This window comes from Dipodomys spectabilis, unplaced genomic scaffold (genome assembly GCF_019054845.1).
Source record: "Dipodomys spectabilis isolate Male_0828 unplaced genomic scaffold, ASM1905484v1 ptg000039l, whole genome shotgun sequence".
Classification (NCBI taxonomy): domain Eukaryota; kingdom Metazoa; phylum Chordata; class Mammalia; order Rodentia; family Heteromyidae; genus Dipodomys; species Dipodomys spectabilis.
In genome coordinates, this window is record NW_024870716.1 from 11,153,629 (window position 1) to 11,441,986 (window position 288,358).

A 288,358-nucleotide genomic window follows, 5' to 3' on the forward strand; every position below is an offset into this window, starting at 1 on the left:
GAGTTCAAGTCTTAAGAGTTTGACAGTTTGTAAAGAGAAGGAAAAAAACCTGCTCCTTTAGGCAGTTAAAAAAAATCTAGGGCTGGGAAGGTGGCTCAGTGGTAGAGCGCTTGCCTTGCATGCATGAGGCCCTGGGTTCGATTCCTCAGCACTACATAAGCAGGGGGGAAAAAAGCCGGAAGTGGCGCTGTGGCTCAAGTGGTAGAGTGCTAGCTAGCCTTGAGCTGAAGAGCTGAGGGACAGCGCCCAGGCCCAGAGTTCAGGCCCATGACCGGACCCAAAAAAAAAAAAAAAAACATCTAAAAATAAATTCCCATTTCTAGTTTACATGTGCACTTCCGTCTTTATTTGAAACTTTAAAAATGTTTTCAACTTTAAAAAAATGTGGCTTAGTGGTAGAGTGTTTGCCTAGCATGCATGAATCCCTGGGTTTGATTCTTCAGTACCACATAAACAGAAAAAGCTGGAAATGGCACTGTGGCTCAAGTGGTAGAGTGCTAGCCTTGAGCAAAAGAAGCTCAGAGACAGTGTCCAGGCCCTGAGTTCAAGCCCCTGGATTGGAAAAAAAAATTTCAGTACAGACAACTTAGGTTACTAATAATCCAGGTCAAAATAAATGTATTCAGATGCCAGGTTTTTTTGCACATAGGAGAATTTCTCTTTTCAATAATCATGTACAGTTTATTCCTCCAGGTAAGTGGTTGTGTCTAATTATTGCTGTATTTTATTTTGTCTTCTTTGTTTTTAGTGTGTGTGGTTTTTGTTGTTGTTGTTGTTTTGTTTTGTGCTGGTCCTAGGGCTTGAACTCAGGGTCTGGGCACCATTGCTGAGCTTTTTTGCTCAAGGGTAGTGCTCTATTACTTGAGTCACAGCTCCAACCAATTCCAGCTTTTTGCTGGTTAATTGGACAAGAGTCTCATGGATTTTCCTGCTCAGGCTGGCTTTGAACCACAATCCTGAGATCTCAGCCACCTGAATAGCTAGGTCACCTACCTAGCCTTCTCATTTATCTGTGTTAAGAGTTCCAGAGGGCTGTTCCATGCAAAGATTTTAAACGGCTCAGCGCCTATAACCACTCAGGAGGCTGAGAACTGAGGATTCCAGTTTAAAGCCAGCCAAATTCAAGAGACTGTTCTCTCCAATTTGTCCAGCAAAAAGTAAGAAGTGAAGCTGTTTTCTTCAGTGCCAGCCTTGAGCAAAAAGCTAAGCGAGAGCATGAGGCCTTGAATTCATGCCCCACTAGAGGCGTACGCGTATGCGCACACACACGCACACACAGACACAGACACAAATCCAAATGGTATCTGGAATGTGGGAAGTTGCTGCCTTGGGTCTCCACTTCTGGAAGTGTTTGTTTATACCTAGTAGAAATGGTAGAAAGAACCACCAGGTTCAGTTATTTTGACCAGAGGAAGAAGGGATTAACTTGTCAAGTGAGAGAATAAGCAGGAGTGGACAAACCACTTCAAAACCCATTGAATCAACTTCTAAAACAGTTCCTTGGAAGAAAAGGGTATGTTTGTAAGTACACAGATAAATAATGAGATTTCCCCTGAACATGTGTATGGTGAGCAGATGGGTAGGAGTGGAGAAGATTTGGGGTGTGTGCTTAACACAATTGCAGAAGCCCCAGATCACAGAAGGGCAGGATTATAGGAAGCTGGGAAAGCATTTGGTCAAGATGTCTTGAAGTATCTTCTTTTTCTTTTTCTCTTTCTCTCTTTTTTTCTTTCTTCCTGAGCACTGTCCCTGAGCCCTTCAGCTCAAGGCCTGCACTCTACCACTTGAGCCTTCTGGTTTTCAGGTGGTTAATTGGAGATGAGTCTCATGGACTTTCCTGCCCAGGCTGGCTTTGAACCATGATGGTCAGATCTCAGCCTCCTTAGTAGCTAGGATTACAGAGGTGGTGAGCCACCGGCAGCCGGCTTTAAAGTATCTTCTTGTGTCAAAAAAGCCTCAGTCCGTATTAATGTGATGGCAGAATCACACAGTTCTTTGTTCAGATAACACCAGCCTGATAGAAAAAAGATCTGTATTGAAATGCAGGAATGGTTGCCTTCAAGTATTTGTTATGAGAGAGAAAAATAAAATAGAGAAACTGCAAAGTAAACCTCTGATTTAAAGTTCACACTGTCAGTTATGGAAGAAACTCCCAGACTTTGAAGTCTGAGAGTTTCAGGCCTCTCAGAAAACCTGTCTCTACGATACCATGTATAGGAAAGAGATCAAAATACCATCCATTGGCATGAGAGCAGAAAGGAGAGCATTCCAAAGCCCACATTCTAGGAAACTAAAGAAGCACTGGTCACCAATGACTTACACCTGTGATCCTAGCTACTGGAGAGGCTGAGATCTGAGATAAAAGCCAGCTTAGGCAGACAAACCCAAAAGACTATAGTTCAGTTAATCAGAAAAAAGTCACAAGTGGAGCAGTGGTCTAAGTGGTTGAACATTAACCTTGAGTGAAAAAGCTAAGAGAGAATGTAAGCCCTAGTACACACACACACAACTTCTAGAACCAGGCACCCTGAATTCTGGCTTCCCTCTTAAGAATCTTATTATCACTGAATCTCAGCTTTCCTTATCTATAATACATGAAAAGATGGGAACATTTTCTTTGTTGGGTTGTGACAATTGTAATAAATAAGTACTCAGAGCACACCCTGTGTGTGTACTAAATTATTTAGAGTTCCTTGGTTTGGAGATCTTTGTCTTTTTAATTCATCTCACGTGTGTGTGTGTGTGTGTGTGTGTGTGTGTGTGTGTGTGTGTGAGAGAGAGAGAGAGAGAGTGGGGGGTATTTTTGTGGCTTGAAATCAGGGCCTAGAGCTCTCTACTTGGTGTGTTTGTTCAAGGCTGGTACTTTACCACTTGAGCCACACCTCCACACCTTGAGGTAAGAGCCCAGCCTGGCTTTAAAGTAGGATATTCCATCTAGATCTCAGCCTCCTGTGTAGTTAGGATTACAGGTGTGAGCCACCAGTGCCTGGCTCTTTTGAATTTCTTTTTGAAACTTTACCTAATATAGCTGGGCACCAGTGGCTCATACTGTAATCCTACCTATTCAAGAAGCTGAGATATAAGGATCACAGTTTGGAGGCAGCCTAGAAAGGAAAGTTCATAAGACTCATCTCCAATCAAGTAGCAAAAAAGCTGGAAGTAGAGCTGAGGCTCAAGTGATAGAGCACCAACCTTGAGCTAAAGAAGCTTAGGGAAAATGCCCAGCACTGAATTCAAGCCCTAGGACTGTCACAAAAATAAAAATAGATACTATACACACACATACACATCTGGTTCTCTTATAAACCCCAGTGTCCCTGATCACCCATTGTATACACATATAAACACACTATACAGACCCATCCTTTCCCAGGCCAGGTAGAAGTAAAAAACTAAATCCAAGACAACATATGCTGAATGTCTGTTTAGCAGAATGTGAATGTCTGTTTTGGTTTTAGGTTTGTTTTTCTTCCTTTTTATGTTTCAGGCCAGATCTGGTCCTGAGATTTTTTTGCACAAGCTTGGTGCTCTACCATTGAAGCCACACCTTCTCTTTCTGCTTTTGAGTGGTTATTTGGCACTAAGAGTCTCAGGAACTTTCCTGCCTGGACTGGTTTTTAACCAAGATCCTCCGATCTCAGCCTTCTGAGTAGCTAAGATTACGGGCATGAGCCGCCAGGGTCCAGCTTTTAACTGCAAGCAATTCCCAAGGCCATGATGTGATCTCCAGTTCAGGGCAGCATGCCACAGCTCACAAAGCTCTCCTCAGAATCAGCACCACTTCTGGTTTTCTAGTGGTTTATTGGAGATAAGAGTCTCATGGACTTTCCTGCCCAGGCTGGCTTTGAACTGAGATCCTCAGATCTCAGCCTCCTGAGTAGCTAGGATTACAGGCGTGAGCCACACTGGTGCCAGGCTTGCTTGCTTTCTGTCTTTCTTTCTCCTTCCTTCCTTTCCTTCTTTCTTTTCCTTTCATTCTTTTTTTTTCTTCTTTTGTTGGCCATGCACTTGAAATCAGGGCCTGGGATTGTCCCTGAGCTCTTCAGCTCAAGGCTAGTGCTCTACCAATTGAGCCACAGCACCACTTCTGATTTTCTGGTGGTTCACTGGAGATAAGAGTCTTACAGACTTTTCTGCCCGGGCTGGCTTCAAACTGCTATCCTTAGACTCAGCCTCCTGAATAGCTAAAACAGGCATGAGCCACCAGCACCCAGCTGGGTTTCTTTTTTTTTTTGGTCGGTCGTGGGGCCTGAACTCTGGGCCTGGGCGCTGTCCCTCAGCTTTTCAGCTCAAGGCTAGTGCTCTACCACTCGAGCCACAGCGCCACTTCCAGCTTTTATGGTGCTGAGGAATGGAACTCACGGCCTCATGCATGCAAGGCAAGCGCTGTACCACTGAGCCACCTTCCCAGCCCTGTTTCTATTTCTAATTACATCTTTCAGTGTAAGTATATTGCAGTGAGTTTTTGGTTCTGGAGCTGAGGCCAGTGGAAAGCAACTTTGAGGAAGTTGTCAGGGATGCCACTAAGTCACTGTGATAGACCATGTCCTTTATAGAAATGAGCCATGGCCGGGCGCTGGTGGCTCACGCCTGTAATCCTAGCTACTCAGGAGGCTGAGATCTGAGGATCGCGGTTCAAAGCCAACCCGGGCAGGAGAGACCATGAGACTCCTATCTCCAATAAACCACCACAAAACCGGAAGTGGCGCTGTAGCTCAAGTGGTAGAGCGCTCGCCTTGAGCTGAAGAGCTGAGGGACAGCGCCCAGGCCCAGAGTTCAAGCCCCACGACCGACCAAAAAAAAAAAAAAAGAAATGAGCCATGACTGTCAGATGAGGGTTAAAAAGTTCTAGGCCCTTCTAGATACCTATAATTGATAAGAAACAAGGAATCACCAGGTGCCAGTCCTTCACACCTATAAGCCTAGCTACTCAGGAGGCTGGGATCTAAGGATCACAGTCTGAAGCACCCCAGGCAGGAAAGTCTGTGAGACTCTCTCATCTTCAGTTAACCATCAGAAAGCTGCATGTGGAGCTGTGGGCACTAGCCTTGAGCAAAAAAGCTCAGGGACAGCACCCAGGTTCTCAGTTCAAGCCTCAGTAACTACACAGTTGTACACACGCATGCACTCACAAACACGCATACATACACTGGGATTAAAAGCAAGGGATTTTTAAGACATCTTCATTGTTAGCAACAAGTTAAAAATAAGGACATGTAAAAACCCCACATAAGATGACCTATTAAAAGTGGGGGGAATTCCAATATTCAGAAACTCGACAAAATATTTTTCTTAGCAACTTTTGTTCTTTTTACCTTTTAATCCAATTGGGGATTTTTGAAGTCTTAATTGAAGAAGTAAAAATAATCTATTTTAGTGGCATTTCTTTAACAACTCTATATAAGAATTATGTGTGATCATGGGAAGTAGCAAGTCCCTATTTCTTTTGGTGACTCAGTACCTAAAGTGACCTACTTCCTCATTTAATGTCCCCTTGAATTTATCATTTATGATAGTTCACTTGCATTTCAATAACAAAAGAAAGTGGAGCCTGGAACGGTGACTCATGCCTGTCATACTGCTCGGAAGGCCGAGGTCTGAGAATTGCAGTTCAAAGGCAGCCCAGGCAGAGAAATCCAAGAGACTCATATCTATTTAACCAGTAAAAAGCTGGAAGTGAAAGTATGGCTCAAGGGGTAGATTGTCAGCCTTCAGTGTAAAAGCTGAGAATCCCAAGTTCAAGCCATAGTAGTGACAAAAAAAAAAATCAGATACTCTCTTGAATCCATTAGATGTGTTCAAGAAACTCAGAACTAAGTGGTGTGTGTGTGTGAGAGAGAGAATATCCTGGGGCTTGAAAACTCACCTAGGCACTGTCCCTGATCTTAATTTTTGCTCAAGGCTAGCACTCTGCCACTGGAACTGCAGCTCCCCTTCCAGCTGCCGCCTCCTCTTCCTCCTCTTCCTTTATTGGAGATACAAACAGGTATGAACTGCCAATAGCAATAGTTTTTAAACTTAACACAAAGAAGATACTTTATTTATGCCATTATTTCTAGGATACGTTGTTAGTTTTTACAGGGTTATAAGGTTACTTAAAACTAAGGAAAGCAGACTCATAATCCCAGGATAACTGAGAAATGTGAAATCAAGGACAAATGTTATCTCTGATTTGCTTATAGTCGGGGGTTTCAGCCCTGGACATGAAGCCAGGATGCAAATTTCATTTGCTTCTATACAACCTGCTCAAGCCTTGGGTGACCTCTGTCCTTTCCCACACATTATCTTTCTAAGAGTAATAGGGTTTGTGAATTTATGTGCTTTTTATTGTTGCCTAGTCTCCTAATCCAACCTCTTGCAACATTTTATTATCTTACTTAGATGGTATAAATTCCTTACTCAGACTACATATCCTAGGCCTGCCAAATGAGAATCAATTCATCTCCTTCCTGCCTCATTATAGTTGAATTCTATAAACACAGACACACACACACATTTTCAATTAATATTTTTTTAAGTTCCTTTTTTTTTTTGGGGGGGGGGGTCCGGTCGTGGGGCCTGAACTCTGGGCCTGGGCGCTGTCCCTCAGCTCTTCAGCTCAAGGCTAGCACTCTACCACTTAGAGCCATAGCGCTACTTCCGGCTTTTTGCTTATGTGGTGCTGAGGAATCGAACCCAGGGCCTCGTGCATGCAAGGCAAGCGCTCTACCACTGAGCCACCTTCTCAGCCCTCAATATTTTTGGTATGTGCTGGTACTGGGACTTGAACTCAAGGCTTCCTGCTCCCACTTGGCTTATTCTACTCAAGACTGATGCAGTACCACTTGAGCCACATCTCCCCTTCTAGCTTTTTGCTGGTTAATTGGAGATGGGCCTCTCACAAATTTGTCTGCTCAGGCTGACTTTGAACCTTGAGCCTCAGATCTCAGCTCGTGAGTGGATAGGATCGCAGGCTTGCAATCTATGCCCCACTAAATTGAGGAATTTCTGAAGAGAATTCAAAAAGTGAAATCAAACAATTCAGGAACATTTAAAAACTTAAAACAGAATCATTTGGTTTAGTCAGACTCAGAACTGTGCCACTAATGAAAGGTTTAAAGAATGTGTTTAATTAAAACAAAAAATTAGCAGAAAGCAATCTTCATCATGGTAGTCAGATGTGGAAAGTATTCCCAAAAGAGCAGTAACATTTTTGAGTCAGGCACACAGCAAGAAAATTCCTCCCTTTGAATACTTGCTGTGAACAAACAAGTGTACTTCTTTTCCTTTTGGCCTTTTTGCACACCAAGTCTGATTTCCATGGATTCCGTCTCTGGGTTGGTGACTTAACATTTACTGGCCTTCTACATGTAAAAAAACATTGGAAAGAACAGTTTTGAATCTGCTTCCACTTAGGCTGTTATGAAAGGCGAAGGTAATTATTAGGGACAGTGGGTGTGTGAGCTCTAAGTTGAACTCTCTGCTGAAAACCCACATCTTACAACCAGCAGGACCATTGTTCAAGGCCATTTCTGACAGTTAAGAGGAGGGAGCTGCCTGGCACCACAGCCAGGAGCCCCTGCTTCTACTGAGGGGGAGAGGATTGGCTGGCCCACGCCCCAACTGGGGGTTGAAGAATGCTTCCCTGTTTTTACTCAGGATGATGAAGAGTGAGAGAGGAGAGGGAGGCCTGGCTGTTCCCTTGGTATCTTTCAGAGGCACAACAGGTGCCAGCACTCATGAAGAACAGCAGACAGAGGTGGTTGCAGGGCTGGGAAGGTGGCTCAGTGGTAGAGTGTTTGCCTTGCATGCATGAGGCCTTGGGTTTGATTGCTAAGCACCACATAACCAGAAAAAGCCAGATGTGGCGCTGTGGCTCAAATGGTAGAGTGCTAGCCTTGAGCTGAAGAGCTAATGGACAGTGCCCAGGCCCAGAATTCAAGCCCCATGACTGACCAAAACAAAACAAAACGGTGGTTGCAAAGTGGAGCCAAAAGAGAGTGTACAGATTTGGTCAACCTTTACACATTCATGTTGTCAATTCAATCATGCCAACAGGCACTACTGTGTGTGTATTTCTAGATGAAAACCCTGGAAACTCAAAATGTCTTAAAACCATTTGCTCACAGTCAGCCAGTAAGAAATGGATTTGAGCTCAGCATGGGTGGCACATGCCTGTAATCCCAGCACTCAAGAATAGGAGAGAGACAGGAGGATCATGCCTCCAAGGCTACCCTGAGCTTTGCAGTGAGACTGTTGAAGAAAGAAGAGGAAAAGGAAAAGGGAAGGAAGAATGATGGCAAGATGGGAGGGAGGGAGCTGAGATGTTATCTGTGTTTGTCTTCAAGTTTCTTTATGATCCTTGGCTTCTGCTCAGCTCGGATTAGCCTCTGATCTGAGCCCTAGCAAGTCCAATAAAGCAGCTAGTGCAGGGTAAATGTTGACAAGGCTCAGCTCTCACAGAACAGAACAAAGGCACATGTCCCCAAGATATACCATACAAATTCAAATGCCTAGCCACTTCCTAGGAAACCCAGCAAATCCTGAGGAAGCAGATCAAAGATGGGAATTCAAGCACCTAGACCAAGTTCACTGATAGGAAATCAGCAGCTGGTCACCTCGGCTAAAGGATATCCAATGGAAGACCTGGGCTCTTAGTCATTGCTTAAGTCAGCAGTGGAAAAGAGATGCAGAATGGGAGTTAGACTTGTTTGAATTGGGATCAGCACCACAGATTCTTTACAAGGGCAGGGCAGACCTAGGGTGTGGCTCAAGTGGTAGAGGGCCCCACCTAGCAAGCTGACCGCCCTCTGGACTGTGAAGAGGATGTGTTGAGCTGGGAAGGTAGGTGAGAGGGAGCGCTCTTGCCTAGCATGAGTAAGGCCATGAGCACTGCAAAAATAAATAAGCCAGGCACCCATGAGTCACACCTATAACCTTTGCTTTTCAGAAGACGGAGACATGAGGCTGGAGCTTCAAAGACAGCCTGGGCAGGGAATGTCTCTTTTTTTTTTTTTGATCTGGTCGTGGGGCCTGAACTCTGGGCCTGGGCGCTGTCCCTCAGCAATTCAGCTCAAAGCTAGCGCTCTACCACTTGAGCCACAGTGCCACTCCTGGCTTTTTTCTGCTTATGTGGTGCTGAGGAATGAACCCAGGGCCTCATGCATGTGAGCCAACTTCCTAGCCCTCTACAAGACTCTTATCTCCAATTAAACTCTAATAAAATCTGGAAGGAGAGCTGTGGCTCTAGTGGTAAAGCACTGGCTTTGACCTAAAAAGCTCAGGGAGAGCAACCAGGCTGAGTTCAGGCCCAGGACTGGCACACACACAGACACACAAAAATACTGTTAAATAATAAGCAAACAAGCACAATTCTGCAGTGTGTGTGTATATATAATGGGCTTGAACTCAGAGCCTCATACTCTAGTTCAGCTTTTTTGCTAATAGCTGGCACTCTACCAATTGAACCATACCTTCAGTGTCAATTTGTTGGTTAATTGGAGGTGAAGTCTCTAGTCCAGGCTGGCTTCAAACTGAGATCCTCCAGTTCTCAGCCTCCTGCGAAGCTAGGATTACAGGATTACAGCCAATGGCACTTGTGGTACATACTTTTGTAAGAAGTAGGACTTCCTACAGTAACTGAGTCATTAAACCACAGTATGAAGTCATACTTTCCAGTAGAAAGTTGCTAAGATACCTTTAAATCCACAGACAGGTATGTGTCACATCGACCCAAAGCCTGTGAATAAAATGTTCCCCTGTAAAAACGTTCAGATTCTGAGTTTTTAAATCAAGTTTTAAAAATCAAGCAAATCTAGCCAGGTGCTAGTGGCTCACGCCTGTAATCCTAGCTACTCAGGAGGCTGAGATCTGAGGATCGCGGTTCAAAGCCAGCCCGGGCAGGAGAGACCGTGAGACTCCTATTTCCAATAAACCACCAGAAAACTGGAAGTGGCGCTGTAGCTCAAGTGGTAGAGCGCTTGCCTTGAGCTGAAGAGCTGAGGGACAGCGCTCAGGCCCAGAGTTCAAGCCCCACGGCCAACAAAAAAAAAAAAAAAAATCAAGCAAATCTAATTCTGGCTTTTGTTAGTTAATTGGAGATGAATCTCACAGACTTTCATGCTCAGGCTGGCTTTGAACCCCAATTCTAACATCTCAGCCTCCTGAGTAGCTAGGATTACAGGCATGAGCTACAGGTACCTGGCTTTGCCTAATCTTTTATTTGGTTCTCCAGAAGCTGATTGCTTCTCCAGTGCTTTTTGCCTGGACTGGCTTGAACTTTGATCTTCCAGATCTCAGCCTCCAGAGTCACTAGGCTTATAGGTGTGAGCCACCACACCTGACTAGTTTTTTTTGTTTGTTTTTTGGTTGTTTTTATATATATATAATTTTTTGGGGGGTCCAGTCGTGGGGCCTGAACTCTGGGCCTGGTACTGTCCCTCGCCTCTTCAGCTCAAGGCTAGCGCTCTACAACTTGAGCCACAGCAACACTTCCGGCTTTTTTTCCTTTTGCTTATGTGGTGCTGAGGAATCGAACCCAGGGCCTCATGCATGCAAGGCAAGCGCTCTGCCACTGAGCCACCTTCCCAGCCCCTTTTTGGTTTGTTTTTTATTTATCTTGCTGAGCACTGGTGGTGCTCACACCTGTAATCCTAGCTTCTCAGGAGACTGAGATCTGGGGATCATGGTTCAAAGCCAGCCATGGCAGGGAACTTCGTGAGACTCTATCTCCAATAAACCACCAGAAAACCGGAAGTGGCATTGTGGCTCAAATGGTAGAGCGCTAGCCTTGAGCTGAAGATCTGAGGGACAGCACCCAGAGTTCAAACCCCATGTCAGACCAAAAGAAAACAAAAAAACTTAGCGTTAAGAAGTGAAAGATCCTGTATGGGGTGTGGTCTAGAAGAACCCTATACCAGGACCCCCAGTTGCTGGCGTTTTGTTGATGGCTCACAGATGAGCCCGTTTCTGTACATGGCCTTCCTCTAGAGCCTTGCCCATAGTTTGGTCTTCTCTCCAAGGTCATCCCACATTTAATGACCAGTCAATAAGTGTACAATGGCCTCCCCATTGCTTCAGGCTTCAGATGATCCTGAAAGGAAATCCCAACTCTACAGGAAGATCCATCACCAGAGGGCTCCAATCTGTCTCTTCCCCACCTCCCTTCCCTCACACAAGTGTTCATCGATAGTACAGGCCGATCATCCTGCACATAAAGCTCCAAGACAGAATCCAGGAAATCAGACCTGAGCTGCTTGGTATTAAGAAAGGCCCCAGGAATCAGTCAGCCAGTCTGCGGTAGAATTTTGCAGTTGGTTCACTTGCTGAGAGCCGCCAAGGAGAGCCACATTCCAGAGTCTTCAGGTCGCCTGGCCTGCTGGGGCCCTGGTGATCTGAATCCATCCTAGGCTGTGTGGCTCACACCTGTGACCCTAGCTACTCAGGGGGTTGAAGTAGTGAGGATCGTGGCTCCAAGCCATCCAATGAACTGCCAAAATAGCTGGAAATGGAGGTGTGGCTCAAGTGATAGAACACCAGCTCTGGGTGAAAAAACTCCGGGACAGCACCCAGGTCCTGAGCACCGGCGGCACGCACACACACGCACACACACGTAAATGGTTTCGGAATTTTAGCTTAGTGTCTGCTATAGCTTGGACGAGGCTGCCACCTCCTGGAGCAACCTAAGAGACGCCGAGGGCTGGGGACCGAGTCCTGCCGGGCAACCCCAGCTCCCGGCGTTCACAAGCTCCCTCGGCGCCCGTGCCGCTCAGAACCACACCCCCACCACGTTCGTGCGGGAACGCGCCAAGAGAAGCCAGCTCGTTGCAGAGCGCTTCCGAGTTTCACGCGCAGGGCTGCACCGCACCACAGCCGGAAGTGGCGCCCTGGGCCACCGGGACCTTCCGGACCGGCGAGGCGGGGCCACCCCCGAGTGTCCAACCGCGGCAGACAGCCTACTGCGGAAGTGCCGACTGCGCAAGCTCCGCCCCTCGGCTAACACGCGCGGGGAGATGCGGAAGTACGAAAGGGCACGGGAAGGGAGGAGCCGGGTCTCCGACGCCCCCCCCCCCCCCCCCCCCCGGCGCGCTGCTGCCAAGATGGCGGCGTCCGCGTGGCGGCGCCTGTCTCGGGGCCGGTGGTCCGCCGCCCCGGGCCGGCGTGCGGCGCACTCGGGCGCGCAGGGATTCCTGGCGGCGCAGAGGAGCCGGGGCCTGTTCAAGGAGTTCTTCCCGGAGCGGGGCACGCGGGTGGAGCTCACCGAGCTCTTCGCGGCGGGCGCCCCTCCGCAGACCGTGTACTGCGGCTTCGACCCCACGGCGGACTCGCTGCACGTGGGGCACCTGCTGCCGCTGCTGGGCCTCTTCCACTTCCAGCGCGTGGGCCACGACGCCATCGCCCTGGTGGGCGGCGCCACGGCGCGCCTGGGGGACCCGAGCGGCCGGCAGCGCGCGCGCGAGGCCCTGAGCGCCGAGCGCGTGCGAGCCAACGCGCAGGCGCTGCGCCGCGGCCTGTGCGCCCTGGCCGAGCGCCACCAGCGGCTCTTCGCTGACGGCCGCGCCTGGGGCCGCTTCACCGTGCTGGACAACACGGCCTGGCACGAGCCGCGGGGCCTGGTGGACTTCCTGGCCACGGAGGGCAGCCACTTCCGCGTGGGCACGCTGCTGAGCCGGCAGAGCGTGCAGAGCCGCCTCCGGAGCCCCGAGGGCATGAGCCTGGCCGAGTTCTGTTACCAGGTGCTGCAGGCCTACGACTTCTACCACCTGTTCCGCCTGCACGGCTGCCGCGTGCAGCTCGGCGGGGCCGACCAGCTGGGCAACATGGTGTCGGGGTACGAGTTCGTCCGCAGGTGAGCGCGCGGGGGGCGCCGGGGAAACCCCACGCGAAGCCGGCCGGCCGGGACACGGACGCCTAGGCTGTGCAGAGGGCGCGCCCGCGCGTGCGCGTACTGGCACGTGAAGTCAGGGCCCTGCCCATTCATTTGGTCTTGTTGCCACCTCGACCCACAACTCCGCTCGGCGGCCTTGAGGGTTCGTTTGGCTAGGCTGTTTTCGAACCTCTGTCCTCGCATCTCAGCTCCCCGAGAAGACGCTTCTTCGGTTTGAATTTTGGGGTCTGTCGCCGTCCATGACCTCTGTGCTCAAGGCCAGCACTCTACCACCTGAGCCACAGCTCCACCTCCAGCTTTTTGTGGTTAATTGGAGACAAGAGTCTCACACACTTTGCTGCCCAGGCTGACTTCGAACCCGCTATCTTCAGATTTCAGTCGCCTGAGTTGGTAGGATTACAGGTGTCCAGTGACTGATTTGTGGTTTATTATGGTGTCCTTCAAGCCGTGGACAGTTTTATTCTCGTTCAGGGGCTGTAAATGGAGTTAAGACACTAGGGAAGGAAACTTGTCACTGAGACTAAGGGGCACAGTGTAGAACTCCGCAAGAAATAGACCATTGATCAGGATGTAGAGTGTCTATTCTTTTTTTTGTTTTGTTTTGTTTTATTTTGGGTCCGGTCGTGGGGCCTGAACTCTGGGCCTGGGCGCTGTCCCTCAGCTCTTCAGCTCAAGGCTAGCGCTCTACCACTTGAGCCACAGCACCACTTCCGGCTTTTCTTTTGCTTATGGGTGCTGAGGAATCGAACCCAGGGCCTCAAGCATGCAAGGCAAGCGCTTTATCACTGAGCCACCTTCCCAGCCCCGAGTGTCTATTCTTTACCTGTCTCCTTCTCTGTTTTTAAGTTGAGAGATTGTTTTTGTTGATTATATCTGAAGGTGACTGGGCTTTCTTTGAGTAGCCTGTTTTAGGTCTTCATCTTCCATGAAGGGAACTTTCGTTCTCAATTGGCATCTTTTTTTTTTTTGGGTGCAACTGTAGGTATTTGGTAAGTAATGTAGATTTTAAATGGCAAACTTTTTTTGGTCAGTATTAAGGTTTGAACAGGTGCCTGTTCTTTGCTCAGTTTGCTTGTTGCACCGTTTCAGTTAAGCCTCTAGTGCTGGCATTTTGCTGGTTAATTGGAGATGGAATCTGGGCCACTTCTCTGCCCTGGTCGGTTTCAAACTGGAATCCTACAGGTGTCAGCCATCTGATTAGTTAGGATTACAGATACGATTATATCTGGCAGATGTGGGTTTAAAAAAAAAATCTCATTAATGTTTCTGTTGCATCCCCCTTCCCACCTGGACATTGGAAATCATTTTCCTTTGCATAGAACCACCTGTGTAATTAAAATTCAGGTAATTAAAGTTCAGGATGAAAAAATGCAAATAGAGTGTGGGTAAGGTAATGGTGTATAAGAGGGCAGGAATTCAGATTGAAGTGGTCAGAGGCACTTTTTTTTTTTTCCTTACCCGTCCTTGGGCTTGAATTCAGGGTCTGGGTGTTGTCCCTAAGCTTCTTTCACTCAAGGCTAGCATTCTACTACTCTAGTCACAGCTCTATTTCTGGCTTTTTGGGTAATTTATTGGAGATAAAAGTCTCAGGGGCTGGGAAGGAGGCTCAGTGATAGAGCACTTGCCTTGCATGCATAAGGCGCTGGGTTCGATTCCTCAGCACCACATAAGCAAAAAGAAAAAAGCCGGACGTGGCGCTGTGGCTCAAGTGGTACAGCGCTAGCCTGAAGAGCTGAGGGACAGCTCCCAGGCCCAGAGTTCAGGTCACATGACTGGACGCCCCCCCCCACCCCCCCAAAAAAGTTTCAGACTTTTCCTGCCTGAGCTGGCTTTGACTAAGATCCTCAGATTTCAGCTTCCTAAGGAGCTGGGATTACAGGTGTGAGCTACCAGGACCCAGCTGCAAGGCCTTCGTTGCAGCAGATAACTGGAGTGAACTGGCGCAGGGTGGTGGCGGAACCTGTTGGTACTCATGCTTGAATTGTATCATGAAATTCTCTTTGCGCAGGGTGACTGGAGAAGACGTGTTTGGAATCACGGTCCCTCTGATTACCAGCACAGCGGGAGCAAAGCTAGGAAAATCAGCTGGCAATGCCCTGTGGCTGAACAGAGACAGAACCTCTCCTTTTGAATTGTATCAATTCTTTGTCAGACAGCAAGATGATTGTGTAGAAAGGTGAGTTTTTAAGAGTTGGCTGTGAAAAAAGTAATACGTGCTTGTTACATTGTTTTTATTGTTTTGTTTGTGCAGTACAGGGGTTTGAACTCAGGGCTTTGCATTTGCTGGATAGTTTTACTCTGTGAGTCATGCCACCAGCCCTCATGATAACTGTGTTAGCCAGTGAATTTCTGTACCCTAATTACTTTTAATGCATCAGTACTTAGACTTGAACTCGGGGGGCCTTGCCTTCTTGCTTGGCTTTTCTACTCAAGGCTGATACTTATCTCTTGAGCCAGACCTCTGCTTCTGACTTTCTCACGGTTAATTGGAGAAGTCCCTAGATTTGTTTCCCTGGGACAGCCTTGAACCTTGATCCTCAGATCTTAGCCTTCTGAGTAGGTGGGATTATGAATGCTAATGACTTTATTAACCAAGGTGGTAGTTACATAGGTGTTTGCCTCATAGTGACAATGTTAGTATATATGTTATACTTGTTTATTTTTTTCATTGGCTACATTAGTTATACAGGGGAGATTTCATTGTGACATTTAAACACAAGTATAAATGTAATTCCAATCAGTCTGGCCGCCTCCATACTCTTCCTTACTCCTTCAATGTACTTGTTTCAACCTGTTAAATTATACCAAAGAATTTTAAGAAAAGAAGGTATGAGCTGGGCGCTGGTGGCTCACACCTGTAATCCTAGCTACTCAAGGGGCTGAGATCTGAGGATGGTTCAAAGCCAACCCAGGCAGGGAAGTCCGTGAGACTCTTATTTCCAAGAAACCACCAAAAACCAGAAGTGGTGCTGTGGCTCAAGGGGTAAAGTGCTATCCTTAAGCTGAAGAGCTGAGGGACAGTACCCAGGCCCAGAGTTCAAGTCCCATTACCAAAGAAAAGGTATGGAATACTGTTTCTGTTTTTAAATAATGCTTTTTTTTTTTTTTTAATAGGTACACACCAAAGTATACAAACGTCCTTGAGAAGGATGGAAACAAATTTAGATTAGTGGTTATCGGTAGGGGCCAGGAAAGGAATGGGACAGGGACAGGGCTGTGTGCTTATACCATTTCTCTGCTTTTAGAAAAGAAAGCTCAAAGCCAAATGTGATTAAAGAAAAAAATAGTAGTACTTGCTGGAGGTTCAATGGTTGTGATCCTAGCTACTCAGGACTCTGAGCTGAGATCTGAGGATCAAGGCTCAAAGTCAATCAGGGCAGGAGAGTCTGAGACTCTTAGCTCCCATTAACCAGCAAAAATCCAGAGGTGCAGGTGTGGCTCAAGTGCCAGAGCACTTGCCATGAGTGGAAAAGCTAAGGAAGGGCGTGAGGTCCAGTGTTCAAACTCTAGTACTGACAGCACAAGAAAAAGGAATATCTTCAATCTGAATAGTGTATTTATTGGCAGTGCCTTCTGTGTGTTTATTTTTCAGATTTAAAAATATAGTTTAGGGGCTGGGAAGGTGGCTCAGTGGTAGAGCGCTTGCCTTGCATGCCTGAGGCCCTGGTTCAATTCCTCAGCACCACATAAGCAGGGAAAAAAAGCCGGAAGTGGTGCTAAGGCTCAAGTGGTAGCATGCTAGACTTGAGCTGAAGAGCTGAGGCCCAGGCCCAGAGTTCAGGCCCCACGACCAGACACCCCCCCCCCCACCCCCCAAATAATAAAAATATAGTTTAGTTGGGCACCGGTGTCTCATACCAGTCCTAGCTACTCAGGATGCTGTGATCTGAAGATCACAGTTTGAGGCCAGCCCAGGCAGGAAAATCTATGACTTTTATCTCAAATTTAACCACCTAAAAGGCAAAAGTGGAGCTGTGGCTTAAGTGATAGAGTGCTAGCTAGCTTTGAGTGGAAAAGCAAGAGGCAAGGCCTTAAGTTCAAGCCCCAGGATCTGCACAAAAAAGAAAGAGGGAAAAAAAGATTTAAAAGTGTGAGGAGACTGGAGATAAATGTGTGATAACTGTGTAACACTTTTCTTCTCCTGAAGGTACCTGAAGCTCTTCACTTTTCTGCCCCTTCCAGAGATCGATCACATTATGCAGCTGCACACCACAGAACCAGAAAAGCGAGGTGCTCAGAAACGACTTGCTGCAGAAGTGACAAAGCTGGTTCATGGACAGGAAGGACTGGATTCTGCCAAGAGGTGACCTTCAGAATGGCTTCTCTCTCATAGACTTGAGAATATTGGGAGCTATGCTGTTTTGTGATTATCTTGCCATTTAATTATTGACAAAGATTGCCAACATTTGACTTTAGTGCTTTATGTGTTTATTGGGGGAAGTAGGAAAATGATCTTGTGAATACACAAGTTAGGTGAAGCTCTTTGAGTAACTTTATGTATGGAACATTAATGGATCCTCCACAGTTGGTCAATGGCTGTTAGCATATACCATTACGCACTTACCTGCTATGGCCTTTAAAATGTTTTCCAGGTGTACGCATGCCCTGTATAATAGCAGCATCGATGCACTGGAGGTCATGTCGGATGAAGAGTTAAAAGAGTTGTTTAAAGAAGCTTCCTTTTCAGAGTTAGTTCTTGACCCTGGAACAAGTGTCCTGGACACGTGTCGCAAAGCAAAAGCCATTCCGGATGGTCCCCGGGGGTGAGATGATTCCTTGGTTCATACTGGGTGTTAAAATTTGTACCACATGCTCCCAGAGAGAGTGCTTTCTGGAGAAGGCTTTAGTGGCATCTCTTTACTTGTAGAAGTTAGTTTAGTCCGTGAATGAAGTGGAAACAGTACTTATTGTTGAAAATCCCTTAAACTTCCTGTGAATTTTAATACTGGGGGCTTGTACTCAGGGTCTGGGTGCTATTGTCCCTTAGCTTTTTCATTCAAGGCTGGTGTTCTACCACTTGAGCCACTGCTCCACTTCTAGTTTTTTCATGGTTAATTGGGGGTAAAAATCTTTGCACATGTTTCTGCCTGGGCTGGCATGAAACAACCATCCTCAGCTCTCAGCCTCCTAAGCAGCAGTGTGAGCCAGTAGGACCCATGTTCAGTACCATAGTATATTTTTTTGTTGTTGTTTTCTTGGTGTTCTGTGACTTGAACTCAAGGCTTGGGCACTATTCCTGAGCTTTTTGCTCTAGGCTAACACTATACCACTTGAGCCACAGCTCCACTTCCAGCTTTTTGATGGTTTATTGGAGATAAGAGTCACATAGACTTTTCCTGCCCCCTCTGGCTTCGAACCATGATCGTCAGAGCTCAGTTTCCTAAGTAGCTAGAATTGATTTTAGGCTTGAGCCACCAGCATCTGGCTCCCAGTATATTTTAAATATGATTTGAAGTTCTGAAAATGAAATTAGCCTGATATAACATGCTAAGGCTTATAAAATATGAAGTATTTCCCTGGAGAACTGCATATTTCTTTTTCAGGAAATAGACTGTTTTAATTGCTCAGTTTTGTTATTAGTGCATATACTTGGTGGGGGTGTGAGTGTGCATTGGTCTTGGGTTTGAACTCAAGGTCTGGACACTGTCCTGGAGCTGCTCAAGACTAGTGATTTGCCACTTAAGCCACAGTGCCCCTTCCCGCTTTTTTGGTAGATAATTGGAGATGAGTCTCATGAGTTTCACCTTCTTGCCTGGGTTGGTTTCATACTGAAATCCTCAGATCTCAGCTTCCTGACTAGCTAGGATTATAGGTATGAGCCATTGGTGCCTGGCTTTTGTTCTACTAGAAATAATTTGGCATATAATTGGTGTTCATCCATTTATAACTGAATAGTGATAGGTTGAGAGAAAAGTTGAAGACCTTGGGTCATCTATGGGAGTTTTAGCACACATCATCTGCCATTGTTACTGTGGTGAAAGATACTTGCTATAATTTGTTCTCTTCCAGTTGTTTTGGATTGATTGCCTCTGTTGTAAAGAGCCCTCAAATGCATATATGTAAAGAAAGCCCATTGTCGCCTTGTGGGTACACTTCGTGTAACTGACTCCCTGATAGGCTGATTTATTTAGTAGTCACTGACTTTGAGTCAGTGACTTTAAGGATTTTTTTTTTTGGTCAGTCGTGGGGCCTGAACTCTGGGCCTGGGCGCTGTCCCTCAGCTCTTCAACTCAAGGCTAGCGCTCTACCACTGGAGCCACAGCGCCACTTCCGGCTTTTTTTCTTTTTGCTTATGTGGTGCTGGGGAATCAAACCCAGGGCCTCAAGCATGCAAGGCAAATGCTCTACCACTGAGCCACCTTCCCAGCCCTAGCCCAGCTCTTTCTCTCTACCCAATAGAAAAGTCACTACGGTCCCTTATATTTGCTCTATTGGAAGGTCATTAAAGGCAAGAAAATCTAATTGTGAACATGAAGGTAAGAAATACAGCTGCCAGGTACTGGTAGCTCACACCTATAATCCTAGCTACTGAGGATGGAAACATCTGAAGATCTCAGTGCAAAGCCAGCCCAGGCAAGAAAGTGTAAGACTCATGTCCAGTTAGCAGCCACAAGCAGGAAGTGTGACTCAAGTGCTCGAGTGAAAATGCCAGTTCAAACCTAGTAACCAGTGCATGCGCGTACACACACCGTACTAAGTGATTTCAACTGAAAAGCTTTTAAGTTGTGAAGTAAGTATCTTTTGGAGGAGGGGAAAGTGTTTCCTCTAATAACTAAGCATTTCTGTTTTTAGGTATCGGATGATAACAGAAGGCGGAGTCAGTATCAACCACAGACCAGTAACAAATCCTGAGTGTGTTTTAGTTGTTGGACAACATATTCTTAAGAATGGACTTTCTTTACTTAAAATAGGGAAAAGAAATTTCTACATTATAAAGTGGCTTCAGTTATAAAAATTTTGTTTTTGGCTGTTCAGACGTGCTCATCCTGAGACTTGAATTCAGGGCCTGGGAGCTGTCCCTAAACGTTTTGTTCAAGTCTCATGCCTTACCACTTGGACTACAGGTCTGTTTACTATGTGATTAATTAGAAATGAGTCTCATGGACTTTCCTTCCTGGGCTGGCTTCAAGCATGATCCTCAGATCTCAGACTCCAGAGAAACAATTGGCCTTTTTTTTTTTTTTTTTGGTGCTGGCCCTGGGATTTGAATTCTGGACCTTAATACTGTCCCCAAGCTTTCATGCTTAAGGCTATCACTCTTCCACTTGAGCCACAACTCTGCTGACCTTTTGGAAGTTCATCAGAGGTAAGAGTCTCAGACTTTCCTGCCCAGGCTGTCTTTGAACCACAATCCTCAAATCTCAGCTTCCTCAGTAGCTAGGATTCCAGGCATGAGCCACAGGCACTTGGCTTAGCTTCATTCTTAAAATATATGGTTTGGTTCAGTACAAAATAGAATGAAGAATACACTAGGCCTGAGAATGTGAGTAAATTATTTTTTAAGGACTTGTTAATAAACAAGGTTTTTTATTTAATGATTTATTTCTTGGCAGATAATTGACAATTGTATAAAACCATGATTTCCAGGATTAAACTTAAGAAAATCCTCCCGGATTGTCTTTTCTGTCCTATCCTCCTTGTGGGAGTGATAGCGACAGGCACGAAACTGATGCACTTTTCCTGTGGTTACAGAGCTCACTCATTTCACTATGTTCTGTGGGTCTTTTATAATTGGCCATGCTGTGCTGGAGCTGTGGCTAAATGGTAGAGCATCTTGCTAGATTCAAATCACTCTCAGGCTAAAATCTAGCTGCGTTTCTGTATTAGAAATGGTTATGTTCTGCCTCGCTTCGTTCTCGGGTCACAATGGCGGGCAAGTCTGCTGTTTCAGCCTCTGGATGGTGGCTGGATGGTGTTCGAAAATGCCATTACAATGCTGCAGGATTCAACAAACTGGGGTTAATGATGATACCATACAGGAGACTGAAGATGTAAAAGAAGCCATAGAAGGCTTCCTGAGAAACTTTATGGCAGGATGTTTCGGATCAAGAGAGCTCTGGGCCTTATCACAAGGCATCTTGCCTAAGGAGCAGTGGACAAAATACGAAAAGGATAAATTCTACCTTGAGCCATACCTGAAGGAGGTTATTTGGGAAAGAAAAGAGAATGGGCAAACAAGTAATCATGATGTTTTACCTGTGAATGCAGTTGTGCTCAGAGAATCTATGAAATAAATCTGAAATATACAACTTAGGAATATTTAAATATAATCGATGGAAAAAATGGTATGTTCTTGGGAACATAAATGTCTTTAACTTTTAACAAGAAAATAGTTCTTAAAAAGTTAGATGATGAGGGCTGGGAAGGTGGCTCAGTGGTAGAGCGCTTGCCTTGCATGCTCGAGGCCCTGGGTTCGATTCCTCAGCACCACATAAGCAAAAAGAAAAAAGCCAGAAGTGGTGCTGTGGCTCAAGTGGCAGAGTGCTAGCCTTGAGCTGAAGAGCTGAGGGACAGTGCCCAGGCCCAGAGTTCAGGCCCCACGACCGGACCCAAAAAAAAAAAAAAATTAAAAAAAAAAAAAGAATGATGAGGGGGCTGGGAAGGTGGCTCAGTGGTAGAGCACTTGCCTTGCATGCCTGAGGCCCTGGGTTCAATTCCTCAACACCACATAAGAAAAAAAGAAAAAAGCCGAAAGTGGCGCTGTGGCTCAAGTGGTAACCGAGCGCTAGCCTTGAGCTGAAGAGCTGAGGGACAGCGCCCAGGCCCAGAGTTCAGGCCCCTCGACCATAACCCCCCCCCCCCCCCCCAAAAATAGGTAAGGTCACAGTTACCATTAGATATTACATGAGTTTCTTGACTAGATTCCTATAGTAGAAATATTTTATCAATTCAGAAATGTATCTTTTGTCCTTGAGCTTATAACTAGAGTTGAACTAAAAAGGAATCAAGGAAATAAAAGTATTTCACCAGCTATCCAATCTTGAGACAAGAGATTCATTTGGGCTGGGAATGTGCGTAGCATGCATGAAGCTCTGGGTTTGGTTCCTTAGTACCACATACACAGAAAAGGCCAGATGTGGCTCTGTGGCTCAAGTGGTAGAATGCTAGCCTTGAGCAAAAGCAGCTCAGAGACATTGCCCAGGCCCTGTGTTCAAGACCCTGAGTTCAGGACTGGAAACAAAAAAATTTTCAGGTCAAACCTAAAAGATCTGTAATCAGATTTGTTCAGCTCTACATAGTATGCAAATTAATTCTCCAGAACTGATTGCACATTTGAAAAATAAAGGTACTAACAATCCTGTTTTCCTGAGGATCAAGTGAATTGCAGAAAATGACCCATTTTCCTACAAGCAGCAGTATAGCTTACTATTTCATATGCAGAAATGGATATGCAAGGATACCTCAGTGAATTGTGAGATTTCTAGAAAACGTAGTCATAAAAGTTTTTGATACAGGATGAGCTAAACTAGTGGGTACTGAAACACTTGTGGCTCATGTCTGTAGTCCGAGATAGGAGGCTGAGACCTGAGGATCCAGAATCAGCCTGGGAAGGAAAGTCCTGGTGAGACTCTTACCTCCAATTAACCACCAGAAAATCAGAGTGGCACAAAGTAAGGTTATAAGTTCATTTAAATGCTTCTGAGACACGTTAAGAGGAATTCATTTATTGACAAACTTGAATGTCATTCTATACCAGCAATTTTATTTACATAGCAAGAACATACAGTATTATAAATATGCTGGAGATCATTTCCACCTCACACTTTTAAGAACCAGCAAGGCTGGTGTTCTTGAAATTTCTTGCTTCTGGTTTGTACAGTGTGTAGTACCAGCAGGTGCCCAGCATGTTTTGAAAGCTTACATCTTGAACTTGAAATGTGATAGGCAGAAAAGAAAAGATGTGCATTGTAAAATTTTCTTGTAAACTCAAAAGGCTGCTATGGTAAGTCGTCTGGTCCATCTGAGAGAAGTCACGGGTAGCTCCACTTTCAAAGCTGGTTTTGTGTGTGTGCATGCTAACATTTTGGCAGCATGCATTCACTGAATGGATTCAAAGATGTCCTATCAGACTTGTTTGGGCTTTCTGTGTTTGAGATCACTTGGAACCAGTTATTTCTTGGTTATTGGGGACCATAAGCTGTTCATGTTTTCTCTAACAAAATCCTTCATAAAAACTTGGAAAGTTGTGTTCATGATACATAATTTTCTTAATGTATATGTATGGTGTTGCAAACGGCTCCACCTTCTGAATGAAATGTAGCCTGTGTGTGTGTGTGTGTGTGTGTGTGTGTGTGTGTGTGTGCGTGCGCGCGCGTGCACGCCCGTGCATCTGGGTGTTTTTCTCTGAAGAACCAAGCTTGGCTGGTATTTCCCAGTCACTGTGCTAATGTAGTTGGTAGCTACTACCAGCTAATACAGTGAATAAACTGGATTTGAATTCCCACATAAAGGCAATCTCAGAACGTGAGACAGTGCCCATTGTATAGCTATATCTGATTTACTATTTTGGGATTTGCAAAGAGTAAACTGGCTATCATTACCAAGCCCTACTGTTTTTAATGCAGGAAGACCTAATGCTTGCTTTCAGGTTGAAGTGTGAGAGTGGATTTGAATCCACTCTCCACCAGGACTCCAGATCCATGTGTGCCTACAATTGCAGAGATTTAAACTGTACAATGACAGTCAGTGACTGAGGAGATTGCCAGCCCTCACCTTTCAGATCCAGTTCTATAGTATGTGCATTGTCTTCCTGAAGGACTATGTAGCAGCTTTAAGACGAACAAGCTTACACAGGTCATCTTCCTCACAGGCAAACTTTGTACAACTAGAACATCAATAGGTCTCTTAAGTCCAGATGAAACTGTCACAAGACAGACTTCATATATACATATATATATATGTATGTATGTATACGGGAAAACTTTATAGAAACAGCCATTTATTATCTGGATTAAATGTGTGATTTGTTCTGTAATGCAAGTTACACTTCTCATTTATATAGCCAGTCTTCACATGAGCAGATTCATACCGTTGCAAAACACAGTTCATACAATTCTACTCAAGTAGGCAGTAACTAGCACGTTTTGAGCCGAAAAGTCTGTTTCATATACTTCTCTTCACCAGAGGTGAGTCTCTCGGATTTCAGCAATAATTTGACTAGCTCCTTGTAATGCCTGCATAGAAGGAAATAAAAAGTTGTTACATGAATCTGAATTCTGTGGAGAAATTTCTCCCAATGTTTTATGTTGACTTTGTACATAATTTATTTTTGGGTGCTGTTCCTAGGCTCTGTCCCTCAGCTTTTTGCTCAGGCTAGCACTCTATCACTTGTGCCATACATAGTTCTACTTCCAAAATGAGTCTCAAGAAATTACCTACCAGGAAATCCTCCTGAGTAGCTAGGATTATTTTTAGTAGGATTATCCTGAGTACCTAAGATTATCTGAGTAGCTAGGAGCATCTTTACTCAAGTACTAACAGAAAGAAAAACCTAGAAATATAAAGACTAGATAAAACATAAGAATCAGAATTAATCTAAAACTTTTTGATACCCCAAGTATAAAAGTTGGAATAATACCTTTAGCATATCAGCTGCTTCTTTCCTCCGCTGGGCCATATCCTCAGATTCAGTCAGAAGGTCATCCAGTAAGGAGGACTTGTACAGTTGTCCTACTAACTCACTCTGGAGAGTATCTTTCACATGATTAACCAAAAAGTGCATTACTGCCTTTGGCACACTGCAAGACAAAGTTATAAAGCTAAATAATTTGAACAGTCCTGGGCTTAAACTAGGGGCCCTGCTTAATTTCGGTATTTTACCTTCATCTCATTTATCAGTATCCCATCCCATATATTTATTAAATCTCAGTAATGAACTTTGTAATAGTCCAAAATGCAATAAAGCTCAAACATCCAAGTACTGGTGAATGGGCACACAATATACAGCATATTCATAGTCATTTATTTTAATACTAGCTATGACAGGTACTGATGCAGTACTATTTGAGTCACAGTGCCACTTCTGGTTTTCTGGTGGTTTATTGGAGATAAGAGTCTCACAGAGGGGCTGGGAAGGTGGCTCGATGGTAGAGCGCTTGCCTTGCATGCCTGAGGCCCTGGGTTCAATTCCTCAGCACCACATAAGCAGAAAAAAAAAGCCAGAAGTGGTGCTGTGGCTCAAGTGGTAGAGTGCTAGCCTTGAGCTGAAGAGTTGAGGGACAGCGCCAAGGCCTGGAGTTCAGGCCCCACGACCCAACCACCCTCTCTCTTCCCCCCAAAAAAGATACTAATGTCCAGAGCCAGTAGATTCTCAGGTGACAAGTCAGGGTGAGGGTAAGCTAGCAGCTTCTGCTGATAGTGATAGTTGCAGAACCCCTGCACTTACCTGTGGATTTTTTAATTTTTTTGCCAGTACTGGGGCTTGAACCTCGGGGCTGGACACCTGTTCCTGAGCTTTTGTGTTAAAAGTCTGGCACTCTACCCCTTGGTCACACTTCTGGGGTTTCAAAACAGTCTCAGATATTCTTGCCTAGGCTGGCTTTAAACTGTGACCCTCAGATCCCAGCCTCCTGAGTTGCTAAGGTTATAGGCGTGAGCTACCAGTACCTGGCTTGGAGTAAACAAAGCCTAAGGTCTGGAAAAGCTGTTTTTTGTTTTTTTTTTCCCTCTTTAGTTTCTGCTGCAAGTTAAAAGTCTGGTGGTAACTGATTCTACAACACTCCACATAAAAGTATCAGGCCATCTGGCTTTTTATTTTTTTGTGTTTTTTGTTGGTTGTGGGGTTTGAACTCTGGGCCTGAGCTCTTCAACTCAAAGTGAAAACTACTACTTGAGCCATAACCACCAGAAAACCGGAAATGGTGCTAACTGGAGATAAGCGTCTCTTGGACTTTCCTACCTGGGCTGGTTTTGAACTGAGATCCTCAGATCCTCAGCCTCCTGAGTAGCTAGGATTACAGGTATGAGCCACCAGCACCTACCCCATCTGGCTTTTTATTCCTCGGTACAATGAAGTTTCTCTTACCTACTAAAAGGTTACCACAAATTGGATAAGTTTTTTTTTTTTTTTTTTGGTCGGTTGTGGGGCTTGAACTCTGGGCCTGGGCGCTGTCCCTCAGCTCTTCAGCTCAAGGCTAGCTCTATCACTTGAGCCACAGTGCCACTTGCAGCTTTTTCTGTTTATGTAGTGCTGAAGAATGGAACCCAGGGCCTCGTGCATGCAAGGCAAGCACTCTACCACTGAGCCACCTTCCTAGCCCATATCTAATACCTCACTTTACACATCTAAATTTTCTTCTCCCTACTACTGCATGAAATAACACCGAAATGAACATGGGAGAAGAACTACAGGCAATACACACATGAAAGAAAAGGTAAGTCATTTGTTACCTAGCCAAAATGGTTATAAACTATTAAAGGTTAAAAAAACTTCTTAGTGGCAGTATATGACTACTTCCAGCTGGAGGCTGAGCTAGGAGGATCAAAAGCTCAAGGCCACGTAATCCTACCTACTCCGGAGGCAGGATCATGGTTCAAAGCTAGCCCAGGCAAAAAAGTTTGAGACTTCTAATTAATTAACCAATTTTTAAAGCTGGAAGGGAAGTGGAGCTGTGGCTCACGCTTAGAGTGAAAAAGCTGCAGGATGATTCCAGAGTTCAAGCCCCAGGCTTTGTGAGTTCCTCAGCTATTCGAAAAAGAAAACTTGGGGATTGAACTCAGGGCTTACCACTTGACCTACTTTCTGCAGTCCTTTGGCTGTCCTTCAGATATGAGTCTTAACATTAACTGCCCAGGCTGACCTTGATCCTCTACCTTCCTAGTAGCTGGGATTAGAGACAGACTACCATGATTGCTACCCACTCTTTTTTAACTCTTAAATATTCCAAGCGCCTCTGTCACACTATGCTTCCCAAGCCCATTCATTTCTTAATGCCCAGTGGTTCCTAGTTATAACAGACTGAATCTTGCTGCCAGTTACCAAAAAACGACCCCTCCCCCTTTTTAGTGAAGCTGAGGCTAGAACTCAACCTTGTGTTTCCCAGGTAGGTGCTGTAGTACTTAAGCCCTACTTCAAACCCATACACAACTTTTAAATATAAGTGTTATCAAAACAGATCATGGACTCAACCAGCAGTGTACCCATCTGTTGTCTGTATTATACAATACGAACCTGTCTTGAATATTCTTTCTGACAATAAGAAAATAGGATTTGATGAGTCGTTCAATAACCTCACAGTCGCGCTGTTCACGGGCAGAAAGCTTTCGTGCAACAGGAACTGGCTAAATGAGACAAAGGGGAAATGTTACTTGTGCCATTCTAAAATGGTGACATTGAACATTGAAAAGTGACATTTAACAGTTAATAAAAGAAAAATGACTAACATACGAGGGGGAAAATGTGAAGCTTCTAAGATTTTAATTCCTCTCAAGTGTGTTCCCCATAGATTGATCATGTGGGAAGTGTCACCCCAATTCTCATGGCTTACCACATCCAGCAGGTTGACAGCATGGCCCTTTTGGGGGCTAGCTGGCATAACTGGAATTGGCTTCGATTTTTCTTCAGCTAATAATTCTTCAGCTTTTGAAGTTTTCAGCATTCCCCTCCAGTTGCCTGTTGCTGGTTCTTGACCACTGTCTCCAATCCCACCACCTCCTGATGCAACCTGTAAATATAGTTTCCCAACACCTGTACCAACTATCCATGGAAGTTGACATTACCCAAGAACCCCAATGCCCATTGGAGCTTGGTCAGACAGCAGGGTCCCAGAGAGACTGGGGGTGGCACTGTATGCCCAGGAGCCTGTGCTACAGAAATGAGAGGGTGGAGAGGGCCCTCCTGGCCCTGTATTATTTACTGTTCTCCCACCCCTCAACCACTAGGCTGCAGGCAAAGCTAAAGCCACCCACAAGGACACCTAGAGCTGTCCACTTAGCTCAGTCTCAGTTCACCCTGAAAAGTTCAACTCTCATATCGTGTTCCATGATACAGGTCTCTATACCTAATTACAAGGCTAGTGCTACTGCAACTTTATTATCTGAGATACTGATTACAGTCTTCACTTCTCAAAAAAGAAAATGACTTATTGAAGATGTTTTTAGGACCACTTTCAAAAGTCAGTTACTAACTACTTTAACAGTAGTTATAAGAAAATGGCAGTGTTGGGGCTGGGAAGGTGGCTCAGTGGTAGAGCACTTGCCTTGCATGCTCGAGGCCCTGGGTTCGATTCCTTAGCACCACATAAGAAAAAAGCCGGAAGTGGCGCTGTGGCTCAAGTGGTAGAGTGCTAGCCTTGAGCTGAAGAGCTGAGGGACAGCGCCCAGGCCCAGAGTTCAGGCCCCATGACCGGACCCAAAAAAAAAAAAAAAAGAAAATGGCAGTGTTGGGTATCATTTCCAAATTGAACCACTGGCCCAAATCTGCCTCTAATATGTTAAAAGTGAGCTATGTATCGGTGTGTTAAAAGGGAATGAGTGATGAGTGAAACCCTAAGGAAGTGAATGAGCACATTCCAAGGGGTGCTATGGATGACTTAAGTGGTTGTCAGTACATGCATTAAAATAAAACATTCTTAAGGCTATGAGATTTACAACCGTAAGTCTGCATACTAAGTGAGGAAAGGAGGTAAATGCTGGACAAACTGGTTCACACATAGAAATTCCTGCAGAAATGTCATCAGGAATTGACAGCTGTCTAAACTCTCACAGTCCACATCTGTTTTAATTGGCTCAGGTAAGCATTTAAAGCCTGTGTGAGGGAATGTACATATTCACAGTGACACACACACACACAAATGAGTAGCATGATAAAGCAGCATTAGAGGATTATCCATGAGTCCTGCTCAGATCTCAGAAATGCTCAAAAGTATAATTTCCACCTGTGAAATCCCTACCAAAATTTATACTGGTAGTAGAGCCTGAACCCAGGGCCAGGTGCTGTCCCTTACCTTTTTCACTCAAGACTAGCACTCTACCACTTGAGTCAGAGCCCCACTTCCAGCATTGTCCTTAATTGGAGATAAATGTCTCAAGACTTGTTTCTTGCCTGAGCCACCATCCTCAGATCTTAGCCTCCTGACTAACCAGGATTAGAGGCATGAGTCACCAGCACTCGGCCAATTTCCATCTCTGAAATCATAATTCCTTACCTTCAAGAACAGTTTTTAATTTTGGTAACAGTATGAAAGCCTATTGTTATTAAACAGTGTTAAAACGGTTAGTGCCACCTTACATGTGTTAGATAAAAGGAACATTAAGAACATAACAGACAGGAACTAGTGATGCCACTGTACAAACAAGTTTCAATGACTGAAGACAGTGTTTCAGTGAGAACCAAAGGTATTTCCATTCTGAAGCAAGAGACTCACATTTTTAGTTTCTCTTCTGCTCTCCTGAATTAACTGTTAAAAGATATGTTAAAACATGCAATTTAACAAGCAAAATTTAAATACCAATGGCTTAAAAATAAAAAACGCAGGATAATTTCCTCTTTAAATTACTTCTTTTGTGTGTGCATCTTCTACATTGCAAGCAAAAGCATGCCAACATTTGTAAAGAATGCAGTGTTACAGAATTTCAAAGCTTCAATTAGACAAGTGATTTAACCTTAGCATAATACCCCATATTAATAGTCTTCTATTCAGTGTGCTGTCTGTAGAAGATTATGTTGCAGCGAGCAAGCAGGCATGCAGGCTTAGATTAAAATTAGAACAGACCTTGCCATCAGCCTCGGCAGAAGCGGCAGGGGTGGGCTCCTGGGAGGCAGGTGCCAAAGCACTTGGAACTTTAGAAGACTACGGGCAAAAAATGCAGGAAAAAAACAAAAACAAGGATGCCAAAAGTATACTCAAACAATTGATCAATGTGACCTGTTTTTCCTCTGAAACAATATTAAAATACATGAAAAACAAAAATTATGGGACAGGTAAAGTGGTCTAGTCGGCCTCACTACCTTTGTGAAAAGTTTTCTTCAGATGAATACCTAAGAAAAATCCAAAAGCTTCATTTTGTTTTTGGCACTGAATGAGATCTTTTCTGGCAAAGAATTCAAGGCAACAGATTGTATATATACACACTTTAATACACAAACTACTATACTTATTATTAATTAAAACCTGTTCTGTGCATACAGTAGTCTTCCCTCGTCAAAAAAAAAAAAAAACCCTTTGATGATTTTTTTTTAAAGGAAGCCCTCATACTTCCTAAGCATCTTTAAGCTAACTTAACTGCAGTGTATTCTAATACAATTATCTTTATTCAGTCTATGTTAAACTTACATACCTTTCTTCAGCTACACAACCAAAGTTGATTCTGCAACTGTGTAATATTCTGAGGCTTACTAACAATCCATTTTTGGGAATTAGAAGTATGCTTTTAAAAAGCTGTTGTTTTTTACCTTGTCCCGCGATACAGCTGAAGGCAATTCTCTTGCTAACCTGTTTCTTCTCTGTTCCTATAAAATTGCAGACAAAAAAAAGTGATTATCAGAATATTGAGATGCCAACTAAAAAATGGTCATCTTGTCTAGAAAGTATGGCATGACTTGTACACTCTCATTGTTAAGACACATGGCACAATGCTACTTTAAAGCAGATAAATCATTTAGCCCAGTGCTTCTCCATCTTGCTTTCTGCCCCAGCATACCTCAAGATCCAATGCGTCAATGAGGTGGGCTATTGTTTCCTGGTATAGATGGCTCTCTATACCAGGAATTCTCCAGTGAGAAAATGAATGGACAGCTTTCCCTTTCCCACTAAGAAAGACTGATTTCAACTGTCCTGTCATAAATGAGAAACATCAGCCTTCAGCATCCCGTGCAGAATTTGAAGTGAAAGCTTTAAAGTTGCTCATCTGCACGTGTGTGTAACTGCAAGACAACTCCCTAACAAAACCGTTCCTTGAGGAAGTATCTGAGGTTGAGTTTGCTGTTTTTTAAATGTTTTTTGAGCCCAGTGCCAGTGACTCAAAAACCTATAATACTAGCTCCATACAGTCTGAGATTGGGAGGACAATGGTTCCAGGCCAAACCCGGCAGAAAAGTCCACAATACCCAAAAGGAGAGCTAGACCTAGTGACACCCACCCACTTATCCAACCAAGAGAAGCCTAACGGGAAGACTCAACATTTGGCAGGAATTGAAGTTCTGTCAAAGATAAGAACAACAACAAAAACACAAGTCTAGTGGTGTGGCTTAACAGAGTGTCTGCCTAAAAGCTCAGGCCCTAATTAGGATCAAACCCCAGTACTACCCAAAAGGAACTATTTCATACAATTAATATACAGTAATAAAAATGATTTTTTTTTTTTGGGTCCGGTCGTGGGGCCTGAACTCTGGGCCTGGGCGCTATCCCTCAGCTCTTCAGCTCAAGGCTAGCGCTCTACCACTTGAGCCACAGCACCACTTCCGGCTTTTTTCTCTTTGCTTATGTGGTGCCGAGGGTCTCATGCATGCAAGGCAAGCAATCTACCACTGAGCCACCTTCCCAGCCCCCATAAAAATGATTTTTAAAACAACCAAAAGGTTTTGTTTTTTGGTGGGGGGTCATAGGGCTTGAATTCAGGGCCTGAGTGTTGTCCCTGTACTCTTTTTGCTCAAGGCTAATGCTCTACCACTTTGAGCCACAGCTCTACTTCCAGTTTTTCTGGTGGTTAATTGAAAGTATGTCTTTCCTGCTCCAGCTGGCTTTAAACATCACTTGATCCTCAGATCTCAGCCTCCTGGGAATAGTTAGAATTATAGGCATGAGCCACCAGTGCCCGGCCCAGAAGTATTCTTAATTCTAAACTATTTCCTAGAAAGTGATGACAGCCCAGTTAATTTAACAGACTGACCAACTGCTCACTATTGCAATTTTGCTTGTATTATCAAACTCATATAAGCTGTAAAGGTCATTCAACATGTACTGGGGGGCTGGTTGTATGGAATGATGTGAGGATAATGGATCTCTTACAGGCAGCATCAAATACAGTAGAAAAGTGAATTAAAGCAAAAGTTGCTCCTACAATGAAAGCACTTCATGCATACCCTCAAGCTGGTAAAAACCTGTGAGTTCCACAGGTCCATAATGTGTTTTACATGTAACATTTTTTTAACAGAAATTTTTAACTGTTCACATCTTCTTCATAAGAAGTTAACCATGGGCTGGGAAGGTGGCTCAGTGGTAGAGCGCTTGCCTTGCATGCATGAGGCCCTGGGTTCGATTCCCCAGCACCACATAAGCAAAAAGAAAAAAAAGCTGGAAGTGGCGCACTAGTGGTAGAGCACTAGCTTTGAGCTGAAGAGCTGAGGGAAAGCACCCACGCCCAGAGTTCAGGCCCCACAACCAAACCCCCCACCCCCACAAAAAAAAAAAAAAGAAGTTAACCAGAGTCAGGCATTGGTGGCTCACACCTATACAATCCTAACTATTCAGGGGGCTGAGATCTGAGGATCGTGGTTCAAAGCTAAAGCCTGGCAGGAAAGCCCATGAGACTTTTATCTCCAATTAACACCAGAAAACTGGAGATGGCTCATTTGTAGAGCACTAGCCTTGAGCTGAAGAGCTCAGGGACAGCATCCAAGCCCAGAGTTCAAGCCCCATGACCAACCAAAACAAAAGGTTAGCCAGTGGGGGGAAAAAACACAGATTTACAGATTTTTAACAGTCTTTAGAAAACAGTCAGTTTCAACTTTACTGGCCCTGGAGCCCAACAGACCTAGCTTACTTGCTTTGTTAACTCTTCCTTAGCCTTCAGCTTCGAATTTATTAACAGCTACTCTCAAAGGGTAAGTGTATAGATTAAGTGAATATTCCCAATAAAGTTTCTTGGCAGTCATTAAAACCACATGAACAGGCATGTTCATTGTGAAAAATACGCTCTTAGCCAGGTGCCAGTGGCTCACGCCTGTAAGTCTAACTACTCAGGAGGCTGAGATCTGAAGATTGCAGTTCAAAACCCACCTGGGCAGGAAAGTACATGAGACTCTTATCTACAATTAACCATCAGTAAACCAGAAGCAGCACCATGGGCCAAAGGGTAGAGCTTTAGACTTGGACAGAAACACTCAGGATAGTACCCAGGCCTTTAGTTCAAGCCCCACAACAAAAAAAAAAAGAAAAGAAAAAGAAAAAAATATACTCTAAAGCCACATCACAGGTCACAAATCTGCTCCAGTAGTTGGTTTCAATGGAAGAGGCAAACAGTAAATTCTTAAAAAGTAAGGAAGTGCTATGGGAGCTACTTTTTTTCTAAGTGTTTTCAAGAGCTTTACTGTATGTATCTTGGAATTTGGGGGTCATGGGGAAAATTCTACTTCCAAGTACCTGTTAAACAGAAGGTGTTGGGGCTTTTTTTGTTGCCATTCCTGGGGCTTGAACTCAGGGCCTGAGGGGTATCCCTGAGCTTTAGTTGCTCAAGGCTACTTCCAGCTTTGCTGGTGCTTAACTGGGGATAAGAGTCTCACAGACTTTCTTGCCCAGGCCGGCTTTGAATTGTGATCTTCAGATCTCAGCCTCCTGAGTAGCTAGTATTATAGGCATGAGCCACCAGCACCCAGCAAAGGTGCTGTTTTCTGTAATAGCTCATAAGCATGGAAGGAATCACCAATACTCTCTGTGGCCCTCCATTTTGTCATGTTTTATTTTTTTATTTTTTATTTTTATTTTTTGTCGGTCGTGGGGCTTGAACTCTGGGCCTGGGCGCTGTCCCTCAGCTCTTCAGCTCAAGGCGAGCACTCTACCACTTGAGCTACAGCGACACTTCCGGTTTTCTGGCGGTTTATTGGAGATAGGAGTCTCACGGTCTCTCCTGCCCGGGTTGGCTTTGAACCGCGATCCTCAGATCTCAGCCTCCTGAGTAGCTAGGATTACAGGCGTGAGCCACTAGCACTCGGCTTTTGTCATGTTTTATACAGTGTTCAAGTTGAAAACCCAGGGTCCTTTCCAGTTTCCAAATAATTTTCTCTCCACTCAGAAAAGAGAAATTCAATGTAGAAGGAGATTTAGGTTTCGTGGTACTAGGGAATAACAGAGGGAGTTGTGGGGGACACCTTCTAGAAAATTTGTGGCTACTAGCCTTTATGCACTGTGTTACATTAACATTAATGGAAAAAAAGTCCATGAGATGCATCATCCATCCAGGAGAGCATAGGGAGTCCTTGGCAGTTCCAGTTTGTGAACAGGTAGGCCATTCTTAGAGTGCTTCTTTCACAGCTTACAGAGCCAAGTAAAAACAATCTTAAAACACTTGCACAAGTATACCAGTTACTGAAACAAAGTCAGGCAGATGAAGGCCCAGATTTGCTCTCTCTGTGTCATAGCAGAAAGTAACGGTTATTTCATGATTTTAAAGAAATTATATTTCATGATTTTAAAGAAATTAAATTAAAAAAAAATAATATCAGCATGCTTTCTGGTGTATGGCAGGCACTAATATGGCACAGGTGTTTTATAGTTAACTAAAGTTTTAATGCTAAGTAAGTCTGCTGTAAATTTAGTTACAACAAATTTCCAATCTGTACAAGGACAATTTTTGTTTACCTCTATATTATTGTTCATTAGCCCGCAAGCATCAGCAAAGTCTGGGTGTTTTGTGTTGATGTAAGCCAACTCAATTGCCACTAAGTTATGGACCTAGGAAAAAGAATAAAATTAGCCTAGCAGACAAAAATATGTCTACTTTGAAATGTTGATGTGTAAAGCTATAGAGTAACAAAACATACTGAAAAAGCATATGAAATGCATGCCTAAGTATAGTAAGTTATAATCCAAGTGATAAATCTTTGTCAAGTAATAATTTAACGTTAATTTACATTTCAGCATTTAAAATTGCATTTTTGAGGAAGAAAAAAAGTCTTAAAAGGAAATCTAAGTTCCAACACTAAAATTTCAGATCTCTTTTTAATCTACATCAAGCATTTAGTTCATCTTCAACAAGAAAACAGTTCACATCAGACATAAAGATGTTAACTTTAGGGGCTGGGTAGTTGGCTCAGTGGTAGAGTGCTTGCCTCGCATGCATTAGGCCCTGGGTTCGATTCCTCAACACCATATAAGCAGAAAAAGCCGGAAGTGGCACTGTGGCTCAAGTGGTAGAAGAGGGACAGCACCCAGGCCCAGTTCAGCCCCACGACCGGCAAAAAAAAAAAAAAAAAAAAAAAAAAGAAATTATCTTTAATAGGATAAATAATAGACTTAGAGGGCTGAGAAGGTGGCTCAGTGGTAGAGCGCTTGCCTTGCATGCATAAGGCCCTGGGTTCGATTCCTCAGCACCACATAAGCAAAAAGAAAAAAAGGGGCTGGGAAGGTGGCTCAGTGGTAGAGCGCTTGCCTTGCATGCCTGAGGCCATGGGCTCGATTCCTTAGCACCACATAAGCAAAAAGAAAAAAGCCAGAAGTGGCGCTGTGGCTCAAGTGGTAGAGTGCTAGCCTTGAGCTGAAGAGTTGAGGGACAGCGCCCAGGCCCAGAGTTCAGGCCCCACGACCGGACCCAAAAAAAAGAATACATTTAGACTAGAGGTAATGACTAGCCTGGGTGGGCAGATGATACGTGATCAAAACCTAATTGGGGGCTGGGAAGATGGTTTAGTGGTAGAGTGCTTGCCTTGCATGCATGAGGCCCTGGGTTCAATCCTCAGCATCTCATAAGCAGAAAAAGCCGCAAGTGGCGCTGTGGCTCAAGCGGTAAAGCACTAGCCTTGAGCTGAAGAGCTGAAGGACAGTGCCAGTCCCAGAGTTCAGGCCCCATGACCGACAACAAAACAAAACAAAACAAAACAAAAACACCTAATAGGGCCAGGTGTTGGTGGAGGCTGAGATCTGAGGACTGACTTCGAAGCCAGCCCAGTCAGGAAAGTCCATAGGATTCTTTATCTCCAGTTAGCCACCAAAAAGCCCGAAATGGAGGTATATGGCTCAAGTGCCATCTTTGAGCAAACATTAACTTGATGTGATTTTAATCACATTAATAAAATATTAATTTCATCACAGTTAAAGTAAGCTTGCAATACAGACTCAGTTCACAAAAGCTAAAGGCAGAACTAATTTCTCCATTAAAGTCAGTGGTACAACATTAACCAAGCAAAGTTATTCATTCCTCACAACAATGAATGGCTATAGGTTAGCAATTATGAAATTATGAAGGAAAAAAATGCACTTTGTACTAGAATTATCACAAGTTCTTTTTGGGAATAAGATTCATTTTCCTGGCAAGATGTGCCTAAACTCAAAAGTAACCACAATGCTATAGAATAAGCAGCTAAGGTCTAAGCTGTCACTTGGGGTAATTAAAATGAACCACGAAATAGCCACTCACCATTTCATTGGTGACAGGCAGCCGCTTACGGAGAAGACAAGTCACCACTTCCACTATGGCATCATGAAGCTTAGGGAACCGCAACAATTCCTGTGTATGATAGAGAAATAAAAATGTCAGTCTGTTTTGGTTAATGGCAAATTAACACTGAAACACCAAAGTGATAAATACATTTCAAATCACTTCCTAGACAAGTAGGGAGCTCGCCTTGTGTTTCCTGACTGGCCACCACCCGTTACCTGTGTGCTGTAATTGCTGCAGTGCTGAATGATCCTCTGCATCTCCTCGTGCACCAGCTCCACGCAGCGCAGGCTGGGCTCCTCCAGACGTTTGATCTGCCGCTTTACCAGCAACTCAAAGGAAACCTCAGGCACAAATAAAGCAGGACGAGGTCCCTGAAACAATACAAACTCTAGCTCATTATTGGCAGCCATGTGTGAGTTCACAAAAGTTACAAAGTGAAATCACATTTTTGGTATTTTTCCTGAAAAGTGCTGCTTCAAGAATGAGAGCAAAATGAAGACAAACTATACAGTCACTTTAAAAGAGACAGGCTGAGTCCAGTGTGGGTGGCTCAAGCCTGTAATCCTAGCTACTCAAGAGGCTGAGATCTGAGGATCTCAGTTCAAAGCCAGCTCAGGCAGGAAAGTCTGTGACACTCATCTCAATAAACCAACAGAAAACCGGAAGTGGCGCTGTAACTCAAGTGGTAGAGCGCTAGCCTTGAGCTAAAGAGCTGATAGTGCCCAAGAGTTCAAGCCCCACGACTGACCAGAAATAAATAAATAAATAAATAAGGCAGGCTGGTGGGCTGGGAATGTGGTTTAGTGGTAGAGTGCTTGCCTAGCATGTATGAAGTCCTAGGTTTGTTTCCTCAGTACCACAAACAAAAAGGCTAGAAATGGTGCTGTGGCTCAAGTGGTAGAGTGCTAGACTTGAGCAAGAGCAGCTCAGGGACAGTGCCCAGGCTTTGAGTTGAAGCCCCAGGATTGGCCAAAAACAAAATAAAGAGGCTGGGCATGGTGGCTTCTGCCTGTAACCCTAGCTGCTTAGGGTGGTGGATAAGGGGAGGACTGGGAGCAATGAGACTCAACTGAGAACATTAAGTTCATAAGATCCGATCTCAATCAATCAAAAGCTGGGTGTGACCATGTGTGCCTACCATCTAAGCTACATTAGAAACAAAAACAGGATTGCTGGCTTGTTTTAAAAATTTCCCTATGATCTAGCAATACCACTCTTGGGTATCTATCCAGAACATTACAAGTCAGGACACAGTAAAGACCTTTGCACGTCCATGTTCACTGCTGCACTATCACCATAGCCAAGTTAAGAGCCCAGACGCCCCTCAATGGGCAAATGGAGAAAACGTGAGAGAATGTATATACGCAGAGAATGCATGTACACGCATATACATACATACAATGGAATCGTACTCATCTATCAGAGATCATTTGTAAGGAAATAGATGGACCTAGAAAAACTTATGCTAGCTAGGTGAAGTAACTCAGGCTCAGAAATACAAATAGTGCATGTTTCTCCCATATGTGGAAGTTTGATCCAAATTATATGAGAACATATTCTGAGTCATATGCTTATATACATATACAAACAAATTGACTAAAGGATAGTGGGAAGGATTCCCTCGGTGTAACAATTCATTAGTAACAATACCTTACAGTTTAACAAAATGAATACCAGGAAGCTAAAACAGGTTTTGCTGGGTAGTAGGGGAAACAGAAGGAGAGAGAGAGGGTGGGCAAATACAGTACTCATGTGTAAAAACAGAACCAGATAAGTGGAGGGAATCAGTGGGATTGAGAGAGATGGGGGAAAACAATGGAAGGACTAACATTGCTCACAGCACTTTTAACTCATAATTTGACCTGTTGAATTGAAATCCTTTTATACAAGTACTTAAAGGTAATAATAACAGTTTATAAAAAAAAAAATAAAAAAGGGATAGTGGCTTGGCTCAAGTGGTAGAGTGCCTGCCTAACACACACATGTGGCCCCCAGGTTCAAACCCAGTACTGTTTAAAAAAATAGTAAGATAAGCCGGGCGCCGGTGGCTCACGCCTGTAATCCTAGCTACTCAGGAGGCTGACATCTGAGGATCACGGTTCAAAGCCAGCCCAGGCAGGAAAGTCCTTGAGACTCTTATCTCCAATAAACCACTAGAAAACAGGAAGTGGTGCTGTAGCTCAAGAGGTAGAGCGCTAGCCTTGAGCTGAAGGGCGCAGGGACAGCGCCCAGGCCCAGAACCGACAAAAAAAAAAAAAAAATATATATATATATAGCATATAGTTTTTAAAAAAGGGCTTTAACCTCATTTTTGAAGTCTGAAAGTTAAGCATACTCACAGTAGCATTTCTAATAGCAGTCAAAATGTCAATAGTGTTAAGGCCACCCAGGGGGTCAACAGATTCTAAAGTTCTCCCAAAAGTCTCATGAAAAATATAACAAATTCTAGCACCACCGCATCTGAAAGACAATGAATTATAGGATTATTTGTATTACTATATAACAAAGAAGCTAAAAGTCGGAACTCTTCAAATTTATCTCATAAATAATTCTATTTGCTGGGCACCCTAATCCTGGCTACTCAGGAGACTGAAATCTGAGGATCATTGTTCAAAGTCAGCCAGGGTATGGAAGTCCATGAGACTCATCTCCAATTAACCACCACAAAACCAGAAGTGGTGTTGTGGTTCAAAATGGTAGAGTGCTAGCCTTGAGCAAAAAAGCTCAGGGACAGCATTCAGGCCAAGTTCAAGCCCCATGACTGACAAAAATAGAACTAAAAAATATAAAAAATTCTACTTCATCTATTCCCATGTCCATGTGTTTGTAAGCATAAAACATCAGGTATTGGGGCTGGGGAGGTGGCTGGGTGGTAGAGCACTTGCCTTGTATGCATGAGGTCCTGGGTTCGATTCCTCAGCACCACATAAGCAGGAAAAAAAAAAAAAAAAAAGCCAGAAGTGGTGCTATGGCTCAAGTGGTAGCGCGCTAGCCTTGAGCTGAAGTGCTGAGGGACAGCACCCAGGCCCAGAGTTCAGGCCCCATGACCGGACCCAAAATCAATCAATCAATCAATCAGTCAATCAGGTATTGCTGAACAGCTTTTCTCTGCCTAGTTCTCCTTAACTAGCTTTTGAGCTCCTAAAGACAGCAAACAATGCCATATTTGTTTCTCAAGATTCATGAAATGGAAGGTAAAGTTCAGCATACTTTTACCATAGGGCGAGCTCACACTGAAATCTAAATTTTGTGTAATTTTCAAATAAGAAATAATCTCCTTAGATGTTTTCTCATGTTTAATTTTTTATAAAAAATTGAAATAGTTATATAGCTACATAATTATCATTTTTATTACATATCTAATTATTACTTCTAATATAATTTTAAAAATAATTATTAACTGATGACCTGTTGATTGCCTAATTCTGTTTTAACAAATTCAATTTCTTGACCAGTACTTGTCTAGGACAATGTCAAACTTAGCAAGAATAATCTCTAATTGGTAAAAATTAAGGGTAATTTTGATTTATTTTTTTTCTTCTGGTCCTGGTGCCTGAACTCAGATTTTTCTCTTAGATTTGTCCACCTGAGCTAACCTGGAACTTTGATCTTTGGATCTCAGCCACCTGAGTAGCTAGAATTACAGGTGTGAGCCCTAGCACCTGACAGAATATTTTAAAAGTTAAATTAAGGAAGATTTCAGAATATGGCATATGTCTCACTCCTAAAATCCTAGCTACTTGAGGGGCTGAGGAAAAAGGATCATGAGTTTGAGGACAGTCTGGCCAACAGTGAGACCTCAGGGAGAAAAAAAAAAAAGATTTAAAAATGAGTATCAAGTAAAAATATTGCTTTCTAAAAGACCTCAAATTGTTACCATGCTTTTAGTTTAGGTGGGCACTACTGGTTCACACCTATAAACCTAGCCACTTAGGAGACTGAGATCTGAGGATCTCCATTCAAAGCCAACCCAGGCTAAAGTCCTATAGACTTATCTCCAGTTAATAACCAAAAAGTAAGAAGTAGAGCTGTGGCTCAAGTGATAGTGCTCATCTGCAGCAAAAAAAAAAAAAAAGGGACAGCATCCAGGATTCTGAATTCAAGCCCCACTAGTGGCACAGGAGAAAGGGAGAGAAAACAAAACCAGTAGACTGGAGTGTGGCTTATGTGGTAGAGTGCTTGCTTCAAACCCCAGTACTCCCCAAAAAAGCACAGTAGTTTATACTGCATAGTTTACAAAGCATTTTACACACATACTAGTTATCCTACCCATTTTTGTAAAATCATATTTTTGCCTTATGGATAAGAAGTCACAATCAGATAATTTTAGTCACTTTAACAAAAGACAGTGACCTTGCAATCTAGGTTACGAAGTCTACAAAAATGTTTAACTTACAGCTCTGAAGTTTCAATATATTTTGCAGTTCCTTCAATTGTATTACAATATTCTGTGGCAAATTTGGTGATAAGCTGGAGTAAAGTAGCACTTTTATCATCCACAGGTTCACCGTAACTGTTTAGAAGAGACTGATACTGAGCAGCTAGAACGTTTATTCTTGTTTTCAGCTCTGGTAAGCAATCTCGGATGTGATGCATAAGTAACCTGAAAAAAAAAGACCATGCTTTAAGTACAAATAAAGGGGACAACCTGTCAAATAATTTATGATATTGGGAAATCTGGATGTGATCATCTGCCACATTGCCTGGTGTGCAGCTCCTAAAAGCGCTGGCACCTCCAAAGGCAAGATAAGATACCCCAATCTCCAGCCGTGTGAGAGAGGCTGGCAGTTGAACTGATCACCGAAGGCCAATGACAGACTCATGTCTATGCAATGAAGCTGCCATGAAAACTCAGGACAATGACTATGCAGCTAAACACACACAAGCTCCAGGAGTATGAAAGCTAAGTTCTGGGGTCATTCTGACTCATCCTATGTGCCTTGCTTTCTCCCAACTGGTTCATCTTCATCTTTTGTAATATTCTTTATAATAAGTGAATATATATAAGTTAACATTCTCTGAGTCGGGACCCACTTTAGGAAATCAATTGGACCCAAAGAATTGAAGGAAGCTGAATTTAAAGCCAGTCAGGAGCCAAGGTTATAACTGTGTGCTGATAACTGATGCTTGAAGTGGAAGGGCAGTCTTGTAGGAGTGATCCCTCCAGCTATGAGATCTAATGCCAATTTCTAGGTAAAGTGTATTACCTAGTGTTTTCTAGGTAAACAGTGATATCTTCCTTAAACTGAGTTAAAGGACACCTGGGGAGAATTCACAGACAATTGCCTGACTGGAGAAATGGGAAAACCTAGCCAGGCCCCAGTGACTCACTCCTGTAGTCCTAGCTACTCAGGAGGTTGAGATCTGAGGATCATGTCTCAAAGCCAGCCTGGACAGAAGAATCCCAGTGGCTCTTAACTTCAATTAACCATTCAAAAAACTGAAGTAGAGCTGTGGGCCAAAGTGGTAGAGCACTAGCCTTGAGCAAAAGAGCTCAGAGACAGCACCCAGGCCCTGAGTTCAAGCCTCACAACAACAACAACAAAAAGAAATGGGTAAACCCCCAAAGAGATGATTGAAGCATCTCTGCTCCCATTTCAGTTGGTTTTCCTGTATCACAATAGTAGGTAATTAAGCAATCTTAGATTACAGGTGAACACCTTTGTCAAAAATGACATAAATGAAGATGTTTTGGTCAATGCTTTTGACATCTGCCTTTGTGGGGACTGTTACAGAAAACTAAACATAATATTTTAATTTTTTTAATGTCAGGCCTGGGACTTTGAACTCAGGATCTATGCACTACCCACAAGCTCTCTGCTCAAGGACAGCATTCTACCACTTGAGCCACATCTCCAACTTCCAGCTTTTTTGGGAGGGTGCTTAATTGCAGCTAAAAAGCTCACAAATTTTCCTGCTTGGTCTGGCTTTGAACCTGGATCCTCAGATCCCAGTCTCCTTAGTAGCCAGGATTACAGGTGTGAGTCAACAGCACCTGGCCAAATATAAATTTTTAAAATGCAGATGATGCCGGGCACCGGTGGCTCACGCCTGTAATCCTAGCTACTCAGGCAGGAAGTCCGTGAGACTCTTATCTCAAATAAACCACTAGAAAACCAGAAGCGGCGCTATGGCTCAAGTGGTAGAGCACTGACCTTGAGCTGAAGAGCATAGGGACAGTGCCCAAGCCCAGAGTTCAAGCTCCACAACCGACAAAAAAAAAAAAAAAAAAAAAAAATTATTTTCCTATTACTATCATTTTACCACAAGAAAAGCCTGTCAGTCCAATTCTGCCCATATAATCTGGTTTTATCAGCTCATCTTTTATAGGAGGCCCCAGAATAGTGTAAACCCACGTTATTCAGATCCACATACAATTTGCCTTTCATTTAGGGATTAGACAAAACAAAGAGAAAAATGGCTTTCATTTATCCAGTCACTTATAATCTAGAATGTTCCTATGCCATCAGCAAGGAACAAGGTATACAACATACATTACTTCTACTACCAATAGGAACAGAAAAAACTCCAAACTAAAAATAATGGTATGAAAACTATAAATTTTACTTCAGCTTTTCAATTAAAGTCATTGATAACTAGTTGTAACCTCAAAACTAGAATAACTATTAAAACTTCGTCATTGCTGGGCACTGGTGGCTCATGCCTGTAATCATCACTACTCAGAAGGTTGAGATCTAAGGACTGAAATTCTGCCAGCTGGGGCAGAAAAGTCCATGTGAGACTCATTTCTAACTAAACACCAATAAGCTGAAGAGTACTAGCCTTAAGTGAAGATGCTCAGGGGCAGCAGCTAGGCACTGAGTTTAAGCCCAAGGACTAGCACCAAAAAATGAAAAAAAAAAAAACAAAAACCCCACAAAAACATGTACTTCAATATTTTAAATACATTTGATTATTTAGTACTAGCTGCCCTCTGAAAAAGACATCTACTTTACAAGAACTGTAAAGAAACAGTCTCAGACACCTACTGGCAAAACCAAAGCACCTCCTTTTCAAAAAGGGAAAATGAAAATGTGGGTAAGCACTGGTGGCTCATGTCTGTAATCCTAACTATTCAGAAGGCGGAGAGCTGAGGATCATGGTTTGGAGCCAGCCTAAGTCGTCAAATCTGCATGCCTGCATGCCGTATCTCCAGATAACAATTTCAGCAAAAGCTGGAACTGGTGATATAGCTCAAGTGGGAAAACACCAAGCAAGGGCAGGAGGCCCTGATTTCAAGCTAGGGGGAAAAAAAGATGAAAATGTTACCTGTTCAGAGTCCGAGCAAGATACTTTGTTCCATTTCTGTTGGCAAGAGATGGGTATTTCTTTTGAAGAAAAGCATATTCATCCCGGATTGAATCAGTTACACTCTTCTTATTGTTAATATCCAGCTGGCTCCTATGGTTGAAAAATGGTAAAGTTATTTAAAACTATTTTAAAGTCAGTTATCATCTTCTCCTTTCCCTAGATGATGATGGGTTCATGTTAGCACCAGCCATTGTTCCCTTTTGTGGGAGGAGCTGAGCTCAGAGCTTCACACTTGCTAGGTAGTCGGGTGCTATACCGTTTGACCCACATTGCCAGCCTTTTTTGCTTTATTTCTCAGACAGGATCTTGCTTATGGCCTAGATCATCCCTGGACCAAGATCTTTCTATAGCCTCACATGTACTGGGGAACAGGTGCACACCACCATGCTCAACTTGTTTTGTTGAGATTGGGGGGTGGGGAGTGGTCTTCATTAACTATTTGCCCAAACTTGCAATTCTCCTAGATCTCTACCTCCCAAGCAGGTGAGATTACAGAGATATTCCACTGCACCAGACCCAGGTATTGTTTCCTTAATACCTGACACAGATAGTTTTGAATCTTACATTAATCCTTTTTTTTTTTTTGTCAGTCATGTGGCTTGAACTCGGCGTGGGCACTGTCCCTCAGCTCTTCAAGCTCAAGGCTAGCGCTCTACCACTTGAGCCACAGCACCACTTCCGGCTTTTTTCTTTTTTCTTATGTGGTGCTGAGGAATCGAACCCAGGGCCTCATGCATGCAAGTCAAGCACTCTACCACTGACCTACCTTCCCAGCCCTGACCTCAAACTTTCTTGACTGGGTAAAAACTAAGTAATACTTTTATCCAGTGCCCCTTACAGCTTACATAATAGGCAAGCATTCTTGAAGCCCCATGATTAATTATATTCCATTTTGTGCCACTATTTTGGAAACAATTTCTACTAGCACTGTCTACAAGAGATTTTAGTGAATCTCTTTTCTGTCTTTAAAGTAATGCATTCTCCAGCAGTACCAACATTACAGAAGAAGAGGAAAATTATGGTGAGTGACTTGAGATTGATAGTTTTGAAATGAGAATGTATAATTCACGCCCCGCTCTTGAATGCTGACCTGTTGACCACGCCAATGATGCCAAGCTTCACTGGAATGACTCTCCCCATCAACACATCCATGGCATCAGTGCCTGCGTCCATCAGGTCAAGCTTAGTGATCACAGCCAGGGTTCTGCGACCTGGCCAAGGCAAGAAAGAAAACAGCATGTTAAATAAACCTGTTAGCTGCCGGGCGCTGGTGGCTCACGCCTGTAATCCTAGCTACTCAGGAGGCTGAGATCTGAGGATCGCGGTTCAAAGCCAGCCCGGGCAGGAGAGATCGTGAGACTCCTATCTCCAATAAACCACCAGAAAACCGGAAGTGGCGCTGTAGCTCAAGTGGTAGAGTGCTAGCCTTGAACTGAAGAGCTAAGGGACAGAGCCCAGGCCCAGAGTTCAGGCCCCACGACCGACAAAAAAAAATAAATAAATAAAATAAACCTGTTAGCTCAGTACTAACATGTTCTAACAATATTTTTATTTGAAATTCTTTGAAGCAGGAAAATAAAAATATGACACAGCCTTCAGACCCTCCAAAGATTTTAAAAAATAAGGCAAATATTAAAAGCAACAATAATCACTCACTCACAGGCTAATATTTTATATAGACTATGAAATCCCTCTCTCTTTAGTCAAGAATCACTGAAAAGCAATATGAACTAATTCTTGGAGTTAACAAATGCTTCCTAAAAAGATTTTACCTTTACTTCTAAGAATCCACTATGCCTTGAGCATCGTCTGAATGTGTTCTATCTCTATAGAATGTAGAAAACATCATTCTTTCTACATTGATTACCAACTATGAGTTATTTTTTCTTACAAAATAACCATTCACAAATCTCAGACATTTTATTTACACAAAACCACAGTATTGTTAGCATCTTTAGATAGCTATTGCAAATAAACACATTATATAAAGTATTTTTACCTACTTTTCCATCAAATCTCTACTTGAAATTATAAGGAAAATGGAAAAATATTTTTTTTTAATTTGTGTTAACTAAAAGCCACTCCTTTTATAAATACAAGTTCTCTTTTTGCTTGTGCCAGTAATAGAGCTTGAACTCAGGGCTTGGGCACTGACCCTAGATTTTTCACTCAAAGTGAGTGCTCTACCACTTGTGCCACACCTCCTTTTGGCTTTTTGTTAATTAAAGGAAGTCTCACAGACTTGCTGCCTGAGCTTGTTTCAAACCTTGAGTCTCAGATCTCAGGATTACATGTGTGAGGCACCACAAGTTTCTTAAGGGTTTATCTGCCACTGTGCATCAAGCACCTCATTCAATATCAACGTCTGTTCTTACCATCTGGATCTACCTCTCTTGAAATTTTCAGTGCCTCTGATGTTGCCATATCTGTATTAGCAGCAGTGACGGCAAGGATAATGGAATTGGGGTTGCTGATGAATCGAAGAATGAGCTCTCTGATTTGAAGCTCTATGTCCTTAGGTTGATCACCTACAGGCACCTAAACCAAAGAAATGAGCAAGGGGCTAATGATAAACATCAACTCAAAGCATTTTTCCCAGTTAATCCACAGAAAATAGGTATTTCACCTTTTTTTTTTTTTGGCCAGTCCCAGGGCTTAAACTGGGCATGGGTGCTGTTCCTGAGCTTCTTTTGCTAAAGGCTAGTGCTCTACCACTTGAGCCACAGTGCTACTTCTGGCTTTTTTTTTTTAGTAGTAGTTATTGGAGATAAGAGTCTCACAGACTTTCATACCCTGGATGGCTTCGAACTGCGATCCTCAGATCTCTGCCTCCTGAGTAGCCAGGATTATAGGTATAAGCCACTGGCACCTGGCATTTTTATTTCACTTTTTATTATTGCCAGTCCTGGAGCTTGAACTCAGGGACTAGGCAGTGTCCTTGAGCCTGTCTGTGCTCAAGGCTAGCGCTCTACCAAGAGCCACAGCACACTTTCAGCTTTTTCTGTTTATGTGGTACTGAGGAATCGAACCCAGAGCTTCATGCATGCTTGGCAAGCACTTTACCGCTGTCATTATTCCCAGTCCTGGCATTTTAAAATAATTAAATTCATAATACACTAGGGGTATATTTATGTATTTGGTAATGTAGGAAGTTTCAAAATGTAATTCCTGCAAATTTTAAAAGTTTACTCCTGCATAAATGTTTACTGCACACAATCCTGTGTTGATTGGGCAATTCTAACTAGCTAGAGACAAATTCACTCATTCATTCATTCAACAAGTGTTAACTAGCAGCCTACTATATTTCAGGCACTCTTTCATATATACTAGATTATATTACAATAGTAAATTTAGACAATGTCAAAGGTTTTGACCTTTTAGAGATTATGTTTGGTGACAAGAGGTAGAGAATACACAAAATCAGGTGGTGAAAGGATTATAACAGAATAGGAGGTTAAGCAGTGATTTCAGAGGATTCTCCTTTTAAGTTATTGTTTTTACTTACATTATGCTTTTAAACAGAGTGATTATGCCTTTAAATAGAGATACTGACACTTGAAAAATAAACAGAAATTAAAGGGAATAAGAGAGAGATGAATACAGGTATTTGAGAAAGAACATTCCACTGAGCGCTGGTGGCTCAAACCTGTAATCCTAGCTACACAGTTCAAAGCCAGCCTGGGCAGGAAACTCCGTGAGACTCTTATCTCCAATAAACCACTCTGAAAAACCAGAAGTGATGCTGTGGCTCAAGTAGTAGAGCGCTAGATTTGAGGTGAAGAGCTGAGAGACAGCACCCAAACCCAGAGTTCAAGCCCCACGCATGACCAACCAAAAAAAAAAAAAAAAAAAAGAAGAAAGAACGAACATTCTACATTTGGGTAAGCAGCAAGAGCAAGAAGCTGAAGCACAAGTTAGATGAGGAAACAGAGACATATCAAGTAGATACTTTGTGTCTCTGTAAAACTTCAGACGTGATAAGTAGAGCAGGAAGCCACTAGAAAGACTTACAGCCAAGAAATGACACAATCTCATTTTCAGTTTAATAGAATCACAATCACTGAAGTTGCTTTATTAAAAATGGATGAGAGAAGCCGGGCACTGGTGGCTCACGCCTATAATCCTAGTTACACAGGAGGCTGAGATCTGAGGATCACGGTTCAAAGATAGCCCGGGCAGGAAAGTCCCTGAGACTCTCATCTCCAATAAAACACTAGAAAACCAGAAGTGGCGCTGTGGCTCAAGAGGCAGAGCACTCAACTTGAGCTGAAGAGCACAGGGACAGTGCCCAGGCCCAGGGTTCAAGCCCCATGACCAACCAAAAAAAAAAAAAAAAATGGATGAAAGAATATTTTTCAAAATTATATTATTATTATTGCACAAATCCAGGTAAGATGACAGTGGCTAGGCCAGCTATGAACATGTAAGAAGTAACTGAGTTTGGACTTTCTTTTTGAGGCTCTATTACAAATGAAAGAAGAGCTAAGATGGTGGCCTCCAAGTCAGGGAAGACCTGAAGGATAAAAGTCACAGATGACTGGAAACTTTTGTCTAAACCAGGAGTAGAATGAAGCTGCCATTTATTGAGTCGACAAAAACTACAGAACTATCAAATCGAGTTGAAGGACAGGTTGGGAATTAGATATTAAACACATCAAGTCAGAAAAACCTAGTGAACATTCACATGTGTATGTCAAGTGGGTATCTGGATAGGTATACAGGGCTGGAGATACCTGAATGTAATCAACACAGAGAAACTTCTGTATGTAAACTTGCTAGGGTTGGGCTGGGAATATGGCTTAGTGGTAGTGTTTACCTAGCATGCAAGAAGGCCTGGGTTTGATTCCTCAGTACCACATACACAGAAAAAGCCAGAAGTGGCACTGTGGCTCAAGTGGGAGAGTGCTAACCTTGAGCAAAAGAAGTTCAGAGACAGTGCCCAGGCCCCAAGTTCAAGCCCCAAGACTGGCAAACAAAACAAAACAAAACAAAAAAACCCACTAATTAATCACAATGTAAGTGTACCAGAAGAGGACAAGAGGACAAAACCTGAGCTCAAGGTCACTCATTGGTTAGACCTCGGGGAGATAAGAAGAAACCAGCAAAAGAAACTGAGTACTCAGTGACATTAGAGATCAAAATGCAGAAGCAAGTAAGGAAAGTGTTCCAGGAGAAAGGAACCTATAAAAATACTACAGCAGACCAAGTATGGCTGCATACAACAGCTCACTGTTCCCATAAGAGGTGAAAGAAAAACCCATATTGGTTCAAGGGCGAACATGAACATGAGTCCTTACCTTGGTCATTCCTGGCAAATCCACCAGTGTCAAATTGACAACATTGGGTGAAAAAATCTTAAGATGAATTGGTTCAGGGCTCACTCCCTAAATATAAATTTGAAAACATATTAAAAATCACATTAAAAGTTCAATGAAGTATAAAACTTGAAGTATATAGACTTAGGATGCTTTTAAACCACAATTCCTAAGACTTTTCAGTAATCACAGTTCAATGAAACCTATGAGAAGACAGTCATCCATGTAACAGGCTATAACCGTGCCCCACCACATACCACAGAAATATAAATCATTATACTATTACATTTAGAAGCATAACAATTCATTTCTCCTGCATTTTGCTTTCATTTCTCTCTACTCTATGCACATGCCATTTCTTAAAATATGTTTACGAGACCATACTAAAAAGAACAATTTATTCTTTACTATCTAAATCTATACTATTTCTGAATTAACAGAGTAAGAAATAAATAGCAAGTTACTCAAACCAATTTGGTTCTTGATCTTTGAATGTTAAGTGATAAGAATGTATAGCATATTTCTTCAGACAACTAACTTTTTTGAAGGGTGCCAGTATTGGGGCTCGAACAAAAATGCCAGAAGTAGCACCAGCTGGTTGTGTGCTAGCCTTGGGTGAAAAGGCTAAGCAAGAATATGAGGCATTGAATTCAAGCTCCAGTACCATTACAAATAAAAAGTAATCAGTTTTTAACATACTACCTTCATTAAAAAAAATACTAATATTTCTCTTTATGTAAGAAAAATAGTTCTGCGGGGGCTGGGAAGGTGGCTCAGTGGTAGAGTGCTTGCCTTGCATGCATGAGGCCCTGGGTTCGATTCCTCAGCACCACATAAGCAAAAAGAAAAAAGCCGAAAGTGGCACTGTGGCTCAAGTGATAGAGCCTGCTAGCCTTGAGCTGAAGAGCTGAGGGACAGCGCCCAGACCCAGAGTTCAGGCCCCACGACTGGACCCAACAAAAAAGAAAAAAGAAAAATAGTTCTGCAAAATACATGTACCTTAGGAATTACAAAATGCTTCCTCAATTAAGAGTACTATCAATCAACCAGAAAAAAAGATAACTCATTTTGGGCACCAGTGGCTCATGCCTGTAATCCTAACTACTCTGGAGACTGAGATCTGAGGATCACAGTTCAAAGCCAGCCCAGGAAGGAAAGTCCATGAGACTCTTATCTCCAATAAACTACTCAGAAAAAGCCAGAAGTGGCACTGTGGCTCAAGTGGTAGAGCAACAGCCTTGAGCACAAAGAGGCCCAAAGACCAGGCCCAGGCCCTGAGTTCAAGACTGTCCCCCCCCCCCCAAAAAAAAACAAAGTTAACTCACAATAACAGTATTATACAGTATAATTATAATTTAAAGTGCTATGTACATGACAGGGTTAAGAAAAACATAAGTATGAGCTGGGCACCGGTAGCTCACGCCTGTAATCCTAGTTACACAGGAGGCTGAGATCTGAGGATCATGGTTCAAAGCCAGCCCCAGCAGGAAAGTCCGTAAGACTCTGATCTCCAATAAACCACTAGAAAATGGGAAGTGGCTCTGTGGCTCAAGTGGTAGAGCGCTTGCCTTGAGCTGTAGAGAGTAGGGACAGCACCCAAGCCCCAGGACCAACCAAAAAAAAGAAAAGAAAAAAAGAAAAAGAAAAGAAAAAAATAAGTGTGAAATATTTGACATATATAAAAGTTCTGAGGAACAAAGGGGTTTTTTTTTTGTTGTTTTCTTCATGTTGCTTGGGACCAAATCCAGGGACTTGCACATGCTAAGCATTGTGGTCTCACTGTAAATATAGCCCAGGCTGGTCACAAACTCGATCCTTCTATCTCCATCTTCCATATGTTGAGATTACAAGTGAGTGGCAAAATACCTAGTGCCAAGAGATCTTAAGCAAAGTTTTTATGTTTGTGAAAACATATTATTTATTTCAAAGATTAAGATTATGAATTATATTATCTACAGAAAACCCTCAGTATTCTATTTGCTGATGTTTATGTCTTCCAGGTCTAAGTAGATGCTTACCTTGTTGTTTCCTGAAATTCTTTCTGTTTCATTCTCAATTTCTTGTCGAATTTCGTCAAAATCTGTGTAAAGCTAAACACACAAAGCAAATAAAAACCACAATATTCAAAGTGAGATCAAAAGTTCTTAATTGATGGTTTGAGTGTCCATAAACATCAAGGATGTCTATGCATTTGCTGCAGGAAATTAGCAAATAAATTCTGATGCATATTTTTCTAAGCCATTAACTCATAGTTGTTTGGTTCTACAACACCCAATCACCAAGTTAAACAGACTCCATCTGAAGATTATTGTTAGAAGATTATGGTTAGAACTATATGGTTAGAAATGTTACTGAGACATAATTATTTCTCAAGGGAACAGTTGCTTCAAAGTAACATAACACATTGCCAATGACAAGAAACCAAATTATGGGCTGGGAAGGTGGCTCAATGGTAGAGTGCTTGCCTTGCATGCATGAGGCCCTGGGTTCGACTCCTCAGCACTACATAAGCAAAAAGAAAAAAGCCAGAAGTGGCGCTGTGGCTCAAGTGGTAGAGCACTAGACTTGAGCTGAAGAACTGAGGGACAGCGCCCAGGCCCAGAGTTCAGGCCCCACAATCGGACCCAAAATAAAAAAAGAAAGAAATTAAATTATCTGCTAATTTTACAAAGTGGTATTTTCAACACGTTATTTCATTATATCTTAAATACCTTATTTTTGGTGTGAAGAAATTTACCCCATTCTTCAGCTTCCACACCTAGGAAAAAAAGAAAAAACTCATATACTGAAACCTACAAAAAGTATTTTTTATAGTTAGGAATTCAAAATGGCTGTACAATAAATTGTTATTTGTTCCTATTTTGCCACTAACTATAAGTTAACAATGCTCGATGAAAATTGTTATTTGTTCCTATGTTGCCACTAACTACAAATTAAAAAGTTTAACATCTGCTAAACTATATATTTAACATTTAAAAAACCAGTGCCCTGTACTTCAAATGAGGAACTTCAGGTAGCATCACTCACAAATTTTCTACCACTTGAAATCTAGATTTTATAGATTATATTTTGTTCACTTCCTATTCTGTTTATACTTACACTTAAGTTACCCGGTAAGAAAAATGAAGAACCCTACTGAATAATGCAAAAAGCACCTATACAAGATTGGTGCGCATCACACGCTGTGAATATTTGCACTACATGAATGAAGCAGCCGAGTTTTCAGTTTTGTTGTGGTTTTAACATGGTTTCCTGGTCATCAGCTATACAGTCACAATTTGCTGGCTTTAAAGAACTCTCTCAGTGGTACAACTTCTGTCATATTCTCCAATGGAACTAAGGTAGGAAGAAATGAAATGGAGGAAGAAGGAAAAACCCTTGGTGAGTTGGTACTCTCCACTGAGTTTCCAGTCATAGGTCTGTTCCCCGACTTTTTTTTTTTAAAAAAAAAAAAAGAGGAAAATATGTTCATTGTGTATACTGTGTGAAGTGGTCTAAAACTTTGTTTTTCCTTGAGAAATCAGAAATGTTTAATTGTAGAAAAGGTAATCTAACTTTACACCTCTCCCAAGTATAGTGATTTTGCCCTGGCCAAACCCTAAGGTTTTTAAAAGACCTTAACAAGTTAAGAATATTGAATGATGCACATCTGTACCTGAAATCAAAATCAAAACCACTATATGGCAATTATATAAATATTTATCAAAGAAAAGGTGGCTTGATTATTTTGTGGAATAAAGGTAAATAAAATTGGGTCCTCTTTGCAAGTAAAGTTCTCACCGACCTGAAGCATAGTACCTTCTTCCAAGAAGTCTCATTGGAGGGCAGGAGTAATCTAGGTGGACAGAACTCACAGAAGCAGGACTACATACCAACAGGGTATGTTTGATTCATCTTACATAAAGAAGGTCTAGCTTCACAAGCATGTTTTGGAAAATAAAAATGAAATAAAATACATTCACCACTAAAAAAGCTTGCATTCTGATGGCAAAAACCACTGAAACCTGTAAGGTGGGTAGGCAAATAAAAATGGAAGAAAAAAATGCACACAGCCTGTAAGAGTACGTAAGCACACATGCAGGCAGAATAAGAGAAAGAAGGGCCAGAAACAAATGGAGAAAGGGAACCTTTAGAAAGGTGTCTTGAGTTTTTCCATGTGGCAGGGTCTGTAGTTAAAGAGAAACAGCACAGAATGGTAAGTTTAGCTTATCCCTAAAATTGTTAACTTTTTAAAAGAATAAAATGTCTAGAAACATTACATTTCAAATGCACACAGCATTCAATTATTCAAAATTTACAACTAGAATTAGAGGGAACTATGTACTTCTAAGTAATTTCCCTACATACTATACTGATACCTCAATTACCCCAGGGAGATGGCAGAAAGATTGTTGCATGATGCTGAGTTTTCCTGACAATTTACTTGTGCATATTCAAACACTAAAATATTTCATCTAGTTTTTATAGGCCTATAATTAAAATTTATTATACTTCTCTAAATCATCTAAAATGTTCTGCCCTTAAGGTATTATTGGTAATTTAGTCCTTTACTACATTATAAGGCAAAACCCTCATGGGAATCCCTATGCAAAAAGGATTTTTCTGTTTGTGTTCTTTGGGCACTTTCTGCTTAGTTTCCTCGTGTGCTCTCACTGTCAGGCTATCAAAACAGCTCAGACTTTATACGGTAATTTGCTTCTTGATTTCTAATTTCCTCTAGGTTAGAATGACTTATAGTAAGGTAGAACTGCTTCTCCCAAGAAGAAAGTGTCTCTAATTAAGAAACTTAAGAATTATCCCAGAATAAAATATAAAATTTAGTACTCAAATTTATGAAACCTGTGTTATCACTAGCTGTTATTTAAGTGGAGGAAAATCTCTCTCTCTCTCTCTCTCTCACACACACACACACACACACACACACACACACACAAAGCAATAAACTTGGGGGAAATATATATACCTATGTGTGTGTGTACGTGCGTGCACACGTGTGTGCATGTGTGTGTGTATGCAGATAAAGATATACAAATCTACTGACCCACGACCAAGAAGAGACATCAACACAATGCAGTGGACACACAGCAGAGATACCAGGGAGCTAACTCACATACAGCTGAAATGTGCCTCTTTCCTAACAAGCAAAGTTTTATCTTAAGGAAACACTGGCTGCATCTACCAAGAGCTTGAGACAAAAAGTTAAAAGAGATCTAATGCTATATAGTTTTCATAGCCTGAATTTAAAGTATATGAGCCGGGCACCAGCGGCTAACACCTCTAATCATAGCTATTCAGGAGGCTGATATCTGAGGATTACAGTTTGAAGCCAGCCAGGGCTGGCTCCCAGAAGCTATCTTCAATTAATCACAGAAAAAGCTGAAAGTGAAGTGGTAAGAGTGCCAGTATTGAGCAAATGGAACTCAGGGACAACACCCCGGCCGAGTTCAAGCCCCAGAACTAATTAAAATAAAATATTTCATAAATTTGTTTGAATTTAAAATGACTAAATTCAAGGTTTAGAATTTCAGTTAAGAACTATTACAAAATGCAGCATGATTCATAACACAGCAAGAACATGTCTAATAGAATTAAAAATTTCCTCCATATCTCTGGCAGTATGGCTGGAAAATACCATTTGCTAGCTTCATTCACTTGCTTCAGTGATTCTAGAGTTATAGTGAATGCTCATGACAGCATTCCCCACTTTAAACACAAAACAAGCATCAACTCCTATGATAAATGAAAAAATAACAACAACAAAACAACCAAATACAAAAACTCCAGTAGCATCAATTTTGTCAATATATCATCTCATCTTATTTGAAGAAGCAAAATGAAGCTGCAGGAAAATAAATCTATGCAGATAAGAAACAGACACAGTATTCTGCTGCAAAAGCCACTTAACAATTAAGGCAATTTTTAAAGACTTTAATAAAAGAAAATCTAAGCCAAGCACTGAACTAAATTAGAATATTAGATGCAGTACTCTAGAACATTTAAACTCATTATGTATGACTAACATAGTATACACATTTTATAAGCAACTTAAACTCTAATAGACAACATTTCTTAAAATGCCTTTTTAATTCTTTAAAATTTTGCTATATACAAAAATGCATGGTTTCTTATTTGCATATTCTAGGCCTACTTTTCATATAACATATTTAAGGCCTAACTCAGTTTAGCTAGAGTCTAAACCTGAACATGGCAGAGAAGATCTTCAAAATGAAGGTGTTCTATACATTTGAAGTAAAAACTAACAGTAATTTTAAATTAAAAGTTTAAATAATAACCCACGCCAATGAAGGGGAATGAAAACTAGCAGGTGTGTGGTGAGACAAGGAAAGGGAAAGTGAGTTAACAATTCTAAGCTAACAGTCAACTCAATTTAAAATGAAAATTTCAGCTAGAATCTAAATGACATAAGTTGCAAATTAAAGTAGAAACCAAAAACATCAGTACTTAGAGGAGGCACATAATCCCAGCACCAGGATGCTGAGATGCGAGAATCATGAGTCTAACAGGATAGCCTAGGCTATAGAATAAGAACCTGCCTTAAAAACAAAAACAAAATCCTTTTTCTTTAAAATAAAATGGATTAATTACTATGCACTCTGTCACTGGGTCCTTTATTAAATACCACCAATAAGTTTATAAAGCTGAATCACTCAATAGGGACTAGTCCCATCAAGTTCATTCATAAAAACAACAAAAATTACTTTCTTATATTCAGAAACTGTTGTACAACTTCTTTCCACAGGAATTCAGATCTTGCTATAGCCATTAATAATTTCCAATTAACTAATCAAATCATATCTTAGAAACACACCAAAAATGATTAGTTTTTAGATCGTTCTTATCCCCAATTGTAATATTTACCATTCTCTTCTCCTGATGTTTTTCGCTTATCCTCTGGTGAGACGTGGACCAGCTGCAGAATAAGAGGCCTCCGGGTGACAATGCCAGTGCCTCTAGGAAGCAGATCCCGCCCCACTAGGCTCTCCAGCACTGAGCTCTTTCCACTGCTCTGAAAATACAACATACAACAAAATAAGTTTAACAAGTTTTTCTGTTAAGACTATACTAACATAGAAGCAAAGAAGGTTTTCTAAAGGAAAACAGTAGAGACTTGTAAAATGAAATTGAGTTATTCTTATGATATTATTATTCCCTTTTAAGAAACAAAAAAAAAAAAAATAGAAGCTGGGCACTAGTGGCTTACATCTGTAATCCTAGCTACTCAGGAGGCTGAGATCTAAGGATCTCAGTTCAAAGCCAGCCCAAGCAGAAAAGTCCATGATACTCTACAATTAACTACCTTGAAAAGTTGAAAGTGGAGCTGTGGCTCAGGTGGTAAAGCTTGGAGCAAAAAAGCTCAAGAGACAATGCCTAGGTCCTGTTCAAGCCCAGGATTAGCACAAAAAAAAAAATTAAGTAAAATAAAAGTAAAAGCCCACTCCAGCCAGGTGTAGGTGGGCTCACGACTGTAATCCAGCTACTCAGGAGGCTGAGATCTGAGGCTTGCAGTTCAAAGCCAGTCTGGGTAGGAAAGTCTGTAAGACTCTTATCTCCAATAAACCACTCAGAAAACTGGATGTGGCACTATGGCTCAAGTGGTAAATTGTTTGCCTTGAGCTGAAGAGCTCAAGGACAGTACCCAGGCCCACAGTTCAAGCCCCATGTCTGACCAAAAATAAAAAACATAAATGAAAACATGTTAGCTGGGTTCTGGTGGCTCACACTTGTAATCCTTGCTATTCAGAAAACTAAGATCTGAGGATCACAGTTGGAAGCCAGCCCAGACAGGAAAACCAGAAAACCAGAAGTGGTACTGTAGCTCAAAGTGGTGGAGCACTCAGGGACAGCACCTGGGCCCAGAGTTCAAGCCCCATGATCAAAACAAAAAAGGCTAACTTGAAGTGAGTCGTAATAGGCTACATATTATTTGATGACAGAAATGGATAAACAGCAAGTAAGTACCTGCCAAGGGCTGGGCATAAAGACAGTTGGGAATGACTCCTAATGGATAAAATGTTTGTTTGGAGGATGCTGATAAGTTTCAAAAAATTAAGTTTATGGTGATGGTAGTATAACTCCATAAAGATGATGGAAGTTATTGACTTACACATTTCAAATATATTAACTTTATGGTATGCAAGTTGTATCTCAATAAAGCTATTCAAAAACAAAGGTGGGCCAGACACAGTGGCTCCCATCTGTAATCCCAGCTATTCAAGAAACAGAGATCAGGAGGATCAGTTCAAGACCAATCTGGGCAAAAAGTTAGCAAGAAACACCATGTCAATAAATAATAGGTGTGGCACTTCATAACTGTGGTTCCAGCTAAATAAGAGGCACAGGAAGGAGTCCCAGGCTGACCTAGGAAAATCTGAGACCTTATCTAAAAAAATAACTTGCTAGGCTCTGGTGGCTCATGCCTATAATCCTAGCAACTCAGGAAGCTAAAACCTAGATATGAAGGTTCAAAGCCAGCAAAGTTTGCAAGACCTCATCATCTCCAAGTAACCAGCAAAACAAAACAAAAAAGCTAGAATAGAGGCATGGCCCAAGGGGTAGAGCACCGGCCATGAGCAAGAAAGCTGAGTAAGAGTGTAAGACCCTGAGTTCAAGCCCTAGTACTGGCCCAACAAATAAGAAATAAGCTAACAGTAAAAAAGACCTAGAGGGGGGCTGGGAAGGTGGCTCAGTGGTAGAGCACTTGCCTTGCATGCATGGGACCTGGGTTCGATTCCTCAGCACCACATAAGCAAAAAGAAAAAAAGCTGGAAGTGGCGCTGTGGCTCAAGTGGTAGAGTGCTAGCCTTGAGTTGAAGAGCTGAGGGACAGAGCCCAGGCCCAGAGTTCAGGCCCCACCCAGACCGGACCCAAAAAACAAAAAAAAGGACTAGAGGCCTGACTAGGTGACAGAGAACTTACCTACCAAGTACAAAGCCCTGAGTTCAAACCCTAGCCACAAAAACAAGTGTGAAGCATGATATACGCATGCACAGAAAAGCCACAAGCCATAGTGAAACCACCCATTTGCATAGTGCTTATTACTTACCACTTTTAATATGACAATATCAAGTACACATCCAAATTTACCTTTACTCTGCTGGAGGGAATGTAAATGGCTACCTCAACCCTGAGGAACAAGAAAGAACAAAAGTAGCCGAGCACCAATGGCTTGTAATCCTAGCTACTCTGGAGGCTAAGATCTGAGGATCATGGGTCAAAGCCAACCCAGGCAGGAAAGTCCATGAGACTCTTACCCTCAATTCAGCCCCCAAAAAGCTGGAAATGGAGCTGTGGCTCACAGTGGTAGAGCTCTACCCTTGAGCAAAAGAAGCTCAGGAACAGCACCAAGGCCTGAGTTCAGGCTCCAGGACTGGCAAAAACAAAACAAAACAACACATTTCCCTTTTCTTGGTACCTCCCAGAAATTCCCAAACATGTACAATGCGACAGTTATAGGCATAGTCTGTTGGTGCCATTGCTTATCTAAACTGCTATAACAATGGAGAACACACTAATGCACCTATTATATATATTTTTCATGGCATATTACAGTTTGTGTATAAATATGCATTGGGGATTATGAATATATGAATTAATTTCATTACTATAAGAACACTGCAGAAGAGCACATACGACTTGACACCTTATTTCTTCAGGTATAAAACCATGTAAGACAATATATTATTCAGGTCATCTCTATATATGTAGTGAAGTTTGTGGGCGTGGTTAATAGCAAATTCAAGAAAGCGGTTCTCCCTACTCTTCAAATGTCTACCAAAGCCTCAACTCCTGATCTGGAAGATAAGTTTAACAGTGTTCATAACATTAGTGAATAAGTTACTCCTTTTCTTGACATGTCAGTATTTCAAAACAATACTAAAATACCACAGATGTGGTGTGTGACCTCACACTGAGAGGATAAGAACATGTCCATTCCCTTCCATACCCAAGCAGACTCATGATGTAGCAATGCAGCCTGAATACAGGATACAGACAACTCCTGTGTCCACCTGTCCATTCTATAAAAATGATCTAGATACTCTCCAGTGTCCAGTTAAAGTATTATTTTTTTAGCCAGAAACAGATAACTGTAAAAATTCAGGAAATATCTCAATTTTAAATTTCAATCTGACGTCCTGTTTTTGATAGGAAATAAAAAAGTTTCTGTTCTCTCATTATTCCTTTGCTTCTGCTTCACTCATTTTAAAAGAACAGTTGTCAGGTACTGGTGACTACTAGGGAGGCTGAGATCTGAGGTTCAAAGCCAGCCCTGGCAGGAAAGTCTGAAACTCTTATCTCCAATTAACCACCAAAAAGCTGTACTTTTGACTCACTAGCCTAGATAAAAAAAGCTAAAGGATAGTGCCTAGGACCTGAGTTCAAACTCTAGTACTGTCACGTGCATGCACACACGTGAGTGCTACAGGAGCTGTGTGGCACAAAGGCTTGGATACGACCTAGGGAGCCCCATCCCCAAGACCTGAACCAGAGGCTTTAGTTGGAGATGAGGCTGGAGGGAGCAGTCAGTAAGGTGCGTCTGGATTCTGACACAGCTGCTCTTACCTGCCTCAAGTTTGACACTACTAGGCTAATTTCACTTCTGTGGCAACGAAATGCCAGATATTTATAGGACCATAGTTCCTTCTGAAATGAAATACACACATCACTTTGATTGGTAGTGAGTGGGACTTTCACTCAATGCTTATGTGCCAGGACCTGCCACATTAGGAAAATGTTTAAGTGAACCTAATGGTTAGGTGGCTGGGTAGGGCCCTGTGAGGATTCTGGCAGCATGGTGATTCATTTGATGCTTCTACAGATCAGAGAAACCTGGTTCAAGTGGAGAGATGATGGACCCTACCTTCATCTGACATGTTACCTAAAGACTGAACACCGGGACTACAGGTTGTCACATTATCTCTGACTTCAGTGAAGTTCAAATTTGAATGGAACTACCTCAATTGCCATTGCTTAGTCGCTTCAGAAGTAGACTCAGTCACTTCTTGGACATTACAGCTCCTAAAACTCACCTAATTGGTTATCCTGCTCTTAAAGTAAGTCTATCTATGTAGCGACACTCAACTCACACTGACACCCAAGGAATGTAGACCAGAGCTAATAACACCCACACTGAGAACCAATAGGTTCAGAGCCAAAGGTTTAGTGCATGCTGACCAGCCTATGAGGCCCTGGGTTCAAAGCTTTATTTCATCTCTGTCACCAAAAATTAAAATAGTAATAATAATTTTAAAAATGTTTGAAAAAAAATTTTAAACTAGGCTCCAGTGGCTTGCACCTGTAATCTAGCTACTCAGGAGGTTGAGATCTGAGGATCACGGTTCAAAACCAGCCTAGGCAGCAAAGTCTGTGAGAATCGTATCTCCAATTAACGACTATGAAACTGGAAGTGGCTCTGTGGCTCAGAGTGGTACAGCACTAGCCTTGAGTGGAAGAACTCAGGGACAGCACCCAGGCTCTGAGTTCAAGCCTTACAACCAGCAAAAACAAAAACCAAAACCCCCATAACTTTAACATGTTGCCTTTATTTCTCATATCACAGCAGCATTTCCTGGAATTAGCACTGGCCCCTGTGCTTAACTTGATTTCTTTTTTCTTTGGTCCGGTCATGGGGCCTGAACTCTGGGCCTGGGCGCTGTCCCTCAGCTCTTCAGCTCAAGGCTAGCGCTCTACCACTTGAGCCACAGCGCCACTTCCGGCTTTTTTCTATTTGCTTATGTGGTGCTGAGGAATCGAACCCAGGGCCTAAGGCATGTAAGGCAAGCGCTCTACCACTGAGCCACCTTCCCAGCCCCTTAACTTGATTTCTCTACTCAGATTTTAATCAATTTTGATTATTACGTTTTAAACACTGGAATCTAATTCATTTCTTTTTAATAGTATGTCAATACATGCAGACTATACAAAATATGCTCATAAGCTGCCAGATTTAAAAAAAAATTTTCTTATGGATTAACCTATTATAAATAGAATTGGCTTCTTCAACAATTGGTTAGGTAATTGCTTTCCCCTGGTGACTTTAAACATCCAGTGTTCGCACAGAATTTAAGACACTACTGATAGCCCAGAGTTCCAAAGTAGCAAAGTCACAGCTGGCCTGCTCTGAAAGTAGGGCTTACTAGCATTCCAAGGCCTTCAGCTTTGTCATCTCCACATACTCCCAAAGTGGACTGCATATTCTGGAGATGTTAAGGAGTGACAGAAGTGTGTTGCCAAACTGCACAGAGTGCAGCTGGATTCACAGTGCTTTGAATTCCATCTCCAGATGTGTCCTTCCACTGAAAAGGCTTTGTTACATTTTGGCCCTTTTCCCTTGGTAATTGGTATCATGCAAGGGTGAGGAATTATAAATGGTCATTTACTCCACGCTAACCAAAGCTGATTCATTTTTTTAGCTTGTAATTTACTTTTTAGACACTTCTTGAATTATTTTGTTTGGAGGGTCCCAGCATTTACTTAAGGCTTCCTAATTTGCTTGGCTTCTTTGCTTGGCTAGCACTCTACCACTTGAGCCAAGTCTCCAGACTGGCTTTTTTGCTGGTTATTATGGAGATAGAGTTTAAGAGACTTTTCTGCCTATGCTGGCCTCAAATTGCCATCCTCTGGATCTCAGCTTCCTGAGTAGGTAGGATTACAGGTATGACCCACAAGTATCCAGCTTAATTCTTCATTTTGATATAACTGGTAATGATGGACTTCTCTAGATTTTTCAATTTATTTTGGATAATTATAGCTTTACAAAGTTCCTTAGTATTTACTTTGCTAGGATATTTCCCATAATATTCTCAAAAATATTCATCATATTAGATAGTTAAACTAAAATGGTTTTACCTTACAATTCAAATATTCTTTCTTAGAACAAAGTATGAATCCAAAGTTTAAGGCTCTTTACAATTTGTGGTTTTAAAGTGTAGTTATCACTGAATAATTAACCCAAGTGTAACAATAAAACTAACATATCGGGCTGGGAAGGTGGCTCAGTGGTAGAGCGCTTGCCTTGCATGCATGAGGCCCTGGGTTCGATTCCTTAGCACCACATAAGCAAAAAGAAAAAAGCCGGAAGTGGCGCTTGGCTCAAGTGGTAGAGCGCTAGCCTTGAGCTGAAGAGCTGAGGGACAGCGCCCAGGCCCAGAGTTCAGGCCCCACGACTGGACCCCCCCAACAAAAAACTAACATCAACTGTCTAAAACGCAAACTTTTTAATGTTGCAGATCCAACAGTATTTACGAAAGAATTTTTCTTGGTTAGGAGACAAGCTGTGTTCTCTGAATCATGAAAGAAAACAGACATTCAGAGATCAAAAAAGCTTTGACCTTAAATAGCAGAACTGATATCCATTTAAAAAAATTGTGCTTTGGCCAGGCACTAGTGGCTCACAACTGTAATCCTAGCTACTCAAGAGGCTGAGCTCTGGGGACTGAGGTTCAAAGCCGGCCTTGGCAGGAAAGTCATAATCTCCAATTAACCACCAATTAACCACAAAAAATTAAGAAAGTAGACTTTTGGTTCAAGTCATATAGTGCTAGCCTTGAGCACAAAAGTTCAGCCACAGTGTCTAGGATTGTCACAAAAATAAGTAAAAATTTAAAAATTTCTACTTTATGAAACTAGAGGTTTAGCTCCATAGAATATGTGTTCAGTATATAAAAGGCCATGGGTTTAATCTCCAGGTCCTCCATCCCCCAAAACAAACAACCAATAAAAAGCCACAACCACTTTTTCCATAGAAGCAGAAAAGTGCAAGACCAGTGACACGAATGTGCTAAGAAACTCAGTGAATCCAAGTACATAAAAAAGACATCCATATGGGCACAAACTAAAACCAAACTATTCGAAGACAAAAATGCCAACATTGAGAGCAGCAAGAGAGAAACAGAAGTGACTGATTTATCAATCGCATACAATGGATCCTCAAATAAGATGGACAGATCTGTCATCAAAAACAATATGGGGTTGTCGGGCACCGGTGGCTCACGCCTGTAATCCTAGCTACTCAGGAGGCTGAGATCTGAGGATCGAGGTTCAAAGCCAGCCCGGGCAGGAAAGTCCTTGAGACTCTTATCTCCAATAAGCCACTAGAAAACTGGAAGTGGCGCTGTGGCTCAAGCAGTAGAACACTCATCTTGAGCTGAAGAGCTGAGGGACAGCGCCCAGGCCCAGAGTTCAAGCCCCATGATCGACAAAAAAAAAATGGGGAGTCAGAGCAGTAGGACAGTTTTAATTCCAACATTCATGCAGAATGCTCATAGGCCTCAAATAACCAAGATAATCTTGAAAAACACGAAGTTGGGGGATGCATACATCTCCATTTCTGCCTTGGTTGTTTTCTAGGTAGGGGCTTGCTTTGCGCTCCAGCCAGCCTCCCTGTGATTCTATCTGAGCCTCTGGTGTCACTGGGGACAGCAGGTACATGCCACTGTGCTCAGCTTTTGTGCCTCCTCTAGAGTTGGAGTCACCAGCACAGGCTGCCATGTCCAGACATCGATGGAGATGGATTCTCTTAAACTTTTTCTTTTTTTTTTTTTGGGTCCGGTCGTGGGGTCTGAACTTCTGGGCCTGGGCGCTGTCCCTCAGCTCTTTTAGCTCAAGGCTAGCGCTCTACCACTTGTGCCACAGCGCCACTTCCAGCTTTTTTCTTTTTGCTTATGTGGTGCTGGGGAATCGAACCCAGGGCCTTGAGCATGCAAGGCAAGCGCTCTACCACTGGGCCACCTCCCCAGCCCAGGATTCTCTTAAACTTTTGTGCCCAGGATGCCTTGAACTATGATCACCTAATTTCCACCTCCCAACGAGCTAGGATTATTGGTGTAAGCTGGCTTCATACATTCTAACTTCAAAGTTGACTATTAATCTATAGTAATCAAAACATAGGGATTAAAATATGAAAAAGAACTCAGAATCCAGATTTTCAACAATGGTACCAACACACTATTCACTGGAGAAAAAAATGGTCTCTTCAGAAAGTAGTGCTAGTTTAACTGGATAGGCATATGTAAAAGATGAAGCTGGACTCCTACTTCAAAGAAGACAATTTTTTTTCTGGGAGGAAAAAAAAAAAACCTAAACATACAAGCTCAGGATTTGGCAATACCTTGTACAAGACAATGTACCCCTAGCTACACTGAAGGCTGAGAATTGAGTTTTGAAGCCAGACTGAGCAAACAAATCTGAGAAGACTCTTATCTCCTATTAATTAGCAAAAAGCTGGAAGTAAATTGCACACCAGTGGCTAACATCTGTAATCCTAGCTACTCAGGAGACTGAGATATGAGGATTGTGGTTCCAAGTCAGCAGGGGCAGGGAAGTCCAAAAAGCAGGAAGCAAAGCTGTGGCTCAAGTGGTAGAACACCATCCTTGAGCCAAACAGCTAAGTGAAAGCATGAGGCCCTGACTTCAAGCCCCAGTGGACAGAGAGAGAGAGAGGAGGAGGAGACACAAACAAGACTTGTCAAAATTAAAAATGTTTGTGTGCTAAAGAACACTATCACTATCAAGAGGTGAGAAAACAACTTACAAGAAGGAGTACTTGCAAACCAAACAATGTCAAAGCATGAGTATCTAGAACTTTGAAAATACTATAACTTACTCTGCTGGCGTAGTTAGAGTGGTAGAACATCTGCTTTGTAAGGCCCTAAGTTCAAATCCTAGTGCCACCAAGAAAAGGGAGAAAGTTTGAGTAGGAAGGTAGCTCAGTGGTAGAGTGTTTGCCTTGCATGCATGAGGCCCTGGGTTCGATTACTCAGTACCACATAGGCAAAAAAAGCTTGGCACTGTGGCTCAGGTGGTAGAGCGTTAGCTTTGAGCTGAAGAGCTGAGAGACAGTGCCCAGGACCAGAGTTCAGGCCCCACGACTGGCAAAAAAAAAAAGAAAAGGGAGAAAGTTTGTGTGTGTGTGTGTGTGTGTGTGTGTGTGTGTGTGTGTGTGTGTGTGAGTCATGGAGCTTGAACTCTGGGCTTGGGCACTATCCCTGCGCTCTTCAGCTCAAGGCAAGTGCTCTACTGCTTGAGCCACACGCTGCTTCCAGTTTTCTGAGTGGTTTATTGGAGATAAGAGTCTCATGGACTTTCCTGCCCAGGCTGGTTTTGAACCATGATCTTGAGATCTCAGCCTCCTGAGTAGCTAGGATTATAGGCGCAAGCCACCGGCACCCAGTGCAGAAAGAATTCTTACAGCTCAACAATAAAAGGAAAACTCCAACAAGCACATGAAACTTTGTCCTGCATCATTAGTCACTAAGGAAAGACAAGGCAAACCACAAGGAGATAATAATTTACGTCCACAATTAGAACAGCTATAACCAAAAGCATCAGATAACAACAAATGTCGATAAGGCTATAGAAAAACTGAAATCCGGGCTGGGAAGGTGGCTCAGTGGTAGAGTGCTTGCCTTGCATGCATGAGGCCCTGGGTTCGATTCCTCAGCACCACATATGCAAAAAGAAAAAAAGCCGGAAGTGGCACTGTGGCTCAAGTGGTAGAGTGCTAGCCTTGAGCTGAAGAGCTGAGGGACAGCGCCCAGGCCCAGAGTTCAGGCCCCATGACCGGACCCAAAAAAAAAAAAAAAAAAACTGAAATCCTCACAGAGGATACAGGCCTGGTGGAAAAGTTGCATGACTCCCCAAAATGCTAAACTTAAGAGTTACTGTATGACCCAGCAATCTTAACTCTATGCCAAAGGGACTGGCAAATGGTACTGAACAAATATTTGAACACATAAGTAAACACAGCAACACTACTCATCATGGTTAATGGTACAAATCACCTAACTGCCCATCAGTAGATGAATAATGAATAAAATGTGATCTATATAAATAGAATAGATTATGCAGCCATAGAAATGAACAAAATACTGACATGTGCTACAACATGATTTAAAAAGTTACACTAAGTAAAATAAGCCAGACATAAGTCATCACATATTATGTAATTCCTTTCTGTGCAGTATCTAGAATAATTAAGTCCACAGAGAAAGATTGGTGTGTGCCAGGAGCTGGGGAAAGGAAAAATAGGAAGTGAATGTTTTGGGGGTACGAAGTTTCTCTTCTGCTGTCAAATGTTTGGACCTAAACAGAGGTGGCAGTTTCCCATTATGAATATTTCCTATGAGTATTTCCTTTTTTTCAGTATCAAATTTCATACAAGTTGATTCCTATTGATCATTAAAACCCAAATCTCTTCTCCATTTTCATATTGAAATCAATGAAATAAGGCACGAAATGCAAGTGCGCTACTTCAGCAAGGCCAGGCCACAGGCTCAAGCTGGTGGCGCCTGCATTGTGCTACATGTGGTTTGAGTTACCTCCCCTCCCAAGTCTCAATTTCACAGGGATTAAATTCCCCTGGTTGAGTCACAAAAGTTGCTTTATCTCCTTCACCACCTGCCAAGCATAGCAGGATCTGAAAGTATCAACCTTCTCTGTTCTTTCCACAGAGGGAAAGAGGAGGGCAGTTTATTTAGCTAAGTAACAAAAACGTGTACAACTGAGAGCTATAAACATGCTCAAAACTCCTCAGCCCCTCCAGTAAGTATTATTTGGGCCATCTAAGTAGTGAAGATAGGGCTGGGAAGGTGGCTCAGTGGTAGAGCGCTTGCCTTGCATGCATGAGACCCTGGGTTCGATTCCTCAGCACCACATAAGCAAAAAGAAAAAAGCCAGAAGTGGCACTGTGGCTCAAGTGGTAGAGCGCTAGCCTTGAGCTGAAGAGCTGAGGGACAGCGCCCAGGCCCACAGTTCAGGCCCCACGACCGGACCCAAAAAAAAAAAAAAAGTGAAGATTCAGTACACTGAAGAGCTGGCTAATGCTGTCTAAGAATTGATGTTTTGGAGCAAGAATGCCACCAAAATCAACACGGTTCTCTGTTTTTTGTTGTTGGTTTGCCAGTCCTGGGGCTTGAACTCAAGGCCTGGCCACAGTCCCTGAGCTTCTGATAAAGGCTAGCACTAAGCCACATTCCCAGCCCAACATAGTTCTCTGTTCAAAGCTCTTTAATTCAACCTCTGTGAATCATTCCTACTTTTCCAAGTATAATACAGTTCAGTTCTAGCTCTATGAACCAACTGCATCTGAATCACCTTTGGTACTATGCAAAAAATCAAGTTTCAGCCAGGTGTCAGTGGCTCACACCTGTAATGCCAATCAGTCAGGAAGCTGAGATCTGAAGATCATGGTTGAAAAGCCAGTCCAGACAGGAAAGTCCATTAGATTCTTTATCTCCGATTAATCACAAAAAGGAGAAAACAAAAAAGCTGAGAGTATAAAGCTAAGGGACAGCGCGCACACCTTCAGTTCCAGCCCCAGGACTGGCACAAAAAAAAGGTATATGGAGATATGATTCAGGAAATTTATTTCAAACTGATTCGTGTGTGTGTGTGTGTGTGTGTGTGTGTGTGTGTGTGTGTGTGTGTGTGTGTGTGTGTGAGAGAGAGAGAGAGAGAGAGAGAGAGAGAGAGAGAGAGAGAGAATGTATTGGTACTGGGGCTTGAACCTAGAGTCTCAAAGGACTCACTTAGCTTTTTTGTTCAAGGCTAATCCATCTCAAATTAATCTGAAAAAAAAAAAAAAAAACCAACCAGATTTGTTCTTAACAAGATGGGACTACAGTCATTTGTTCTCAACAAGATGGGACTGCAACCATTTAACCCACAGGTAATAAGGACATATATTGTTTTTACAAGGACATGATCATAAGTACTGGGAAGTTTACTAGTCAGAACTAAGTACCAACACCCACTTATATGAATTCCTCTGTCTGGACTCTCACTGGACATCACTCCATTAAATAAGAATGTAAAATGCGGCTGTGTGTGTTACACAATATCAGAGAGTAAAAGTGGCATAGATGACAAAGTTGTGGTATACTAAAAGAAATTGTTTCTAGTCCTTATTTCTTTGGAACTTGAATAATAAAAGGCTAGATTTGGGAGGGGGATGGAAGGGGAGAAGGAAGGAGTTGGGGAGGTGGGGAGGGAAGGGATTGTAGGGAAAAAACAAAGGAATGAGTAACAATGCTTCATAGGAAATGTACTCATTTCCTCACTCATATAACTGTAACCCCTCTGTACAGTATCTTTTTTTTTGAGGGGAGGGGGGTCCGGTCATGGGTCTGACTCTGGGCTTGAGCACTGTTCCTCAGCTCTTCAGCTCAAGGCTAGCGCTCTACCACTTGAGCCACAGCACCACTTCCGGCTTTTTTCTTTTTGCATATGTGGTGCTGAGGAATCGAACCCAGGGCCTCATGCATGCAAGGCAAGTGCTCTACCACTGAGCCAACTTCCCAGCCCTCTGTACAGTATCTTTACAATAAAAAATATACATTTAAAAAAAGGCTAGATTTCATCCAGTAAGTTTTACTGACATCAAGAAGTGACTCTTGCTACTAGACTGGGCACTACTGGTAACTTAATGACTTCCAATAGGGTGGAGACTCCTCTTCCTTGACCATTTTGACAACTAACAGGTTTACTGCCTGAAATAAACTACTTGATTTTAAATTATTTATGCTGCTACACCTAGTGACAACCTGGTTCTTTTACTGCTTTGTACCTAAAATGCACTGCCAAGTCCTTCTAAAGTGGGTTGGGAAGGTGGCTCAGTGGTAGACCGCTTGCCTTGCATGCATAAGGCCCTGGGTTTGATTCCTCAGCACCACATAAGCAAAAAGAAAAGAGCTGGAAGTGGCGCTGTTGCTCAAGTGGTAGAGCGCTAGCTTTGAGCTGAAGAGCTGAGGGACAGCACCCAAGCCCAGAGTTCAGGCCCCATGACCAGACCAAAAAAAAAAAAAAAGTCCTTCTAAAGTGTAAAGTGTCTGGTCCACAGCTTGACTACACTTCCAAATGACTACAGAAGAGAATTTAATTTACGTCAGCTCTTCTAATTGTATTTACAAATACAGAGCAATTTTGAGGATGGAAATCTAGTGCTTTAAAATATTACCTATTTACAGAAAGCAGTCCTTCATTCAAAATACGCAGAAAGTAGTTATTGCATTTCCTAGACTGAACAGAATATTTCAGTAAATATTTTATATGCCAGATATTTTAATATGTACTCAATAACAATACTGCTCATGATTTGTTTGATGGTAGAGCGCATGAATCATTACAGACCTTAAGTGTAACAAAACTAGAGGCCAGGCACTGGTGGCTGCAATCTTAGCTATTCAGGAGGCTGAGATCTGAGGATGGAGGTATGAAACCAGCCCAGTGAAACAAACTGGAGAGACTTATCTCCAATTAACTAGCAAAAGCAGAGGTGGAGTTGTAGCTCAAGTGATGGAGTGCTAGCTTTGAGAAAAAAAGCCAAACAAATGGCACAAAGTGAAAATGTGTGTGTGTGTGTGTGTGTGTGTATGTGTGTGTGTGTGTATGTGTTTGTGTGTGTAGGCAGGGTTGAGCAGAATACATATTCTTTCTTTTTTTATATTTTTGGCATAGACCAAGACTTGAACTCCTTATCTGACACTTTCATTCATTGGCTGGTGCTCTACCATGGGACCCATGCCTCAAAACCCTAACAGAATATAAATCCTGTAATAGAGCAAGAAAAATTGTTTCAAAATTAGTTTCTATTTCTCTATTTAAAGCAATAAATACATAAACACATAAAGTAAGGAAATAGGTGGTCTCTGAGTTTGCAGTACTTGGATAAACTCTAATATTCTGAACATTAAATCTCTCCATAGTTTCATTTTATAACAAGAAGTAACGATGTACCTCATGGTGAAAAAAATGGACAAGCCCCAGGACTGGCTAAAAACAACAACAACAACAACAAAAAACCACTCTTTTGTCTTCTAGATACATTTTTGTCATTCTAGATACATTTCCTCAACATCTCTAAGCAGATAATAATACATCAATTATAGTTACAGAAACTGTGTGTGTGTGTGTGATCCAACATGAAAAGGCCAAAGAACTAGATGCCAAAAATTGTGTGTATGTGTGAGAGTGAGACCCAACAAGGAAAGGCCAGAGAACTTGATGAGAAAGGGGGAGAGGGGAAAGAAGGGAGGGGAGGGAGAGGGAGAGGAAGGGAGGAGGGGAGAGAGAGAGGGAGAGAGAGAGAGACAAGGGTAGGGCAGGAGGGAAAGAAAGACAGAGGGGGGGAAGAGCAAGGGAAGGAGAGAGGGGGGAAGGAGAGGGGGAGAGAGAGGTGGAGGGAGAAGGGGGAAGGGAAGGAGGAGGGAGGGGGAAGGAGTATTTGTGTCCTTAGAGGGAAAAGCCAGAATGTGAGCGTGTGTGAGCGTGTGTGTGTGTGTGTGAGAGAGAGAGAGAGAGAGAGAGTGTGTGTGTGTGTGTGTGTGTGAGAGAGAGAGAGAGAGAGAGAGAGAGAGAGAGAGAGGAGAGAGAGGAGAGAGAGAGAGAGAGTGTCCTAACACGGAAAAGCCAGAGACCTGGTGCCAAATTCAGGTCACAACCCCCAAAACTGTGAGAGGCCAAAACACAGACCACGTAGAAAACCTAGCTCTTCCCACAGGACCGGGTGCTGTGGGATTTGGAGCATTTTTTTTTCTTTCCCCGCCCAGCTCGGCGGTTTTTTGGGTTGCAAGCCCCTGGGGGCCGCAGTGAGGGCTGGGAGACCACAGGGCCTCGCAGCTCCGCACTCCCCGGGCCAGAAGACGGGGGAGACGGGGCCCGCCTCGCCCCCACCGCCAGGCCCACCGGCGCGTCCCCCAGGTGCCCTTGGAAGAGGCGGCCGCGAACTGAGCCTCACCCGGGCCGGCGGCCTCCAGTTCCGCCCCGCCCGCCCCGCCCGCCCCGCCCGCCCCGCCCGCCCCGCCCGCCGGCCCGGGCCTCGGCGCAGGCTCCGCCCCTTGCCACCCCGCCGGGCCCCGGGTCTCCGCCCGCTGCCCCTCACCCCGAGGACGAGCCGGCGCGGCGCAGGCCTCCCGCCCGGGACCCCCGGCAGGGCCCTGCCCTCACGCCCGCGGCGGGCGGCCCCTAGGCGGGCGCAGCCACCACCCCAGCCCGGGGCTCCGGCCTGGCGAACGCGGCCCTTGACTCTCACCTGCGTCCCCACCACGACGATCTGCGGCAGCTGGATGATGTCGGCGCCCACGGTATTGAAGACGTCCTGTAGCTTGTTGATGACAGGAATGAGGGCCTCCATGGCTCCCGAAACCCGGGACCCCCGACCGGCTGGCTGCGGCAATGAATGGGGGACCCAGCCCAGAACCTGCCTCGTCCTCCGCTCCACCGCCCTCTCCTCGGGAGCTCGCACCCATTGGACCCTGCCGCCGACTCTCGGCCCCCTCCCGGCAGGCCATGCGCCTCGAAGGGCGTGGGGAGAAGCAAAGCCTACCGGGAGATGTAGTTTGGGAGCGAAGGACCGAGGATGCCTACGGCTCCCAGAAGGCTGTGCGGCATGGGCCGGGCCCAGAGCCCGCTGGAGGGGAGGGGGGGGGGGGGATCGTCGAGGCCACACGTCCTGTCGAAAACCTGGGGAGCGAAACGGGGAACCAGAGGCAAGAGACATTTGCACACCTGTCCTAGAGGCGCGATGGATGTGACACACTGGGTGTGTTAGGAACAGCGATGTAAACACTAATAGGGGTGTTACCAACAATAACGTAAATGTCAACACAAGTCGGAAGCGAAAGTAAATACTGAAGTCCTCATAGGAATTGGTGTTGTAAGACAGAAAATAGAGGGGGTGGGAATGTGGCTTACTGGTAGAGTGCTTTTCTAGCATTCACGAAACGAGAGCCACCAGTACCGGGTGAAAACTATTATTTTAAAGATAAAAATTATAAGAGCCGGCGGCGGTGGCTCACGCCTGTAATCTTAGCTACTCAGGAGGCTGAGGATCACTGTTCAAAGCCAGCCCCGGCAGGAAAGTCTCTGAGACTCTTATCTCCAATTAACCACCAGAAACCCGGCAGTGGGGCTGTGGCTCAAGTGGTAGAGCGCTAGCCTTGAGCTGAAGAGCTGAGGGACAGCGCCCAGGCCCAGAGTTCAAGCCCCACGACCGACAAAAAAAAAAAAAGCAGCAGCATAAGGATATTAATTAGAATAGAATAAACAGATAATGGCATTTTGTAAAACATTTTTTTGGGGGGGGTCTGGTCATGAGGCCTGAACTCTGGGCCTGGGCGCTGTCCCTCAGCTCTTCAGCTCAAGGCTAGCGCTCTACCACTTGAGCCACAGCGCCACTTCCGGCTTTTTTCTTTTTGCTTATATGGTGCTGGGGAATCAAACCCAGGGCCTCATGCATGCAAGGCAAACGTTCTACCACTGAGCCACCTTCCCAGCCCCTTGTAAAACTTTTTTATGTATAAAAAGGCCCTCATTTTTAGGATACAATTCAATGAACTACTTGGGGCAAAAGAAAGGAACAGAAAAATCACAGTAGTGAAACATTACAAACTGATAAAACTAACTGAAGGTTGTGTATAGCTATGCATTGTATTATTCCTTGCTTTTTTTGTTCGTTTGTCAGTCATGGGACGTGAACTCAGGGCCTGAGTTTGTTCACTCGGGGTTAGTGCTTTATTTGAGCACAGTGCCACTTCCAGTTTTCTGGTGGTTAAACTGGAGATAAAGAATCTCAAGGCCTTTCATTCTCAGGCTGCCTTCCAACCACAGTCCTTAAATCTCAGCTTCCTAAGTAGCTAGGATTTCAGGTGTGAAACAATGGCATCCAGCTTCCTTGGGTTATTTCAGTGTTGACATTTTCCAAAATGTTTGGACACAGTAAAAACAATTCATGTAAATGGACACACACACACACACACACACACACACACACACACACAGAATAGCAATGCAAGCCAGGTGCCACTTACTCACATCTAACTACTCAGGAGGCTAAGACCAGAGGATCATGGTTCAAAGGATCATGGCAGGAAAGTCTGTAAGACTCTAAATCAGCAAAAAGCCAAAAGTAGAGCTGTGGCTCAAGTGGTAGAGCATCAGCCTTGAGCAAAAAAGTTCAGAGACAGCACCCAAACTCTGAGTTCAAGCCATAGGACTAATGCGTGTGTGCATGCACACACACACACACACACACACACACACACACACACACACACTCTAGTGATTTAGCTGGGAGTGGTGGTATATGCCTGTAATCTCAGCACTTGGAAAGCAAGGCAGGAGGATGGCAGCAAGGGTCTTTCAGGCCAGCCTGGGCTAGACAGGGAACACCTGTGTCCAAGGAAGGACGGGAAAGGGCAAGAAAAGAAAAGCAACATCTCCTTGACTAACCACTGTCACTTCCTTCTGAGTATGCTTTCTCAATAAGGATGAGTAGGGCAGGACATCTATAATTCCAGCCTCTGAGGAAGACTGCAGTTGGAAGCCAGACTAGGCCACAAATTTCAAAGATCCATCTTCACTAACAAGCCAGGAGTGACAGTACAATACCTGGCAACCCAGTACTTGGGAGGTGCAGGTAGAAGGATTGCTAAGACCAGCCCAGCAGCAACACTCAAGACCTTACTTTTAAAGAAAGCAAAAAGGGTTGGCAGGAGGCTCTGAATTCAAACCTCACAGCCAAAAGCAAAAACAAAGGAGGAGAGGAAGGAGGGGACAAAGCAGAGGAGGAGAAAGGGGAAAGAAGAGGAGGAAAGGGACCTGGATTTAAGAAATGTCTCAGGACTGAGAATGTGACTTAGTGGTAGAGTGCTTGCATGCATGAAGCGCTGGGTTCGATTCCTTGGTACCACATAAACAGAAAAAGCCAGAAGTGACTCTGTGACTCAAGCCTTGAGCAAAAGCAGCTCAGGGACAGTGCCTAGGCTCTAGGTTCAAGCCCCAGGACTGGCCAAAAAAAAAAAAAGAAAAAGAACTGTCTCAGGCCACAAGCTCCCCAGCTGGGTGCAAAAAGTCTGTAAATGGATACTGTAAATTTGGCATACTGCATTGAAAACATGCAAAACTAGTCCAGGTTAAAACATGAGGACTATCACGGGATTTTGTTAAATGACAACATTTTTTTTTAAGTTGGTTATGGTGGCACTTGCCCATGGCACTGGGGAGGTTGAGGGAGGAAAATGGTGAGTTCAACATCAGCTTGGTGAGTCTCTACTTTCAAAAAAGCCAATCAATTCAATCCATCAGTGTATTCCAGAAAATATCTTAAAGCATTGATGATTTGGAAAACAAGAGCTGGACCAATATTCTCTATATGCTATGTAAATCTTTATCTGCTGTGGCCTGGTTTCTGGTATTGTTGAAATGTGATTGCCTTGTCCTTTTTTGCTAAGTATACCTACTGTTCTGCTGCTAAATGTTTTTCTTTTTAGGTAGATGATATATTTTCTCTATCAAGCCTTCAAGTTTTCTTGGGTCAAAGTTTTTTGGAGTTGTTTGGAGTTTTTTTTGCCAGTCCTGGGGCTTGAAAGTCAGGGTCTAGACACTGTCCCTGAGCTTTTTTTTTTTTTTCTCTCAAGGCTAGCACTCTACCACTTGAAACCACTTCCAGCCTTTTCTGTGTATATGGTACTAGTTCTGTTCATGTGGAACCCATGGCTTCATGCATGCTAGGCAAGCACTCTACCACTAAGCTACATTCCCAGCCCATTGGGTCAAAGCTCTTTTTTTGTTTTATTTTTGGAGGGGTGGAAGACTGAGGCTTGAACTCCTTTCCTGCTCAAGGATGGTACGCTACCTGAGCTACAGCTACTTGAGTCACAGTTCCACTTCTGGTTTGTTGATGGTTAATTGGAGAAAAGACTCTCACAGACTCTCCTTACCCCTCCCCCCAACCCCAGGCTGGCTTTGAACCAGGATTCTCAGATCTTAGTCCCTGAGTAGCCAGGATTATAGGCATGAGCCACCAGCATCTGGTTTCCTATGTCAATGTTTAAGAGGTGATATTTGAGCAAAGACTTCAAAACAGCTGTGGACAAAGTCCCTTCCCCTCATTACGTTTCTCTATAGTCTTAACTTCCTCTCACCAACCATCCCTCCTTGCTAATCCACTTCTCTATAGAACAGCGATTTTAAAAAAACAAACAAAAAACAACTCTTTAATGATGCATTGCCCACCCACCCACCCCAGGAAATAGCAAAGAATAGTCACAATTGCAATCCTTTCTAAGTTCCCAATCTAGCACAGGAGGTAAGTGTTAACACTGTCATAAATAAAACAATTGTCAAGACTGTGTGTATTGAGAAGAATAGGAGTTCAAGCAAGACTTCCTAGAAGTTTCAAGTCAGGCACACATGCCCCATACCTATAATCCTAGCTACTCAGGGCATGAGATCTGAGGAAGCAAGTTGAAAGCCAGCCCAGGTAGACAAATCTCAAAGCCTCTTATCTCCAATGAAGCTGCAAAATGCCAGAAGTGTAGGCATGGCTTAAGTGGTAGAGTACCAGCCTTCAGCAAAAAAAAAAAAAAAAGACCAGGTGAGCGCTGAGTTCAAGCCTCCATACTAACACACACACACACACACACACACACACACACACACATTACATGTTCTCACTCGCTCAGTTGTGGAGGATAGACCTAAAAGGAAGAAGAGGATAATAGTGATAACGATGAAGAAAGTAAGGGTAGGGCTGGGATGTAGCTCAGTGGCTAATCACTTGCCTAGAAAGTACAACATCCTAGGTTCGATCCTCAGTACAAAAAGATGACTCTCTGGGAGAGGCTCAATGGAAAGGGGAGGAAGGGGAATGAAGAGGATCAAAGGCTGTACGCATATGCATACACATAAATACATCATATGTACATACATAGATGTATATATACATATAAATGTGTGTATATAAGTATGTATGTGTCTTACACATAAAATATATACATATATTAATTTGTGTATATATTATATATATGCATGTATAGAGCACATAGTATATACACATATGAAATCCATCATATAAAATACATGTTATGCCGGGCACTGGTGGCTCACACCTGTAATCCTAGCTACTCGGGAGGCTGAGATCTGAGGATCAAGGTTCAAAGCCAGCCTGGGCAGGAAACTCTGTGAGACTCTTATCTCCAATAACCACCAGAAAACCAGAAGTGGCACTGTGGCTCAAGCGGTAGAACGCTAACCTTGAGCTGAAGAGCACAGGGACAGCGCCCCAGCCCAGAGTTTAAGCCCCACGACTGACAAAAAAATATATACATATTCTATATTCTATATGATGGACGTTATATAACTATATATGTGTGTATATATAACAAATATTATAAATACATATACATACACATACAATGCAGCATAGTGAAACCCATCAAATGCTATTTGAAAAGAAGGAGAGAAGAAGGGGCAAAATGGAAATAGAGTGGAGGAGGTGAATTTGTTTAAAGTGTACAAGCCCCCTCATATTATCAAAAGCACTTTTTGTGTGTGTGACAGTACTGGGGCTTGAACATGGGGCATCATTCTCTCACTTGACATTTTGCTCAAGTTTGGATCTCAATCATTTGAGCCACAGTTCCACTTGCAACTTTTTTGGTGCTTAACTGGAGACATGAGTCTCACAGACTTTCCTGCCGGGGCTGGCTCCAAACCATAAATCTCAGATTTCAGCCTCCTGATTAGCTAGGATTATAGACATGAGCCACTGGTGCTTGACTTAGGTTCTATGATGTTAAGGCTCGTGATTTAACAGTCCCCATTTAAGTTGCCCAAGGCCATCTCTCCATTCCCCACAGTGAATGCAAAGTCCTTTCCACCTCAAGTTCACAGGTCCCAGGGATGGTCAAGGGTGTTTTTCTCTTGGGACTGCGACTGAGCTCAACGCCTGGTGCTTCTTAGACAAGTGCCCTACCACTTGAGCCCCACTTTGAGTCATGTAGCTTTTCATTTGCTTTTCGAGTAGAGTCTTATGCTTTTGTCCAGGCTGGGCTTCAGGCATACACCCCTATACCACACCCACAGGGACAATTTGAAGGCTGTACTTGGATAAGGTGATTTAGTCTAGGGACGATTTGGTGTCATTCACTCAGGATTTGGTTGGTTGTTTTTTTGTTTGTCTGTTTTGCCAGTCCTGGGGCTTGAACTCTGGGCCTGAGATTTTTGTGTTCAAAGCTAACTTTTTGTTGTTGTTGTTATTGTTGTTGTTTTGTTTTGTTTTTGGTCTGGTCATGGAGCCTGAACTCTGGGCCTGGGCACTGTCCCTCAGCTCTTCAGCTCAAGGCTAGCGCTCTACCACTTGAGCCACAGCACCATTTCTGGCTTTTTTCTGCTTATGTGGTGCTGATGAATAGAATCCAGGGCCTCAGGCATGCAAGGCAAGCGCTCTACCACTGAGCCACCTTCCCAGCCCCTCAAAGCTAGCGTTCTATCACTTGAGCCATAGCTCCATTTCTGACTTTTTGTGGTTATTGACGATACTCTCAAGGACTTTCCTGCCTGGGCTAGCTTTGCACTGTGATCCTCAGATCTCAGCCTCCTGAGTAGCTGGGATTACAAGTGTGAGCCACTGGCACCCAGTGGCTTCAGTTTGTACAGAATTATTTTCTCTGTCTGGTTAAGGAACTACTCGGATCTGAGCCATTGTCCCTTCACACATTTCCCTCCACATGGAATAAAATAGATTGAGGGAATAAAATTAACTCCTTCATTTGCCTTAAAACTTGTTCTCTAAGCTGGGTGCAAGTGGCTCACACCTGTAATCCCAACTACTCAGGAGTCTGAGATTTGAGGATCACAGTTCAAAGTCAGCCCTGACAGGAAAGTCGGTGAGACTCTCATCTCCAATTAACCACCAGAAAATGGGACGTGATGCTGTGGCTCAAGTGGTAGAACAGAGCTGAAGAACTGAAACAGTGCCCAGGTCCAGAGTTCAAGCTCCATGACAAAAAAAAAAAAAAAGCAAACCAAAACAAACAAAGAAAAACCAAACTTGCTCTCTAATTCTATTATTGTTCTATGTATTTAAATGTGTGGTTAGCACCTTTGTGCCAGGCACTAATTTATCACTGTAACCTTAGTTAGGAGCCTGAGATCTAGAGGATCATGGTTTAAAGTTGGTCTGACAAAAATGTCCCCAATTCTCTAATTATCCAACAAATATCCTTCCTAGAGGTGTGGTCCAAACAGTAGACCACCAGCTGAGCCAGAAAGGACTCTGAGTTCAAACCCTGGTACAAAAAAAAAAGTCAGGTGGCAGTGACTCACACCTGTAAGCCTTGCTACTTAGCTAAGATCTGAGGATCAAGGTTTGAAGTAGGCTAGGAAAGGAAAGTCTGTGAGACTGATCTCCAATTAAACACCAAAAGCCCTTAAGTAGTCCTGTGGCTCAAGTAGTAGAGAGCCAGCCTTAAAAAACAAAACAAAACAACAACAAAACCCAACTCAGAAGCAGCATTCAGGCCCCGAGTTTAAGCCTCATTACTTGCAAAAATAAAAAGAAATTTTTTTTCCTTTGGTTGTAGGGCTTGAACTCAGGGCCTGGGTGCTGTCCCTGAGTTCTTTTTTTTTTTTTTTTGGGGGGGGGGTCTGGTCGTGGGGCCTGAACTCTGGGCCTGGACGCTGTCCCTCGGCTCTTCAGCTCAAGGCTAGCGCTCTACCACTTGAGCCACAGCGCCATTTCTGGCTTTTTCCATTTTGCTTATGTGGTGCTGAGGAATTGAACCCAGGGCCTCAGGCATGCAAGGCAAGCGCTCTACCACTGAGCCACCTTCCTAGCCCCTGTCCCTGAGTTCTTTAGCTCAAGGCTAGCACTCTGCCACTTTCAGCCACAGAGCCACTTGTGGTTTTCTCATGGTTAATTGGAGATAAATCTAACAGACTCTCTTGCCCAGATGGCTTTGAATTATGATCCTCAGATCTCAGTCCCATCAATAGCTAGGATTACAAGCATGAGCCACTAGCACCCAGAAAGAAGAATTTGAAGCTCCACAATTACTGTCATTTTTCCACACAATATTATTAAAATAATATTTATGGAGTGCTTATTTCATATGAGACACTGGCAAAATAGGTTTACAGTTGCACAAACTGAAGTTTCAGGGACTTAAATCAAGGGGTAAGTTTATATAGCTAGTATGTAGCATAGCTAGGAATGAAGGAAAGTAGTTGGCAAATTCATATCCTGCTTTGCTTCTCAGTCTCTCACTGATTCAGCACAAACTTATCAAGGGCCTAAGTACACTTGCTGGGGGTGGGGACAGGAAGGAATTATAGACATAGCTGTGGCATGTCTTCCCCCATCAGAGGCTCACTAAGGGTGTCATATTTAGCAGCCTTGTGTGACACTTCTTATCCAATCTACTAGACCTTGGGTTCCCTGTAATAAGAAGGATCTATGAGCTGGGCACTGGTGGCTTACACCTATAATCCTAATTACTCAGGAGGCTAAGATCCAAGGATCACAGTTCAAAGCCAGCCTGGGCAGGAAAGTCCATAAGATTCTTATCTCTAATAACCACCAGAAAACCAGAAGTGGCTCTGTGGCTCAAGTGGTAGAGCGCTCACTTTGAGCTGAAGAGCTGAGGGACAGCACCCAGGCCTGTAGTTCAAGCCCCGTGACCAACAAAAAAAGAAACAAACAAAGAATGACTTGGAATTGGGTGCTGATGGCTCACACCTGTAATCCTAGCTACTGCAGAGGTTGAGATCTGAGTATCGCAGTTTGAAGTCAGCCTGGGCAGACAAATCCAAGAGAAGCTTATCTTCAATTAACCAGCAAAAAGCTGGAGGTAGAGGTATGCTTCAAGTGGGCAAATGCCAGCCTTGAGCAAATAAGCTAAGTGAAAATGTGAGGCACTGAGTTCAAGCTCTAATACCTGCATAAAACAAACACAAAAACAGAAAACAAGGATCCCTGCAGCTCTGAGTTGGTATAGCTGCAACCAGGATTTGGAATGAATCCTGGCCAACAAATGAGGCCTGCTTGGCACAGGACTCCTTATCAGGATAGCTGTCAAGTTAGTTATACAGGAAACAGGATGGCATTGCTCTAACTTAAAAGTTTCCAGTGGGTTAGGGGGGACGGATTTACTTGTATTAAGTTAATAACTAGAAACAGTTCTCTTTTTTGTGTGCCAGTACTAGGGCTTGAGCTCAGGGTCTCAGATCTGTTTTAGTTTCTTCCCTCAAGGTCAGTGCTATACCACTTAGGCCATGCCTCCTACTTCTGGCTCTTTGGTGATTAATCAGAGATAAGAGTCTCTTGGATTTGTCTGTACATGTTGGCTTTGAATTTCAATCTTCAGACCTCAGTCTCCTGAGTAGCTAGAATTATAAGCATGAGCAGCCAGAACCTGGCTGTTTGCATATTTTTCTTCATTAGAAATATACACACATAGCTGTGTGCCAGTGGCTTATGCCTGTAATCCTAGCTACTCAAGAGGCTGAGATCTGAGGATCGCAGCTCAAAGCCATCCTGGGCAGGAAAGTCCATGGGACTCTTATTTCCAGTAAGTCTCCAGAAAACCAGAAGTGGTACTGTGGCTCAATGTGGTAGAACATAAGCCTTGAGTGAAAAAAGCTCAGGGACAACACTCAGGCCCTGAGTCTAAGCCCTATGACTGACAAGGAAAAGAAACCACACACACACACACACACACACACACACACACACACATGTATTTAGAGTAGAATTACTACTTTGTGTATATGTGTGTTTGCCACTACTGGAACTTGAATTAAGGCCTGAAGATCCCTTAGTTTTTTTTTCCCATCAAGGCTGGTGCTCTACCACTTGAGCTATATACTTCCATTTCCAGCCTTTTGCTGATTAACAGGAGATAAGAGTGTCCACAGAATTGTCTACCCAAGCTGGTAGATCCTCAGATCTCAGCCTCCCAAGTAGCTAAGATTATAGGCATGATGCTCAATCCTGGAAATAGTTCTCATAAAGATCATCTAGACTAGGGTTTGAACTCAGGGTCTGGGAGCTATACCTGAGCTTTTGTACTCAAAGCTAGCACTCTACCACTTTGAGATATAGCTCCACTCCCAGCTTTTTGGTGGTTAATTGAAGATAAGACTTTTCTGCCTATGCTGGCTTTGAACTTTGATCCTCAGATCTCAGCTTCCTGAGTAGCTAGGATTATAGGCATGAGCCACCAGTGTCCAGCTATTCAGACTATACCATGTGTCAAGTTAACGTTACATGTCAGCATTTTGATCACTGAAAACAGACCTATTGTTCATGCCTTCAAAACCACAATGGTGATTTTAGCTCTGATAGTAATATAAAATTCACAACACTGAACTTAGAAACTAACCATGTTTTGCGAAGAGGATCAGCTTTAAGCACTTTTCACTACTGCATAGGCCTCAAGCCTAACGCATGCTTTTTTAACAGGTGCAAGAAATTGTCTGCAGATGGCGGAATAAAGAAATGGAATCTGTCAAAATAGTGGTGGTCCAGTAGAGGGCAGTGCAACCACATAATGGAAAGCAAAAAAATCAGTAGCCTAGCACTGGTGGCTCTTGCATGTAATCCTAATTACTCAGGAGGCTGAGGAATGGAAGAAGATGGAGGTTTCAAAGCCAACCCAGAAATTTTAAAGATGCCTATCTCTAACCAGCAAAAAGCTGGAAGTGGAGCCGTGGCTCAAGTAGTAGAACACCAGCCTTGAGTGAAAAAGCTAGAGACAGTATCCAGGCCCAGAGTCCACACACACACACACACACACACACACACACACACACACACACACACACACACAAAATCACAATTTCTGAATGAATTCCCATTGTGAAATACTATGTTAGGACTTCAACATATCTTTTGGTAGTGGGAGGAACTCCATAATCCAGAATATGACAGAAACATATTTTATCAGATATTCCTATGGGTTCCCATATTTCCCAGCCTCCTTTGCAGTTAGGCAGAACCATATGACTAGTTCTGCAATAATCGTGAGAAACAGTAATAGGTATTTCTTCCAGGCTGTGTCAAAGAGTAGGCTTGCTCCATCCTGTCACTCTCCTCCCCTGCTTTGCCAAACCCGGAAGTTACAAGTTAGGATAGTGAAGTCACAAGATGGTCATCTGTCCATCAACCTGGTCATTTGTCATCACTGTGTCTATGTAGAGCAGGGTTCCCAGTCAAAACACATTAGAGCCGGGCACTGACTGCACCAGTGGCTCATGCCTGTAAATCTATTCAGGAGGCTGAGACCTGAAGATCGTGGTTTGAAGCCAGCCCAGGCAGAGAAGTCCTCATGAGACTCCTATCTCCAATTAAATACTCAAAAACTGGAAGTGGTGCTGTGGCTCAATGTTCTAGAGCACTAGCCTTGAGCAGAAGAAGCTCAAGGACAGTGCCCAAGCTGTGAGTTCAAGCCCCATGTCTGACAAAAAAATAGACATGTACAGTTATGCCTGTATTAGTTATCCTCTGTGTGAGTGTGCACGTGGACACTCACACTCATATTGAAGCTTGAACTCAGGGCCCAAGCACTGTTCCTGAGCCTGCTTGTGCTCAAGGATAACGCTCTACCACTTGAGCCACAGCTCCACTTTCTAATTTTTTGCTGCTCAATTGGTGCTGAGAGCCTCATGGACTTTCCTGCCTGAGCTGGGTTCAAACTATGAACCTCAGATCTTAGCCTCCTGAGTACCTAGGATTGTAAGTGTGAGCCACTGGCTCTGGCTTAATTGATTTAAGTTAGTTAACAAGAGCTAACACTGTCCTATCTCCTTATTTCATTCCCAAATTCAATAGGAACATTATTCTTAATGACATGAAGAAGTTACTGGAGACTCAACCGTGGCCCAAAGCAATGGCAAGCGGAGGAAATAACCCCAAGTAGGAATTGGATTAGAGAAATAGAGAAGGTTCTCAGAGAAAAGTTTAGCCATCATAGGTCATGGCCACTTAAGGACAGCAACTCTGAAACACCATTTGTCACAGATCCGATTGCACTGCCCTGGGATGCAGAGTTTTCTTCTCTCTCCCTAGTTCCTTGATTTCATAGAACAGATAAAAGAGTCATTTTCCTCAAGGGATCTTATTGCTAAAGAATTCACCAACTACAGATTAGGAATCTCAGGAAATTGCTTAATGCCCAGGAAGCCTTAGGGGTGAATGTTTTGCATTTTGAATCAGAGGGAAAACAGAGTATTGGGGAGGGCAATAGAAAATAGGAGGACAGAATTACAATGCCACAACTGACAAGCTTGGTTCTGCTTCATCCATGCTGGAGGATGGGACCCCAGCACTCTCCCAGTACGCTGGGAGAGTGGTTGATCTGTGCCTCTTAAGTATTTGCCAGTCCCTCTGACTTTTACTTATTATGTACTAGTAGCAACGTGAGCCCCACTATTACATTAAGAATGCCTCCAGGCTCTACCCAGTGTCCCCATGGGGAAGGAACCAGACTGAGAAGCAGTGTTCTGGTTCAGTGGGAGCAGGCAAAGAACAAGGACATGCCATGGCCATCCCAGAATTTCCTTTAAACATTTTTTTTTTTTTTTTTGGTGTTGGTACTCAAGTTTGAACTCAGGCAGGGCCTCAGGCTCTTGCTTAAATTTTCCACTCAGGGCTGACATTCTCCAATTTGAACCACAGCTCTATTTCTGGTTTTTTGCTGGTTAATTGAAAGTAGTCTCTCAAGATTTGTCTGCTCAGGCTGGTGTCAAGCCATGAACCTCAGAACTTAGCCTCCTGAGTAGCTAGGATTACAAGGGTGAGCCACTGGTACCTGGTTTATTTCTGTGTGTGTGTTTTTTTGTTGTTGTTGTTGTTTTTTACTTAGTGCTAGGGCATTGCTTATGCCAAACATACCCTCAGATAATGATCAAAACAGAAAAACCAGCAGGTACAATGTGACTATCCACAGATTTTAGTGGTTTTGTTTTTTTCTACCATTGCTGATCTGATGTGTCTACAGAACACTACAATGCTATGAAAGCCCATATTCCATAAAGACACTCATTGAACAGACTCTAAAAATCACAAGATGGTCCCTTAAGATAAATTTTTTCATGTTTAAGCATAACATACTTGTATAGAGGAATAAAGTTTCAGTGAATTTTTGCAAAGCGTAGTTATATATATATATATTTTGTTGTTGTTGTTGGTCGTGGGGCTTGAACTCTAGGCTTGGGTGCTGTCCCTGCGCTCTTCAGCTGAAGGCCAGTGCTCTACTGCTTGAGCCACAGTGCCACTTCCAGTATTCTAGTGGTTTATTGGAGATAAGAGTCTCACGGACTTTCCTGCTTAGGCTGGCTTTGAACCTCAATCCTCATATCTCAGCCTCCTGAGTAGCTAGGATTACAGGCGTGAGCCACTGATGCCCAGTAAAGCATAGTATTTTTGTTTTTTGTTTTTATCCTAGAACTTGAACTCAGAACCTAGGAGCTGTCTCTGAACTCTTTTGCTCAAGACTAGTGTTCTACCACTTGAGCCACAGCTCCACTTCCAGATTTTTTGGGTGGTTAATTGGAAGAGCCTCATGGACTTTCCTGCTGTGTTAGCTTCAAACCTTGATCCTCAGATGTTAGCCTACTGAGTAGGTAGAATAACAGGCATAAGCCACTGGCACCCAGCTTGGAAAAACTCTCTTCTGAGCAGCAAACCAAAATCATTCTGAGCAGAACAAACATAATGCTAGCAGAAAAAAGAAAACATCTAAGACTTCAACACTGATTTAAGGATGTGTTTATTTACAAGATACAAATGTTTAATATTTATGTAGGAAGTAAAGTGCTTAATTTTACAATGTTCTCAATTTATCTGCTTTATAACCAAATATACATATGTTACATAATATGTACACTATCTGCAAGGAGTTTACATTCATACAGCTGGAAAATAAAAACTGTGAATACATCTTTCACATTACGTCAACTGTCAAGATTCTGATACACCCTTTCCAACTTCATCAACAAATCAAAAGAAAAATCCAGATAATACTTATTTTTAAAGTATCAGTCAATTGCCATTCACAAGATAAAATGCTAGTCTAGTTTTATATACAAATATGATTGTTTTGCTAATGAAAACCACATGATACATTCCAATATCTATACTGTTATAATGCAATTCTGTTATCATAATGATCCATACAGACTATTATGTGTTCCAAACCTATATATTTCACTTTATATATTTGTTATTTGCTTATTAAAATATACTAAGATTTCTTGATTAATTTTTCACTAAATCTATGATGAATTTTAGGAAAAGGGATGGGCCTCTTGCAACTCAGTAACCCCTAACAAGCAAACTCTCTTGTAGACGCCATGTGCTATTTCCTCCTAAAACATAGCTAAGACCCAGAAACCTGATGAATTCTCAATCCCGAGAATAAGAGGCTGACTGACTTTACATGGATGTTTTGCCTCAATAAACAATGCAGAAAATAGTTTAAAGTGTGTGTGTGTGTGTATTGTGCCAGTCCTGGTAATTGAACTCAGGGCCTAGGCACTGTCCCTGAGCTTTATTGCTCAGGGCTAGTGCTCTACACTTGAGCCACAGCTACATTTCTTTTCATGGCTGATTGGAGATCAGAGCCTCACAGACTTTCCTTTCCTGCCTGGGTGGCTTTAAGCCATGATCCTCAGATCTCAGTTTCCTGATTGGCTAGGATTTTAGGCATGAGTCAACAGTGGGTGTTGGACACATTATATTTTGTGTGTGTATGTGTGTGTGTGTGTGTGTGTATTAGTACTGGGGCTTAAAATCAGGGCCTTTTACTCTTGCTTGGCTATTTTTCTCAAGGCTGGTGCTCTATCGCTTGAGCCACAGCTCCACTTCGGGCTTTTTGCTGGTTAATTTAAGATAAGTGTCTCAGATTTGTCTGCCGGGATGGCTTTGATCCTTAAGTCTCAGACTCCTACCTAGCTAAGATAACAGGCATGAGTCATAAGTGGCTGGCTTAAAATTACTTTTTTTTTTGGTCAGTCGTGAGGCCTGAACTCTGGGCCTGGGTGCTGTCCCTCAGCTCTTCAGCTCAAGGCTAGTGCTCTACCACTTGAGCCACAGCGACACTTCTGGCTTTTTTCTGCTTATGTGGTGCTGAGGAATCAAACCCAGGGTCTCATGCATGCAAGGCAAGCACTCTACCACTGAGCCACCTTCCCAGCCCTTGAAATTACTTTTTGAAAGAATGAAAAAAGAAAGAAAAAAAGATATAGTCTAGTCTATAATTTAGAGGCCAAGGTCAAAGCCTGGATATATCAGCTTGCAAGTACATAGATTTGTTTTTTAATTTATTTTTGGTGCCAGTGCTGGTACTTGAACTCAGGGTTTCCCATTTTGACTTGGCTTTTTCACTCAAGGCTAGCACCTATCACTTGAGCCACATCTGTTTTTGTTTTTGTTTTTTTTTTTGCTGGTTAACTGGAGATAAAGAGTCTTACTGACTTTTCTGCCAGGGCTGGTTTGGAACTGAGATCCTCAGATCTCAGCCTCTTGAGTAGGATTACAGGTGTCAACCACAAGTGCCCAGCATACATTTAAATGTTATAGTTTATCCTTTGTGCAATTTCATATATATATATATATATTTATACATACACACACACATATACATACATATGTATTTTTTCTCTAACATAAATTGTTCTGTTCTGAAACCAGTAGTCTTTCTGTCTCCTCGTTCTTTTAATTTGTTCCTCACCCTGCCCCTTTTTAATCTCATTCCTTGCTTATCTGTAAAGAAAGCAAAGTTATCTTCCTATGACTGAAGGTGATTGAGGGACGTGTGTGATAAAGGTGAATTATACATTAAAAAGCCACGTAAATAATTTATGTTAAAATACTGAAGTTAAAGCTTTTTCTATAAAAATTTCATTCCTGTGAAAAGAGAATTGAAAAAAAAGTCACCAATTTTTACATATATACATACACATATAAATTCACAGATAGGGCTTTTAAGTAGACCTGGTGTCTGTTTATATAATATTCCTATTTTCTAAATCTAGAGAAAGCTATAGTAGACAGCAGTGGGAAAATAAAAAGTAGTTTGATTCTAATAGAGGAGTAAAATGACACATTATAGATGTCAATAGCAATCTTAAAAACAGGTACTAGTCAGCCATAATTCTTACTTATTTTATTTTTGTGCAGTTACTGGGCTTGAACTCAGGGCCTTGTTCTTCTTGCCCTTAGCTTTTTCCCTCAAGGCTGGTACTCTGCCACTTGAGCCACAGCTCTAATTTCAGCTTTTTTGCTGGTTAATCGGAGATAAAGAGTCTCATGGCCTTTCCTGTCTTTGAACCTCGATCCTCAGATCTCAGCCTCATGAGTACCTAGGAAGACAGGCGGGAGCCACTGGTGCATGCTAGACATAGCTCTTACACTAATACGTTCTTGGAGCACACAACATTTAAGGATAGTTTATGAACATACCATGTGCTTATCTGAGCCTCATGAACACAAGCATGGTAGGATACAGAGAATCTTAAGTATTAATCTCTGTATTATAGCATGATACCTACAGAAAATGATGATCTTTGTTTCTTAGAGACAGATCTGCTCCTGTTGGTGCCTGAGCTTAAGGAATAGAGACATAGGATGAAGTGCATACTCAGATAACATAAGGCTTTGGATATATTTTAAAACAAAACAAAACAAACAAATGAGATCTAAAATGTGAATGGGGAAAAATCCCCCAACCCTGTCTCCACAAAGTAGAGATAAGAAAAGCAGGATCTCCAACTTCCAGAAGTATTTTTGACAAAAAATGGTTTTTAGAAGGCTTTAGTGAATCTCAAATAACCCTTGCAGCGCCATGAAGGTTAGAGTCACATTTACATATTTGTGACTAGAGCAAGTACTTTGCATTAAAAAAAACTACAGAGTACATAAAAAAGTTCGTTCCTGTAAAAAAAAGTGGTATGTTGTTAAAAAATTGGGATGGGGCATCTAATAAAGATTAAGTACATTAGCCTATATACCAAATTTGGTTTCAAGAAAAAACAAACAGGGAAAATGGTGCACCTGGAATACCCTTTGCTATTGTTTTTAAACTAGTAGGTAATACTATTTACAATGGGAGCTTATTATGTATCTTCATATATATATTTATACCATGTTTCAATTAATCTCATATTCTTTGCTTTTTATAGCATTTTAATGCAAAGAATGACACCCCCAATTCCTTTCCTATACTCAGCAATTTAAATTATAATGTAACATCTATGTCCTTAACTTGTTATAAGCTTGTGGTTAGAAGCCTTCATAGTAAATAATATCTGTCTTATTTTATTTTGTGCCAGTTCTGTGGCTTGAACTCAGGGGGTCTCACTTTTGCTTGGCTTTTCCCCTCAAGGCTGGCACTCTACCACTTGAGCCACACTTCCACTTCCAGCTGTTTGCTGGATCAATGGAGGTAAGAGTCTCACAGAGGGGCTGGGAAGGTGGTAGAGCGCTTGCCTTGCATGCTTGAGGCCCTGGGTTTGATTCCTCAGCACCACATAAGCAGAAAAAAATAGTGGTGCTGTGGCTCAAGTGGTAGAGTACTAGCCTTGAGCTGAAGAGCTGAGGGACAGCGCCCAAGCCCAGAGTTCAGGCCTCATGACCAGACCCCCCCAAAAAAAAAAAAAAAAAGTCTCACAGATTTTTCTGCCTAGGTTGGCTTTGAACCTTGATCCTCAATCTCAGCTTCCTGAGTAGATAGGATTATAGGTGTGATCCACCAGTCTCTGGCAGTACTAGTGAGTCTCTAGTAAAACATAAATGGGACAGGCTGCTTCTCTTCTTTCTTGTGCTGGCCTCAAGAATGGGAGGTGAAAAGTGAAGATTGGCATTGGTGCCAGAGATGATCTTCTGGCACTAATATTTTGCTTTGAAAACAATTATAGACAGTGAATGGTAACAGCCTTCTTTCAACAATCAAATTTGAGCAACACTGAATTGGGTCTATGTTACTTCTATCATGGAACTAATTAGTATTAGCTAGCATAGCTGTTCAGTTTCCAAAAATAATCAGATACAAATCTTCCAAGTGGCACACAGATCCATTGTGCTAGCCATGTTCAAGTGTCTTCCTCTGACAATCATGCTACATTTTCATCAACTCTCTGATCTTGATTGGTCAAAGCCAAGCATCACCTATACTATAGTTTCATTAGCTCAGTTAATTGAGGGCCTGGGGCCTGAGGCCTGATGGCCATCTCTCCCTCCATTTCTCGCTTTTTCCCTCACATACAACCACCACCATTTTGTGACTAGAAAAGAGAAGCAATGTAAAACGTCTTTTAGTTTGATTCTGATTTAACAGGGCATAAGAAGCAAGATTCTCTGTTGCTCAAGTAACTTTAATTTTCAAAGACAAAAGAATTTAATGAAAAGAAATCTCATGCTTTGTTTTTTCCTCACGTGAGATGTTTAACCACAACTATAGTATAAGGAAGATCAGTCTTCATGTCAAGAAAACCTAATTTGTCTACTGAAATTCCAGAGGATAAAAAGGAAAAAAAATAATCCACCATATTTTCTTCAATCATTTATACTCCTGAAAACCTGTCATTAAAATGTTCCTTTTCAAAATTGCTTTTCTCTCTCTTTTCTCTGAGGTAGGCTACCAAATTTTCCTTTCTTAGCTGCCTACCATACCCTGCCCAAGAATGGCTCATGGCGTGTGAACTTTGTTTAGTATCTGTCAGAGGAATAGGCCCACAAATTACCCTAAGTGTTCATTGTTTGTACTCCTTATTTAACCAGGCATAACAGCTTTATGAGTAAAGGAAAATATGACAAGAAATGAAGGTCCCATATGTCTCAGCTTTGTGTAAGCTCAGGTGTTGCATGCAGTTCAAGTTTTGGTTAAACAATTTTTTTTTTCTTCCAGTCGTGAGGCTTTAACTCTGGGTCTGGGCACTGTCCCTCAGCTCTTCAGCTCAAGGCGAGCGCTCTACTGTTTGAGCCACAGTGCCATTTCTGGTTTTCTGGTGGTTTATTGGAGTTAAGAGTCTCAGGGATTTTATTGCCTGGGCTGGCTTTGAACCCTGGTCTTCAGATCTCAGCCTCCTGAGTAGCTAGGATTACAGGCGTGAGCCACTGGTGCCCAGCGTAAAACAATTTTTGAACATTGCCGATGCTAGCTACTACAACCATTATATTATGATAAAAGGTAAAATAACCCATATGACTTTGACCACCCCACAGACTAAAATGTACTCTAATTTCAATATAAAGACTGAACCACTTAACTAAACCCTCATCATATATTTAAATAGGTATTAATAGCACCTTCTATGAAAGGCTGTTTTAAATAGGCACAGAAAAAAAATAGTCCTCTAAAAATACTGTTGGAATTCACTAATATATCCCATGTCACATAAATTACTGCTTTTTCTTATTATAAAAAATATCGATACCCTTAGAGGCCAATCAATTAAACATATTATTAACAGAACATGTTCGAAGTTTAGAATACTGTTCCATTCCAAGATAAGACGTGTTTTCTATTTAAAAAATAAATAGAGAAGGATGTGCACCTAAAGCTGAGGAGCTAAGCATGTATACGTTATATATTTATTTTTTACCCCTATATACAGACAATTGCTATTTGCTTTAGATAATGTGTTCTTAGGAGTACATCTACAAAAAAATTATCTTTTCTTAATAAGTCAAAACTCTGAACACCAACAATCTGTCCTTTTTCCTCTTTTTAAAAGAACATAGATCATGTATGCAGCTTGAGATTTATAAACAAAATAAATTAATAAACTACCCTAAACTGTCCCTGTACTTTTCACCATGGCAACAAGGAGGTATATCTTTTAAACAGTTATAGTTCCTAAATGGGAAAAGGACACTGAAGGAATTTTTTGGGTGTGTGCCGGTACTGGTGCTTGAACTCAGGGCTTCTCTCTCTCTCTCTCTCTCTTTTCTCAAGACTAGCATGCTACTATTTGAGCCACGGCTCCATTTCCAGCTTTTTGCTAGTGAACTGGAGATCAGCAGCTCACCCACTTTCCTCTGTTGGCTGGCTTCAAACCATGATTCTCAGATCTAAGCCTCCTGAGTAGCTGGGATGACAGGCATGAGCCACCAGTGCCCGGCACTGAGGGATTTCTTAAATCAAAGTGGCCCATTCTAACCTTCAGACAAATGTCCACATTCATGGAATAGCTTACTTCAAAAAGAAAACACTCCATTCTTCACATTATTTCCAAATTTTATCAAGAGAATGGCTCTGCACATTGACTTTACTCAGAGGACACAGACGGAGAAAAACAGTGTCCCTGGAGTTGCAATGATGAGCCTCTATTTCGCACGAAGGGGCGAGGAAGGAGAGCTAAGGAATGTCTTGGGGCCTTGGCTGCCCCTGAAGTTCAGGACTCAGATTTGTTCTTGGGGTCGGTTTGCTCTTCCATCGTGGCTAAGTACTCCTCGGTCCCCTCTGGGGTCTCACCTGTGACGGCCATGAGGATGATTTTCAGCCATTTCTGTTTCAGGTCCTCAGTGTCGGCTGCGAAGCTGTGTGCAGACTTGGACTGGGTCAGTTTGAAGCTGTGAGGCAGATCTGCGCTCCGGGGCACATCATCCACGATGTAGCCAAGGAGGGGAATCGTGGCCTGTGCTCTGACATCCTGAACAAACCACAGATACACAGTGTCACATGGATGAGCCAGTTCCATGGGGTCCCCTTGTCCTGCAACCCTGCTACTGCCCCTCCTCCCATGCCGAGCACACTGGGAATGGACCCTGGGATTCCTGAGCTGGCCATGAGGCTGGACACACCACTCAGGGACCGCTGGCCCCCAAATCAGCAGGGACCACATCAGCAGCTGTTCAAAGCAGGCTCAGCCCACCTGGCAGTGGAAAAGCACCCACAATCAATAATACTAGCACCTTCCTGCTTTCAGCCAACAGGCATTAATGGCAGCTAGTGATTCATTCATTCAACCATTTATTTGTGGACAGAAAAAGGGGTAAGGAAACAACAAAGAATGAAAAACATGTAACAGAGCACTGGTGGCTCATGCATGTAATCCTAGCTATTCAGAAGGCTGAGAGCTGAGGACTAAGGTTTGAAGACAGCCTAGGCAGAAAAGGCTGTAAGACTCTTATTTCCACTTAAACAGCAAAAAGCCAGAAGTGGAGCTATGGCTCAAGTGATAGAGCACCAGCCTTGAGTAAATAAAACTGAGTGAGAGTGAAGATAACCTGAGTCCAAGCCCCAGTACCAGCAGACAGACAGATACACACACACACACACACACACACACACACACACACACACACACACACACACACACTTGTTTTTCCTTCCACTCCTCCCTGTGCTTTACTTCCTTCTTCTAATTAAACTCATTTTTTTCTCAAATGTGCTATATAGGAATAAGAGCAGGGACCAATGGTCCACAGAAAATTTAAAACAGGCCGGTGCCGGTGGCTCACGCCTATAATCCTAGCTACTCAGGAGGCTGAGATCTGAGGATCACAGTTCAAAGGCAGCCCAGGCAGGAAAGTTTATGAAACTCTTATCTTCAATAAACTACTAGAAAACCGGAAGTGGTGCTGTGGCTCAAGTGATAGAAAGGTAGCCTTGAGCGGAAGAGCTGAGGGACAGTGCTCAGACCCACGACAGACAAAAAAAAGAAAGAAAGAAAGAAAATTTAAAACACTCTAATGCTAGGCACTGGTGGCTCATGCCTGTAATCCTAACTACTCAGGAAGCAGAGATCTGAGGATCTTTGTTTGAAGCCAGCCCAGGTAGGAAAGTTGATGAGACCCTTATCGCCAATGAACCAGCAAAAAGCAGGAAGTAGAGTTTTAGCTTAACTGTTAAGAGTGCTAGCCTTGAGCAAAAAAGCTCAGGGGCAGCACAAGGCTCTGAGTTCAAGAAAAAAAGCAACTCTAAAAATTAATCAGTTAACGTAAGCAACAAACTTGGCTTGAGCTGCTCATTCCCTTCTCTCTTTCCCTCCCTACTTTTCTTCCTCTCTCCTTCTCTGTTTCCTGGGCTTGAACTCAGGGCCTGGCTGCTGTCCTTGAGATTTTTTTTTTGGCTCAAGTTAGCACTCTAGCACTTGAGCAACACCTCTCCTTCTGGCTTTTTAGTGGTTAATTGGAGATAAGAATCTGACAGACTTCCTGCCTGGGCTGGCTTCAAACCAGGATCCTCAGATCTCAGCCTCTGAGGAACTAGGATTTCAGCCATGTGCTATTGGCATGTGGCTGCTCATTATTTCCAATGAGACATAGTAACACTGTCTGAGACCAATGGAAGGACTTGGAGTCCACTGACCACAGGCCTCCCTCTGTCTCCTCAAATAGCTATAGCTAAGTTACCTGCGGGGCGCCAAACATGTAGAGCACCAGGGGGTCTTGCTTAGGGATCACACACCAAACTTTCTGCCAAGGTTTTGACTTCTCCATGTACTGAAGGAAGCTGCACACCACGCTGTTTCCAGAGACTTCTGCAGACTCGATCTAAACAAATATAATAGAATTAATACAACAAGCCCAAGACAGGGAAGCAATTCTACTTTATTATAATCTCCCTAAGTACACTATATTTGTATAAAATGTCTCTTTGGATGATTTTTTTCAAAAAAAGATTTGCAGTTACTGTTTTAAACTATGGAACCATATTCCAGTTATCTTTAAGTCTTTATATTATGAGACCTTGAATTAATTGTCAGTACTGGGGCTTGAACTCAAGGAAGATTCTGCTTGGCTTTCAAAATTTTGTATTATTATTATAATAAAAGTTATGTACAGAGGGGTTACAGTTATATAAGTCAGACAATGAGTATATTTCTTTTTGGACAATGTTACCCTTTCCCTTGCTCTCTGCGAGTTTTTCTCTCCTGTCCTCACCTACAAGTTTTATAGTTCATTGTCATAGTGAATAATGAGCACAACTGCTGCATTTGTTCACCCTGCTTGGCTTTTTTTGATGAAGGTTTATGCTCTACTACATAAGCTACATCTCCAATTCTACTTTGGCTTTGTGGTGATTAAATGAACATAGGAGTCTCATAAACTTTTCTGCCTGGATTAGCTTCAATCAGTCATCCTCAATTTTCAGTAGCTAGTATTACAGTTGTGAGCCATCATATATATATATATATATGTATATATATATATACACTTTTTTTTTTTTTTGTCAGTCATGGGGCTTGAACTCTGGGCCTGGGCGCTGTCCCTCAGCTCTTCAGCTCAAGGCGAACGCTCTACCACTTGAGCTACAGTGCCACTTCCGGTTTTTTTTCTGATGGGTTTATTGGAGATAGGAGTCTCACGGTCTTTCCTGCCCAGGCTGGCTTTGAACCGCGATCCTCAGATCTCAGCCTCCTGAGTAGCTAGGATTACAGGCGTGAGCCACCAGCGCCCGGCTATATATATACATTCTGTGATCCTGCTACCTCTGATTCCTATGTATCTGAGATTGTAGATATGTGCCATGATGCCCAGTTTATTGGTTGAGATGGAGCCTTGCTGTTTTGGGGATTATAGAAATAAACTACCACATCTCATCCCCCAAGAACTCCATTCTTTGTTTTGTCTGTCTTTCTCCCCCTCCTATCCTTCTCTTTTTGATGGCAAGGCAGTTGGCTCATGGTTCTGTGCTTGTTAGACAGGCATTGTAAGACTTGATCCATGCCCCTAGTCCTTTTTTGCTTCAGTTATTTTTGGAGTACTGTCTCATTTTTTTCCTATGCCAGCCTGGACCGTAATCCTCCTCATACTTTTTTTTTTTTTTTTTGGTTGGTTGTGGGACTTGAACTCTAGGCCTGGGTGCTTGTCCCTGAGCTCTTCAGCTCAAGGCTAGCACTCTACCATTTGAGCCACAGTACCACTTCCAGTTTTCTGAGTGGTTTATTGGAGATAAGAGTCTCACAGCCTTTCCTGCCCAGGCTGGCTTTGAACCTCGATCCACAGATCTCAGCCTCCTGAGTAGTTAGAATTATAGGCATGAGCCACCAGCACCCGGCCCCTCCTCATATTTATATTTTCTGTAGCTGGGATTATACAGGTACAACCACGTCCAGTGATTGGTTCAGGTGGAGGTCTCACTTTGTCTGGGCTGACTACAAACTGCCATCTTCCCAAACTCTACCCCTTAAGTAGCTGGGATTACAGGCATAAACTACCATGCCCAACCCACAAAGAATTCTGTTTTTATTAGTAAATCCACAGTATAAAAACCTATGTACTAAATATGTTTGTGTGTGTGTGTGCACACGCGCACACACGCGCGCCATTTCCCTAGGACTTGAGCTCAAGGCCTAGAGGTTGTCCCTAAGCTATTTTGCTCAAGGAAAACTGTCTACCACTTGAGCCACACCTCTATTTCTGGTTTTTTTTTTTTTGGTGACAAATTGGAGATTAGATTTTCATTGGAGAAAAGTGTCTCAAGGACTTTCTTGCCCAGGCTAGCTTCAATCGGTGATCCTCAGATCTCAGCCTCCAGAGTAGCTAGGATTACATTCATGAGCCACCACCAGCCTTAAACATGTTTTTTTAAAAAAATCTTTTAGTATATCATTTGTATTCCTCAAAGTTAAAAGTGTTAGGAAAATGGAGGAGAAAGAAAGGAAACAGGCCAGACTCAATCCTCTACAGATGAGGACTGTTTATTGAGATAGAGCAGTGAGGGGCTTTCCATGGGCCAGGAGACTGTGTGTCAGAGCTGGGACAGGAGCTGGATTTTATGAGGTCTGAGCAAGGAAGCAGAGGTTAGTGAAAAGGCCACAAGGTCAAGGGAGGTGGGGGCTTTTTGGTTGGGCCCACTATGGAATGGTTACAGCAAGGCTTAGATAGATTGTCCTGCAGGCAGTCTGCATTTATCTTTGGTGGGTTACCTGGTAGCTGTAAACACCTGGGTACATGGGGAGGGGGGGTCGGGTCAATTCTTCATATTCCATCTTTGGATACATACAAAGAATGGGCCTAGAGGCAAATCCTTCATATAGGGTCTTTGGATACATACAAAGAATTGGACTGAGAAGGGAGCAACATGTTGTTATAATGAGAACAAAGCAGATTCTCATAAAAAAGTATGCCATGTTTAAAAATTTAAACATATCTAATATTTCATTTTCTTTCTTTTTTCGGTTTGGTCGTGGGGCCTGAACTCTGGGCCTGGCGCTGTCCCTCAGCTCTTCAGCTCAAGGCTAGCGCTCTACCACTTGAGCCACAGTGCCACTTCCAGCTTTTTTCTTTTTGCTTATGTGGTGCTGAGGAATCGAACCCAGGGCCTCAGGCATGCAAGGCAAGTGCTCTACCACTGAGCCACCTTCCCAGCCCCTAATATTTCATTTTCATACCTCTAAAATTCCTTTTTTTTTCTTTTCTTCACTGTCAGTGAATCCACTTAATATTTGATAACAGTCTTTGCAGACTTTGTTCAATTTTCCACCATCATACTCAAGTTGAGCTTTGTAGTCTGAACATTTCCAACAAACCACCTTGAATTAAAAAACAAGGATAATCTCATTTAAAAGACAGTAAGGCTTGAGCAGTTACAATTACAGGTAATAATAAATGATAAAAAGTTTACTATAAGTTGGATGGCTGGTGGCTCATGCCTGTAATCCTAACTACTCAGGAGGCTGAGATTTGAGGACTGTGGTTCAAAGCCAACCTGGGCAGGAAAATACATGAGTTTCTTATCTCTAATAAACCACCAGAAAAACCAGAAATGGTGCTATAGCTCAAGTGGTAGAGCATTCACCTTGATATGAAGAGTTGAGGGACAGTGTCTAAGCCCAAAGTTCAAGCCCTACGACTGACAAGAAAAAAAAAAAAAAAGGTTAAATATAAGAGGCAGACTTGCTCCAGTGTGCTAGTACTTGGGGCTTCATATCAGGGCCCTGTGATCTTACTTGGCTTTTTAGCTTCAGGCTGTTGCTTTATCTGCTGAGCCTTAGCTCCACTTCTGGTTTTTGATAGCTAACTGGAGATAAGAATTTCACAGACTTTCTTGCCCCATGGGTTTCAAATTGTTATCCTCAGATCACAGTCTCAGTTCCCAGCTTTTTATTTTTTATTTTTTTTATTTTATTGTAAAGATGCTCTACAGAGGGGTTACAGTTACATGAGTAAGGCAATGAGTGGATTTCTTGTCCAGCATTGTTAACCCCTCCAGTTCCCAGCTTATTATACTTACTCTGGTGAACCCTGATACCTGCCTATATTGTTGAATCTTATGAGAGAAAAAAGTTTGGCTTATTTATGTCCCTTTAAATGTGGAGTCAGGGGCTCCTAATGGGTACCCAGTGCAAGCTCACTTATCCCTGTCTACATCAACGCCTTTCCTTCTAGGTTTATTTTCAGCTAATGATTCTTTTTCATTCTTTAATGAAAATATAATATTGAAGTTAAGGTTCTTCAACGTTTGCCCCAAACGAAAAAGCAGCTGGCTCTACCCAGCATATCCGTCTGCATTTGGACTCTTGTGTTGTAACTGAGAATGTTCCTTTCTCATGCAAGGCCAGTAAGTCCACCTGTATTGTGGGCTCCATTTCTTCTTCACAGGTAAAAGGTACTTAAACTGTGTTTGATGTAAAGCAGTAACCCCTAATTTAGGGCTACAAATTATTAACTAATAGCAGGAAAAGAGCTGGCAATCTTTGCCCCCGCACTCCCTCCCCCCTTGGTACTTGTCATAGGGCTTGAACCCTAGCTCTGGTGCTGTCCCTGAGCTTTTTGCCCACGGCTAGCGCTCTACCACTTGAACCACACCTCCACTTCCGGCTTTAGTGCATTGGAGATAGGAGTCTCATGAACTTTCTTGCCCATGCTGGCTTCTAACCACAATCTTTAAATCTCAGCTTCCTGAGTAGCTAGGATTATAGGTGTGAGAGACCAGCACCTAGGCCATTTTTTAAAAGTCCATGTTTTTGTTTTTAAGGTGTTCTCTCTGCCCTCACCTTGGAATCAAGGAAGCTCAGGACTCATCCAAAACATATTTACAAGGTAGAATGGAGGAAACTACTCCAGCAAATCAGAGCCCCCTCAGATCAGATCACCACCAGGCAACTGTGACCAAAATCACTCCCCTCAAGTGATGACAAAGTGATGACAAAGGTAACTTCTGCACAACTCTTCCATAACATACACTCATTAGGACTGGGGGATAATTATGCCTTCTACCCCTCTGCCCTAATTTTTTGTTTCTATAAACCTAAAAGGCTCACAGCTATAGTGAAAGGTAAGAGAAGATGGCCTGAAATGCTTACTCTGACTTTTTTTTTTTTTTTTAATTGGTGGTGGGGCTTCAACTCAGGGCCTGGGCCACCCTGACCCCGAGCTTTTTTGCTCAAGGCTAATACTCTATCACGTTGGGCCAAAGCTGTACTTCTATTTGTTCTGGGCTGAATTCGAGATAAGAGTCTCACAGACTTTCCTACCCAGTCTGGCTTTGAACTGTAATCCTTAGACCTCAGCCTCCTGAGTAGCTAGGATGACAGGCGTGAGCCATCAGTGCCTAGCTTCTGCCTCTTTCTGTGCTATGTAATACTCTCCCTTCTCTGGTCTTCACTATTGCATAGTTCTTATTTGGCATTGAGGGGCGAATGGCTCTACCTAACACATAGAATCCCAGGAATTTGGGTCTGGGGCCTATAACTCTACTATCAACATCAATTCCTGTGGTCTTTGTCTCTCTAATCAGGGTGTGTGTGTGTGTGTGTGTGTGTGTGTGTGTGTGTGTGTGTGTGTGTGTGTGTGTGTGTGTGTGTGTGTGTGTGTGTGTGTGTGTGTGTGTGTGTGTGTGTGTGTGTGTGTGTGTGTGTGTGAGACACTGTTCTAAGGCTTCAACTCAGGGAGTAGGCACTGTCCCTGAGTTTGTTTGTTTTTCTCAAGGCTAGTGCTGTACAACTTGAGCCTCAGTATCACTTCCAGTTTTTGTTTTTATTTCAAAGGGGGTGTGAACGTGTGAACTGACTGGAGATAAGAATCTCACAGACTTCCCTGCCAGGGCTAGATTTGAACAATTCTCAGATCTCAGTCTCGTGAGTAGCTAGGATTTCAGGCATAGATAGACATGAGCCACCAACAGGAGGCTTCCAAGTTGATAATTTTATATCACTTGTATAGTTACTCATGGCTTTAAGAAAATGTCAAGAAATGCTTCTTACATGTCCACAAGCTCGACAGTGGTGTCTCCTCCTGGTCAGGGCATTGAAGGGTTCTTTGCATTTCATGCACATGGTCACTTCATTATCTCGGATCCATCTTGGGGCTCTTTTTCCTAATTCTGCAGTCTAAAGAAAAAAACAATTAAATTTATTTATTTATTTTTGTCGGTCCTGGGGCTTGAACTCTGGGCCTGGGCACTGTCCCTTAGTTCTTCAGCTTAAGACTAGTATTCTACCTCTTGAGCCATAGCACCACTTCAGGCTTTTTCTGTTTATGTGGTACTGAGGAATCAAATCCAAGGCCTCATGCATGCGAGGCAAGCACTCTACCATTAAGCCACCTTCCCCGCCCCTAATTAATTTTTGATCAGTCATGGGACTTAAACTCAGGGCGTGGGCCCTGTCCTTAAGCTTATTCATTCCATCACTTTGAACCACCTTGCCACTTCTGGTTTTCTGGTGGTTTATTGGAGATAAGAGTGTCATGGACTTTCCTGTCCAGGCTGGCTTTGAATCATGATCCTCAGATCTCAGCCTCCTGAGTAGCTAGTATTATAGGTGCCTGACTGAGATTTTTTTTTTTGGCCAGTTCTGCGGCTTGAACTTAGGGCCTGGGTACTGTCCCTTAGTTTCTTTTGCTCAAGAGTAGCATTCTACCACTTGATCCATAGTGTTACTTCTTTTTCTGTTTATGTGGTACTGAGGAATCAAATCCAGGGCTTCATGCATGTTAGGCAAGCACCCTACCACTAAGCCACATTCCCAGCCCCGAGACTGAATTTGATTAGAAAAAGATTATCATTCCTACGTAGTTCTTTGAAGTACTTTTGCTTGGTATTGGTGGCTCTCACCTATAATCTTGGCTACCCAGGAGGCTGAGATCTGAAAACTGTCGTCTGAAGCTAAGCTAGGCAGAAAAGTCTGTGAGACTCTTATCGCCAATGAACCAGCAAAAAGCTGGAAGTGGAGGTGTGGCTCCAGTGGTAGAGAGCCAAACTTGAATAGAAAAGCTAAGGGACAGTGCCCAGGCCCTGAGTTCAAGTTGAACCACAATTGACAAAAAGAAAAAAAAGAGAATGAAATTAATTCCACATTCTACTTACAGAAACCTCTGAGTGAATGTCATTATCCTTTGCAATTGCATTTCTGAAGGTTTCATTCCTCTGCTGAAAAGCATCAATAGTCTCCTGAAGGGCCTAAAATAGAAACAAAATTCAAAGCACACATTAAAGTGTCCACACAAATGAAGTGAACACACTTTGTTAAACAAATACTTATGATAGGAATAATCTTTGAAGTTCAACAAACTTGTTCGGATGACAATATACTAAACAACATGTGTACATATGTGCACCACAAATTGCCAAAATGAAAACAGAAGTCAAGCTTACCTTGATCCATTCTTCTTTATCTTGCTCAGAACTAAAACAAAACAAAATTAAAATGAATGCAGAATATTAAAATTATGCTCTAATCTTGTGTCAACTTCCTGGAAAATTCAGGAATTCCCTGGAAGGAATTACAGTTAAAAACTAGTGACACTCTGGTACTGAACCTTAACTTCTGATGGGGAGACTGACATTTAGCTTACTGGATATAACTACAGCTAATCTTCCAATTTTCCAAAACAGAAGGCAGCTATTAAATCCTACTGGCCACAGCCCATCTCAGGAAAGGTAACAATTATTCTTGTAATCTTATATCTTCAAAAGGACTTGGGGAGCTACTTAACATTTCCCTTGACAATTTTTATTTTCCTATTCCTTAGAGGCCCAGACAGTACCCTACCCAACCTATTAAAGATAAGACAGAATAGTCAAAAACTTAAGTCAGATTTAGGGACCCCAGGGTTTAGTAATTTTTCTTTAGGGAAAAAAACATTCCTTGACTTTAGTCAAGTTCTTATGCTTTTTCTTAGTGAAGCTAGCAGGCTGGCGTTCTACCACTTGAGCTATACCTCTACTTCTGGCTTTTCGTTAGATAACTGGAGATAAAATTCTTGAGACTTTCCTGCCCCAGCTGGCTTTGAACCCTGGTCATTATATCTCAGTCTCCTGGACTAACTAGGATTACAGGCATGGACCACGCTTTCTCCTGTTACTGCACATTTTCTTCTCTTTTGCAGGTAGCTTATATAGCTTATATAGCTGTGGTTATACACTGTGTTTGAAAAATGTCCTGTAGCAGACTCTGAATTGACCTAGGATCTATACATGGAATGATTTGTTTGCATGTTTGGTGAGAGAGAGGCAAGTGTAAGCTCTAAGTGGAGTGATAGTTTGATAAGTATAAATAAGTATGAACCCAGTCAAAGGCCAATTCCTGTGACAACATACACCTCTCCAACATTCGTTTATTTATTTACTTTTAGTGCTGGTACTGAGGCTTGAACTCAGGAGCCACATCTCCACTCCAATTTTTTCATGGCTACCTGGAGATAAGAGCCTCTCAGTTTTGTCTAGTAGGCTAACCTTGAACCTTGTCCTCAAATCTCAGCCTTCTGAGTAGCTAGGATTACAAATGTGAACCACCAGTGCCTCCCTCCCAGAAAAAAATATTTTTATTAAATACTGCCATGCTAGGAAATCTAAGCATGCTACAGGAAGATGCTGCTTATTCTGAGAATTTCAATTTTATCTTTCAGAAATAAAAGCTTCCCAATGCTTTGCTTACTATTATATTTTAAAAATAATTTCACAGTTGAAAACTATTGCCTAGGGGCTGGGAAGGTGGCTCAGTGGTAGAGCGCTTGCCTTGCATGCATGAGGCCCTGGGTTCGATTCCTCAGCATCACATAAGCAAAAAGAAAAAAAGCCAGAAGTGGTGCTGTGGCTCAAGTGGTAGAGTGCTAGCCTTGAGCTGAAGAGTTGAGGGATAGCACCCAGGCCCAGAATTCAGGCCCCACGACCGGACCCCCCCCCAAAAAAAAGAAAAAAAAAGAAAACTATGGCCTAAGAACTATATGAAACAGAATCTTTTTTCCTTTATTTCAGTTTTGAACTCATACATAAAACATGCATGTTAATAGGGTACTATGTAATGTATTGGTACATATATACTTTCTTTTTTTTTGGGTCCGGTTGTGGGGCCTGAACTCTGGGCTTGGGCACTGTCCCTCAGCTCTTCAGCTCAAGGCTAGCGCTCTACCACTTGAGCCACAGCGCCACTTCCGGCTTTTTGCTTATGTGATGCTGAGAATCGAACCCAGGGCCTCAGGCATGCAAGGCAAGCGCTTTACCACTGAGCCAACTTCCCAGCCCCTATACTTTCTTTTTTTGTGGGGAGAGATGCTGAGGATTGAACCTATGGCCTTGAATATGCTAGCAAGTACTCTGCTGCTCAGCGACGTCCTCAGTTTAGAGATAGGATGCTACTATGAAGCTCAGGCTGGTAATAACCATGATCATCTTGCCTTCACGTATCTAGTGCTGGGATTACAGATGTATATCACCCTGCTTGGCTTATAATGTGGTTTTAAATGCGGAAAAGGAGGTACAAATTAAGAGACCAATCTTGAAGATGATTTATACCTCAGCAAGAAAAAAAGTGGGAGCCTTTTTTTGCCATTTTGCTTTAGAAGCAAATTTTCTATCTCCAAATATACATCCAACTTTTAGAATCCTGATAAATCTTGATGAAGGTAAAGAAACCTTGAAGAAATCCTTTCTTGAGCCTTCCCTATTTATCTCCATTTTTGGGAGCCATTGTAGACCAGATAGACTATAGTCACTTAATTCAGATTTACGATAGCACCATATTATCATAAATATAACTTGCAGTCCACTGAAATAAATAAGAAAATTAAAGCCAGGCACTGGTGGCTCATGCCTGTAATCCTGGCTACTCAGGAGGCTGAGACCTGAGGAATGCGGTTCAAAGCCAGCCTGGGTAGGAAAGTCCCTGAGACTCTTATCTCCAATAAACCACTCAGAAAACTGGAAGTAGCACTGTGACTCAAATGGTAGAGCACTAGCCTTGAGCTGAAGAGCTAAGGGACAGCGCCCAGGCCTAGAGTTCAAGTCCCACAACCAAAAAAAGAAAAAAGAAAAGAAAGAAAGAAAAGAAACTTAAGGAAGGGGAGGTAGGGAGGATTGGGGAGGATGGGAATGGATGGGAAGGGGAAACTAAGGAGGAGACTACAATGCTTGATAAGAAATGTACTCATTATCTTGACCATGTAATTGTAACCTCTCTGTACAGTATTTTCACAATATAAAAAATAAAAAAAAGAAACTTAAGGAAGAATTACCATGTTTCTAATACTAACTGGAATAGTATATTCTTAAGAAAGTTCCAATGAGCCCCAACTAGCTTACAGAAGGGCTTAAGTCTTCCTTTAGGCAAATCAAGAAACCTTAGAGCCAGTGCAGGTGGCCCATACCTGTATGCCTGGCTACTCAGGAGGATGAGATCTGAGGATTTAAGTTTGAAGACAGCTCAGGTGTAAGTCCTTAAGACCCTATCTACAACTAACCAGCACAAGGCTGGAAGAGGAAGTGTGACTAAAGTTGTAGAGTGCCAGCCTTGAGCAAAAAAAGTAAAGGGGTGAGCTCAAGTCTCAGTACCAACACACACACACACACACACACACACACACACACACACACACACACACACACACACACATTTTTTTTTTTTCCTTCCCCTAGTCCTGAGTCTTAAGCTCAGGTCCTGGGAGCTGTCCCTGAACTTTTTTTGTTCAAAGCTAGCACTCTACCACTTGAGCCACAATTCAACTTCCAGCTTTTTTGGTGATTAATTGGGGATAAGAGTCTCTTGGATATTCCTGCCCAGCTGACTTCCAACTGCAATCCTCAAATCTTAGCCTCAGGAGTATCTAGGATTACAGGCGTGAGGCATGGGTGTCTGGCGTGTGGGTGCACATGCACCCACATCCACAAATTCTAACTGGACTCCATCAACCTCATGCTGTGAGTACCTTGCCATTCTAAAGAGTTTTCTGATTGTATGTTTGCTTGTCTGCATGGCTCTAGGAGTGAAATAATGGGAAAGACCTCCCAGCTCTCTGTTTAAATCCTCTGAGGATGCCAGAGGAAAAGGCATTCACTCATGGGGAGAGAAACCTCAACATCATCCTGTCCTAGGATTTATTCTGATAGTGCAGAAAGCTGGGACAGGAATGGAAAGTTTGCTCACCTGGCCTGCAGTTCCAGCGTCCTCTCTTTCCCAGACACCTGGAAAGTATGGGGATACTCTTCATTCTGTGTCTCTATGATATTCATCCCATCAATGCCAACTCTGGTCCTAACTGTGAATTTTGAGCCCACCAAGCTGAATCTGGGCACGCAGTACAGCAACATGTTGTTGAACTGCAAGGAAAGACAACACAAGATCAATAAACAGGAAAATAAAGGAAAGAGCTGGGCACTGGTGGCTCACACCTGTACTGCTAGCTACTCAACAGGCTGAGATCTGAGAATCCCCATTAAATACCAGCCCAGAAAACAATTTCATGGACTTTTATTTCTAATTACCCAGTAAAAAGCTGGACATGGAGGTATGGCAAGTGATACATATCAGTCTTCAGTGAAAAAGCCAAGCAAAGGCACAAGGCCTGGAGTTCAAGACCTAGTACTGGCACAAACACATAAATTACTCTCTGTACTACTTATTGTAGACTGAGTATACAAGCTCCCATACTAGCTGAGCAGTCAACCCTTATACATCAGGAGAAATCATCTGCAATACACACATGGGAAGTATTTACAACAGCGCTTTGAGTTATCTAATTGTACACTCTTCTAAGGTTTGATTTTGGATCCTTCTTGCCTGGTCTTTTGCTCATACCATGCTTCCTGCCATTACCAAGACATGAAACACCAATGGATACTCGGAACATCCCAATATGTGCATGTGACACTATTCACCCTACTCATTGTTTTTATTTGTGCTAAAACTGTGTCTTGAACTCATGGCCTCACAGTCTTGCTTGGCTTTATTATTGTGTGTGTGTGTGTGTGTGTGTGTGTGTGTGTGTGTGTGTGTGTGTGTGTGTGTGTGTGCTTGAACTCAAGGCTTAGGCTTGTCCCTGGACTTTTTTGCTCAAGGCTACTGCTCTACTACTTGTGCTACAGCTCCACTTCCAGCATTTTGCTGATTAACTGGAGACTTTTCCTGTACTGGCTGGCTTTGAGCCATGATTCACAGATCTCAGCCTCCCAAGTAGGTAGGATATAATCCTATTTACAGGTATTCAGATCACTATACATTCTTCCTCTTAAGTGTTATAGTTTTGTTCTTAAACATTCAGTTCTGTTTCTATCTAACCAATGGGCTTAAACTTTTACATGGGAGAATTCTTTTAGATATAGTTGCGGGTTGAGTATCTTGAGCAGCAACTAAGCTGCTGTTTGGAAGAGAGGTGGCAAAGAGCCTTGGGGGGAAATGGGCAATAAGTGACTGCCCAAGATGGTCTTGTTCCAATTACTGTTGGCCATCAAACATAACACCGTCACTCCCAGGAGAAGGAAGTCATGTGGCCGGAGCTTTGGCCAAGGTCATCTTAGAAAGCTTTGCCAGTGTGAAGCCGTTCGTGCCAGCTTTGATTGGCTTTGTTGCTCAAGGCCAGTGCTCTGCCACTTGAATTATGATTCCACTTCTAGGTTTTTATGGGTTAATTGGAGAAAACAGCCTCTGATGTCTGACTAGGCTGGCTTCGAATCTTGATCCTCAGTTCTCAGCCTCCTGAGTGGCTAGCCACCCTTTGTGAAACCACTTCCCTGCTGGTTGTTTCTCCTTTGTCATTCTGTAACTTTCTATAGTCTCTCTATCATAAATGTCAGCTCCACAATGGACAGTGGAGGAAAAGGGCACTAAAACACACCTTATAGAAATCCCATTATTCACGTTACATATACATTTCTAGAAAAGGACCAATGCCTTATGATTAACTCCCCATGATCCTCAGAGTGTGGCCATCACCCTTCCGTGCAGGACTTAAGAGATTCAAAACACTCCTAAAGGTTCTCAGATGATCCCTGTCACAGTTTGAGCAAGGCAGCATCTTGATTGCTGACTTTCCAAGTTAATTAATGTTGCTTTTCTTCCTTAGGAGGAAATCTGGGTTGGACTCTGCATGTTGGGTGGGATACAGAGCTACTTACTAATTTAAGGACAGAACTCACACTTTCATGCTTTCAGGACAACGGTCCCTTTATATAGGGACTTTGCATTCCTCAGTGGGACTTCATACTTTAAATGGTCAGTAAGGATATGTTGAAAAATTATAACCATAATCAAATGATATACACATAAATGTATAGATATATATCTACACATATGTGTATAGCTACATGTATCTCATGATATACACAGATGTGTATACACATATCTATACACATCTTAAGCATATCTATACACATACGTATAGATACATTTATTTCATATCTATACTATATCATAAAATATATAATATCATGACATATTTAATATACACAGATCAGTGTATAGATCTATACATAACTATATAGAATCTATATATAGATATCTAGACATAGATATAGATACATCTATACACATGGATATATATCTATATATATACTACATAGCTATATGGCTATACAGGTGGACATAGATATCTATATATATATACAGTATATACAGTATGCTATATATACCATATATAATATATACATACATACTATATATACATATATAGTCTATTCATATTATAGTATATATACACATATATTGTATATACAGATATATATCTATGTCCACCTGTAATCCTAGCTACTCAGAAGGCTGAGATCTGAGGATCATGGTTCAAAGCCAGTCTGGGCAGGAAAGTCTGTGAGACTCTTATCCAACTAACTCCCAGAAAACCAGAAGTGGCTCTAAGTGGTAGAGTGCTAGCCTTCAGTGAAAAAACTCAGAGACAGTGTTCAGACTCTGAGTTTAAGCCCTATGACCAACAACAAAAAAAAAAGGGAGGGGGGGACTGTGAGCAGACTGTGTGGAGGCAAGCAAATATACAAACACTTTGAGATCATTTTAATGTAAAAGTCAGATTCTAACTATATTTTGGCTTTTTAGCCAAATAAAATAGTCAAGGAATAGGAAAGAGAAAACATTCTCATTTTTCTCTCTAAAGAGAAAAGACAAGAAATGTGGTGCTTTGTTCTATATAGAAAACAGCAGGGAACACACACGGAAAGTTTCAGTCTTGTCTTCATGAAATGAACTTCACACTGGCAAAGCTTTCTAAGATGACCTTCAAAAGATGAATGAATGTGACTTGGCCAAAGCTCCGGCCACATGACTTCCTTCTCCTGGGAGTGACGGTGTTATGTTTGATGGCCAACAGTAATTGGAACAAGACCATCTTGGGCAGTCACTTATTGCCCATTTCCCCCCAAGGCTCTTTGCCACCTCTCTTCCAAACAGCAGCTTAATTGGGCTAGACAACAAGATATTCGGCCTGCAACTATATCTAAAAGAATTCTCCCATGTAAAAGTTTAAGCTCATTGGTTAAATAGAAACAGAACTGAATGTTTAAGAACAAAAACTGTTAACACTTAAGAGGAAGAATGTACAGTGATCTGAATATCTACAAAGACAGAAAGAGACATTAATTTCCAGGAATTTTACTCAGAATTTTTTTTTTTTTTTGGGTTGGGTCGTGGGGCCTGAACTCTGGGCCTGGGCGCTATCCCTCAGCTCTTCAGCTCAAGGCTAGCACTCTACCACTTGAGCCACAGCACCACTTCCAGCTTTTTTCTTTTTGCTTATGTGGTGCTGAGGAATCGAACCCAAGGCCTCGGGCATGCAAGGCAAGCGCTCTACCACTGAGCCACCTTCCCAGCCCTTTACTCAGAATTTTATGTTGAGCATGTCTTTTTTTCTTTTTTGTTTGCTTGCTTTCTTTCCTTTCTTCCTTTCTTCCTTCCTCCCTTCCTCTTTCCTTCTTTTTTGGGGGGAAGGGGCTAGTTCTGGGCTTGAACTAAGGCCTGGCTGCTGTCCCTAAGCTATTTCTCTCAGGTGTAGTGCTCTACCAATTGAGTCATAGCTATACTTCCACAGCAATACTGTTTTTGCTAGGTAATTGGAGATAAGAATCTCATGGACTTTTTTGTCTGGGCTCACTTCGAACCATGACACCAAGATCTCAACTTTGGAGTAGCTAGGATTATAGGCATCAGCCATCAGCACCCAGCTGAGCAAATCTTTTTATTATGTATTTTATTTTACAAAATAAATAATGTTACTGGGACTTAAACTCAGTGTTTTGTGTTCTCACAGCTTTCTTAAAGCAGGCTCTCTACCACTTGAGCCATACCTCTAGTCTGGTTTTTCTGCCAGCTAATTTCTGCCTGGGCTGGCTTCAAATCTTGATTCCCTAGATAATCAGCCTCCTGAGTGACTAGGATTACAGATATAAGTCACCTTGGCCTGGATTTACTTCATATTAATGTATTAACATCTTCGGGCTTGCAGACACTAAAGAAGAAATCCTTCCAGATAATCTAATTCCAAGAAGAGTATCCAACTCTCTTGTGAGCACAGCTTCCATACAGAAGGAATTCAACCAGGCCAGAAGGGCCAACACCCCCAATCACCCTTGTTATCAAGCTAGGACTCTATTTCCACCCTGAGGTCCAGGTAAGCAGACAACAGCTCCTACACAACAACACCCCCTGGAATCATTGAAGCAAGATCCTCCCACATCCTGCACTCTGTCTTGTCCAGTGTTCCTTATGGAAACCATAAAGGCTCCTCTCCATGTTTTCTCTCACTGTCTCTTCACTGTGCCCCCCAGAAACCCCCTGCAAGGGAGTCATGTTCCTCTTCTCCAGACCTCTGTTTTTAATGTCCATCACATCCTTAAGCATAACTGAATATACCATTTATATAGATACACATATATTTTGCAGAGCTGGAGATGGAACCCGGGTCTTATTATGTTTAGGCAAGTACTTTAATATTGAGCTGTATCCCTAGCCCTAAATACTATTTTTAAACTGGGCACTGGTGGTTCATACCTATAATCCTAGCTACTCAGAAGGTTGAGATCTGAAGATTGTGGTTTGAAGCCAGCCTGGGCAGAAAAGCCTGTGAGACTCTTTATCTCCAACTAACCACCAGAAAACTAGAAGAGCTATAGCTCAAGTGCTAGCCTTGAGCAAAAAAGCTCAAGAACAGCACCCAGATCCTGAGTTCCAAACAAAAACTACAAAACAAAAACTATTATTTTTATCATAGACTTCTGAGTAGAAATTCAGAACCGCAACATGATTGTAGTATATACTTACTCTCCATTTAGTTTTCAATATAACCTGGGAAAGGTGAAGTACTTCTATTTAGCTTAAATAGGGATTTTTTTCTAGTTAATTTAAACAATATCTATACATTAAAAAGTATATTGAGAATAGATTCACATATCATAACATTTACTTTTTCGTGGTAGTACTAAGCCTTGAACTCAGGGCTTCACACTCTCATTTAGCTTTTCTCCTCAACACTGGTGTTCTACCACTTGAACCACAATTCCACTTCAGTGTTTCTGCGGTTAATTGGAGATAAGAGTTTCACAGATTTTCCTGCCTGGGCTGGCTTTTCTGTGATCTTCGGATCTCAGCCTCCCAAGTATCTAGGATTATACGCATAAGCTATTAGTACACCTAGCAAATTTACCCAAGAATATACAATTCAATAGTAGAATTTACTATACTATTAAAAACCATCGGTAACTTCAGAATTACTACCAGTTAATTCCAGAACATTCTATGATTCTATAATGTATCTTTTCTTCTCTACATCAGCCCTAGACAAATCACTAATTAAGCCCCATCTCTATAAATTTGCATATTCTGGACATTTCGTATTAATGGAATCATATAGTATGTATCCTTTTGTGACTGGCTTCTTTTTTAATTAATCTTTTTTTGTGCTGATACTGGGTCTTGAACTCAGGACCTTATACTCTTACTTAGCTTTTGTGCTCAAGGCTACTGCTCTATCACTTGAGACACTATCTACTGGCTTCTTTTACTTGCCAAATGTTTTCTTTCTTTTTTTTTTTTTTGTCGGTCGTGGGGCTTGAACTCTGGGCCTGGGTGCTGTCCCTCAGCTCTTCAGCTCAAGGCGAGCGCTCTACCACTTGAGCTACAGCGCCACTTCCGGTTTTCTGGTGGTTTATTGGAGATAGGAGTCTCACGGTCTCTCCTGCCTGGGCTGGCTTTGAACCGCGATCCTCAGATCTGGCTTTGAACCGCGATCCTCAGATCTCAGCCTCCTGAGTAGCTAGGATTACAGGCGTGAGCCACCAGCGCCCGGCTTGCCAAATGTTTTCAATGTTTATCCATACAGCATGTTACTTTACTCACTGCTATGTAATATCCATTGCATAAATATATCACACTGTCTCTTTGTGAGGACATATGTTTTAATATGTTGGCTCTTTTCTTTTTCTTTCTTCCTTTTTTATTCTTTTGAGTTCAACAACTTAAAATGGAATGGCTGGCCATACAGTATAGCCAAAAAAATGATGGCAAGATACTTGAAATTCCTTGGGGCAACAGTTCCCATAAGATTTTCCTTTCAAAGAAGGTTGGAAAGAGCTGGCAGAAACCTCTCAGTCCTTTAGAAGAACTCAAGGTATGTCAGGCAAAATGTATTTCTGGCAGCAGTGAAGGCAGCTAGTAGGCAGTCAGCCTCTTTATCAATATATCCATTTCTGTGCCTTTAACAAAAGTCAAGAATAACAGCTAACATTTCTTGAGCAGTGATTCAGTGTGAGCTTTACGCTGTCAATGCTGGTTGTTAGGGGACCCATATTGTCCATTTAGATAGAGAGAGGAATTGGAATTCATTAGGGTAACAAAGAATGTAGGTCATGTGGACAGAGAATAAAATAAAATGGCTTATGTATCCAGGAAGAGCTCTTAATTGAAAATGAGCCCTAGGTGGACTGTCATTTCCAGATAGCAAGGGAAGTGACAAGGACTGACTAAAAAGAAACTGAAAGGCATTTGGCATACAAGTTTTACAATCTCAACTGTACAGTTGTTGGGCTTTTTAAAAAACCAATAATGATTAAAAATAGTTTTGTTTTTTTGGGGGGGGTCCAGTCATGAGGCCTGAACTCTGGGCCTGGGTGCTGTCCCTTAGCTCTTCAGCTCAAGGCTAGCACTCTACCACTTGAGCTACAACACCACTTCCGGCTTTTTTTCTCTTTGCTTATGTGGTGCTGGGGAATCGAACCCAGGGCCTCATGCATGCAAGGCAAGCGCTCTACCACTGAGCCACCTTCCCAGCCCCAATTAAAAATAGTTGACTGCAGAGGATTAAAACTATTGTCAAAGGATACAGTCTGTTGTCAAATATCCAGAAAATGAGTCCAATAAGCCTGAGAATGAAAGGAGAAGGTGGGCACTGGTGGCTCACGTCTGTAATATTAGCTACTCATGAGGTTGAGATCTGAGGATCGTGGTTCCTGCCAGCCTAGGCAGGAATATCCATGAGACCCTTATCTCCAATTAACACCAAAAAATCCAGAAGTAGAGCTGTGGCTCAGGTGGTAAAGGCTTGAACAAAAATGCTCATGACCATTGCCTGGGCCCTGAGTTCAATCCCCAGGACCAACACACACGCACACACACACACACACACACACACACACAGACAGACACAGACACACACACGAATGAAAGGAAGAGAGGGGTACTGGTGGCTCATGCTTGTAATCCTAGCTACTCATCAGGCTGAGATATGAGGATTGAGGTTCCAAGCCCATACAAACAAATCTGAGAGACTCTTAATTACAATTAGCCAGCTAAAAGCTGGAAGGAGAGGTATGGCTCAAGTGCCAGCTTTGAGTGAAAAAGAAAAGCAAGACTGTGAGATCCTGAGTTCCTCCAGTACTGGCACAAAAACAAACAACAACAAAAAAGAATGAAAGAAAAGAGACAATTAAAATCATCAAAAAAGAGGGCTTCAGAAAGCATACCATTCTTTCACTGTTGGCTACGATTGCAGAAAGGCTAAGTTGACTTTACTATGTGCTACTTAGCAGATTCTTACCATTAAGTATAGAAAACAATAAAGCAGTTACTTAGAATATTCTCATATGGGGGCTAGGATTGTGGCTCAGTGATAGAGTGCTTGCTTAGCATACATGAAGCACAAGGTTCAATTCCTCAGTACCACATAAATAGAAAAAGCCAGAAGTGGCACTGTGGCTCAAGGGGGAGGGTCTAAGCCTTGAATAAAGAAGCACAAGGACAGTGCCCAGGCCCTGAGTTCAAGCCCCATGACTGGCCAGAAAAAAGAAAAAAAAGAATATTCTTACACGGAATCCTGACAGGGCCAACTAAACCAAGTTAGCGGTACCAACTTTGAGGAGCAAGCAAGCATCCTACTTTTCCAGGATGTATATGATGCTTTCAGAAAATGTTTTTTTCAGGAATTTTCTGTCACTGTATTCAATACTCACTAAGAAAAGGTAGCGTTCTTGTGCTGAGGTGTTCCGAGCAGCGAGTTTGAGGATCTGTCCTTCTTTTATTAGTTCATTAGAAGGATTTACAATGTCTTCTTCTTCTCCCAACATTTCATAAATCTCCAAGAGTTTCTTCAGGTTTTCCTGGAAAATTAAAACAAAATAAAGCAAGATCAACTACAAGGAAGTTTTTTACCTTAGTAACCTGAACAGTACTATCACTGTGACTACAATCTGCAGAACAGAAGAGTGGGGAATAAGCAGATGTGTTTGTGTGTTTGAGTGTGTGTGTGTGTGTGTGTGTGTGTGTGTGTGTGTGTGGCACATGTGTGCTAATCCTAAGGCTTGAACTCATGGTCTAGCTGCTGTCTATGAGCTTTTTTTGCTCAAGACTAGCATTCTACCAGTTATGCTACAGCTCCACTTGCAGCTTTTTGGGTGATTAATTGGAGATAAGAGTCTCATGGACTTTCCTTCCTGGGCTGGCCTTAAACTGTGATCCTCAGATCTCAGCCTCCTGAGTAGCTATGAATAAAGGCCTGAGCTATCAGTGTCTGGCTGATGCATTTTTAAAATGCATCAACAAAAGGAAACCAGAGAGAGGCTTATTCCAGAGAACACTAGACATACTTTGCAAACGTTTTTTTGGTTCACCTCTGTTGACTAGGTTCAAACCTACAGACAGTATTAGGCTATGTCATTAACAATTGTCTGTCCAGAAGGTTCCTGTCTCCTCTGCAAACCACTTACCATTTTTCTTATTGCGCTATTAGAATGGCTTGCTGCTGTAGAAATAATTTCAAGTGATTCTAAATGGGAAAAAAAAGAAAAGGAAATAAATATGCTTTGTACTTCCTGTGCTAGTGAGTAATTGAATAACTTATCCACCAAAATAAAAAGAAATCTGAAATACCAGGGGAATAGCAGCAACTTCCACTTTACAAACTGGATTACTTTCAAAACTTTGTAAGCGGAGTGAGTACTTAAACATTAGGCAGCTCCATATAAAAGGAAAAAAAAATAGGCTCACAGGCCATACTTGGTCCATCATAGGTCTTAGAAAAAAATTAACAAGCACAATGTACAGTTTCAGGCATGCATGAACCATCTCCCCTAGGGGACCTAATAGGGCTTACTGTATACTAATTAGTTCTTATACAACCTTAAATGGTCTTACAGTGACATTAGCTCTGTTTGGTAGATGAAAGAAGTGAGGAACAAGTAACTTTACCAAGATCATAATCAGTTGGTCCAGGGTCATCATATGTTACTGGATCTCAATGAAATCTAAGTCTTTTGACTCAAAGTTTGGTCACATTTCAAAGGCAGTAAATAATATATTACATTTTTCTTTGGAAAATTACTAAGCATAACCAAACTTCATGTGGGAAAATATGTGACAGTTCTAGGCTGGGGAATAGGAACTCTTTCTCTTTCTCTATTTTTGTATAGTACTAGGGCTTGAACTCAATCTTGAACTCTTGCTTAGCTTTTTCCAATCAAGATCAGCCCTCTATCATTTGACCCAGACCTCCAGTTCTTTCATTTTGGTAGTTAATTAGAGATAGAATCTCTAGGATTTGTCTGCTCAGACTGGTTCTGAATGAGATCTTTAGATCTCCGCCTCCAGACTAGCTGGGATTATAGGTGTGAGTTACTAGCATCCAGCCTGGGAAGAAATTCTTTGCCAGAGGCATTGTAGGAGTTCCAGCCACTGCAGAGGAAGTCAAGGGCTGCTGTTGGATCAATCCAAAGGAATAAGTCTTAGTTCTAAATCCTGTTTCACTTCCTTTCCGTCTTGCAAACACTGGCCTATTTAACTCCGTTACCACAACAACCCATGGCTTCTGGCCTACATTTGCTGTCTTTGCACTCTGCTCCTGCCCCTTCTGTTTTTAGGTCTCTAGAAGCTCTTTTTTTTTAAATTTCTTTAGACCTTTATGTATAAGTAGCAAGAGGAAGGCAAAAAGAGCAATAAATTGTCCTACTTTGTCCATAACTTTCTTAAAAAATTTTTTTTTGGTTTTGTGCTAGTACTGGGGCTTGAATTCAGAGACTTTGCGATCCCTTACTTTTCTGCTCTAGGCTGGTACTCTACCCCCTGAGCCACAGTTCCACTTCTGGCTTTTTGCTGGCTAATTGGAGTAAATCTCATGGACTTTCTGCCTGGTCTGGCTTCAAACTGGGATCCTCAAATCTCAGCCTCCTGAGTAGCTAGGATTTCAGGTATGAACTAACAGTGCCTGGAGCATTTTCATTTTTGATAAAAGGTATCATATAGGAAAAATACAGCCTTTTCATCTACATGTTTGAGAACTGTCCAGATGTGGGCAATTCTGTGCAATCCTGTACCAAATACAGAATCCAAGAAAGAGGGAGAAACTGTAAGAAGGGATGGGGCCACTGACCAAGTGATCCTTGGAAGGAATCCATGATTCCACCTCTAATCTACTGATAGCTCTGCCACTAAAGCCTAGCACTCAGGCTAGATGAGTGGAAAATGGCGGATGTGGCAGAATTCCCAGAAAGTAGAAGGCAAGGGGAAGATGGGAAGTCAAATTCACAACCATATGGGAGAAAGGGGAAAGAGATATTTCTGTGGTCACTGAGTCATTTGGATGGTGAGTGAAACATACTGGAGACCTTCTACTTCCAAAACAAGAAAATGGCTCCCAGGCCAAAGATAATGTTTTCTGCTCCTCTTTTCTTAAACCAAGAGCAACTTAAAAAACAGGTCCTGAGTTCAAGCCTTCATACAAAAAACAAAAACAAAACAAACAAACAAACCCCCTCACCCCCCAGCTGAAACCTAGTAGCTCATACCTGTACAGGTAATCCTATCTACTTAGGAGGCTGAGGTCTGAAGATCACGGTACAGAGTCAGCAGGGCAGATAAACCCAATGGATTCTTATCTCCCAAGTGATCACCAAAAAGTCAGAAGTAGAGCAGTGGCTTAAGTAGTAGGGCACAAACGTTAAATAAAAAAGCTCAAGGACAGCTTCCAGCGTCTGGGTTTACACCCCAGGGACAGGCACACACAACAACAAAACAAAACCACCAGTCACTTTCATTTCAACCTGATTAAAAAAAAAACCAAACTAGTAATTGGAGTAAATTTTCTTGAGGCCAATGTCATTAGACAACAAAAGGCATCGTTTCCTGTTTTATCTTAGGGTAGGTAAAGCCAACTCTGCTTAGGTTATTTTTACAGGATAAATGTCATCCTAGCTTTCTTGCTCTGCATCAACCTATCTAATTAAAACAGCAGCACTTGTGATTTCAAATGATTGTGCTCTTTCTGGAAAAAGGTAATTGTATATTGCTGTTTCAGATGTCTCTAGGTCTGCAGTTTTATATTTCAGTTAGTGATTAATGTGAACTCAGAGCAGGAAATGTGATTTGCACTACTCCCAACCTGTGACTTGGATTATCCAAAGTGGTTTGCCTGACTGAGGTGACAATTATAATTTCCAGTGTAATTATTTTGAGAGCAATATCTGACCAAAGAAATGGTCAAATACCGGACCCACAAGTAAGTTTGGTTATCCTATAATGGAGTGAGGGATGTAAAATATAAAAAACATTTACTTTTTGCATCATTCCAGTCTGGAGAGTCAGGAGGCAATTTTCTTAGGTAGTCCTTAAGAAGCATCTCATACCGTGGAATCCGCTGAACAGGTTCTAGCATGTGATGTTGTAAAGTTAAGCTCCCACAGACCTTCTGTTTCTAAAGTGAGCAGAGTTTAAAGAAAACATTACAAAATCGCATTAGTCATTTAAAAACCCTTAGCTGGGCGCCACTGGCTCATGCCTGAAATCCTAGCTACTCAGGAGACTGAGACCTTAGGATCAGGGTTAAAGCCAGCCTTGGTAGACATATCTGAGACTCTTATCTGCAATTAACCACTAAAAAGCCAAAGTAGAGCTGTTTGCTCAAGTGGTAGAACACTACCTTTCAGCAAAAAAAGCTAAGGGACAGTGGGGCCAAGAGTTTAAGCCCTAGTATTGGCATATATACCAAGACAACAAAAGACTCACTATATGATAAACTCTCATCAAGAACAATGTGTACATATTGTAGCTGAGCCTAACTTTCATTAGCAATACCCAAGAGGCTTTAAAAATGCAGATTTGCCAGTGACTCACACCTGTAATCCTAGCTACTCAGGAGGCTGCAAGCTGAGGATCAAAGTCAAAGTCAGCCCAGGCAGGCAAGTTTGTGAAATTCTTTTTTGTTGTTTTTTGTACAGAGGGGTTATAATTACAAGGTAATGAGTACGTTTCTTATCAAGCATTGTAGCCTCCTCCTTTGTTTCCCCTTCCCAACCCTTCTGAAATTCTTATCTACAGTTAACCACCAAAATGGTAGAAGCAAAACTATGGCTTGCTGGGTAGAGTGCAAAAGCTCAGGGGCAGTACCCAGTCCCTTAGTTCAAGCCCCAGAACAAGCACATGCACACACACACACATATACACACACATACACATACAAAATGTACATTTATGAACTTCTGGGTGGGGATGGGAGGGAAAAACTGGGAGAGAGAGAGAGGGAAGGGGTGGCATTGTCCAAAAAGAAAGGTACACATAAGCCAGGCACTTGTGGCTCACGCTTGTAATCCTAGCTACTCAAGAGGTTCAGATCTGAGGATCATGGTTCAAAACCAGCCCAGGCAGGAAACTCTTATCTCCAATTAACCTCTCAAAAAAGCAGGAAATGGCAGTGTGGCTCAAGTGGTAGAGTGCTCGCCTTGAGCAAAAGAGCTCAGGGACAGGGCCCAGGCCCAGAGTTCAAGCCCCAGGATTGGTTGTTTTTGTTTTTTTTTAAAGAAAGAACTTTCTCTCTCTCTCTCTCTCTCTCTCTCTCTCTCTCTTTCTCCTCCCCTCCCCCACCTCTCCAAGTCCTAGGGGTTGAACTCAGAGCCTAAGTGCCATCCTTGAGCTTTTTTTGCTCAAGGCTAGCACTCTACCATTTGAGCCACAGCGCCACTTCTGGCTTTTTCTGTTTATGTGGTCTGAGGGCTTCTTTCATGAGTGCTAGGCAAGCACTCTATCACTAAGTCACACTCCCAGACCCAAACACGTACTCTTTACCTGACTTATGCAAACGTAAACTCTTCTTGGACATCACCTTTATAACAGCAATAAAAAATTTAAAAAGGCACATTTATGAATCTTATCCCAATCTATGAAATCAGAACTTGGGGTGAAAAATCATAATTTGGGGTAGAGGAGCTACAGAATAGGCATTTTAAAATACCCCTTTATTTTTATAGCATTAAAGTCTGAAGAGTATACATTGTGTATAGAAACAGAAAGGGGAAAAAAAAAATCAAGCAGAAACCAGGTGGCTTATGCCTATAATGTTTCTACTCAGGAAGCTCAGCTATTATCTCCAATTAACCACCAAAAAGCCCAAAGTGGAGATGTGGCTTAAGTGGAAGAGCATCATCCATAGCAGTGTGAGGCTCTGACTTCAGGTCCTAGTATGAGCACCACTGTCCTGCACTCCCTCCAAACGCCCCTCCCCACAAAAAAGTAGAATTTTTTTTTAGTGTTCTTTTTTTTGTACATTTTTATTGTAACAATACTGTACAATACTGTACAGTACTGTAACAATACTGTACAATACTGTACCACTGGCTCAGTGGTAGAGCGCTTGCCTTGCATGCCTGAGGCCCTGGATTTGATTCCTCAGCACCACATAAGCAAAAAGAAAAAAGCCAGAAGTGGCGCTGTAGCTCAAGTGGTAGAGCGCTAGCCTTGAGCTGAAGAGCTGAGGGACAGCGCCCAGGCCCAGAGTTCAGGCCCCACGACCGGACCCCCAAAAAAAAAAAAATACTGTACAGAGGGGTTACAGTTACATGAGCAAGGTAACGAGTACATTTCTTATCAAGCATTGTTGCCTTCCTCCTTTGTTTTCCTCTACTATCCCTTCCCTCCCACCTCCACAAAAAAAGTAGAATTTTAAGCAAGAAAATTCCAAGTTGGGCTGGGAAGATGGCTCAGTGGTAAAGCGCTTGCCTTGCATGCCTGAGGCCCTGGGTTCGATTCCTCAACACCACACAAGCAAAGAAAGAAAAAAGCCAGAAGTGGCGCTGTGGCTCAAGTGGTAGAGCGCTAGCCTTGAGCTGAAGAGCTGAGGGACAGCGCCCAGGCCCAGAGTTCAGGCCCCATGACCAGACCAAAAAAAAAAGAAAAAAGCCGGAAGTGGTGCTGTGGCTCAAGTGGTAGAGCGCTAGCCTTGAGCTGAAGAGCTGAGGGACAGCGCCTAGGCCCAGAGTTCAGGCCCCACGACTGGACCCAAAAAAAAAAAAAAAAAGAAAATTCCAAGTTGTCAGGAGCCATTTTAATTAGCAACTGTTAGGATTTACAAAGTCACATTATGAAATAATTCTTCAGCTATTTTTCTAAAGACACACCTGTTTAATAGGACCACTAAGCACAACAATATGAAATATCTTAGGATTCGGCAGGAAGTATTTCATAGTAACAGTATCCTAAATGAACTGAATTGAACAACAACCAAAAAAAAAAAATGACTCCATAGAAGAGAGAGACAAGATCTGGGCATCCTACTATCTGTCAGAAAACTTTAGTTTTCATTAGGTCCAGACATTTTTCATTAAAACCAAAGTCCAATTCTTAGGGCAAAATTAAGCTTGTACACCTTGTCTGCAAGTGAAGAAAGGATGAAAACAGGATGTGCTATTCATGTTATACAAAGCAGAAATCTCATTTAAATTCTTATTGAACTTATACTATGATCAGGGCACTGAGGGGTGGGTACTGAATGCTTTATTAGGAGATGTGTTTGCATTCAATTCAAGTAAATGATTGAAGGCTTCATCAGGAGAGCACTGAGCAGCACCTACAGTACACAGTTTGGTGGGAAGGAAAGTGAGAAAGACTAGAAAGAAGTCCTGGAACAGGAGGGCAGTGGTGACTGACCATATGTTTAGTAAAAGGAAACAGGGAGGCTTTTTTGGAAAATGAGGTTTTTGTGCACAAGAGTGCTGTCATAATCTAAGCTACAAGATGAATCTACAGCAATAGGGTTCTAGGAACCTATGGGGAAATTCACTGAGTAGTTGTTATTGTAGATGAGGAAAAAAGTAATCAGGGTGGGCTGGGAAGGTGACTCAGTGGTAGAATGCTTGCCTTGCATGCATGAGGCCCTGGGTTCAATTCCTCAGCACCACATAAGCAGAAAAAAAGCCAGAAGTGGCACTGTGGCTCAAGTGGTAGAGCACTAGTCTTGAGCTGAAGAGCTGAGGGACAGTGCCCAGGCCCAGAGTTTCTCAGGCCCCAGGACAAAAAAAAAAAATAATAATCAGGGCCCAAAAATTGATATGGAAACTGGAGAAACAATAACTTCCCTTAATGAAGTATAAGATACTAAGTTTATAAATTTAATTATTTGATTTCCCCTAATTGATCTATTGTGTACACCATGAAAATATTACAGATGCATAATTTTTGTTTACATAAAAAAATGGTGACTCCTCCAAATTCTAGTGTTTTCTGAGAACAAGTGACCTGAAGGGCCTGAGGCCTGTTGATCTGACTCTAGAACTCTCCTTAGCTCCTGTTATTTCCTTATAATGTGGAGAAGATAGATACTGCAAAAGAAGGTAAGTTTTGATAAACAATAAGTAGAGAGTAAAGGAAGGTAACACTGATCAAGAAGCCTTGCACTTATAAATTACTATGTTAAATTGAAACCCCTTTGTACAACTACATAAAGATAATTTTAAAAAGTCTTCAACCCTCCCACACCTAAAACTACCAACATCAGTGCTGGTAACTAGTGAGGAATTGCTATGTAATGGGTGTTAGGCTCCATATATTCAACTCATCATTTCTCAGGAAAATAAATACGTATGAGGAAATAAAACCAGGTAGGGTACCAGTGTCTGACACACCTGTAATACTAGCTACTTAGAAGGCTGAGATCTGAGGATCGTAGTTCAAAACCCATCAGGGCAGACAAACCCATGAGGCTCTTATTTCTAATTAACCAGCATAAAGTCAGAAGTGAAAGTGTGGCTCAAGTGGTAGAATGCAAGCCATGAGCAAAAGTCAAGAGATTGGGAGTTCAAGCCCCAGTACCTGCTCTCTGTCTCTCTCTCTCCCACTGAGCCCCCACAACGCCCTCCCCACGCATACACACACAGCCACATTGCCAAGCCTACTGGGGTCATTGATTCTGACCAATCAGATATCAGAATTACTTCCTAGTCTGTGAAAGGCACAAAGTCAGATGGAAACATTGATTTGGATCTAATGATAAAAACAGAGCACAGGGGCTGGGAATGTGGCTTAGTGGTAGAGTGCTTGCTTAGCATGCATGAAGCCCTGGGTTTGATTCCTCAGTACCACATAAATAGAAAAAGCTGGAAGTGGTGGTGTGGCTCAAGTGGTAGAGCACTAGCCTTGAGCATGGACAGGCTCAGGGACAGTGCCCAGGCCCGGCAAAAGAAAAAAATAAAAAACAAAAAACAAAAAAACCCCACAACAACAAAACAGAGCACATTAAATGTTTGGTCAAGTTCTTTATATGGATTCATGTAAATAGCACACAGACATTAGAAATTTTAGACTGGGGTGGAAGTCTGCACTATGGACACCCGACTCTAGAGGTATCTGTTTGGCTTAATAGTTAAGACAATGTCACTGGGGAAATGAACAGAATGTGAAGGCAAACCATGTCCCCAAATTTCAGTCTTAGCAACCTCTCTATCAAAAAGTAGACCCAGTTGGGTACTGGTGGCTCACACCTGTAATTCTAGCTACTTAAGAAGCTCAGACCTGATCATCTTGGTTCAAAGCTGGCTCATGAAGACAAATCCAAAAGACTCTTATCTCTAATTAACTAGCAAATGCAGGAAGTAGAGGTTTGGCTCAAGTGCTAGAGCACCAGCCTTGAGTAGAAAAAGCTAAAGAAGAGTGTAAAGCCAAGTTCAAGCCCAAAACTTGCACAAACAACAACAGCAAAATAAAAAAAGCTTTATGAACACAGAATCTGAGGCATTCTAGCCTGGGACTGCTCTGATCCCCAAGCCTGTTGATATAAAGGTAGTACAGGCTGTGAGGACACAGCCTTCTATGCAGAGACTAAGAGGGGAGAATTCAATGTGGAGAGGTGGGCAATACTCACACAGAGAAATATGCCCACCAGAAGTGAGGAATACTGAGCTGGATGGGTGTGGTGGATCAATGACTGCCTGTCACGAGTTGTTTTTGGCTGTGAAATGTGAATTACCAGAAGAGACTGTAGAGCTCAAGGCAAAATTTTCTCCTTGCTGTACTGAGCCTGTATACATGTGGCTGGCAGATATGAAAGGTTTTAGAGACGTGATTTTTTTTTTTTCTAGTACTAGTGTTTGAACTTAAGGCTTGAGATCGCTCTCTACCACTTAAGCCACAGCTCCATTTGTAGCTTTTTGGTACTTAATTGGAGGTAAGTCTCATGGACATTCCTGCTCAGGCTGGCTTTGAATCATGATACTTAGATCTCAGCCTTCTGAGCAGCTAGAATTACAGATGGGAGTCATGTGTCTGGTGAGACCTGACCTGATTTTGAAGGTCAAGTCTGTCAACCTGGGAAAGAAGCTTACTAGTTCTAGGTAGTTGAGCACCTCTGTCAACCAGCTGTTTGGCCTGGTAACTAACCCATGAAATATGGGCTCCTAGACAGCCAGACTCACAAATAAACAAAATAATACTCACCAAAACAGCTTGGTGGAGACAACAGTGACTACACACTACAGGAGTGACAGCTTTTATTATATTCAATATTCAACTGAATATTGAATAACTAGTAATCCTAGTTACTCAGGAGGCTAAGATCTGCAGATCTTGATTCAAAGTTAGCTTAGGTAGGAAAATCTGAGAGACTCTTTTCTCCAATTAACCAATCAAAAAGCCAGAAGTAGAGCTGTGGCTCAAGTGGTAAAGTGCTAGCCTTGAGCAAAAAAAGCTCAGGGGCAGCACCTAGTACCCGAGTTCAAGCCCCAAGGCTAGGACAAAATTATGAGAAAGGAAGGGGTTGAAGGTGTGGCTCAGGTTACCACCTGAGTGGTAAACAATGAGTTATCAAATTCTAGTCTCAGACAAGAAAGAAAGAAAAAGAGATGCAAAGATGAAGGAAAACTGATAAAGGAGCAAAAAGAATTGCATTCATATGTCCAGCTGTTGAACATCAATGTCCCTGTTTTGAATATGTTCAAGGCAATGAAATAAGGTTTAATGAAGTGAAGGAGCATGAAAACAATGTATGAAAATGGTGATTTTTTTTTCAAGGAGGAGACCTATGATTAGAAAGAGGAAGACAGAGAAAAGAATCAAATGAAAATTCTGGGATTCAAAAGTGTAACTGAAATGAAAGGGGTTCAATAACAGATGAGGTGACAGAAGAATCAAGAAACATCCAAGAGGGGCTGGGAAGTTGGCTCAGTGGTAAAGCGCTTGCCTTGCATGCCTGAGGCCCTGGGTTCGATTCCTCAGCACCACATAATCAAAAAGAAAAAAGCCGGAATTGGTGCTGTGGCTCAAGTGGTAGAGCGCTAGCCTTGAGCTGTAGAGCTGAGGGACAGCGCCCAGGCCCAGAGTTCAGGCCCGCGACCGGACCCAAAAAAAAATAAAAAAAGAAACATCCAAGAATGATGACTACACATTGTACAATTTAAAAAACAGAGAAAACAAAATTAAAGGAAAATGAACGACATTTATCTGGGACTGGTGGCTCATGCTTATCATCTTGGTTATACAGAAGGCTGAGATCCAGAGGATTTCAATTCAAGGCAGCCTGGGTAAAAAATAACTAGCAAAAAGCCAGGCTGGAGGTATGGTTCAAGTTATAGAGCATCAGCTGAATGAGCAAGCTAAGCAAGCACAAAGCCCTGAATTCAAGTCCCAAATACAGGCAAGTTTTCTCAGATTAAAAACAATGGGTGGTCTACTATAAAAGAAACAATAATCATCTCCATGCTGAAAACAGGTATATGTTAACAGACACTATACACACAGACATTTTTTTCATATCCTCCTTTAACTTTATAAAATATAACTATACAGCACTCTACAGTTGAATGTGTGTGTGTGTGTGTGTGTGTGTGTGTGTGTGTGTGATGGGGCCTGAACTCTAGGCCTGGGCACTGTCCCTCAGCTCTTCAGCTCAAGGCTAGCACTCTACCACTTGAGCCACAGCACCATTTCCAGTTTTTTTCTGCTTATGTGGTACTGAGAAATGGAACCCAGGGCCTCATGCATACAAAGCAAGCCCTCTACCACTGAGCCATCTTCCCAGCCCACTCTACAGTTGGATTTTTAAGAACATAATAGTGTTTCAAATGTACACAAAATAATAATCAGGAGCCACTGGCTCATACCTATAATCCTAGCTACTCCATAGGCTGAGTTCAAAGCCAGCCTAATAGCAAAGTCCATGAGACTCTTATCTCAAATGACCACTAAAAAGCTAGAAGTGGGGGCTGGGAAGGTGGCTCAGTGGTAGAGTGCTTGCCTTGCATGCACGAGGCCCTGGGTTTGATTCCTCAGCACCACGTAAGCAGAAAAAGTCAGAAGCCCAGGCCCAGAGTTCAGGCCCCACAACTGACAAAAAAAAAAAAAAAGACTCAAAAAGCTAGAAGTAGAGGTGTGGCTCAAGTGGAAGAGTATTCCCCTTAAAAAAAGAAGGTCCAGAACAGCACCTAAGCCCTGAGTTCAAGCCCAGGATCTAGCTCACCTGCACGCACACTTGCACACACTTACACATTGTACTAATAGCACTGAGCATGAGGGAAGGAACATATTAGGATTAGAACAAATTGTGTATACTTCACCAGAACTTAGGCTAGAATGATCTGAAGTAAGCTATGTTAAATTAAGATGCATCTGATAATCTCAGCTGCATTTTAATGGGAAAATAAAATATAGTTCTAAAATAAGAGGAATTCAAAAGGTACCACAGAAGCACTTTTTAGAACACCACAGGCTGAATTGGAATTATGTTTCTTGGACTTGTCTGCCCAGGTGATCCTTAAATCTCAGCCTACTGAGTAGCTATGATTACAGGTGTAAGCCAGTGCCTGGCTTCCCCTTTCTATTTAAACTATATCAGAGTAAGTTATGAACAATGTTGAATTTTGACTAAAGAATGGAAATTACTACAATATTACTAAAATATATTGCCCAAGTTTGATAAAAATAGAAAATCAGGATCTCTATATATTTACATATATATGTATTATATATCTAACATATACATATATATACACACACATATATATATACACATATATATGTATATATTAGATATAGCCTTGGGGAACTTGGCTGTTTAGAGCATCAAGCTCAAGTCATACAAAATTATCAATACAGGCAGATGACTGAGGACAGCTAATGAGAATCATGTATGTCTATCCTGTCAAATGATTTCCAGGACTGTATGTGGCCCGAGAGCCTATCTGAAAGGTGGCCAAAAAAAATGAGATTTCCAAAGCCTTGGGGTTTGTAATAATCCTTCTTCATATATTTTATATTTCCAACACTGATAGAATGTGGAAAAAAAAGGCAAGAACTTGGAACTTACTTCACTTAGAAAAATAGTAATTTTTTTTTTTGAGATAGGAGTCTCAGTAGGTAATGTAGGTTGGCCTGGAACTCTGAGGCACTTTGATTACAAGTGTATACCATGCACCTGGCTGTTTTTGTAAATCAATGTAGAATCTAATAAAGCCTCAACTAGTTTCAAAAACAAATGGAGAATTCAACAGAATGGGGCATCTGCTCAATAATGCTTTAATTTTACATGTATGACTTGCAGAGAAGAATAGATATTGTCTTCAGGTTTCAGACAAACCTCCAGATCTCCCCATAGAATTCATATAGAAAAATTCACTAGCATGACCAAAGCTGTCCCTGTTACCTGAATGTCTTCAATCACGGATTTAAACTGGGGAATTCGCTCTGTCATCGTTTTAATCAGCTCCATTGCATTGTCAAACCCTTTCACGTACTCTCCGTACATCTTTAGGAATGGCGCCAATTTTTGAAGGATGTCGCCAATTCTGGGAGTGGTTTCCCTATGTAAGTAAAAAAGAAAAACAGGTTGTATGGTTTCTTCTAGAATGAACAGTGAACAGAATTTGAGATGAATCTATCATTTTCTACACAAAACCTTACGCTTTATCATGTCTGCTTTCCTGTGAGGCTAATTAAAAAAGCAGGATTTGGAGCCAGGTTCTGTAATACTAGTTACTCAAGAGGCTGAGATCTGTGGACTGAGGTTTGAACCCAGCCCATACAGGCAAATTCAAGAAGCTCTTATGTACTATTCACCAGCAAAAAAACCTGAAAGTGGAGATATGGCTCAAGTGGTAGAGCGACAAAGCCAAGTGAGACAGTGAGGACCTGAGTTCAAGTCCAGTGCCAGCACATACATACATAACTTCTTACAAGCATATTTCCTATGCCTGCCTTAGACACAACAAAGCATTTCTATCTATTCCTCTTACCATTCTTGCATTCGTTTCTCCAGCTCTGGCAAGAGGAATTTACTATGGAAGGCATTTATTGATGAAATGTTAGAAAAGATTTTATTCACCATCTCTGCAGGGAAAGAGCCCCTGTTTGCTTCTTCCAATAACTTGCAATAAAATACCTAAGTAAAGAAGAAAATAGAGATAACTTCAGATTTGTTGGTTAGAACTAATCAGCCCTGTGCTAGGTCTTCTGATGGAATTAATAGAGTTCAATGTTCAAAAAAAAATTAACATCATCTGAAAGATTTGGAAGAACCATAAATAAGAATTAGGAAGTGTTAGCCAGGCACTGGTGGCTCATGCCTGTAATCCTTACTATCATGGAGACTGAGATTTGAGAATCTTGGTTTGAAGCAAAAAGGCAGATGAATCTGAGGGACTCTTATGTCCAATAAACCAGCAAAAAGCTAGAATAGAGGTGTAGCTAAGTGGTACAGCACCAGCCTTCAGTGAAAAATCCAAATAAGAGCTCAAGGACCTGAGTTCAAGCCCCAGTACTGGTGCATGTATGCACCCCGCCTCCAATGAATTCAGAAAGCTTTAATTCTAACTTAGTTTGTGCCCATTTCTGTAGTAATACATCTTTTCATGTCTGAGAATTTTCAGCTGAGGCTAATGGGATTTACCCTTCTGACCTAGAGTTGGGGACATAAAAATACTTTATTATATAATATCACAGTAATTGTACTATTACCACTTCTGATTTTATTTGGGGGAGAGTATATCTTTGTTTTCAGATTTCTGCCTCCTAAGTAGCTAGGTTTTTAGGCATGAACCACCAGTGACAGGCTGGATTATGTTTTCTATGGTACTTACTACATAAATCCTATTTTTTCCTACTGAAATAGTCTATACCTAAAAAAGTAGGGCAATGATTTAGTTCTCTCAATAGAACAGGTATAGATGCTTAATATATGGCCAATGAGTGAACAAGAAGTCCTGTTGATTTTCAGATGTTGTGTTTTAAGTGAATAATAATGCATTAAAACCTAAAACACTGGAGTGAAGGTTGGAGGGGTGAGTGTCTTATACATAAGTGAGTGTATATAATCACAGGTATCTTAATGATAGAAAATTAAAATGAACTATGCAACTTGTGGGCAGGAACAGGAGGGGGGAAACTGGGGAAAACCAAAGAAGGGGTGACATTTTCAAAAAAGAACTGTTCTCATGCTGGACGCTGGTGGTTCACACCTGTAATCCTAGCAACTCAGGAGGCTGAGATCTGAGGATTGTGGGTCAAGGCCAGCCTGCACTGGAAAATCTGTGAGACTTTTATCCCCAATGAATCAACAGAAGACTGGAAGTGGAACTGCCACTCAAAGTGGAAGAGTGTTAGCCTCGAGGAAAAGAGTTCAGGGAAGGGTCCAGGCCCTGAGTTCAAACTCCATGGTCTACATACACACAAAAAAGTATATTTATCACTTGACTTATAAAACAGTAACTCCTCTGTATAACATCTTAATTAGAATTAGTTACAATTAAAAATTCAAATACAAAATAAAAAATTAAAGCTGCCTTACAGTCTTAGCCATACTTCACTAGACACACTTTCCCTCCAAAATGTAGCCAGAAAGAGGTTTAGTACTTCATAGTATCCAGAGAGCTATTAATTTTCTGAATTTATCTCCACTGCATTTTCTTGAGAGGCAAAAAAAGAAGCCAAAATTAAGAATTCTCCTTAGAGAATCCAATAGGTTCATTAAAGACATTAAAATTCAAAAAGATGGGCTGGGAAGGTGGCTCAGTGGTAGAGTGCATGCCTTGCATGCAAGAGGCCTGGGTTCAATTCCTCAGTACCACATAAGCAAAAAAAGAAAAAAGTTGGAAGTGGCGCTGTGGCTCAAGTGGTAGAGCACTAGCCTTGAGCTGAAGAGCTGAGGGACAGCGTCCAGGCCCAGAGTTCAGGCCCCACGACCGGACCCCCCCCCCAAAAAAAAAAAATTCAGAAAGATCAGAAATAGTAGACAAGTTCACTTGACTTAAAAAAATCCAACCTGGAGTCAGGTGCCAGACAGTTAATGCCTATAATCCTAGCTACTCAGGAGGTTCAAAGCCAGCCTACTAGATAAATTTGAGATTTTTTCCCCCCAAGTCTTGGGGCTTGAATTTAGGACGGCTCTATCCCTGAGTCTCTCCATGCTCAAGGTTAGTGCTCTACCACTTGAGTCACAGCACCACTTCTGGCTTTTTCTGTTTATGTGCTTCTGAGGAATTGACCCAGGGCTTCATGCATGCTAGGCAAGCATTCTACCACTAAGCCACATATTCTCTAATTAACTGGCAAGGCCTTGTTGCCCAGGCCTTCCTGCTACCATAAAATTCCAAGTTTCTAGTAGCATAAGGAAGCCAATTCTTGTAACAAGCACTCAGAACCTAGCAGTTTTTTCTTTTAACAATGGAAGTCTGAAGTTAGGTGCTGGTGGTTCATGCCAGCAATCCTAGGTACTCAGAAGGCTGAGATTTAAGGATCCCAATTCAAAGCCAGCTTAGGGAAGACAATCTGGAAGATTCTTATCTCCAATTAACTAGCAAAAACCCAGAAGTAGAGATGTGGTAGAGTGGTATACTTGAGCAATAAAAGCTAAGTAAGAGGACAAACCCCTGAGTTCAAACTGTAGTACCAGTCCAAAGGAAGTCTATATTGACAATCTACTAAGGATTATGATTCCTTAGTTTTCAGGAGTTATTATTAGGCCGGGAATGTGGCTTAGTCATAGAGTGTTTGCCTAGCATACATGGCCCTGGGTTCAATTCCTCAGTACTACATAAAAGAAAAAGCCAGAAGTGGCACTATAGTTCAAGTGGTAAAGTGTTAACCTTGAGGAAAAAGAGGCTCAGGGCAGTGCTCAGGCCCTCAGTTCAAACTGCAGTATACAGTTAAAAGCTCTCCATTTGGAGGGATGAATTAGAATGTTGAAAGGGGTGACACTGATCAAGGCACACTGTATATATGAACTACTTTGTTGAATGGTAACTCCTTTGTACAACTATTATAGATAGTAAAAATATTTTTTAAAAGCCTCTGTATGTGAACTCATACTCAAGGCTCCATCTTGTACAGTTTCTGAAACACTATCATTACAAGGTTAAAAGAAGGCACAATGCCAAACAGAAAATCAGTCTGAAAGGGAAAGCAATTACCTGATCTAATAGGTCCAGTCGGTTCACATAAGCTCTTTCTGTCAACAAAAGTTCATTGGCTATTTTGTGAAGTTTTTGCTCATCCGTCTCCTAGAAATAGAACAGATATTCAAATGTAAATAAAGGAACCTTGGATAATATTTTTAAGTACTATACACTTCATTGGAGAGTTTGACCAAAGCAGTTTCTTAGGTAGTCTTTTTCTTTTTCTGTATGCATGTGTGTGTTTGTGTGTGTGTGCACACACATGCATGCACTAGCACTGGAGCTTAAATTTAGTCAGAATTTAGCATGGGGGGGGCACGCACATGTGCGCGCATGTTAGCACTGGAGCTTAAATTCAGGCTCTCCCTAAGACGTTTTTCACTCAAGGCTAGTATCCTACCGCTTGAGCCATGCCTCCACTTCTGGTTTTTCACTGGTTAACTGGAGATAAAAGTCTCTCAAGTTTGTCTGCTGGGCTGGCTTTGAACCTAAGTTCTCAGATTTCAGCATCCTAAGAAGCTAGGATTACAGGCATAAGCTTCCAGTGCTCAGTTCTACAGAACTTCAAAGAATGTTTCTTACTGAGTATAAAAGCAAGTATTAGCTGGACTAGGCAAATATCCTGGCCATACTTTTCAAAATTTAAGGAGGATGGCAGTATTTATTAGCAAAAGCTGTGTTCCATCTTCACAGATGGTCTTCTCCACACCAGGCCCCAGACCTTACCAAAGCCAGCACCACGATAAGCAAAAATAAGCTTGCTGACATAGTTTAGAATAGCTTGCTTATATCTAAGTTTGCAGAAAAAAAATAATAGGGACTTTGTAGTGAAGATGAGGAAATGCTGCGCTCATGGAGCCTTATTTTAACCTTGTTCAGGTTAATAAAAATAATAATAGTATCACCACAATGAGAACAGCTAGCACTTACTCAGTGCCTCTTACTTGCTAGATACTGTTGCAATTATTTTACATAAAATGATTAATCTTAACCAGACACTAGTGGCTCATACCTCTCATCCTAGCTATCAGGAAGCTGAGATCTAAGCATCCCAGTTTTTAACCATCCTGGGCAGACAAAACTGAAAGACTTTTATCTTCAATTAACCAGAAAAAACTGGTCATGGTGGTGTGGTTCAAGTGGTAGAACACCAGCCTTGAGCAAAAAAGCCAAGAAAGAGACTGAGGCCCTGAGTGTAAGCCCCAGTACTGGTACAAAAATGGAAACAAGCCAGGCTCCAAGGCTCATGCCTGTAATCCTAGCTAATCAGGAGGCTGAGATCTGAAGATCACAGTTCAAAGCCAACCCAAGCAGGAAACTGAGACTCTTATCTCCAATTAACTACCATAAAACCAAAAGTAGCGCTGTGGCTCAAGTGGTAGAGCCCTTGCCTTGAGCTGAAGAGCTCAGGGGCAGTCCCAAGGCCTAGAGTTCAAGCCCTTCGACCTACAAAAAAAAACAAACAAACAAAAAACACACAAAAAAACAGAAACAAACAGTAAGTTAATCAAATCCGAGGAGGATACTGTGGAAACCCTGATTTATATTCAATTGGACAGAAGCACAATCTGGAGAGGCCATCTTGGGGACTGAGGCCTGAACTCCTGAGATCTTACTGGATCTCTAGGTAAACAGCTTGGGCCCCAGCTGCAAGGCTGCCTCGCTGCTTGTTTGTGGTAAAGAAAAGTCCTCTTACACTTTGGGATCACAGAGTGATGTTGTGAGCATACAGAACAAAATGAGTTTGGGTTGGTCTTTCCCTCTGCATCTATTCTGCTAGATGTATGTGTATAAGTAATGAAGTAGTCAATGCTTTACTGTGATCACACCCTCATGCATGCTAGGCAAGAACTTCACCACTGAGCCACACTGCCCGTGCCTCCCAAGTAGTTTTTAAATCATTGCTACATTGAAGCTCTATCTAGCCTGACTTGTAAGTAGGAAAGTTAAATAAATACCATTTCTTTTTTTTTGTCAGTCATGGGGCTTGCACTCCAAGCTTGGACACTGTCCCTCAGCTCTTCAGCTCAAGGTGAGTTCTCTTCTACTTGAGCCACAGTGCCACTTCTAGTTTTCTGGTGGCTTATTGGAGATAAGAGTCTCCTGGACTTTCCTGCCCATGCTGGCTTTGAACCATGATCCTCAGATCTCAGGCTCCTGAGTAGCTAGGATTACAGGCATGAGCCACTGGCGCCCGGCAATAAATATCATTTCTTAAATATTGCTACTTCAAAATTATATAACCTCTCGTTTGCTCTTCTTTTGTGTGTGTGATATTGGAATTAGAACTCAAGGGCCTTACACTTGCTAGACTACATGTGCTCTACCACATAAGCTACCTCCCCAGCCCCATTTTCTCTTGCTATTTTTCTTTTTCTCTTTTCTTTCCTTTCCTTTTTTTTTTTGGTCAGTTGTGGGACTTGACCTTGGGGCCTAGGTGCTGTTCCTGAGCTTTGAGCCACGGTGCTATTTCTGGTTTTCTGGTAGTTAATTGGAGATAATCTCACAGACTTTCCTTCCCAGGTTGGTTTTGAACTGCAGTCCTCAGCTCCCACCTGCACCTGCACCTGCTAATCTTGCTGTTTTTCAAATAGAATCTTGCATTAGGCCTAGGCTAATCTGGACCACAATCCTACTGTTTATTGCTTCTTGCATGGCTGAGATGATAGGTGTGTAACCACTGTATCCAGATTTTTATTGTCTGAGAAGGAGAAAAATCAGTCAAATTTCTTTGCCTAAACTGGCCTTGAGGTGCAATCCTCCTAATTTCCAGGCAGCTAGAATTACAGGTTTGAGTCCCTATGTCAGTTGCCCATAGCACATTTTCTAAGAAGTCATTGGGAAACAGTTAATGGTGATGCAATAATGATTTAAAAAACAATGTGATTTTCTTCTAGTGAAGTCTAACAAAACAGACTTGACATAGCATAATTATAAATAATTATGGATTATAAATGATTTTTAATAAATGACTTTATGAAGCATATGTATATGATGACCTATGTAAGTTAGTAGAATTTTCTAAAATCATATGAAATGATCCTTGGATCTAAGAAGTTTCAACTGAAATCTGCTGCCAGTTAATTATCTTCTCCTATTTAAAAAACAAACAAACCAACAGTAGCTTTGTATAGATTCATGTACTTCAGTGTTCCAGAAGTCCATTCTCTCATAAAAATTTGAATCAAGGGCTGGGAAGGTGGCTCAGTGGTAGAGCACTTGCCTTGCAAGCATGAGGCCCTAGGTTCAATTCCTCAGCACCACATAAGCAAAAAGAAAAAAGCCGGAAGTGGCGCTGTGGCTCAAGTGGTAGAGTGCTAGCCTTGAGCTGAAGAGCTGAGGGACAGCACCCAGGCCCCACTACCGGAAAAAAATTTTTTTTTGAATCAATTTATGGAAAAAACATTTGCTTTTGTACCACTATCATGAGATGCATCAAAACTGAGGTATGGTGGGTTTTTTGTTTGTTTGTTTGGGGGCTTTCTGCCGCAGGCACTGGAGCTTGAACTCAGGTCCTTGAGCTCTCCTTTGGCTTTTCCCCTCAAGGCTAGCACTCTACCACTTGAGCCATATGTCCATTTTTTTTTATGTTGGTTAATTGGCTAAAAGAGTCTCACAGACTTTGTGTTTTGTTACATTTTCTTGTTTTTCAGTGAGGCAATCAAGGACATTATGGAGGAGCTGTATCATCATTTCTGTATGGCATGGTGAATTCTGGTGGGATCATAAATACTTTTTTGTGTGCGTATCTGAGTGTTGGTACTGATACTTAAACTTAGGGCCCCATGCTCTCACTTGACTTTTTCTGCTCAAGTCTGGAGGATCTAAGAGCTGAGATTTTATATCCTTAAAATTCAGTTTAACTGGACTTTCCTGCCCTGGCTTTGAACAGTGATCCTCAGATCTCAGCCTCCTGAGTAGTAGGGATTACAGGTGTGAGCCACCAAGCCCCTGGCTCATAAAAGTATTCTGAACTCATTAATGAACGCAATTACTGATTAAAACATCCCTCCCAAAAAATCAGAGATACAGTTTAATAGCTGAAATTGCTTAAGTCAGTTCTCACTGACCATTCAATGATGTATTTAATATTTGTCATATTCCTGAATGACATTTTCAAGTCTGTTTTCTGTTCCTGGGAAGCATCTGGGAAATGTCTATTAAGTTCTTTATTAGATGAGGTGGAATTTATTTATGACTATTCTGACATCACTATCTAATGACAAGAAAACTTTTTTTCAGGGGTCATAAAGTACTCAAAATATTTAATTATTCCATAAATGTTGAACACATAAGTTTAAGACTCAGCAGGTCACCTGGAGACTGTACCAGCAAGAGAATGTAACAGCATGGAAAATTTATCACTGAAAAGGGCTTGGGGACCATGCAGAGTTTATATGTCTTTCAATAAAATACTGTTCAAGGTCACACTGCCAGCTCACAGCAGGAACATGGGACTTCCTGGCCCACATTACATTACTGAACATGTTATTTTTCATCACAGTAAAATATTCCTGACAAAATATACCACTTTAACACTATTAACATTTGTGCATTATAAAACAAGAAAAAGAAATGTATCATAAAAGAAGAAGCTGGGCACTGATGGCACAACGCCTGTAATCCTAAGCACTCAAGAGGCGAACATCTGAGGTTCTTGGTTTAAAGCCAGCCCTCGGCAGAAAAAATCCATGATATAATTATTTCCATTTAACCAACAAAAAGCCAGAAGTGGAATTGTAATTCAAGTGGTAGATGATCATCCTTGAGTGGAAAAAGCCAAGCATGAATCCTTGAGTGCAAGCCTCAGTAACAGCAAGGAAGGAAGGAAGGAAAGAAAGAAAGAAGGAAGGAAGGAAGGAAGGAAGGAAGGAAGGAAGGAAGGAAGGAAGGAAGGAAGGAAGGAAGGAAGGGAGGAAGGGAGGAAGGAAGGAAGGGAGGGAGGAAGGAAGGAAGGGAGGGAGGGAAGGAGGGATAGGGAGGGAGGGAGGGAGGGAAGGAGGGGGAGGAAGGGATAGGGAGGGAGGGAGGGAAGGAGGGGGAGGAAGGGATAGGGAGGGAGGGAGGGAAGGAGGGGGAGGGAGGGGAAGGGAGGGGAAGGGAGGAAGGAAGGGAAGGGGAGGGGAGGGAGGGAGGAAGGGAGGGAGGGGAGGGGAGGAAGGGAGGGAAACGAAAGAAAACTCTATTAAGCCTCTCCCAAATCAAGTAAGATTCATCTATGATCATGGATATACAATCATATATAAAATAAGGCAGAGGAAAGTACCAGACAGTGATCATAGGCACTAATACCATTGGACATTTCCATTAATAACGGTAGGTCTTACCGGTTTACAAATATTGGCTAGGGGTATCATTTCAACTGTGTGGAAGATTTTTTTTTTTTGGTTTTAATATTCTCTTCCATCCTAGTCAAGCAGAAGAATGCTAAAATCTACCACAATATGGAGATGTAGAGATTCACTCTTCAATGTTTCTTTGATCCTTCAGATACTGTCAACCAAGTGTATGACTCACTTTCTCCCATGAACTTCCTCATTCAAACTTTCTCTGCTGGAAACTCTGTCTTTACAATTAATTCCTTACCTATGCACAGCTGACTCACGCCTATAATCCTTGCTACAAAGGAGGGTGAATTCAAAGTCAAGTGAAGCAGAAAAGCCCATGAGACTCTTATCTCCAATTAACCAGCAAACATATGGAAGGAGATGTATGGTTCAAGTGGTAGAATACCAGAAAAAAATTAAGCAAGAGGGTGAAGCCCTGAATTTAAGACCCAGCATTGGCACTAAATAAATAAATTCTAACTGGAAAAACCAAGTTATTGTCTCCTGAATCTATGTAGTAAAAATAATATTCCTACATCTTAGAAATGTAATACTCTTACTTGATAATTATATCCTCATTTCTTCATTTCCATTAAGGTTCTAAATACAATTACCAATTACAACTTATAATCATTTCTAAATTTTAATAAATATTTTAGAATCAATCCTTTTAAATTTCTGCCTGTGTTAATGTCAGCTAAGACACAGAACTTCAAAATGACAAGTAGATTTAAGATTTCAATGTATCACGTTTTTCCTATAACTTTCCACTTTCAACCTCCCTACATAGTTTAGTATTACCAGTAAAAGAGACTAGCAATGGAAACTTTTGCTATGTCTTTAGAGATGCACTCAGCTTTCTAATCTTAGAGGAATTTAGAATGATTTTTACATTGTACTTCTGACCCAAGAAATCCCAAAAGCTGTATAGTAGCCACACTTATTAGTATTCCCAAAGTACTAATGGACTTTATAAAGAGCAAAATAAAGCTCAAAACCAGGGGCTCACACCTGTAATTCTTGCTACTTAGGAGGCTGAGACCTGGAGGATCGAGGTTCAAGGCTAACCCAGGTAGAAAAGTCCCAGAGACTCCACCTCTAATTAACTAGCAAAAATGCTAGGGTAGAGGTGTGGCTAAAGTGGCAGCAAACCAACCTTGAAGAAAAAACCAAGGGAGAGCACCTGGCCTTGAGTTCAAGCCACAGTACTGACACAAGCAAGCCTAGACTAGAAACTTCTAAAAACAAAAGACTATGTAACTTCAAGGAAGAAATTAGGGGAAAGAGAAGAAAGGGGTGACAATACTCCCAAAAGAATTGTACTTGTTACCTGACTTTTATGAAATAGTAACTGCTCTGTACAACACCTTAATAATAACAATAAAATTATATTAGGATGTAGCTATAACATCTAGAGCTGAAAGCATTTTCCTCCTACCTAGAGACGAGTTCGTAGTTTTCCCCAAAGTCTACACTATCTTGAATCTTAAAATCACAACAAAGAAAACAACACAAACTATATATATAAAACAAAAACAAAAACAAAACAAGCCAGGCGCTAGTGGCTGACACCTGTAATCCTAGCTATTCAGGAGGCTGAGATCTGAGAATCACAGCTGAGATCTGAGAATCACAGTTCAAAGCCAGCCCGGGCAGGAAAATTCTGTGAGACTCTTATCTCCAATAAACGCCTAGAAAACAGGAAGTGGCGCGGTGGCTCAAGTGGTAGAGCGCTTGCCTTGAGCTGAAGAGCTGAGGGACAGCACCCAGGCCCAGAGTTCAAGCCCCATGACTGACAAAAAACAAAAAAACAAAAAAAAAACCCAAACCACAAAGTACCTCCCCCCCTTCTCACAAATTCTCTAGAGCTAGTGAATGCTTACACCAGTTCAGCCATTTCCTGGGTCTGGGAAAGGAATGATACCCAGCCCTGGACTAAGTGGACCCATCTAGGAGCTAGTCTCATGCTCTAACCTTCATCTCAAGGTGCTGGTCCAGTTGCTCTGATTCCATGGGGCTTTCTCCACTGTCCCTGTCTTGTTCCTTGTCCGTTGTGTCTGACTGCCCTTTGTTTAGGGGGAGCACTGTGTCTGGACTTGGAGCCCTGCAGCTACTATGGGAAGCATCTTCGTCACGGTCGTGGGTCGTGGGGGTTGCAGCATCGGTGGTCGTTTCATCTCTTTCTCCATTGATGAAGTGAGTTTCCTGTGGGGGTTCGGCAGCTTGCGAAGGAGCAGTGGGGCTGGGAGAGGTCGCTTGGTTCTCTTCACATTCCGTCTGGTTTTGTGCTGCCATTATGCCATTGGCCATACAAGCCTGTTCGCCCTGAGTCCGATTGGGATCATCTCTCTGTTTCTGTGGTGGGTGCCGGGAGAGGAGCTTTTCTGGAGAAGTGGGTGTGAAGCCAGGCTGTCCTGGGGTTCGAGGAGCATTTAGATTCACTGCAGGATCTTTTTTCAGATCACTGGAGTTTGATAATGTGCTAAAAGGTGAAGTACAGAAAAGGCATGAAAACATAGCATGGGAAAAGATTTGGAATAAAGACTGGCTTCTTCCATTTTCTAACTCTGATGGTTTGACAACCAGGCACTAAAGGGATGCTGTACACATGTAAATAAACAGTTAAATGAACATGTGGAGCTTTATCCACAAAGTTGAAAACATCACCTTGGGCCATCATAATAACATGACTAGTTAAAGGTTAGAAATCTGGCTCAGCTGGTAAAGCGCTAACCAATGAGCAAAAACATCAGGTACTAAGTTCAAGTTCCAGTCTTGGACCAAAAAAAAAAAAAAAAAGAAAATAGTATGACTAGTGAGTAACACTTGGCTCATACCTGTAATCTTAGCTACTCAAGTAGCTTAGAGCTTAGAAAGTCCCTTAATCACCAAAAAGCTGGAAGTGGAGCTGTGGCTCAGGTGGTAGAGCATTAGACTTGAGCATAAAATCTCAGGAACAATGCCTAGGCTCTCAGTTCAAGCCTAGACTGGCACGTGTGCGCATGCACCCATATACCGCCCCCCCCCCCCAATATACACAATAAATAATCCATCCCCAGGAAGTTTATTTCCTTAATATTTAAAACAAGTACAACAACCTCCAGTTTATGAACTGTCGTCTATACTGTTTGCTTTTTTGTTGCTTTATGCCAGGACTGGGGCTTAAACCCAAGGTCTCATACTCTCTCATTTGGCTTTTCTACTCAAGGCTGGCACTTTACCACTTAAGCCACAGCTTTACTTCTGGCTTTTGGCTGGTTAAATACAGATTAGAATCTCTCAAACTTATCTGCCTGGCTAGCCTGGAAAAGCAACCCCCAGATCTCAGTCTTTTGAATGACTAGGATTACAGGTGTAAGCCAACAGCGCCTGGTTCAAAATGCTGTTTTTCTTTAAAAAGCAGAATGTGTTCTGAAAAACTTGATCTGCATGCGCTGCAGCAGTCCTAACTGTTCTACTAATTGGTGGTTTAGCACTAATGGGTTACTCTTCATGGTCCCTCCAAACCGGTCTCCATAGTCAGATCAAACTCTGAGGGCTTCCCTGAACACTTATGGAAGAGTACCATGATGCTCTGAGGGGATGTCCATGAGTGGTAACACAGTAAGCCTTAGAAACTTTACTGAAGAAGATACAGACAGGGAACAAGCGAATACATAACCACCTTTCTCAAGATATCTCCCTCCTCCAATTGTGCCTGACACAGTCCAAGTGTTCCCTGTTCCTCTGCCTGTGTCTGTCTTCCTCAGCACACTATGGGGCGTATTCCTTTCTCTCCATTCAGGCTTGTGACTGGATAGCATCTTCTAATAGCTGTTCTGGAACAGATTGTCTAAATAATATACTTCATCACTAGCGCTACACAGCAGCACAAACAGGACACTGGAACCTTGTTCCCAACATAGAACAATATTCATATGGAACTACTCCTGAAGTGTGGGGAAGGGGAGGGGGGCTGAGTGTCCTTGAATTCAGGGCCTGGGCACTGTCCCTGAGATTTTTTGCTCAAGGCTACTACTCTAGCAACTAGATCCACAGCTTCTCTTCTGACTTTGAGGTTGTTACTTGGAGATAAAAGTCTCCTTTATTTTCTCTGCCCAGGCTGGCTTCAAACCAGCCTCCTAAGTAGCTAGGATAACAGGCATGAGCCACAATATGCCTGGCTTTCCTTAGTGTTTTTGCTCAAGGCTTGAGCCACATGTATACTTTTGGCTTTTTGCTGGCTAAATGGAGATAGAGTCTTTCAGATTTGTCACCTGGGCTGGCTTTGAACCACAACCTTCATCTCAGCTTCCTGAATAGCTCATATTACAGGCAAAAGTCATGGGTGCTTAACTATATTTTTTGTTTTTCACAGTGCCGAGGTGTAGACAGGTGCTTTATGTCTTGAGCCACACCTCCAGTCATGACAGTGCTGAGGTTTGAATTCAGTGCCTCATATTTATTTGGCTGATGACTCACAGCTGACACTCTTAGGCTTGAGCCATGACTCTAGCCTGTCCTTTAGATTTGTCCTTTAGAGATGGAGCTTCATAGACTTTTCTGCCTAGGTTGGCTTAGAATGTCAAGCCTCCAGATCACAGCGTTCTGAGGAACTACAATGACAAGTGTAACCCACCAGTGCTTAGCCATCAGGTAACATTTTAAAAGTGGTTACTAAGGGCTGGACATTGCATTCAGCCCTTTTACACAGTTTGTCATGTTTCATGCTTATCATAACTCTGAAAGAAGGAGCCAGAAATGGCAAAACCTAGGCTTAGGAATGTCAATGCATTCTGGGGCCAATGTTAGATGGCTAGCAAGCCACAGAGTCTAACTCAGAATCTCCTTATAACCCCTACTCCACCTGACTACATGCTGGAACACAGGATGGGATGAGACAGGGTGGGGGGATGGAGGGGAATGAAGGTGGGGGGTGGCGCTGCAGACAAAAACACAGGACCAAGTCCAGGGCTGGTGATCTTCCCCAGTATGGGAAGAGGTGACGAGGAGTGGAGGTCTTGGGAGAGAGAACAGCAAGGCTCCGTGGACAAGGCTGAGATGTAATAGCTTCTTCCCATCCCCAGCCCTTTTGCTGCTTTTCCATGACTTGGATAGGATACATTATTCCTGGTCTTCTCGTCTGCTCATCCAACTTCCCCAAGAACGTAAGGAGGGAGAGGAAGAAGAGCTAAAGAGCAGGAAAAATTTCATAGAAAAAAAATTATATAGAAGTCAAGGGTTGATAGCTCATGCCTGTAATTAGTTACTCAAGAGGCTGAGGTCTGAGGATCAAAATTCGAAGTCAGCAGACATCTCCAATTAACCAACAAAAAGCCAGAAGTAGAGGTGTGGCTCCAATGGTAGAGCACTAGCCTTCAGTAAAAAAAAAAAAAAAAAAAAAAAAAAAACAAGGGAGAGCACAAAGCCCTAAGTTCAATCCTCAATATTGGCAAAAATAAATAAACACTACTTGCTCCCAATCACATTTAATTTTTTAAAAAAGTTACTTGGACCACTGTACAGAACACCTTAGTAATAGTCAAGTGACTATCCCAGCCCATGACAAGGCGACAACACCGTACCAGACACGATTTCTCTCTGTCCTTTCTTTCTTTCTTTTTTTTTTTTTTTTTGGGGGGGGGGGTGGTCCGGTGGTGGGGCCTGAACTCTGGGCCTGGGCGCTGTCCCTCAGCTCTTCAGCTGAAGGCTAGTGCTCTACCACTTGAGCCACAGCGCCACTTCTGGCTTTTTTTCTTTTTGCTTATGTGGTGCTGAGGAATTGAACCCAGGGCCTCATGCATGCAAGGCATGCACTCTACCACTGAGCCACCTTCCCAGCCCCTCTCTGTCCTTTCTTACAGTAACTCAAAACCTAGGGATGTCTCTTTATTCTAGAATCAACAACTGGGATTAAAACTGGAAATTATCAAGCTGGGCAGTGGTGGCTCACATCTATAATTCTAGCTACTCAGGAGGCTGAGACTGGAAGATCACAGTTCAAAGCCACCCAAGCAGGAAAGCCTATGAGACTCATCTCCAATTAACCACCAAAAAAGCAGGAAGTGAAGCCATGGCTCAAGTGGTAGAGCACTAGCCTTGAGCACAAAAACTCAGGAGAGCACCCAGGACTGAAGTTCAAGCCCCAGGAACAGCACAAAAAAAGAAAAGACTCAAAACCACCCAACAGGGAAATGGATGTCATTCAGCAGGAAATAAGAATTTCCCACTTGAGTCATCTAAACCTAATGTAGTATTAACCCACAGAGACATGTTTAGGGCCAGTTGGCACTGGCAAAGCCTCACTAAGCACATCATTACTGTTTGCACTCAGACACAAGTAACACCCATCCTCTCACCGTGCTTGCCAAAAACTTCCATCACATCCTAAGTACACTCAACAAACTTGCTTCTAAACTCAGAAACAAATGTCAGTTCATTTCTCCTTAGATCAAACCCCCTCTGGATATATATTAGAAGATGACTCTGGGTTTGTGAGGTTACAGAAGAATGCAAAAATGATGTAAACAGTAGGCTTTAGAAATGGTAAGGATCAGGGGCTTCTGCCTTTGGTTGGACTACTGACTCTTTCAGAGTTTCACAAAACTGCCCTCAAGGCTTAGGTATGAGGCAAGCCATTGGATTAAGCTGTAGGAGGCATGGCTGCTAGAATCTGCAAACAGGAAAGATCATACTTCTGCTAATAAATCAGCTTATTCAGAGGAACAGAAAAAAATTAATGGAATTAAATCAGACTCCAAAAGCTTGCTTTTAAGATCACCTTTAAGATCTCAAAAGGCTGAGATTTAAGGATCCTGGCTTCAAAGCCAGCCTGAGTAGGAAAGTCTATGATACTCTTAACCCTCAATTAACCAAGAAAAAGCCTGAAGTGGGAGTGTGGCTCACATGATAGAGTGCTAGCTCTGAGTGAAAAAGTAAAAAAACCAGGCCCCAGGGCTGGGAAGGTGGCTCAGTGGTAGAGCGCATGCCTTGCATGCCAGAGGCCCTGGGTTCGATTCCTCAGCACCACATAAGCAAAAAGAAAAAAGCCGGAAGTGGCACTGTGGCTCAAGTGGTAGAGCGCTAGCCTTGAGTTGAAGAGCTGAGGGACAGTGCTCAGGCCCAGAGTTCAGGACCCATGACCGGACCCAAAAAAAAAAAAAAACCAGGCCCCAGTACTGGCTCATATGCACACATATCACACACACACACACACACACACACACACACACACACACACACACACACACACACACACACACACGCTGTTGAAAATTTGAGTATTTATGAAAGAAGTCCTCACACTTAGTCCAGAGTGAAAAAGTAAGTAAAGACAGGATTCCAAATTACTTTTCCCCAAAGAGGTTGCTAGAACTACATTTTAATAAGCACACAATAAACAGCATGATATTTTTATAAGCATGTTTCATATAATTTCACTTCTTTTATTTTTCATTTCCTTTTCTTCCTTTGAGACAGTTATTATGTATCCCAGGCTGGCCTTGAACTCAGAATCTTCCTACCTGAGCCTCTAGAGTACTGAGACTACAGATGTGTACTACCACAGCTGGCTTATGAAGTACATTTAAATGGAGATTTATGTTGGTCATGATTTCTAGAGCATTCTAGAGCACAAGTCATGAGCAAAAAAAGCTAAGCAAGAACATGAGGCCCTGAGTTCAAGGCCCTGAGCACTAGTATGCATGCATACACACACCACACACATACACACACACAGAGCCAAAAGGAGTAGCACAGAGTAAGACACACAAACAGGAAATGAGAGACAGCACATCTATAAAATATACACCAATTTATAAAAACACTGGTGGCCCAAAGTGCAGCACAGGGGCCTGTATAGTAAGTCAATGACATCATATCATGGCAAAATTAAGTAGCTGATTTTAAAAATGCACTTCTTAAACGCCTACCAAACCAAATGGAAGATACTAGGTTTTTGATTTAGAAAACCTATGTCTTTTCCAAAATTGTCCATTCTCCCATTGTCCATTAACTCTTACCTGCCTCCTTCAAAGCGACTGATAAGATCAGAAACCTTACTGGATTTTTCTTTTGACACACAAGAAGCAGAGACAGGTTTAACTTCCTCCATCCTGGGTTTTGCTCTAGGTAAAGCTTTATGCCTGGGGGTTGGGTGTATTTTGGATGAAGGTGAATTCTGCAGATGTAAGGGCTTTGGAGGCACTGTAGAAAAAGAACAGAATTCAGTATTTTACTCATATTTTTCTTTAACAATATTCTGATATCCTAGGTGCAAAAAGTCTTCATCATTATCAAACTACTATGAAGAGGTCTGTTAAATTCAAACTGAACCTTAAGCAAGGGACCTGAAATCCTAATATCTTGGAAATTTGCTCTATGTCCCACTGAAATTCTATCTACAAACCAGTAGTTATTTTAGTTTATGTTAAGGCTAGGTAGTATTCCAAAGTCTATTATGTAGCAGTCATTCATTTAAATAGAGGGAAAAAAAGTAAAACTGGAAACACAATCCAAAAATACACTGTTTAAACCAGACTCTGGTAGCTTATACTGGTAATCCTAGCTACTCAGGAGGCTAAAATCTGAGGATCATGGTTGAAAGGCCAGCCCAGAGAAGAAAGTCCATGAGACTCTTTATCTCCAATTAACTACCAAAAATATTGTTTGCCACAAAACAGATGTTTTAAGACAATTATAACAAGTACAACAGAATCCAGAACTACTAAGTTAATCATCATAAAGGCCAACAGTGTAAGCATTATGCCCACCTTCTGTCCTCAGCTCCACCCAGACCTGAGCTCCTCCCTGCTCTGGAGTTCTGGCCATATAGCTGGCCCCTCCCTCTTCTCCACCCAGACCTACCTGAACTGGCACTTACCTCACTTCCTACCCCTCAGGCCCTGTGGCTACCTAGATAACAGAGGCTGCCCTATGTTCTATCTCCGGGGGAAATATGGTTCCTCTAATAAACCTTGTAATCTTTCTTCTATGTCTGCCTGCCTCCTTGTGGTCCCCAGGGATGAAGGTGACGGATCTTTTCAAACAGAACAACAGCAAACAGCAGGAATGCCATATTGGTTTCACATAACATCATTTAACAAAAAAGCATATTACCTCATTTCATCTTAGAAGATCAGCCTAAGGTGGACACCTTTATTCACTGAATATGTCTCTGAATGATTATACAGGTGATTGTCAGGTAACAAAGCTAATCTGATTATATGCTACCTTCTATATTCTAACTCCTTCTATCAGAACTGCTCCTCCTCATCAATTTAACAAAACAAGGGAGAGGGAGATAGAGGTACTATTATTATTATTACCATTATTTGCTACATTATGTAGTTGGCTTGCTTCAATATATAGGTGTGAACCACAGGTACTTGGCAAATCACTAGTTTTCTAGAAAGGCCTTTACTTAATTCACAGAATAGGAACAGATCATTTAATTAAATACTAAAATCTAAAGAAAATTTCTTAGCAGATTATCAGTGAAAAATTATGACATGGTCACAGCAAAGGAGCTGGTTCTAAGTGTAGTACAATCAGTTATCAGCAAAACACAGGCCAAGCTGTGTGCCGGTGGCTCACACCTGTAACCCCAGCTACTAAGAAGACTGAGATCTGAGGATTTTGGTTCAAAGCCAGCCTGAGCAGGAAAATCTGTGAGACTCTTGTCTCTAATTAGGTACCCAAAAGCTGGAAGTATAGGTTTGCTCAAGTGGTAGAGTGCTAGTTTTGAGTACCAAAAGTTAGGGACAATGCCCAGGCTCATTTAAAAAAACAAAAACAAACAAACAAAAAGAACATAGGGCAAGCTCACAAGCAGCCACCAGATGGCCTACTGACCAGATGGCCCAATGACCACAGGTCTTTCAACCCTCCCCCCCCATCCATGGCAATGTGCACATGGCTAGTGAGCCAACTCCAAGGAGTTTGGGAATGGCTTAGACATGCCAATGAACAACCTTAAGGCAGCCAGCAGTAGTCTAGAATAGCAAGCAAGCTAACCTTCCTGAAAACAGGTCATACAAGTTGAAGCTGAAGATGTTCAAATCAGAGCAAGGTTCTCAAAAGACTCCTAACTTTGCACTACAGCTTCCAACTCTAGCCTGTCCCATCAGCCTGCCTCACCACAGCTATGTGTTCCCTTTGGTGAGTGCCAGTGAACTAACCCATACAGTTTGGTTCTAGTTCCATTGGTGTTATTGCATATACTTGCTTGATGTGTGGGTGATTAAACTTGTTGGATTTTTTTTTTTTTTAATTTTGCTGGTCCTGGGGCTTGAACTCAGTCTCTGAGCTTCTTTTACTCAAGACCAGCATTCTACCATTTGAGCCATGGTGCCACTTCCTGCTTTATTGGTAGTTTACTGAAGATAATTCTCACAGCCTTTCCTGCCCAGGTTGGCTTTGAACTGCAGTCCTCAGGTCTTAGCCTTCAGAGTAGCTAGGATTACAGGTGTGAGTCACTGGTGTCCTATGGAATATTATTTTGAATTACATTACTGATAGGCATCTTGCATTTGAGTCTTCATTGCATACCTTTGCCACTGCTACCATCTCCCATTCTGAACTCAACAAGAGAAAACTATGCTAGAAGTGTATAAGGAATTACTTCACTTATGAAAACCAGTATTGTTCTCTAAGATTATTATTCAGGGTAAAAGTTTATCACACATATGAATTTTCCTATAACTGGTTTTATGTGTGCCTATGCACACACACACCAGTCCCGGGGCTTGAACTCGGGCCTGTATGTTATCCCTGAGCTTTTTTTTCTCAAATCTAGCACTCTACTACTTGAGCCACAGCATCACTTCTCCCCCACTAATATTTCTTTAATGAGATTAGGTGACTACATAAATTTCACAATACTGTGGCATAGTTATACTTAGCTAAAGTCACAAACACCTTTTAATCTTCACAATGATAGTCATTATTACCTTAACCTACATAGCTTATGAACACTATGACCTTTGACAATAAAACTATTTCTTACAAATCGCTTACTACTGCTTAGTATCAGCTGTACCTCTTTCTCTCACATCTCCTCCCTCCCATCACTGCCCTTGAGTTGCTTAGTACACTTTCATTAGTGTCCAGTGCAGCTGATGAGCCCCTCTGCTGTATTTTTCCACCTGCTTTCTGCTGATTCTGTGCTGTTCCCACCTTCCCTCATATGTGCACCATATATGAGGTAAAGAACAGGATGAATTAAGAAGAGGTCCTTTGTTTCCTTATCATTGGGGTTCTTTTCAGTATGTATATTATTTTATATATAAGAAGTGCTTGGGTATTACAATTTGGTGCTTTTCTTCTGAAACTATCCTTTTTTTATCTCAGTGTATATGGGTAACTTAAGTACTGTTTACTTTGTCATATCTCATTGTGTTTCAAATCTAACATCTGCATATCAGATGCAACACGTGCTGTTTGTCTCTCTGATCTTGACTTACCTTGCTCAACATGATTTGTTCTAGTTCTAGCCATTTCCCTGTGAATGCTATTATTTTATCCTTTCTAATGGTCACTTCTATCTTTTTTGCTGGTGAACTGGAGATAAAGTTTCATGGACTTTCCTGCCCAGGCTAGGGTCAAACCTGGATCCTCAGATCTCAGCCTCCTGAAGTAACTAGAATTGTAAGCATGAGCCACCAGCTCCTAATGCTTATTTTCTTCTTTAAACCCTTTCTCGTACCTTCTGAAGAGGAGCGAGGAATCATGTTCCCTTCCCATTTTCCCCACCCAACTACCCTAGTTTTCCATCATCATCTCTTTTATACACTCAGCTAGCTGACAGTTGCCTGATGTCCGCTGGCCTACATTTCCATCATTTCTGTACCAGTATCCAATTTATTACCGGGAAGGAAAAACATATATCACAATAAACTACAAGTGGGGCCTGAACTCTGGGCCTGGGTGCTGTCCCTCAGCTCTTCAGCTCAAGGCCAGTGCTCTACACTTGAGCCACAGCACCACTTCCAGCTTTTTCTGCTTATGTGGTGCTGAGTAATCAAACCCCAGGGCCTCATACATGAAAGGCAAGCACTCTACCACTGAGCCACCTTCCCAGTTCCTCCCCACCCCCCACAAAAAAAAAATCACCTCTTTTTATAAAAATGATGTGTTCTAAGCTATTCAGGAGAAATGGTTAGTATAATAACTATTGGGAAGGAAAGATGTTTATGAAAGCGTGATTTATGAAAGTTAGATGCTGGTGACTCATGCTTGTAATCCTAGCTACTTGGAGGATTATGGTTCAAAGCCAGCCCTGGCAGAAAAGTCTGTGACACTCTATCTTTAATTAACCAACAAAATGTTGCAAGTAGAGATGTAGCTCAAGTGATAGAGTACTAGTCTTGAGGAAAAAATCCAAAAGAGAGCACAAGACCTTGAGTTCAAGCCTGAGTACCGGCACACACACGCAAAAAGTGACATTATAAAGTAGTAAAACAACTCATAATTCACACACCCCCAAATTATTTGTAACATTAGGAATACTGTCAAGATTTCTAAGTAGAACAGTGAAAGAAGGAAGTGAATATGTTTTTTATAATTCTTTAAATTGCAAAGCTATTTTGAAGGATAACCTACCTAGAAGTATACATGTAAAGTTTTTTCCTCTACAAATTGGACCAAAAGATAAGGACTATGTCTTTTGGTCACAGCTGTCTTTATAGGGACATTTTATTTGACATATTTGTGGAATACACACAGGAACCAATTGATGAGTCACCTGAAAGCTCATATATTGTGGGGAAACTGTATTTGCTGACATGGATGAAGGTGGGTGCTGGGAACATGTGTATTTTAGAAACACAGAAGAAGCACCTAATTCAGCAAGAGAGAAAATCTAATATACAATAAATAAGCTATTCATTATTTATTTATTTAGTCAGTGCTAGGGCTTGAACACAGGGCCTCCCACTCTTACATAGCTTTTTCCTCTCAAGGGTGGTGCTCTACCAATGAACCACACCTCCATTTCCAGCCTTTCGCTGGTTCATTGGAAATAAGAATCTCTTGGATTTGTCTTGCTGGGCTGGCTTCAAACCATAATCCCCAGAACTCAGCCTCCAGAGTATTTAGGATTATAGGCGTATGCCACCAGAGCCAAAATTTATTTGGCTCAGAGTTTTGAGAGTTAAGACCATGATTGCTTGGGCAGAACAAGAGAGGGTGCAATGTTGCCTATTGGGGACCAGAAGCGGAGATGAGGGAAACGGGGAGACAAGATGCTGTCCCCAAAGGCATGCCTTTAGTAATGTATTTTCTTCAGGTAGGACCCATGTTCTAAAGTTTCCAGAACCTCCCTAAACAGAACCACCAACAGGGAATCAATATTCAATACATGAGCCCTTTTGGAGGACATCGCATACTCAAACCCATAACAGTATACTATAAAATAACCCACACTATTCTCAAAAGACCTAACTGGAAGAAGGAAAGGCATCTTTCACTCTCAACGTTAACTGGTAAGCCAGGAAAACTTAGTTCAGGATTCAAAGGGGAATCTACTCAGCATACTACATAATTATGATATTAAAAATCCAATTCAGCTGGGCGTGGGTGGCTCACACCTGTAATCCAAGCTACTCAGGAGGCTGAGATCTGAGGATCATGGTTCAAAGCCAGCCCAGGCAGAAAAGTCCGTGAGATTCTTATCTCCAATAAACCACTAGAAAACCAGAAGTGATGCTGTGGCTCAAGCGGTAGAGCACTCGCCTTGAGCTGAAGAGTGCAGGGACAGCGCCCAAGCCCAGAGTTTAAACCCCATGACCAACAAAATAAAATAAAATAATCCAATTCTAAGCCAGGCACTGGTGGCTAGCACTTGTAATCCTAACTACTCAGGAGGCTGAGATCTGAGGATTGCAGTTAGAAGCCTGGGCAGAAAAATCTGTGAAACTTTTATCTCCAATAAACTACTAGAAAAAGCCAGAAGTGGTGCTGTGGCTCAAGTGATAGAGCATTAGTCTTGCGCAAAAAGAAGCTCATTGACAGCTCCCAGGCTAAGTTCAGGCCCCAGGACTGAGGGGAAAAATCCAATTCTAAATACAAACCAAGGTCCCATGTTTCAGTTTAGCACATTGTATCCAAAGAAATTAAGACACAGGAAGAACAAGGAAATAATTCATACCTCAAATGACAGAAACTAAGTTTCTCTTCATAGCCATATTTCTTACTTCTGGGGAACCAAACAAGTTGCAACCATCATTATTTATTTACTTAACTTGCTTGTTAGTGCCATTACTGAGACTTGAACTTGGGGCCTAAACTCTTGCTTTGCTTTCTTTGTTCAAGGCTAACACTCTACCACTTGAGCTGTCTCTACTTCCAGCTTTTTGCCAGTTAATTGGAGAGGCTCACACACTTTTCTGCCCAGGCCAGCTTTGTACCAAAATCCTCAGATCTCAAGTCTCCTGAATAGCTTAGAATTACAAGTGGGAGCCACCTGGGCCAGGGTGACCTACTTCTCATCTATTTGTTTAATGCTATATATATTTCATGGTAGGATATAAAGCTTCAAAATTCAATAATGCCCTTAATCTGTCCATGTTCCCCTTTAACAAGCCCACCCCTACAGCCTTCTGGAATGCCCATGAGGAACTGGAGCTCACAGAACTAAAGACTTTTGTATTTATATGACCAAGAGAGGAATAACAATCTAAATAAAGACCTATTATAGGTCATTAAAGATTGTGAAACCCAAAGACTATAGAGGGAAAAATGTTCACTCTCACTAATCAAAAAAATACAAATCCACAATTTCACACTACTTCCACTCCATCAAACCAAAAAATTTAAATCTGACAATACCGGGAGTCAGTGGTACAATGCAATGTGAACTCAACTTTATGGGAATTAACAAAATTAACTAATTATGTACATCTATATGGAAATGTTTAAAAATTTTCATTAATTTCATATTTACTGAATAATTTTTTTTTTTGCCAGTCCTGGGGCTTGAACTCAGGGCCTGGGCACTGTTCCTGAGCTTCTTTTGCTCAAGGGTAGCACTCTACCACTTGAGCCACCATGCCACTTCTGGATTTTTCTGTTTATGTGATACAGAGGAATGAAACCAGGGCTTCATGCATGCTAGACAAGCACTAAGCCACATTCCCAGCCCTATTGAATAGTTTTGTGTGTGTGTGTGTGCATGCACGTGCGCGCGCGTGCACACACACACACACACACACACACACCGATCACAGGACTTGACCTCAGGACCTGGACACTATCCCTGAGCTTTTGTGCTCAAGGCTCCCACTTGAGCCACAGCTCCACTTCTGACCTTTTGGTAGTTACGTGGAGATAAGAGTTGCATGGAGCCGGGCGCTGGTGGCTCACGCCTGTAATCCTCGCTACTTAGGAGGCTGAGATCTGAGGATCGCGGTTCAAAGCCAGCCCGGGCAGGGAGACCGTGAGACTCCTATCTCCAATAAACCACCAGAAAACCGGAAGTGGCGCTGTAGCTCAAGTGGTAGAGTGCTCGCCTTGAGCTGAAGAGCTGAGGGACAGCGCCCAGGCCCAGAGTTCAAGCCCCACGACCAACAAAAAAAAAAAAAAAAAGAGTTGCATGGACTTGCTTGCTCAGCTGTCTTCAAACTGAGATCCTCAGATCTCAGCCTCCTGAGTAGCTAGGATTACAGGTCTGAGCTACCAGTTCCCAGCTAAATAACTATTAAGTCTAGGCACGTAGGCATGTTAACAAGCATAAGGAAAGACAACAAATAACTACAAAATAATACATAAACAACAGTGAAATAACAGGCAAATCACTTGTGAGAAAGTAGTAAGTATGAAAAGAAGTGAGGGAGGGGGCTAAAAGAGCAAGATAAAAAGGATCCTGAGTATAGGAGGTAAAGTGAATAATGTTCAAAATGGGTTTCTTCAGCACAAGAGACTGAATAAACTCAGGGCCTCACACTTGCTCAGCTTTCTAGCTCTCAGCTCATAGTCCCTGAGTTTCCTTTTGCTCAAGGCCAGCACTCTGCCACTTGAGACACAGCTCCACTTCTGGTTTTTTGGAGATAAGCATCTCACAGACTTTGCTACCCAGGTTGGTTTCAAACTGCAATCCTCAGATCTCAGCCTCCTGAGTAGCTTTGATTACAGATGTGGGTCACTGGATGCTTGCTTAAATTACAAATTTTAAGACAGACTATCACAGTGTACTCCAAGTTGGTCTTCAAACTCATGATCTTGGCCTTCCAATTGCTGTCTCCAAGTGGATCTCTTTGAAAAGTTGTGATTTAAACAAGATTTGAAGTAAAGGGAAGAGTGTTTAAAGAAAGATCATTTCAGCAAAGGCTAGAGATCTAATCACTCAGGTCTGAAGGCCAATGTGGATAGAGCAAAATGAGTAAGCAAGCGAAAGTGTTAAAGTCAGAGGAGGGAGTCCTGACTGTGAAATCTTATAGATCACATAGTGACTCTGACTCTGTGAAATGAGGTCTCAGCAGAGCTCTGAGCAAAGTTGAGAAATGATGACTTAAACTTCCACACCATCACTCTGGTTGCTATGTTTATCTTCTGGGAGAGAAGCAAGGAGAAGCAATTAGAGGTTATCATAGAAATCCAGGCAAGAGATACTATTACTCAGGAGAAGACAGGAAGACATTTAGATTCCACATATATAGACGCCTAGAATATGCATGCACACATGTGTATGTGTGTGTGTGTGGCCACACCTGCTGAGGACAGACTCAGGGCAGTCTATGCTAGAAAAACCCTGTACTCCCAACCCTACAGGTACACATAGAGTAGCTTTCCTGATAAAGGTAAGGGATGAGAGCACCAGAGTGCTCCACCGCATGGAGAATATCTGGGAGACATTGAGCTTGGACAATTGAAAGAAGGAGTTGTTCCTCAACTGGCTTAATAGGTAGATAGTTTTTAAAGAAACAACTGGCAGCTGGGTACTGGTGGCTCATGCTTGTAATCCTAGCTACTCCGAAGGCTAAAACAGGGCTGGAAAGGTGGCTCAGTGGTAGAGCGCTTGCCTTGCATATATGAGGCCCTGGGTTCGATTCCTCAGCATCACATAAGAAAAAAGCCGGAAGTGGCATTGTGGCTCAAGTGGTAGAGCGCTAGCCTTGAGCTGAAGAGCTGAGGGACAGCGCCCAGGCCCAGAGTTCAGGCCCCATGACCGGACCCCCCCCCCCCCCAAAAAAAAAGGCTGAAACATGAAGATCATAGTTCAAAGCCAGCCCAGGTAGGAAAGTCTATGAGATTCATTTCCAGCAAAAAGTGGAATGTGGAGTTGTGGCTCAAGTGGTAGAAACCTAGACTTGAGTGAAAATCCTAATACGGGAGAGTGCCCAGGCCCTGAGTTCAGTTCCCAATACCAGCATGCATGCATGCATGCATGGCATGTGTGCAAGTACATGCACACAGAAAGAGAAAGAAAAAGAGAAAGAGAGGAAGGGGAAGAGGAAAGGAAAGGGGACAAAGAGAGAGATTGCAGTTTTTAAATATCTGAACTGGGTCATACTTTCAGACAGCAAATAGAAGATTTTAATTATTCAGAAATTTCCAAGAATGCAAAGTGATGACCAAGAATCTTAGTGAAATTTTATCTCCAGTGTAAGATTATCAGCAGACCTCTATCTCATGTGTGTGTATACATGTGCCTGTCCCTCTGTCCTGTTTGTGTGTGTGTGTGTGTGCACGCATGTATTACACGTGCTTGTCCTGGGGCTTGAACAAAGGTCCTGGGCATTGTCCTTGAGTGTTTTTGCTCAAGGCTAGTGCTCTACCACTTGAGCTACAGCTTTACTTCTAGCTTTCTTGGTTGTTTAATTAGAGATAAGAGTCTCATAGAGTTTCCTGTTCAGGCTGGCTTTGAACTATAAGCCTCAGATCTCAGCCTCCTGAGTAGCTAAGATCACAGGCATGAACCACCAGTCCCGGTTTATCCCACTTATTTCAACAAATATGAAAAACAAAGGGGGCTACATATACGCATTATAAACATATACGTTTGAAAGGATGGATCACTGTACAAGACTCTTTGCCCCAGAAGCAAAGGCACAGGTCTGAGTGCTCTGTATTTACATAAATTATTCAAAAAAACCTGGGGCTTTCAGTTCACAAAATGTTTCCTAGTATTTTAGGCTTAGTGACTGATATGGTATGTGTGACAATATGTGAGACATACCAAAATAACTATGAATTATGGAGAATGCTCTGGATTAAAGCTCTTCAGAGAAAATGAAGTATTAGTTTAAATTACTAAAGAAGCTACTTTGAGTGAAGTCCAGCATGGCAGGAAGTAGGCCAATATGAAAAGCAGTGAACAAGAAGAAAGGCTAAATTGGAGGTTGTTCAGAGATTTGTTTGTTTGACTGGCAAGATTGGTATGGAATGAACAAGCCATTGTTTTCCCAGACCTTAGGGTATTTTCTGAGGCAGAGGCAAAAAGCTCTTAACTACTGAAGAAATCCTTTCAAAGTCTACACAGGCCAATTTAGATCCAAATGCAACTTTAATCACTAATCTAAAATTTAGCTCTTAAAACTTATAAAAAATTCTTTTAAAACATTTAGTTTGATAAATATTTTATCTTGATAAAGTTACATGATATATAACCATCACCAATGAAGGTATGGGCAGTATACTCTCCCCATGACCCATTCACATTAAAATGTTTTTTCGTTCTATATTCTTTGATGATTTAAGTTGCTTTCCCCGTTTCTTTTCCTTTCTTCTTCCCTCCCTTCCTTCTTCCCTCCCTCCATCCCTTTCTCACTCTTGCTCACTTGCTTGCTTCTTGCTTTCAAGAGAACTGGGGCTTAAACTCTAGTTCTTGTGCTCATACTTGGCCTTTTTTACTCAAGGATGGCCTTCTACCACTTGAGCCACACCTCCACTTGGCTGGTTCATTGGATATAAGGGTCTCTTCATTTGTTTCCCTAGGTTGTCTATGGACTATGATCCTGACATCTCAGTCTCCCAGGTAGCTAGGACTACAGGTGTGACTCACTAGCCCCCAGCTGAGTCAGAGTTTCTTAAACTCACCACTCATGGCATTTCAGTTTGCTGATTCAAGGGGCTGCTTTGTGCACTGTGGGGTGTAGAGTGGAATTCCTACCCATTGCTCACAAAACATTGCTCACAACTTCTGCAAACAGCAAGCCAAAATGTCTTAGGGAAGGTGGGAGGAGGGGAGTGGAAGGGGATGCCAAAATTGTCTCATTCTAGAGACTCCTCAGTAATACTAAAATTACATAATGGCTCTTGCCTCAGCACCCCACTCACTACTCACAGTTTGGAAGGGATGTGTAGTGACCTGAAAAAAGGGGACCGTGTTATAATAATCCCTTATCTATATGAGAGTCCTGTCATCATCTAGTTCTGTTCCTAGTCATCCAATGTTCTCATAACCCAGGCACTAGTGGTTTACACACTAGCTAATTAGGATGCTGGAGGACTGTGGTTCAAGACTAGCCCAGGCACAAAAGGTCACTAGCCTCCATCCCCAAAATAACCATCAAAAAGCTGGGCTGGAAGCCGGGCACTGGTGGCTCATGCCTCTAATTGTAGCTACTCAGGAGGCTGAAATCTGAGGGATCGTGGTTCAAAGCCAGCCCGGGCAGGAAAGTCCAGGAGACTCTTATCTCTAATAAACTACCAGAAAATTGGAAGTGGCACTGTGACTCAAGTTGCAGAGTGCTCGCCTTGAGCTGAAGAGTTGAGGGACAGTGTCCAGGCCCAGAGTCAAGCTCTATAACCAACAAAGAAAAAGCAGGTCTGGATTCATGGTTCAAGAGGTAAAGCACAGTCCTGTAGGGGGCGTGTTCTCTGGAGTAAGGAGAAAAGTACCGTCTCTTCCCTAAAGAGTAAAGAACATCATAAACCATATCTCCACTTTTTGGTGGTTACTTGTAGAGTTTAATGGACTTTCATGCCCTGGCTTGCTTCAAACTGAGATCCTCAAATCTCAGCCTCCTAAATAACTAGGATTATAGGAGTAAGCAACAAGTTCCCTGCAAGGACATTTACTGTTGATCAGTAAGTCAATACACAGTGCCAACCTCTTCACTAGTTTATCCAATAACCCTAAAAGATTTGATGCTGGTCTCAGTATGGCAATATACTGAGGTTGGAACAAAGACTAGTAGAAGCAAAGTGGGAGAAATGGGGTGACAGAGAATTACTATTGCAAATTTAGAAAACTGAGTCAGATGAGGCAGTTATACAGTTGGTCAGATTGTAATGAATGAGGAAACAAAAAACTGGTCTGAGGACCAAAGTTCACAGAACCTTTATTATACACGAAATCACAGTGACATTTATATAATGAATCCATATTCAGGATAAGCAGTAAAGAAGCATCTAAGGACAGGCTTATTTTGGACTTCTGTAGCTTGAAAAGGTCATTGCTTTGGTTCAATACATTGATGTGGAAAAAACAATGAAGTAATTCAGTGTATCTTCCCAAAAAATAAAAAAGGCTTTTAAGATAATGAAATTCTTGCTTTTGAACTAGACAATAACAGAAATTAGAATTGTATTCATTTTTGTAGTATGACCTCATACTTCTTCTCAACTCAGGTCTAATGAGGCAGATTTGAAACTTTAAATTTTGCAATTAAAATAGCTTACATCATAGTTAAAATTTTGTCTATGCTTATCTAGACATCACTGTCAAGGGATAAGTATAACCAAAAGAAAATGTTATACAGAGCATGGCACTGGTGGCTCATGTTACTCAGGAAGCTGAGACCTGAGGATCGAAGTTTCCTATTGTCAACCACAATAGGAAAGTCCATGAGACTCTTAGATTCAATTAATCATCAAAAAGGGCAGGTGCGGAGGGAGGGGGGAGAAGGGGTGAGGGGGAAGTGAGGCTATAGTTCAAGCTAGCCTTGAGTAAAAAAAACAAACACAGGGACAGCACCCAGGCCCTGAGTTCAAGACAAAGAGGGAAGGAGGGAGGGAAAAGAGAAAAAAGAAAAGAAAGGAAAAGAATAAAGACAGGGAAACGGAGGGAGAGAGGAAGAGAGGGGAAAAGGGGGGGAGAGAGAGTTATAGAAAACTAGACATATGACTCCTCAAGTGGTAGAGTACCAGAAAGAAAAGCTGAGGGCCTGAGTTCAAGCCCCTATACTGAAACAAAAAAATCAGGTAGGCATCTAAGACAGTAAGTACATGATAGTCATATATATACCACTATGAGTATAGTTAGGAACAAGAACAAAATGACAAATATCTCATAATCTAGAATATTCTATTTTAAACTCATTTGAAAGCTGTTTTCTAGAAATCCTCAACAAAGAGAATTTCAAAGAACACCAGCTTTTTTATAATGCATTCTCTGGTATACATTTTTCTTTGCAAGAATAGGAAAGTGACCAAAGTAAACATAAAATAAGCAAAATGGAAATGGAGTTTTCCAGAATAGTAATTCTAAAAATGCCCAGTACTGTTTTGACTGAATGTTCAGTATTCATTATAAAAGAAAATCTATTAAGAAGAAAATGTACATTAAAATAATGCAGCTTAGCTTTCATGGGTTTTTTGTTTGTTTGTTTTGTGCTGTTATGGGGCTTAAACTCAGGGCCTCATGTTCTCACTCAGCTTTTCTACTCGCAGCTGGTACTCTACACCACTTGGCCCACAGCTCTACTTCTGGCTTCTGTCTGGATAATTGGAGGCAAGAGTCTCTTGGGTCTGTGTATACAGGCTGGCTTTGAACCATGATCCTCAGGTCTCAAGCCTCCTGAGTAGCTAGGATTACAGATGTGAGCCACCAGTGCTCTGCATATGTTGTAATTTAAAAGGCCTTAAATTCTACCATCAAAAACAATTGTTTTAGCTAGGCCATGGTGGCTCAAGCCTGTAATCCTAGCTACCCAGGAGGCTGAGATCTGAAGATCATAGTTCAAAGCCAGCCAGGACGGGCAAGTCAAGAGACTCTTAACTCCAATTAACCACCAAAAAGCCAGAAGTAGTGCTGTGGCTCAAAGTGGTAAAGGGCTAACCTTGAGCAAAAGAGCTCCAGGACAGGGCCCAGACCCTGAGTTCAAGCCCAGGACTGACCAAAAACAATAACAAAAAATGTTCTATGTTCCTTGAAGTTAAAAGTTTAATGGAAATTTATTTGCAAAACCAAATGGCCAGTGAACAAAAGAGAGCTTTCTACCATTACACTTTTTTCTTTATTGGCCACTTAATCCTGAATGGAGGGATGTTGACTTTTCATTTCTGTGGATGACATTCCCTCAGGACATTTTCAAAAGCCTTGTGCTTAAACATTATCTAATCACATTCTTGATAAGAATGTTAAGCTAAGCGCCATTTCAGAATTGTTTTCTAGATCCTCCAACCTAGAGTAACTCATTTCTTACTGGCTAGTTCCAAACACAGGCCCTGAGCTATGTTAACTATAGGCATGAAGAGGATGACAGTCTTCTTAGTGGATGCCCAAACACCTTTAGCCTTGTGAAAAGAAGCACAAGACAGCTAGACACCAGTGGCTTACCCTTACAATCCTAGCTAGTCAGGATCTGAGGATCTCTGATCAAAGCCAGCCTATGCAGGAAAGCCCATGAGACTATCTCTAAATATGGAACTGTGGCTCAAGTGGTAGAGCACTAGCCTTGAGCTAAAGAAACTCAGGATCCATTCCTGGCGCTGAGTTCAAGCCCCAGGACAAGCACGTCCTTCCCCCCCCCCCCCCAAAAAAAACAAAGAAAGAAAAGAAATACATAAGTGCACCACTATTTTCAGAAGAGAACAAGCACTGGCCTCTGTCTGAGAAGGGTTATAAGACTGATACTTGGCTGAAATGTGAGGATTGCAGTTCAAAGCCAGTCTGGGCAGGAAAGTATGGGTGATTCTTACTCTCCAATTAACCAGCAAGAAGCCAGGCTTGAGCAGAAAAAGCTAGGCAAGAGCACCAGGTCCTGAGTTCAAGGCCCAGTATCAGCATACACAAACAAAAAGACTGACATTTCTTTAAAAAATAATTCTTCTGAGTTGACCCTTTCATAGTTTCAAGTTCTCTTTGTGTCATCATTGTTCTGGGTGGCCCTCAGTGGTCAGCAACTCACTGAGACCCCATCACAGTCCCCCTCCCAACACCATCCCTCCTTCCCACCCCCTCCCACATGCATACCTTGTGGCTTTGGACTTGCAGCTGAGCGATTCGCTGGTGTCTTCCCATTTATTCCCTGAGCCTCTTCAGATACATTCGGATCAACCAGTGTGGTTGTGCTGCTTGTTGAACAAGGTAGAACAACACTGACCTTTGGACAGGTACTGCTGCCTGTGGGTTAAAAAAAAGAAAGCACAGATAAATACAGGGGGCCCACACAACCCTTGTCTTTGCAAGTTAAGCTTCTCCAGATCCCAGAAGACACCAACAGTCACAGTTACAGGATGAAGCATGGAAATAACTTTGCGGCTATGTGCTGCCCTTGACAAAGAGCTTTCCTGGGTGAGATCTGTGCTTTGGATACCTTTAATGCACACTGAGCAAAGACAGCTACACATGCACCTTTCCTTCTAGGGACACAGAAAGGCAGAACAGCTGCTGCAATCTAGGCCACCCAGAGGATGGGAGGGGCACGGCTCATCTGGTAAAAGTGTTTCTTTCTCGTGTCCAGTCAGCCACCAGTCATCAAGCAGAAAAGCACCAATCAGACAGCTGACCTTAGGGCTCTAGGAGAATGGCTCAAACAGAAACAAACAAATGTACATCTGCTACGCTCTCCCCCACAAGCTTACTCACAGTTCATCCACAATCCATGATAAAGGCAAAGAGGAACCCAGAGTTTCCACAGATAACAGTGAGATTGTACTGACAACATTGTCCAAATTATTTACAATCAAAGCCCCTCCAAAGATTCTTTCAAACAATGCTGAAATGTACCATGAGAAACTTATGAAAGGGAAAAGATTAGTCTTCCATTTAGCTCCTTCCTTCCTTGCCTCTCTCCCTCCTTCTTTCCTTCCTTCGTTTTAGTTTCAGTTCTCAGGCTTGAAATCAGGGCTTCACACACTTGTTTTTTAACTCCATGCTGGTGCTTGACCACTTGAGCCACACTTCCACTTCTAGCTCCTTGCTGCTACTTAATTGGACATAAGAGTAACAATAAATTTTTTGCCCATATCTCAGCAGCTGGGATTATAGGCATGAGTCATGATCTGGCACCCAGCTTCTGATACAAGAAACTGAACTTTCAGTCATGGGGCTTGAACTCAGGACCGAGGTGCTGTCTCTGGGCTCTTTTGCTCAAGGCTAGCGCTCTACCACTTTGAGCCACAGCACCACTCCTGATTTTTGAGTAGTTATTTGGATATAAGAGTCTCACAGGGACTTTTCTGCCTAGGTTGGCTTTGAACCACAACCCTCAGATCTCAGCCTCCTGGGTAGCTAGGAACACAGGCATGAGCCACTGGTGCATGGCTCATAGACTTTGAAATGACTCTTTTTTTATACACTCCATTTCTTTCTCTTGAGGTTGACATGGTGGTATTAATAATAGACTTAACTCGTTATGTCGAAAAACAAACTACAACTTTGTTGGGGGTGGGGAAGATGTGAAGGGATGGGAAGGGGAAACAAAGGAGGAGGCTACAATGCTTGATAAGAAATGTATTCATTATCTTGCCCATGTAATAGTAACCCCTCTGTACGGTATTTTCACAATAAAAAAATACGCTTATAAAATAATAGACTTAACTACTTCCAAGAAAACAAAAGATTTTATTGGTATGTATTGCTGTAGAAAAGGGCTTCATTTTGAAATTTCCATGTTTTTTTTTTTTGTTTTTTTTTTGGTCAGTTGTGGGGCTTGAACTCTGGGCCTGGGTGCTGTCCCTCAGCTTTTCAGCTTGAGGCTAGCACTGTACCACTTGAGCCACAGCGCCACTTCCAGCTTTTTCTGCTTATGTGGTGCTGAGGAATCGAACCCAGGGCCTCATGCATACAAGGCAAGTGCTCTACCATTGAGCCACCTTCTCATCCCTCCATATGTTTTTTGATTATATTAAACCTTCCTCTCTATTACGCTTTCTTTTTTTTTGGGGGGGGGTCCGGTAGTGGGGCCTGAACTCTGGGCCTGGGTGCTGTCCCTCAGCTCTTCAGCTCAAGGCTAGCGCTCTACCACTTGAGCCATAGCGCCACTTCCGGCTTTTTTCTTTTTGCTTATGTGGTGCTAAGGAATTGAACCCAGGGCCTCGAGCATGCAAGGCAAGCGCTCTATTACTGAGCCACCTTCCTAGCCCCTCTATTACTCTTTCTTATCATCAACATCCCTTTCCTTTTAAAAATATGATTTTAATGAGTTCCATTATGCTATTTTCATAAAGGCATATAATGAACAAATAGCATAGTCTCCACTTAACAACAAAGAGAAAATAAAATTTCTACCAAGAATTCACTGTAATTGAGTGAAAGTAAGCTATTTAAGCAATTATTATTTGGTTAAGAGATAGCTTCACATTTGCACAATTCAAATTTCTAAAACAAGAGCTATTTGAGTTTGGGGCTTGTTTTTTTAATGTATTTTATTCTACTTTCTGAACTTCAAAATCTTGTATACAGTTTTTTTGTTTGTTTGTTTGTTTTTGGGTCCAGTCGTGGGGCCTGAACTCTGGGCCTGGGCGCTGTCCCTCAGCTCTTCAGCTCAAGGCTAGCGCTCTACCACTGGAGCCACAGCACCACTTCCGGTCTTTTTTCTTTGCTTATTTGGTGCTGAGGAATCGAACCCAGGACCTCATGCATGCAAGGCAAGTGCTCTACCACTGAGCCACCTTCCCAGCCCCTGAACCTCAAAAGCTTGTAAAAGGCATGTTCAGCTAAGTTTCCAGTGCTTCTTGATCAGTCACCGTCCCATCATTCTCCCTCTTGAGGAGTTGTTGTTGTTTTAACAAAGAAAAAAACCCTCTTGTTCTATTTCTTTTCTTTTTTTTTTTTTTTGGTCGGTCGTGGGGCTTGAATTCTGGGCTTGGGCACTGTCCTTGAGCTCTTCAGCTCAAGGCGAGTGCTCTACTGCTTGAGCCACAGCGCCACTTCCAGTTTTCTAGTGGTTTATTGGAAATAAGAGTCTCACACACTTTCCTGTCCAGGCCGGCTTTGAACCTCCATCCTCAGATCTCAGCCTCCTGAGTAGCTAGGATTACAGGCGTGACCCATCGGCATCCAGCTTGTTCTATTTCTTGAAGGGTTGTTTGTTTGTTTGTTTTTTTGCTTAAAATCACTCAAAACACTAAAAGTTAACTTTTAAAGCCCAACCAAGCTGGGTACTGGTGGCTCACACCTGTATTCCTACTCAGAAGGATGAGATCAAGGATCAAGGTTTAAAGCCTACCTGGGGAAGGAAAGTCCATGAGACTATCTCCAATTAACCACCAAAAAGCCAGAAGTGGAGCTGTGGCTTAAGTGGAAAGAGGCTAGCCTTAAGCACAAAAGCTCAGGGGCAGCACCCAGGCATAGAATTCAAGTCCTAAGACTAGCACACACACACACAAACACCATAAAAAGAAAAGTGAGGGAAGGGGTGGGTTAAGAGGGATGGGTGAGAATGTTGAAACGGATGACATTGATCAAGATATATTCATAAATTGCTTTGTTAAATAGCAACTCCTTTGTACAACTACTTACAGGTAATAAAAAATTAAATATGTGGACCAAAAAAAAAAATGCAGGGGCTGGGAAAGTGGCTTAGTGGTAGAGTGCTTGCCTTGCATGCATGAGGTCCTAAGCTGGATTCCTCAGCACCACATATGCAGAAAAAGCTGGAAGTGGTGCTGTGGCTCAAGTGGTAGAGCACCTGCCTTGAGCTGAAGAGCTGAGGGACAGTGCCTAGGCCCAGAGTTCAGGCCCCACGACTGACTAAATAAATAAATAAATATAAAAATGCAGATTTAACTTTAACAGCTGATAGTGACAAAACTGTAAAAGGGAGTAATGTGTTAAATGAAAAAGAAATGTATGTTTAAAAAGTAGATCTTTGAATACCATGTATTAATATATGATATAAGCTGCATGCCAGTGAGCCATGTCTGTAATCATAGCTACTCATGAGACTAAGATCTGAGAATCCAAGTATGGAGCCAGCTCAGGCAGACAAATCTGTGAGACTTACCTCTAATTAACCAGCAACAAGCTGAAACTGGAGGTATGGTTCAAGCGACAGGATGCCAGTTGAGCAAAAAAAAAAAAAAAGTAAGTGGGAATGTGAGGCCCTGAATTCAGTTCTAGTACTGGCACAAAAAATGTTTAATAAGCCACAAATTGAAAACAAAGCCCAAAAGTTGATGATAGAAAGTTTTCTCATTGTGGAGGGGAAGGGGAAAAACAAATCGTTTAAATAAGGATACACGTGGACCCATTGCAACAATGAGATGTACAGGTCATTATGTCCAAAACGAACTTTACAACTTTGGTGCTGGGGGGGAGAAGGAGGATAGGGGGGGATGGGAAGGGGAAACAAAGGAGGAGGCTACAATGCTTGATAATAAATGTAGTCATTATCTTGCCCATGTAATTGTAACCCCTCTGTACAGTATTTTCACAATAAAAAAAAAAAGAAAGTTTTCTCATATGATGGGCTTTATGAATGTACTATTTACAAGGAACATCTCCCACAGGGGTGGTAAAATGCTTTCAATAAGAAATTCAAACTTCAGCCACTATCTTCTGACACACCATAACACAAGGAAAGACACAGAGAAGACTTATTGTGTGTGTGTGTGTGTGTGTGTGTGTGTGTGTTGATCCCAGGGCTTGAACTCAGGGCCTGGGTAGTATACCTGAGCTTCTTTTTTTTTTTTTTTCTTGTCAGTCATGGGCTTGAACTCGGGGTCTAGACACTATCTCTGAGCTCTTTTGCTCAAAGCTAGCACTTCACCACTTGGAGCCACAGAGCCACTTCCAGTTTTTTGGGTAGTTTAATTGGAGATAAGAGTCTCACAGACTTTCGGCCCAGGCTGGCTTTGAACTGCGATCCTCAGATCTCAGCCTCTTGAGTAGCTAGGACTGCAGGCTAAGACTTACATTTTTAAAAGGTTGTTTAAAAGAAATACAACAACAAATACACAACATAGTATGTGGCTACAAGCACACCTCTCCTTACATTCACCACTGGTGTGTATGCCAACCTTGACATGACAAAGTCCACCTAAAACAAGCAGCATTTCAAACAATTAATCTGCTACCATCTTGGACGCAACAATAAACATAAAACTTGCCTTGTTTATGCCCGACTCAGAAAACTTACATTTGGAAGCAATCCTTATTTGGTTGCTGCCTGCATGAACAGGGAATTGAAACCAAATTGTAACCAGATGCTCTACCCATTCAGGAAGCCTTACATTAGCTTAGAGGACCTCTCAGATTCCAAGTGACAGAAAGCACCACAGTACAAGACACTTGTAATTAAATAGTTAATGTGGGCACAGATAGAACTAATTGCAGTATGTCAGGATGTCTGAGAACTGGTCATCTTCTGGTAATCCTTTTTTTAAAAAAAAATTTATTTTTGGCTGGTACTGGGGGTTTCAACTCAGATCCGCATGGTCTCACTCAAGGCTTTTCTTTTTCTTTTTTTTGTGAAGGTCTTGGGGCTTGAAATCAGGGCCTGGGTGCTGTGTGTGTGTGTGTGTGTGTGTGTGTGTGTGTGTGTGCGTGCGTGCACACGCATATAATATTGCACTCCTGAGGCTTGAACTCGGGGCCTGGGTAGTGTCTCAGATTTTTTTTGTTCAAGGCTAGCACTCTGACACTTTAGCCACAGCTCCACTTCCATCTTTTTGCTAGCTAATTGACTTCCCTGCCTGAGCTGTCTTTGAATCAAGTTCCTCTTATTCCAAGCTCCTGAGTAGCTAGGAGTATAGGCATGCCCAGCTCCTTTCTATCGTTTTGCTGGTTAACTGGAGATAAGACTCACATATACTTTCCAGCCCAGACTGGCATTCAGCCTGAATCCTCAGAGCTCAGGCTCTTGAGCAGCTAGATTACAAAATAATCATGAGCACAGGTGCCCAGCTTAATTTTTTAAAATTAAAGCATTTATTTACCTAATAAAGAAACTATCAGAACAGAAATGTCCCATCAGAAGTTCTTTGAAGCTGCAGTGCTGGAAAGGGAGATGCTTGGTCCTCCCCACCTACACTTACCACTCCTTCCTGAGCTTAGCTCAGGCCCTCCTGGTATGAAGGTTCTACCCCTCCACTCCAGTCCTCTCATGCAGAGTCAAGACTCACCCACTCAACATGCCCACCAATGCAGTCAGAACTATCTTACAATCAGCATTTGCAAATCTGAAGCCCTCAGCACGTAATGGTCTCTTAAGCTGCTCTCTGACCAGTTTTCTCCACCTCAGCTAGCTGCAAGCAACTCCATCCATGCTAAGGCCCAGCCCCCTGGAATCACCTGAATGTCTGGTCCTCTCTCATTCGGCAACTTTTGCAACCTCTCCATCAGGAACTCCTGTTGGCGCTACCTTCAAAGTATTCCCAGCAAATCCCTCCACCTGGTCTCCTTGCTTCTGTTCTTACCCCAGTATAGCTTGTATTTTCAAACCAGGCACAGATAAATCCTTTAAACCTTGATCAGATCCTGTGCTCAAAATTCTACAGTAGAAATGAGGTGCAGGTGGCTCATGCCTGTAATACTAGTTATTGAGGAGGCTGAGATCTGAGGACTGCAGTTCAGAGGCAGTTTGAGCAGAAAACCCTGTGACAGTTTTAATCTCCAATTAAGCACCTAAAAGCCAGAAGTAGAACTGTAGCTCTAGTGGTAGAGAACTAGCCTATAGCACAAAAAACTCAGGGTTAGTGACCAGGCCTAGAGTTCAAGCCTGAGGACTGGTACAAAAACAACAACAACAACCCCCCAAACCCATCAGATTCTATACTCAAAATTCCACAGTACTATCCAGGTACTTGAGGCTTGTGTCTGTAACCCTAGCTATTAAAAAGACTAAGATCTGAGGACCAAGGTTCAAAACCAACTCAGGCAGAAAGTCTGTGATACCCTTATCTCCAATAAACTACCAATAGCCAGAAGTGGAACTGTGGCTCAAGTGCTAAAGGAATACCCTTGAGTGAAAATCTAAGGGGCAGTGCAGAGGCCCTGAGCACAAGCTCTAAGACCAGAGTGCTCATACAAGTGCACATGTGCATGAACGCGTGTGTGCGTGCGCACACTCACACACAAACTGCACAGTAGTTCCACATTTCATCCAGAGTAAAGCCTCAAGTCCTTGCAGTTTTGCAGATACTACACAATCCAGCTGTGTCTCTATGGCCGGTGTACCTTGTCACCTACTGTTACTGCTACCCTTTCCATCCCAGTCATGCTGGCTTCTACCTAAGGGCCTTAGAACTAGCTGCTCTCTTCTAGGAGAATAATCACCTGCTGTGAGGCAAAGATCTCCAAATCACTGCCTACTAATTGCTTTAACTTGTTTAATTCTTGGTTCTAATTCCCCCGGTATCGTATGAACACTCTATTCATTACCCAGCTGTACAGTACTGCTCATTTTTCTCAACCCAACAAGTCCAAACACACAGCATTATCCTGGGCAGAATGTGAGCTCCAGAAAAGCAGGAATCTTTGTTCTGAAGGAACAACAGGACCACCCCTTGCCATGGAGCAGATACATAGAGATCTGGATGCATGGCTAAAATAATAGAACGCCTAGAGTCAAGTCCAGTACCAACCTCTGGTATCATAAATAAAAAAAGAGTGAGACTTAAGGCAACTATAGTCTTACAAAATGTTTTCTAAATTCAAAATGTATAGTTTTTAAAATTAAAAATGTATGACAAAATGTATAGTTGTAGTTGAATTCATTCTCACTCGAGATTAAATTTCAAATATTTCCTTTTATGTTGTTGTTGATGATTGTGGGGCTTGATCTCAGGGCCTATGAACTGTCCTTGAGCCTCTTTGTGCTCAAGACTAGTGCTCTACCACTTGAGCCACAGAGCCACTCCTGGTTTTTGAGTAGTTAATTGGAGATAAGAGTCTCACAGACTTTTCTGCCTGGGCTGGCTTCAAATCACAATGCTCAGATCTCAGCCTCCTGAGTAGCTAGCATTACAGATATGAACCACTGATGCCTAGCCATTAATCTAAGATTTTTAACCTTCAAAGTTATTTTTGTAGAAGTCCTAAATATTAAGAAGAGAAAAAAGAAATAAAAAAACTCACAAACACAAATACTTTTATTCCTCAGAAAGCAAGTTTGTAAACATCTGAACTGTGAAACCATCCAAATGTTTGCCGTGGTAAAAATAGTAGCAGCAGCAGCAAAAAAACAAAAAAAAAATTCTAGCAACTATTTTATGTTATTATAATCTGTGATTTTGTTTATACTTCTTATCATTAACTAAAATGTATGACAGTCTAGCAGTATTCCAGATTCATTGCCCAATAGCTACCTAAAATTAAGGAGTATTATGCTGTTGGGTAAAGCAAATGATTTGATATCTTTATTTCTTTTTTTAAAATTATCTTTCATTATTATTATTATTATGGTGATGTACATAGGGATTACAATGACATGAATCAGATAATGAATACTATTACGGTGATGTACATAGGGATTACAATGACATGAATCAGATAATGAATACATTTCCTTCTGTACAGTTTCTTCCCTTCCCTCTTTCTCTCCCAGTCCCTCCCTCCCATCTCCACCCACAAGTTATCCAGGGAACTCTACTGCTGCACTTTTCTACCCTTTTCTCCTTGAGTTCTGTACACTCTCCACCACTCTCCCAAAGATATATATGTGAATATACCACACATAAAGAAGAAATAAATTACATCAATCAAAATTTTAAATAAAATTTTTAAAATGTTTTAAAAAGAAGAGAACTTTGGTTCAGTTGGTAGCTTTTGAATTCAAAAGCAATGTGAACTCAAAAAGGTTTGAAGCTGGGCTCAGTAGTAGAGGCCTGTAATACCAGTATCTAGAAAGCTGCACCAGAAAGATTGCAAATTCAAGGCCAGCATAGGACCTCCAAAAAAAAAAAAAAGAAAAGAAAAGAAAGGCCTGCCAGGATAATGCAGTATGTTCAAAGGTGCTAGGTAGAGGAAAATGAACAGTACTGTATAGCTGGGTAATTATATCAATATCACCTTATTGATATAATTAGAGCCAAGATTTAAAGAAGATAAAGCAATTAGTAGGCAGATGTTCAATATTTTTTAAGGTCCCAAAGGTGATAAATACATATAAAGAGTATAAAAGGCATCAGGCATCAGTGGCTCACACCTGTAATCCTAGCTACTGAGGAAGTTGAGATCTGAGGATCATGGTTTAAAAAAACTATGGCAGAAAGTCCGTGAGACTTGTCACCAATTAACTGCCCCAAAGCTGAGAATGGAGTTGTGGCTCAAGTGGTAGTAAGCTAGCCTTGAGCACAAAAGTTCAGGGACAGAGCCTAAGTCTTGAGTTGAAGCCCCAGGACAGGCACATATACACAAAAAGAAAACCCAAAAAGCAAAAAAAAATTTTTTTAAGTATAAAAGGCAATTTTTACTGTTTTAAGCATATATAACTGTGCATGTATGTAATTTAAAAAATATATAGCCTACAGGGCACTGGTAGTTCACATCTGTAATCCTAGTTGTTCAGGAGCCGGAGATCTGATGATTTAGGTTTGAAGCCAGCCTGCACAGAAAAGTCCATGAACTCTCACCTACAATTAACCAGCAAACTGCCAGACTGGAGGTATGGCCCTAGACAATCAGTTGTAACCAAAGAAGCCAAGCAAGAGCAAGAATCCCTGAGTAAAAGCTCCAGTACACACAGACTCTCTCTCTCACACACACACACACTCTCTCTCACACACACACACTCACACACACTCATTCATAAAGCCTGCAGAGATTAATATTGAGAAAGAATGATCAAGCCAGCAAATAGTTCTAGCTACTGAGCAGGATCATTAATCACAAATTGGAAGTAGGCTAGGGCAACATAATGAGACCTGTCTAAAAACAACAACAACAACAAAACCAAACCACAGGCTGGGAATGTGGCTTAGTGGTAGACTGCTTGCTAGTGCCAATGATGCCCTGCGTTCGATTCCTCAGTACCACATAAACAGAAAAAGCTGGAAATGGCACTGTGGCTCAAGTGGTAAAGTGTTAGCCTTGAGCAAAAGAAGCTCAAAGATAGTACCTAGGCCCTGCGTTCAAGCCCCAGGACTGGCAAAAACAAACAAAAAAAACCACAAGAAAACCTCATCTGGGCCCGGCTGCTATGGCCACGGTGTTCTGCTGTTCTCTGGCTTGCTTTAAACTATATATATATTATAAAGGTGATGTATGCCAGTCACCGCACCAGTGGCTCACACCTATAATCCTATTACTCAGGAGGCTGAGATCTGAGGATTGCAGTTCAAAGTCAGCCTGGGCAGGAACCTCTGTGAGACTTTTATCTCCAATTAACCACCAGAAAACTGAAGTAGTGCTGTGGTTCAAGTGGTAGAACACTAGCCTTTAGCTGAAGAGCTGAGGGACAGTGCCCAGCCCAGAGTTCAAGCCCCATGACTGACCAAAAAAAAAAAAGGTGATGTACAGAGGAGTTACTGTTACATAAGAGTACATTTCTTTTCAGACAATGTCACCCCTTCCCTCATTCTCTCCATTTTTCCCTCCCATCCCCACCTACAAGTTGTGTAACATTGTTGCATTCGTTCACCCTTTGTTCTTTCATTTCTGTGACCGCCCCCCCCCCCACCCTACCAAAGACAGGTAAACAAACAAACAAGACAAGAAGAAAACAAAAATACCCATAAAGAAAAAAAAGCTTTTGTTTCCATTTCCAGGAGTTCAATAAATAATATTTTATATGACAGATGCACATGGGAATTGCACCTTTGTGTTCCTCCCCTTTGGGTGTCCTCTGGTTGGCATGCTCTTATGAGAGAATGGATGAAGATTCCCCTTTGCTCCACTGAAAAGGTTACTGATGAGTGCAGTACCACATAAGCAAAAAAAGACAGAAGTAGCGCTGTGGCTCCAGTGATAAAGCGCTAGCCTTGGGCTGAAGAGCTGAGGGACAGTGCCCAGGCCCAGAGTTCAAGCCCCACAACCAACAGAATAAATAAATAAATAAATAAGAAGAGACTGGACTACAGAATACCCTGTATTGTGTTGTGCCAGTTGCTCATGCCTGCAATCCTGCCTACTCAAGAGGCTGAGATCTGAAGGTCACAGTTCAAAGACAGCTGGGGCAGAAGAGACTATGAGAATCTTATCTCAATTAACCAGCAAAAAGTCAGAAGAGGAGGAAGTATGGTTCAAATGGTATAGGGCCAGCCTTGAGCAGAAAAAAGAGAAGCAAGAATGTGAGGCCCTGAGTACAAGCCTCAGTATTGGCACAAAATCTAGCAATTACAACCTGACACAGACCTCAAAGAATTTTCTTTCTATAGCTGGAATATGTGCTAACTTTTCCCCCTATTGGAAAGCTTAGTAGTAGTAGGGAAAAGGTAAAGAGTTACCCTTCCACATGAGTTTATCATTTGCAATAGGGGTCACCGTAACAGAATCAGTAAGTGACAAGTCAGGCAGCTCAAGGAAATCGCCATCCAGTAAGAAGAGTAAAATGTCCTTCAGTCACAGTTTTGCAGTATACAGCATTTTCTGTATCACATTTTACTGGAACACAGCCATACTAGTTCATGTACATACTGGGTATGATGTTTTTGAGAATACTGGTAGATTATTTACAATGTGATCCTTTACAGAAAAAAAAATTTATAGACCCTGAGCTAAACATTTAAGGCCATCAACTGTGAATTATTAATGTCATAATTTTATCTTTGTTTGGTCTCCAACTACCTATGTATTCTTGGGAAGGTAGAGGAAAAAAAACACCACAGGAGGCTGAGATATGAAGATTTCAGTTCAAAGCCAGCCCAGGCAGAAAAGTCAATGAAACTCTTATCTCCAATTATCCACTCCCCCCTGCCAAAAAAAAAAAAATGTGGAAGTAAAGCTGTGGCTCAAGTGGTAGAGCACCAGCATTGAGAGAAAAAAAAATTAGAAACTGCAATATCTGCACTGTATCCCACAATGTGTCAAGCAGAATTGCTGAGAGGTGGAATCCAGACATCAGAGTATTTTGCCAGCTTCTCACTCCTGTAATCCTAACTGCTCAGGAGGCTGAGATCTGAGGATCAATCACAGTTCAAAGGCAGCCCAGGTCAGGAAAGTCTGAAACTTTTAATGTCTAATTAGCCAGCAAAAGCTAGAAGCTGAGCAGTGGCTCAAGTGGTTGAGCACTAATCTGAAGCAAAAAAGCTCAGGGACAGTGCCCAGGCCCTGAGTCTAAGTCCTAGAACTGGCATTGGGAACAGGGAGAAGCAGCTTTCAACAGATTTCAATGTGCAACTGCAATCAAGGGTGAAATCCAGCTAGGCACCAGTGGCTCACCCTGTAATCCTAGCTACTTAGGAGGCTGAGATCTGAGGATTGTTGTTCAAAGCCAGCCCAGGCAAGGAAAGTCTGTGAGACTCTTATCTCCCATTAAACACCAGAAAACCGGATGTGGTACTGTGGCTCAAGTGGTAGAGTGTTTGCCTTGAGCTGAAGAGCTGAGGGACAGTGACCAGACCCAGAATTCTAGCCCCACAACCGACAAAAAACAAAAAAGAAATCTACTACTGTGTTATAATTGACTTGAATGGAATCAGAAATTATAGTTGAAGCCATAGAAAATGAATGCCAGGATTCTGAGCATTTACACTGAAGTTCTTGCAAAATTAAAAATGCAGATAACCTACCATTTGAACTCCTAAAATATTTTAATGGAAATTATCTAGGTTAATAGCACTATGAGACCCTTAAGTCATAGTTAATATTCATATGCCAGGAAAAGCCTCTCTTCACAGGTAGGCAAAAGATGAGTTGATTTTTCTAACCAATCTGTGACATGATAATACATAAGGATTTGATCTCTGTCCCTGCTTTCTGACAAAAAGCAGCTGCTAAAACACTGGGAACTTCCCAAGTGACAGAGAGGGTTAAGTGACAGGAGCCTCTTTTGTTTTAATGAGATAGCTCTTGGTGAGATCTCAAACAGCTTCAAGATGGGACTTATTGATAGGAAAACTAACAGTTGATTAAAAGAAGCCTAGAACATTTGGCAGCATTTCCCCAAATTTTGGGGAAGAAAGAAGGAGCAGCAACTGGATCAATCATACATCATAAGGTTCCTTGAACACATCCACATGCTGGGAGATTGGAGTATCCTAGCTCCATTGCTTTGGAGCCTTCTGGACCTCATCCACCATCTACTGTCATCTGTGTTCTTTTTTTTTTTTTTGTCGGTCCTGGGGCTTTACCTCTGGGCCTGGGTGCTGTCCCTCAGTCCTTCAGCTCAAGGCTAGTGCTCTACCACTTGAGCTACAGCGCCACTTCTGATTTTGTGAGTGGTTTATTGGAGCGAAGAGTCTCAGGAACTTCCCTGCTTGGGCTGGCTTTGAACCGCGATCCTCAGATCTCAGCCTCCTGAGTAGCTAGGATTACAGGCTTGAGCCACCAGAGCTTAGCTCATCTGTGTTCTTGATATACTCACTGCCAGCTCACTTATTCAAGATATCTGGTTTATAAATTAACTCAAATGTTGGCTTTTCCCTTTGCCCAGTGCCAAACTATTTTCCATTTATTCACAACAAATTGATCGGCATGCCCAGAAAGAAGAAAATCAAATGGGCCAATGTTTTATAAGTTTTAACGAGGATGATGTAAAAATCCACAAAACTGCCAGGCTAGGAACTGAACTCAGAGCCTTGAGCTTGCTAGGCAGGAATTTACCAGTTGAGCCATACACTCCTAGTCCTTCTTTTTGAGGTTGGTCTCATTTTATACCTAGGGTAGCCTGGGCTGCAATCCTAATTGTATTTTCCTGTGTCACTGGAAATGACAGGCCAGCACATCCAGCCACTGTCTTCCTCTGTAGTTGAGATAATAGGTTGTGCCACTTCACCCTAGCTATTAGTTGAGATGGAGTCTTGCAAATCATTTTCTTCTCCAGGTTGGCCCCAAACAGTGATTCCCCAATCTCTGCTTCCCAAGTAGCTAGAATTACAGGCCTGGCTCCAATCATAATTTAATTATAATCAGTTCAATCACAAATAAACAAAAATGCAATACTGCTTCTTTGCATGACAAAGTACATCCTCATAAGCCAAGCTTTTCAAACTCTGTTGATTTTCATTCTTTTTGCACTTGCTTTTCTGGTTAATTTTCTGAAATTGATTTCCCTGGGCTTGATTCCTAGCAACTACAAAACATTCTAGCCTTCACTGTTTCTATAAACTAATGTCTGGGACCTTACATCTGACTTCCATTTAGTTCACTTGCATTCAGCACTTGGTTTTACAGTCACTCACACTCCTCCTTCACTTCTTGTTTTCTTATTATGTCTAACAGGTTCACTCCAAACTTGCTAATATTATGTTAGTCCAGACGGCTTCCAACTGGTGGTTCTTTGGCCTCAGCCTCTAGAGTACTGGGATTACAGATGCATGCTTCCTTCTCCTGGACTTGAACTCAGAGCCTCACTCTCCCCATCAGCTGTTTCACTCAAGGCTAGCTTTCTACCACTTGAGCCATACCTCCACTTCACCTTTTTGTTAGTTAATTGAAGATAAAAATCTCATTAACTTTCCTGCTTGAGTTGGCTTCAAATCATCAGATCTCAGTCTCTTGAGTAGCTAGGATTACAGGTGTGAGCTATGAGTGCTCAGTACATTTTTTTCTTTGTATGCCAGTAAATGAGGCTTGAACTCAGGGCTTCACATTCTTTTTTTTTTTTTTTTTTTGGGGGGGGGGCCGGTCATAGGGCCTGAACGCTGGGCCTGGGCGCTGTCCCTCAGCTCTTCAGCTCAAGGCTAGCTAGCACTCTACCACTTGAGCCACAGCGCCACTTCCGGCTTTTTTCTTTTTGCTTATGTGGTGCTGAGGAATCGAACCCAGGGCCTCAGGCATGCAAGGCAAGCGCTCTACCACTGAGCCACCTTCCCAGCCCCGAATCTCACTGACTTTTTGGCCAGGGCTGACTTCTCCGCTCTCACATCTCAGCTGCCTGAGTAGCTAAGATATAGGTGTGAACACGGTTGCTTGACCCCATGTACTTTTTAAATTTAAATTGAGCATTTGTGCTGCTCATGAATAAAATCAGCCTTACCAAGTAGGAAAAGAACCTTGGGGCCATCAAGTTTTCCCCCCAAAACTACTACTTCAAATACACCAACACAATACTTGTAGTCATGGCCTCAGTCACCCAGGCCTGCTGATGAAAAGCCAGCCTATGTTTATCTAAGAAGAGCTGCTTTTCCCCCTAGGAGAAAACTGGGTAGACTAGTAAAGTTAGAAGGTAAAAGGTCAAACTTTTGGCATGATAATTTATTTTTGTAACTGTGGGAAAGTCCTTAACTTCCCTAAAAATTAGAGAAATGTTTTTGCTGTTCTAATTTGGTTAGGCCAGGCCACAGGTAGATAGAAACCTCATATTCTCTTTATTTCTTGGTTGTATGTGTCTATGTGTGCAAGAGTAAGTCTTGTAGCTTGAACTCAGGGCCTGCCTGGGTATACTGTACCTGAGCTTTTTTGTTCAAGGCTAGTATTTCACCACTTGAGCCACAGCTCCACTTCTGGCTGTGTGTGTGTGTGTGTGTGAATTGGAGATAAGAGTCTCACAGACTTTCTGCCCAGGCTGGCTTCAAAGTGTGATCCTCAGATCTCAGCTTCCTGAGTAGCTAGGATTATAGGTGTGAGCCACTGGCGCCTGGCTTTCTTGGAAATTTTTTTTTTGGGGGGTCCGGTTGTGGGGCCTGAACTCTGGGCCTGGGCACTATCCCTCAGCTCTTCAGCTCAAGGCTAGTGCTCTACCACTTGAGCCACAGTGCCACTTCCGGCTTTTTTTTTTTCTTTTTGCTTATGTGGTGCTAAGGAATCGAACCCAGGGCCTCAGGCATGCCAAGGCAAGCGCTCTACCACTGAGCCACCTTCCCAGCCCCCTTTCTTGGAAATTTTTAAAGACACACCTGCCTAGGCAATGGTACGGCATGCTTATAAACATAGCACTTAGGCAGGGAAATCTGCAATTTGAAGCTAGCTTGGGCTACATAAGATACAAAAAGTGTACCAAAAGCTAGTTGCTAGTGGCTCAGACCTGTAACCTAAGCTACCCAGGAGGCTAAGACTAAGTATCACCAATCTAAGCCAGCTTAGGCAGAAAAGTCTGTGAGACTCTTATCTCCAGTTAACCAACAAAATTCAGGAAGTGAAGGTGTGGCTCAAGTTGTAGAGCTCAAGGCTTGAAGAGAAAAGCCAAGTAAGAGAACAAGGCTCTGAATTCAAAATACAGTAACAGCCAGGCACTGATGTCTCATGCCTATAATCCTAGCAACTCAGGATGCTGAGATATGAGGATCAAAGTTTAAAGCCAGCACAGTGAAGGAAAATCCCTGAAACTCTTTGAAAGAGGAGACCACACATTCATCCCAGGGGACCACGCAGAGGCAGGTAGGCACAGGAGAAAGATTATTATAAGGTTTATTAGAGGAGCCATATTTGCCCCAAGAGGGAGCATATGGCCTCTGCCACCATCCAAGGAGCAGGAAGGTCTGAGGGATAGAAAGTGAGGTAGATGGGAGTTCAGGTGGGTCTGGGCGGAGAGAGGGAGGGGCCAGCTGTTGGTGGGAACTCCAGGAATGGGAGGGGGCCCAGGTGTGGGTGGAGCTGAGGACCAAAGGTGAGCATAATACTCTTATCCCTAATTAATTACAGAAAAAGCTGGAAGTGGGGCTGTGGCTCAAGTAGTATAGCACTAGCCTGGAGCAAAAGGAGCATAGGGACAGAGCCTAGGCCCTGAGTTCAAGACCCAGGACCAGTAAAAAACAAAAATAACAAACAGTACTAGTGCGTGTGCACCCCCTTTCCCCACAAAGATACCAAGAACAATCACCAAAACTCACGTGACAAATAAGATACCTGTATTCAATGGGTTTGGTGACAAGTCTATCCCAACTTTTGCTATTTGGAAATTCTTTTCTGTAAGAAAATGTCAACATAAATTCCATTTTATCAATGGTTCAATATTTAACAGCTTCCAAAGCTAGTGTTTGCTTTCCTTACTCCCTGCTGTGAAAACAGACCAGCAGACTTTAGTTCTGTCCCTAGCTAGATTTTAGACCACAAATACAATATTGTTATGTGTTAAGCTTCTAACTGTGGGGGATTGTTTCTGTCATGCAAAACTTAAAAAGCACATATTGTATCTAGCTTATCTATTATTTCCAATATTTTTTTCTGGCTGACAAGGAGGAAGTAGAGAAGGGGAAAATGAGCCAGTTCATAATAGTAATCACTTCCTAATTCTGACTTTTAAAATAGCATGACTTTAGTCATGTTTGGTGATATTCAATATGAGGTTGCCCCTAAAAATAAAATGTTTTTGATATTCATTCAGCGATTAAAAACAATCTCATAATCCTTTCCTTCAACTCCTTCATAGACTTCAAGCCCAGTATGGGGGTGGGGGTAGGGGGAAACAAATGAAACTTTTTAGCTAGGCACTGATGGCTCATGCCTGTAATCCTAGTCACTCAGGAGGCTAAGATCTAGAATCGAGATTCAAAGCTAGCCAGGCAGCAAAGTCACTGAGGCTCTTATCTCCAATTACCTAGCAAAAAGCCAGAAATGGAGCTGTGGCTTAAGTGGTAGAGGGCCAGCCTTGAGTGGAAGAGTTAAGCAAGAGCTCAAGGCTCTGAGTTCAAGTACATACACAAAACCCCCTAGTTTGGCAAAGGATTGTTTACTATCAGACATCAACCAATCTGAAGTGCCTGTCTCTCATAGACATGCATAGACATGCACCCCTAATGTAGTGGTTGTTCCTATCTTCCCCATTTCTGTGTATATGTTTCTTCATTCGTTTATGTTGGCCTCCTTAGCTGGACACTCTTCTTGTGATAAACACACACATCAATGTCACCTTTCTTGAGGGAATTACCTGAACTCTGGGTCTGGGCGCTGTCCCTCAGCTCTTCAGCTCAAGGCTAGCACTCTACCACTTGAGCCACAGCACCACTTCCAACCTTTTCTGCTTATGTGGTGCTGAGGAATCGAACCCAGGGTCTCATGCATGCAAGGCAAGCACTCTACCACTGAGCCACCTTCCTAGCCCCTGTCTTTGATTAATTCATCAGTTGCTCCAGCTTTTCTAATTCTCTAAAGTTGTACTTTGTATCTCAACTATGACATTTGTCACTGACAGTCACTGCCTTTAGATGTGGATAGGGAAGTCAGACTTAATTGTCCTTGAAGAGAAGGGTACAACTGCTTAAGGATTCACACAAGTAAATAGTCTTTTGGGGGGGGGGGAAGGGGGGTGGGAGGGAATGGTACTGGTCCTAAGGCTTGAGTACAAGACTTGGACACTGTTCCTGAGCTATTGTGCTTAAGGCTAGTGTTCCATCACCTGTGCCACAGCTCTATTTCCAGCTTTTTGCTGGTTAATTGGAGGTAAGAGTCTCATGGACTTTCCTCCCTGGGCTGGCTCTGAATTGCCATCCTCAGATCTCAGTGTCCTGAGTTGCTGGGATTACAGGCATGAGCTACCAGCACCCACCTATGTTTTCTGTCTTGTTATCTTGCTGTAACTAAATAATTCATCAAGAGGTATAGAAAACATCTTCTTGGGGCTGGGAAGTTGGCTCAGTGGTAGAGTGCTTGCCTTGCATGCATGAGGCCCTGGGTTCAATTCCTCAGCACCACATAAGCAGAAAAAAAAAAGCCAGAAGTGGCGCTGTGGCTCAAGTGGTAGAGTGCTAGCCTTGAGCTGAAGAGCTGAGGGACAGTGCCCAGGCCCAGAGTTCAGGCCCCACGACCAGACCAAAAAAAAAAAAAAGAAAACATCTCAGGCTGGGAGGGTGGCTTAGGGGTAAAGTGTTTGACTAGCATGCATGAAGCACTGGGTTCAATTCCTCAGTACCACAAAAGCTGGAAGTGAAATTGTGGTTCAAGTGGTAGAATGCTAGCTTTGAGCAAAAGAATCTCAGGGAACCGTGGCCAGGCCCTGACTTCAAGCCCCAGGACTGGCAAAAAGTGAGAGAAAGAGAGAGGAAAAAGAGAAATAAAAAGAAAACATCTTCTTGAGCTGGTTGCAGTATTGTATACCTTAGTTCTAGGTACTTGGGAAGATGAATCAAGAATTCAACACCAGTCTAGGCAACAAAACAAGATTTGTCTCAAAGAAGAAAAGAAGGAAAAATCTACTTTGTGTGATGTTTCTTTTTTATCACTACTTTGCTATTTTATGCTATAAACTCACAACTCTTGTGGAAAGAAGTCAAAAAAGAATTTATTGGGCAATAAAAATAGAGAAAAACATGGTATTCCACATAAACTGGTCAACTGGTCCAACAATCATCAGGGGCTTCCGCTTACCAAATCACAACAATAACAGTCTTTAAGCATTATATATTTCCTTTACTGTAGTAACAGAGTTCATTCTACTAAGAAGCCATGTGATTTTAGCCATGTATTATCATTGCCATTCTGATTAAGCATATTACTATACTGCTAATAACATGCGTTGAGTTCAGCTGTTGGCTATACCTGTTGAAGTGAAGGGCAATTTCCAATTAGCCACACAAATTTGGATAGGAAGGGTATGAAATAAGGACACAAATAATCCTCATACTTTAATTCAAAGGCTTTCTACTTTCTCTAATAAAGCTTGTGTGTACGTGTGTGTGTGTGTGTGTGTGTGTGCCAGTATTAGGGCTTGAACTCAGAGTTTCACACTCTTGGCTTTTACACTCAGGTTAGCCTATACCACCGCTTGAGACATACCTCCACTCTACCACTAGAGTCACAGCTGTAATTCTGGCTTTTTACTGATTAATTAGAGATGAGTCTCTCTCAGATTTATCTGCTCAGGCTGGCTTTGAACCAGGATCCTCAGATCTCAGCCTCTTGAGCCTGACTTTAGGTCAAGTTTTCATATCCACCATGTAGATGTAGAATGACCAACTTCATGTCTAGCACTACACCTTTCTCAGTAACACATTCCTACAGCCTCCTCTAGCACACTATCAACAGGATTCTGTGGGGGTGAGGAGTAAGTCAGAGAATGCAGTATAAACCAGCCTAAAGAGATTTGAATCTTTCAACCAATATGAAATAGAAGAATGGTGGAGAGATGGATAGATCTACAGACACTAAAGAAAAGGTAGTTTATTTTTTAGAATGAAGGAATTCAACTTTTCCCTGCATTGTTAGAGTAGCCTTCTATCTTCTATGACCTTCTAAAGTATATTCTGGTATCTACAGGAAATTAAGTTTCATCTTTTTGTTATTGTGCTGATCCTGGGGCTTGGACTCAGGGCCTGGGCACTGTCCCTGAGAATTTTTGCTCAAGGCTAGCACTACCATGAGCCACAACTACATTTATGGCTTTTTTGTTGGCTAATTGGAGATAAAGAGTCACATAGACATTCCTGTCCAGGTTGGCTTCAAACTGCAATCCCCAAGGTCTCAGCCTTCTGAGTAGCAAAGCTGGTGTAAGCTGCTAGCACCCAGTCTTGAGTTAAACCTTAATCCTACCATTGTGATTATAGTGATATGTATGTTTCGATGGAGACAAAATTACTATATTGCTAAAGAACTGCATAATACTTCCCATTTATTTATTCATTATACTCTACCCCCATTATGTTTCTGATATGAAAATATTTTGCTTATGAGCATAACCTTAAATTTAAAAAGGAAGTTTTTTAATGATTAAAAAAGACAAAGAGACTAGGCACCAGTGACTCATGCCTAGAATCCTAGCCATTTAGGAGGTTGAGATCGGAGGTTTGTAGCTTAAAGTCAGCCTGGGAAGAAAATCCTTTTGAGACTCATTTCCAATTAAGCAGCAAAAAGCCAGAAGTGGAGTTGTGGCTCAAGTAGTAGAGTGCCCACCTTGAGTAGAACAAGTCAAATGAAAGCTTGAGGCCCTAAGTTCATGCTTTAATTCCAGTGTACACATACATACAAATGACAACGTATAAAATAACATGTATACTAAAAACATATACATATAAATTTTTCTTATATGACTTAATAGCAACAAAATTACCCACCAGTGTGGGCAGAAGTGTTACACTGCTATCCTTTTCAGTTTAAACTTTCTTAAAAGAACTCATGAAGGGCTGGGAAGTTGGCTCAGTGGTAGAAGCGCTTGCCTTGCATGCCTGAGGCCCTGGGTTCAATTCCTCAGCACCACATAAGCAAAAAGGAAAAAAGCCCGAAGTGGTGCTGTGGCTCAAGTGGTGGAGCGCTAGCCTTGAGCTGAAGAGCTGAGGGACAGCGTCCAGGCCCAGAGTTCAGGCCCCACGACCGGACCCAAAAAAAAAAAAAAAAAAAAGAACTCATGAAGCCTACATTGTTGCAATGGTTGTTCTGTACAGTATGTTGTCGCTGAAAGCAAGATTCTCTATGTCTATGGGCCCTGACTCATAGCCTGGGCATCTCTCAGTTCTAACAGCAGTCCCGTCTCTAACTTCATGCTGCTTCTGGAAGGGAACCCCTGTTTGCAAAATGCAAAGAGAAAGGAGAGGAGTGATTTCAGAATAGCAGAACTTCACTGGTGAAATAAAATACTTCCCTTTTGCTGCATTCTTTTTTATTTTTCAATTGCATTTAGAGTATGGCAGTGGACCATAGAAAGCTTGTAGGAACCCTGAACCACACCCAGGCACTGGGAAAGAATCTAGCTTCTGGCTGGGTGGTAGAAAAACAGGAGCAGGCTAGGAAGGGGATGCTCTTGCCTTCAGCACGTCTAGAACCTGGGAAGAGAACAAGCTAGGGCCACAAGGCTACAAGAAGGGCTCAGCTCTCCTGCTTCAACATTGGGATTGACCCCACCCAGGGCATCATACCACACATGCCCTGTTGGCCAAGTAAGGACAGAGAGATACCACAAGTGAGAAGATCTTGGTAACTAAGGACTGCCAAGTCAGTTCTAGTCATCTTGAATGTCAGTTTGTTGGCTTGCAGGGAGATTTACCTCCATTCAGAAACAACAGGGAAACAGCTACATACAATTTCTATTTCTAAGAAGAATTTTTTAGCAGATGCTTCCTGTCACATGATTGTAAGTCTATCACACAGTGGAATTTCATTTCTACTTGAAAGACTCAATTTCTTACTAATTAGCTCTCCTAAATATTGGTAACATTAAAACAAAATCCATGCCTATCTCAACAATGCTACTTTACTCAGGAAAATAAGTATTGCTTACTCTCCTGAACTTCTTTGCCAAAAAAAACCCCAACAAGACTGGGATGGGGAGAGGGGCAGAATTATTTTTTATTTTAACAAAACAACAGTCTAATACTAGAAAATTAGTGACAGGCAAACATTTCTTAACTTTGTTCAGCAGGAACAGAAGGAAAAGAGAAATGTTTGCTTTCTCAGTGGCTGCATTTTCAAATATCACAAATGTTACTTATATCCTTTTGGCTCTTAAAAAAACAACAACAACAAAAATCAGAGGGGGGGGATGGAGAGGAGATGGGAAGGGATGGGAAGGGGAAACAAAGGAGGAGGCAACAATGCTTGATGAGTAATGTACTCATTACCTTGCCCATGGAATTGTAACCCCTATGTACGGTATTTACACACACACACACACACACACACACATACACACACACACACACACACACACACAAATCAGACAAATTTGCATTGTTTAAGCCCAGAGGAAGTCTCCTAGAAAAGCTAGAAGCCAAAAGTTATTCCTATTTTAGTCTTGAAAGTGAAAAGTACAAGGAGAGGTTTATTGTTCCTAACTTTAAAGTAAAACCAAATTTTTGCCACTTCTATCTCGGGATGCAGCAGTATGCAGCGAGTCACACAGTCTGCAAATAACATAAGATCTGCCAGAAAATGAAACTACTTACCTTCGTAAGAGGACATGACTCCACACACACTGAAAACCAGCCCGCTCTGGCTTAAGGAGAAAACATCTGACTTTACCCAGTTCAAGTTCATATGATCAAAGCCTCCATCCAGGCTTTAAAGACATTGGGGTGACAAGAGATCCACCGATCAGCCAGGAGCTCTGGTCAGTGCATGGTGTGTGTGTGTGTGTGTGTGTGTGTGGACTTCAGTGAATTCTGAACAACTGCTGAACAACTCCAGAGACAACCCCATGCACAGTATGCCACACCTCCCCAGAGGATGGGCTTCTGCCCTGTGCTCAGAGACCAAGTCTGCGAAGATGGAGAGATGTCTATTTATTGCAGCAAAATAAACAACAATGAAGACGCATGGACCCATTGAGTGCACTAGAAATACAGCTGGGAACAGGATAGTTTATACACTGACTAATGCCTGAGCTATTAGTAATCTTCTAAAAAAGTTAACATGAAAAATACTTTGTTCCCCTTTAACTGGATGCCTGCCTGGACAAAAGATGTCACAGAGTCTAAAGCTTAAGAACTAACATCTCAGTTCCAATGACCTCAAATGGTATTTGGCTACTTCTGACTTTCCTTTTTACCATAATTAATTGATTGTGGAGAATAAAAAGGTCAGGATGAATAAATACCATACAGCAACTGTCTAAGGAAACCAAGCAGTGTGTGTGTGTATGTGTGTTTGTATGTGAAACTTGCATTGTCTCTAAGCATTTTCACTTAAGGTTACCACTCTACCATTTGAGCCACAGCTCCACTTCTGGCTTTTCTGGTGGTTAATTAGAGATAAGAGTCTCATGGACTCTCCTGCCTAGGCTGGCTTCAAACTACAATCCTCAGATCTCAGCCTCCTGAGTAGCTAGGATTACAGATGTGAGCCACCAGCACCTGTCAGAAACCATGCTTTCATATAGCATATTAGAATATTAAGTGGTAAGACATTTATTTCTTACTGTATTAAGTGACTTATAAAATCATTATAATTTCACATAATTAGATCAGGATTTTGCATTTTTCTTAAAGCCCTGAACAATGAGGAAATGTCAGAATTAAAATATTGATGAAATCACAGTGATAAATATAGCTCTGAGGACCCATTCCTAATCAGAGGGTCCAGTACAGCATCTCTCAGTCTACGGTACACCAGGCTCACCCAGACACATGGGGGTAGAATGGCTGGGTCCCGTCTCCAAATTCATATTCAATGGGTATGCAGGGGGCCACACAATGTGCTTCTAATAGGTTTCCAAGTGATGGTGATGCCACTGCTGGTCTGGACCTAAGCTTCAGGAACCAACAAAACTGCTGGGGCAGACTGCCTGTTCTCATTGAAAGTGCATGCTCACTTCCACAGGAATGCATGGCTGAGAGGAGATGGCAGGAGTTCCTTCTTCACTTCAACATAAATATATATTTGCAAGGGACTCTTACCAACTTATGCCTGCTCATCAGGAAATGTGCTTCATCCATCATCTTTTAATAAATTTGGGTGCAGGAGCTGGGAATGAGGCTTAGAGCCCTTGTCTTCTAGCATGTGTAAGGCCCTGGGTTCAATCTCTAGATCCACCAAAAAAAAAAAAGTTTCCATATAAAGCATGAGTACGAGCTGGGAAGGTGGCTCAGTGGTAGAGCGCTTGCCTTGCATGCATGAGGCCCTGGGTTCGATTCCTCAGCACACCACATAAGCAGAAAAAAAAAAGCCGGAAGTGGCGCTGTGGCTCAAGTGGTACAGTGCTAGCCTTGAGCTAAAGAGCTGAGGGACAGCACCCAGGCCCAGAGTTCAGGCCCACAACCGGACCCAAAAAATAATAAATAATAAATAAATAAAGCACGAGTACATTTTACAACTCATTTGAAAAAATAAAAAAACTAGATCTTAAAGAAAAGAACTCAAAGAAGCCAGGTGCTTCTATAATCCTAGCAACTGTGGAAGTTAAGGTCTGAGTTCAAAGCCAGCCTAGTCAGAAAGTTCATAAGATTCTTATCTCCAATTAATCACCAAAAAGCTGAAAGTGGAGCTGTGGCTCCAGTGGTAGAGTACCATCCTTGAGAGAAAATGCCAGTGTAAGCACAAGGCACTGAATTCAAGCGTCAGTACTAGTATGAGCACAAGCATGCATGCATATACCCACACATCTCAAAGAAATCTAAGGTTTTCTTTTATTTCCTTGACAAACTCTACTGGTATTTGTTTACCTTTTTCCATGGCAGGGAAGTGTTTAGATTTCATTCCAAGAACACTTAAGAGTTTGAACAAATTTCAGTAATGTAAAAACCAGAAAGTTCCTTGTCACAAAAACTGCCCAGATGTCTGTACTTCTGAGAGCAATGTTTAAACTAAAGCCTAGGTTTGGTACTCAAACAAATTTTTCCCTCCTTCCCTCCCTTCCTTCCTTTTTGTCTTTCTTTCTCTTTCCTTCCTTCTTTCTTCCTTCCTTTCTCTCTCTCTTTCTATTCTTTCCTTCTTTCTCTCTGTTCTCTTTCTTTTCTTCTTTTCTCTCTATAGCTAATCTTTACTTAGTGCCCAGTTTTACATTAAACAGATTCCCTGCAGCTTGTCATAAAACCTAAACTGTGAGATATTAAGTTATTACTAGCACTCTACCTCTTGAGCCACAGTTCCACTTACAGTTTGGGGTTGTTTTGTTTTGTTTGTAGTTAACTGGAGATAAGAGTCTTAAAGACTTTCTTGCCCGGGCTGGCTTCAAACCACAATCCTAAGATCTCAGCCTCCTGAGTAGCTAGGATTACAGGTATGACCCGCACCTGGCCAGTTATTACTATCTTATAGGAAAAAAATCACTCTATAAGTAATTATATATTATCTCTAATTTACTGAGGAGAAAAACTAGGCTTAAGACAATGAATGGTACTTTTTTTATATAGATGAAAGCTAAAAAAATCAAAATACAGTGTTAAAATGAACTCAGGTTAGAGTTCAGTGGTAAAGCACATGTGTTTAGCATACCTGAGGCACTAGGCTCAAGCTGCAACACACATACACACACACACACACACACACACACCCCACAAATATAACACGGTGAACACTCAATTGTCTACAAGTAAATAATGTGCAATTATATGTAACAACTACCACAAACAAAATAATAACTTCTAGAGCCAGGTGCCAGTAGGTCAGGCCTGTAATCCTAGCTACTCAGGAAGCTGAAATTTTTACAATCACAGTTCAAAGCCAGCCGGCGTAGAAAAGTCCATCAGACTCTGTTTTCCAAAATAACAAGCAAAAACCAAATTGGAGTCATAGCTCAAGTGGTAGAGCACACTACCCAAGCAAGCTGAGAAAGCACAAGGCCCTGAATTTAAACCCTACTCCCAACTAAATAAACAAAGAAACAAATAGATAAAAAACATCTAGGGGCTGGGAATATGGCTTAGCGGTAGAGTGTTTGCTTAGCATGCATGAAGCTCTGGGTTCAATTCCTCAGTACCACATAAACAGAAAAAGCCGGAAGTGGTACGGTGGCTCAAGTGGTAGAATGCTAGCTTTGAGCACAAAGAGGCTCAAGGACAGTGCCTAGGTCCTGAGTTCAAGCCCCAAGACAGGCAAACAAAACAAACAACATCTAAGCTGCTAAACATTGGTCTCAGATGTTTCTCACATAATATAGCACTTACAGCAACCAAAAATCCTAGGTACTTACCCGAGTAAAATGAACACTGACCCACAAAAACCTGAACCTCAGTGTTCACAGAAGTTTTGTTCAAAAACCAGCAAACAGGCCAGGTACCAGTGCCTCCCACCTGTACCTAGCTACTCAAGAGGTTGAGATATAAGGATCAGTTTGAAACCAGCCCAGGCAGTTAACCACCAAAAAGCCAGAAGTGGCACTGTGGCTCAAGTGTAGAGTGCTACAGCACTGAGCAAAAAGAAGTCCAGAGACAGCACCAAGACCCAGAGTTCAAGGCCCAAGATCAGCGAGCGCGCGTGTGCGCCCATGCACACACACACACACACACACACACACACACACACAATCACCGAACACTGGAAACATGCACTTAGGTTTCAACTACTAAATGCACAAACAACTCAGTTCTAAAGTATATCTACATTGACGTACCACCCAATAAGGAATGACTGAGATGGGATGTGTGGCTCAGGTGGTAGTGCTAAGCCAATGAGTGAAAGCGTCAGATTCTGAGTTTGAGTTCCAGCTCAGGGAGGACATTGCCATAGCCATTAGAAAGAAGCCAACTTAAAAGGCTCCATTAGGTATGATTCCATATGACATTGTGGAAAAGGCAAACTCCTAGTGATTGAAAAGATCCAGTCCATGGTGCCAGGAGCTGTAGCAGGGGAAAGGGCAGACCACGAAAGGTTGTAACAAAATTGTGGAAAACAAAACTGCTGTGTACCCTTACTGCAGTGGTGGTTACAGGATTATGTGCATGTGGTAACACTCAGGATTGGCCCATGATTTACAGTTTGTGAATTAGCTCTCATTTCTCAAAAAGAAGAAAGGGGTAGGCATAAGACCTATTTATTCTATTAAAAAAGTAAGCAGGGGCTGGGAAGGTGGCTCAGTGGTAGAGCGCAAGCCTTGAGCTGAAGAATTGAGGGACAGCGCCCAGGCCCAGAGTCCAGGCCCCACGACCGGACCCAAAAACCAAAAACCAAAAACCAAAAAAACAAATGTGGCTAAGGCTGGAAGATCATAAGCTTGAGAGCAGACTGGGCTACATAGTGAGACTGTTTCAAGAAAAACAAAGCAAAGTAAAAGGTGAGGAGACTGCTGGTTTATCTTGGAGTATGAACTCAAAGCTAAATGAGGTCGAGTAGCAGCATTGCCCTGCACATCTTCAGCTGTAAAGATGATCTTTGGTTAATTTTATTCATAGTCTATAAGTTAATAAATCTTGACAACTGGACGGCTGGCGTTCACACTTGTAATCCTAGCTACTCAGAAGGCTGAGTTCTAAGAATCCTAGTCAGAAGCTACCTGGTGGAGACAAATCGGAGAGACTCTTATCTCTAAAAAGAAGAAGTGGAGATGCGGCACAAGTGATAAAAGTGACAGCCTTGAGCAAAAAAAAGCTAAGCAAGAACTCACCCTAAATTCAAGCCCAGTGCTGGGAGGGGGGAGGGAGAAAGCGAGAAAGTGGGGGAGGGGAGGGCCGGGAAGGTGGCTCAGTGATAAGAGTCCTTGCTCCTCATTCCTGAGGCCCTGGGTTCGATTCCTCAGCACCACATAAATAGAAAAAGCCTGAAGTGGCACAGTGGCTCAAGTGGTAGAGCGCTGGCCTTGAGCTGAAGAGCTCAGGGAAGTACCCAAGCCCAGAGTTCAAGCCCCACAACCTACGGGGGGGGGGGCAAGCAAGTCACCTGTCATTCTCCCCTTGTGTCAGAGGTTATTCAGCACAAATTCCACTAAATTTGGAAATAATGAAGCCCTGCCAAACACTCACATGGTATTTTGTAGCAATTTGACTTTTTCATTATGCTCAACTTTTATTTTGTTAGAAAAGCTACCGATGTCACTTTCAATACGTTATTATTTATAATGAAAATGATGTGGAAAAACAAATCAAGCTTTTTGCATACAATCTGTTCCCTTGGAATAAAAACCTTCAAATTTACAGTATTTAAAGTATAGATAGGTGCCCGTGGAAGCAACCCAACCCAGCTCAGGATGGTGTTGACTGCAGAGGGGGCAGCAAACGAGCCCAGATGTGCAGTGCCGTGTGGTACCTCTCTACACAGGCCTGTGTAGCAACCTAGCCCCGAACAGCAGCAGCGGCTGAGGTGCCGGCAGCAGAAGCAAAGGACTCCAGACTTGCAGCACGACCCTGTGTCTCCCTGCACTGGCCCACGGAAGCAGTCCAGCCTGAAGCGGGGTGGCAGCGGAGAGGACCCCCAGACCCACGACACCACGTGACAGCATAAACAATGGTAAAGACTGTGAAACACAGACCCAGCCTGCACCACCATCCAGCATAGTCCACAATCATCTCATCGAATGCGGAACATGGTGAACAGCAACCTATCGTGCACAAAACCAGCCAACCGCCATAGCACCGCTGGACAGCTCCCAACCAGTACCAGGAAAAGCAGGAACCCTAGACATCTTAACTGCCTGCCCCTGACTAGTCAGGGATCTGAGTGCACACCCCAGCAAAGGGCAGAGTGTCTGCCCACCACAGACTAACAGGAGTAAGCCCTATGTGAGTCAGACCAGCAGCTGGAAAGCAACTCCTCCCACAACAGAACCTCGGACCAGGTAAAATACTCTCAACCAGCCCAGCACTGAGAGCAAGCTACATCAATTGATCCAGGAACAAATCCAGAACCAAGCAAAGGTAGCCACTTAGTGATCAAAACAATCAGGACCTGGAATTGGTCTCCAACAATCCCTGAATCCACATGCAAAAATTACAGTGAAAAATTACAAAATTCATCAACAGCCAAGATAGTAAACCAGACTGACAGGCTAGCAACCACACAGGGGAGGACGCCAGTGGAAGTGAAAAAGAAATGGAAGACAAACGCTACATCCAAGAGATGACAGAGGCAATGACTCAATAATTAAAACGAGAAATAGATCAGAAATTTAAAGAACAAATAAATGAGCTATCAAAAGAGATCCAATCCTTCAAACAAGAAATACACACAAAAATAGATACAGTACACACCTCGCTAAAAGATGAGATTAATACTCCAAGGAATGACATAGAAATTATAAATGGCTCAATCTCCTCCATGCAAAATTCAATTTCCTGCATGCAAACCACAATGGAAGCTACAGTTAATAGACTAAATGAAATGGAAAATAGAGATCAGATACTGAATGCAAAATGCAGGTACTGGAAAAAAAATTACAGATATGGAAAAAACACTCAAAACATGCCAAAGGGAAGCCCAAGAGCAAGCAGACAGTGCCAAGAAATTTAACCTTTTTATAATTGGGGTGGACGAAGGGGAGAAATACCAAAATAAAGGAATGAAGACTTATTCAATAAGATCATCATTGAAAACTTCCCCGGTCTTTTTTTTTTTGGGGGGGGGGGGTCCGGTCATGGGGCCTGAACTTTGGGCCTGGGCGCTGTCTCTCAACTCTTCAGCTCAAGGCTAGCGCTCTACCACTTGAGCCACAGCGCCACTTCCAGCTTTTTTTCGTTTTGCTTATGTGGTGCTGAGAAATCGAACCCAGGGCCTCAGGCATGCAAGGCAAGCGCTCTACCACTGAGCCACCTCCCCAGCCCAACTTCCTCGGTCTTAAAAGAGAAAATCTTACCTACATAACCAAGGCCTACAGAACACCTAACAAGCAAGATCCCAGGAAGAACACTGCAAGACACATTATAGTAAAAATGCTGGATTTTAGCAATAAAGAAGTAATCTTGAATGCAGCAAAGCAAAGAAGGAGCTATACTACAATGGGAAAAAAATTAGAATCGTTGCAGATCTCTCCACACAGACTCTGAATGCAAGGAAAGTCTGGGAAAGGACCATCCAAGCCCTGAGAACCAACAACTGCCAGCCCAGACTGGTATATCCAGCAAAGCTAGCAATTCACATTCGAGGGAAAACTAAAATTTTTAATCGTAAAGAAAAATTAAATGAATTCATAAACAATGAACCAAGAACAATGAACAAAGAATATTAAGAGCAGGAATACAATCTGAAGAAAGCATTCAAGAACAGAGATCCAGGCCAGATAGATATGGTTAGGAGACCAATTTAGTAAACATAGGAGGGAAGGAAAGAAGAAAAAACTTAGGAAAGTATAAAATGCCAGGAAATACAATAATAACCATAAATACTAATGGACTCAATTCACCAATCAAAAGAAAACTACAGATTGGATCAGAAAACAAGATCCATCAATTTGCAGCCTTCAAGAGATCCACCCCAAGCCAGGCACTGGTGGCTCATGCCTGTAATCCTAGCTACTCAGGAGGCTGAGATCTGAGGATCGAAGTTCAAAGCCAGCCTGGACAGGAAAGTCCATGAGACTCTTATCTCCAATAAGCCACTAGAAAACCGGAAGTGGCGCTGTGGCTCAAGTGGTAGAGCGCTTGCCTTGAGTGAATAGTGCAGGGACAGCGCCCAAGGCCAGAGTTCAAGCCCCACTACTGACCAAAAAAAAATAAAGAAAAGAAAAGAAAAAAGAGATCCGCCTCACAGCCAAAGATAAAAGCATCCTCCGAGTGAATGAATAGAGAAAGGTCTATCATGCGAATGCCCCCAGCAAGAAGGCAGGAGTTGCCATTATGATATTTGATAAAATAAACTTTACACTTAAATCACTACAAAAAGACAAAGAAGGTCACTATATAATAATACAGGAAACAATCCAAGAAGAGGATATCACCATTGTCAATCTATACACTCCAAACATTGGTGCACCCAAATATGTTAAGCAAATACTCTCAGATTTACAGGAAATGATGGATCCAAATACAATAATACTAGGAGACTTTAATACTCCACTCTCACCAAAGGACAGGTCCCCCAACCAGAGAATTAGCAAAGAAGTTTCTGAATTAAATATTCTCATATCTCAAACAGACTTAACTGACATGATACCGAGTTTTCCACCCAACAACAACCCAGTACACATTCTTCTCAGCAGCCCATGGAACTTTTTCTAAAATAGATCATATCTTAGTTCATACAAAGAATTTAAGCAAACACAAGAAGATCGACATAATCCCCTGTATTTTATCTGACCATAGTGGAAAACTAGTTCTCAATAACAAGGCACAGAGTAGAAAAAACTCAAACACTCAAACATGGAAATTAAACAGCACACTGCTGAGCAACACATGGGTCACAGAAGAAATTAAGGAAGAAATTAAAAAGTTCCTACAATTCAATGAAAATGAAGACACATCACAAAGAAACCTATGGGACACAGCAAAAGCATTCCTGAAGGGCAAGTGTATTGCTCTCAGTGCGCACAGCAAGAAAACAGACAGACCAAATAAACAACCTCTTTTCTTTTCTTTTTTTGTCGGTCATGGGGCCTGAACTCTGGGCCTGAGTGCTGTCCCTCAGCTCTTCAGCTCTTCAGCTGTAGACTAGCGCCCTAACACTTGAGCCTCAGCCCCACTTCTGGCTTTTTCTGCTTATGTGGTGCTATAGAATCGATCCGAGGGCCTCATGCATGCAAGGCAAGCACTCTACCACTGAGCCACCTTCCCAGCCCCCAAATAAACAACCTCATGATGCAACAACTGCTAGAGACACAAGAAAAAGTTGAGGGCTGGGAAGGTGGCTCAGTGGTAGAGCACTTGCCTTGTATGCCTGAGGCCCTGGGTTCGATTCCTCAGCACTACATAAGCAAAAAGAAAAAAAGCCAGAAGTGGCGCTGTGGCTCAAGTGGTAGAGCGCTAGTCTTGAGCTGAAGAGCTGAGGGACAGCGCCCAGGCCCAGAGTTCAGGCCCCACGACCAGATCCAAAAAAAAAAGAAAAAAGAAAAAGAAAAAGTTGAACCTAAAGTCGCTAGATGGAGTGAGATAACCAAAATAAGAGCTGAAATTAATGAAATAGAGACTAAGAAAACTATAAATAAAATTAATAAGACAAAAGGCTTGTTTTTTGAAAAAAATCAATAAATTGGTGGACCACTGGCAAGATTAACTAAAAAAAGAAGAGAGGAATTCTATAAGACCTTTAAAGAGGAACTAATACCCATACTCCTGAAGCTCTTCAAAGAAATAGAAGCAGAGGGAGTAATCCCAAACTCATTCTATGAAGCCAGTATCACACTCATCCCCAAACCAGGCAAAGACCCAACAAAAAAAGAGAACTACAGACCAATCTCTTTGATGAACACAGATGCAAAGATCCTCAATAAAATTCTAGCTAACAAAATACAGAAACATATCAAAAAAATCATACAGGGCTGGGAAGGTGGCTCAGTGGTAGAGCACCTGCCTTGCATGCATGAAGCCCTGGGTTTGATTCCTCAGCACCACATAAGAAAAAAGAAAAAAGCCGAAAGTAGTGTTGTGGCTCAAGTGGTAGAGCACTAGCCTTGAGCTGAAGAGCTGAGGGACAGCTCCAGGCCCAGAGTTCAGGCCCCACGACCGGACCCAAAAAAAAAAAAAAATCATACATTATGACCAAGTAGGCTTCATCCCAGAGATTCAGGGATGGCTTAACATACCCAAGTCAATAATGTAATCCATCACATCAACAGATCCCAGGTCAAGAACCATATGATTATCTCCATTGACGCAGAAAAGGCTTTTGAAAAAACACAACACTCATTCATGTTAAAAGCTCTGGAATAAATTGGAATAGAAGGAACATTCCTCAAAATAATAAAAGCCTTACATGACAGACCAAGGGCCAGTATCATACTACAACCAATTCCCCTAAAAACAGGAACAAGGCAGAGCAATAAGGCAGGAAAAAGACATTAAAGGGATCTGTATAGGGGAGGAATAAGTTAAACTCTCTTTGCAGATGACATGATTTTATACCTTAACAATCCCAAAGGTTCCATCCTCAAACTCTTAGAGCTTATAAACCACTTTGGCAAAATAGCAGGATACAAAATTAACCCACAAAAATCAGTCGCCTTTCTGTACACCAACAATGTACAAGCAGAAAGGGAAATCAAGGAAATTACCCCATTCATAATAACCTCAAAAAAATAAAGTATCTAGGAATTAACCTAACCAAAGATGTAAAGGATCTATTTCATGAAAACTGTAAAAGCCTAAAGAAAGGAATCCTAGAAGACTCCAGGAAATGGAAAGATCTCCCATGTCCCTGGACAGGTAGAATTAACATAGTGAAAATGTATATACTGTCAAAATTGATATACACATTCAATGCAATTCCCATTAAAATCCCAATGATGTACTTTACTGAAATAGAGAAAAGTCCAAAAGTTCATATGGAACAACAGAAGACCTAGAATAGCCAAAGGAATTCTAGGCAAAAGAAACAACGCAGGAGGGATCACAATACCAGATTTCAAGCTCTACCATAGAGCTATAATAACAAAGACAGCTTGGTACTGGTACACAAAGAGACCCAAAGACCAATGGAACAGACTGGAAGACCCAGAAATAAAGCTGCATATGTACTGTCAGTTGATATTTGACAAAGGAGCCAAAGACATACAATAGAAGAATCATAACCTCTTCAACTACTGGTGCTGGGAAAACTGGGTGGCCACATGCAGAAAAATGAAAGTAGACCCTAGCCGATCACCATGCACTAATATCAACTCAAAATGGATTAAAGACCTTAACATCAAACCCAATACTTTGAAACTACTGCAGGACAGAGTAGGAGAGACACTTATAGGCACAGGCAGGAACTTCCTGAACAGAGTCCCAGGGTCACAACAAATTGAAGAGACTGGACAAATGGGACTACCTTAAAACAAAAAGTTTCTGCACAAAGAAATAGCAACCAAACTAGAAAGAAAGCCAACTAATTGGGGAAAAAAATATTTACCAGCAAAATATCAGACAAGGGTCTAATATCCATTATATACAGGGAACGCAAGAAATTAACCCCTCACAAATCTAACAAACCAATCATGAAATGGGCAAAGGAAATAAAGAGAGAGACTTCTCAGAAGAAGAGATAAAAATGGCAAAGAAACACATGAGGAAATGCTCATCATCCCTGGCTGTAAAGGAAATGCAAATAAAAACAACCCCAGTCAGAATGGCTCACATCCTAAAGTCAACCAATGACAAATGCTGGAGGGGATGCGGAGAAAGAGGAACCCTACTGCATTGCTGGTGGGAATGTATACTAATACAACTACTTTGGAAAACAGTCTGGAGATACCTCAGAAAGCTAAATATAGACCTGCCCTATGACCCAGCCATACTACTCCTAGGTGAGCAACAGGAACCAGTATATAAAGACACATGCACCTCTATGTTTATTGCAGCACTGTTCACAATAGCCAAAATTTGGAAACAACCCAGATGCCCCACTACTGATGAGTGGATCCAAAAATTGTAGTACTTATATACAATGGAATTTTTATGCAGCCATTAGAAAGGACAAAATAATGGCATTTGCAGGGAAATGGATGGAACTAGAGCTGATTATTTTGAGCGAAGTAAGCCAAGAACAAAGAGACAAATGGCATATGGTCTCCCTGCTATGTGGATGCTAAAGCCAAAATACAAGAAGATATGGCAAACAGAACTCAAGAAACAAAAGACAGCCAACCATTTTGTCATATCATTGCTAAATGACTCCATGTTTTGGACCATATGTATGGTAGATATATGCAAGCAACTAAGGGAAGCCAGGAGGAGGAACAGAATAAGGGAAACAGGTCACACTAAGCAAAAAGAAAGAAATGTAAACATCACCTGATGTGGAAAAAATAACTTGTAATGTCAAAGCTCATAGAATTCACAAACTGTGCCGGGCGCCAGTGGCTCACGCCTGTAATCCTAGCTACTCAGGAGGCTGAGATCTGAGAATCACGGTTCAAAGCCAGCCCGGGCAGGAAAGACCGTGAGACTCTTATCTCCAATAAACCACTAGAAAACCGGAAGTGGCACTGTAGCTCAAGTGGTAGAGCGCTCGCCTTGAGCTGAAGAGCTGAGGGACAACGCCCAGGCCCAGAGTTCAGGCCCCACAATTGGACCCCAAACAAACAAACAAAAACTAAGTGCCACTATTCCACAATACTGTGAAATATGTGAAATTTATGTAATCACCTAATCTCAATTAAAGAAAATAAGTGAGAGAAGGGATGAGTTAAGAGAGATGGGTGACAATGTTGTCAGACACTTTGTACTCATATACTGTTTTGTAGAATGGGAACTTCTTTGTACAACTACTTAAAGATAATTAAAAAATAAATTTAAAAAAGTATAGAAAGGTGACCAAGTTGTCTGCCTTTGTAATTTTATTTAAAGGTAACTGTTGCAATATGGCCTATTATACAACTGAAAAATTTCCTATATTAATGGCAAACTGAGCTTACTAATGAACATATTTTGGAAATCAAGGGAAAATTATATCATAGGGATGTTAGCTTTTAGCCTGTTCAGACAGAATGTGGATGTAGGACAGAACAATGGAAGACTTCTGAGGCATACATACACACACACACACACACTTTTTTTATTTTTTGGTGTCAGTACTGGGACTAGCACTCAGAGTTTTATGCTTTTGCTTGGCTTTTCTACTCAAGGCTTGTGGCTCCACCATTTGAGGCATACCTCCACTTCTAGCTTTTTGGTGGATAACTGGAAATGAGTCTCACAGCATTTTCTGCCCAGGCTGGCTTCAAACCTTTATCCTTAGATCTCAGCCTCCTGAAAAACTAGGATTGTAGGCCTCAGCCATCAGAACCCAACAAGACTTGTGACTCTTTCTTATCATTTAAGAAGCAAAACCCTTAAATTAACCATCACTGTTATTTAATTGGGAGAAATCTATATTCTCATAGGATGAATCAAGTCTTGAGCCATTTTGTCCTAGTTAGCATAACAACTCTAATAAAATAATAACATATTTTGGAATTTAAACAATTCTCTCATTGGCTTAAAATAATACATGTTAATAACACAATAACCAAGTGATGCCTAATTTCTATTTTGCATGTCTGAAAGCCTTAATGAAACAAGGCCTGGAAATTCTTGAATACATGCCAGGCAAATCCTTTGCTTGACTATTTTCGTACTGAACTGTTTTTGTACCAGTCTTCAAAGCAAACTTACCCTTGAACATCTATTCGTTTGTTTAAAATAGGCAATTAAATTTTTAGCTCTCTAGTTATATGTAATCACACAGTACAGTCAGAACACATGGCATCCCCTAACCCTGAATGGATGAAACTATTATTCATTCTAACTCAACTCAATCACTCTTCTGCTTTGGGAGCACAGAGAGGGCTCCACATCTTCTCTGAGCAAGCGTACAGGTGTTTGATGTGTATCATTATGACTAATTTAACACTTTGGTCAACAATTGATCAACTGTGATCCTGTAAACTACAGCAGTTAAGCCTGATACCAGGAGGTCATGTCCATAACCCTAGCTTTACTCAGGAGGCTGAAATCTGAAGATGGCAGTTAGGGGAAAAAACAAAATAAATAAACAAAAAAACCCACCTCTGTGAGACTTCAATCTCCAATTAACCACCAAAAAGCCAGAAGTGGAGCTGTGTTAAGCTGTTAGTCTTGACCCAAAGAAGAAAAAAAAAGCTTAGGGGCAGGCCCTGAGCTCAGGCCCTGAGTTTAAGCCCCAGGACAGGCATGTGTGTGTACATGTGCACATGTGCATACACACACACACATACAAAATACAATAGGTGCCTCCCATCTTAGCACAATGCATTATTCATGTTTTGTGGTGATACTGGTATGAACAAATGTACTTATATTGCCATCTGTAACTATATAGGATACCTGAAAACACATGACTATGTTGTGGTTTGTTTTCTAGCATATTGTATTTTTTTTTTATTGTGAACATACTGTACAGAGGGGTTACAATTACATGGGCAAGATAATGAGTATATCTCTTATCAAGCATTGTAGCCTCCTCCTTTTGTTTCCCCTTCCCATCCTCCCTGCCCCCCCATACTGTATTTCTTATTATCATTATTTTTTGTTTTTGAAGCACTGGGAACTCAACCCAAGGCCTCATACACACTAGGCAAGTATTCTAACACTTGAACCACATCCCTGCCCGTTAGGACTTGCTAATTTAGTCAGGGTTGGCCTCCAACTTGTGATCCCTCTGACTGCCTCCTGCCGAGTATTTGGGAGACTGAGACAAAAGAATCACTTGAGCTCAAGAGTATAAGACCAGCCCAGGCAACACAGAAAGACCCTGACTTAAAAAGCACTTATTATACATTTTTGTGTCAGTGCCAATCCTGGAGCTTAAACTCAGGACCTGGGTGCTGTCCCTAAGCTTTTTGCTCAAGGGTAGTTGAGCAACAACTCCACTTCTGCCTGTTTGGTAGACAATTGGAGAAAAAGGGTCTTGTGGACTTTACTGTCCAGGCTGGCTTCCAACCTCAATCCTCAGATCTCAGCCTCCTGAGTAGCTAGGATTATACAAATGAGCCACCAGCACCATATTTTTATATGTATCTGTAAAATCCTTAAAAATAACAATACTCTGTCCTAGTCTAATTGAGAGATTTAGTCCTCACCCACCCTTTTCAGTCTGAGCCCATCTATAAGGCTTTCCTACACGAGCCTCTCACTGGATACAGGTGTACACACTCAACCATAAATAACACACTCTCAGGTACTTGTCATGTCCTCTCTTTTTGTGTGTCTCCCCAATGCAAGCTACTTTCCTAAAACAAGAAGAAAAAGCACTAAGATGATAATCATGAATGATATCTTCCAAGGAGATTCCAGGATCAAGGATTTTCTTCTGTTCCATGACGTTAAGGCGATGTGTGGCCAACATAACTCTGAATAATCCCTCTGGATGTGTGATATTCCTGGTCAAGGAGAGGTGGTGTGCTCCCTGCTCCCTCTCAGTGTCCACAGAGCAAGCTCCCTGCTAGATATCATTGACTGTGTATGAATGGATGCCAGCTTGACACAATTTAAAGTATCCATTTAGGTAACTTGACTAAGAAATGTCATTTCTTCATTCTCTACATTTCACATTTAAGAAACAAAAAGATCATTTTGGTAAATATTTCTCTATACTTGTACAAATGCTTCTGGGGAAATTAGAAGTAGATCTATGCCAGGTGCTGGTGGCTATGACCTGTAATCCTAGCTACTTAGGAGACTGAGATCTGAGGATCAAGGTTTAAAACAAGCCCAGGCAGCAAAGTCCATGAGACTCTCATCTCCAATTAACCAAAAAGCTGGAAGTTTAGGTATAACTCAAGTGGGAAGAGAGTCAGCCTTGGTCAAAAAAGCTAAGGGAAGCCGGGCGCTGGTGGCTCACGCCTGTAATCCTAGCTACTCAGGAGGCTGAGATCTGAGGATCTCGGTTCAAAGCCAGCCCAGGCAGGAGAGAGAGACCATGAGACTCCTATCTCCAATAAACCACCAGAAAACCGGAAGTGGCACTGTAGCTCAAGTGGTAGAGCGCTTCCCTTGAGCTGAAGAGCTGAGGGACAGCGCCCAGGCCCAGAGTTCAAGCCCCATGACCGACAAAAAAAAAAAAAAAAAAAAAAAAAAAAAAAAAAAAGCTAAGGGAGAGATAAAGGCTCTGAGTTCAAAACTCAGTGCACTTGCCGGGCGCTGGTGGCTCATGCCTGTAATCCTAGCTACTCAGGAGGCTGAGATCTGAGGATCGCGGTTCAAAGCCAGCCCGGGCAGGAGAGACCGTGAGACTCCTATCTCCAATAAACCACCAGAAAACCGGAAGTGGTGCTGTAGCTCAAGTGGTAGAACTCTCGCCTTGAGCTGAAGAGCTGAGGGATAGCGCTCAGGCCCAGAGTTCAAGCCCCACAACTGACAAAAAAAAACTCAGTGCACTTGCTCATGTGCATGCAAACACACACACACACACACACACATAAAGCCTGGAAAATTCCTGTATGTAAATACCATTCACTTCTATTGTCTATTTCCTACAGATGCTTTCTGTAGCAGCATGGCACCCCATCTTCCCTACCAATACTTCCACTCACTCTACTCTGGTTATGAAGCTACACAATTCCCCAGGAAAGCTAAAAAGCTTCCATAGATGGTGATGTTGACAGGTGGACCATGGCATAAATGTGTCAATGTTTAAAATGGCTCACTTCTATCTTAGACCCACTTTCTCACTTCTCAGGAAGGAAAGCCCTTGATACTCTTAATCTCCAGTTAACCAACAACAAGCCAGATTGCAACTTGAACATATTCCACCACACATTTCAGCTTCTTCTTTCCTCACTGAGGCTAAAGGTTCAAAGCCATCGGGCAGAAAAATTAATAGGCAGCTCCTGACATACCCCCTATGGGTGTATTTGTCCACACTCTTTCTTTTAGACAACTGTGTCATGGGGCCTAACTATTCCCTATGCAGATGATTCTGAAATGGTTCTCTCTAGCCTCATGCTTAAGGCCTAACTATCTTTTTTTGTGTTTGATGTTCCAAGGGCTTGAACTCAGGGTCTGGGTGCTGTCCTTGAGTTTTTTTGTTCAAGGCTAGAGTTCTAGCTCTACCAATTGAACCGCACCCCCCACTACTTTTTGTTGGTTAATTGGACTTTCCTGCACAGGCTGACTTTGAAACATGATCTTCGATCTCAACCTCCCGAGTAGCCAGGATTACAGATGTGAGCTACTCTGGTGCCTGGTTGAAGGCCTATCTCAAAGGATAGGCCTGACATCATCAGGCAGCAAGAGAAGGAAAGGACAAAGCTTTGTGGTGAGGGACGACTGTCTTAGCGGACTTGTAAAACTTGGTCATGGACTTCACTGTGACTTACACACCTCAGTGGCTGCTTAGGCACTTGCATGGGGCTGACAGCTCAAGCCTGGCTTACCTTGCTACTTTGCCTTGCAAATATGTTCCCAAGCCATGTTCCCTCTATCAGTCACATGGGGGTTTTGAGAAGGAAATCAAGAAAAGTGTTTTCTTTTTTTAATAAATTTCCACAGCAACTCAACTATTATTTTTTCCAATTTTGAAATAGCCATCCAGCTTCCAGAAAAGACTCTTCAGATGCTTTAAGAAAATACAACGTAGGCTCTGCCCTTGCCAGATCAGACAAAGGAGAAACTGCTAATTATTGTGTCCCTAAGGCTCACACCACTTGCTGAGTAACAGCAGAGTCTCATGTATTATATATAAGACCATGTGTGTGTCTGTGTGTATATCAGTCCTGGGATTTGAACTCAGGGCCAGGGTGCTGTCCCTGAGCTTTTTCATTCAAGGCTGGTGTACTACTACTTGAGCCATTGTACCACTTCTTACTTTTCTCTGGTTAACTGGAGATTGGAAGATTGGAGTCTTACAGAATTTCCTGCCTGGGATTGGCTTTGAACAGTGATCCTCAAATCTCAGCCTCCTAAGTGGCTAGCATACAGGCATGACCCACTGGTGCCCAGGTGGCACAAGGTTCTTTTTTATGTTGGCCAGTCATGGGGCTTGAACTCAGGGCCTGAGCACTGTCCCTGAGCTTTTTCACTCAAGGCTAGTGCTCTACCACTTTTGAGCCACAGTGCAACTTCCAGTTTTCTGATGGTTAATTGGAGATAGGAGTTTCATAGGTTTTCCTGCCTAGACTGGCTTTGAACTATGATCCTCAGATCTCAGCCTCCTGAGTAGCTAGGATTACAGGCATGAGCCACTGGCATCCAGGTTGGGCCCAAATTCTTAAAGGTTAAAATCCAGAATATGAAAGAAAAGAGCCAGTCTTCCCCTCCACACACACACACACACAAATTTTTTTTTAATATTAAGTTTCCTTTGACACACTCTCTGAAGTACTTTGTCAATAATCCAGACAATTCCAAAGATGGAAAGACAGAATATTAGTAGACGTGGATTTAGTAACCTTTTAGATAAGAGAGACAGAGAGAGAGAGAGACAGAGAGAGAGAGAGAGAAAACACACAAGTAAATGTGTGTACACAGGCAATGTACTTTGAACTCAGGGTCTCCCATTGTCCCTTAGTTTTTTTGCTCAAGGTTCTCAACTACTTGAGCTACAACTCCACTTCCAACCTTTTGTTGGTTAACTGAAGATAAGAATCTCTTGAACTTTTTCTTTTTCTGCCTAGACTGGCTTTTTACTGTGATCCTCAGATCTCAGCCTCCTGAGTAGCTAGGATTACAGGTCTGAGCTATCAATTCCTGGCTTTGATGATATTTTCTAAGTTATCTTTGTGATGGAAAAGAAAAGCAAAGATGACAAATTAAGACAAAACAGGATACTTCCATTATCTGCGTCCGAATGATGCATATAAACAAGATAAATTATAAATTTACTTGCTTGAAATATATTATCCTGGAAATCTATATATTAATTGTCAAATTTAGCAATAGTGCCAAAATCAAAATTGGTTTGCAGTAGGATTATAAAATACCCATACAGTCTTTAACAAAATGCATTAGTTTGGATGTTATTCACTAGTGAAAGTTAACACGTATAATCTCATGTTAGTAAACAGCCCACTGTTACTAGAGTAGGGGTCATTTTTATTCACGACAAAGGACAGCAAAGGTAAATATATTCAGCTTCTATGCAACTCTAACAAATAAACAAGACTCAGGTTTAAAACAAAAGGAAAAATAATAAGAATCAGTGACTCACCCTGTAATCCTTGCTACTTAGGAGGCTGAGATGTGAAGGCTGAGGTTCAAGCCAGCCAGGGCCTAAAAGTCCATGAGCCTCTCACTTCCAATTAACTAACCAAAAGCCAGAAGTGGAGATGTGGTTCAAGTGGTAGAGTGCCAGCCTTGAGGGGAAAAAGTCAAGTGAAAGCTTGAGGCCCTGAGTTCAAGTTCCAGTACTACTATTCATACACGAGAGTGCAAACACACACACACAGAAAAAACAGGAAGTAGAGTTACCTGTGGAAAATTGAAAATGATTTTTATTTAAGTTTTAAAATTAAATATCCTTTTTTTCTTTTCTTTTTTTTTTTTTTTTTTTGCCAGTCCTGGTGCTTGAACTCAGGGCCTAGGCACTGTCCCTGAGCTTCTTTTGCTCAAAGCTAGCACTCTACCACTTGAGCCACAGCGCCACTTCTGGCTTTTTCTGCTTATGTGGTGTTGAGCAATCGAACCCAGGGCCTCATGCATGCAAGGCAAGCACTCTACCACTGAGCTACCTTCCCAGCCCTCCTTTCGAAATGTGTTGGATTTTTTTTTTTTTTTTGGTTTTTGTTTGGGGTGTTTTGTTTTTTTGTTTTTTCCTTTTTTTTTTTTTTGCCAGTACTGGGGCTTGAACTCAGGGCCTGGCATTGTCCCTAAGCTGCTTTTGCTCAAGGCTAGCACCCTACCACTTAAGCCACAGCACCACTTCTGGCTTTTTCTCTTTATGTAGTACTGAGGAAATCAAACCTAGGGCTTCATGCATGCTAGGCAAGTACTCTACCACTAAGCCATATTCCCAGCCCCATCTTTAAAACAAACAAACAAACAAACAATAATTGAATCATTCTACACAGAATTCAATATAGTTTCTGGGCACTGGTGGCTCATGCCTGTAATTCTAGCTACTCAGGAGGCTGAGATCTGAGGATCACAGTTTAAAGCTGGCCCGGCCAAGGAAAGTCCATGAGACTCTCCAATTAACCACCAATTAATCTCCACCAATTAACCACCAATTAATCTCCAATTAACCACCAGAAAACCAGAAGTGACACTGTGGCTCAAATGGTAGAGTGCTTGCCTTGAGCTGAGGGACAGTGCCCAGGCCCAGAGTTCAAACCCCACAACTGACCAAAAATAAAGTCTATGACACTCTTAGCTCCAATTAATCACCAGAAAAGCAGAAATGGAGCCGTGGCTCAAGTGGTATAGCGCTAGCAGCCTTGAGCAAAATAAAGCTCTGGCACAGAGCCTAGGCTCTGAGTTCAAGTCTCATAAACCTAAAAAAAAAAAAAGTCATTATGGCACATTACTCAGTACTTGGGAATTTTTCATAAAGTTCTGCTCTTTATTCTTCTCAGTCTCCATTTTCCTTCTCAGTCTTTAGGACCTGGGTATTACTATCTACCTGGGGTTTCTTGGAACACTTGTTTATAACTGTATTTAAAGAAATACTCTTGTAATGCCCTTTAGCATTTAGGAGGTGGGGGTCAGGGGACATGAGTTCGAGGCCAGCTTGGACTACATAGTGAGTTTGAGGCTAGTCTGGGCTACATAGCAAGACCCTACCTCAAAAACAAAAACAAAGAATCATTTTGAAGTAAGAGTGGATCTGCAGAAATACATTTTTGAAAAACAAAACATCGGTTTTAGTGATAAAACTACACAGGAACATTTCCAAGCAATCATTTTAAAATGTCCTTCAGTGGACTCATTCAAATGTCACCTTTCCTGCAAAAGGACAGACTGCTTTCCATCCCCCTTCCAAACCCAGATATATCTGCTAATTAAGAACCTGCTATATATGTGCTGCCAGATGCTTGTCTTCATATGAAGGTTAGCAGATGACGGACCTTTGTTTTCCTCAAAGGAAAAGGCAATAACTCACTTAAAAGTATTGTGTCTTTATATAGTCTTATGAAATTTAAGGTCACTTATTATCAAGTAATGCCAGAATTACCACATAACTGGCCATGCCATACAATACTTCACAAATCATTGCTCTGGCAAAGATGATCTCTAACAGACTTGCAGTATTTAAGTAGCTTCTCACCATTAAGAGAACTTCATTAACTTAAGGATGCCATCCAGATCAAATCTAAAAATGACAGGACACAGCTGGGCTGTAGCTCAGTGGTAAAGCACTTAACTAGCATATGTCAAAGGCCCTAGGTTTGAGCCCAAGAAGTTAGGGGGGAAAAGTAATATAATTTGGTAAGGAAATATTTGAAAAGAGAAATTAAGCTCCATAATTGAAACATGAATTAAAATAACCTATTTTTGATAGTAGTACTGGGGCTTCAACTCAAGAGCCTTAGGGTTTTTCACTCGAGGCTGGTACTACTTGAGCCACACCTCCTCATGCAGCTTTTTGCTAGTTAACTGGAGATAATAGTCTCAGATCTCAGCCTCCTGAGTAGCTAGGATTACAGTCATTAGCTACCAGCACCTAGCTGAAATGAGAGCTTTTTATGATAATGAGCTAAATTTTGTTCTCAATGACTTTGTGCTAAAAGGTACCTTCATTTGCATATCTTGTAGTTGATCATATTGCCAACATGGGAGAATTTATGTTCGGAATTGACCTATGAAGTAGGATGGAGCCATAATGAAAGCAATATCGACAAAGCTACATCAACAATATCCTAAACTGAGTAAAAGTGAGACTGTTTCTCTGTAAAATAGGAAGGAGACAAGAGGGTTCATTCTCCCTTCCCTCATTTATTAGACATGGTGCTAGAATTCCTAGCCAGAGTAATAAGGCAAGAGAAAGAAATACAAGGGATTTAAACAGAGAGGGAAGAAATGAAATTACCTCTGCAGATAATATGATCTTATACATAAAAGACCGTGAAGACTCCATCAAAAACTTCCCAGTTCTGACAAACACTTTTGGCAACAGATAGAAAATCAATGTACAGGGGCTGGGAATGTGGCTTAGTGGTATAGTACTTGCCTAGAAAATATGAAGCCTGGGTTCAATTCCTCAGTACCACATAAACAGAAAAGGCTAGAAGTGGCCCAGTGGCTCAAGTGGTAGAGTGCTAGCCTTGAGCAAAAGCAGCTCAGGGACAGTGTCCAGGATCTGAATTCAAGCCCCAGGATGATGACGACGACGATGACAACGACGAAGACGAAGAAGAAGAACATGACGATGGAGGGGGGGGGGGGAGGAAGGGGAGGAGGAGGAGGGGAGAAGGGGAGGAGGAGGAGGAGAAGGAGAAGGAGAAGGAGGAAGAGAAGGAAAAAGAGGAGGAGGAGGAGAAGGAGGAGGAGGAGGAGGAGGAGGAGGAGAAGAAGAAGGAGGAGGAGGAGGAGGAAGAGGAGGAGGAGGAGGAGGAGGAGGAGGAGGAGGAGGAGGAGGAGGAGGAGGAGGAGGAGGAGGAGGAGGAGGAGGAGGAGGAGGAGGAGGAGGAGGAGGAAGGAAGGAAGGAAGGAAGGAAGGAAGGAAGGAAGGAAGGAAGGAAGGAAGGAAGAGCCGGGCCCCAGTGGCTCATGCCTGTAATCCTAGCTACTCAGGAGGCTGAGATCTGAGGATCGCGGTTCAAAGCCAGCCCAGGCAGGAAAGTCCGTGAAACTCTTATCTCCAATAAACCACCAGAAAACTGTAAGTGGCACTGTGACTCAAGCAGTAGAGTGCTAGCCTTGAGCTGAAGAGCTGAGGGACAGCTCTCAAGTCCAGAGTTCAAACCCCACGATCCGACAAAAAAAAAAAAAAGAAAAGAAATGAAGAAAGAAGAAAGAAAATCATTGTACAAATATCAGCTGTGTATACACCAGCAATGAACAGATACACAAAGAAATCAGGAAAGCAATAGTCTCTTTAAAATACATTTAACTAAGGAAGTGAAAGTTGTCTACAACAAAAACTATAAAATACTTAAGAAATCAATGAAAACATCAGAAGGCAGAAAGACTTCCCTCATTCATGAATGGCAGAATCAGTATTGTGAAAATAGTTACAGACCAAAAGCAATCTATTATGTTCAAAGCAATTCCCATTAAAATTCCACAGAGATAGAAAAACCAATTCTTAAGTTTATAAGAAAGCACAAAAGACCATGGACAGCTAAAGCAATGCTAAGCAGAAAGAGTAACACTAGAGGTATCATAATCCTGACTTCGAACTTTATAATAGAGGCAAAAGAAACAGCATGATATGGGCACCAGATCAGATACAGAGATCAATGGGACAGGATGGAAGACCCAAAATATAAGTCCACACTTACAGCTAGCTCAATTTTTTTTGTGTGTGTATGACAGCCCTAAGGCATGAACTCAGGGCTTAGACACTGTCCCTGAGCTTTTTTGCTCAAGGCTAGTTCTCTACCACTTAAGCCAGCTCTATTTTCTAGCTTTTTGGTGGTTAATTGGAAATAAGAGTCTCACAGACTTTCCTACCTGGGCTAGCTTTGAACCATAATCCTTAGATCTCAGCCTCCTGAGTAGCTAGGATTACAAGTATGAGCCACCAGCACCTGGCTCAGCTAGCTCATTTTTAACAAAGGTACCAAAAAAGCAGACTTTGAAAGAAAAGAGAGATTCTCCAGCAAATGGTCTTGGTAAAATTGGATCCACAAGAAGACTGAAATAAGAGCTTCGTCTCTCTCCTTGCACTAATATCAGCTAAAGGTAGATTAAACATCTTAATGGAGGACCCAAAACTTTGAAACTACTAGAGAAAAACAGAAAGAAGACCCTTGAAGGTATGGGTAGAGAAAGCAACTTCCTGAATAGGACTTGAATAGCTCAGCAAATAAGAGCAAGAACTGACAAGCTGGATTACAGCAAATAAAAAAAGCTTCAACCCGACAAAGGAAATCATCACTAGACCGCAGACAGCACATAGAATGGAAAATCTTTACAGCTATCCATCTGACAAGAGTAAATAAGTGAATATGCAAGAAACTCAAAAACCTAAACTAAAAACAACATACACAAAAAATTCAAGTTAATAAATGGACAAATGAATTAAACAGGCAAGTCTACAAAGAAGTATAGATGGACAATATATGTATGAAGAAATGCTCTAACATGGCTATAAAGGAAATGCAAAGCAAAATGATCCTGGGAGTCTATCTTATCCAAGTCATTATCAAGCAAACAAACAACAAAAACTGGTGAGAGTGTGATACATGAGCAAATGAGTCCTTGTTCTCTGGAACAGTATAGAAATAAAGCCAGGAACAGAAAAAACAAAAAAAACAAAAAAAAAACTTTGAGCAGAAGAGCTAATTGCAAAGTGAAAAGCCACCCAGAAGAATAGGCAATGAGATCCAGAAATTGGTGGTCTGTACTGTTAGGTTTGAATTTGGGCAAGGACTTATACATATATGAGTATATATAGTTATGACTTGTTTGGGGAGGTGGGGCCCATAAAGAGGGATGATGAAATGAGCAGTAATATTTAAAAATTTTTTGCTGGGCACTGGTGGCTCACACCTATAATCCTAGCTACTCAGGAGGCTGAAATCTGAGGATCACAGTGCAAGACATTTCGGGAGTCCATGAGACTCCTATCTCTAATTAATCATCTCAACTTCCAAAACTGGAAGTTGAGCTATGACTTAAGTGGTAGAGCGCTAGCCTGGAGCAAAAGAAGCTCAGGATAGCACCCAGGACTTGAGTTCAAGCCCCAGGACCAGCAAAAAATAAAATAAAATCTTTAATTAGTTGTACAAAGGAGTTTCAATTAATTTATCAATGTATGAGTACAATGCATTTTGATCAGTGATGAATAATATTAAAGCATGTGTCTAGCTATATAAATATAGCATAAGGAAACTCATTGTGAAATGTGTTGAAAATTGTGGAGGAAAACAGAAAAAAGAGCAAGACTAATAAAGGACAGGTAATCTGATTTAAATACATGTTTGAGTAATGTGCCATGTGAAACTCTGTCAAATTAATATATAGTAATAAAAATAATATAAAATATGATTAGAACAGTTCATAGGCCATGTATAAATATAGAATAAAAACAATTAAAATGGTTTTAAATAGGGGTGGGACAATAAGAAAAACTGATAGCTGAATTGTGTCAAAGTACATTACATGCATGTATGGAAATTGCACAATGAAACCCTTTTGTTCAGTGAATATATGCTAATCAAAGAGGAAAACCAAGAATATGTTACTCATGGCAAAGAGGAAATGCTGATACACTAACCACAATTTAAAGAGGGAAATGAGTCCCAGTTTGCTGCCTGATTCTATCCTATAACTTCAAAGATGTTTTCATTTTTTTCCTGCTTACCCCTGTCTTTTACTGGTTTCTGAGAACAGTTTCAGTTCCACTTTTGGCCATTTTAGTTATTATATCATACACTAATTTGGGACTGACAGCAAGTTACTTACTAAAATCAAGTCAGTTGTCCGGGTTTGCAGCTTAGTGGTAGAGCACATGCTTGGGACCCTATATTCAATCCCCAGCACCATATAAAGTAATAAAATAAAAATATGAAGAAATAAAATATGAAGAAAATGAAATTAAGTTACTGACTGAAGTGACTGCTGGTTCTACTAGCTGCACAATAGATTAGGTATCTTCAGCATGACTTTCTCATTTATTAAGAGCTAACTTGCAACTGGGTACAGGTGGGCACACACCTATAATCTGGCTACTTAAGAGGCTAAGATCTGGAGGATCTTTGTTAGATACTACCTGGGCAGAAAAGCTTCTAAGACCCTATCCCCAAAATAACCAGCAAAAAGCTAGGCTAAAGGCATGGCTTAAGTGGTAGAGTGCTAGCCGTGAGCAAGCTGAGCAAGTGTGAAACTCTGAGACCATGAGTTCAAATACACCAATAAGAGCTCTTTTAGAAAGTTTACTTCAGTGGTGCTGTGGTTCAAGTGGTAGAGCACTGGCCTTGAGCTGAAGACCTGAGGGGACAGTGCCCAGGCCCAGAGTTCAAGCCCCATGACTGACATTTAAAAAAAAAAAAAGTTGTATAGAAAGGTTACTTCAAAGGTATTTCACTATTTATTTCTTTTGTGCTGGTACTGGGGGGCTAGAACTGAGGGCCTTATATTCTCACTTGGCAAGACTGGTACTCTTCTGCTTGAGCCACACTTCCACTTCCAGCTTTTTGCTAGCTAACTGGAGCTTAGAATCTCTCTTGTCTGCCTGGGCTGGTTCTACCCAGAATCCTCAGAATCTCAGCCTCCTGAGTAGTTAGGATTACAGGTACGAGCCACTGTTGCCTAGTAGAACCATAGCAATAGACAGAAAATCCAAAATTAGTATATGTATTTAAGAAATTTTTGTTAAGGGATTATTTGTTATAACTACCCAGGCCACAATCCCTGATACCCTTCAGTTTCCTCAGTGACAGAAGTATAAACAAGACTCATTCTTTACCTTACCCCTTCCAATTGGTGCTTTATCTGGCATCTTTTACTTGCTGGGCTTTATTCAAGCACTGAGGATCATGAAAAAATGAGACAAAAATGCATTTTACCTCCAAAAGTAATCCCAACCTACTCAGGGGAGAACAGGAGAGAAAATTTTCTAGGCTGGTGTGAGCCCTCCAGGAGCGAACACACAGGAGGGGAGTTCGGTTACTCATGATGTGACTTCTGTACCAATGCATGGAGACCAGGAATCCAATAATAGGAAAGCTTCTGGACTCAGGTTTCCAGACAAGGGAACCAATCAATAGACTCTCTGCTGCTCATGTCCATTCTTCCACCAATCAGACCAGGAGCACATCCTCAGGGGAAGGAGGCAAGGGCCATATATCCCGCTGGTATTGAAAGACTGTGCACATGGTTCTGGAAGCTCTCTTCACCCAAGAAGTCTGTTTCACTGCTTCTTTTGCTCTCAAACCTACTCTGTCTGCTTTGAACACTACTCCACTCTTTAATCCATGTACAGTTCATTCCCCCCAAAACTTAATAGCTGACTAATTAAAAGATTCCCAAATAAAGTCAATGAATACAACTTTTTATATTATATATGGTGAAAATATATTACTTTTTATACTATGATGCACAATTTACTGGAGAGAAAACTCAGATGCAGATGATAAGCACCAAATTCCTGAGACTTGAAAATCTTGGGATCACCAAAACAGCAACAGGAAATGGTTACCCAAGTATTACTGGGACTGCAATAATTACTTGTAGAATATTTGCCTAGCAAGCCTAAGTCCTAAATTTAATCCTCTGTACCGCGAAAAAGAAAAGACGTGGGATGTCAATGGCTCACTTGTAATCCCAGCTATTCAGGAGGCTTGAGATCTGTGGATTGAAGACCAAAGACAGCCAGAGAAGAAAAATCCAACTAACTGGCAAAAAGCCTAAAGTTGGGGTATGGTTCATATGGACAGACTTAAACATGAAGCAAGAGCATGAGGCCCTGAGTTCAAGACTCAGTATCATCACACAAAAAGAATAAAAGTAAATTTAAAGAATAATAATGTAACAACAATAACAAAACAAAAACAAAAACAAAGTGCCAGGGCTAGAGGCATGTCTTGTTTTTTTTTTGGGGGGGGGGGGGTCCGGTCGTGGGGCCAGAACTCTGGGCCTGAGTGCTGTCCCTCAGCTCTTCAGCTCAAGGCTAGCACTCTACCACTTGAGCCACAACGCCACTTCTGGCTTTTTTTCTTTTTGCTTATGTGGTGCTGAGGAATCGAACCCAGGGCCTCATGCATGCAAGGCAAGCGCTCTATCACTGAGCCACCTTCCCAGCCCCGAGGCATGTCTTAAGCGGGGTAAGTTTTAATAATCCTAAGTAAAAGCAGGCAGAGCTGGGACCATGGCTCAAGAGGTACAGTGCTTGCCTATCAAGCTCAAGGTCCTGAGTTCAAACTCAGTACTACCAAGCAAACGAAGCCCAACAAATTTGCCTACAGGTGTCCTGCACATTTCAAGCTTGTATTGCTGAAGTGTCAATTGTTTGTGTGGATGAGACAAAAACATAGGGAGCTTCAGGAGCTCGGAGAAGAGAATGCAATGCCACACAATGGGAAAAGGACAGTTGGGGATATCTTGAGAGAGTTGATCTATTAGCACTGCAATATTTTCCCCTCTCTTTAAAAATATTTCTTTTGTGTGCTAATACTAGAGTTTGAAATCAGGGCCTCACCCTCTCAAGGCTGGTACTCTACCACCTGAGTCACACTTCAATTTCTGGCTTCTTCCTGGTTAACTGGAGATGAGATTCTCTCAGATCTCAGATCTGGGACTAGCTACGAACATCAATAGCCCCCTGAGTAGCTAGGGTTATATGTGTGAGCCATTGGCACCCAGTATCTTAAAACCCAGTATCTTATATAGCCATATTGCCTCAACCTTCACACAGTTTTGTTATTTTAACTGAATATATATACATACATACATACATACATATATATATATATATATATATATATATATATATCACATGTAACTTACTAGAGCTTAGAGTTCTCTCCTTGAATAATACACATACTATTCCAAGTTCCACCCCATGGCTATGGTTCAGTCATCTTTTGACAAGGCAACAATCTCAAATGGTAGTGAGTGTGAGAATGTGAATTATGAAGCAGAAGAAAAGCTAGGGCTTCACTTTTTGTTGTTTGTTTTCTGTGTGTCAGTCCTGGGGCTTGAACTCAGGGCCTGGGCACTGTTTCGAGCTTTTTTTTACTCAAAGCTAGTACTCTACTACTTGAGCCACAGCTCCACTTCCAGTTTTGTGGTGGTTGGTTGGAGTCTCAAGGACTTTGCTGCTCCAAATGGATTCAAAGTATGATCCTTGGATCTCAATCTCCTGAGTAGCTTATCATACTCCAAGTATTGTATTGGATTGTCATTAGTTTGTAAAACTGTAGAAGATACAAATTTCAAGCCCGCATCTCCACCAGTTAGACACATGCTGAGGAATTAAGTGAAGTTTCTAAGTGAAATGTAGGTACCCAGTCTACTACCTCTCCAGGGTGATATGTTAGTTGATGACACACCTTCTAGCCAGTTCTCCAGGCTCAGGCCTTCAGATCTGCTCTTGACACAACTCACTCTTCCACCCTTACCCCCATGTCCAAGTATTACCTTCCACGCCCACCTCCACATCCAAGTATTACCTTCCATCCCCACCTCCACGTCCAAGTATTATCAAATCCTAATGATCCTCCTCTGAGAGTCTTCCCAGTTTTGTCTTCCTTCTAGAGGATTCATCTGTCTCTCTGGTGCCACCTGGTCTTTAAAGAAATGCTAAGGCATCCAGGTTCTGGTGGTTTATACCTGTAATCCTAGCTACTCAGGAGGCTAAGAAATGAGGGTTGGGGTTCAAGGTGAGCCCCAGTAACAAAGTCAGTGAGACTTTTATCTCCAATTAACCACCAAAAAAACAGAAGTGGAGCTGGGCTTAAAGTGGTAGAGCACTAGACTTGAGCAAAAAAGCTCAGGGACAGTGCCTAGGCTCTGAGTTCAAATCCCACAATGGATGAAAAAGAAAAAGAAGAAAGAACGAAAGAAAGGAAGGAAGAGGGAAAGAGAGAAAGAGAGAGGAAGCAAGGGAGGGAGGGAACGAGGGAGGGAGGGAGGAAGAGGGAGGGAGGGAGGGAAGAAGAGGGAGGGAGGGAGGAAGGAAGGAAGGAAGGAAGGAAGGAGAAATACCAAGGCTTTGCCCATGTGCCCCTCAGCCCCTACTGTGACTTTAAAGTCACCTCTCCAAATGAGTAGGAGGCCTTGTCATTTGTCAGCTTACACATCCCAGCAAGCTCTCTCCAGCCAAGAAACATGCTGAAGGAATGGCTTAGATTAACATAAATTGCTGCTGGTTTTATTTTAACAAATCCTAACACACCTATTCCCAATTTTGTCACTCCAGTTCTACCAATTTTGTTATGATCCAAGTGGGTTTTATTTGTTTATAATGTTTAAGTGTTTTGGGTTTGTCTTTTTGGTCAGTCATAGGGCTTGAACCCAGGACCTGGGAGCTGTCCCTGAGCTTTTTCGCTCAAGCCTAGCACTCTAGCAGCGCTTCTGGTTTTCTGGTGGCTATTGGAGATAAGAGTCCCATGGACTTTCCTGCCCAAGCTGGTTTCAAACTGTGATCCTCAAAACTCAGAGTCCTATGTAGCTAGGATTATAGGTGTGAGCCACCGGCACCTGACCATGTTTAAGTTTTTATTATGTTGTTCCCTTGATAGGAAAAGCCCTTTGTTACCTGGCAGATCTTACTTTATCCTTCAGATCCCAAGGTGACACCTCGCTGATTCTCTGGTCTGGCTGAGAGTCCAATGGTCTGGCTGAGAGTCCTTCTTTGGAATCACTGTACTCTGCATGCACCTTTGTACTGTTATCTGACTTTGGGTTACCCATTTAAGTTACTAAAGTGACATTATATAGAGCAATACTACATCTATATGTCTCTAGCATGGGATACTCCATTTGATCTGTTCACCCCTAGATACTTTGTGCAAAGGCTCACACCCTTTTCTTTTTCTTGCCAACAATAAACAGCCTTTCTGGAAAGGTACCACACCTTTGGGCAGTAGAACATCTCTGAATGGCAGAAGACATAGCTATTCTGTATGTTTGGAAGCATCTGATCCTTTTCACAACAATCTGGACACAATGATTTAAGTTTTTCTCATGTTCAAATGAAGACTTCCCAAGAGGGTGAGAGCTGCCTTTTTCAATGTAGCTGTGCATTTCAGGTAGACAAGCTGTAGGCCTGGCTTGCTGCTGGCATACCTGATACAGACCAGTCCTCTGTGACCCTGACAAATTGCAATGACAAAGCAAAGTGACAAACTGGAGGGCAGGGAACTCATCTGGAAAAAGGAGTCCCAAGTTTTGTAACACCACCTACTACCTAGCTGAGGCTGAAGCCAACTAGCCAGATGAGCTCAAAGCCAAGTACAGGCACACCATTGCCTTTAAGCAAGCACATCTATGTGTGTGTGCGCACGCGCGCGCACGCACACGCACGCACACACACACACACACACACACACACACACACACACACTAGTACTGGGGTGGCTTAGGCTCAGGCCTTAAGCTCTCATGTGGCTTTTTCACTCAAGTCTGCTACTAGACCACTTGAGCCACAGCACTACTTCTGACTTTGTATGTGTGTGTATATGTGCATGTACTTGTGTATGTGTGTATGTACTTGTGTATGTGTGTCTGTCTGTGTATACAGGTCTTATGACTTGAATTCAGAGCGTGGGTACTGTTCCTGAGTTTTTTGCTCAAAGCTAACACCCTACCACTTGAGCCACACAGCTCCACTTCTTCACTTCCAGATTGTTGGAGGCAAATTGGAGATGAGTCTTACAGACTTCCTGCCAAGACTGGCTTTGAACCACAATCTTTTGGCCTCCTGACTAGCCAGGATTACAGGTATTAGCCACCAGTACCCAACCACTTCCAACACTTGGCTGATTAATTGAAGATAAGAAAATCATGGATTTTTCTGGCCTGGCTGACTTCAAACCTTGATCCTCAGCTGCCTCAGTAACTAGGATTACAGGTGGGAGCCACCAGCACCTGGACACTTAATTGCAAAATTATGTCCTCCCCTATTATAAATTCAACCAAAGACTTTGCCATTGTGTATAGTACCAAATCCTCCACACTTGCAACAATAAACACTAACAGCACAGTAGATATCTAGTAAGTAACTGACAAGGTCAAAGGATAAAGACAGTAACTCAGTAACTTCACTCTTCTAATCTCTTTGAAATGCTGTCCCAACTTTCTATGCCACCTTTAATAATTGTGTTTCCATTATCATGATATTCATTATTGCTATATTACACTGATGACAGTAATGTCTCAAAAAAAGATTTGTCAATAGGGGGTGAGATGGTGTTGGGCAAGGAACAGCTAGGCAGGAAAGCAGAGGAAAGGGAAATCACATGAGTACACACAGGTTATGCAGTGTCTTATCTGCAATAAAGGTGCACAGATCAACAACACAAATATGTGAGCCCAGGTGACAGGGGTGTACACCCTAGAGTGGAATTATACTTGTCCTTCAGGCTGTCCTTCTCTTTAGGCTCCACAACTGCACAGCCACATTCTGACCAACATTTGACTCTTCAAACACAAAAGGGTAGGCAGGGAGGCAGTGTGCAGAGAACAGTCAGATATCTAGTTGGTTTGACAGGCTTTAAAAAAAAAAAGGTTAGGCATTTGGGAAAAAAAGTCATACTTCAAATCTTATGTTCCCTCCAGATACACTGAAAATTCCACCTGTGGGATTTTTCAGGTAACCCTGAGTTCTGCCCTCCACAAGGGCACTGCTGTAGACACTAGATTGACTCGTTCTTGTATTCAGGCCATACTCACCATTAGGTATTCTATTTATTTTTTTATTTTTATTTTTTGGGTCCAGTTGTGGGGCCTGAACTCTGGGCCTGGGTGTTGTCCCTCAGCTCTTCAGCTCAAGGCTAGCACTCTACCACTTGAGCCACAGCACCACTTCCGGCTTTTTTCTTTTTGCTTATGTGGTGGCTGAGGAATTGAACCCAGGGCCTCAGGCATGCAAGGCAAGCGCTCTGCCACTGAGCCAACTTCCCAGCCCACCATTAGGTATTCTGTGTGTGTGTGTGTGTGCGCGCGCGCGCGCGCGCACACGCGTGCGTGCGCACACATACACATACATATCAGTACTGCGGTTTGAAGTTAGGGCCTAGACACCATCCTTTTGCCTTTTCCACTCAAGGCTGGTTCTCAACCACTTGAGCCACACCTGTAATTCTTAACTGGAGATAAGGATCTCCTAAACTTTTCTCCCTGGGCTGGCTTCAAATCTTAATCCTCATATTTCAGCTTCCTGAGTAGCTAGGATTAGAGATGTGAGCCTTGAGTGCCGAGCTTACCATTAGGCATTTCTGCACTCACAGATTCCATGAACTGGGACAAATTGCTTAATACTCATGTTGGAGTATTCTCTATTCTCTGAAATGAGGTTACAAACTAGATGATCCTGCTTACAGTATCCTTACAACAACTTTAAATGTGCAAATAAACATCAAGTGACTATATATATCTATCTATGTATAGATAGATAGATGTAGATATATGATTTTATTTATTTTTACCAGTCCTGAGGCTTGAACTCAGGGCCTGGGCACTGTCCCTGAGTTTCTTTTGCTCAAGGCTAGCATTCTACCACTTGAGCCACAATGCCCCTTTTTCTGTGTATGCAGTACTGATGAATCGAACCCAGGGCTTCATGCATGCTAGGCAAGCACTCTACCACTAAGCCACACTGACAGCCTTGTATATGTGATTTTAAAATCTAGTCTGCATTTTTTTCAATTGAGGCTTGGACTTAGGATCTTGGACTCTCCTTTAGCTTCGTGTGCTCAAGGCTGGCACCATATATGCCACTTGAACCACAGTTCCATTTCCCCAGCCTTCTCATCTTATGTAATATACAGTCCCATTATTTCATTAATCTGAATTCAAGGAAATCTATACATACATACACACACACACACACACACACACACACACACACACACACACAGAATTCATGCAGTGAGGAGGAAGGAAGGAACTATTTGCAGGGGGAAGTCAGTAATTCAAAACATTTCTTACAAAAGAATAATTAGCTCCACAGAGTAGGGGATTATTTGCAAACCTTCAAATTTTATCTAAGAATAAGGTGTTGCATCCAACAAGCTCTTCCTGGGGAAAAGAAAAAGTGCCACCCACCAAGCTGTGCCAAGGACCCACTCACTGCAGCTCATGTAGTAGAGCGACTCCTTGCTAATTTATGAGACTTGCCTTTTTGTGTTAGAAAGCACAAGGAGCAGGCAGTTATAAAAACAGAAGAGGAAGACAACTCAGAATAGCTGCCATTACTCAAACCTATGGCACACATAGAGAGAAGGACCCACCAAATGTAGAGTTTTTGAGCAATAGCTTTTGTGTGATTTTGCTTCACTCACTGGCATGTGAGCAACACACAATTCTGCTGAACACATTTAACTTAGTCTGAATCTTTCTTGCCTATGGCACTATGGAATTCTGGGAGAGGACCAAAAGAGCTAAGTTTTAGTCCACTTACTTTGAAAAGCCACAAATACTGTCACAGATCCAACTCCAAGGACCTGTGAACATAGATAGCAGCAGATAGCATCCAAAGATCCTCCACTCCAAATCCCTACTATTGCCTGGCATCAGCGGCTCATGCCAGCAATCCTAGCTATTCAGGAGGTGTTGAGATCCAGAAGAACATGGTTGGAAACCAGCCCCAAGCAGGAAAGTCTATGAGACTCTGTCTTCAAAAATAACCAACAAGGGGCTGGGAAGGTGGCTCAGTGGTAGAGTGTTTGCCTTGCATGCCTGAAGCCCTGGGTTCGATTCCTCAGCACCACATAAGCAAAAAGAAAAAAGCCGGAAGTGGCACTGTGGCTCAAGTGGTAGAGCGCTAGCCTTCAGCTGAAGAGCTGAGAGGGAGAGCGCCCAGGCCCAGAGTTCAGGCCCCAGGACCGGACCCAAAAAACAACAACAACAACAACAACAAAAATAACCAACAATCATTAGGCTGGAGGCCCGGTTCAATTAGTAGAATGCCAACCACCCAGATGAGCAAACCTAGCAACTGTGAGGCCCCGAGTTCAAATGTCAATACCAGCCAAAAAAAAAAAAAGAAAGAAAAGTCCTACTACTCCATCATTTCACATAGCTCAACAATCAAATGGACCACAGGCCAAAATCACTAACTTCAAAATCTGCACCCAAAAGTAACTAGAGAGTCAGGCACCAGTGGCTCATGCCTGTAATCCTAGCTATTCAGGAAGCTGAAATCTGAGCATTACAGTTAAAAGCCAGCCCCAGCAGGAAAGTCCACAAGATACTTATCTCCAATTAACTACTAAAAAAGCCAGAAGTAGGGCTACAGCTCAAAGTCTTAGAGCAGTAGCCTTGAGCAGAAAAGCTCAAGGATAGTGCCCAAGCCCTGAGTTCAAGCCCCAGGACCAGAGTACATGCACACACATACATACACATGCACACACACACTTACACACACACACACACACATGCACGCGCACACACACACACACACCAAACAAGAGGACTCAAGTTACAAGTTACCAAAAACAATGGAATAAAACAACAAAGTTAAACATCTTTAAAAAAAACTTTAATAGTTGTTTTACACTATTAAGTGTGTAGTCTACTTATCTGAATGTGTCAGGTAGGGCAGCATTCCAGACTAACATGTCAAGAGAAAGTAATAGACTTTTCAGTGTGTGTGCTGAACTCATGGTCCAATTGATTTGCTGCCTGCTCATACTTAAAGATTCCACTCACTCTAAGAACTTTACTCAGTTTTCTATTCATCTTCTACATAATGTTTTTATAAGTAACTGAACAAAGTTTTACCTATTGCCAATGTAAGCACATACTCATTATTTAGCAAAATCTCAAACTGTATTGAAGGGTTAAAAAGTATGGAGTCAGCCAAGAAAGGTTGGCTCACATCTATAATCCTTGCTACTCAGGAGGCTGAGATCTAAGAATTATGGTTCAAAGCCAGCTTGGACAGGAAAGCCTGTGAGATGCTTCTTTCCAATGAACCACCAAAAAGACAAGAACAACAACAACAAAAAAAAAACAACCAGAACTGAGGCTATGGATCAAGTAGCACAGTACTAACCTTGAACACAAAACCCTAAGTTCAAGCCCCAGGACCAGCACACACACACACACACACACACAGAGGCATCGGGCTGAGTTGTGGAAGTTCAATTCAATGAGATCTAACCCACATATAACATGGTCAACAGAAGTGGCCATTTTATCAGGTCCCTAAACCAGAACTGGAAGGATGTCCATGTACCCCCATCCTCTGGTACCCTAGATGACTCCCATTCACCAAACCCAGTAATCAATCACCCTCCAGTATCAGTACAGTCCATGTCCATGGTTGAAGAAACAAAGATTTCAAGCCTATTTTTTAAGTGCTTTGTGGTTTTATTTCTACTCAGAAAAGGTGAACAAATAGCTTATTAATAAGTATGCTTTCCAGTGAAAGTAAGTGACCAATTAAAAGGCGAGGATTATAATCCAACATAAACAAAATGCAAGGTTGCGGGGGAGTATAGTTGTGGAGGTGGGAGGGAAGGGATGGTAGGGGAAAAACAGAGGAGGCAACCATAAGAAATGTACTCATTACCTTGCTCATGTAACTGTAAACCCTCTGTACAGTATTTTCACAATAAAAAAAAACATTAGAAAAAAATGCAAAGTTGTGTGGAGCACCAGTGGCTTAGATCTGTAATCCTGTACTTCAGGAGGTTGAGATCTGAGGATCCTAGTTCTAAACCAGTCTAGGCACAAAAGTCAATGAGACTCTTTTTTTTTGTTTTGTTTTTGTTTTTTTGGGAGTCCGGTCGTGGGCCCTGAACTCTGGGCCTGGGCACTGTCCCTCAGCTCTTCAGCTCAAGGCTAGTGCTCTACCACTTGAACCACAATGCCACTTCCGGCTTTTCTCTTTTTGTTTATGTGGTACTGAGGAATCGAACCCAGGGCCTCAGGCATGCAAGGCAAGCGCTCTACCACTGAGCCACCTTCCCAGCCCTCAATGAGACTCTTATCTCCAAGTAACCACCAAACAGCTGGAAGTAGAGCATGGCTCAAGTGATTGGGTGCCAGCCTTGAGTGAAAAATGCTAAGACACAGGGCCCCAGCCCTGAGTTCAAGTTCCCATATACATACATGTAGACTCACATACAAAAACAATATGCAACGTTGTAACTTAACTCATTGACAGTAAGCATCATAAGTATATTTACAAGCAGTAAAGAACTTGTGAAGTGTGAAGATTTCTGTAGGCCATGTCAATGACCTTAGTAGCCACATTTTAGGCACATAGAAGCCACACCTCATATCAATTCCTTTGAAAGTTGTTTCAGGGACCTAAGACACAAGGAAATGAAAGCTATCTGAATACCCTAAACGTACATGAGCCTTTAAATGAGCCCACATCCTCCCAACCCTTTTAATGCTTATGAATGACTGGTGTGTGTGTGTTGTGTGTGTGTGTGTGGTGTGTGTTGCTGAAGACCCAACCCAGGGCCACCTTGCACATGTTAAGCAAGCACTCTATATCCCCAGTTCTGAATGACTTGATTTTTATAGATAAAAATTTTATCCCAATAATAGTATTTTTTAATCCACTTGAATTTTTTTTTTTTTTTTGGTTGATCGTGAGGCCTGAACTCTGGGCCTGGACACTGTCCCTCAGCTCTTCAGCTCAAGGCTAGTACTCTACCACTTGAGCCACAGCACCACTTCCAGCTTTTTCTGCTTATGTGGTAATGAGGAATCAAACTGAAGGCCTTATGCATGCAAGGCAAGCACTCTACCACTGAGCCACCTTCCCAGCTCTCCACTTGAATTTTTTTAACCAAGGATTTTAAGGAATTTTTCAGGCACATATATATCTGTTATTATTTTTAAAAAACAACAACAATGCTTCTTAGCACTACTAGGTACCTAGACTAAAATTACATATTTAAAAATGTAAGACAATAATGATGATGATGATGGGTATATAAACCAGTAAATGCACAAGATAGTAAAAATCTTTTTTTTTTTTTGGTAAAAATCATAAAGTCAATTACAATGAATACTAAGAATCCATGAATAAAAGCCAAGCTTAAAATCCTATTATTGAAGTAGGAATTAGTCCTTGGCCAAATAGAAGGTTATCTAATTTTATACTACCATTTATTTAAAAAAAAACAACAACAAATCAAACAAGTAGGTCTCTTAGCATTGACCTTTCCTAGCTCCTGAAGCAGTCACTGGCCCAATGACCTGAATGTCCAAAATAACAGCTGGCCAGCATAATCAGGACTCAGACTGAACAGACAGAGGCTTTCCTTGCAATCCTTTTCATACCAAATAAAAATGGCAGACCAGTTACTCCCAGAGCACTGGCGCTATGGTTTAAATGATAGAAAAACTTACACACAAAAGAAGTAACCAGAGTAGAGACAGCCCTTTTTATTTTGTTTCTCACTTTTATATTTTAGGGCACACCACGTTGAAGAACAGGGTACAATGCTGCTTTACAAAGGACACAGAAGTGCCTTGTTTGAGCTACCCAACCTCTTAGTAGCACAGAAAAAAATGTCAGTCATCCATTTGTTAAAACCAAAATTTCCTTCTACTGCTCACAATATGCAACACACATTTACAGGGGCTGTTGAAATAGAAAAACAAAGGAAGCCCTTGAAATAGCTCTGTCTTCCTAGTGTGCCCCTTTCCTTTATAGCTGAGCGGAGACTCCAAGCCTGCAGGCTAAAGCTGTCACATTGTTTCCACATGCTCCAGCCCTGAAAACTTGTGCAAAAAAAAAAAGCATTGCAAAATAAAACTGCACAAACATCACATTTCAAAACATGACCTGCTAAATGGAAGGCCAGTCATAGGAACCAGATGAATCATTAATTAAATCATAACCTACAAATGCCCCTGACCCCAGACATTTTTCAAATAATAAGAACAGACACTGAACACGTTGTGGCCCTGGGCGTATTTCAGCAAGAATCCTAGTGTAAGTCATTCTGAGAAACCCTTAAAAATGACTATAATTTTTATCCCCTGAAAGCGTATCATAAAACAATTGCACAAGCAGAAAAAAATTAAGATAAAAGGATAATTATTTTTCAGCATCAATATATAATTGTAAAGACATCGCTGAACTGCTTCAACCCAGTACCAGGCAAGTATGTTAAGGGGGAGGTGTCTTTCGGGAGAGCTCAGAGCCCTCTTTCCTTGGACCACATGGAGATCATTTCCCACAGCAAATGGAGTACAAAGTCCATGCACAATACCGAGGTTGATTACCTGGAAAAGCTCAATGTATTCCTCCTGGCTAGAAGTCACCAGTGTTTCAAGTACAGCTCCCTTCATTTGTTCCTCCAGAGAGCCACACGGAGCCTCTCATTAACCCAATCCATGGCAGACCATCTCTCCCACTCCCAGGCAGCCCTGCTTTCTCCAGTTCCCAGCCCAGCAAGGCTGAATCACATTCCAGTGGCGGGGAGTGAACAGATGGTGGATTCCATGGTAACCAGCCCTCCTAAGGCGATTGGTAGAAGTGTGTGTGACTACTGCTTATTGGGCAACAATCGCTGGCTTTGTGCTCCAGCCCTTGCAAATCCTAAAAGAAGGAACACACACACAGCCACGCACAGGCACAAGAGCTTGCCTAGCAGGTGTTTGGCTATTTAAACAAGGCAATGCAGCCCAACTAAAAGCTGTGGGCAAATTTATCCTCCTCAGAGGTACAAAGTCCTTCAGATAGCATATGCTGCTCATTCAGGGAGAAAGGTCAGACTTAACTAGTAGAAGGGGGAAGGGGACAGGGGAAAGAGACCTTGAAAGTTCATTTACAAAGTCAAGATCCCAGAAATCTAAAGCTGTATCACTAAGTCATTTTCTGGTTTACAACCTACTTCGGAATAGAAAATTTGGTTTTATACTTTTAAGGAGTTTTAAAAACAAACATTAGCTGGGCATTCACGGCTAAGGCTAGTAATCCTAATTACTACTCAGGAGGCTGAGATCTGAGGATGGCAGTTTCAAGCCAGCCTGGGCAGGAAAGTCTCTAGGGCACTCTTATATGCAATTAACCAGCAATAAGCCACAACTGGAGTTGAGCAGAAAAAGCAAAGGGGCAGCACCTTATATACAAGAAAGAAACAAAAGTTTGCAAAATCAATTTTGGGGGGAGAAAATTTGTATGAACCCATTTTTATTGCTTATTGAATGGGAGGAGAGGAGGCCATGTGTTACTCAATGGAAATTCAGCCTCCACAGAGGTAAATGCTAACTCAGCAGGAAAACGTCTGGTTTTCCTTCTCCCCCACTCCCATCCTTCCTAGCCTACAGTTACTAAAGAACCAGAGTTGTAGGGAGAAAAGTGAGCTAGAAACCAACTACCAACTACCCACAATTATAACACTCAAAATATCAGAAAGTTTGACAGCCAGGCACTGATGGTTCAAATGCCTGTAATCCTAGCTACTTGGGAGGCTGAGGTCTGAAGATTATGGTCTGAAGCCAGGCAGAGCAATAAAGTCCACAAGACTCTTATCTAATAAACCATGGGAAAAGCCAGAAGTGGAGGTATGGCTCAAATGGTAGAGCACCGGCCTTGAGTTAAAAGGCCAAGTGAGACATAAAGCCTCCAGTTCAAGACAAAAGAATTTTTCTTTTTGGGGCAGGGAAGGTGGCTCAGTGGTAGAGTGCTTGCCTTGCATGCATGAGACCCAGGGTTTGACTCCTCAGCATAAAGCAGAAAAAGCTGGAAGTGGTGCTGCGCTAGCCTTGAGCTAAAGAGCTGAGGGACAGCACCCAGGCCCAGAGTTCAAGCCCCATAACCAACAAAAAAGAAAAACCAGCTGCCACTTACATACTCCTGTAATCCTATTCAGGAGGCTGAAATTTGGACTGTGATTTGAGGGACAGCTCCCTCAGCACCCAGAGTTTAAGCCCCAGAACTCCCCCCCCAACACACACACACAAAATGAAATACAAATATTAAAAGTGAAAATAACACAATTATTATTTTCAAATGACATAATTCTAGATTACTCTTTTTTAATTTTTTATGCCACTAATGGGGCATCAACTCAGGGATTCACACTTGGTTGGCTTTTTGCTCAAGGCTAGCACTCTACCAATTAAGCCACACCTCTACTTCTGACTTTTTGCTGGTTAACTGAAGAGTCTCAAAGACCAGCTTCAAACCATGATCCTCAGATCTCAGTCTCCTGCATAGGTAGGATTACAAGCATGAGCCACCAGAGCCTGCTTTATTATTTTTAGTATCAGAAGCTTAATGAAGCAACCAAATATACCAAATACAATCCTGAAAGCAAAGCACATCAGTAAGACTGGGTTTACTTAACAATGCAAGAAAAAGGTAGAAACCAGGGAAGAATATTATTAAAAACAGCATGTGAATTATCTGGGGGGGGGGGGGGGGGGAGAAGCACAATTTCTTACTAAGAAATAAAGAAAACCTATAGGAAGAGATAAACTTTGTTAAACCCTGAAAAGTTTCCTCTGTACAGTATGTTCACAAATAAAATTAAATTAAATTAAAAAAAAAAACCTGAAAAGTTTAAAATCCCTATCCAAGTGTGGTGGTACAGGCCCACAATCCAAGCTCTTGAAAAGCTGAGGCAGGATGATTTCAAGGTTGAGGCTAGCCTGGGCTACATGGTGAATTCTAGGCCAGCCTGGACTACTACACAATAAGATCCTGGCACTAAAACAAAACAAACCCAATGAAACATCCTAAGCCTTCTCAATTTACCAAGTGGCTTATTATGCATATGTAGGCTTCAAAATTAGAGTAGCTGCAAAAAAAGAAATATGCTAATTTCCTTTCTTGTTTTCCAAATTTTTCTGTGCTGGTGCCAGGGCTTGAACTCAGAGCCTCACGCTCTTTGCTTGGCTTTTTCACTCAAAGCTGATGTTTTGTCGGTTAAGCCACAGCTCCACATTGGGCTTTTTGTAGGTTAACTGGAGATATGAGTCTTCAAACTCTCCTCCCCAGGCTGGGGATCAATTCTTGACCCTCAACTTCCTAAGTAATGAGGATGGTAGGTAGGATCCATCTATACCTGGATCATTTTCCAAAACTTTTAATGTCCTAAACTATAATTTCCTTTAAAAAATTCTTCTACACTTTACCTTGACAGTATTGTGTTCGAATTCAGGATTTTGTACTTGCTAGGCAAGTGCTTATCACTTGATCCACATCTTCTGCCCTGCTTTATACTTATTTTTAGAAAACTTCTCTGCTTAAGGTCCTCCAGATCTTAGCCTCCTGAGTAGCTAAGATTATAGGTATGGTGAACCTGTGCCCAAATACATCCTAGAAACACACACTTTTTCTTTTCTTTTTTCTCTTTCTTTTGCGTGCTGGTCCTGGGGCTTAAACTCAGTTCTTGGGCACTGTCCCTGAGCTTTTGTGCTCCCAAATAGCGCTCTACCTCTCCCTTAGCTCCACTTCCAGCTTTTTTTGTTGTTCTTGTTAATTAGAAATCAAGAGTATAATGGAATTTCCTGACTGTGCTAACTTAAAACTGAAATCCTCAGACCTTCGCCTCCTGAGTAGCTAGGATTATATGTGTGAGACACACACACACACACAGTTTCCTACACATATTTTAAAATATTCACTCTAATAAGTTTGTAGGTGGAACTATTCAGTAATGAGACACTACATTACACTACACACAGACACACAGACACACACACACACCCCAAAACACCTAAAAAAGAACTTGTCTCATAGTATCTAGAAAATTGGTTCCATGAGTAATACTCAGAATTTGATAAATCTAAGAAAGACAAGCAAGAAGTAATCATGACCTCTCGAGTCCCAAGTTCACCTCCAGGTGTTCACTGTCTTCAAGCCCATGTGCCAGAATCTAAGAATAGGGCCTAGAATGAAAGTGGTAGAACATATGTCAGAGGGCCAACAATCCCACAAGATTTTCTAGATTAAAAAGGCACCAGGAGGGGCTGGGAAGGTGGCTCAGTGGTAGAGCGCTTGCCTTGCATGCTTGAGGCCCTGGGTTCGATTCCTCAGCACCACATGAGCAAAAAAAAGAAAAAAGCCGAAAGTGGCGCTGTGGCTCAAGTGGTAGAGCACTAGCCTTGAGCTGAAGAGCTGAGGGACAGTGCCCAGGCCCAGAGTTCAGGCCCCACAACCGGACCAAAAAAAAAGAAAAAAATAAATAAATAAAAAGCACCAGGAGGGAGGTCCAATAATTTATCTTCTTCAAATACTCGGTAGGCAGCAACACTCCCAAGAATAGCTGCTACAGCAACCTCTTTGCTAACCAAGCTATGTCCATCATATTCCCTTCCTGGTTCTTTCCTTTTTTTTTTTTTTTTTTTTGGGGGGGGGGGGTCCGGTCGTGGGGCCTGAACTCTGGGCCTGGGCGCTGTCCCTCAACTCTTCAGCTCAAGGCTAGCACTCTACCACTTGAGCCACAGCGCCATTTCCAGCTTTTTTTTCTTTTTGCTTATGTGGTGCTGAGGAATCGAACCCAGGGCCTCATGCACGCAAGGCAAGCGCTCTACCACTGAGCCACCTTCCCAGCCCCCTTCCTGGTTCTTTTCTTTGCACAGGTTTTATCCAGGAAGCCTTTTGTTTTCCTTCTGATATCTGTACTGGGTTTTGAACTCAGGGCCTGAGCTCTGGTTTTTAGCTTTTTCTGTTCAAGGCTGGCTCTAAACCACCTGAGCCACATCTTTCCTTTCAGCTATTTGCTGCTTAACTGTAGATGTCTTTTTGGGGGGGGAGTGGAGATGGGTGTCATACAGCTTGAACTCAGGGCCTGAGTGCTGTTCCTGAGCTCTTTTTACTAGTGCTCTACCACTTTGAGACACAGTTCTATTTCCAGATGGAAGTCTTACAGATTTTCCTGCCCAGGCTGGCTTCAACTGTGAGCCACCAGTGCCTGGCATCAATTTCTTGTTTTGCAAAAATACTATATAAATAAGATTGCCTGCCACAGGATTTCTTTGGTGAACATATAAATCATGCTGGGTGAAAAAGTATGGGCTCTATTGTCCCCAGACATGCTACTTTAACCCAAGTAAGAGGTAAACCAAAGTAACATCAATTCTTTTTTAAGCAATAGCAATTTGTTTGTTTTCCATTTTGTTTTGTTTTGAGGGAACAAGAAGGAATGTGTATGTGTGTGTATGCTGTACCCTCCATATGAAGGAACCCCGCCCCACACCCCTATATGACCTTAGAAGCCTCTGTTGTCTTTTGTCTTTATGTGTGCTGGTCCTGGTATTTGAACTCAAGGCTTGGGTGCTATTCCTGAGCCTTTTTGTTTGCTCAAGGCTAGTACACATAAGCCACAGCTCCACCTCTAGCTTTTTGGTAGCTACATGGAGATGAAAGTCTCATGAACTTTCCTGCCCAGGCTGGTTTTGAACTGAGAGCCTCAGATCTGTCTCTTGAGTAACTAGGATTACAGGTGTGAGCCACTGGCACTCAGCTGTGTTGTCTATTACTAAGAAAAGAACCAAATTACAGAATCCCAGTTGCTTGTTAAAATTCATGTCCCACCCAGCAAGGACCATTCCGGTGATGGTTCAAAGTCCTCTAAAGTTCTAGGCGCCACTGGCTCACATCTGTAATCCTACTCAGGAGGCTGGGATGTGAGGATCACAGTTGCAAACCAGCCTGTACAGAAAAAAATTTGTGAAACTCTATTAGCCATCAAATCCCTAAAAATATAGCTATAGCTCAAACAGTAGACTGCCAGCCTTGAGTGGAAAAGCTAAGCAAGGTTCTAAGTGCATGCCCCAGTTCTGACATGAAAGAGGAAAAAAAAAAAAAAAACAATGGTACTTAAGAAATGAGAATAAAGTCTTCACCATGGTGGACCACACCTAAGTAACTATACATAGTTACATAGATAGTACAGATAGTGCAGCAGAGAACAGTTCTGATTGGCTGAGTCCTCTGAAATTTCCTTTCAATCAAGTGAGAATGACTACAATCCAAACCTCCACCAACTTACTGAAGACAGTTACAGGAAAACTTTACATATAAATACCAAACAAACTTCATATAAAGCATTTTTTCTTCCTTTTCTTGCCAAATTTACAACCTAACCATGGCTACCTTAGTAGTGAAAACCTCTCCGCAACTTACAAATCCTTTACTATACTAGGAGAGATGCTAAGAAATTATCTCTGCTTGAGATAACTCAAAACTACAAAAAAAAATTGAGCTGGTTTATATTAAGGAAATGTCAACCATCTTAATGCTCAGTCAAAACAGTAAGGTATGAGGGAAGGGTAACATGTCCAAAAAAGAAAAATGTCCTCATAAGCTGACTTATGTAACTGTCACCCCTTAGTAGATTACCTTTATAATAGTAAGAAAATATAAAAATTTTTAAAGAAACAGTAGAAGTAACAAAAGTAGTCATTGAAATAAAAATGTTTTCCCTGAAAGATCCTCAAACAGCTTCATGTCTACACAGGACAGATATGAATCTGTACTCATCTATCTTTTACAGACATCAATTCCAGGTGGGGCATAGAGCTAATGTTAAGAGAGAAACAAGAAAGCTTCTAGAAATGCCATAGGAAAATATCTTTATGTCTTTCAGGTAGGCAAAGGTTTTTATGCAGGGTAGAGACCATGAAAGACTATAACATTAGACATCACTGTTCAAAGGACACCACCAAACATTTTAAAAAAATGCTTAAGAAACAGAAAACCAAACAAAGATTAAAAATAAGGTATGTAGTAGAGGAAAAAATGGAAAAAAAATGTTAGGGGTAAGATAGTTATAATAATTCCTATTTCTGACAAAAGACTGTTATACAGAACATACAAACAGACCACTCAAGAAGACAAAGATAATTTTAATGAGCACAAGTTTTGACAGGACACATCAAAAGTAGGATTTCTAATAAGGATAGGACACTAACCATGAGGGATATGAAAATTAAAATAAAAATGATACTACTACATACTTGTCACAAAGCTAAATGTCTGAAAACCAACAGAACATATTGGGAAATATGTGGAACTAAAATATTAACATATAGGTCCACTAGGGAAAACAGACTATAGCACCCTTAAACTGAACAAAGGTGTGGTCCCTAGCCAAATACTTGTACAGAAAGACACTTGGGCAATAATAGCACACCTTCCATCATGACACCAAAGCCTATCAATGGCAAAATGTTACCTACATATTATCCACTGTGAAAAAGAACAAATTAGTGTTATGATATGCAATGAATAGGCCATAAACTTTGGAAATAAACTTGAATTTGAATTTCAGTTCTGGTACTAACCATGTAATCTTCATTATGTAGACATACAAATAACATCATTGATCCTGCTTTCTCCAATTGGGCAAAAAAGTTCAGGGACTGCACCAAGGCCCCGAGTTCAAACCCCAGTACTGGCAGCAGAAAAAAAAAAAAAAAAAAGATTATTCTAGCTGGGTAGACTAAGTGGTATATTTCTAACTCCTTTATGGTGCTACAGTAGAAACACCATGTTTACTTTGTAGATGAGGTGGAACAGTATTTGCCTTAAAAAAAGGAGTTTATGTGTTGAAAATAAACTACAGTTCAAATATGCCACTTAGTCTACAATACAGACTTCTAAAGACAATTACATAGATTGAGCATTCTGTATCAATGTTAAGGGAGCTGTCATCTTAGTGGTCAGTGACACAACCCCAGAACCAGGATGTGATGTTTTATTATTCAGCTACGTCATCAAACCCACATGCAATTGCAGATGTTAGCCATAAGGTCAGAGGATTAAATGAGTGGGAAAGATTAGACAAATGGGCTGGGAAAATGCCAAGAGTGTATAATGCCAAGAGTGAACAAGAGGCCAACCGGTTGAAATTTAAAACTTACAAAATTGAACTGAAGGTTGAAAGGCAAGAGATACAAATGAAAAAAAATGAAAACACTTGTACTATGGTGGCTGTCAGACCAATTCTGAGTTTTTTATCACTTTTAGTACCAGACATATATATGTATATATATCATCAGAAAATAAAATAAAATACAGAAGCCGAAATAGAATAAATCTCATTTTGATCCAGGCACTGATGGCTCACATATGTAATCCTGCCTATTCAGAAGGCTGAAATCTGAAGATCATAGCTGGAAGCCAGACTGACAGACAAATCTAAGGAACTTTATTTTCAAATCAACCAGTAAAAAGCAGGAAGTAAAGCTATGGTTCAAGTGGCAGAACACCAGTCTTTAGCTAAAGGCCAAGAGAGAGTGTGATGTCCTGAGTTCAAGCCCCGGTACCAGCACAAAGAACTAAAAATAAATTTTACATTGTCTTCTTGTTAATGAACATATATGTATATATATATATATACATATATATATACATACATATATGTATGTATATATATATACATATCACCTTTTTAAATATTTACATAGAATGCATATATATAATCTGAGATTTAATAGAAAATGTTCTATTTTTAAATGACAATAAAATTAAGTATAGCACAGATTTAACACAATTTTAGTCATTTACATAAAAGTCAAGTGTTTTTGTGGATTTTTTTCAACTTTTTTTACTTTGTTTTGTGCTGGTCCTGGGGCTTGAACTCAGGGTCTGGGCACCGTCCCTGAGCTTTTCCCTCAAGGCTACTGCTCTACCACTAGAGCCATAGTTCCACTTCCAGCTTTTTGGCAGTTAACTGGAGATAAGACTCTTTCTTGCCTGAGCTGGCTTTGAAACATGATCCTTAGCTCCCAGCCTCACTAGGATTACTGCCACTGGCACCTAGCTATTTTTATTGTTTAATTATTTTTTTGTCAGTCAGAGGGCTTGAATTCTGGGCTTGGTCACTGTCCTTGAACTCTTCAGCTCAAGGTGAGCACTCTACCACTTGAACCACAGCGCCACTCTGGTTTTCTGGTGATAAATTGGAGGTAAGAGTCTAACAGACTTTCCTGCCCAGGCTGGCTTTGAACCAAGATCTTCAGATCTCAGCCTCCAGAGTAGCTAAGATTACAGGCATGAGTTGATAGCCCCTGGCAACTTTTTTTTAAAATTATTTTTTTTTCTGAACTCCAGAAAGTTGTTCAAGGGGTTATAATTTTAACATATGCAGCATCTAAAACTTCCTGTTCAGAGTCGCCACTTTCATCATTCTCCCGTATCCTGTCCCTTTCCTTCAGCCTCATTTCATGTTTCCCACTTCCTTTATCACATATGAACGTATCTATTACTCCCTTTTTTTTATTTATCTGCTCCTTTCCACTGCCTTCCCTTACAAAAAGAATGCATATTTTCTCTCAAATGCTGATGTTATTAAAACTAAGATACAATCTCCCATGTAAACAAACATATATATACATATATATACACATATATATGCTCCCATACACGATTTACTTGAGTATATTCACGAATGAACCTCCACAGAGCAACACTTCCCAACAATCAACAAAATGAATATCAGAAAACTTAAATAAGATTGTAAGAAGTCAGGGTATCACTTTATATCACCACCTAAACTAGCAAGGAGGAGACAGAGGCCGGGTAAATAAAAAATAAATTCTCTCAGTGTCTTAAGTCAAACCTTAAAAACACTCAAATTTTCTGATCCAAAATAATTTCAAGGCTCCAGTCTTCCATAGTTGGGCTATGTGTATAATCACATTATCCCAGCTATTTCTATTTTTACCAAAATTTACCTGTGTGCCTTTAAGTTTTAGATTAGAAGCAGCACTTGGGAATTTATGAGTAAACTTAATTTTTCTAAAAATCAGATCCATTCACTCCCTAAAATGACCAGTACATCATTCGGTCTATGACTAGGGAGGAAGTGGGAGGAACATAAAGAGAATAAAGGACAAAAGGCATTTGCTTTTCTCGAAGCTGTTACTAGGAGAAGCTCAGGCCATTTCTAAACTGGTAAAACAAAGAAAACATGTGCCAACACACTGTGAATCTGTGTCTTTCCAGGCACAGTATTTGCACAAAGCATACTTGACTGATCTTGCAAGACCGGTCTACTTTTCTACCCATGCAAAGTCTTGGGTGTGGAAGCAGCAGTCCTGGCTCCATGATGCTCCTTCAACCCTCCTCACTGGTCCAGCAATTTGATAAAATTCCTTTGTAAATTTAATTTGCAAAACTAGATCCCATTCCACTTTACTCTTTTACATAGCAGTAAAAGTTTTTAGAATGTGAGACCTAGAGATTTCAATAAATGTATATATGTTTACTGAAAATCTTAATGCAGTATTTGTCCTTAAAAAAGAAGTGGTGATATTGTCCATAAAGAAACACACTTTTTACTTGACTTATGTAACTGTAGCCCCTATGCATATCACCTTTATAATAACAATATTTCTTTTTAATTTACAGAAGAAGAGAAAAAGAAGGAGGAAGAAGAAGAAGAGGAGGAGGGGGAAGAGGAGGAAGAAGAGGAGGAAGAAGAGAAAGAGGAAGAAGAGGAGGAAGAGGAAGAGGGAGAAGAAGAAGAGGAGGAGGAAGAGGAAGAGGAGGAAGAAGAGGAGGAGGAAGAAGAAGAAGAAGAAGAAGAGAAGGAGGAGGAAGGGGGGAAGAGGAGAAGGAAGAGGAGGAGGAAAAGTCAACTGGGTAATGACTCCTAGCTACTCAAAAGGCTGAGGTCTGAGCATCGTAGTTCCAAGACAGGCTGCCTAGGCAGGAAAGTCTGTGAGACTCCTATCTCCAACAAGCTATCAAAAATGCCAGAAGTGGAGCTGTGGTTCAAGTGGCAGAGTGCTAGCCTTGAGAAAAAAAAAAAAAAAAAAGCTCAGGGACAGGGTCCAGGCCCTGAGTTCAAGCCCCAGAACCATCCTCTCACCACACAAAAAATAGGGTAAATAATTTTGAAGTATACTGCAAATATAATTGAAAGCAGCTTAAAGAGCTGCTGTTGGTCAATAGAGAGATAGGAGGTGAGAGAAAGAGAAGTAGGCTGGGAGTGGAACTAGCAGGAGGAGGCTGGGCTAACAAGGAGAATGAAACATAATGAGCACCAGCAAAATAGATAGCAACTATGAAAACAGACCAATGGGATCTGTTTAAATTATCTTGGGAAGCTGAAGGAATGAGTGAGAGTGAAAGAAGAGATGAGATTGATTGGAGTAGACCACACACATACATGGAAATGTAACAACAAAATCCCTTACGACTAGTATACACTGATTAAAAATTTTTTTGAGAATCTAAGATCAGGATATTATTAATATCTTAAAATCAAGACTACATATACAATGAGGGTCTTCTCCCTGAGGCACCTTGCAAGATAATCTTAAAAACTGGTTTTCTTCTCAGTTATTTATAAACCAAATTTTAAAAAAATCTAGAGCTGAGTGCTGGCAGCTCACAACTATAATCCTAGATACTCACGGGGGGCTAAAATCTGAGGATCTAGGTTCAAAACCAACCCAGGTAGAAAAGCCTGTGAGACTCATCTCCAAGTAATCAGCAAAGTGCCATAACTGAAGTGTGGCTCAAGTGGTAGAGTGCCAGCAGAGCAAGCAAGCCGTGAGTATGTGGCCGTGAGTGTAATTGTGTACACACACACACACACACACACACACACACACACACAAACACACACACTCCAACAAAAGTGATGTGCTAACTAATGTATGGGAACTATATGGTGACAGAGTATCACATATATTATATAACTGAAATGGGTATTTCTGAGTATTTTTAGTAGTTACAAATCATGTAATGTTCACTGGGACCTCCACCTGGGAGACATGTGATACAAAATGCCCATATAACATGGTCTCACCTTTACAAGGAGAAAAAAAAACATGTCAAAAAATTATCAGTAGGTTATGCCTGGATACTTAGTTTTCTCTTTCTCACCAAAAATGTTTTAAACATTTTTCTTTTTCTTTTTTTATTGTGAGAATACCGTATAGAGGAGTTACAATTACATGGGCAAGATAACGAGTACATTCCTTTTTTTGGGGGGGGGGGGGGGTCGGGTCGTGGGGCCTGAACTCTGGGCCTGGGTGCTGTCCCTCAGCTCTTCAGCTCAAGGCTAGCGCTCTACCACTTGAGCCACAGCGCCACTTCCGGCTTTTTTCTTTTTTGCTTATGTGGTGCTGAGGAATCGAACCCAGGGCCTCAGGCATGCAAGGCAAGTGCTCTACCACTGAGCCACCTTCCCAGCCCACGAGTACATTTCTTATCAAGCATTGTTGCCTCCTCATTGTTTCCCCTTCCCATCCCTTCCCATACTCCTCCCCTCCCCCCACCTTATCCTCCCCCCACCCCCATTAAACGTTTTTCTGAACAGACATTCGCCTAAAACAGTTCTATGACTAACTTTAAGCGAAGGAGCTTGTCACGTCAACCAGACTTCAGATGCTGAGAAGTCACAGTTGATTTCATGCAGTCCTTACAAAGAGATTGCTCCAGGACATGCTGTTGTGGTATGGTCTCAGGAAGAGAAAGACAGACAGACAGACAGAGACAGACAGACAGACAGACAGACAGGCAGGCAGGCAGGCACACAGGCTATTCCCTCAAATAACTGGTCTTGGACCCTAAAAACCAGATCAGACACCTCTATTAAAACATACAGCACGGGCTGGGAAGGTGGCTCAGTGGTAGAGCACTTGCCTTGCATGCCTGAGGCCCTGGGTTCGATTCCTCAGCACCACATAAGCAAAAAGAAAAAACTGGAAGTGGCGCTGTGGCTCAAGTGGTAGAGTGCTAGCCTTGAGCTGAAGAGCTGAGGGACAGCACCCAGGCCCAGAGTTCAGGCCCCACGACCGGACCCAAAAAAAAAAAATAAATAAATAAAATAAAACATACAGCATGAAACTTTTATAAGCATGATACACAATATTTTTTCCAATAATAGTACAATTTGCCTGTCACTTCCAGTGACTTCATCACCTCATTTTGTAAGTATTTAAAAAACAAGGGCTGGGAAGGTGGCTCTGTGGTAGAGCGCTTGCTTAGCATGCATGAGGCCCTGGGTTCGATTCCTCAGCACCAGATAAGCAGAAAAAGCCGGAAGTGGCACTATGGCTCAAGTGGTAGAGCGCTACCCTTGAAGAGCTGAGTGACAGTGCTTAGGCCCAGAGTTCAAGCCCCCCAACTGACAAAAAAACAAACAACAAAAAAAAAAAAACACCAGCTGGGCACTTGTGGCTCACGCCTGAAATCCTAGATACTCAGAAAGCTGAAATCTAAGGATCACAATTCAAAGCCATCCCAGTCAAAAAAGTCTGTGAAACTCTTATCCCCAATAAACCACCAAAAAGGCAAAAGTGGAGCTGTGGCTCAAATGGTAAGAGTGCTAGCCTTGAGCATAAAAGCTCAAGGACAGAACTCAGGCCCTGAGTTCAAGTCCTAGGACTGGCATACACATGCGTGCGCGCGCACGCGCGCGTGCGCACACACACACACACACACACACACACACACACACACCCATCATTGTATCCGGACATAGTTCAGAACTATCAATGCTAAAATGAGAGTACTCACAGCACCCCATAAAGGATTTGCTTCAAATGACATCCGGCAGCACGTTTGGCTCTTCTGATCAATTTATTTCCTGCTGTCCGAGGAAAAATCTGCATTTGTGACTTGTTGGTAAAGTCTACAGGCATTCTGCATCGAGACAGCACACAGGCACACATCTTGTGTTCAACATGGTAAAGAACTAAACAATGGGAAGTGCACAGTTATGTTTCACAACTTCTGGCTGTGAGGCCGCCCCAAAGAACTACGCAAGTAGTATGTTTCAAAACCCCATGATGGTTAGTTCAACAAGAAGTCAGTGAGCTGGAGAATACTGTGGGTGAAGTGAGGATGGGACAAACTGCATGTGCTTTGATCGTACACACTGCTTTGAGCTTCAGAAATATCCCTTACAAACAAGTCTTGAAGAAATCTTAGGACTGCCATTATAAAGCTTTAAGAAATCCCGTAAGAGCTGGGTGCTAAACCTAGCTATTCAGGAGGCTGAGATCTAAGAATTGTGGTTCCAAGTCAGCCTAGCAGGAAAGTCCATGAGATTCTTAGTCTCCAATTAGCCACCAAAAAGTCAGAAGTGGAGCTGTGGCACTAGCCTTGCTTTGAGCAAAACAAACTCAGGGACAGAACCCAGACTCTAAGTTCAAGCCCTAGGATTAGCACAAAAAAAAAAAAAAGCAAGAGAGAAAAAAAGAAATGCTATAAAAAATGTTGCATAGTGAAATTATGAAAGCTCTCTCTATTCCTTTCCCACCTCCCCACCCCCAAAGCCAAAGAACTTTCCATTTCCTTCTCAAAAATAAGTATGGCAGCCACAAAGAAAGCCCAGGTAATTTTTTTTATGTTGGTCCTAGGGCTTGAACTCAAGGCCTAGGAACAGTCGCTATGTTTTTGTGCTCAAGACTAATGCTCTACCACTTGAACTACAGCTCCACTTCTGGATTTTTGATGGTTACTTGGTGATAATAGTCTCACTGACTTCCCTGCTAGGGCTGGCTTCAAACTGTGATTCTCAGATCTCAGCCTTCTGAGTACTTAGGATTACAGGCATGAGCCACTGGTGCCCAGCTCAGGTAACTTTATGTGTGTGTGCCAGTACTGGGGCTTGAACTCAAGGCTTTGGTCCACTTGGCTTTTTCTCTCAAAGTTAGAGCTCTACCACTTGAGCCACAGCTCTGCTTCTGGTCTTTTGCTAGTTAATTGGAGATAAAAGTCTCAGACTGCCCAGGTTGGCTCGAATCAGATCTCAGCTACTTGAGAAACAGTTAAATTAAAGCATGAGCATCAGTTCCTGCTAGACTTTCTAAAAACAGATTTATCTTTTTTGGCTTCAAATCAAGATTTTTGACCAATTTACTCTATACACATTTACACATTAAGTTGTTTTAGGCACCATGGATTTCAACTGTGTTAGAAAGCTAAATTTGGCATTATCCCCCCCATACACCCACCCACACAAAGGTGGCCAAAAACAAAGGTTCATGAAAGGAGAATGAGCAAAGCTATTTATATGTTCCTAACTACATCATTATTATATTCTTCATCTTGCTTAAATCAACTTGATCATCAGGAATTAGAGTTGTACACTTCACTTACCATGTGACTGCCTCATAACACTACCTAAAAGCTATGGATGGGAACCTAAGACCATCTGCAGCCTATCTGTAACTAAAAATTTTGCCCTATGTTTTTGTTTAATTGGTATGTGTTCTTCCTAAACTAAAAAACCAAGAACTTTCTTACACTTGATAAACTTCCTCTTTCTACCTTAAAGGTCATTTTGATCATGCAAATATCAAAACTTTGTATTTAACCTATTTGAAGAGCCCAGCATTTTTACACCTAACCCAGAAGACTGTGAGAGCTTTAGAACAGCATGTCTTGCAGTCTCCATGTAGTTACCCAGCTTTCATCCTAGTTTGCTGGTTTGTGACAAAGAACGAAAAAAGCCAATATGTCACTTCCTCAAGGTCATTTCAAACTCGAAATAGCTTTCTGGTTTAGGGTCTGCTGTACTTCCTCTGCAATGGTTAAGCTACCATGAGTGATCCCATCTCTAAGAGGCAGAAGACAACAAAAAGTCCCAGAAATCTCCAGACATTGAAACTTTTCCCTGCATCGATTGCCTCTATTTTGCCAATATCCTGTATCAACTGAACTGTGATTTGGGGGCTGGGGAAAACTGTAGCTGCTATTCAGATAAAAGTATAAACCCTTACTCCAACTTCGAACATGAAGCAAATGTTTCACTTCCTTATTACAATATAGGATAGAGCCTCAAAAAAAAAATCACAAAACATAAAAAACAAACATTAAACCCATTTCTTCTCTTTAACTACCTTTAGATTTATAAAGAACTTGTTTTTTTAAAAATTATATGAGCCAAAGTTACTTCTAACTGACATCACAAACAAAGGCTGCCCAGCGGTGCATTCTGGCAGATGGAAGCATTTTGTGGTTGTGACAATCAGGAGGCCACAGGAACATTTGAAACATGACATGAGTAACCAAGGAAGTGAAATCAACTTTATTTTAGCTAATTTAAAATTGAGTCATAAAAAGCAACCTCTGATTGGTTGCTGGTGGCTTATGCCTGTAATCCTAGCTATTCAGGAGGCTGAGATCTGAGGATCATGGTTCAAAGTCTGGGCAGGAAAATCCATGAGACTCTGATCTCCAATAAATTACAAAAAGAAAAGGCCAGAAGCAGAGCTGTGGCTCAAGTGGTAGGGCGCTTGCTTGAGCAAAAACAGCTCAGCTCAGGGAAAAAAAAAAAAAAAGAAGCAACTTCTGGCTAGTGAACAGTAGTCTAATGTCTGGGTAGATCTTCCATTTTATGTATGTATGTATGTATTTATTTATTTATTATTTTGTGCCAGTCCTAGGATTTGAACTCAGGGCTAACACTCTACCACTTGAGCCACAGCTCCACTTCCAGCTTTCTGGTGGTTGATTAGAGATAGGAGTCTCACAGACTTTCTTGCCTAGGCTGGTTTTGAATGGCAATCCTCAGAGCTTAGCCTCCTAAAGGCTAGAATTACAGATGTGAACCACCAGCACCTGGCTCAATCTTCCGTTTCTCACTTTTACTCTGAACTAATTCATAGGTGCACAATTACAAAAATATTTCATAAAGATTCAGTATGCCATTCACCCAGTTTCCTCCCATGGTGACATCTTATATAACCAAGTATATCAAAATCAGGCTGCTGTGTTTGGCATGACTGATCCATCTATTCATAATCAACATACAGAATAATTCAGTCCCCACAAAGACCTCCTGCCCATGACCTCTGTCATCAGACATCCACCATCCCTGATCTGTCATCCAGCTCTAGCATTTTGTGTTACAGAAAATCACACAAGTGGGGCTGAGAAGGTGGCTCAGTGGTAGAGTGTTTGCCTTGCATGCATGAGGTCCTGGGTTCGATTCCTCAGCACCACATAAGCAGAAAAAGCTAAAAGTGGTGCTATGGCTCAAGTGGTAGAGCGCTAGCCTTGAGCTGAAGAGCTGAGGGACAGTGCCCAGGCCTAGAGTTCAGGCACCATGACTGGCAAAAAAAAAAAAAAAAAGAAAATGACACAAGTGGAATCATGCACAGATGACTTTTTGAGATTGACTGGGGGGGGGGGGGATGGATTGGTTTAAAAAAAAAATATATATATATATATTACTGCTATTTAGGAGTTGTACACAGGAGTCAGAATTGCATGTCAGGGAATAAGTATACTTCTTCTTGGACAATATCATCTTTTCCTTACCTTCCCCCATTTTCCCCTCCCATCCCTGCCCATAAGTTACATAGTTCATTTTTTACATAGTATATATTGAAAACCATGACTGCATTTGCTTGCCTTTATTCCCTCTACTCCTATGCTCCCCACCCTGTTTGTCCCTTGAAAAGTTTTATTAAAAAACAACAACAAAAGAACCACAAAACAACCAACAACAATAACAACAACATATTTTCATTTCCTGGAATTTGTTTTGGTAAGTATTTTAGATATTCAGAGTTACATCTTTGGGTAGCTCCCTCTAAGTGTATCCTCCTTTAGTCTGTTTGTGTGTAAATACACAGAACCATGTATAATTTATCATATCCAGTGCTGTTTTAGATTTAGCTTCCACAAGAGAGAAAACATATGCCACTTGTCTCTCTAAGCTTGGCTTACCTCACTTAACATGCTATGTTCTAGTTCCAGCCACTTCCCTGCAAATAACATAATATTCTTGGTATTTACAATTTATCTGTTTATTTTTTGCTGATCCTGAGGGTTGAACTCAGGGCCTGGGCTCTGGCCCTCTGTGCTCAAGTCTAACGCTCTACTACTTGAGCCACAGCATACTTTCCATAATATTCTAATACTCTTTCCAATGGATAAATGTATAAGTGCCAAAGATTTTTTTTTATCTACTCATCTATTATAAGGCATCTGGACTGTTTCCATAACTTGGCTATTGTGAACAATGCAGCAATGAACATGGATGTGCGAGGGTCTTTACAGTATCCTGACTTGTAATGTTCTGCCCAAGAGTGACAAGGCTGGATTGTAGGGAACTTCTATGCTTAGTTTTTTGCAAATCTCTAAACTGCTAAGCTATTTCTGTTACCATAGGTCTGTAGTAGAGTTTGAAGTCTGGGAGTGTGATAACACTAATATTGCTTTTTTTTTGTCTTGTTTTGTTTATTCCAATACTGAAGCTTGAACTCAGAGGCTGAGATCTGAATACCAGGACAGAAAAATCTGTCAGCCTCTTATCTCCTCCAACAACCAGCAAAAAGCTGAAAGTAGAAGTGTGGCTCAAGTGATAGAAAAGACAGCCTAGAGTAAAAAGCTAAGCAAGAGGAAGAGGAGACCCTGAGTTCAAGCCCCTGTGCCAGCACAAAAAAAAAAAATTCAATATTAAACAACCCAAACCATTATAACAACAATACAACAATAAGTGAAAAAGAGAAAATAAAGGTCAAAGATCTAATACCAGTCAGAGTCTATCAAACCTGCAAGATTAAATATAACCTCTATCAAGTCACTATTGCAAGTGCAGTAATTTAATTTTTTTCTTTTTTAAATTGAACTCCAAATTGGACAGGGAAAAGTTTACCAAGTATTTAACAAAATTTAAGAGCTATTCACTATAAATAACCTCATACATGACCCAAGTTACAGAGCAAAAGTGTATGCAACTTCTTTTGTCCTCATCCTTCAAGTTATGCACAGAAGTTCCAAATGACAGAGGCCCTGAAATTCTTTTTTTTTTTTTTTTTGGGGGGGGGGTTCCAGTCGTGGGGCCTGAACTCTGGGCCTGGGCGCTGTCCCTCAGCTCTTCAGCTGAAGGCAAGCGCTCTACCACTTGAGCCACAGCGCCACTTCCGGCTTTTTTCTTTTTGCTTATGTGGTGTTGAGGAATTGAACCCAGGGCCTCATGCATGCAAGGCAAGGGCTCTACCATTGAGCTATCTTCCCAGCCCGGCCCTGAAATTCTTTTGCTGCAGTTTCGGCCTTTACGACAATCATGTGCTTCAGATTCGGCCTTGCGTTGGGCATGACAACATGCAGTCACTCTCTCAAGAAGGCAGGCAGTAGACAGGACAGCTTCTCCAAATGTCATAGTATATTAGGCAGCCTTTATGAAAAGCACAGTCCAGTGCCATGCTTTATTTTTTTTTTATTTTTTTATTTTTTTTTATTTTTTATTGTAAAGATACTATACAGAGGGTTACAGTTACATGAGCAAGGTAATGAGTACACTTCCTATTGAGCATTGTTACCCCCTCCATTGTTTTCCCCCTCCCATCCCTGTCCTCCCTACCTTCCCCGAGGTTCTTTTTTTTTTTTTAAATTGTGATTAAGTGATTACATAATTTCCCAAATTTCACAGTATTGTGGAATAATGATGCTCATTTAAAGTCACAAGTTCATTCTAACTTTCCTGGAGCAAATTGTCTATCACAGTCTATAACATATAACGGTGTACACATATACACCATACATGTGATCAGCAGCATGGGGATATTTAGTAGTGGTCAGTGCCATGCTTTATGTGTATTATCAGTACTAGGATTTGAACTAGTACTGGGATTTATTTTTGTGCCAGTCCTGGGATTTGAACTCAGCCTGGGCATTGTCTCTGAGCTTTTCTGATCAAGGCTAGCAATCTACCAGTTGAGCTACAGCTCCATTTCTGGCTTTTTGGAGGTTAATTGTAGAGAAGAATCTCATGGATGTTCCTTCTTGGACTGGCTTGAATCACAATCCTCAGAGCTCAGCCTCCCGAGTAGCTAGGATTACAGGTGTGAACCACTTGCACCCAGCCTTGTGTTCTTGCTTAGACTTTTCACACAGAACTGGCACTCTGCCACTTGAGTCACGCCTCAATTTCCAGCTATTTTCTGGTTAATTGGAGATAAGAATTAATACGATTTATCTGTCTGTCCAGCTAGCTTCAACCAATCCTCAAATCTTAGTCTCCTGAGTAGCTAGAACTACAGACCTGAACCAGCAGTGCCTAGACCTCATGACTTTAGACCTTACTAACCTTTTGTTCTGTGAAAGAAAAGAAGCTACTACATAGTAATGGACTGATGACAGCCGCTTGATGTTGAACTAGACCTACAGCTGCTTAGTCCTACAGAGAAGAGTAAAAAGTCCTTGCACTAGTCTCATCCTTCAGAGGCCTGACAAGTTCTTCCTACTTTTTTGGAATGTAGCTGCCATGCTCTGAGAAAGTTCCAGCATTCACATGCAAAAGCAATACCTAAACAGAGGAGAACCAAGAAATTAAACCAAATCTAAGAAGTTGAAATCCTAAACCCTAGTTGTCAGTCCTGTTAGGAGCTTGGAAATAAATCTATAACCAGCTGGGTGCCTGTGGTTCATGCCTGTAATCCCAACTATTCAGGAGGCTGAAATCTGAGGTTAACAGTTTGAAGCCAGCCCCGGCAGGAAAGTGCACAAGACTTTTATCTCCAATTAACCACCAGAAAACCAGAAGTGGTAGAGCACAAGCCTTGAACAAAAAGAGCTCAAGGATAGCACCCGGGCCCAGAGTTCAAGCCCCACGACCGAACAAAATCATCATCATCATCATCATCTATAACCCTATTAGAAACAAAGGAGAATGTTCTTGAGGAAGGAACACAAAGATGCAATGCCTCTATGCCTCTGATCATATAAAATAATATTTATTTAAATGAATTCCAGGATATGGAAATGAGGATTTCTTTCTTCGTTGTTTTTGTTTTTCTTTTTGTCTTGTTTATCTGCCTTTGGGAGGGTAAAGGGGTGCACAGAAAGGGAGTGACAAAGGTTGAACAGTGGTACTCATTAGACACTATGGTGAAAATGCATTATATCTATGGGGACAGGGAGGGAAAAACTGGGAGAGAGGGAAAAGGTGACACTGTCCCAAAACAATGTACTCTTAGCTGGGTGCCGGTAGCTCAGATCTTTAATCCTAGGAGGCTGAGATCTGAGGATCACGGCTCAAAGCAAGACTGGGCAAGAAAGTCCGTGAGACTCTTATCTGCAATAAACTATTCAGAAAAAGCCGGAAGTGGTGTTGTGGCTCAAGTGGTAGAGCGTTAGCCTTGAGCAAAAGAAGCTCAGGGACAGCACTCAGGCCCTGAGTTCAAGCCCCAAGATTGGAAGGAAAGAAGGAAGGCAGGAAGAGAGGGAGGGAAGGAAGGGAGGGAAGAAAGGGAAGGGAGGGAGAGAGAAAGAAGGAGAGAGAGAAAGAGAGAAGAAGAGGAAGAACAAGAGGAGGAGGAGGAGGAGGAGGAGGAGGAGAAGAAGAAGAAGAAGAAGAAGAAGGAGAAGAAGAAGAAAAGAGAAGCAAGCTGCAGGCTGAGAATGTGCCTTATTGATAAGAGTGCTTGCCTAGCATTCATGAAGCCCTGGGTTCAATTTCTCAGTACCACATAAACAGAAAAATCCAGAAGTGGTGCTGTGGCTCAAGTGGTAGAGTGCTAGCCTTGAGCAAAAGATACTTAGGGACAGTGCCCAGGCTCTGAGTTCAAGCCCCAAGACTGGCCAAAGAAACAAAAAAAGAAAGAAAAGTACTCTTTACCTGGCTTATAACTATAACCCTTCTGTATATCACTTTTTTGTTGGGGGGGGGGGGGGTCTGGTCATGGGGCCTGAACTCTGGGCCTGGGTGCTGTCCCTCAGCTCTTCAGCTCAAGGCTATACTCTACCACTTGAGCCACAGCGCCACTTCCGGCTTTTTTTCTTTTTGCTTATGTGGTGCTGAGGAATCAAACCCAGGGCCTCATGCATGCAAGGCAAGCGCTCTACCACTGAGCCACCTTCCCAGACCATGTATATCACCTTTATAATAACAATTTTAAAACTTTACCAAAAAAAATAAAACAGAAAACCTATTAGAGATACCCATGCTGACAGCTCTGGCCAGAACTATCTTTATCCAACTCTGGTGAACTTGAAAATCATGAGCAAGAAATGATTGTCATTTCAGGTCACTAAATTTGGGGGTGGTTTGTTATGCAGCAAAGAGATAACTGAAGCCAAATTTGGAACCAGAAATGTGGTCTCTGCTTATAGTAAAACCCAAGTATGCGCTGGCTTTTGGTCCAGCTAGTAGACCAAAGCTAAATGCTGTTAATAAAGATTTGAAAAACTGTTAAGAAATGTTATTGGTGGCTGGAGAAATGGAGATCTAGGAATAGTTAGCAAGGCCATTTAATGCAATAATGTAGATGACTTTAAGGTAGCTAATGAACTCATGGATCTGAGTAAAAGAAAATGTTCAAATTATCAACCAACAGGGCACCAGTGGCTCACATCTGTAATCCTAGCTACTCAGGAGGCTGAGATCTGTGGCTCCCACTTTGAAACCAATCTGGGCAGACAAAACTATGATACTCTTACCTCCAATTAACCAGCAAAAAGCCAGAAGTAGAACTGTAGTTCAAGTGGTAGAAGGTGAGCCTTGTGCAGGAAAAGCCAAGTGAGAATGTGAGGCCCTGAGCTCAGCCCCAATACTGACAAACATACACAAAAAATGTGTCAACCATCTTACTTTAGCTGCCTACAATAAAGTATAAGGGGGCTGGGAAGGTGGCTCAGTGGTAGAGCGCTTGCCTTGCATGCATGAGTCCCTGGGTTCAATTCCTCAGTACTACATAAGCAAAAAGAAAAAAGCCAGAAGTGATTCTGTGGCTCAAGTGATAGAGCACTAGCCTTGAGCTGAAGAGCTGAGGGACAATGCCCAGGCCCCACAACTGGACCCAATAAATAAATAAATAAAAGTATAAGGAGCAATGAACTAACAAGAAACTCCAATTCTTTTTTAAGCCAAATTTAGAGGAAATAGAAAAGGGTTGACTAGGGCTCAGAACTTAAACATTTCTTCATTTCAGCATCTTTGCCAAAGATGTTCAAAGTAAGAGATGGTCTCAGGGCAAAGGCCAAACCCAGCACTGCCAGGCCCTGCAGCATCAAGAGGGGAAAATCTTCTGGTAAAAGCTCATGAAGTTAGGTGGCTGCTCACCTTTCCAGTTACATCACTAATTCTAAAACTTGGTGTGCATCAGACTGAACTGGGGAGTTTACTGAAAATCCAAATTGCTGGGCCCAACCCCAGTAATTTCTGGTTTCTGTAGATCTGAGGTAGAGCCAGACATCTATATCGATTTCCTAGGTAACAACTAATGTTGCTGGGAAAGACACCAGACTTTTTTGATTCTCAAGAAGAAACCCAAAGTACTTTGGAGATTATTAAGGGTGTGCCCCATCTGAACCAGACAGTGCAGTTTCTAAGACTCACAAATATATTTCTACTCAGCTCTGTCTTAAAGCCAGTCCAAGGGACAGAGAGAGCCCTATATCCAAGATTCACAGGAGTTACTATCACCTTGAGATACAATCCCCAAAGATATCAGTAGGGAATCTACCACATTTTTGGTTTTGGGGGTTTGTTTTTGTGTTGCTGTTGTTCAGTCATGGGGCCTGAACTCAGGGCTGAGCACTGTCCCTGAGCTTTTCACTCAGGGCTAGGGCTTTATCACTTGAGCCACAGCAAGTGCCACTTACGGTTTTCTGCTGGTTAATTGGAGATGTCTCATGGATTTTTCTGCCTGGGCTTGCTTTGATGGATATCAGCCACCTGAGTAGCTAGGATTACAGGCAGGAAACTACCAGTGCCCAGATATACTATATATATATATATATATATATATATATATATATATATATATATATATATATAATATGTGTGTGTGTGTGTGTAAACTACCAGTGCCCATATATATATATATATATATATATATATATATATATATATATATATATATAGTGATATTTTGTGTGTGTGTGTGTGTGTGTGTGTGTGTGTGTGTGTGTGTGTGCGCGTGCCTGGAGATCTGTTCCTGAATTTCTTTTTGCTCAAAGCTAGCTCTCTACCACTTAAGCCACATCACTACTCTTGGCTTTTTCTGAGTGTTTATTGGAGATAAGAGTCTCACAGACTTCCCAGGCTGGCTTTGAACTTTGCTCCTCAGATCTCAGTCTCCTGAGTAGCTAGGATTATAGGCATGAGCTCCAGTGCCCAACCCTACCAGGATTTTAAAGAGAAATTTATGAAGAACTATAATGCAGAATAAACCTTTTTCCTCCTGGAAACATAAAGCCTCCTACTTATGATCAGTAGGTATGGAACACATTTCTAAAGCTTAGGAGAGGTTTCATAGATCTAAATGATGAATTTTTTTTTCTTTCCCCTTTTTTTTTGTCGATTGTGGGACTTGAACTCTGGGCCTGGGCGCTGTCCCTCAGCTCTTCAGTCAAGGCTAGCACTCTACCACTTGAGCCACAGTGCCATTTCCGGCTTTTTTCTGCTTATCTGGTGCTAAGGAATCGAACCCATGGCCCTATGCGTGCAAGGCAAGCACTCTACCACTGAGCCACCTTCATAGCCCTAAATGATGAATATTAATCAAGTTATATCTGGCACAGAGACATAGAGTCCCAGCAACTTTGGAGGCCAAGGCAGGAGAATCACTTGAGCCCAAGGGCTCTGTGCCAGAAACCCTTTCTCTAAAATTAGATTTCACACACACACACACGTGCGCGCGCACACACACACACACACACACACACACACACACACACACACACACACACACACACACAGGGTGTTTCCATTTCAGCAGAAAACAATGTGCAAAAAGACCTGGGCCATATAGCAAGGCTGGCCAAGGATGGGCCTTACCAAGCATCAAGAACACCAGTTATGGTAAGGCCTTGCATATTGAGTAAACTCATAAACAATAAGAAGTCAGGAAGAGCTGGGTATCAGTGGTTCATGCCTTTAATCCTAGCTATACAGGAAGCTGAGATCTAAAGATCATGCTTCAAAGTTAGCCTGGACAGGAAATTCTACAAGACTTATCTCCAATTAACCAGTAAAAGAAGCTAGAAGTGAAGCTGTGATTCAAGTGGAAGAGTGTAAGCCTTGAGCAAAACAAAGTTCAGGGACAGCACCCAGGCCCTGAGTTCAAGCCCCAGGGTCAGGGACAAAAAAAAAAGTAAGGGAGCTGGGAAGGTGGCTCAGTGGTAGAACGCTTGCCTTGCATGCTCAAGGCCCTGGGTTCGATTCCTCAGCACCACATAAGAAAAAAGAAAAAAGCCGGAAGTGGTGCTGTGGCTCAAGTGGTAGAGCGCTAGCCTTGAGCTGAAGAGCTGAGGGACAGCGCCCAGGCCCAGAGTTCAGGCCCCACGCCCGGACCCCCCCCCCCCAAAAAAAAAAAAAAAAAAAAGTAAGGACCATGTACTAGTAGCTCATGCTTGTAATACTAATTTCTCAAGGGCTGAGATCTGAGAGTTGTGGTTCAATGCCAGCCTGGGCAGTAAAATCCATGAGATGCTTATCTCCAATTAACCACCAAAAAGCTGGAACTGAAGATGTGGCTCAAGTGGTAGAGCACTAACTTTGAACAAAAAAATCTGAGGGACAAGCAAGCAAGGCCACAGTTTAAGCCCCAGGAACAGTACTAAATAAATAAATAAGAAGTGAGCGAGAGAGCCACAGTCACCAAATGATCTGGTAATAACCAAGGAATAGGAATCTTGAAGGCAGTCAGAGGGGACAAAATAGCATGTCTTCCAAACCTGTGATTCCAGCAGCCAACAAAGATTCTTCACATTGATCAGGAACTCCAACCAGATCTCAGCAGACTGGCCTTCTCTCAGACTGAGGCAGCTGCTGGCCTTGTCTATGCTGATTTGGACTAATATACCCTTGCCTAATGTACCCGTCTCTCAGTCTGTCCTATGGAGAGCCATGATTGCATTTCAGGTCATGAAACTTTCTATGTTGCTAGGATAGGGCCAGTAATGATAATCCCCTTATAAGACAGACAACTGGAGATAAATGACTGTGGGAGGAAGGCACTCAGGCCCACACCTATAAACCTAGCCACTCAGGAGACTGAGCTCTGAGGATCAAGATTCAAAGTCAGCCTGGGCAGGAAAGTCCATGAGAGTCTTTTTTTTTGGGGGGGGGGGGGAGGGAGGGTCCGGTCGTGGGGCCCGAACTCTAGACCTGGGCGCTATCCCTCAGCTCTTTAGCTCAAGGCTAGCGCTCTACTACTTGAGCCACAGTGCCACTTCCGGCTTTTTTTCTTTTTGCTTATGTGGTGCTGAGGAACCAAACCCAGGGCCTCAGGCATGCAAGGCAAGTGCTCTACCACTGAGCCACCTTCCCAGCCCAAGTTCATGAGATTCTAATCTCCAATTAACCACCAAAAAACTGGAAGTAGAGCTGTGGTTCAAGTGGTTGAGTGCTAGCCTTGAGCAAAAGAGTTCAAGGACAGTGCCCAGACCTTGAGTTCAAGCCCCATGATAGTAGAAAGGGACACAGGAAGAAAGGGAAGAGGGAGAAAAAGGGGGAAGGATGGGGAGAGCGTAGGGGGAAGCGAGGGGAAGAGAAAGAGAGAAAAAGAAGTGGAAAAATTACAGTATGTAAATGAAATAAATTGAGGAAACAATAATTATATGTGCAGAATACATATTACTATTTACATATGCATAAAAATATCTGGTAGAAATCTGTAATAGAAAGCCCAGTTTGGGTGACAACATCACTTCCTACCTAATACACACATACACACAAGACTCTTAGAGTCAGAAAAACATCAACACCAAGGCACAGAGATCCTGCTTAGAATCCAGAAAGCTTTACCTGAGTTTATGTGCACAGAATCAATGTTCACTGCTCTTTAGCATAAAGCCACTCAGCACTGTTTTTAGAATAGGGTCAGAAGCTGCTACATAAGCTGTTTCCTATATTGGGAAGCTATTTTTAATTAATGAACATTTTGCTGTAAGTGATTACTGAGAAAACACACACCATTCTCTTTACAGGTTAAACTAAAGAAATCCTTGCTTTTTAAAAGTCTAAGTCTTTTTTTTTGGGGGGGGGGGGGGGTCCGGTCGTGGTGCCTGAACTCTGGGCCTGGGTGTTGTCCCTCAGCTCTTCAGCTCAAGGCTAGTGCTCCACTTGTCACCACAGCGCCACTTCCAGCTTTTTTCTTTTTGCTTATGTGGTACTGAGGAATCGAACCCAGGGTCTCAGGCATGCAAGGCAAGCGCTCTACCACTAAGCCACCTTCCCAGCCTCTAAGTCTTTTTTTAAGTACTTTAAAAGGTGCTTGAGGTATTGTACATGAACCACATTTATGTCCACTCTGACAGGAAGTAAGCTGGCAGCTCATGCTGGTAATCCTAGCTACCTAGAAGGTTGAGATCTAAGCATCATAGTTCAAAGCCAGCCCAAGCAGGAAAAGCCTGAGAGACTCTATCTCCAATTAACCACAATAAACCAGAAGTGGAGCTGTGGCTCCTACAGTAGAGTGCTAAACTTGGTAAAAGAGTTCAGGGCCGGGCCGGGATGTAGCTCAATAGTAAAGCACTTGCCTAGCAAGTGCAATGTCCTGGGTTCGATCCCCAGTACCAAAAAAAGAAAAAGACAAAAGACAAAAAAAAAAAAAAATACAGCATTCCATATTAAAAAAAAAAAAAAAAAAGAGTTCAGGGACAGTACCTAAGCTCCAGGAGAGAGGAGAAAGGAGGAGAGGGTGAGAGGGAGAGACCTATAGAAATAGAATAGTTTCTTTACTTCCTCTTCTCTCCCATCTTCTCCTTTTCCTTCTCCTCTCCTTCATTTTGGATATTATCCTGCACTGGCTAAAAGACATATGATTGTAGTTGCTTTGTCCCACGTATGAGTAACACCATAAGCACCCCTCTCAAAATGGACTCCTGCACAGTTTACAGGAAATAGTGGGGTTTGGACACTAGGTGCTAAGGTAAAATAATCATGTGGTATGGATCTGATTCTTCAATGCAATGACAGGAAGCGACAGGAGTACAGGTTCCTGAGATCTCCAAGCCACTGTGCCAGAAAAAAGACAAGATGTCCCTGTAGATCCAAGAGGAACTGCCACCACCACCCCAACCACATTGTGTTTAGCAATGTTCATTCCAGGCCAAAAAAGAGAAAGGGGCCATTGGTCTCTGGCCAAACCATAATCCTCAAGACAGTGACAAACCCACAAAGTAACCATACTGACCTATACCCATACCCTCTTCCTTTACCACTCCTCATATTCTTTACCATATATATGGCGCATGTGTGCGTATATATAATAATATATTATATGAATTATATATTATATAATACATATTATATATTATACATATACTACCTATACATATATATAATTTTTTTGGTGTGGGTCTAGGGGCTTGAACTCAGTCTCTTAAGTTTTTTGCTCAAGGCTAGTATTCTAGCAATTGAGCCACAACTCCACTTCTGGCTTTTCAGTGTTTACTTGGAGACAAGAGTCTTGTGGACTTTCCTACCAGAGCTGGCTTTAAATGATTATCATCAGATCTCAGCCTCCTGAGTAGCTAGGATTATAGGTGTGAGCCACTGACACCCAGCTTTCAAAGTTCTTATTTGTTAGTTACTGGACTCAAGTAGGTTTCAGGATTTCTATCTAACAAGATGCTAAACTCTGATTTTAAAAAAAAAGAGGCAGGCTTGGCGGAACACCCTATAAACATGTCAGTAACACAGTTCACAGGGAGAGGTTATAGGTAATTTCATGAGACAACTGGACAGTGGTTTGTGAGATTAACTTTAAATAATGTGAGCTAAGTGGACTGCCCTCCCTGTGGGCAGATGTGGGTGGGTCTCATCCAATCAGTTGAAGGCCTGAACATAAGGGAGTGGGGAGATGGGGAGCGGGGGGCAGAGGGCTCCAAAGTAAAAGGGAATTCTCAAGCAGCTACCTCTGGATGGATTTCTTCCGGACTCTTTAGGTTTTGGATGTGCCAACTTCTACAATGCTATGAGTCTATTTCTCCTCCTCCTTCACACACACACACACACACACACACACACACACACATAATTAATTCTGTTTCTGTGGAGAATTCTAGCAGGCATAGAGCCCCCTTTAGCAGCCAAAGCCTAGCAGTGTTACATCTACTCAGTCACTTAACGAAGGCCAAATGGCCTTTCTAGACTAGGTAAAATAGCCTAATCTTTCTTCCTACCATAACACTCTGAAGCATAACTAATCTTAAAACAGCTGCAGCCAGGTACATTTTAATATCCCTTATCAGATTCCTAAGAAGAGCACTGACTGACTGACTGTGTGTGTGTGTGTGTGTGTGTGTGTGTGTGTGTGTGTGTGTGTGTGTGTGTGTGTGTGTGTGTGTGTGTGTGTGTATGTGTTGGTACTGAGGCTTGAATTCAGGACCTTGAGCTCTCACTTGGTTTTTCCACTCAAGGCTGGTGCTCTACTACTTGAACCACACCTCTGCCTCTGACTTTTTTGTGATAAACTGCAGATAAAAGCCTCTTGGATTTTCCTGCCTAAGCTGGTTTCCAATAGGGATCCTCAATCCTGAATAGCTAGGATTTCAGGCCTGAGTCACCAGCTACCAACTACACTTTTCTTTAAGCCTTTATGGATACATGAATTTCAGATGGCTGAGGTCAGACACTAAAAAAATCAATGACTGACTCAATGTTTGTATATATAACATGCTTCATTGGATTACATGCAAATAAGAGTTCAGTAAAAACTAAAAGAAACTTAAGGCTGTAAGGAGCTCTTTCTGTTGAGTTGGCTATTTATTGGCTACATAAAATGTCTGAAAAGTATAGAACTTTATAAAAAAATTTCCTTCTGAGATTGTATTAGAGACCACCAACAAAGAAATCTCTTCCCATGGCTGTGTTCTAACATCCTCATAACAAGAGCATTACATGGCCTTCTTCCTCTACTTGTTTTATTCCTTTGTGTGTGTGTGTGTGTGTGTGTGTGTGTGTGTGTGTGTGTGTGTGTCAGTACAGTACAAGCTGCGTGTACTGTGGGCCTAGGAGCTAACCCTGAACTTTTTTTGCTCAAGGCTGGCACTCTAAAGCCACAGTTCCACTTCTGACTTTTTGCTGACTAGCCAGAAGTACCAGTTTCCAGGGCTTTCCGGCCCAAAATGGCTTTGAACCAGGATCCTCAGATCTCAGCCTCCTCAGAAGAATTGCCAGGATTACAGGTATGAGCCACTGACAGCCTCCCCTGCCTTCTTGACCTCAGCCTTACCCCACAACATTCCATTTCTCACCCACAGGATCAGAGCTTCTGGAAACAGGTGAACAGCTGCTCACAGCTTTCTCCTTCCAACTCTGGGTATCAACTTCCTGGACATCAGTGAGGTTGACAATGATATCACCTGTCCCCTCCCTGGGCTTTCAGAGCACAAGTGAAGACCACACATCACCACATAACAGGGACACTTCCAGGTCTGCTACAGGGAAAAGGAAATGATTTCTGGTGGTCAATCTCCAAAAGGAGGCACACCTTGGATATTTAATGGGGAATTATTGTCTTCCAACAGTGAGACTTTTCTTAGTTTGTGCTCTTTAGCTTGTTGCCCAGAGAGTTAGCATTTTAATTCAAACAGTTGCTCTGGACAGGGACATTCCTGTTGTATATGTATGTGCCAGTACTGGAGCCTGAATTCACTTTTGTATGTGTATACGCTAGTACTGGGGCTTTAATTCAGGACCTTACACTCTTCCTTGCCTTTTTCACTCAAGGCTGGTGCTCTACCACTTAAGCCTCTACTTCCAGTTTTTTACTGGCTAACTGGAGATTAAGAGTCTCTTAAATTTGTGCCCAAGCTGGGGCTGAGAAGGTGGCTCAGTGGTTAAAGCGCTTGCCTTGCATGCCTGAGGCCCTAGGTTCGATTCCTCAGCACCACATAAGCAAAAAGAAAAAAGCCGGAAGTGGCGCTGTGGCTCAAGTGGTAGAGCGCTAGCCTTGAGCTGAAGAGCTGAGGGACAGCGCCCAGGCCCAGAGTTCAGGCCCCACGACCGGGCCCAAAAAAAAAAAAAAAAAAAAAAAAATTTGTGTCCAAGCTAGCTTTGAACCAGGATCCTCAGATCTCAGCCTCCTAAGTAGCCGGGATTACAGGCAAAAATGACCTGTACCTGGCTGGCATTCTCAATAGTAAAGGGATTTTTATTTGTTTTGGTTTTTACTTTGGGTCCGGTCGTGGGCCTGAACTCTGAGTCTGGGCGCTGCCCCTTAGGTCTTCAGCTCAAGGCTAGCGCTCTACCACTTGAGCCACAGCACCACTTCTGGCTTGATTTTTGCTTATGGGTGCTGAGGAATCGAACCCAGGGCCTCAAGCATGCAAGGCAAGCGCTTTACCACTGAGCCACCTTCCCAGCCCAGTAAAGGGATTTTTAGCATAAAGGCAGACCTTAGTTGAAGCTTTACCTTTTCTTACTACCTATGTGACTTAAACACAAGTTGTATAAACTCTTTAGAGTTTGTTTGCATGTCGTCCCAGTAGTGATGGTTGTGCTGAATAAACAAGTCAAACCTAGCTACATTGCCAGTTATCAGGCTTGTAATCCTAGCTACTAAAGAGGATGAGATCTGGAGGATCATAGGACAAAGCCATGACCAGAAAAGTTTCATCTGAGAAGAAAAATCTGCAACAATCCATCTCAAATTAGCCAGCAAAAAACATCAAGGATAGAAGTGTAGCTCCAGTTGTACAGCATCAGCTTTGAGAAAGAAAACTGAACAAACGTGCAAAGCCCTAAGTCCAAACTAAAGTGTGTGTGTGTGTGTGTGTGTGTGTGTGTATATAATTTCTGTCCCTGCTCAGTGAGTCTGTGGCAAGCAAATGAAATCAAACACCAAGTTATAAGCAAGAAGTCTTGCTACTCAGTCAGCATCTGAGCCAGCAGTCAATTTTCATTCAAGAGTTCACACTTGAATTCTAAAGTTGTCTCAAGCGTATTCACTAAGTGATGTAAAGTTAACACAAACCCACAGATCCAACAATGACAAGATTTTACAAGAATCTCAGCTGTGACTCACAGTCCTGGGGCTGCATTTGCTCCCTGTTCTCACTGCCTCAGATCTCAGCTCTAGCACAAGGCAACCTGGAGTGAGCTGTGGGAATGGTAATGGCCTTGAAAGCACTATGAGAGGTGCCAATGTCTAGGGTCCAGCCTTGCATACCTCAAGAAGTGGCACTTTCTCATTTCCAACTTTGCCTTTGGATACTGACAACCTGGAAGGGCTTCAGTTAACATACAAAAACAAAGCAAGAAGGTTTATTTTTCTCTAAGGCAGAAGGTTTTTGAGCTATGTTTTTCATCTCAACAGTGGGCCTGAGGGAAAGGAGGGAAAATCAGTATATAAAGCACTTGTCTGTGTACACACACATACACACACACACACACACACACACGTGCACTTGCACGCAGGTGCCCATGCGCGACAAGCTTTGTACTGGGCTGTGGTCAGAAAGTTTGAAATGCACTACTTGTAAAGCATTGCTACTCACTGCTCCCCTGAAACTAGCATAAAAGCATCATGCTGTTGGTTGCCATGGAAACACTACTGTGAAAAAGTCCACTGCCATCACCAAGGATATCTGGAAGACACTTTAAATGGTTTGTCTTTTCCTTTCACTTCAGCACCATGTTGCCAATTGACCACTAATAAACCTGGATCAGAAACCCACTTTCAAGACCAGACAAACAGATCAGAAAAGAGCATTAGAAGCCAGGTGCCCCTGGCTCACGCCTGTAATCCTAGCTACTCAGGAGGCTGAGATCTGAGGATCAAGGTTCAAAGCCAGCCCAGGCAGGAAAGTCTGTAAGACTCTTATCTCCAATAAACCACCAGAAAACTGGAAGTGACGCTGTGGTTCAAGGGGTAGAGCACTAGCCTTGAGCTGAAGAGCTGAGGGACAGCACCCAGGCCCAGAGTTTAAGCCTCACAGCTGACAAAAGAAAAGAAAAGAAAAGAAAAAAGAGAGCATTAGAAGAAGTAAGGCACCAAGAGTTCATTGATGCCTATAATGCTAGCTACTCAAGTGGTAAGGCACAAGACTTGAGCAAAAAAAAAAAAAAAGCTCAGAGACAGTACGCAGACCCTGAGTTCAAGCCCCAGGAATGGCAGAAGAGGAGGAAGAGGAGGAGGAAGAGAAGGAGGAGGAGGAGGGAAGGAAGGAAGGAAGGAAGGAGACGACAACGATGATAACACATTCTAAGTAATAAATTTCATCATCAGAAGTAGAATAAAAATAAGTAGCATAGAAATAACTATACCCCTTTGTACGGTATTTTCACAATTAAAAAAAACAAACAAACAAAGAACTATAGAAGTTGGGCACGGTGGATTGCACTTGTAATCCTAGCAACTCAGGAGGCAGAGATCTGAGGATCATGGTTCGAAGCCAGCCTGGAAAGTCCATGAGGCTCTTATCTCTAATTAGTCACAGAAGAAGTCAGAAGTAGTGCGGTAGCTCAAGTGGCAGAGTGCTAGCCTTGAGCAAAAGGAGCTTAGGGGCACTCAGGGTTCAAGGCCCAGCACCAACAAAAAAAAAAAGGGGGTGGGGTGGGGAAATAACTGTATACATAAATTCTCTCCCTGGGGAAACCTGTTCCACCACGTTCCACTTAGGCTCCTGTGGCACAGGCTCAGCTAAGCAGATACTGCATCTTATAGATTGGCCACCAACTCTTGACCCTCTCTTGCTACCTAGTGACTGAAAGGATACAGAGGATCTAATATTACCTCCCGGGTCTCAGTGATCAACTGCCAAACCAATGCCACCAATAAACTCTAGGAAGGAGCTAAGAAACAAAGACCTCCCTCCCCTTGGTTTTCATTCTCCTTTTTTTCTCTTTTGTTCCAACACTGAGGCTTTAACTCAGGACTTCATACATTAGTTTGGCTTTTTTGCTCAAGGCTGGCGATCTACTACTTGAGCCAAAGCTCTATCTCTGACATTTTGCTGGTTAATTGGAGATAAAGAGTCTCATGGACTTTTTCTGCCCTAACTAGCTTTGAACTATGATCCTCAGATCTCAGCCCCCTGAGTAGCTAGGATTATAGGTATGAGCCACCAGCACCTAGCTTTATATTTTTTTAATGAAAAGAAAATTCCCAGAGAGCCTGTTAAATGATTGTATTTGCTAACTTTTTAAATCTTAGTTATAGAGACTAAAGACACATGCAAGTAGAAAATGGCCTCTCCTCTTGCAGCTTGAGTGATTCAAACCACCAGTGGCTTATACCTATAATCTTAGCTACTCAGGAGGTTAAAATCCAGAGGAGGATCATGGTACAAAGTTAGTACAAACAGAAAATTCTAGAGACTCTATTTAAAAAAAAAACAAAAACAGCTAAAAGCTGGACTAGAGGAAGCTTGGCAGGCAAAGCCACTGCTGGGTGGAGAAGAAGAGGCACTTAGAACAAGATAGGAGCCAGGGTAACACCTGGATCCTGGTAATGCTCAAGGGTCTGATATTAATAAATGCATCAGAACTCCCTCTGTTTTCTTGACCCTGAGAGTCTGCTGGCCTCAAAAAATAATTTGAAAAGGCCCTTCTCAAATAATCCTTTTAGAATCCTTGTGATTAAAGTGTCAACTTGACACTTTAATTTGAGACCCTATGTTTGTCCACTTTTCTATCGGCTTCCAGTAATATTCAAACTAGAAAAGCTGTGCATGGTCCTCCATGGTTAGCCAAAAAAAAAAATGCAGGGGTGGGGGGGATGCAACAAAACTCTTGCAATCCTAACCACCTAGTGAGTGGGAACCACAGCTCAAAGCTGGCCTAGCAAAGAAATCCAAGAGATGGGCTGGGAAGGTGGCTCAGTGGTAGAGCGCTTGCTTTGCATGCTCAAGGCTCTGGGTTCGATTCCTCAGCACCACATAGGCAAAAAGAAAAAAGCCGGAAGTGGTGCTGTGGCTCAAGTGGTAGTGTGCTAGCCTTGAGCTGAAGAGCTGAGGGACAGTGCCCAGGCCCAGAGTTCAGGCCCCACGACCGGACCCCCCCCCCCCCAAGAGATTCATATCTCCAATGAACCAGCAAAAAGCTGAAAAGCCAAATGAGAGCATGAGGCCCAGTATTGAACACAAAGCAAAGGATAGAAACTGCGGGAACAGAAAGGCACAGCATGCATGCACACACACAACCTTCTTTACTCCATTTCTAAAATGCTCAACATTCTCGAAATTGTCCTAGGAAGGTTTCTGTTCCGCTGTCTGACTTTCTTCAGTGCTCTGTATAAATATGTGAATTCAAATTCTACTACTGCTAAATTCACAGCAGATAAGCGAACTTGGCAAAACAAAGTAAGGAGAAAAGCAAATGAATAAATGGAAATGTTACTAGTAAATTCACCAAGTAAGCAAGCCTCTTAAGTACCATGGAATTTTTCTTCAACTTCTGAGCTTCTAAAGCTGAAGAAATCATTTGGAAAAAAAAAAAAAAAAGATTACTAGTTTGGAGATAGGAAAACTTCTAGCTGAAAGGGAGTGGGGAAGGGAGGGAATCTGTGGCTTGTGCCTGTAATCTTGACCAGCCTGGCTTTGAACCTCTATCCTCAGATCTCAGACTCCTGAGAAGTTAGGATTACAGGCCTGAGCCACCAGTGTCCATCTGGCCTTGAACTTTGGATCCTCCTCTCAAACTTCTGAGAGCTAAGATTACAGGTATGTGTCCCCATGTCCAGCTTGAAACTATTCATTCAGCCTTCTCTATTGTCAGATGGCTATTACAACAATCACAAAACTAAACCTTTTTCCTTTTTAAGTAGTCCAGAGAAAAGAACACAATCATAAAGTAGCCTTTCATAAGACTATCGTTTGTTACTATATTATTCCCAATTTTAAAAGTTTTGATTCAGAGAGCAAATATTTCCTACCTTAAACTTCTTAAAAGGACAAAGGACTAGATTCCCTTTAGAATCAAGAAATTTTACATTAGCTCCTGCTGCCTCCTAGAGGCCAAATTACATAAAACACCCAACAACTAGAAAAGGTCAAATTTTAACAAACATATCCTCAAGTTCACGTTTTGATAATGACCACAGAGAGTATGTTCTGCTTAGTTTATTATTTTAAATGAATTTTTCTTATTTCTAGAAAACTACTTTTATTAAAATATGTGTGAGTTTGGTGGCTCATGCCTGTAATCCCAGCTACTGAGGAGGCATAAATAGGTAGGAGGATAATGATCTGAGGTCAACCCTGGGCAAAAAACTTACCTGAAAAAAAGATCCTATCCTAAAAAGAAGGCAAAAAGGGCTGTGGTAGTAGAGCCCCTAACTCCCAAGTGTGAGGCCCTGAATTCAAACCCCAGTACTGAAAAGAGAAAAAGAAATTTAAAATATCCATCAACATTAAAATACTGAAAAAGCTAGGTTCCACTAGCTCATTACTATAATCCTAGCTACTCAGGAGACTGAGATCTGGAAGATCAAGATTCAAAGGTCAGCCTAGGCAGAAAAGTCTGAGAAACTTCATCTCCAAAATAACCAGCAAAAAACTGAGCAGGAAGTGTGGCTCAAGTAGTAGAGCACCAGGCTAGCAGATAAGCCAAGTGAGCAAGAAAGGCCTTGAGTTCAAACCATACTAGAGAAAAAAAGGGAAAAAATGCTAAAATAATGTCACTACAGTTAGAAAAGAAAATCTGTTACAGAGTACACATCCCTGAATTAAAAAAAAAAAGGTACAAATATTCTGCCAGGTTTTTTAAATTTAGTAAATGCAAACATTTCAGAATACTTTAAGTTTTAATGTAATTATAATGTCAGCCTATTTTCTAATATCTAAAAGGTCAATGTTTGCTACATTTCATGATAGAACCATCTGCCTGAAAGATTGTTGAAGAAAACAAGTATAGTAGCTCATGGTTGGAATCCCAGCTTTCAGGAGGCTAAGACAGGAAGATCACAAGTTCAATGGCAGCCTGTCTCAAAAAAAGGTGGGGGCAGTGTTGAATATAAGGGAAAATATGTACATAAATGTAACAACCTACCTAAAAATTAAAGGTATTAAAGTGTTTCTTATGGCTCACACATGTAATCCTATCTACTCAGAAGACTGAGTTCTGAGAATCACAGTTTACAGCCCAGGCAGGAAAGTCTATGAGACTATCTCCAATGAACCACTAAAAAGCCAAAAATAGAGCTATGGCTCAAATGGTAGAGCTCTAGTCCTGAGCACAAAAGCTCAGGGACAATACCCAGGCCCTGACTCAAGCCCCAGAATCAGCATGCACACATACACGCATGCACGCACACACAGTGTTCCTCAACATAACACTGAGCGCACGCACACACACACACACACACAACTAACCATGACTGCTGGCTCCCAATCTTATTGTCAAAAAAAAAAAACCATTCTGTATTTGGAGATAGCTAAGGGAAAAGTCAAACATTAAGCCAAATAGAACATATTGTCTTCTGCATCAATCCAATAAAGGAATGACAACAAATGACTCATTTCATTATGAGATAATGATCAGCTTTTCTCATGCATAGATGCTTTACTCAATGAGGTTAATATTGTTGGATCAATAAAGGCACTTATTCAAAATGAAAAATCTGCAGAAAACACAGAGATGAATCAAACATTTTTATACAAGGAAGTCAAGAACAATGCTTTCCTCCTGCATTCTGTTCGGGGGCTGCCTGGGCATCTGGTGAAAGGTCTGGCCAGGGGCAGTTGTGCATTGCGAGCTTACCTCCGGGGTGAACAAGGCTTCTGGCACAAAGACCCACTCTAAGTAGGTCAAAGCTCCCATCAGTATTTAGATCACCAAGGCCTTCAAAACAGACTTTACAAGTCTGTCACTTCACCCAGAGAGGAAGAAAAATAAAAAGCATCATAAGACACATTGTCAGACCAACAACACTGTGACAAAAAGGCAACTGTTGAAGAGAATTGGTGGGTGGGGGTGGGGAGGTGGGGTAGAACCTGTGGCTCAGGGGAAAGTGCCTGCTCAGCAAGGGCAAGGATCGGGGTTCAATATCCATTACCAAATGGATGAAGAAAGAACACTAAGCACTGGTGGCTCACTCCTATAATCCTAGCAACTCAGGAGGGCTAAGATCGGAGGGTCCAGACTGGAAGGCAGTCCTGCCAGAAAAGTCAGTGAGACTCCAATTAACCATCAAAAGGCCAGAAGTGGAGATGTGGCTTGAGTGATAGAGTACCATCCTTGGGCAAAAAAAAAAAATCTAAGGGACAGCGCTCAGGCTCTGGTTTAAGCCCCAGAACTGGCGCGTGTATGCATGGAAGGAAGGAAGAAAGGATTTTCTAAGATTCTCAACTGAAATACAGAGAAGTTAAGATAGTCAGCAGCAAAACAATATAGTCAAAAGCATGTTTTAAGACCCTTGTGAATTAAATTTTTAAAAGTGAAACAAGACTACTAGAGACAGAAAAAACAAAGCAGAACTTCTTTAAAGCAATTACTAAGCATGAATGAATCAGGGTCTGGGATCAATCACATTGACAGTAAAATACTTAAAAAATATGAGTGACTAACTGGGTGCTGATGGCTCATGCCTGTAATCTTAGCTACTCAGGAGGCTGAGATCTGAGTATCTCAGTTTGAAGCCAGCCCAGGCAGCAGTGTCTGTGAGACTCTAATCTCCAATTAACAACCAAAAAGCTGGAGTTGTGGCTCAAGTGGTGAAGTGCTAGCCTTGAGCAACAAAGCTCAGGGACAGTGCCCAAGCTCTGAGTTCAAGCCCCAGGACTGGCAGGGGGGAAAATATATTATATATTAACATATTAAACCTAGTGATTAATAAAGGGCAAACAAAAGACTAACTACAATCAGATAAGGATTGTAAGGACTGCTGGAAAAGTCAAGCATTATGGGTCATACCTCAGGAAGCTGAGATCCTGAGGATCCTGGGTCAAAGTTAGGCCAGGCCGAAAAGCCTCTAAGATAGTATCTCTATAAACAACCAGCAAAAATGTCATACTGGAAATGTGGATCACATGGCAGAGTTTCAGGTATGAGTGAAAAAGCAGAGTGAAAACATCAGGCCTGAGTTCAAGCACCAGACTGTGTATGTAAGGGGGCAGGGGGAAGAAAACTAGAACACTATATAGAAAACTAAAGCAGTACACACATAAACCTCTCATTTTTAGTAGATTCCCAGATACACAGAGTTCATTTGCACAACCTCTGGCTGCCTACACTTTGGATGGCCAGAAAGGAACTGACATTAGCCTTGTCTTTGTGTGTGTGTGTGTGTGTGTGTGTGTGTGTGTGTGTGTGTGTGTGTGTGTGTTTTCAAGCCCCATGACTAGGAAAACAACAACAACAAATTCCCTAGGGACAAAGATTCCCCAAAGATAACAAACTGGTCTATCTGCTCTCACATCTAGATGACAATCTTGGCATGTTTGGCATTTTTTCCCTAGCTTGTTTGCTTTTTGTTTTGTTTTTAAGACAAGATCTTACTATATAGATCTGGCTAGCCTCAAATTCATGATGTTCCTGGCTCAGCCACTTCATTGTTCAGATTAGAGGCTATACCCTCAAGCCTAGCTCCACATAATTATTTACCCAAAAAGAAATGCTATGATTTAGCCAAGAACCCCTGCTCCCAAGGCTCAAGTGCTTAGATAAATGCCTCTAGCCTACCATGCTAGTGTGGGGTGGGCTTTCCAGGCACAGGAAGGTGCTCTATTGTAGAGAGCACTGGAGTGAGGTCCTGTCTCCCTCAACAACTTCCTAGCCACTTCAAAGTGAACAGCTTGGTTCATCTCTGGCCCATCCCATGATGTGTGCCTAAAGCAGCCACAAAGGCAATGGGACCGAATGACCATGAACTAAAACCCCTGAAACCACAAGTCAAAAGAAACCATTTCTCTTTTTAAGTTGATTATCTCCGGTAATTTCTTAGAGGAATGGAAAGCTGATTCATACAACAGACAAGGAAGAGGACTGGAAACTAATTCTCCTTTAAATTTTGTTTCAACATATCCAAGAGCATCTAGGGTTTTTGTTGGTTTCTTTTGTTGTTGTTGTTGTCGTTTTGAAAAGTTTGTTATAGAAACAGAATGGCTTCTTACAGAATCCAGACAGGGGTTGTACTTAACCTCAGGAAGGACAGCAGCAAAAACTGGACAAGCACCAGAAGCCAAGGGCCTCTCTATTCCTCCCTTCTATGTGTCCTATCATGGACCATTCTATCCAGGCTGCTAAGGCTTTTCTGTGATCCACTCCCCAAGGGTGGACAAGTAGGCCCCAATTTCACATACGAATTGACTGCCGATCCAAATTCCACTTCCATAGAGGGAGATAGATCCTGGTTGGTCCAGTTAATGTTTGCTAAAGCTAGCTTTAATATATATGCATAGAATACAGCTGATCTATTTCAATGTTCTATTGGATGACTTTAACATCTGTGTCAGCCTAAGTTGGTATCAAGTGTTTGATCTCCTTACTACAGGCTTTTTTCAGTTTCCTAGTGTGCATGATTAATCTTTGACTGTATGCCACAAATTATACATTTGACTTTGTGGGGTGGGGAAAGGTCTGGTGGCTCATACTTGTAATCCTATTTATTCAAGAGGGTGAGATGGCTCTAAGCCCACAAGATAATCTTCAATTAGCCTGGAAAAAAAAAAGAAAAAATAGGAAGTAGAAGTGTGGCTCAAGGTAGAGCTATAAGTGTGTGAGAAAGAGCTAAGTAAGAGCTCAAGGCCCTGAGTTCAAGTCCCAAAACCAGCATGCACACATGCACATGCACATATGCACATGTGCATATCACACACACACACACACACACACACACACACACACACACACACACAAAGAATCTCTTCAGGTCTCTGGAATCTCATTATTTGTTAGCTCTCCTTTGATATTCTTGTTTTTGCTTTGTTTTCTTTTTGCCAATCCTGGGCCTTGAACTCAGGCCCTGGGCATTGTCCTTGAAATGTTGGTGCTCTACCACTCAAGCCACAGATCCACTTCTGGCTTTTTGCTGCTTACTAGGAAATAGTTTCACAGACTTTTCTGCCTGGGCTGGTTACAAACCACAATCCTCAGATTACAGCCTCCTGAGTAGCTAAAATTACAGGTGTGAGCCACAGGCACCTGGCTTTTCTGCAGATTCTAGCCACATGGTCCCCTAGATGCTCCACAGAGCCCACTGTGCCCCTGCAGGCTCCCTGCTTGTGAGCACCTGCACACTGCCCTTGCTGACCAAGGCCCAGGGCTTTCTGCAGTTGCTTCAGGGCTTTTGAACAAAGGGTATTATTTGCTTGTTATTGTTGTGTCTTGTTTGTTGCTCTTTGCTTGTTATTGTTTTGGTTTCAGAAGGGAAGATAAACACAGTTGTTCCACCTTAAGTAAAAATGTACAAACCCATCCTTTTTTTTTTCTCTTTTTTTTTTCTTTGATCATTTGTGGAGCTTGAACTCTGGGCCTGGGAGCTGTCCCTGAGCTCTTGAGGCCAAGGCAAGCTCTCTACCACTTGATCCACAGTGACACTTCCAGTTTTTTAGTAGTTAAAGTCTCACAGACTTTCCTACCCAAGCTGTCTTCAAACTGTCATCCTCAGATCTCAGCCTCCTGAGTAGCTAGGATTACAGGCATGAGCCACTGGCGCCCAGCATAAACTCATCCATTTTAAAGAAAATGGTGTGGAATGATAACAATATTTAGTGGCAAGTGATCTCAAAATTATCTGAAATGCATAGTCTATAATAAATATTCAGAGCACATGGAATGTATTAGATCACAGTGGTCATATCTGATACATATTGGCTTAATGAAACCAAAGTGTCTAAGATGCCCAGATCCTTAGAACATAGAAGTGAAAGAAAAATTTATTTTGTAGAGAGAACAAAACAAACAATGGTTCATGGGTAGTAGAGGATGGAGGAGTTAAAGAGGACTATCAATTTCAGGGACTTGAAAGAGTAAAACTTCGGGAACTAACATAAGTAAATATAAAAGCTGGGAATCGTTAGCTCACACTAATAATAATAATAATCCCAGCTACTAAGGAAGCTGAGATCTGGAAGACCACAGTTTGAAGCTAGCTACAGCAGCAAAGTCTGAACAACTCCATTTCCAAAACAAACAAAAAACAGCAAAAAGCCAGTCTGGGGGCATGGTTCAAGTGGTGAGCACCAGCTGTAAACAAGCTAAACAAGCACAAGCCCTTCAAAATCTGGTAGGGGCCACAATTTTTTTTTTATATTTTTAATTTTTTATGATTTATTTAATGACATTTTGTTTGTTTTTATGTAGTACTTATGCTTGCTAGGCAAGCACTCTACCACTAGGCAGAATCCAGAATCCAGTCCCCTAAAGTTTATTTCTTTTTTTTTTTTTTTTTAAATTTAATTTAATTTTATTTGTGAACATACTGTACAGAGGGGTTACAATTACATGGGCAGGATAATGCGTACATTTCTTACCAAGCATTGCAGCCTCCTCCTTTGTTTATCCTTCACCTCCCTTCCCAGCCTCCCCCCTCCCCCCCAATCCCAATCCTTGGCCACAATTTTTTTAAGCAAGTAAATCTACTCTTGATTGAAGAAGAGCTGTGGAAAGAATCTTGTTCAGAAATGGGAAGAAACCGACAACCTTGATTTACAAATATCATCTTATTAATACTTAAAATAGACTAAGCACCAAATGCTTTACTTTACAATTTACTACAATTTTCCACACTGCTATTTTTAAGTATCTGATGTTTTCTCCCTTTGCAAATTGAAATAGATTACAATGTGGAAAAAAAAATAACAAACAACTTCAAATTATTCATTTGCCAACAAGGTAAAAGCAAAAGCAACCCTATATATTTTTGTTTACATGCTAAAGAAACTACATGATTCTCTGAATGTTTAGCCCCTCATATTCTAGCTAGGATTTATCTGTTTGAATCCTACCTAGCTTCAGTTACTATACTGTGTCCTCCTAGCTGACATATACTAGCCAACTCACTACAAATGCCCATCAATTCCATCAGAATGAACACAATTAAACTTGGACAACACTGCTAACAGCACTCAAACAATAGGTTGCCAAGGTATTACAATAAAAATCCCAGCTGCAAATAGATTCAGGCTCTTCATCTCACTATGCACACATGAGATAATTAGAAACTATCACAGAAAAAAATTGTCTAGCAAGTAAGAACACGGGGTGGGGGGCAGATACACTGGATTTAAAACATCAGTAAGAAGGGAATAGGATCACATGCTGGGGGCTCTGGCTCAAGCCAAGTGACAGTAAAGAAAATATAAATAAATAAAAATAAACGGCTTTTGATTTGAATCCTAGCACTGCAAAGAAAGAATAAAGGACAAAATTAAGCTTAAATACTATTTGGAAGTTTTTATTCCATGAAGTCTTTTATGATCACCCAAAAGTAAGAGCCACTTAGCAAGAAGTACCTAAAAGATCAGAGTGTAGGTGCTGATCAGTGAAGAAAAGTGGGTGCTAAATGAGGTCAAGTGGAAACAAGTGCATATAACACTCCATTATCTACTCTTGTGGGAAGAGCTTCTGTTTTGGAGGGAACACAAATTCTCTTTGGGTGGGTATGCCAAATTGACAGGACAGAGAAGGGGAAGTAATCTTGTTAGACAAAAGATCTTGCTAGGCCAGGAGTCTTGTGGCTTATACCTGTAATCCCAACTACTTAAGAGGCTAGAACCTGAGGATAGCAGTTCAAAGCCAGTCCAGGAAAGTCCGTAAGACTCTCCAATTAACCAACAAAAAAAGCTGAACTGCAGCTGTGACTCAAATGGTAAAGCTAACCTTGACCAAAAAAATAAAGCTTAGGGACAGCACCCAGGCCCTGAGTTCAAGCTTTAGGAGTGACACGCACATGCGCATGCAACAGAGTAGATAATGGAGTGTTATATGCACTTGTTTCCACTTGACCTCATTTAGCACCCACTTTTCTTCACTGATCAGCACCTACACTCTGATCTTTTAGGTACTTCTTGCTAAGTGGCTCTTACTTTTGGGTGATCATAAAAGACTTCATGGAATAAAAACTTCCAAATAGTATTTAAGCTTAATTTTGTCCTTTATTCTTTCTTTGTGCTAGGATTCAAATCAAAAGCCTTTTATTTTTATTTATTTATATTTTCTTTACTGGCACTTGGGCTGTTGTACTGTCACTTGGCTTGAGCCAGAGCCCCACTTCTGGCTTTTTATCTTTGGGGAATCTTTGTCCCTAGGGAATTTGTTGTTGTTGTTTTCCTAGTCATGGGGCTTGAAAACACAAACACAAACAAACACACACACACACACAAAACCTTCCTAAACTACACCAATTCATTCAGGCAAATTAACAATCCTGGGTATATAAGGCTGTTTGCTTTATTCACTGTTGGTTAGAAGTATTAGAAAAAGTTTTCTTTCCAGAAAATAATCTCAACAATTTCACAAAGGGAGAAAAGGAGCGACAAGTACCTTAAGCAATACTGAAATCTTTCAGGCCTTAAGGAAAATCTCCTATTTACCATAATGCTACAGACAGACAGGCTACATGAAAATTTACCATAATGCTACAGACAGACAGGCTACATGAAAAACTGCTTTACGTATCAATTAATTTAGTTCCTTGAGATTGAAAATTTGTAAGTACTGCTGCATTAAAACTATTTTGTTTTAAATCTTTATAACAAAATATTTAGAACATGGTTAGCGCTGGTGGCTCACACTATAACCCAGCTACATAGGAGCCTGCGATCAGACAACCTCAGTTCAAATTTGAGACACTCTTTATCTCCAATTAACCAGCAAAAAGTAGGGAGTGAAGGTGTGGTTAAAGTGGTAGAACACCAGCCTTAAGCAAAACAAAAAACAAAAAAACAAGCCCCCAAGTTAAAGGAAAAAAAAAAAGATTAGGCTATATATTGATGTGTTGAAAATTATCAAAGCTGAAGGTGGTAAATAAATGTAGTAATACTCTTTTCTACTTTGTCAAAGTCTGAAACTCTTAATATAAAAACGTTGAATAAAATTTAACTGTGTCTAGCTGGTTGCAGGTAGCTTATGCTTTTAATCCTAGCTACAAGAGACAGATATCTGAGGATATAGGATCAAAACCAGCCCAGGAAGGAAAGTCCATAATTATCTCCAATTAGCCAAAAAAATAACTGGAAGTAGAGGCATCGCTCAAGTAGTAGACCACCAGCCTTGAGCAAAAGAGCTGAGGGACAGCACCCAGGCCCAGAGTTCAAGCCCCATTACAGACAAAAAAGAAAAAGAGTCAGCCCAAGCTGGTGCCAGCAGCTCACATCTATAATCTTAGCTACTCAGGAAACTGAGACATGAGGATCAAGGTTCAAAGCCAGCATGGGCAGGAAAGTCCATGAGACTCTTATCTCTAATGAATCACCAAAAAGCCAGAACTGAAGCTGTGCCTCAAGTAGTAGAGTAACCAGCCTTGAGCAGAAAAGCTGAGGGATGGTACCAGGCCTGAGTTCAAGCACCATGAACAACAACAACAAAAAAGCCAGCCCAAAAGCACAAACCCCTGTACCAATACACACACACGTACACACACACAACAGACTCTAGGACATGGTTTACCACAAGGTGTTAATTCAACTGGGGCTAGTGAGTCACATGATGTGAGGAGCAAGAAGAGTACAATTTAAGCAAGAAAAACACTCACATGACATCATTTGCCTACCAAATAAATGTTTGCCAATGCTCTGCTTAGGAGGGTAGGCAGTGTAAACAACTCAGCCAGCCCCAGTAACATGTGGCAGGACTGTCCTTCACAAACAACACACTTACAGTCCTAGTGATCATTCCTCCCTTAGTATCCTTTTGGTCTCAATAACATTTCCTTCTAAGATAAATGATTGTGCTAACTCACTTGGGGATAAAATTATGTGCCCTGCCCCCCAGATGGCTGCAACTCTAATGTCCAGATTCATTCCGAGAGTAAGAATGACATGGACCAGAGTTGTTGTGCACCTGTACTCTGAACTCCATGGGAGTCACTAAGTACCATATGCAGATATACCAATAAAACCTTCCCCCAGAAAACTTCCTCCAAATGGCCAAAAACTAACAGCAACATAGGACGGCTTTCCAAAAGAGCTCTATCAGCAGCAAAGACTGTACAAAAATGTCAAGAAGAAAGAGCTGTAAGATCAAGCTGGCATGCTTCTGAATGAGTCAGAAGCTTAAGGACTAGTCACCAACTAATCACACAGTCTCCACATAGACAAGGCTTCCTCCAATTTTCCAATCAACTGATCTGTTTATGGAGAGACTGGGAGGAAACAGTCAGGAAGGTAAGAAACCCTGCAAGCATTTTCTTGAGAAGATCAGCAGGATCCTAAAGTACTAACTTCCTCTGTTGAAAGGAAACAAAAGACTTTTCCTCTGTGTGTGTGTGTGTGTGTGTGTGTTGGTAATGGGGCCTGATGCGTGTGTGTGTGTATGTGTGTGTGTGTGTGTGTGTCTGTCGGTAATGGGGCCTGAACTTTGAGCCTGGGTGCTGTCCCTCAGCTCTTCAGCTCAAGGCTAGCGCTCTACCACGTGAGCCACAGGGTCACTTCCAGCTTTTTCTGCTTAGGTAGTGTTGAGGAATTGAACCCTGGGACTCATGCATGCAAGGCAAGCACTCTAGCACTTCCCAGTCAACAAGAAGACTTTTCTAAAAAAGAACACAAAAATAAAAGTATCTACTGGTGGGTGCTGGTGGCTCATACCTATAATCCTAGCTACTCAGAGGAATCTAAAGACCATAGTTCAAATCCAGCCAAAGCAGAAAAGACCACAAGACTCTAATTAATCAAGAAGCTGGAAGTGGAGGTATGGTTCAAGTTGTAGACAGCTAGCCTTGAGAGAAAAGTCAAGGCAGAGTGAAAGGCCCTGAGTTCAAACTCCAGTACTGGCACCAAAAAATTTAAAAAGCACCTCCTACATTAGTAGTGATGTATTTAATATAATTTTTAAGCAAGAGAGTCACAAATGTATGGAGTATTTTATTTATAATGGGTATTTTGATGTAATTAGAGGCTGAGTATAATCCATAAAAGTGAGGGCTACAGGTAAATGTGGGGTTTTTAAGATAGCACTAACCTCTCTGCATTTTATGTCAAAATACACACCTTGGAGCTGGGAAGGTGGCTTCAGTGGTAAAGTACTTGCTTTGCATGCATGAGGCCTGGGTTCGATTCCTCAGTACCACATTGTTAGGTTTTTAAAAAGAGGCAGCCGAGTAAGAACAGCACCACGCACGTGGTATTCAGGTAAGGGGTAGGTTTATTCATCGTTCAGGCTGGCACCAGGTCATCTTGGTCCTCCACGCGGTGGGGAAAGGCCTGGGAAAGAGAGAGCTGGGAAAGAGAGAGCTGGGGAAAAGAGCTAAGAGAGAGCTAGAAAAAAGAGAAAATAGGTAGAAAAGAGAAGAGCTACAGAAGAGCTAGAAAAGAGCAGAGAGAGCAGAGCGAGGGCATCTGGGCCTGGGCTAGGCCTTATCTAGGGTATGGGCAGAGAAAGGTGTGGCCACATCAAATTTAGATGTGACCTCAGAGGATGCAGATGTGACCTCTTCCAGGTGTCCCGGTTGCCTAGGTAACGCAGGTACTGGATGGAGACTTTGCTGCAAGGAGGGTGGAGTCTGCTAGCCATCCAGGAGCGGACCTTACACACATAAGCAAAAAAAGCTGGGTGTGGAGCTATGGCTCAAGTGGTAGAGTGCTAGCCTTGAACTGAAGAGCTGAGGGACAGCGGCCTGGCCCATAGTTCAGGCCCCACAATCCACACACACACAAAAAAAACACATCTTATACATAAATAACCAATCACTATAGGTGACATTTCTGTAACATACCACAAGCTTCCTGATAATAATGCATGTAATTAGCCTTGATATGTGAATCGCAATATCAGCAGGCTAATATATTTACCATTATTACAGATAAGGACAAAACAAATGAAAAGAAACCTTAATTAGATGGAAAGACTAGCCAAAGAATCCAACTAAAGATTATAGAACCAGCATGATGATTCATACCTATAATCCTAGCACTCTGGAGGCTGATAGAAGATGTCAAGTTCAAGGACAGACTGGGCCAAGTAAATACCAAGTCTTGGTCAAAGAAAGAAAGAGACAGAGGAAGGGAAGAGTTAAGCAGGAAGGCAGTAGGGTGGGAGGGAGAAGACAGGAAGGAATGAGAGAGGGAGAGAGAATAAGAATTTTAAAAGTACAGACAAGACTTTAATTACCCCTTCACAAACCTTTATTCAAAGTGCAGAAGCAAATTTAGGCCTTTTGGGTTTGCTAGATTTAGGAATAAACCAAGGATGCCAGTGACTCATGCCTATAATCCCAGTTATTCAGGAAGCTGAGATCTAAGGATCTCAATTCAAAGCCAGCCCAGGCAGGAAATGCTATGAGACTCTTTTTTTTTTTTTTTTTTTTGGGTCCGGTCATGGGCCTGAACTCTGGGCCTGGGTGCTGTCCCTCAGCTCTTCAGCTCAAGGCTAGCGCTCTACCACTTGAACCTCAGTGCCACTTCCGGCTTTTTTTTTTCTGTTTATGTGGTGCTGAGGAATCGAACCCAGGACCTCAGGCATGCAATGCAAGCACTCTACCACTGAGCCACCTTCCCAGCCCCTATGAGACTCTTATCTCCAGTTAACCACCAAAGAGCCAGAAGCAGAACTGTGGCTTGATTGCTAGAGCACTAACCTTCAGCAAAAATAAACTAATTAAGCCGGGCGCCTGTAATCCTAGCTACTCAGGAGGCTGAGATCTGAGGATCGCCGTTCAAAGCCAGCCCAGGCAGGAAAGACTGTGAGACTCTTATCTCCAATAAACCACTAGAAAACCAGAAGTGGCACTGTAGCTCAAGTGGTAGAGTGCTCGCCTTGAGCTGAAGAGCTGAGGGACAGTGCCCAGGCCCAGAGTTCAAGCCCCATGACCAACAAACAAAAAAAAAAAAAGAAGAAGAAGAATGGGACCTGGAGAGCAGATACAGGGAGCCCCAGTGGCCTGCTGAGGACATGTACAGGGCCTGGGCCCAATGGTTCCTCAAAACTCCAGCAAAACCTGTGGTGGCCCAGAAAATCCCCATCAAGGTGGAGTCGGTAGCTGGGAAAACCTACAGGTAGTGTGTGTGTGGCCGCAGCAAGAAGCAACCTTTCGGTGATGGCTCCCACTTCTTCCAGCGCACTGGCCAATACCCAACTCAAGTTCAAGGCCCAGGAGACCTGCACAGTGGCCTCTGTACCTGCAAAGCCACCAAGAAGCCTCCGTATTGCGATGGTACCCACAGAAGTGAGCTGGCACAGAAAGCAGAACTGGGCTTCCCAGTGTGAGAGGGTGACTATCCCCCAGGAGTCACACTCCTACCTCTGACAAGCAGTCCCTTGGTGGGGAAGCACATTAGAGTGACAAGCCCAAGGGACCCTCCAAGGACCTCAGCTGGTGTGTCCAGATCTGTGGTCTCCAGTCAGGGCAGTCAGGAGTGGGCCCTTGGTGGAAAAATGGCAAAAAAGACCTGTCACATCAGGGGGGAAAAAAAGAATGAATAATGAGAGGTGGTAATGAATCTGCGTAAATGTGGGTATGTGTACATCTGCATAAGTGACTTCACTAGCACTGTCCACTGAGAAAGCTCAGAATCAATACCCAATAGTCTCAATCATTGCCAGGTCCTGGTTTGGTTTTTTTTTCTTCTTCTCCCCATGTGTGCCCCCTCCCCCTGCTTTGAGCTCAGGACTTTGTGCATGCTAGGCTGAATTCCTACCACTTAAGCCACATATCTAGCTTAGTTTTTCACTGGTTACTTTTGTGTGTGCTCTGCTCCTGGGGCTTGAACTCAGGGTTTGGGCGCTGTCCCTGAGAATTTTTGCTTAAGGCTAGTTCTCGACTACTTGAGCTACAACTTCACTTCTGGCTTTTTTTGGTGGTTAACTGGAGTTAAGAGTCTCACAGACAACAAAAAACCTCTCACAGACATTCCTGCCCGGGCTGGTTTCAAACTTCACTCTTCAAATCTCAGCCTCCTGAGCAGCTAGAAGTACAGGTGTAAGCCACCAATACTGGCCACTGGTTACCTCTGAAATAAAATCTTGTGAGATAGTATTTTGCTTCCCACACAGGTATGTGCCTGTACCACAATCTGCCTAGTTTTAGGCTTCATGGTGGTCACTGAGATGTGACAGCTCTAGAGAGATAGTCTACAGACTTTTATACCCAGGATGGCCCAGAACCTTGATCCTCCTAATCTCACAGTTTGGGATGACAGGTGTGCAGCACTATGCCAGGCTATGAGTTGAGAAGTAGTCTCATGAACTTTTCAGCCCAGCCTGTGCTCAAATCCTGATCCTCCAGTTCTCACTTTCCCATGTGGCCAGGATTACAGGTGTGAACCATCAGTGCCTGACTCAGATCCTCGATTCAGCCTATGGTTCCTTGGAGGACTGGCTGATTTTATTAGAGGGGTAGGTTAGAACACAAGAAATCTGGAATATCTTGTGTTAGCCAGGAAAGCTCAAACAATTGTAGGAACTTGTCAAGAGAGACTAGAAACCAGCCTGCAGGGGGAATAAGAAGTTACAATTTATTTTAAGATTAGAGTACTCACAGATGCTGATAAATTTAAAGAATGAGGAAAATAGTTGTGTGTGCGTGTGCGTGTGTGTGTGCCACCAGCACTCGGGTAATATGTTTTATTCTAATAAATACTTAGTATTTGTCCCAATAATGGAGCTTGAACTCAGGGTATTGCATTGTCCCTTAAGTTTTTCACTCAAGGCTGGTGTTCTACCACCTATACCAAAAACCTCCACTTCCAGTTTTTGTTGGCTAATTGGAGGTAAGAGTCTCATGGACTTTCCTGCCCTGGCTGGCTCTGAACTGTGATCCTGAGATTTCAGCCTCCTAAGTAGCTAGAATTACAGCTGTGAGCAACCAGTGCCTGGCAGGTATTCTTAATTTTTAAAATTTTTATTACAGGTATTCTTAATTCTAATTCCTATTACACACCTGGTGTAATTGCTCAAATAATGCAACCTGAATTTCTCCACCTCAGTTTCTCTTAGCCTACAAGTGGAAATAATCCATAACAGTATTAAATTCTATTCAGATACAATGTTTGATATATTTACTGGATAGAAGTCAAGATCCTTCTGCCTTGGCCTCCTTTAGATGTGTGCCACCCAAAACAGCAAAGGCAAATTTTGTTAAACAGAAATATATCCAATTTAGAAGCGTGCTGTAGAAAAATTCCACCTTGTCTCTGCAGATGCATAGGGCTGCCTATTTTCCACTCACACAATCCTCTTCTATAATTCAGGCTAGAATAAGTGAGTAACCAGATTGCTCCATGAGACTGGGGAGCAGGGAGGGTTCTAGCCGCCCACTGCCCTCCCTCCTCCCGGTTGAATGAACATGGGTTCATATTCCAAGACCACGCCCCAGGATTTATTTCACTAAGTTCACGTGACTGTTCCAGGTGGTTCCCCCCAGACTTTCCCACCATGTGTCATCCATTATGCCTGTCAAACCACACAGCCTGGCCTGCTTCTTTCCACTGCCCTCAAGGTGATGGGCCTATTTGACCCCATGGGCCCAAATATTATCTAAGCCACCAATCACCCTCCTGAGGCTTCTAGTCCTGAAGGAGTCAATCTCCCAGAGGGAGACAGTGAGGGCACCAGAGAACCTGGGAACAGCTGAACCGCCATTTAACATTTGTTGAGCAGTCTCTGTCACATACCAATGGCCTTTCCCCTCACAATAAGCTTGGATCTGACCCTCTACCAAACACAAAAACAAACAGCAATAATCACAGCATGGCCTCTAATACTGACATGGAACAGGCAAACAGGCGTGACTTCTACTTGACTATAGCCCATAAATCTTAGCGCTTATGTGCAGTTGTTGAGGGTACTAGACCCTAGGTCCTAGAACCTTGAGTTCAAAGTATATCCTACTAAGTATTTTACCCCGATGGTACTTCTCTATTGGACAGGCAGGAAAATGAGTCTGTCATATTAGGTAAGCAAAGTGCTGTGTCACTAAGCAAGCTAATGGACAACCCAGGAGGGACTGCGAAGCCCTCCTTAGTACTCAAAAATTTGAGAGCAGAAAAAAAAAGAGCCTCGCTAGGCAATCAGGGCAAAGGTGCCTTCCCACTGAGGTTCTGCATCCTCAACGTGGCCTTGAGCAGGCCTGTGTGTGTCACCCCTCCTCCTGTATTTCAGGCAAACAGACTCTTTAACACAACACAATAATATCATTATCACAATGGTATCAACTCAAGTCATGAATCTAATGTTTAAAAGGAAGGAAAACAAATTTTACTTCTGAGCAAGGAAAAGAATAACTTCAATATGCCTCTATGTGAGTCATGCAACTACATGCCAGGAAACCCATAAGGCAAAATATAAAAATGGACCAGGCACTGGTGGCTCACGCCTGTAATCCTAGCTACTCAGGAGGCTGAGATCCGAAGTCAGCCCAGATAGGAAAGTCTCTGAGACTCTTATCTCCAGTAAACTACCCAAAAAAGCCAGATGTGGGGCTGTGGTTCAAGTGGTAAGATGCCAGCCTTATGCAAAAGAAGCTCACAGACAAGAGCCAGGCCCTGAGTTCAAGCCCCAGGAACAGCATACACATGCATGTGCACACGCGCGTGCACACACACACACACACAAAGTGGGCTCAGTGTGATGACTCAGGCCTGTAATCCTAGTTACTCAGGAGGCTGAGATCTGAGGATTGCAGGTTAAAGTTAATCTGGGAAGATAAATCCACTCCAACTAGTACCAGAAAAAAAAAAGATGAATGTGGAGATGTGGCTCAAGTGGTAGAAGACCAGCTTTGAGCAAAAAAAGCTAAGCAAGAATGTGATGGCCTGAGTTCAAGCCCCAGTACTAGCATACATACACACAAAGTATGGGTGTGTGTGTTTCTAAAACATGAAAGAAAAAGTCTAGTGAGAAACTGCAAATTTTAAGGGATGAAAAGACAGAAGATCCTTCCCATACCAAGCCTTCATCTTAAAGTAAGATATGTGTGGATTTTCTTTTCAGGTCTGTGACACCCCAGGTGAAAGGGATTTTTCTTATGTCTTTGGTTTTGGCTTAAACTCAAGCAGGTGCTCTAGTACGGAAGGTTTTTAAAGTTAATAGTCACAACAGTTAAGTTGGATCAAAGAACTTACTTAAATTTAACTTATTCATAGTTTCAAATTTTCCTATCTTCTCCCAACACACACATACACACATAGGCCTCATCTTTATTATAATTAAGTAGCTGTACAAAGAGGTTTCAATTCAACATGTCAATCTGTAAGTACAATGAACGCTGATCAGTGTCACCCCTTCCATCGTCGCCTCCCAATCTATCCTAACCCCCACCCATGAGCTTTGTGTTCTTGCTCAGCTTGTTAACTCATAGCTGGCTCTCTACTACTTGAGCCACACCTGTAGTCTTTTTTTCTTTGAAATAGAACTGCCAGGACTTTTCTGTCCAGGCTGGCTTTGAATATTGATCCTCAGATCTCAGCCTCCTAAGTACCTAGGATTTCTCTGATTCTCTTTTTTTTTTAATTTATTATTATAAAGGTGATATACAGAGGAAGTACAATTACACAAGTCAGGTAATGAGTACATTTCCTTTTTGTACAGTGTCTTCTGTTCCCTCACTCTCTCCCAGTTCCTCTCTCCCATCTCCACCCATGAGTTGTAGAGTTCACTTTCATCAGTGTCCAGTGAGCTCCACTGTTGCACTTTCTCACCCTTTTGTCCTCAAGTTCTGTAGCAATTTGAATTTTTTTTATTGTGCTTGATTACATAAATTTCACAAATTTCATAGTATTGTGAGATAGTGATACTTTCTCCTATTCTCTTTTAACATATGCAAAGTCTGGCTATAAACCTCTTTTTTTTTTTTTTTCTCTCCAGTCCTAGGGTATGAACTCAGGGTCTGGGCTCTGTGTGCCTGAGCTTCTTTAGGTCAAGGCCAACACTATTACTTGAGCCACAGCTCCACTCCCAGCTTTTTTCCTGCCTGGACTGGCTTTAAACTGAGCAGCTAGGATTGCAGGCATGAGCCACCAGTGCCCAGCTTAAGCCTCTTTTATTTTAGCATTATCTAGCAACCAAAAAATGAACTATAGCAAGGCTAACTGATGAAAAGGCAATAAATGTCTCACTGGTTCCATTTTTAACACTTACGGAAACAATAGATTCTATTAATCCCATTCTACATCTTTGCCCCCATATAAAGCCATTGTCCTCAATATAATCCCAAACGTACAAACTTATCATTCCTTAAAAAGTTCAAAACTTTGAGAGCAGAAAAGGTCTGGCTAGGCAATCGGAGCAAAGGCCCCCTCCATAGAGGTTCTGCATTCCCTCCCCACGGCCTTGAGCAGTAGTCACACGTGCAGGCCCCTGGACATCCCCTCATAGCTTATTGTCTCTGGAAGACTTGCATGTGAACACATTGATTGGACCCCAGAGATGTGGGAGGGAATGGGCAGCAATAAGCGGGAGAAAATGGAAATATTATTTAGGCTGTGTAGAGCCTCTGGCTGGGTCTGGGAACTGCTATGGCCACAAGCTGTCCAATGATCTTGAGAATCATGTAGCTTTTTCCTAGAGACATCTTATTAACCCCTGCACAATGCATCCCAGGTGGTACTCCCTTGGAACCCTTCTCATCAAACAGGAGCTCTGCTAATCTTTTTCTTCAATAAATCATTGCTGCTTTACTTATCTTTCTGTGTGAACTCATTCTTCCAGACTATAGCAACAAAAATCCCAATCCAAGTTTTGTAGGGCTTGGGTTTTTTTGCTTGTTTCTGTGTCTTAATTTTTTTTTTTTTTTGGTATGTACTGGTACTGGGGCTTGAACACAGGGCCTGGGCACTTCCCTTAGCTTATTTGCTCAAGGCTAATGCTATATCACTTGAGCCACACCTCCATTTCCAACTTTTGGTGATTAATTGGAGTCGCTCAGACTTTCTCGCTTAGGCTATATTAGAACCATGATCCTCAGAGCTCAGCCTCTTGAGTAGCTAGGATTGCAGGTGTGAGCCACCAATGCTGGGGCTTATCACTTTTTTGCTCAAGGTAGCACTCTACAAACTTGAGCCACAGCTCCACTTCTGGCTTTTTCTTTTTTTTCTTTTTTTGGTGGTGATTAATTGTCAGTAAGAGTCTCAAGAACCTTCCTCTCCAGGCTGAAACAGAACTGTGATCCTTAGATCTCAGCCTCCTGAGTAGGCAGGATTGCAGACATGAGCCACCAGAGCTGGGCCAAAGCAGGCTTTAAAAAGCGTTCAATAAGCTGGGCACCTAGCTACCCAGAAGGCTGAGATCTGAGGATCACAGTTCAAAACCAGTCTGGGCAGGAAAATCCGTTAGACTCTTACCTCTAATAAACTACTAAGAAAAACGTGGAAATAGCACAATGGCTCAAGTGTTACAGCACTAGCCCTGAGCAAAAGAAGCTCAGGGACAGAACTCAGGGCCAGGGGCTGGGAAGGTGGCTCAGTGATAGAGCGCTTGCCTTGCATGCATGAGGCCCTGGGTTCAATTCCTCAGTACCACATAAGCAAATAGAAAAAAAAATCCGGAAGTGGCGCTGTGGCTCAAGTGGTACAGCACTAGCCTTGAGCTAAAGAGCTGAGGGACAGCGCCCAGGCCCAGAGTTCAGGCCCCATGACTGGACCCAAAAAAAAAAAAAAAAAAAAAGAACTCAGGTCCAGAGTTCAAGCCCAGGACTGGCAAAAACAAAAGTATTTAACGTACAAAAACTTTTTTTGTATGTTGGTCGTGGGGTTTGAACTCTGGGCCTGGGTGCTGTCCCTCAACTCTTCAGCTCAAGGCTAGTGCTCTACCACTTGAGCCACAGTGCCACTTTTTGGGTAGGTTATTGGAGATAGAGTCTCACACCTTTCCTGCCAGGGCTGGCTTTGAACCACAATCCTCAGATCTCAGCCTCCTGAGTAGCTAAGGTTACAGGCATGAGCCACCAGCTCCGGCTACAAAAATTATTTTTAACAAACTCTATTATGAACACTCTATTTCCTTTTTATTTTTAAACTAATTTCAATGTTGTTTTCTTTTAACTTCATTTCATTTTTTATTTATTTTTTGTGGTATCAAGTAATCAACCCAAGGCCTCATGCATGCAAGGCAAGCATTCTATCAATAAGTCACATTCCCAGACCCTACTCTTTCTATAAGAGGAGTTCTGCTTGAAAGGAGTCAACAGATAGTTTACTAAATGGTTTAGCTGGCATTTCCTTCTTTTCTGGCACTCCCTAGCAAGTACAGGGCTCACCACCTCCTGAAGGACCTTTGAACAACTTCACACTTTGCTGGTCACACATTCTTTTACCTGCTGCTCATGAACACACCCACAGGTCTTCCCTGAAAGTCACTGGAACTTTGCATTTGCTCCTGGACTCCAGTTTGCTGAACTTCTGTGAAGGCCAGGCCAGGAAATCAGCCGTGCCAATTAATAGCACAAATTATCAAGCCAGAATATGTCTGTTATCCAATTTAGGAGAAAAGGTTTCAAAAGATACAAATCGGCAACAGTGTCTTAAAGACTGGTAAGACTTTATGCTTAACTCTGAAGAAATGCCACCCACACTCAGCTTTGCCACAAGTAAGCACTTCTGAAGAGAGAATTCTTGTCAAGTATCATTGTTCAGAGTTCCACAGGACTGCATCTAAACCAGTCTTTTTGTTTTAAAAAAATTCTTTTTGCCTTTTTTTTTCTTTTTCAGATCACAATTTTACTTTAGTTTGCTTTCAGGCCTTTTCAATGTATTTTCCCTTCTTCAAGATTCTGTCAGGAAAAAAAAAACTGAAAAAGAGGAGTCATTTACCCGTTTTTTGTTTTTGTTTTTGCCTGTCCTGGGGTTTGGATTTTGGGCCTGGTCACTGTCAATGCGCTTCTTTTTTTTTTTTTTTTTGTCTATCGTGGGGCTTCAATGCTGGGCCTGAGCGCTGTCCTTCAGCTCTTCAGCTCAAGGCTAGCACTCTAACACTTGAGCTACAGCGCCACTTCTAGTTTTCTGGTGGTTTATTGGAGATAAAGAGTTTCACCAACTTTCCTGCCAGGGCTGGCTTTGAACCGTGATCCTCAGATCTCAGCCTCCTGAGTAGCTAGGATTACAGGCATGAGCCACCAGCGCCTAGCTTTCCCTGAGCTTCTTTTGCTCAAGGTTAGCAGTCTACTACTCTTGAGCCACAGCACCACTTCCTGCTTTTTCTGTTTATGTGGTCCTGAGGAACCCAGGGCTTCACGCATGCTAGGTAAGCACTCTACCTCTAAGCCACATTCCCAGCCCTGTTTTTCTTTTTTTATTTCTGTTTCTGAGCTTGAACTTGGGGTTTCATGCCTTCTTTTAGTTTTTCACACTTCCACTTTGGTTTTTTTTCTAATTAACTAGAGATCACTCACAAACTTATCTGCCTAGGGCTGGGAAGGTGACTCAGTGGTAGAGTGCTTGCCTTGCATGCCTGAGGCCCTGGGTTCGATTCCTCAGCACCACATAAGCAAAAAGAAAAAAGCCGGAAGTGGTGCTGTGGCTCAAGTGGTAGAGCACTAGCCTTGAGCTGAAGAGCTGAGGGACAGCACTCAGGCCCAGAGTTCAGGCCCCACGACCAGACCTCCCCCCCCCAAAAAAAACAAAAAAAAACCCAAACTTATCTGCCTGGCTGACTTTGAACTGTGATCCTCAGGTCTTAGCCTCCCGAGCAGCTAGGATTATGGGTGTGAGCCACCAGTGCCTGGCTTAGTTTTTTTGATCCCTAACAGTATTATGCTTCCAGAATAGGTTTTGTTGATGAAGGCCAAAAGTTTTTTGTGGAATGTGACAATTTACAAAACAAGGGTCATGTTCTAAGTTTAAGACCACTGAGAACAGTGAGGGTGGGGTGAGGGTAAGCAGTCTGACTAGCTTCCAGGGCTGATGGCTCAGGAAATATTTGTATTTTCAAAAGTCTCATGATGTTGCCCATGCTGGTTTAGAACTCCTGAGCTCAGTTAGTGGTTCTCTGACCTCAGCTTCCCAAGTGCTGGGGGGGGGACAAGTACCACAGAACCTGACTACAAGCTGCGCTGTGAGTGATAAAGGAACTAATTTTGTCCTAAAACATACCATACACAGAGGAGGATTTCAATGATATGACTCCTTTGAGTAACTAATTTACAGTTTACCAAAATAAATACTAGGAAGGTGAAACATGCTTCGTCTGTGGGAGGGGAGAGTCAAAAGAAGGCAGGCAGACCAATGAAGAGAGGAAGGGTAGACAAATACAGTCATAATACCCAATGTACACATGTGAAAACAAAACCAGGTAGCTTGAGGGGAGGGGTGAGGTGGGAGAGATGGGGAAGAATGAAGGGGTGATATTGATCAAGATGCACTGTACTCAAACTGACATGTTGACGTAAGATCCCTTTGTACAGCCACTTAACAATAATTTTTTGAAAGTTAAAAATTATGCAAAACATAAACAATCCCATGAAGTGCTAAGTGAATCATATAGTATTTTTAATTAGTATCTTGTTGTTCTTGTTGGATTAAAAAATGTGGCAGTACTGGGGTTTGTACTCATTCAGCTTGCTTGCTCGCTCTGCTGGTATGCTTTATCACTTGAGCTGCATTTTGCTAGTTATTTTTAGAGAGAGAGTATAAAGGACTTGCCTGCCTGGGCTGGCCTCTAATTACAATCCTCTAGGTTCTGGACTCCTAAATAACTAGGATTACAGGTATGAACCACTGGAGCTTAGCTACACCAAGTTTTACATGCATTATTCTATATTTACTCCTTTGTAATGTCTGAAGTGCTTTGTTTATATCCTGATTTTATAAAGAGTCTTAAGGAAATCAGTTGACTCAACCAAATCTGTGAAGTGGGACAAACCAGATGAGTCCAGGCCTTTCTAACTACAGTGTCAGGCCTGTCAACCAGCTTTATCTTACACCCCTCCACTCAGGAAGCTGAGACAGAAGGATGGTGAGTTCCAGGACAGCCTGGACTGCAGAGCTAGTACATAACAAGACCAAGGAAGGAGAAAGAAGGAGGGAAGGAAGGAGGGAGGGAGGGAAAAGAGGGAAGGAGGAGGAAGAAAGAGAGAGAGAGAGGAAAGAAAGAAAGAAGGAAGGGAGGGAAGAGAAAGACAGAGGGAGGGAGGGAGGGAGGGAAGGGAGGGAGAAATGAAGCCAAGTGTCAGTTGATTATACATGTAATCCTAGCTACACAGTAGACTGAGAGCCAGGGGATCACAGTTTGAAGCCAAGCTAGGCACAAAATCTAGGAAACTTCTAGGTACAAAATCTAGGAAACTTCATCTCCAAAGTAATCAGCCAAAAGCTGGACTAGAGGCATGACACAGTGGTAGAGCATTAGCTATGAGCAAGCAAGCTGAACAGTAGTACATCTCCATGTTTTAGAGAGGAAAAAAAAAGGAAAGAAATGAAGCTACTCCTCTCAGAACAGAAATTTCTATCATTCATCATTGTATTTGATATTTAAAATAATCATTCTCTTTTCTGAGATTCCTATGCAGAGTAGATTCAGTGAAAATACTAAGGGTTTTTGTTTCTTTTTTGGTCAATGGTGGGGCTTGAACTCTGGGACTAGGCACTATCCCTCAGCTCTTCAGCTCAAGGCTAGTGCTCTACCACTTGAGCCACAGAGCCACTTCCAGTTTTCTGAATGGCTTATTGGAGATAAAAGTCTCACAGGGGGACTGGGAAGGTAGCTCAGTGGTAGAGCACTTGCCTTGCGGCCCTGGGTTCGATTCCTGAGCACCACATAAGAAAAAAGAAAAAAGCCGGAAGTGGCGCTGTGGCTCAAGTGGTAAAGTGCTAGCCTTGAGCTGAAGAGCTGAGGGATAGTGCCCAGGCCCAGAGTTCAGGCCCCATGACCGGAACCCCCCCCCCCAAAAAAAAAAAAAAGTCTCACAGAGTTTCCTGCCTGGGCTGGCTTTGAACCACAATCCTTAGATCTCGGCCTCCTGGGTAGCTAGGATTACAGGCTTGAGCCACCAACGCACAGCAAATATTAAGGTTCTGCATCACAAGTTGATCATATTCTATATGTCAATCTCTACAAAAATTCAAGCACAGGGCTGGGAAGGTGGCTTAGTGGTAGAGCGCTTGCCTTGCATGCATGAGGCCCTGGGTTCAATTCCTCAGCACCACATAAACAAAAAGAAAAAAAGCCAGAAGTGGCGCTGTGGCTCAAGTGGTAGAGTGCTAGCCTTGAGCTGAAGAGCTGAGGGACAGCGCCCAGGCCCCAGAGTTCAGGTCCCACGACCAGACCAAAAAAAAAAAAAAAAAATTCAAGCACATTCCAACTTTTCTAGCACAAGCACTGACAGGGAAATTAAGTAATCACACCTAGAGTGGGCTCCTATACATGAAATCTACACACATGAAGCAAGGACCTTCTAGGAAAAGACAGTGTAAGGCTGGGAAGGTGGCTTAGTGGTAGAGTGCTTGCCTTGAGTTGAAGAGCTCAGGGACAGCTCCTACACCCAGAGTTCAGACCCCATGCCGACAAAAAAAAAGAGAGAGAAAGAGAGACAGTGTAATTAAAGCTTTCCTCTTTGAAAAGGCCAGACAGCTTCCTGAAAGCTAAGAAATGAATTTAGCCTATGTACTCCAAGTAACTTTCATGTGTATGGAATTTGCCCACTTGGAAGACTGTAAAGAATGGATTTTCAGTATTCTATTTGGAGAAAGTTGTTTCTATCCTTTTTTTTGGGGGGGGGAAGGGATGGGATGGGAAGGAGAAGACAAGATGTCTCATTGCTGCCCAGGCTGACCTCAAGCTCCCAATCAATCTGAGCTTACAGCAGCCTGCCAGGACAGGGCTGGGCTTACAGGTGGTTGCCACCCTGCCCAGCACAAACGGTTCACCTAAGCCTCCTTGTTTTACAGAATAACCAACTGTCTTGTGAACTAGAAGCATAGAATGCAAACACAGTCAGAAGAGATCAACATGAGTGTTCCCCTCCATTTTGGAAGTTTTATAATGTCATACCAATTAAAAGAACAAGAAAGGTACCAGTGGCTCACATCTGCATCCTAGCTACTCAGGAAGCTGAAATCTGAGGACTGAAGTTCAAAGCTAGCCTCAGAAGGAAAGTTTGTGAACCAGCAAAAAGCCAGAAGTAGAGCTGTGGCTCATGTGATAGGGTGATTGCCTTGAGCAAAAAAAACTATGGAACAGTACCCAGGTCCTGAGTTTAAGCCCCAGAACCAGAACCAAAAAGGAAAGAAGAGAAAAAAAAAAACAGCTGGAAAAGAATATGTAAGGAACTTTGAAAACTAGGGGAAAAGGCCAGCTTGGTGTGTAATTTGCTTTAAATATATTACATGATACCATTCCTGTTTGCTTTGCCAAAGGGTTTGTATTTTTTAATTGCACTCCATCTGGCACCTATGATAGAAACGTTCGAAGACTAAACTTTTTCTCAAAGAAACAATTAACAGTGATAAGATTCATTTCAAGGGGCTGGGAAGGTGGCTCAGTGGTAGAGCACTTGCCTTGCATGCATGAGGCTCTGGGTTCGATTCCTCAGCACCCCATAAGCAAAAAGAAAAAAGCCAGAAGTGGCGCTGTGGCTCAAGTGGTAGAGCGCTAGCCTTGAGCTAAAGAGCTGAGGGACAGCGCCCAGGCCCAGAGTTCAGACCCCACGCGACCAAAAAAAAAAAAGATTCATTTCAATAGATACACTTGGAGGATAATTTGTTATCTAAAACGTATATGCTTTCAGAGTTATAGTTAATGCACTTTTAAGTTGAAACATCTCTCCAATGTGCTAAGGAAACTTAAAGGAATATTAATTTGAAAAAAATGAACAAATCAAATTTTAAAACTTGAGAAAAGGAGGAGGGAGAGCTGAGGATAAACAATGTTTTCCTATTGTTTGGTTGTTTTTTGTTTTCTTTGTGCTAGTACTGGGACTTGAACCTAAAGCCTTGGTGCTGTCAGAATGGTATTCTGCCACTTGATCCATAGCTCCACTTCTTGGCTTTCTGCTAATTACCTGGAGATAAGAAGACTTTCCTGTCAGGGTTGGCTTTGAACTGTGGTTCTCATATCTCAGCTTTTTTTTTTTTGGTGCCAATCACTGGGCTTGAACCCAGGGTCTGGGTGCTATCCCTGAGGGTCCCTGCTCAAGGATCTATTAGTTGAGCCACAGTTCAACTTCTGCCTTTTTTTGGTAGTTAATTGGAGATAAGAGTCTCACAGACATTTATGCCAGGGCTGGTTTCAAACAAGAGCCTCAGAACTCAGCCTCCTGGTGGCTAGGATTACAGGCATGAATCACAGACCCCCGCTTTTAAACTAGGTTTTTATGCATCAAGCTGCTCCAGCATGTGGACACTGAAAATGGAACATGCCACAGGATTTCAAATATTCAGTCAACGAGAACTGAAGAAACATTTGATTAAATTTAGATTTACATGGTGGAAATTTTACCCCATAATTATGAAGCTTTGGTCTGCATGTTTTGTTGGGATCCAACAGTATCTGATACAATATAGACTTTTGAGCTTCCAGGAACCTGGCTTGTTTGTTTTTCACATTCTCAAGCACCTAACAATGGCTACTAACATTTACAACTGATTTATTTTTCTGTTTTGGTGCCAGTATTGCAACTTGAACTCATGGCCCTGTTCTCTCACTTGGCTTTTTACCTGAAGGCTTGGTCTCTACCACTTGAGCCACATCTCCACTTCCAGCTTTTTGCTGGTTTACTGGAGATAAAAGTCTCTGGGATTTTTTTTTCCTTGCCTGAGCTGCCTTATTTGTGCCTTTCTAATGCCCATGATGCTGCAAAAGCAAATCTGCCAGGGAAACAACACACAAGATAGTCACTGGGTTGCAAAGCTTGGGGATGAGCCATTAGCTCTCCATGAAAAAAAAAAACAACAAAACCCTGGGGAGCCTCCAGGGTTCCCAACAAAGGCTGCTAGCACTGGCAGGGTCCTCTTCCTTCCCCACAACCTTTCCTTCCCCTCTTTTCACTGTTTTTTGTTTGTTTGTTTGTTTAAAGGCAGTAGCTTCAATGCACCATTTCTATAAAAGAACCACAGAACAACTTCACTTAGCATCCCAGTCAGTTCCCAGTCCTGGGACCAGTTCTCCCACTTTGAACAGCCTCTCTGAGGCAGGGGAAAGGAATATTCTAGCCCAACTTTTCATTACACCAAAGTGTTGAAGGGAAGGTGGGTGTTGGTTGTTCATGCTTATAATCTTAGCTACTCAGGAGGCTGAGACCTGAGGATAGTGGTTCAACACCAGCCCAGACACAAAAAATCAGTGTAAACTACCAAACTACCAAAAAAGCCAGAAGTGAGCTGTGTGGTTCAAATGGTAGAGGGCTAGCCTTGAGCTGAAGAGCTCAGGGACAGCTCCTAGGCCCAGAGTTCAAGCCCCACAGCCGACCAAAAAGAAAAAAGAAAAGAAAACTAGTGATTACATTTTTTAAAAAAATGTGTTAAATGGCTTGAGGGTTATAATTCCCTTTGAAAAAGTGCTATGCCGACATTTACCAATAGGATATTGATATATTACCTTTACACACACACACACACACACACACACACACACACACACACCCATCCATCCATCCATGATCATTTGTTGACCAGGTAGAAAAGTGCAGTTTTATCTGTTTTCATTTTGGGTTTTTTTGTTTTTTTGTTTTTTCAGAACAGATAAAATTAAAAGGATTCTTAGCTCAGTGTTGGTGGTGGCCTATACCTCTAATCCTAGATACATCTGAAGATCAGTTTACAGAAAAGCCACTGAGATTCTTATTTCCAATTAACCATCAAGAAGCTGAAAGTGTGGCTGGGATTGTGATTTAGTGGTACAGTGCTTGCCTAGCATAATGAAGCCCTGAGTTCTATTCCTCAGAAGTGGTGCTGTGGCTCAAGTGATAGAGTGCTAGCCTTAAGCAAAAGAAGCTCAGGGACAGTGCCCAGGCCCTGAGTTCAAGCCACAGGACTGGCAAAAAAAAAAAAAGAAGCAGCTGAAAGTGGAGGTGTAGCTCAAGTAGAAAGGCACCGGCCATGAGTGAAAAAGCCAAGGAAGAGCGTGAGGCCCTGAGCTCATGCCTCAATACTGGCACAAAAATAAATTTTAAATATAAAGTAAAATAAAATAGGATACTTGCAAATAAATAAATATATATATATATATATATATAAAACGTCAATACTGGCACAAAAATAAATTAAAAAATAAAGTAAAATAAAATAGGATAGTTGCAAATAAATATATATAACTTCAAAGTTTACCAAGAACATATCACTTTACTAATGATTGGATATATCTAGTCAAAAGAATGCCTAAAAAAAGCCGGGTGCTGGTGGCTCACGCCTGTAATCCTAGCTACTCAGGAGGCTGAGATCTGAGGATCACGATTCAAAGCCAGCCCGGGCAGGAAAGACTATGAGACTCCTATCTCCAATAAACCACCAGAAAACCCGAAGTGGCGCTGTGGCTCAAGTGGTAGAGTGCTCGCCTTGAGCTGAAGAGCTGAGGGACAGCCCCCAGGCCCAGAGTTCAAGCCCCATGACCCAAAAAAAAAAAAGATTTCCTAAAAAATAGTAGACTCTCTGAAGAGTTTTGTGGGTTTTCCCAAAATCTTGGTTCTCAGCAAGGATCAGGAAGATCTTTAGTGTTACACTTCCAGAATCTTTTCCAAAACTGTTTCTGGCTTTCCTTGAAAGTCAGAAAGCCCCTACCCCCACGCCTCATTAGCTACATTAGACCAAGGGGTTGTTTTTGAGACTTTAAATGAACTAAAGAAATTCATGAAAATAGGCACCAGTGACTTACACCTGTAATACTAACTATTCAGGAAGCTGAGATCCAGAGAGTTGCAGTTCAAAGCCAGCCTAGGCAGCAAGCCCATGAAATTCCATCTCTAAAATGATTAGCAACATGGAGGTATAGCTCCAATAGCAGAGTATCAGTCACAAACAAGAAAGCCAAGCATGACCACAAGGCCCTAAGTTCAAGCCACAGTACCACTACCACACACAAAAAGAATATCCTGGAAAAAAATTTCTTCCATTATGAAACAACAATCATTACCCATATGTTCAGAGAAACCAGCAGTAAGAAATCTGTGATAGGGCTACAGTTGAAGCTCAGTGATAGAATTTCTGCCTAGGATCTGTTAGTCCCTGTAGTTCAATCCTCAGCACTGGTCAGACAGACAGACATCCAAGTGGTAGAATGCTTGTCTAGCATTAATGAGGCCTGAGTTTGATCCCCAGCACTGAAGAAGGGAGCCAGAGAAAAGTACTAGGGTTATGAACATAGGTTGAAATCCTGGCTTCTTCTACCTTCTGGTCATGTGAACTTGGACAAAATTACTTCCCTGTCTGGGCTCTGGGTGCCTTTTCTCTTCAATGGGGAATCATAGTTTGCACTTGTGGTAACTCAGCAAGTTCATACATGTAGAGACTTTGGACCATCTGACTTGAAGTGCTCAGTAAATGATAGCTGCTATTATTATGACTTTCAGGCTTATAATTAAGAAGGCTAAGGAAAAAGCAAAAAGCTGGGAGTAATGTTCACATGCAGCAGATTTTAGCAGAGGGGGCAGGGAAATTGTCAGCTTTTGGGGTATATACTCTGATTATTAATAGGTCATATTTAATCATCTACATTTACAGAAGCAGTAAGTACTATACAAAGGTATTTTAAAATTTAGGCTGATCCATATTTAAATGTCACACAATTTTTTATTGGCTTTTATCAGTTATACAGATATAGGGGAAGGAGATTTCATTGTTGTATCACACATCTGGCTATTATCAGTGTCGCACAATCTTTAAAACACATACCACCAATTATAAGAAGTATCTCACTTTCAAAGATGCAAAGAAAAAAACATATAATTTATTTTGGTGACTCATACTAAGAGGTAGTAATATTCTAAGTATTAGAAGTTTGCAGTCTCATCTTTTCTGCAAGAACCATGAACTAAATCCCAACTTCTGGTCCTGCCTCACTGATGTCCCTGAGACTGTTCTTGTATTTGTGTGTTTTTTTTTTTTTGCCAGCCCTGGGGCTTGAACTCAAGGCCTGGGCACTATCCTTAATTTCCTAGTGCTCTACCACTTGAGCCACAGCTTCACTTCCAGCTTTTTGGTGGTTAAATATAGATAAGAGTCTTATGGACTTGCCTGTCCAGGCTGGCTTCCAACCACAATCTTCAGATCTCAGTCATCAGACCCAGCCCTTAGTCTTTTTTTTTTTTTGTCTTGAACTCTGGGCCTGGGCCCTGTCCATCAACTCTTCAGCTCATGGCAAACACTCTACCTCTTGAGCCACTGCACCACTTCCAGTTTTTGGGTGATTAATTGGTGATAAAAGTCTCTTGGGACTTTCCTGCCTGAGCTGGCTTTGAACGGAGATCCTTAGATCTCAGCCTCCTGAGAAGCTAGAATGATAGGCGTGACCCACTGGTGCCCGGCTCATGGGTCTTTTTTAAGCAAGCCTATTAGATAGTACCCTCTGTGCAACTGCTTGGTCAACAAGCAGAAGAAAGTACTTTCATTATGAATTTTCACCTTAAAAACCAACCAGAGGGCTGGGAAGGTGGCTCAGTGGTAGAGCGCTTGTCTTGCATACTCGACGCCCTGGGTTCGATTCCTCAGCACCACATAAGCAAAAAGAAAAAAGCCGGAAGTGGCGCTGTGGCTCAAGTGGTAGAGCGCTGCCTTGAGCTGAAGAGCTGAGGGACAGTGCCCAGGCCCAGAGTTCAGGCCCCACGACCGGACCCAAAAAAAAAAACAAAAAAAAAAACCAACCAGAAACAGTTCTTCATGTTTATAAATCCCAGCTACTTGGGAGGCAGTCTGGGAGGATGAGTCAAGGCCATCCTGTCCAAAAAGTTGTCAAAATTCCCATTTCAACTAATAGCTGGGTAGAATGGTACATGCCTGTCATCCTAGCCACAAAGGAAGCTGAAATTGAGAGGACTGAAGTACCATGCCAGATGTGGGGGGGAGAGGAGAGGCAGGTTGAGACCTTCATCCAAACAGAAAAAGTTGAGTATAATGGCATGTTTCTACCATACTAACTGCAGTCGGAAAAGTAAGTTGAATCATAGTCCAGGGAAACCTGGGCAAAAAGTGAAACCCTATCAGGTTTCACATAAGCTGAGCCCCAGTGTCTCACACCTGTTGGCTTAGCTACTCAGAAGGCTTGAGATCTGAGGATCAAGGTTCGAAGCCAGCCCAGGCAAGAAGGTTTATAAGACCCTTATCTCCAGCTCATCACCAAAAAGACAGAAGTAAGCTGTAGCTCAAGTGGCAGAGTACCAGTCTTGAGCAAAAACTAAGTGAATGTCAGGCACTAGTGGCTCACACCTGTAATCCTAGCTACTCAGAAGGCTAAGATCTGAGGCTTGGGGTTCAAAGCCAGCCCACTCAGGAAAGTCCATGAAACTCTTATCTCCAATAAATCACCAGACCAGAAGTGGCATTGTGGATCCCAGGCCCAGAATTCAAGCCCCAAGACCGACCCCCCACCCCACCCCCCCACGGCCAAAAAATAAAAGAAAATCTGTGTCAGTGACTCACACCTGTAATCCTAGCTACTCAGGAGGCTGAGATCTGAAGATCTGGATTCATAGTCAGCCCGGGCAGGAACAGCTGTGAGACTCTTATCTCCAATAAACCACCAGAAAACCAGAAGTGTGGCTGTGGCTCAAGTGGTAGAGCGCCGGCCTTGAGCTGAAGAGCTGAGGGACAGCGCCCAGGCCCAGAGTTCAGGCCCCACGACAAAAAAAAAAAAAGAAAGAAAAAGCCAAGGAGAACACAAGGCCCAGAGTTCAATATATATACATACATACCTATCACAGCTTCAGAAAGGCTGGCAAGTAAATCAAGAGGGTAAAGACAACTCGTCTCCATTGGGAAAAAGGAAGAAGAGGAAAAGGGGGGGAAGAAAAAAAGGAGGAGGAGGAGTAAAATGAGGCGGAGGTGGAGAAGAGAGGAAGAGAAGGAAGGAGGGAGGGCGAGGGTTGACTGTTCTTTGAGCCGACAATGATGTGTGGGTCACAGAGGGAAACAATAGCCACATGGAATAACAGCCATGATGAATCTGGGTTACTGACAGAAGGCCACATTTCTATTTGGGAAAAGAAAGCAAGATTGCTTGTGCTGAAATTCAGGTTTTTAGGAACATTTCCTGACATGGAAACATGGGCTCAACACAGCACAAAAAGAAAACCCGAGGAGAACAGTCAATAGCCAGATAGGCAGGGTCTGAACCGCTGGAGAGAGGAGGGAAGACCCATGCCTGGACACCATTAATTAAAACTTTACCACTTCAGCCATAGCTCCACTTACAGCTTTTATTTGGTGTAGAAAAGGTCAGAGTCACATGGACTTTCCTGCCCTAGCTGACTTTGAATCCAGATCTTCACATCTCAGCCTTCTCAGTAGCTAGAATTACAGTTGTGAGCCATCAGCATCCAACTCTACTATACATTTTTAAATTTTTATTTATTTATTTATTTGTCAGTCATGGGGCTTTGAACTCTGGGCCTGGGCCCTGTCCCTCAGCAATTCAGCTCAAAGCTAGCGCTCTACCACTTGAGCCACAGTGCCACTTGCGGTTTTCTGGTGGTTAACTGGAGATAAGAGTCTCACAGATTTTCCTGCCCAGGCTGGCTTCAAACCCTGATTCTCAGATCTCAACCTCCTGAGTAGCTGGGATTACAGGCATGAGCCACAAACTCCCAGCTTTTATTTTTATTTTTTAGTGTTCTTATAAAGTTGATGTACAAAGGGGTTACAGTTACGTAAATCAGGTAAAGAGTACATTTTTCTTGGACAATGTTACCCCTTCCCTCACTCTCTCCCAGTTTTCCTCTCCCATCCCCACCCACAAGTTGTATAGCTCATTTTCAACATAGTATCTAGCGAATACCACAGCGGCTGCAGCATTTGTTCACTCTTTGTCACTCCACTTCTATGCTGATGTACTTAGAGAAAGAAGGAAGGAAGGAAGGAAGGAAGGAAGGAAGGAAGGAAGGAAGGAAGGAAGGAAGGAAGGAAGGAAGGAAGGAAGGAAGGACGGAAGGAAGGAAGGAAAGGAGGGAGGGAGGGAGGGAGGGAGGGAGGGAGGGAGGGAAAAAGTCGCTGTGTGCCAATGGCTCACACCTATATGATCCTAGGCACTCAAGAGGCTGAGATCTGAGCATCCCAGTTTGAAACAAGCCCAGTCAAGAAAGTCTATATCTCTTTTTTTTATTTTTTTATTTTTTGGGTCCAGTTGTGGGGCCTGAACTCTGGGCCTGGGCGCTGTCCCTCTGCTCTTCAGCTCAAGGCTAGCGCTCTACCACTTGAGCCACAGCGCCACTTCCGGCTTTTTTTCTTTTTGCTTATGTGGTGCTAAGGAATCGAACCCAGGGCTTCATGCATACAAGGCAAATGCTCTACCACTGAGCCACCTTCCCAGCCCCTCTATATCTCTTATCTCTAATTAACCACCAGAAAACTGGAAGTGGCACTATGGCTCAAATTGGTAGAGTGCTAGCCTTGAGCAAAAAAGCTCAGGAACAGCA

The 288,358-nt window shown here is 42.2% G+C and overlaps 3 protein-coding genes and 1 pseudogene across 8 annotated transcripts; 2 read left to right on the forward strand and 2 right to left on the reverse strand.

Annotated features, from left to right (window-relative positions):
* The first annotated feature begins 12,068 nt into the window (after window positions 1-12,068).
* Yars2 (tyrosyl-tRNA synthetase 2) lies at window positions 12,069-31,195 on the forward strand. Of its 2 annotated transcripts, XM_042677442.1 has the most exons (8): window positions 12,069-12,826; window positions 14,874-15,041; window positions 17,013-17,168; window positions 17,458-17,628; window positions 19,658-19,823; window positions 29,361-29,368; window positions 30,663-30,667; window positions 31,180-31,195. In XM_042677442.1, exons 1-5 carry the CDS (start codon window positions 12,078-12,080, stop codon window positions 19,815-19,817), a joined length of 1,404 nt encoding a protein of 467 aa, XP_042533376.1. In that variant the 5' UTR covers window positions 12,069-12,077; the 3' UTR covers window positions 19,818-19,823; window positions 29,361-29,368; window positions 30,663-30,667; window positions 31,180-31,195. The 2 variants fall into 2 exon arrangements, with proteins under 2 accessions (XP_042533376.1, XP_042533375.1); XM_042677441.1 differs by lacking the exons at window positions 29,361-29,368; window positions 30,663-30,667; window positions 31,180-31,195 and having other exon boundaries at window positions 19,658-20,015.
* On the forward strand, window positions 20,070-21,118 carry LOC122106158 (annotated as a pseudogene).
* Dnm1l (dynamin 1 like) lies at window positions 22,515-71,133 on the reverse strand. Of its 4 annotated transcripts, XM_042677436.1 has the most exons (20): window positions 70,850-71,133; window positions 55,684-55,831; window positions 51,516-51,562; window positions 50,823-50,894; window positions 48,787-48,873; window positions 45,865-46,027; window positions 44,580-44,700; window positions 43,448-43,579; window positions 40,575-40,781; window positions 38,518-38,638; window positions 36,394-36,549; window positions 36,155-36,244; window positions 34,381-34,473; window positions 30,258-30,314; window positions 29,578-29,655; window positions 29,230-29,262; window positions 27,352-27,528; window positions 27,036-27,145; window positions 24,444-24,603; window positions 22,515-24,039 (listed from the first exon to the last, which is right to left on the reverse strand). In XM_042677436.1, the coding sequence occupies exons 1-20, from the start codon at window positions 70,949-70,951 to the stop codon at window positions 23,983-23,985; spliced, it is 2,211 nt and encodes a 736-aa protein (XP_042533370.1). In that variant the 5' UTR covers window positions 70,952-71,133; the 3' UTR covers window positions 22,515-23,982. The 4 variants fall into 4 exon arrangements, with proteins under 4 accessions (XP_042533370.1, XP_042533372.1, XP_042533373.1 ...); XM_042677438.1 differs by lacking the exon at window positions 29,230-29,262; XM_042677439.1 differs by lacking the exon at window positions 29,578-29,655 and having other exon boundaries at window positions 70,850-71,132.
* A 19,691-nt stretch (window positions 71,134-90,824) lies between these two features.
* On the reverse strand, window positions 90,825-232,537 carry Fgd4 (FYVE, RhoGEF and PH domain containing 4). Of its 2 annotated transcripts, none has more exons than XM_042677678.1 (17): window positions 232,386-232,537; window positions 157,329-157,478; window positions 142,216-142,399; window positions 136,190-136,697; window positions 128,904-128,993; window positions 125,733-125,878; window positions 125,144-125,300; window positions 115,801-115,939; window positions 112,962-113,020; window positions 112,209-112,355; window positions 103,912-104,084; window positions 100,146-100,176; window positions 99,858-99,950; window positions 98,755-98,880; window positions 95,941-96,081; window positions 92,957-93,097; window positions 90,825-91,251 (listed from the first exon to the last, which is right to left on the reverse strand). In XM_042677678.1, exons 1-17 carry the CDS (start codon window positions 232,393-232,395, stop codon window positions 90,994-90,996), a joined length of 2,553 nt encoding a protein of 850 aa, XP_042533612.1. In that variant the 5' UTR covers window positions 232,396-232,537; the 3' UTR covers window positions 90,825-90,993. The 2 variants fall into 2 exon arrangements, with proteins under 2 accessions (XP_042533612.1, XP_042533611.1); XM_042677677.1 differs by lacking the exon at window positions 232,386-232,537 and adding an exon at window positions 180,149-180,277.
* Window positions 232,538-288,358: the final 55,821 nt, after the last annotated feature.

Coding starts and splice junctions, on each gene's coding strand:
- Dnm1l (XM_042677436.1), bottom strand. CDS start 70,951: ATGGAGGCCCTCATTCCTGTCATCAACAAGCTACAGGACGTCTTCAAT. Junction 55,832..70,849: donor TCGTCGTGGTGGGGACGCAG/GTGAGAGTCAAG, acceptor TTGTATTTTCAG/AGCAGTGGAAAGAGCTCAGT. Junction 48,874..50,822: donor GAATTTCAGGAAACAACAAG/GTAAGCATCTAC, acceptor ATTTATATTTAG/GGAGTGAGCCCTGAACCAAT.
- Fgd4 (XM_042677677.1), bottom strand. CDS start 180,239: ATGAACTTGAACTGGGTAAAGTCAGATGTTTTCTCCTTAAGCCAGAGC. Junction 98,881..99,857: donor ACATTCACTCAGAGGTTTCT/GTAAGTAGAATG, acceptor TTTTTTCTTTAG/ACTGCAGAATTAGGAAAAAG. Junction 96,082..98,754: donor ACTGTCGAGCTTGTGGACAT/GTAAGAAGCATT, acceptor TTTTAATTCAAG/GTGGTTTGTTGGAAATGTTC.
- Yars2 (XM_042677442.1), top strand. CDS start 12,078: ATGGCGGCGTCCGCGTGGCGGCGCCTGTCTCGGGGCCGGTGGTCCGCC. Junction 15,042..17,012: donor CAAGATGATTGTGTAGAAAG/GTGAGTTTTTAA, acceptor CTTCTCCTGAAG/GTACCTGAAGCTCTTCACTT. Junction 17,169..17,457: donor GGACTGGATTCTGCCAAGAG/GTGACCTTCAGA, acceptor AATGTTTTCCAG/GTGTACGCATGCCCTGTATA.